The sequence below is a fragment of the Ammospiza nelsoni genome, chromosome 7 (assembly GCF_027579445.1).
Source record: "Ammospiza nelsoni isolate bAmmNel1 chromosome 7, bAmmNel1.pri, whole genome shotgun sequence".
Lineage (NCBI taxonomy): Eukaryota > Metazoa > Chordata > Aves > Passeriformes > Passerellidae > Ammospiza > Ammospiza nelsoni.
In genome coordinates this window covers 8,983,857-9,272,214 of record NC_080639.1, presented here as the reverse complement: position 1 = coordinate 9,272,214, position 288,358 = coordinate 8,983,857, and the positions used below count along the sequence as shown (strand labels likewise).

Genomic DNA, 288,358 nt, shown 5'->3' with positions numbered 1-288,358 from the left:
TAAAACCTTGCAATTTACATGTGAAGAGGCTGTGTGAGGTCAGCCCTATGCTGTCAGCTAGAGTAAAACATCAATCCACAAAATGAACAGATCTCGTGGGTGCTCCATATCTAGCTCTATATAAAACCAAAATGACTCTGTTTAAGTCACTCATAGTTTTAATTTTTTTTTTCAAAACCTAATATGTTCTGCATCCCATAAATAGTGTTCCTACCATTTATAATGTGTTGTAACGGAATTCTGCAAAAAATTTTAAGCGAGAGAAGATTTTGCTGCTTGTGGTATTTTGCAATATCCACTAACTTTAATGACATTGTGCTATTTCTTAGCAGCCCATGTGTTATGTAAAGAATGCATTTCTGCATCTTATGCTTCCTTTTTGGAATATATTACAAGCAGCCAGTGGATACAAAAGGCACTCTTTCTCGACTATGGCACTAATTGTTATTGATGGACTACTGGAGGAAGCCAAATTCAGGGCTGGATTATTCTCAGCAATACTTGAATCAACTTTTTTTTCTTTCATTCTTTAAATATCTCAAATGAAAAATCTTCCTTCACTTTCTGTTGATTATTCCACCATCACTAAAAGAACCCAAAGCAGTGCTCTAAAAGGCTATAAAAGTCAGAAGTTTTTGATTTCATCCTGAGATCAAATATTTGATTATGGATAATAACAAGACTTCTGTAGCACCCATTTTATCCTTTGAGCCACTATGAAAGAATTTTCAAATTTTGGGGTTTGGCTGACCTTGTGAAGTTTAAAATTTGAGCCCATTTCTCCTATTTTCATGCTTTTGACAAAGGAAGCGTACTGATGGTATGATAACTCCAAGGAAGCAATCAAGAAAGCACAGTAGAATATTTCCAAACAAGCACAAACCAAACTAATCTGAAAATTAAGCTAATTTAAATGAAAGACATTTTTCTTCCATGCAGATGTGTTACGGTAGAGGGTCACTTTTTTGGTAAAATACTCCTTGTGCATAAATACCAGCTTTGTCAAGCATCTCCAATTTACAAACAACAACACCAAAACAACAAATGTAAAATGAACTCAATGAACATCAGACATGTATATTTCATTTTCTTGACAGTTTTTCAAATTCTTTTTCCCTACAGATCTTCTCACAGGACAAGCAAGCTTTTTAAAAACAAATGCCTCTTTTGACTCTGAGATTATGTCTTTTATCAAGTTAAAACAAAACAAGAAATAAAAGTCCCCATGTCCTCAACTAAAGTCAGGTTTAAGGGCCAGTTCAAAACACATTTCCCTCTGTGGTACTCCTCATGCTGATGCTTAGTTTCTATGAGCTGTCTGGAGCTATTTTCTCCTGTTTGAGACTGTCTGTGTGGCATTTGCTTTGCATTTTGAAGAGAGGCCTGACTAAATCCAAAGAAAAATCTATGAGTACTGTTCCAGTAATGCACAGCAGTACTGTGCTGCCCTTTGCCAAACTGAAGCCAGCTGTGCTGACCGCCGAAGAACATTTGCAGGCTGATCTCTGCTCTGGGGAAGTAACCACACTCTTCCCACCTGGGCTAGGACAAAATGCAGGATGTTAAATTATGTTTCTATAAGGAGTGAGCAATGGGCTTGCTGGAAATCCTTATCCAGTGTCACGCAGGTCACAGCTCTGCCTGCTTCTCTTGCAGGGTTGAAGGCAGCTCCCACAGGGAGCGGTGAGGAAACCTCTCCACAACGGGATGTGAATGCTAAGAGGTTTTATGGAGCTTCCTTGGCAAAGGTCAGGCAGCTGTGCTCACATTCACTCCTTTTCTTATTTAGGGCTTATTTTTATTTTTCCTGACGAGCTATACGAGTGACTTACAGTATCAGTTTTCAGCTTACAGTGAAAGGAGGATAATTCAAAGAGCAGCTGCCAGCAGTTTTACTTCATACTGGCCCACACCTAATCACTTTATCATACCAATCTGCAAAAAAATGTTTCTGCCAAGAATTCAGGCCCAAACCTGCTGGCTTAAGCTACCTCAAAGCTGATTTACACTTGTTTTTATACAATGACTTCTGCAAGAAGTTGCGCTTCCTAATGATTGCTCTTTGAAAACATATTCCAGCCTGCATCACCTTTGCACTGAGTTGCAATGGATTGATTAATAGGTGGCAAGTGATGCCTGGCCACAGCAGCCAATGGCTATGCAGAGCTGCAAGCTAAACTTGAAGGGTCTTGTTTAACAGAGTTTTAACCACCAGCCAAAACTCTCAGAAGTTCTAATTCACATAAATTAGAATTATCCATATAACACTGCAGTTTCTTGAACACTCTTAACTCCTCATATCAAGGATATTTTCCTGATGAGGTAGCAGTGGAAAACAACATGTATTTATGATGCTGATGCAGAAGTACAGATACTGCCCTGCACAAAGGCTCACAAACACATAAACACACCTCAGAGCATACTGGTAACATCATCTTGCTCACATCTGCACCAGGTGTATCACCACACAGTTCCACTTTTAGGAGTTTACATAGTGTTAGCTACTTAAGTAGAAATCATCCAAAATGAAACTAGTATGGAAGCATAATAAGGAAGAATTTTGGACAAAACACTTCTTTTGCTTCTGAAAACAAAGCAAAGAAGAGGAATAGTGCTTAGTCTTTGAAAGCCCTGCATGTCACCAAACTGTGGCACAAAGTGTGGAAATTTGGCAGGACATGGCCTAACACATTTCACTTTTCTTGTGAAAACCCACCAAAGCTTGAAGAACACAGAAACATTTCAAACACTAAACCTGCATATGTTTATAAGGGTTTGCTTCATTGTCAATACTCCAGAGACTCCATCTGTCCTGGAATCTGGCCAAGGATTCAATAGGCATCCTCTGCAACAGGAGCTGTTGTGGTCTCTGCAAAGTCACGGCACTGAAATGAAGTTCTTTCAATCCCATATTTCCAGTTATTCATATTATTCATTGAACTGCTGTTCCAAATAATTGTTATAATAATATGATAATCTTTATTAAACTGTTATCAACACCTCTGGAAGCAACATGGTGTTCAGTATGACCTGATTGATCTTAATCTGTGCAAAGCCTGATGAAGAGGTTCCCATGTGCTTGAAAGTCCCTGTTGCACCAAGAAAACACGAACTACTGAAAACATAAGCGTGGCCCTTGATGTTTCTGTGCTCTCTTCTCCAGGAAAGTATGGGAAGATTTACAGGGACCATCTGGACCTAGTTTTGTTCTTATCAAGCAGCAGAGGTTTGTGGGCTCTTCTTTCTTTCTTTCCTTCTTTCTTTCCTTCTTTCTTTCCTTCTTTCTTTCCTTCTTTCTTTCCAGTTCTCTCTCTCTGAGTGACTCATCCACTAATGTTGTTTAGCCACAGCTTTTTGTCTTTGCCAGAATGTGTTTCCATTGAGCAGTGCATGAATGGGGGGGGAGTGGGACGGAAGAAGAGCTTAATTACATCTCCAGCTTTGTATGTTTTCTGCAAAAACCCTCACTGTTTAATAAGAGTTATATCAAAACACCTTCCTTTAGCTTTACTAAGTAATATTTGCCCAAGTTTCAAAAGCCATGGGAGTAATTCAGGAAATACAGAAATGGGTCAGGAGAGAATTGGGTCAAGCAAAGTTACTTAAGCAAAAGGGACTCCACCTTACTGAGAAATATTTTTGGGGAGAATTCATTAGCAAAAAGGAATGGATAAATTTTGAAATTCGAATGCCTTGATGAGGTCACCCTTGATGAGAGTCACAGGAAGAAAGTTTTGAGTGAAAATGCACAAGAAGGGAAGAGGAATTAAAAAATTAAATAAAAAGTGAACAAGCTAAGGGTGGAAGACATTTACTCAGTAGAAAATACTGAATATTGTATTAATGGAAAAAGTTTCCTATCCTCACACATAGGAGGTTAAAATGGCTCATCATCTATGGGTCATCACATTTCAGTCACTTCTCAAAGAAGAAACACCTCGATAGTTAATAAAAAATATCTTATGCAAAAATAACAGTAAAGACCTAGAAGATGGAAAAAAATATTAAGGCAATTTATACTGTATCATATACAACCTACATAAAAGGCTAGAAACATAATTTAACATACTCTAAATGGTTACTAAACTTAAAAATAACAATTTCTGATATCAACTACCACTACACAGAACATTCCAAAAGAGGGAAAGTTTGAAGTGCTTCAGAATTTTCTTAGTGAGAGATAAAGAAATCATTAATTCCTACAAAGTATCAGTTGGGTTTGTCCTGAAAATGAGGCCATTCATGTGCAGAGACAGGATGTAGCATCCTCAGCAGAGGTTTATACAAGGTAAATCCCTTAGCAACCCTCCCAGTATGCAGAGAGAGTCACAGATGGGTATAGAAGCAATGTTTGACTGTATAGATAGAACAGCAAACTACTCAGTGAGCACTCTGAGTAATTCCACACAGCTGAAGAGTTGATCCAAAACCTCTACTATTTGCATTAAAAAAAAAATTAATAAAAAGCCCATAGGACACAGTACCAGATTTTTCTTGTGAAGCTTGACAACAAACACAAGTCTATGCTACCTTGCCAAGATATTCCAAACTACCTATCAACTGCTGAAGGTGACATGAATAAAAGCCATAGTTTATGGGAGCTGCTGCTTACCAACCTCCTTAAGATCAAATTGCATAGGACATGAACTTAATTTTCCTTTTTTTCTGTGTTCTCACACATGCACAACACACCACAAAAAATACAAACCAACAAAAAAAAAAAAAAAAAAAAACCAACAATGATAAAAACCCAACAAAAAACATGCCTGGATGCCTTGTGGCAGTCATGAAACTGTTTTAGAAAAAACTGGAACTAAGTCAGCCATTTGATTCAGAAATTTGAAAATTAACACCTTTCTGAATAATTCCCACTACTATTACCATACCATTAATGTAGTGATACAAGATTGATATGTTTAGGGTAAAGAAGAATTCTTTTAAGCCACATATCCCTGTAGTTGGCTCTTTTGTGCTTCCAAAGGGAGTTCCCAAATAACAGATGGCAATTGTTTAATAACAGGCATGTGACTGGGCAGATAAAGGGAACTGGCTGTGTCTGCATCTGAGAAAGGATCCTGTGAAACTACAACAACTGTGCCTGGGAATGGCTCTGCCCTGTACCTGCCAGACTGTCCCTGGTGCCAATCACTTTGTGCCATCACCAGGACATCATTTAGCTTGGCATGTACTGGGGACATGCACTGGAAACTCTTGGAGAGCTGACCATTCCTCTTGGCAAACTTTATGCTACCACCACCACCGAAATGTGAAACACGCTTTATAAACTATATACACACATACAAGACTGGTGGGACTGAGCTGATCACTCTACTGGGAGCAGGTCTGAGAGCACAGTTTTGGAGACAAGAGCTTTACTGGTGACCAAACCTCTGGGAACTGCAAAGCAGTCTGCAGAGTAAAGTGCTATTCAGGAGAAGGATTGCATTTTTTTGAGATTATAAGGTCTCTTTAAATTAATTAGGACCCAACAGGGCTCACTGACCTTGGGAGGGTTAGAACCCTTGCTTGGTGTAGCAGCTGCTCCTAGGAATGACTTGTTATTCTGTATCAGCTGCATGATGACTCTGCCCGGGTCACAGCACACGTTTTTTTAATCCAAAGACTGGCCTCGTACAGTGCAGCTGGCTTGAGAACACTTCATCTTCTACTGCAATCACAGAGAAGGAAAATTGTCCTCACTTTGGCTGATGTCTGTAAAACATTGGTTCCAGATAACTTCCCTTGCTTGGATAAAAAATTGTGCTTTGCATTACAAAATTTGTTTAGAAATGTACAAAATTTGTCAGGCAAAACCACGATGTCCTGCAGCTCTGTTTGTACACAGCATCAAATTGAGGCCTCCCTTGTTTTGGGACATGGATGTCATGCAGTCATGGACAGGCTGCATGAGGATCCATAGATACACAGAATTTACCTTAGGCATTGTCAGGAGATAAATATTCAGCTACTGCTGTGGTGAAAAAGCACAAATAGATAGTATTGCTCAGCCACTGTGGTGGCCAAATGTGCAGAGATGGGTGAATTGTTTTAGTTTCTCCCTGTTTCCATAATTCATCTGTTCTACTCCTGATGTCTCCCTCCATATTTTTCTGGAACTTTTTTTTTTAGTTATTATATATACTATTGTTCTGTAGAAATATTATTATAAGATTTGTTATTGTTACAAACTCCCATATTTAAGTATAATTTTAAATGGCCCATACTTACATAGCCTTTCTAAAATTGTACAAGTAATATGCAAACTTTTTTAAAAATTTGTTTCCCTGCCTTTGGCTGCTTTGTAAGGAATATTTTTCAGCATTTTTTGACATGAAGTGTTATACTAGGCAACTTTTTCCTTTTAGAAAATTTTCTTTTCAGACAGGTTTTGATGATATTCTACAGATGATGTTTATATAACTATACTATTCATTTTAGATGTAGGTAAACAGAAAGTTGAAGCTCACTTTGCCTACCCATGCCAGATATAGTAGTAAAATATTTTATATGTACATACAAGCAACATGCTTTTGACTGAATGGTTCCTCAAAGAAGGAGAATTTGCTTTGGCCCTTGAGCAAGAGCTACATTAAGGGGTTTCAGAGATTTTCTTTACACTGATTGACTCATTAGAAAACCACCACTCCATCTGACTGACCAGCCAGTATAAAGGAAGCTGTATTTTTTTTAAATCTAACATAACCTTTTCCATAAAACCATACTAAATAATTAAAGTCCCAATAAACAACGATACTTTAGGTGCCTCTTTCTATATGTTCCTGATCAGAACCACTGCAAAATCTCTTGCAAAAAATCCATCTGCTTTCATTGCTGCTGCTGACTCACCATGAAATAGCTCCCAGGAGGAACAGCTGTAATACAGGGAATCAGGAATGGGCAGGACAATCAGGAAAGATCTCTGTTGGGATGGGATTGCTGTACTCCGTGTACTCTCCCATTAAAAGGAAGACAATGTTTTACTAGCTGCAAGCACCTTGCCAACAGATCCTTTGTAACATTCTGGGGCACTGCTTAGGAACTGCTGGACAACAAAGCTTAATCCCACAGGCATAAATCCTAAGGCCTCAGGCAAGTATTTGCTGGTTTTGGCAAATTTGTAGTGGTTTGAAACAGGAGGTTCACAAAACAGTCTTCTGAGATTCAGAACATGTTTAAAAATGCAACCAGCTGATTAATTGGAGAGTGTCCTCTCTGCACAGGCTGTTCTTAAAGATGAAAGTCAGCTACTGTGCCAAATCCCACCCAAGGCATTTCCTGCAAAGGTGTTCCATCCTCCCACTGTATTCTCAGGCATCCCTTGACCATCATCATTTGGTGTCTGCACAAAACAGAAAGGCTGCAGTTGGATCAGTCTTCAATGACCTCTCCATTATACAAGAATATTGGAGAAAAAAAAGTTAAATTCTCCTGTTTTTTAAACATATTTGTAATAGTTATCAGCACATGCTTATATCTGCTCATTGTAGTCAAACATAAGAAATCACACATAAGAAATCTCTTTGTCAATTATTTATGCTTATCATTCCCACAATGATGAAATTCTGCAGAACTCTAATTATTGGGCTAGAACCAATTTAGGCAAATCATAACCAGCAGACTGTTATCACCAGAGATGAACCTTTCATGTTGTTACTCCCTGCAGAGGGTGGAGCATCAGGTTCATTCTGGTGGATATAAATACCTTGTCCAATGGTCCAATGAAGCCCAGTGAAGAACCAGACATAAAGTCTATTTGTGCATTTTATGTAGGGATGCAGATTTCATGGCTTAGGAGGAACAAAGGTTTTTTGGAGGTAAAGTGGCTTTAAATTTATATTTAATCACACAAGATTTTCAAATTCAGAAAAACCTAACACTTAGTTCCGAAACTGGATGTTTAAAAATAGGAATAAAAATTAATTGCATCCTCATTTAAAAAGGAAATTCACAAATATACACGTTTTCCTCTCTAGCTTTAGGACTCCAGGTCATTAGATTAGTTAGGACCACATTGTTGTGGCTTGAAAATGTACAAGTACAGGTCATAGAAGAAAAAGAGGGTGATGGCACAGGAGACTGGATAATACTATACCATATTCTGAGAGCTTTGCAGAAATAAAAATTTAAGTGCAGAATCCTACATGAGTGAAATTTGCTGCTGGCACAGACAGGACACAAGAAGTGAGACAACAATACCATCCTGAAGATCTCCCAGCATGGATTCATACAACTGAGCATTCCAGTGTAAGTGAACAAAATCAGTTTGGAAAAAATACTGCAATGTCCAGTCTGCACAAATCTGAGACACAGAAACAACTCAAATCTCCTCAAATATTTAAATTATATTTTTCCCCTCTATGATCCTTATGTTTTGTTTCTTGGAGAATGCATCCCCTACAGTAACTGCACAATTAGAAGGTGTTTTCAAGAACTTTTGGAAAACAGTGTTCATTCAAAAAAAAAAAAAAAAAAAAAAAAAAAAAGAAAAAAAAAGAAATACAATACAGTTACCACATTGCAGACAACCCATTACATCAAAAGGGAAAGTCTGAAGCAAGAAGCTGAATTCTCTGAAGAGTTACTGGAAAACACACAAGGCAGCCATATGCCCATTTGGGATGTGAAAGGGTTTGCAGTCCTTTCCACTGCCAGAAAGGGAGTATCTGACAGAACGAATGAGGTGTTCCCTAGCAAAGACACCCACAATTAATCACTGAAATATTTTCCTGATTATGAAATAATAATGTGGTTTTAAAATATCCAACTGATAATGGTAATAACAGCTTTCTATTAGGAATATGCATGTTTTTCATGGGAACAAGCAGAATAATTCTGCACAGATCTTTAATTTCATGTCATAGATATCTACACCTATATCTATCTATATATATCAGCTTCACAGAAATACATAAACATTACTTGAATTTTTTTTAAAAAATATTCATATTTAAGATCCTGTAAGCTCACAAGAAGATGTTAAAACATAACTTGACAGGGTAAAAACTCTTTCTACAATAAGGTTTCAGCAAATAGAATGTGCTGCCTTCAGACACAGAAGGCATAAGCTGCTAATAGCAATTCAGCCATTTACATACTCAATACCATCCCAGTTGTATCTTGGTATTCCTCTCTTTGTCATCCTTGCCATTTTTCTGCTGTTCCATTCCTTTTCTGTCCCCAAAGTCTGACCTGGCCTTAATGGTTTTAGTGACAGCTTTGCCACTGAATTTATTAATCTGTTTTTTCTCTTTAAAATCTTTAAGAACCTTTAAGAATTTAGTAACCACCTGCTTTTTCTCTTTAAAATCTTTAGCAACACCTTTTAGTACTACTGTTTCTAATAACTTTTACTGCCCATCTTACATTCCCCATTCTCAGGATTGCAATTCTGGTGAAATCAGGGAACCTTCCTCCTTTCTCTTTCCCTGCATACTGTACATATTCTTCAATTATACTGTACATGTTCTTCAATCTTCACACATTTCTCACTGTCTTCACTCTGTCAATCTCAGCTCATTTGCAGCACCTTTCTCTCTGATTATTGATAATTTGTCTCACTGAAAGGCCTTGTAGAATGTCCAAGTTGCAGCTATTAACTTGTTTCCTGTCTCAACACTGCTGACATTTGTCTTTGCCTAAATCCATCTCCCTAATGTGTTTTAGATTCAGAGCTGAACTCCTTCTGCTTGTTTACAGAGCAGGTGGAACATGCTGCTTTTACACAGCATTTACTAAATCCTTACATTAATCTAGCAGTTTACAATTCCAAGTTGTTTACATTTCACATTAACCAACTTATTTCACTTTTTTTTCCCCCAGAAATCTTTATTGGTTTTGCTTAATCTGGTCTTTATTTTGGAAGCTCTTCTGTAAAAACTCACTACAAGGTACTGTGAGATTTTGTTTGGTTTTGACTGTGTTGCTACAGTTCAGCATCCTATTGGGTGCATTAAGAGGAATTATTACAGCATTGCTGATGAGCTTTATTCTCTTAAACATAACCCCTTTTACTGAGGTAACATGCTATTCTTTTACCAAGCCTTAATTATGCACCCCTTAGTCTTTATTTCTGAGTGCTGAAAATTACCTTTCTGATAAATACTAGAAGCATACAGGAAAAAAGATAACATGTAAGTCTTCTTGTTTCTTTCCCCCGTTTTAATTCTCACATTCAATCCCTTGGGGAATACTGGGGTCTCTTTCTATTTATGTTGCTTCTATTTAGCCTTCTTTAGGCTTCTCCAGGAAGCCCACAGGAATAGTTGGTCTATTTTCCCAGTAAAATCCTGGGCTTTGAAGTCTTGAACTTGGCTTTTATTTTAGGGCTGCAGAACATCATTTCACATTTATACAAACAAATTCAAAATGTTTCCCATCTTGGCAGCTGTTCCTTCTGAATGGCTATTGCCAGAATGAGTGACTTAAACTTAGATGCATTAAAAAATAAAAATTAAAAAATCTAAAGGTGAAGTTGCTCTTTCCCCAATGCTTGACTAATTTGTAGCTGCTTCATTTCTTGACCAAAACCATATTTTGCTTGATGTTTAAGGCAACACTTCTACAGAACATTAAATTGGGTATTTTCCACAAAATTGGAGCTAGGCAAACTACTCCTGACCCTTCCTAAGAAACACAGGAAAAGGAGGAATCACATACTCAGTATTGCCAGCATAGAGCTGACTGACAAGCCAGACTACAACTTATTAAACCATTTCAAGCAAAACTTTGGTGCAAATCACTAGTGATGAAATTTATAAAAGTCCCTGCATCCTACATTCATAAGGAAAAGACTGTGTCACTAAGTCATTGACAAAAGAGATACAGAGAACCTGTTCCCTTTAATTAGCAGATATTGGAAAAAAAACTAAGTCTTGTAACAGCTTGATTTACATAACAACCTTGATATTTACATAACAGCCTTGATAATATCTGGCCTCATGCTGGAAAAATTCCTTATCAAAAGAATTCCTTAAATTCTGATCATGCTATCCCCATTTCCCAGCATGCGGGGAGTGTTTCCAGAGCCAGTATGTTAAGGGAATATCAAAGAAAAATCATATTAACTTCAGTAAGCACTGTCAGCAACAAGCTCCAATACAAAAGCACTATAATTGCATCAACAGAATGCTGTATCTGACTGAAGACCACCTGGCAGCAGCACCACTTGGCAGCAGACAGTTTCTGGCCAAAGCTGCTGGCCAAAGCCAGGCCCTGACAGCCAATTCAAGCAAGGGAAAAGGGTTCATGTCTGTATTTGCTTATGTTGCCATCCCTGTGCCTGCCATAGCAAGCCTCATAGATGTGTTTTAAATCTGTGAACTGCTCAGGTCTCACTTCTCTGTGCAGAGCTTTCAAAAAAGGCTCAGAATATGCAAAATGCTATTTGACTGGGTATCTAAGCCCATGCTGGGTTGCATCTCTGTAAGGAGACCTGAAGTATTCTGTAAATAGTGTCAGTGTTGATTTCAAAGTATGTCTATACTGAATCTGGTTTCTTCTATTTGACTGGTTTTGTCTCTATCTTTGTCTGACCTCTGATGTATGACTGACATTTAGCATCAGTAGGCAGCAAGTTAAGGACCAATTGTCCTTTCAATAATACTACCAAATCATCTTTTCTACCCCAAAACCATATGCCAAAGCTTATAGACAACTCATAATACTCAGTTATGCACTAACTTTATCAGTATTACAAAGCATCAGGGAAAAAAGGATAAAATGAAATATTAAGAACAAATGCATAGAAAGTGACACAAGTTTTTGTTATTGGCAGAGCTGTTATTTGAAATAACCTCATTTTGCCCTGGTCATTAAGACTGGTTAATGTGGGCATTGAATGGCTGCAGCATAATAGTGTCAAACATGCCAAGGACTATAAAGAATTTCTCAGGGTCTTCTAAAAGAAATTTTCTCATGATCTTTTGAAAGAACATCTGGACTTGCTTATGCAGACATGTTCAGGAAAGACTCAATTAGCTATGTGAAGCTAATAAGCACAAATTAAAGCATATTCAAAATCCAAATAGGATCATCTGCAAGGGGATTTAAGATGCTACAGCTCATGACCACTAATCCTCCACCAATGACTGAGTCATCCGTAGCTGTCCTAAATATTTCCACACAGAGCAGCTACACTAAGAACTCTGTATTCCTCCTCTGGATTCTACTGATTTCTGCAGAACAAGAGCTAAATTCTCATGAATTGCACTATTCAAACCACAGAATTTCACTTTTTACACTGGAAAGAATTACTCTTCCCCCCATTGTACATGAAAGATGACTCACCAAAAGTCTGCATAACACTATCCGAAAGTGGCAAGACAAGTTTATTGTTGCTCTAATCCAGCTGGTCCTGATCCACATCAGAACCATTTCACATATTCTCCAGCAAAGCTAAACTTTTAAAGCAGGGGGTAGAACAGCATTTACTTATATGAAACAACTGTTTAACAAAAGAAAAATACACATCCAAACCCACCCAAACACCAAGCTTTTTGACCTGCATTTTATGGCTTTAAGAACATTTTTTTTCATACATTTCTCAGCACAACAATCCCAAGAAGCAGGGATGCACAGGCTCCACTGAAAAATATACTATAACTTTCAATCATTTATTTTTGAAAAAAAATTCTTGTGTGTTACAGATGTAAGCATGTTCCATAAAATGTGGACTAAATTCCAGTCCTAATGAATAAAATGCTTCTCACAGGTGATAGACTTCTGTGTCCAGGAAAGAAAAAACAAACATGATGGCTTCAAGAACTCACTATCTACAAAAAGTAAATGAAGAGAACTCAGACTGAGTTGTCAGTTGCTTATGTATTTTCTATTGTATTCTCAGTCAGCCAGTGCACGTTTTATTCCTGCATTTAATATATCCCTTGTTTGTATTATTTTTATCAAACTTGTTTCAAAACCAATGATATATATAACAGTGCTAAAGTTTGAGAAAAGAAGGACAAATAAGCCACTGAGCTCTACCTTTCTAAATTACATGAGATTTTGGAAATGGCTGCTTATGCCTCCTCCCAGGAGAAATGCACATTTTCTATAACCAGATATAGAAAAATTTAAAGCATCAACAGGCAATATTGTGTCTCCATATGGATCGATATGGGGCATACCAACAGACTGAATATTTGACAGGAAAAATGACAAAAGTAATAAAACCCCCCACATGTTTTCCAGAGCTACTGCATGGTTTTTCGCAGCATGATGGCAGTGCCACAAAAGATGGCTTTTTTTTTTTTTTTTTTTACAGCATGACTAAAGGGTTTCAGAGTTTTGTACTAGACACAAACCTAAAATAAATTCCCAACCTAGACTATTACTATTGCATATTGAAATGGAAAAGCAATTGCTCCAACAGACACCTACAGTCTTACCAGACTGACCTCAGTAGTATGTGAGATTCAGGACTCATTTGAGAGAATATTTTAAAACACTTACTGGAAAATGTGATAGAATGAAACAAAGACCTCACAATGATATATGGCATCAGATGAAGTGAGTATCTTTAATAAGACAGATGGTACTCAAAAGCAAAGGAAGTTAAATAATCTCTTTTTAGATTCTGCCTAAGTGTTCAATATTGTGTCGCCCAGTATGTTGCTTGTTGTCCTGGACTTCAGATACAAACAAGTTCTGAGAAGGGAAGTTTGGCTAAATGGGATGCAACTCCTGTTGCTGTTGAAGGGAAAACCAGGACTCCCTAAATGGTTAGTTATGAGGCACATTTTTACAATGTTTACACCAAGCAAGCTATGGAGCTCAGTGAGTTAAAGTGGGGAGCATTTTCAGCAAATATGCAGGAAAGTGACCCATCAAATTTGATATCTCAACAACAGATACAATAGAAATGGGACCAAGCTAAGTATAAGAAAATGTAGACACATACAACTCACAAATAATCAGTACAATCCAATTAGTTAAAATCATAAAAGGATTAAAACCTGGATGCAATAGGAATCACAGTAGGAAGATGAACTATCAATACCAGTTGACAGTGTTGGATACTGCCCCTTATATTGAGCAGGTAGAGTGTGAATTGTTTTGTTTAAGAAAGGTAAGAATTGATTGAAAGGTTTTAAGAATTACAGAAAACCACTATCATACACAGTGAAACAAAATGTTACCTGTTCAACCTGATAAAATAAAGACTAGAACAGGTGTGATTGCCATCTAGAAGTTTATCAAATGCATTAAATGGCATGAAAAACAGACTAAAACTACAGCTGTTTGAAGCAGAGTTTATAGCTATAACAAGAGAAAATAGGTGCAAATTACAATGAACGACTTAAGAGTAAGAATTCACGAAGATTTATAATCCTTGAGGGGGTAGGGAGGTTTGATCCATTTAGGAATTATTTAATCCACTTTATTCATAGTAGCTGAATGAAAACAGAGCAGACTGCAATTGCTGACTGAGACCTTCTCCAGTCCTGTTCTACATGTAAACAACTACACGTAGGAAGGAGTGCATCATTTTAAAACAAAGACATGAATTTTCAAACTGGGAAGATGTCCCAGGTACAGGAAAAAGGAAGATACAAAACTGGAAACTTATCTGCCAGATCAGGAAAAATCCTTCCATTCTTATTCCAGTGTTGGCAGGTGCTCAAGGCTTGTGACTCTCATGCTCTGGATTACTTTGCTAAAACATTTTGGCTACCTCTACCAGCTGAATTTCCAAATAAAAAGGCTGAACACTTATCAGAGCTCCTGATGATGGTCAGGATTAAGCTCTGAAAAACATCTTAGTGTTTACAAATTTTCACACAATTAATGTCTTCCAGGTCTGGATTGGCAAAATGCCAAAATTGCATTGGTTTTTGTTTGCAGTTACAAGGTGAGCTTCTTAGTTTCCAGAAATGTTCATTCTTACTGGTTTCAGCTCAAAAAAACTGTGCTTTATAACTAGTTGAATAACAAGAAGATATTATTGCTGGTTCACAAAATGACAATTAACTTAGGGCAAAGTATATTGAAAAGCAAGGGTTTGATTTTATCTTCAGGAGTCTGAAGAAATTCTAGATCATTATGCTGAATATTGTTTGCCAGATTCTATGTTACTATATATAACTCTTGTTATATATGTTGAAGTCAATAAACTCTTCTTTGCTTTCACTAACCAAAGAGCTAATCATCACTCGATAATAAAATAAAAACGAATGAATAAAATTATGGAACATCAAGTTGCTTTTTCAGAGTAAACAATTCATATTTACTCTGTTCCTGACTCAAAAATCTCTCCCCACTTTCTTTCTCATGGTCTTAATTGCCTATCCTCTTTATTTTTAGCCTTTTATTATTTTCATCTATGTCTACATGGAAAATCTGAAGATTTTCTGTCTTGGATGATGAGTGAAAGCCAAACACAAATTTCATTATGAGGCAGAATCCCGCAGTGCCATAAATAGAAATCAAAATAGCTAAACATGTCCATTAACAAAAACAGCAATTCCCCAAGCACTCAGTGTTGACTTAATTCTCCCCCTTCTAAAATCTCTAGAGAACAATGACACCTCCAAAACGGCAACCAGCCCATAGGAAGTGCTTCTATTATAAAACTTTACACTGAAAGAAAACACACAGGTGTCTAATCTTTCTGTGTTTATCCTGTGGCATTGGCACATTGTTTCCTGTTTGCTTACATGCTCTTTTACTCTTTAAGGCTAAGTTTTTAACAGCAACTATAATTCTGAACTTTAAAATTAATTTTCATTACTTAGAACTCGGCGGCTGACATTATATTACTGTTACTGTTTCTTAAATATTTCAGAGAAACTCTGGTTCTTTCTTAAGGAAAAAAAAAAGTATTTGCTGTTCTGGTTCCACAACTTTTTCTAGTAACACTGGCATCAAGTGCAGAGTGTTAGGCCAGCTTTCAGCAGGAATTGCAGGTATCTCTCTTCACTGTCTGTCCTACAACCATACATAGTACATTTCTAACAAATACTGTGATGCCACACTGCTTTATAGAAGGAATAAATTAATGACAATTTCTGCATTGGATTGAATCACTAAGTACTCAGACTTTTTAGGAAATATTTATATTAATAATCAGTCACAGTCTAAGAAAAGAGTAATGATGATGAAGATATCTCCCAGAGTGGTACTTGCTCTGTGGCAATGCTCAGTCAGAGCAATGACTCATTTTGTGGTTTGTTCCTGTCACAAGAGGTGTGAAAGCTATGACCACATCCACTTCATTTAAAAGTACTCCCTTTCAACATTCTGATCTTTTGACAATCCTAAAAAAATTGACTAACCTAACCAAAAGAAACTTGATAAGGATCAGTGCTGCCAGAAAGTGAAATTTGTGAAGAAGGTAAAGAAGCTCACTAACATTTAGTAGTCATGGAAGTGGTGCCTCTGCCTTGTTTGAACTAAACCCGAGTTCCAACAGCCAGAGCAGTAATGATTAAAGAGGTGATGGCCAAGAAGTGGCAGTGATAGCCCAACATAACAAAGATTTCCAGCATATTTTTCTTAAGGTTAATTCACTCAGTTCACGCCTTAAAAACTCCCTGATTTAGGAACTTTATGTAAATTTTGTGCGAGAGTCTTAAAACTGCATTGGTGAGTGAAAACACTGACTAGGAGTGGAAGATGAGCATTTGTCATGACTTTCAACTGAAGAGGCAAAACTGACAGCCAGAAATGGATGCCTTGATTTATGGTGACAGTCTTGCAGAGAACACAAGAAAGAACTTTAGACAGACAAGCCTTTCCTGGTCTCCTTACTTCCATCAACACCAATAGTTTTGGTTCCTTAGAATCATGGTACCACAGAGTCCCAGTTTTGGCGCACACAAGATAACTCTACTAAAGTGTAAAATATACCAGAGGAAGCAACTATAGAGGTTTTATGACAGCTGGAGTCTAGATTATGGTTTGTTCCAAAATTAGGGCTACAAGACTTGAAACAAACCAAATGTTTGACGTGGTGGAATGCAGTAAACTCAAAATGATTGCACCATTCCTTATTTATTGGCTCTCTCTGAACTAATAATATGCAATTAGTTAATTCTATAAACAATCATTCAGAAAGTACTTCATGTGAGGACAGCATTCATATATAATTTATGCATTATTAAGCCATTAATGGAAAAGACAGCATTACTACTCTTGTGCAGCTGTTGGTGGATGCCACATCAACAAATACATGACTGAAGGCTCAAAACATTAGAATATGTTTGCCTCAGAACAGGGAGGAGGGTAAGGCTGGAGAACTTCTCATCACCATTAGGTAAAAGACAGCTGTACACTGCTGGGTTCCTGGAGCAGCTATGTATGAGTTCAAGCATCATTTTCTGAGAGAAAAACTTGGGCTACTGATCCACAAGACCTTATATACACGAGTAAGTTCCTCTATTATTTAGGCTATTGTACATATTCCAGAATCTTTTAGGGCTTCCTGTAGGTCTACCAGTAAGCATTTCTTGAACCTTGCCAATAGGGTATAGAAGAATACTATTATGTAATTCAGAACAAAATGGTAGACTGGAGTATTAACATGGATAAACTAAAGCCTAAACAGGATTCACAGACTTTATACACATTGAATTTTTGGTAATACTACTCATGTGATCATGGATAGCCATTAATCAAGGTGCTGGGTCCTCACTGACACAAAAGTTACAAGTTGCCTGAGTCATTAACATCTGAAATGAAAAATCCGGCACTGAAATGAAACCATGAAATGCTAATACTTCTTAAACCAAGACTACTTCTCAAGGTCTATTTACCATTTTCACCATAAAAGGCATTCTTCACTGTCTGCAAGAGACAAAGGATATCTTGCCAATAACCATGTCAAAGACAAAGCAAATCCATCCTGCAATAAGATCCAAAGTAGCCCAGTCTACCAGGATGGAATCCTGAGCATCATTTTTAAAGATGCCAAATTTTTGGGCATCATCAAAAACTTTTTGATTAACATCAGCCCTGCAGTCCATTGAAAATTAAATGTAATTTTTAATAAGTCTTTTAAAAAAAAAAATCTATGTGTAAGTATTCTATTGGCTTTCAGAGCAGGAGTATTAACAGCTGTCATGAAATAAACGGAAAATTTCTTCTAATCTCTATTTTTAAGCAGACTGAGTTAAAAAAATCCAGTATTTTCCAAGAACATCAGTTCTTATAACTATGCTTTCTTTAGATCTTCTGTATCCTTCTGTATTTTTACAGCATCACTTCTTTTTCTGTGGAACATACCAAGCAGTGCAAAGTTACCTCCCTGGATACAATATTTAGCCTTATATCTACTGCTGTCAGCTTCTGTGCTTGTACAAATTCATGATTCCCATTCTTTGCATTAGAAAATTTTTATATTTTCTCAGCAGTTAAAATATAAAAATTATATACTGTGAGTTACTGTAGTGGAAGAATTCATGTTTTCACAGGTAGCTCACTTAAGTAATTTCAGAGAAATGCACACATAAGGGGAACTTACATCACCTTACATGTTCTAGCATTATAATACCTGGTCATGTATTCCTTGTTACTCAACATTGATAATGGTGAATCAGGTGGATTAATGCTGGTTATCTTTTATAGTGTGTGCCTAGAATGAAGCCATCAAAATAAATTAGTTCCTTTTGTTATTTTCTAGATTAACTTGATGTTGTAATACTTTGAAATTCCTAGTATTTAAAATTTTTTAAGTCTATGGTCTACCTGTTCCACATAAATGGTATCAACACAGAAGTGGTAAAATACATTTCACATATCTGAACTACCAGAAAATTCCAAAATGCAAGGTTTTTAACAGCTTAAATTTAGTCTTGCTCAAGAAAAAAAAGTTAACTGGGATGGCTCTTTTTCCCAGTGTGGTTACACTGTGAAACTAGGTACTGTAAAAACCAGAGGGTTTTCCTCCATGATTTTTGAGGCCGGTTTTGCTATTGAGATTATTTTGTCAGCTGTGAAGTATTAAAGCCAGACAGCAAAACTCAAAAGAACTGTGCTGAAGAAAGCTTGAGTCAGTTCTGTAAACAAATCCTTTGAACTAAGGAATTATTTATGACATACTAATATCTATTAACTCACCAGAATTAAGACCCTTGGAAGAGAAAGGCTGAATTTTGAACTGTCTCTCCCTCCCCATCTGACCTGAGGAAGGGGGAATGGCATCTCAGCGATGGCGCAGTGCAAATCAGAGCTGAAAACAATGGCAGAAATTGGCAGAGAGCTGGCATTGAATATGATGGGAGATGGCAGCCTAATGACCCAGACTGTATGACTTCTTATATTTTGGAGTTAGTGAAAAGAGAGTTTCCAAATGTAAGAGAACTACATCAGATCTTTATCAGGACTTTTTTTTTTCTGTGGACCCAGCTCAGATGGATTTATTCTGGATAAATAGCACTTGATGGCCCAAAGAATCTTTCCAAGAAATATTTGTAGCAGGACTTAGTACTATTCATCATGAAAAGAGTGATCCTTCTACAAAAAAGAAGAAAGAGGAAGAAGAAACAAGAAGTGACCTTGTGGAAGGTCTTTAATTCTCTGAGGTAAACATAACCACATGAATTTTTAGAATGGGAAAAACAACATTTACAAATGGCTGGTAGCTTTCTGAACAGACTTACAAGTTTCTCTGGCAGTTTTGAAGGCCATCTTGTGGCCATGGCATTCTGTTGTTGGGCCTCAGAACTGTTTTTGCAGAGGGACAAATTCTTATATCTCAATTCTATCAGTTAATACTAATGCCATGGAAGACATTAGCATGACCACAATAAAGTGAGGAAAAGAATCAAACTTTATACCTCCACTCAAAATGCACAGTCATCCAGCTTATATTAAAATTTAAAAAATATATTTATTTTTTAATAGAGTTTTGATTATACATAAGTGGAAGGCTTCAAAGCAGGAGGGATTCACCAGAAGGGATTCTCCCAACTGCTGGTGCTTTACAAAGCTAGGTGCCAATTCCAGCTCTTGAGCACTCATTAAAGCAGCTCAACACTGTTGGTTAATTGGGCATCAAGGTGTCCAGTGAGGCAGTGCTCAGTAAATATGGTGAAATACCTGATGAAGCTGCCTTTTCATTTGAACTGCCTCAAAAAGGACTTGAAGGACTTTATTCAAATCCTCATCTTTTCTTGGGTTGCATACACAGCCCCACAGAAGCCAACAGGAATTTGCTAAGGGAGGTGGTGGTGGTGAGGGGTGAGACAGGCACTTACAGAACTGAGGTAACAAGGAAAAAGTACTAAAAAGAGTGTCATGATATTGAGAAATGTGCACCAGAACACTCCTAAAACAACAGAGTGCAACCATTCTTATCCAGACTTCATGCAAAAGATTTTGAAGAATTTCAGACATACACTGAGATAAATCTTCATCACAAAACCATCAAGATATTTTTGTTACAGCAGGCACACAAATGCTCCTTTTAAATCTAAGTACAGTAATGTTTTTTTATTAAACAGATTTATTGCTTTCTTGCTAGATTCTTGGTTATAGTTAGTTATAACTATAGGTAGCTATAACTAACATAAAAATATTAATTTAATCTGACTATTTATGCATTTTAAACATTTTTTCACATATCAAATGAAACAATACATTGTTGAAGGTCCACGTTAAATCACCTGTAATGTCTCATTCTCTTTTATAAAAGCTGATCTTGACAAGAGATAAATTTCAGCTTATTCAATGTAGCTTATTTACTTTTTGGAAAGAACAGGTGTTATAACTTGTTTCTTATTATGAGTCTCTGATTCTGAGCCTCCTAGTCATGAATTATTTTGCTGGTGACTAAAGCAAATGATACGATGAATCCTAAAAACCTTAAAAATTTCTAAAAGAATAATTTATTACTATATATTATCAGTCTTTAGTGTTACAGAATCTAGTACATCAGGACAGTGACAAGGGGTCTCTGGTATTCCAATAGGACTGATATTGATACACTATTGGCTGACTCTTTCAAACTCAATTTTGAAACAAAAACAACCTCAGAAAACAAATTTGTAACATTTTAACAATTCTAACATAGAAATAATATACTTTTAGGTTTGAGGTTGCTGAAAGAAGTAAGTTTAATATTAAAGTCTGTCTTCCTCAGAGTTTAATGAAGGGTATATTAATGGGGGGCCTTATTTTGCAGTGCCAACACATGGATGTGAAAAAGACACTTGCTACAAGGCCAGACCAAGTCACTGCACAAAAGCACCTCTTCTTGGAAAGCTGGGTCTCATAGAAACCTGGCAAATCTTCTATGCCTGTACCCTGTTAGTGCCTCTCCCCTGCTGCCAGAAGACACTGGCTCTGCTTTGTTTGCATCCACAGCATCTCTGAGCCTGGCTTCTGCCACATCCTAAGAGAGATTCTATTTGTGTCCTCAAAAGTGAACCACAAACTTTGGGAAGCAGTAGCATCTCCACAGTGGAACATATGAGAGGCACCTCTGATGAAATCACATGGCAATACATTTATAAATTCACTGAGATTGATTGAAAAGGGATGTTGGGTAGCAGAAAAAGGGAGAAAAAAGTTAATCGTCACCTGGAAGCGATTTACAAGACTGTGCTGCACTTGGTAACAAAATCAAGATTTCCCAAACATGTAAACATCTCTCTGGGAGCTGCTGAAGTCATAGGTTCCATTTTTCCAATTTTTTTTGGGCAGTCAGGTGAAAGAAAGCTGGTCATCGTTGAATCACCACAGAATAGAAAGTGCTTTGTCTTGGCCACTGACCTGCTGTGCAGGTAACCTACAAACTGCTTTGAGCAGGAGCTCTCCAGGATGCACAATTCTTCACTACACAGGCAACTTCCCATTACTGCAAAACAGATTATTCTTCCTTTGAGGCACAGTTTTTAGCACATGTGTATTTTAAAAAGCAAGAAGTGCCCAAGCAAGATGGAAGCTGCCCAAGGCAGAATGTTGCTTGTTTATACCAACATGAAATGTATTTCAGCATCAGAAGTAAAGGCAGAAGCTGCATTATTCTGAACTATCAGCAATATTTTCAGATTTTCCTCAGACTAACCCATTCCATACACTGTGTGGAAGCAATTTTATTGCAACTGCACTAAGAAATCACTTTCATGAATTTCAGCTGTTGTAATAGTGAAAGAGATATTTTAACAGCTGGTTCACAGTTGGTCCTTAATATAGCGAATAGTGTTAAATAGAAGAGGGCAGCTTTTTAGAAGCTGAAGGTGGTGTGATCATGACCACTGGAACATTGGTGTCTCTGACTTGTCTCTAAACCCCAGTGTGAGAAACCATACCTTTGTTATTTCCAATTTTGCTTGAAGTCTGTTTGTTTTCAATTTTTTTCCACAATTTTTAGTTGTAAGACTGTAGGAAAGTAACTATACTCTGGGTAAGATTGTTGAAACTCATTAAAAATGTTTATTAATGTGTGCAAATGCCTTTGGGGAATACTCGTGAGGAAACAGTTCTGCAACACTTAATAAAGAAAAGCTGCAATTGCAGTGGAATTGATTGCTACAGTGTTCAAACCAGGATACAAAGGACCATGGCTTGCAGCAATGTAGTTCTGGCAATCAGGAGGAAGCATTAATTGTGAGACTATGTGAAAATAGTCCCTCTTCTTTCTCTAAAAGCAACAATAAAAAGCCTACCCTGGCTTTCATCCTTATTAAAGCACTGAAGCCCTAAGTACCCAGGTTTACCTACCAGATGTTAAAGCTAAAAACCATCACCAAATTTCCTCACAGCACAGGCATTTTTGCTGTCTTGCGTGTGGTTGGGTGGGAATTAATTTTTTTCAGGACAATATATAGGGTTCTGGGTTTGACTTTTGTGACCAGACCAGTTTTGACAGCACACCAGTGTTTCAATAATAACTGAAGAGCTCTTGCACAGCTTTGCTGCACCAGTGAGTAAGTTGAGGGTGAGCAGCACACACTGTGTTCAGTGTCCTGCTTCATTACCTGTTTCCTTTTGTGACTTCAACTCCATCACATAAGCAAAGTTTTATTTACTTAAATGCAACAGGGACATGGTAAAGAAAAAAACTAAACCTGTAATTGATGTAGCTAGACTGGCAAGGCACTTGAACCTGCAGTAATTTCCATTTTCATATAATTTCTTGCCATGAAGGAAGCCCAAAGGAAATCTTCTGTCATCATAAACTAAAAACTTTTTCAATGTTGATGGAGCCTTACTTTTCCTGGCTAAATGCATCCTGTCCTGCTATGCCTGCTATATCAACACCCCCATGGAAGGCATTCTGACAGCCTTCATTCTGGCTATCCCCTCCAGCCTTACAGCATCCCCACAAGTCCTCACAGAGCTCAATCACACCTAACTCTGCACAGATAAAACACATTGTCTCCTTTGCACTGCTATCCATGACTGCTTCACGAGAAAGGGCTTGGGGGAAAAAAGGGAGCTGCAGTGTGGATCTGTGAGTGGACAGCACACCATGCAGGTCCACCTCTGCACATGGCTAGCCACAAGAGCCAGGACTCAAATTTACTGCTCTTAGGCAGAAAATGCCTTGGAAAGAGAGATACCACTTTATGGCTTGCCCTCCTTCGTTAGAGACAGGCTAATAAGATTTTCTTTGGAAAGGTTTTGGCTAAGGGCACTAATATGAGCCTGTTTTGATAATATTTTTATAGGCACTCTACCAGATAAATTATACAGGTGAGAAAATCCCAATTGGTTTCATACAAACTCTGAACTTGAGCAGAAGAGCACATGGTCTACTTAGCTATTCCAAATTACTTCCTAAATTAAGGAGTAAGGATTATGACAATAGAAGATAAGCTACCCTCATAGAAAAGTCTCTCTGAAAAAGGAAATCTATTCAAGCCTTCTCTTGGGACCTGCAGGCCTGATTTAAGGTAGAGCTTTCAGATAAGCTGACTTTGGAAAAGGTCCTGAAGAGATTTAGCATGGCCTGTTATCAGATGTGTGTCTGTTCTAAAAACCACTGATCATGGCTTTACTCAGTTTTATGCCATTTGAACTGAAATAACCTGAAGCAGGAGAGATGCACCCCCAGGTTATTTGCACTCTCCACTATGTGTTCCAGCTGCGCTTCCCCTCAACAACTTTGTACTGAATCCACTGCTAATAAAACCTCCTAAAATATTAAAGAACCATGCCGTCAATACTATGATTACAATTTGATATGGACAAACTCAGTGCTTTTCAGTGCATTCCAGAATTCACCTTGCCTTACATTTCCTAACTATAATTTGAAGGAAAAAACCCCGAACATAATCTGTGTAACAGTCCATGAAATCACATGAAAATATTTACAGTTCATACCTGAAATCTTGTCACTGAAATCAAGAGATCTGTTTGTCAGGTTACCTAAACAAATAGCACCTGGGTTAGAATAACATTCAGTCCTTAAGGGATGACATATTTACTGCTGTTTGTTCAGTATCTTTCATTTTCTTTATATTAAGTGACTTTAAAGAGACATCAGTGAACAAATATATGTAGCAAATATGATAGGAGAACAGCTGAAGACACAAACAGGACTTAGTTCTTTCTAAGAATATTTTGAATGACTCTGTTACCAAAGCATTTGGTATCCCAGAAAGCAAGAAATAGGCAGTGGGAGATAATCCTTAGGAAGCTGAGTCTGTTTCCTCCCTGCTGTTTGGGTAGTTCCTAGGCACTAAAACCATTCCTTTTGTTGAGCTCAACTATTTTTACTCAGGATGCTAAATTTTACAGCCTTAAGTAGGGGCTTCCGAATGCACTCTGAGTTTTTTCCAGTTTTTTTAGCATTGCAAGCTATTTTTTTATAGCCTTGAGAGAAAGTATGAAGACAGAATGGCAGGGAGCCTTTATTAAAACTATATTTTTGTCCTCTTTATGTACTTTTTCTTTTCACCTATACAAGTGCTCATGTAACATTTATGAGAATATTAATATTTTTTCCCTTTGGCACAGCTGGAAGTTTCTTTGAATCTTTTTATCACTTTTTAAATCAAAATCAGAGACTATATAAAAATTTAGTTATGAAGAACTTTATGCAGGATATTACCAAGTCAAGGAATTGTCACTGTGAGATATTGCAAACTTCTAATGTAGAAGAAGTATAGGCAATATCTTGAATTAACCTGAAACACAGGTCATGGTACAATGAATTTTCAATCAAATGCAGCACTACAAGTCAAAACTAAACCTAGAGAACAGCAGTGAGGGCCCAGAACAGACATACAAATGCAGGTGAGGCAAATGTCTTTATTTGCCAGGTAAGTGATTTAATCAGGACTGCAAGTTAATAAATCTTTATCTTCCAGCATAGCTGTATTTTGCATTTTCATAAAATACTGATCATTTTTCTGAATGGTTCTAAGACACAAACAAGTGCAAGAATACACAGGAAAAAAACCCCAAGAATTTGAGAATATCACAGGAAAGAGGCAAGCACAGGTGGGAAAAATATTGCTAGTCAGCTCTAAAGCAGGAGTAAATGGGTGTGTTCTACCACCTGAATCACTTAAGTGTCTATAACATGAAGTAATTCTTCCCAAGATTTTTGAGTAGGAAAGGGAACAGTAAAGTGTAGGTTGATTGAAAATTCCTGGAAGAACTTAGCACTATTTTTATCCTGAAATTACATGCTACCTTTTCCTGGAAATTGCCACCTATCATTAAATCACTATAGATCATCTTGAAAACTTGAGCACATGTCAATTGGCTTTTACTTTGTTGAGATTCATTAGTTAAGCTGCTTTATCCTCAGACTTCCCTTTCAGAGGATGGGATAAGAAGAGAATGGTAAATGACAGGCAATAACATGAAGCACTTGTAAAAGGCAATAACAAAGCACTTGATAGGAACTTCAGCTGCTCAGCTGAGTGTTTGCCCAGAGTTTATGGGTATTCTATAGTAATCTGGGAAGTCTTGCTAAAACCATAAAATTTAGTGGTTTTTTACTTCAATTTTGGCAGATGATGTGGAAGTTCCCCTTTGAATTCAGCATACTGGACTATTCACAGTCAGAGCAGAGGTGGGTAGAGGAATTAATTCACTTGTGTGTATTTTTTGAATAGATTTCCTTTTGAGTGGTTTCTCACTTCTGTGAATGAAAATAAAGGCAGGTGCCAGATCAGGTCACACCACTCAGTGCTCACTTGCCTGCTAATTCTGGAAGGACACGTGGCTCAACTTGCCCTAGAAGTCATTAAGTTTTGAATGAGGGTTTAGTTGAATATTCACCCATTCTGGTGGGTTGCTTGCCTTGCAATGCATTCTGCTGGCATTGTTTGGATTATTAATTTCCACATTTAAAATATGTCATTTGAAAGTTAGCAAGAATTTCTTGTAGAAAACAGCAATCTCTCTTTATTTCCAGATAATTTAGAATGTACTGGCATGTGTCATTTGACAGTGAAAGCAGGCAACATGGGACAGGAGGGGAAAACAATTCATTTTTAGTAAAACTGCTGATTTTGACAGATTTTAATTTCTCCTTTCTTGGGCAGGAAATATTTAATGAAAGCAAGAAAAATGGCACTGAGGCATTTGCTATCTAGAAATAATATTTTTTGTTCTACCCTATCATCTTTTCTTACTTTGGATTGTTTTTTTTTCACACTGATTGGATTTTGTAAACAAGAAAGTTCCATAAGCAAGATAGGAGATCAGAGAATAACATAACTCCTGCTTCCTCTGAAACTTTTATTTTATTCAATTGTTCTCTCTCACACCTAGTTTGCTATGATGGGAAACATTTTTTATTTTTGAGGGGTGGATGCAGGGCAAAAATTAACCCAATATTTGGGTTGATAACACAGCTTTTCACACATAAAGGATTATGTGTTGTCATAAGGACAAAGAAATTACCATCCTTCCATATTGGAAGACATTCAGTTTGAAATTGTGTGGGATGATCAGAGATTAAAACCCCAAACTTTGGGACAACAGAACGGGGAAGGGAGCAGTGTTCCACTGATCACACACCTTGTTTGTTCTAGACTACAGTTACCTTATTCTATTAATGCATTACTGCAGCAACTGAGGTGACACAGAGAGCATTAGAAACAGGAATGGAGAAGGCTGGCACCTGGAAATTACTACTACTGCAAATAGAAAAATTGAAATAAGACCTCACTGCTTATGAAAGTTTTCACAGAACACCTGCAACTGTGTTTCAAGGTAAGGGCAATGCAGCCACAGAAATACAGATCTTTTGCTACTTATTCATTCCCATTAACTTATTTTCATTAACTCATTGGCCCTGAATCACATAAGCATGAAGCTCCAAAAAATATTTGGTGTTGGTTTTCCCCTGCCCTGGAGAAATGCCATCCTCTTAGCCAGCAAAGCAGACCAAAGTGTGAAAACTGTACTTTTTCCATACCTAAATGCACATGGATATTTTTCCTGCTGTGAAATAGCATCAGAAGAGCAATACACTATTTCATATCCTGCAAATATTCAATATTAAAGAGGATATGAAATGGATTTCTGGATTTGTATGAAGAAGGAGGCATAACTGTGGAACATAGTGCAGCATCAGTCAGAAAAATTTCTGTCTTCAGGGGATAATAAATTCAGTGAAGCAGTGAAATAATCAAGTACTGGTTAAGTGGGAAATTAATGCACACAGACTTCCTTCCCCCATCATTGCCTTTAGTGAAAACATGAGACAGTTTAGCTGAAATACATAGAAAATTAATTTCTGGTGGTGCAATGAAGCACATCCATTCCATCCTTATCCTAATACTCAAATATACCTAACAAGATTATGTACAGTTCAATACCTATTAGTAAGCCAGATAAAAATTGATTTTTATGAGCCTGCTAAGAGTACAATGATTACAGGCTTCTCCTATAATGCTCCTTCTCTCTCTTATATACTAGAGAGCATTCACACCCCCTCCTCTATGTTCTGTGTATTTTGTACTATAGATTCAAGCATTGCATTTTGGTCAGAACACACCCATGGCAACCCTGCTCTTCTGACCATCCCATAAATTTGCTCAGAAATGGTCAAAGCTTTGTCAGGTCAAGAATTTGGTTTTCGGAAAAAGCTCAGTACTAAGCCAGTACTTGTCTAAAAGAAGTAAGAATAAAAAAAGAAAAAAATTGGCTTCAGAAAGATGTACTAAGTTTCCTGAGCTGCTGATTCATCTTGGTGGAGCTCCACGCATGTGTTTTGAGCTCCAAAAACATCTTCCCTGTGTATACAAGCCCTGGCCAAAGGCATTACAGAATCCAAATTTCAGCTGACAGCATCCAGAAATGTTTTGCAAGCTTGAAACCCTGCACTGAAGAAACAGCACTGCAAACTTGACACAGACTGTGTGCTGTGTCCACAATGCAAAGAGCAGTCCATGCTGTGAAAACTTTAGAAGGACTTTGTCTCACACAGTTTTGTGCCACTTTGGGGCATCAAGACCCCCTGCTCTAACAAGATTTTCCTAAAGTTGTCTCTGGAAAATTCCTGCAATATGCCAGTGCTATGCCACAACCCCAGGGGCAAAGAAAGGCTTAGTATAGTGTGTTCAGACTGTCTGATATGACCAGATGGTTTTTGGAGAATGTTCCCTGTTATACATGCTAGAGCCAACCCAAAGTTGTATCAATGTATGTGAAAGTAAAAGCAGAGCTCAGCTAGGCCCAGCTCTAGGAACTGGCAGTGACTCCTTAAAGTTTCCTCTCCAATTTTCTCTGGAATAACCAGGTATTTACTGCTGCCAAGATCACAGCCCTAGTACCTCTTTTTCAACTGCTTTTTCAGTTCTGTAGATTGAGGAGCAGCCTCCCTTAAACACGTAATTGAATGAAACCTGGAGTGTAGAAAACCAAAAAGCCCCGCAACACTGACAATAAAGAGCACTTATGAAGAAAAGGTTACATACTGGAATTTTTTCACTTAGGGATCTCGCACAGCTTCACCTTACACTGCCTAATGCTACAGTAAGGACAAAAAATTACATTTGTGTAACTGTGCCTTGGTGATGGAAAGAGCAACTTTAGAAATGTCATGAATAGGAAATTACCCATAGCACACCCAGTTATGTATTTGAGAGACAGGTTAGGTCACTGCAGTATTTAATGCTGTAAAAATCTCAGATTAACCCCACATTTTAATGACACATTAAGATGCAACACTTCTGCAGTAAAATTGCTTGGCTGTGATTAAAATGAACACTTCCAAATAGCATAGACCATTATCTATAGGCCTTTTATAAAATGTCACAATTTTCAGTGACTTTTTACTTGGTCAACAGATCTTTTGACTGTAAAAAGGTTTGCAACTGGAAAACTAGTGTGTCTCATTCTTAGAAGCAAAAATCACTTATTCCATTATCTAGGCTACAGGCTGGGGCCAGACCCAGAAGATGTTTGCATTTGAATGACTGTACACATAAAAAGAGAGTTCCCGACAAGTCTGTCTGCCCAGCTCTCCTCCACAGCTAAGCCATGCATTGAGAACAGAGTTTTATAAGGAAAAACTAGGTACCAGCACTAAAAAGCAGCACAGCAAAAGAATGAAGTAAGGACCTTCTATTCCATTGCTTTCTTAATCATCCCAGCACCCGGCTGTGGATTTGGCATGGAGATGGCTAAAGAGATGGAATATAAGAGGGCAGGGGAGGCTGGCTTTAAGAAAATATTCTTAAAGAGTCATGGAGAATCAAGAGATACCTACTAAATATTTATATTCATGGCTGATTCAATTGGAATCTTAACATTTAATTATTTGATTAATTTTTACAATGGTCAGTCTCTCTTCACATTCTACTTTTTCATGTGTTAACTGTACTTTTATTATTCAGAATGATTCAGTCAAATTACTCCCTGTTTCCACAATATCAAACCACATTCATGTGGAGTAGAGAACATTTTCACCTTAAAATTTAACTGCCATATTCTAGCAGTCTGTCAGTTGAACCAAGAGGAGGGAAAGTTATGTGGGATAGCTACACGGCAGTTGAGATACGCTCTACTTTTTCCAATTTAAAAAATTGATTCAAAATAAACCCCCAAGCAACCAACTCTCCATCCCCCAAACAATGACAAAAAAAGCAATGTGTGTTAAAGTTGTATTATGTCTCAGTTCTTACATTTTACAAAAAGACCTCAAAGTAGTAAAATCCATACTCCACACAACACATGGCAAATCCTGGAGATTTACTGTTAAGAGTTCAGTAGTCCCCTGTTTGTTTTCCTTCCATCTTTTACCAATCTCTTCCCACACCAGATACACAAACTATTTTCCTTATATTCTGATGATTTGATATTTCTGGAATAGGACAGCTCTACAACACTTTGTTTAGCTTATAGAACAATTCTGACTTTTGTTTGTATATAATTTGACTTTTTTTGCATAGTCTGTAACTCTTATTCTCTTACTACTTCCTCCAGAAATGAGATACAGCATTCCTGTTCACTCTTATCTTGCATGCATCATAAGAATCAGCTCTAAAGAATTTCTTAGTCTAAAACAACACAGAAAATCAGAGTCTAAAGAAAAAAAAATTGGAATTTTAGTATGCCTTCCAGTTTTATCAGCAAACAAAAACATCAAACTTTCCTACTCTAAATGCCACCTTTTTAGCAATTGAAGTAAAGGGATAACTGTATATAAGTAATTTTTGAATCTTACCTTTCAGTGATATCAAAACTGCAGACCACTATTTTGCCACAGATTAGCTTAAGTTTAGAAATCACTTTAGGGATATTAAAACAAAATAGGCATTTTTAGTCTAATTTTTCAAGTGATATATGCAATCTATGATTTAGTTTTGGCATTTTCATTTTCATGCAACTAACTCAGCCAGAACGTTACGTGAACACAGTATTGTAAATTTAATTTCTCCCAGCTAAAGAAACTGCATTTTTTTGGTACAAGTTCTTTTTTCTTGGCTGCATTATTCTCACTATACCTAAGAATACTTCATTACTTGGATTGCTGACATATAACCTTCTGTCCCTTGGCTATTTTCCTTGTTAGGAAATACCTTGCAAAGACATCTGTGCTCATGGCACTTGTTTTAGACATCTGATCCATAAGAATAAATTCAGATTTTGCAACTTCTCAGTGGATGATGGTAACAATCTTATCTTTTTTTCTTTATTGCGGTGGACAAAATTATTATTCTTTTAGTGTTGCAACCAACAGACAGAAAAAATGCAGCTCCTGAAAGATGTAAATTAGAGTTGATTTAAATTGAAAATAAGTCAACTTTTCACTCCTCTGCATTTTCCATTGCTGTATTTCTGCTGTGTGGAGACTGGAAATCTTTCTTTGTAAAGCAAGACAGAGTAACACCCATTAAATTTACAGCAAGACAGTTCTCAGTGTGATGTTTAACTCATGCCTAAACATCAGCAGAAAACCAGTTTGTGCAAGAGTTTACCATGAGCTGGATGTAACTTATACCCTAAAGTGAGATTTTTCCCCTGCTGAAGAAACACAGGCATATTGCTACACAGAGGAATTTCTTTAGCTAAAAGAAAATTTCTTTACCTAAAAAAACCCCAAACCACATTGTATCCCACTCCCATGCTTTAAATGTGTTTCAATGTTTCAGGGAAAGAATGGAAATGCATAGAAAATGCTTTTAATTATTAGTGTTGTAGTGCCTGTTTTTCAAGTAATAGAAGGGTTTCACCAAAAGGTGAACAGCAAATGACAGTGCATCTAGGTGTTGTTATCAAACATGACATAAGGAATTATGAAAAACAGACTTGGCATGATACAGAAGAAGAAGATGTGTATTTATATATCACTGCTTATTGTATGCAAGAAAGAAGAGGAAAATTTTAATTAAAAATAGGCATTACACTACTGCTGTCAAACAATTCACAGAAAATTTAAGTCTTATTAATTTAGTACTTTGCAATAAGAACACTGCAGGAAAATAAGTTAAAAACAAATATCCCAAACTCCTAGAGTATTTAATGCAAGATAATTCATGCAGCTGGACTAGTTCATATATTAATCTTATCTTATTTGGCCTAGAAATTGAATTACCTCACTTCTTGGAGATCCACAGCATACTGGAGGTCAAGGACAGGCAGGGTTTTGACCTGGTTTGCTGCAAAGTTATGTAAAAGATTGACATTAGGTTTAGACTTCATTGAAAAAGTGTATTTACCAACCAAGTCTTAAATAAAGGCAGAAACCCTGAAATACAAAACAACCCACAGCAATGACCTTCAGAACTGAAGATCTTCAGAAACTGAAGAGGATCACCTTAAGAGTACGCTAAAATTTTCCCTTTAAAATAATGTTGCCTAAAATATTGGACATTAATTTTATTTAACATACTCTAACATGTTGGGAGTCAGCCTCACACTGGTTCATAACTCTGCTGGAAAACAAATACAAGACTCCTAAACTGACAATCACAGCAGCACCACTTGCACCCTGGCTCAATCAACTGTTTTAGTTACAGGTAACAATCATATTTGCTGCAGGTTTGTGTCACTGTTAGTGAAGGAGGTTGGGTATGGGGAAGAACTTTCTCACAGAAGGAGTGATTAGACATTGGAATGGGCTGCCCAGGGAGGTGGTGGAGTCACTGTCCCTGGAGGTGTTTAAGGAAAGCTTGGACGTGGCACGGAGTGCCCTGGTCACATTGACAAGGTTGTGACTGGTAAGAGGTTGGAGTCAATGATCTCAAAGGTATTATCCAGCCTAGCTGGATCTGTGATGCAGTGAGAAAAGTGGAATTTCCTAGGAATTAATTACCATGCAAAGATCCTCCAAACTGCAATGCGATTGTGTGACTTGGCTGATTTGCAGAAAGCTTGCTGTAGAAATGTCAGGCCAGAGGATTTGGCTGTGAAACTCTATGTGTCTTTTGAACTCCACATAAAATTTCAGAAGAGCATCTTTGAAAAGATGCTTCCAGGGGCCTCTCTTTTTCATATTAGGTTAGTTTTCTCTGGTATGCATTATATTTAAAACCCAAACAAATAATGTCTGGGAGGGAGCTGCTGCAGCAAAGTGTTTTGTAGCTAAGAGAGCAATAACTAGCACTGTGTGGCCAAACACTGCTGTGATGAGGACACAAACACGCCCCTGGATTCAAAGGCTTCTGCAAGTGCATGCAATCTGCAGCATGTCCAGAGTGTGAACCAGTCAGCACTACAGCAGATCTGAGTGGGAAGCAAATTCCTCTGACAGGGACCTTGGTGGACACTCCCACGGAAGGCCTGCTGGCACTCATCTGGTTTTATGCAGGAGGTCTTCCTTGGAATCAGAGAGCAGAGGGCCCTGTGCAAAGAGCAAAGTGTATAACAAAGAAAGTGGCGACTCAGATAGGCCAGAACTAAATCATTTATGGTTGACAGATGAAAAATAAATTGAATTCCTCATTGCAAATACAGCAGACCATAGCACTCCCCCAAAGAACATATGCCCAAATGACTTCTGAAAACGACTCTCATCAAAGATGCAAATGGAATTGTTTCCAGCACACCACATGATCCCAATGGCTGATGGGAGGAAACAGAAATCCACTAGATAGGAATTTCTAGGAACATCCCATCTGTATCTTCTCTGATTTATGGGATAATTCTTTTCTAACCCTCTGCTATTCCAGTTTATTCTCTCCAGGAGTTTCCAAAGTAAATAATGCATTTGTCTGAATCTGTGTGTCAAAGCATATTGATTGGTTGCCTTAATTTTTAAATCAGTGTGAACAGATCAGAAGCAGGTAAGCTCTGGAGAAATACAGAAAAGCTTAAAGAAATATTTGCAAAGTCTTGAGGCATAAGTGCTAACACGAACAAAGATGACACAGACAGTATTCCCATGAAAACACAGCTCTAGCAAAGCTCTTCCAGTTTAGGCTCACAGATTAAATGCAGGGTGTGAACCACTTCCTGTTCCTGAACCTCCAAATTCCCTCCCTCCCCTCCCCACATAAGCCTACCAAATTTATCTGAAAAGCAGATATTTTTCAAAAGATAGTGTCCCATGAAAAAAAAAAAAGGAATCTGAGGCTGGAGTAAATACATACACTGTAAAGAGATTTTGGCAATCTTCCTACTGTCTGGGTCTTGTTAAACTCCTACTGACAGTCATACTTGCATTGTACAAAGGAACAGAAAAGGTCAGGTGCATTCTTAAACAAAAGCAATGCCAAGGTTTCTTTTAGATAAATTTATGGTCAACAGTTTACACATATAATTCATTTGCTGAGCTTTTTCTCAGAATTGTTGAAATTAAATGTCAGTTATATAAATTACGTAAAAACATTGTTTGTGTGTATACAGCAGAGGATTCAGACAAATAACACTCAGGGCCGCAAAGGCATTCCTCAGACTCAGTACGCTGAAGATTTTAAAGGACAAGACTGTCTATATTCTCAACTCTGCTTTTTTAACAGGAGGCTCAATTTAACAATTTATAGGAGTATCCGATAAATTGCAGGGTTTTTTTTAGTGTAAAAATTACCAGGTTTTATGCTTAGACTTCTAGTATTCTTCCTAGAAGGATACTCCAAATAGCTTTTAAAACTTTCTTCTATTTTCCAGACTAAAATGACTTTGATCACACAATGAGAGAATTGTTTAGGTTAGAAAAGACTTCCAGAATCATCAACTCAAACTGATAACTCAGCACTGTAAAATCCACCACTAAAACACATCCCTTAACACAGCTACTTATCTTTTAAACACCTCCAGGGAGGGTGACTCCACCACTGCTATGGGCAGCCTGTTTGACAACCCTCATGGTGAAGTAGTTCCACTTAATATCCAATCTAAACCCACCCTGGCAAAACCTGAGGCCATTTATTCTGGGCCTGTCACTTGTTACATGGGAGGAGAGACCAATCCTCACCTGCCTACACCCCGCTTTCCACAGGTTCTTGTGCCATCTTCACCAAGGGAAAAGCATCCTCTAAGAGCTGGCAGCTGCAGAGACCTTCTTGCAGAATGCTTTGGGTTGGAAAGGAGCTTAAAGACCCAAATCCCTGCCATGGGCACAGACAGCTCATACTAAAAGAGGTGGCTCAGAGCCCTGTCCAGCCCTTGAAAACTTACAGAGATGGAGCATTCACAGCTTCCCTGGTCAATCTGTGTGCAACCCTCATGGGGAAGAATTTGTTGCGTTCTCCATCTTCAACTCAGTAGCTGAAACAAACCAAGGATTTCTAGCCTCTCCCTTCCCCGCTGAACATCCTGACACACTTCTCTGCACTGGCTGCATCTTTGTTTTATCTTTAATGTTTTTAAACGGTATTGGGGCACAAGGGTTCTAGGTCATTTTCAAAAGCATCACTTTTGCTGCTCTGCCGGGCCCCGGCGGTCACCGCCTCCCTCACGGCGGGGCTGCGGGAGCCGTGCCTGACGCGCCGCAGGGGATGCTGCCGCTGCCGGGGGGAAGCGCAGCCTCCTCCTCCATTCCTTGTTTTTCCCCGGCTTCCCTTAGCTCCCCACGCTCCTCCGGGACAAGGACTGCCCCCTGTTTCCCTGAGGGGAGCCGCTCACGGTCCGCGGGGTCCCGCACCTGGGCGGTCCCGGGGGGCGCAGGGCCCAGGCAGCTCCTGAGGGGGCGAGCGAGCGGCCGCCTCCGCTGCGGGGAAATAGAGGTGTGGGAAATCTTTTCCGACCGAATAAATTGTGTGAAAAACGCGGCTCCTGAGGCAGGAGCTGCGACGGGACCCCAGCACGGCTGTGGGGTGTGCCCAGGGAGAGGGATGCCTCCACTCCAGGGCTGAAGGTTACCCAGAAAGGAGAGAAAGAGAGGTTATCGAAACTGCACCTGCCTTCCCTGGGATGGGTGTGACCGAGTGTGACAAGAGGATGATCAACCCATGCACATAAATCCATGGGAACTCATCCCAGGCTAGAGAAAGTGCTGGCCGGCATCACTGTAGACCCCTGTGCATTATTTTCAAAAGTCTTGGGGTTCTGAAGAAGTCCCATCTGACTGGAAGCTGGCTGATGTTATCCTGGTTTTCAATAAGGTAAGAAGGATGACCCTGTAACTACCAGGCCTGCCAGTCTCACTTCAGTGCCTGGTAAAATTATGGAGAAGGTTATTTGGGAGTTATTGAAAAACACTCAAATGTCATTGATCATAGCACAAGTTCATGAGGGATAAGTCCTGTTTAAGCAACTTAATTTCCTTTCATGACAAGTTCACCCATTTAGTTGGCTGAGGGAAACCAGCAGGTGTGGTGGGTTTGGGATTTTAGCAAAACTTTTGTTACTATCTCACAGCACCCTCCTGTTAACCCTTCCAGCCCACAGCTAGAGATGCCCATGGTGTATTTGCTGAGCATTGGCTGACATGAGGGGTGGAAAGCGGTCATGTAATTAATGGGGTTACATCAGGCTGGTCACTGGTGGGGCTCCATCCCACAGCCAATGCTTTTTAATGCTTTTCTAAGTGATCTGGATGCAGGTATCAAATGTGCATTAAGTACATTTGCTGATGCTACCAAACCAGGAGGAGCTGTGAGTGTTCTTAGAGGTAGTGAGGTCTTACAGAAGGACCTAGATAGACTAGAGAGCTGGGCAGCCAGTGACCATGAGAAATTTAACAAGAGCAAGTGCCCGGTTCTCCACCTGGGACAGGTAGTGCTGGTTATACACTATACACTGGGAACAAGATGCTGGAGAACAGTCCTGTGGAAAAAGATCAAAGGGTTTGGGGGTTGGTAAAAACTGAGTTCTGAATCGTGGCAGTGAGGTGTATACATGTGGTCCCAGCAGATTAGCAGCAGCAAAGTATATATGTGAAATCTTTTTTTCACTTCAATTTAGTGGAAGTTCCATTGCTGAGTTCAAGGAATCCATAGACCACACCTTTAAACATATGTTCCATCTAAAAGTCTACACTGGATCACAAACTCCATAAAAGCATTTGAAATGGGGGGCACTCTGTATCACAAACCCAGCATCCTCTGGATATTCCAAATCACCAGTGCCTGGCCTCATACAATCAGCTCTTGTCTAAATAAGAACACTTACAAATTTCAGGTGAACTGATAATTGCTCAAAGTTAAACAAGTGTGGTTTAAATCTATGCAGCTCCACTCTGGAGGCAGTTCTGAGTTATGCAGCCTCTAGTCTCTGTTAGCTGAAGGATCATGAGTTAGAGCATATTTAAGTCAGCATGTACTTTTGGTTACAGCCCCACATGTTTAGAAGTAAAGAAAGGCAAAAAGAAGTAGTTGTTAAAAAAAATAAACAATCAGTCTTTTGGGATATCTGTTTAGCCCTAATTCAGAACAGACTCTTGATTTAACAGATTACCCTGAACAACCGAGCAAGACATTTGCTTCTCAAAAATAAAAATATGTCAAATATATTTCTGGAAAGAACCATATTTGTTTTTTTTTTTTCCTCCTACTGGAACAGAGGTGATTTGAATCAACTGTCTTTAAAAACTGATATGTGAGCAGAAGAAAAAAAGGGTTCTAGAGGAATCGATAGCTCTCTTTTTGCTATAACTAAAACCACAATAAAATGCTAACTGGGATGGATAAGTAAGATTACTAAATTTTGAATTTTAGCTTTCTGAAATTTTTTTACAAATTATATCTAACATGATTGTAAACAAAAAATTCTCTTTTATTCTTAAGGTTCTCCTCCATTTGGAAAAACTGTTTTAGGTAGAATTTGGCTGATGTTCTGACTGTAAGGCCTAAAGCAGAATTATGCAGAATTAAAAGATTTTTCGCTTCCCTACCTAATACAAAAGTCAAAAAACCCTCAGAAGTTTTAGCCTGTTCTTTCTGGGCAAATTGATGCCTCCAATTTCAAGTGCTGGACAGAAGAGGATGTCACAGGGGTGTTTTGGACATCTCCCTTGTGGAAAGCCAAGGACAGTAAAGGTTTTGAGGACTTCAGTTACAGCAGAGTAGAGGGATTTCATGTGAGCAAAAAATCTGACAGTCATATCTTGCATCCTATGTAATAATTTCCAGGCTTTGTTTAAGACAAACATTCCCTGTTTGCATGCTTCACTTCTCCAAAGGAGGGAAGCTCACTACAGAGCATGATTTAATGCTGCTTTGTAGGATATTCATGTCTCTGATTCTTAATTTCAAGTACAGAGCTTATTCAGAGAAGAGGGGATGGGTGAAAAGGCAGTCTTTTAATGTGCTACAAAACCAGGTACACTTGTTCAAATATCCAGAAATTAAAAGGAATCAAACCTGAAATTTGAGGTGACAATCTTTTGGAGAATGTTAATAGATTGGCATCTTGGGAGATAATAGTCATGAGTTGCAAAGTTCAAAAGGGAAGGGAAAAGCAACAAAATAAATATTATACACTCTATCTAAGAGGCCAGCTTCTGTAGGGCCAGAGAACTGACATGTGAGCCCTCAGAGACAGCAAATGCAAACACAGAAAGAAAGAAAATTGGTATTAATTGCTGGCCAGGCAGACAAGAAAAGATGAATTTGAGAAAACGAGAAGGAAAAAGCTGATAAAACACATCAGGAGTCAGTCACAGGCAGACCATATAAGCTTAGCCCAATGTTTCAACTCAACCTTCCATAAAAGGAAGAGCATCCAGGTAGCTAAAAATGAGTCCTGATGGTATGAAGGTCCTATTTTGAGCTAAGCAGGGAATTAACAGTTTAAACAGTACTTAGTTGCAACAGATATTTTTAAAATGGAACTCTCACAAATGTAGAAAATCAGCACTTGTTTTCTCAAAGCCATTAACAATTACCTTTGAGAACAGGTAGAAATTAGGGAAGACTGGAAAATGGCAAATGTAGTGCTAAACACTTAATATTATACATGTAAGAACTCAGTTCCAGGAAAAAAAGGGGAGCCTTTGAAGCCTATAAGAACAAAAGGATCTGGGCAATATCTAGGTTGTATTTGCTGAGAACAAGTGGGGTATAGCCACTGCAATATTTTGGGGGGGGACAGTATTGTAAGTATTGTGGATAAGGGAGAAGTCTTGATTTTAATAAGACCTGCCTTTATTTCACATGACAGTCTGAAAACTGGGGAAAAAAAATCCTTGACAAAACTAGTAAAAGCTATGTGGAAAACTCTGAGTTTTTATTATTGACCATCCATCACAATGAAAGCAGGGCTGGGTGTACAGAACGCCAGGTTCTTCTCTCTGCTCTGCAGCCAGGCCTGCTCTGTATTCCAGTTAATGACCTAGATGAAAGAACTGAGAACAGATGCTCAGGAGCTTTCTCGTAGGACAAGATAAGAATTAAAAAGCACTTTGAATAATTGGAGATAAGGACTGGGAAAGCAGAATCCCATTAAACAGGAAGAAGAGGATGTACTGCACCTAGGAAGTCACATTGTTGCAGACAGTCACATGTGAGCTCTGTTTTTTGAAGGGAGCTATTTGGGTGTTATTTTGCATCCCAATCAGAATATGAGTCCCTGGTGTCATACTGCTAAGAAAAGACAAGCATTAAACTTGCAGAGAAACAAAAGGCTAGGTTATAAATCACACTGAAAGAATTATTTCACCTAAGCCCAAGAGCATTTGAATTCTCAGAACTGTATTTCGAGAAATTTGTGGATCATTTGGAAAAAGTCAAAAGGGAGACAGCATAAATTATATGAAGTAAAATAAATTTCTAATCAATGACTTAACAGAACAGGACAGGAATTTCATTTCACTTCACACTTTACTCCATAATTTAGAAAACTTAACCGAAAGAAGTTGAGAGGTTTAAAGGAGAGATTGATTTAAAAGGAAGAACATATAGAAACAGTCTTCAAACACATGAAGATAAGTAAAATATATTCTTGATTCTCTATGAATAGAGCAAGAAATGGCAGGCCTGAAGTGGGAAATTGTGAAGGGAGAAAACATGGACTAGACAATAATTCCTAAAAATAAAGTCTTGAAGCAGATGGCCTTGAAAGACGATGCAGTGTTCAACAGCAGAAATCTTCTCAGAGAGACAAAGGAGAACAAAACCAAAACCCAGTTCTGTCCAGTATCACATAGATGTGCTTTGGCTCAGCTAACTTAGGGGCCTTTCATTTCTTTTCCTGGGACTCTGAGATAGGTGTGTTAGGAGCTACCTAATTACACTTTATAAATAAGTTAAGCTGGATGAGAAAGTAAACTTGTAATTAAAAAATCAACACTACAGGATAAAATTTAAATTTTCCTATTGGAGTTATTTAGCTACTAAGACAAAGCCAACCAAAATATCACAACAAAGACCAAACTTCAGTGTACTAAAAGCCAACAAACTTGCAAAGGTTTTCTTTTTCCCCTTTAAATGTGTTAAAATATGTATTGAGTGCTGACAAATTAAGAAGATTCTGAAAGCATAACACTAAATAAGGTACGATAAATTGCATTCACTCATCATACAGATAGACTTCTACTCTAACTACTTAGAGCCAAAGTCTTCAACCATAAAGGGACCAGTCCTGAAGGGAATCAAGAGCTAAATATTTCCTGTAGTCTCTTCAACTCTGTTTGGAACTAGCTCTGTTCTGGAGAAAGGCACTGGAAAAAAATCTGGTTTAGTGAGGACCAGGGAACCTCCTTCCTACTCTTGGCTCTTCTAGCCAGTTTTCCTAAATTGTGCTGAAAGCTAAAAATACCACACTGACAACATGGAATGGCAAAATGAAATGAGGTGGTGAGATTTGGCTGCACTGAGAAAGAATTACCTATCACCAAAGGAGTTTCAGTGGATTCCAGAAGAGCAGAGAAGTCTCATAGCACTCCAGCAAAACAGGCCTTTTTTAAAGTATTGTGCAGCAAACATACTTCTCTGGGATTAACAAAGGCTACATGCAAGTCCATGAGTTTTTAAAAAAGAAAACTAGAACAAAACTCAGTCAGAATTTTAAATTTTGAAGTTGTGAGGCCTTTTGAAAATCATTAAATTATTGTTTCTAAACCAGCTGTGGAGACTATTTAGCAATGACCTTTTTCTTTGATACCAGATGAAAGTTTTTTTGGTCTATTTTTAGACTCACTAATATTAATCAGGCTCAGTTCTATTATAAATATGGCAATATGTAATTTTATTATTAACGCCAGTGGTAAGGAGATAGGATTGCAAAAAACTTGTGTCCAATAACCAGCAGGTCTGACCTCAGTTTGGAGGTACAGGTCATAGAATTGCTGCACTTGGAAAGGATCTTCAAATTCATTGAGTGCAATTGTTAACTAACACTGTCATGTTCATCACTAAATTGTGTCTCCAAAGGCCACATCTACATGTGTTTTGGACACTTCCAGGCATGGTGGCTCCACTACTTCACTGTCCCAGGCCTTGTGGTCAAGGCCTGACCACTCTTTCACTGAAGGAATTTTTTCCTAATATCCAATTTAAATGTCCCCTGGTGCATCCTGGGGCCATTCCCTTTTGTGCTGTTGCTTGTTACCTGGGAGAACAGACCAACTCCCCCCCTTGTTACAACCTTGAACAACATCATATGAGTATCAGACATTGAGATGCTGCTTTTTTCTTGAACAGAGATGCTCTTTGCTCAGGTTCCAGAAGAAAGTAGCAAAATATTTCACCCCACACAATTGGAAAGGGGAAAAGCATTTTGACCTAAAAATGTATATTTTTAAAATATAAACAGCACAAAATGTGTAGAAATATTTCATGAAAGCCTACGTCTGACAAAAGTAATTATCTGCATTTCCCTTCCTTCTATTGCAGCCTATCAATCATTTTTACCCCGATGACAACATTAAGAAAGACCCATGAGATTTTTGCAACACAAGTTGCACAAACATCCCAGTGCAGGTGCAATCTTATGGGAGAGAGGTAAGGAAAATCAATACCCCAAGACTGCAACTTATTTAAAGTTCTGATGACTCAAATTGCATTCTGGTGTTTTATCTCCTTGTAGCAGAAAGTACTTTAGCCTGTATTGTTAACCTCCCAGTGCTGCAACTGGTCCAAGTTAAGGGGAGAATCAAATCCTTAACCTGACATCACAGGAAAACAAAATATCTCAGGTTATTTTATTGTCAGCATTATGCAATGCTATTCTTTCGTTATACTGGAAGAGCAAAAAAGTTGATTTTATATGCACTTCTAACTCCACTATGTGTGCTTTGGCTGCAGGAATAAACTAGAAACATTCAAATTTTTGTTGTCAAAAGTTTCAGAACAAATAATTTATCTAACAGATAATTTAACAGATAACTTAGCAGATTGCCACATCACAACTGTGAAAGTGAAAGAAAATGCTACATTACTCTTGTGGTTGACATCCCATGACACAAATGAAACTTTTTTCCCCCCATTAATTTTTCTACTGTGAATTGTTATGCAGACTATTTTATCTATATCCATATCCCCCTTGGAATCTAGTAAAGAATTTCTGTCTTGGTTCAAATTAAGGAATATTTTCTTTTAATCATATGACTGCACAAATGAAGTGTGATTTTCCCATTTGGGGTAATCCCCTTAGGCAGAAAGTCTGACTTCATTTAGGAATGTCCAGATATGTAACAAGATATATTCCAGATTTGAGTAGTTCTGCCCTCATATTTTGGTGTCTGATCCTCTATTGATAAGCAAATGTCAATTCACAGTTGACTCTGAGTACATCCTAATTCATGTCAGGATGAATTGGTGCCAGCTGCACGATTTGAAGATGTTGTATTCTTGCACTTGATAGTTGCTACAAAGTCAACCTCAACATCATCAACAATTTTCATATATTCTCAAATATTTGTGATAAATGAGTCTATGACTCTATACAAGGCATTAATGTCTTCCTTACTCATTAATGAAGCAAATTTCCTTGCTGCCACCCATCCTCATCATGGGTTTGAAGTGTGGACTCTGCCCTCTATTTCCAGTCAAAAGTGTCAATTTGAGTGAGTCTGTCAATCAGGCACTACTGAGTGTACAGAGAGAATGGGCTGGGATAAAACCAGAAAATATTTCTTTCATTGACCTATGAAGTAATTAGCTTTTAATTGACCGAGAAATCCAATAATTTTTAAAGCCCTTTGAAATTTTCTATGCAAAGGTCCTATTCATTATTTTTTTTTCTCAGTGCATGAAGGGATCAAAGCTGTTAACAAGAAATACAATAAGCATTGTGTTCATTGTTGCTGGCTTAAGGACTTATCTGACAATATAATGGAAAAAAAAGAATAAACCCACAAAGCTGCTATAGTAAGATAATTCAGAAAACTATTAGAAAATTAATAACCCAAGGGGAAGAGCCATACATGATTGATGGCAGTGTATTATTCTGAAGAAACAGAAAGCTTGTTACTTTCCAGAGCTCACGGCCCTAAGTGCAAAGTTCATCACTTTGCTTTTGCCTTCATTCCCTCTACACTGATTCTCGCTTATGACTGTCCCAGTGTTATGCTCAACAGATGAATAGCCATCCCTGTGCCAAAATATTCCACTGAGACTGCTGTCATGCACACACACTTCCAGAATGTCTCCATCTCACATGCAGTGATCTGGTTCAAACCACATGCTTCTGAGCATCAGCACAAAACAAAAACCTATAGAGACCACATAGGTTTTACAGAATTGCTGTAGGGCCATAAGTAGGAAGAATAAATACAATTGAACAGCTACAGTTATGTTTCTTTTGTAATCCTGTGCAAAGGTTTGTTCATGGGGAAAACTTTCCAATGCAGTTTTTGATGGAAGACTGAAAAAGTTACAAAGTCCAGGCTATGTCAGAAACATCATGCAAAGGATTTGTGCATACAATTTGTACATAAAACCAGTTTTCGGAAGGACTCTGAATTCCACCTCTATCAAGCAGCAGAAGCCTAAAGGGAGAAGTGCTGGAGGAAGAAATGTTTTGCATCTTTTAATTTCTGTGAAAGCTATGATGCAGAATAGTGTCAGTTCATGGCAAATGTGAAGATAACGTCTCATTTTATCTCACCTGAACATACTCTGCTCCCCAGGGGAAGACCTCTTAATCCAGAGTACATGAACAGCAATTACACTGCTATGCATGAACAAATAGATCCTTTTATCACATGAATATATTAAAAATGAAGGAAAATTATGAGAAATGAATAATCTGTTAAAAGAATCCAACTCTTCTAAGAAGACTATAAATTCTACCTTGTAATTATCCTGGTAGAGCAAAACTCTTCACAGCTACATTGGTACAAATATTTATACTAGTGTCAAGATAATTATATCTCCTTTTCATTGAACAAAATTACTTCATTTTTTCCCCCTCACATTATCCAAAAAAAAATTATTCAATAAAAAAATAGTAATAATACAGAGTCTAGAGATAAAGTAAAAAAAAAATTAAAATTGATGGCTTTGAATTACTTGTGAGGGGAATAAATTACATAACAAGGAATTTATTGATTTTCATTCAGTTATCTTAAAGAGTACACTTGCACAAGCAAGTATTCAATATGTTTAAGCGAAGATAAAAGGAATATTAAAACTACAAGATGTTTGGAGATGTTTCTTCAGAAGTAAACTTACCTCTTGACAAGGTAAAACCCAACAATTTAAGAAATACAGTGCTTATCATTTGAGGTTATCATGCTGTCAAGGCAGATGTCTTCACTAAAAGCACAGCAGAGCTGGATCTTTTCCTCTATAGCACAACTTCTTAATTTTCAGGAGTGAGTTCTGATGAGTTGAGCACTGATGAGTTTCACAAAGCAAATAAAGAAAACTCTTAATTTCAACTGTTCATTAGAGTTATTACTCAAGCCTTATTCAGCACCTTCAGCTTCTTGCAGCTGTGAGAGGACCAAAATGAACAATAACACCAAGGAGCCAAACCCTACCCAAGTGCAGAAGATCCTGTACCCTGCTTTCTGGAGATTTGCCTACCTAAAATCCATCGAGTGCCACTCACTGAACCCAACGTTACACCTCTGGAGATGGCTGATGCTGGAGTCCCACCCATTTTGTAGCTTGCCATAACAAACCCCAGCAAGGCTACCCTGAATCAGACTGAAAAAAAACCAGATGACAAAACACAAACCAAACCAAGAACTTCTGCTAGCCAAACTAAGTTGCTGGCTTGCCTACAAGGGCAGAAAATCACGACTTTTTTGGAGCTTAATGACAGAAGAGTGAAGCTGCAGGGTTTTAAACCTACAGAATCCAAAGGAAGGCATTAGCATTTAGGTGCTTGTCTTCACCAAGGGTAAACTAGTGACGTTTCAAACATCTTGCAGTCCAGACAGACATCCTTAAGCCCCAAATTTCAGCTCAGGCTGGCCAGCCTCTCACTGACGTAGGCCAGCACTCAGCCTAGCACAAGCCTGCCCATCATGTCACCTCATGTGTCTGCACAATGCAGACATTGCTTTGCATCACAGCTTCTCTTAGCAATTATCATCGCTACTGCCACACTGGTAAATTTGAATCAAAACCACAGCAAAAACACATAGAAAGTTATAAAATTAATTACAAGAGAAACATTACCTCTAAGGGTGAGGAGCCTACTGAAAGCCAGGGCCAAAGGCAACAGATTCAACCTTACTTCATGCTTCCTGACCCCCAGCCCTCTCTTCCTGGGATCAAAGCCCCAGTTCCTTCTCTTCCCTTGGCAGAGGGCCCTGATTGCTTGATAGATCCCAGCTGCTTTGATCTCACCTCTTAACTCCCTCCTCCCCAGTACCCCAGCACTAATGAAGCAGCTGAGGATGGTTGTTACTCACACATGTGATAAACCTGCCCCAAGTATCCTTTCAACAAACAGGGGATAAATAAACGTCATAGCAAAAGAAGACAGGAAAACTTTCAGAACTTTTTTTGTGTAATTGGACCCCTCTAAGCTCTGAGATGACAACATCTCTGAGAAGCAGCATTTTACATAAATGTGGATAGAGGGAGCACATATTGACTTAATCCAGCAGCCAGAAGTTTCTAGAGCAGCTGTTTTCCCCAGTCCTCAGTGTTATTATTAATAGCAGAGATGGCTTGTCCTAGCCCTCTATTTACTTCACTGTCCTTCCTCTGGCAGTTGTGGGAGAGACACAGAGAGAGGCAAGAGGCAGGGGGAGGATATTCTTGTTTCTGTTATCATGGCTTAATGGGCAGTTTGAGAATCACAGCAACATAAACAGGCAGAAAACCAAGAACAAATTACACACGCAAACTAACTTAGGCTCCAGAATTAAGAGTTGCTCAGGATGTGGCATGTGGAGAGGCAGAACACAGTGCAAGTTACCTTCCAGCTGACTGGCAGACACCAGTCAGCTGGATCATCTTTAGGGATGAATAAGTCTAGATCACGTTTCCTATTTACTGCAGAACTATATGCTATACTCTGCTACTGACTACAGTGGGGTTACGCAGGGTTGAAAGACAGGTTTGGGCACAAATGTGGTATTAATTACACCAGCCTTTGGCAGCTCTGGTCCTGCTACTGCCCAAGAACAATGATTTCCACAAGCCTCACTATTACATAAATCACTGATTAGGTGCTTGGGGCCGGACAATCCATGCAGAAGTACATGCTGGCTTTTCATCTCTCCAATTTTTCCTCTATGATACTTTTTTTCCTTTAAAATTTGGAAGAATGGAAACTATTTTTGCAAATTCCTTTCCAAGTTAAAAGATTCAAGCATTCCATCATTTATTTTTTTACCATGAAATTTAATTTTCTTCTTAAAACCTGTATTAAAAGTGACAAGTATACTGAACTCATGGAAATCATACACTGTTGGGGAGATATTAAAAACCATATGTCACATTGCCTCTTAAATCCAGAATCCAAGTCATGGGAACCAAATCCTTGGTAAGACTTGAAATGCACACAACATATGCAGGGCTCAGCAGTAACAAATATTTCCCATTGTCTGTTATGAGACTGGTATTGCACTTGTATCCTCCTGTGAGCTCTGAAATGGACTGCTCAGGACAATGAATTTATCAGACCTGCCTGTGCACAAAAGCTACAACATTTTTTCAAGTTTTCTTCAGTTACTTTGAGAGATCTTGAATTATCATGGGGTTTTTGAAAGTGCTAGAGGCCAGCTTAGAACTACCCATGGGAATGGGTGAAAAGATGCAGTTTGTGAAAACTGAACTCACCTTGAATTTTGTCATCATTTCTGGCATAAGAAACAGCGAATTCCATAAACACTGGTATTACCAGTCTGTGCTTGCACAGAAGATCTTCAATAATGTCAGCAGAACTCTCAGTAGGACCAGAGACAATACAACACTACATGCACTCCCATTTATTCCAAGGGTTTCTTTTTGGGGGCAGCTCCAGAGGGGTGAATATTTCAGTGTAAGTGATAGTTATCAGGAAACAGCAAGATTTTAAAGATGATAAATTTTGACTGTGAAATCTCAAAGATCAGGTGCTTAGTAGCATAGTTCTAATGTTCCCTCAATAATGACACATGAGCATTTGCACTTGTGAAGAAGGAAGATTGGGTAGATCTATTCTGCTCTTTAATATAATAAAATGTAGTTATGGACAGTTACTCTGCAGTAGGATAAGCTTAGAAACTCAATGGTCTCCTATGAAACAGTTAATTTAATTCTCTTGGGTTTCTATTTCTCTGGCTTTCAGTACTGGCTTTTTCCTTAGAATGTCCTGATGTTGTTATCTACTATTGTAGAAATTGGACTAAAAATATTTTTTCTCTTTCATTCTGATAGCAACTTATACAGGCATATGGAATCAAAAGGTCTCATTTCACCCTTATTCAAGGCCAGCAGGGTACCTTTCTTTCAAATACAAATAGAAATTGCAAATTGTCTGCCATCTTGGCCCATATACATGAGGGGAAAGCAAGTTTCAGAGTCTGATTAGTCTGATTTATTGGAGCAAGCTCTTACAACATTATGTAGTTATGAAATTTTGTTAGCTTACTGCAGTAAGCCTTGGTGTCAGCTGAAAAGTGTTATCTGGAGTTTCCTTTGAACATAAGGAAATCTGCATGACAAGAAATTGATTTCCTACAGTATGAATTCTCAGAGAAAAAAAAGCTCAGCCTTCACTGCAGAGTATAAACAAGTACAAGCAATGGGTGGAAAGAAAGACAGCCAACTTACTATACATGAAGTAATCTAAAATGGCTTTCACACCTTACCAGTACAGAAGTCTGCTGTTTACAGGCAGGTCAACTCTTCCCCACCCAAACATGAGTAATGAATGCTGCAAAAGCCTGACCTCCCTGCAGCAGAGGGTCCTGCACACCTTGGTATTTGCTCTTCCATTGCACAGTAAGTGTTAAAGAATTCTGAAATACAAATCAAGATTAACTAAGGCTTGTAAGAACAGGGCTCACAGCATCCTGTCACAGCATCCATGGAGTTACTTAAAATCAACCACAGGAAGTGCTAAATGGTTTAAATCCTACTCTTGTCACAACTTCCTTCTCTCACTAAAGATTCACAGATGAGTCCTATTGAGGGTGAGATCTGACAGGTATTCTGTGCAAAATGCTTAGTCCCTCTCTCAAATTTAATTCTGCTTTTCCTCCTTACTGAATTAAATACAAAGCAAGTGACTCATAAGTACATAATGTATTTCAGCAAAGTATGGTACTGGCTGCTGCTGAGTCTTTGGGAGAAAACATTAAAATGGGTGGGGTGTTTTAAGGTCAAATCTGTTCTCTAATTTTTGAAATACACAAAATTGACTTATATTTGCTTTTAAAACTTTAAGATTAACATGAGTATGAAATAACATTATAGCAGTGAAAATGTTTAAAAACATTTTATAATTGCAACTGGATTTTTCATAAACAATTATAAATGAAAATATATAGTCACACTAGGAGGTAATTTATAATTTACCATAAAACCACAAATGAGAACTCCCAAAGCAAAATCTTCAGTCCACTGGATTACAGTTTAAAGCCTAAACAAAGAAAAACTGTTAATTAATCAGATATATAAATAAGTATAACTGATTTTACATGGTCTAATCTGTACATTATTATAAAATTACTGGATGTAACTTTGTAAGCCAAATGAAACAATTACAGATAAGTCATAGAGTGCAGGGAGATGGCTAATATAGTAACTTCTTTTATATAAGACAATGCAGAATCTATCCAAATATCATGTTACTGGAAAAGTGCACCAGGGCAAGCCCTAGAGATGAAGTAATATGGTAAGTGAGCCAAGGTTTCTCTTTCCTAGCCTGCTGTAAGTGATGTTTTTGTCACAGATGTACCTAATGACACACACTATTGGAGAGAATGTGGAAAAATCTTCACACAAGAAATGTTATACTTTTATTTTCCTTGCCAGGCAGAAATTGATTCCATATAGTGTTACGACAGATCCTGTGAATACTCTGTTCTGTGTTGAAGCATACTTTGGTGCCACAGATATTCTGTGTTCTAGTTTTGCTGGTTTTATTCAATATTAAAGCTACCCTTTTTTGCTTGAACTTTTATTAGAGGCATAAAGTTTGTATGACTAAAGATGAAAGCTTAGCTTGTACCACTATAAAAGCTTGAGAAAATCACTCAAAAGTAGAAAAGCAAAAATGCAACAAAATAACCAAACTTATTCTCCTTTCAGCAAAGCTCTTGCTCAAAGAAGGGTTCAGCATAAATGCATGTCAATTCTGTTTTAACACAAAGATATTGAAATCAGGGTCAAAGGCTTAGACCTTGGTTTGTGTTGGGGTTGGTGTTTTGTCACTAAGCTGAGCTAAAAGGCCTCCTTGGCTTTCCTGTGTGCTCAAAGGGCACTGCAAAGCTCTGCTTTTCCCCTTCCCTTTGCCTCCAGGTCCCATATAATTGATTCTGACCAAGTGTCAGCAGTTGCATCCAACTCCCAGAAGTTTTTCCTGAACTACGGTTATTCCTGGTGATTCATACGTCTGAGAATCTTTCTGAAAAATAAACCATTGGAACCTTTAAAATAATTAGCTTGGCTCTTCTAGTGCACAGGATCTTTTGAAGAGATTGCAGGGGAGGGAGAAATGCAAGAGAAGTGGAGGGCTGGCCCTTGTGCTTGTGGAATCCTGGCATTGGGAAAGCAGTTGTCTTACACTGGGGACTGATGCAGAAAGCCAAGGGCAACTTACCTCCCAGATGCAGTGACTAATGGCATGTAAACATATCAAAGAGGGCTCCTCTTTTCCAGTTAAACAGAGTCCAACTTCATTTTTATTTCTTGAGAGTGAAGGGCAAATTTAAAATAAAACTAAAGGTACTGAAGGCTTGCACCCTTATCTAAACTGGTCAGTACCTTTCCAATAAATATTTTAAAGTAACTTTCCTTTGCCTCATAGGTATTCAGTGTCCTCCACACTAAGGTGTTAAGCAGGGCAATAATCAATAAAAATTCAAAAGACCTGCTATTAAGCTTGTTGCTGACTCATTCACAAAGGTTAGCAAGCTGTCTAATCTGTTCCTAGTTCTGTTTATTCACCTGGAAAATTTAGGAACAAGTCATAATTAGTGTTTATAAAGCACTCTGAAAAAACCCCTAAACACGTAATTACTTCCTTATTAAAAGCCTGTATGATTTGACTCTCTACACTGCCAGTACCCTTGTGTGTCCTCCTGACTCAAGGATATCCTTCTAGTAAAATATTATCATTTCAGAAAGACCTACATGGTTTCTTTTCTGATCTCTTTTAGTTCTCTGCTTTTTCTGGGATTTGGTATTCTCCATGCTATATTGTCTGTTTGCCTTAAAAAACTGAAAGTAAAGCTGAGAATCTACATTTATTCCCTCAAATGCTGATGTCTAAATATTGGGGTGTTCAGAAGATAAAAAGAGAATTTGCATTTGAGTCATGTGCATACCAGAAATTTATCAAGGAGAAAAGAAACTTCTACTCCCTGAGGAGGGGCTTGCTTTCCCCAGGAAGGAACTGGCAACTGATTTGAAGATTATTGACATGAATCAAGAGTTCTCAAGTTTCAGGAGAAGTCAAGTTTGGGAATAACAGGAAGAATGGAGTTCAGCAAATCCTTTACTGGGAATAACTTTTTCTTATCTCCTGATACAAACTGTCCTCTTTCACAAGCTTGTAGGGTTCCCACTGGCTGGAATTGTGAGTCTGCTCTGTATATGAGCCACTCCAACAGCCAAGTGCTTTCTCAATAATAGCTTTTAGCTCCTGCTTTTCCTGTAGCATACACTGAAGGCAATGAATTCCCTGTTTCTTACAGTTATCAGAATTGTATGCCCTGTCCTAGACTTGCATTATCCAGGCTTGTTCTTCCTGTTCCCTGGAAGTTTGAGCAAATCTGCCCTGAGATCTCAGTATTTATGAGAGTACATATGGATTGAAGACAAAAGGAAATTAGATTAAAAAGTTTTGCCTTTCCTTAGTCAGCTGGAGAATATCTGTGTGCATTCAGATAGACAAATGTATAAAAACAAGGCTAGCAACTAGTCTGCTCGCTTTGCCTCAATACTCCTGAGCCGCCTTTTGGCTGTGCTTGGGTTCTTGAACTGTTTGTGAATACTCTGAACTGGGATTCCTTCTCTCTCTGACCGTTTGGGTCAGTGCTCTTCCGCTCTCCTGGCCACTGCGTGCTCTCCCTCCGAGTCTTTATGTCCGAGCAATTAGACATTATGTCTTTGTTTCCCCACCAGGGAAATTCCATTATTCCGACTCCTGGCTCTAGGGAGGATGGGGAAAGACTAAGATTTCCTCTCTTTTTTTTTTTTTTTGTCTGTTTTATTTCATCTTCTTTTTGTCTTAGGCACATTTATTCAGTGTTAAGAACTGACTGGTTCAGGGATGTGCCTGTAAATACTCTCCTGCTCTTTAACTCCTGAACACTTAGGGAATCTTCTGTATTATTTCTGTTTTGTTTCCATCTTGAGAACTCAATTACAAACAGTAATAACTAAACTAAACCAAACCACTTCTCTCGCCCATGCAGTGACTCACCAGGATTTTCCATAATATTAAGATGAATAAGCACATTTTTTTGGCTTTTAATACTCAACTGTGCTCCACAGAAAAAGGGAGCTTTGACACTACTTCTGGACCTAGAATCTTCTCCCCCTGCAAGCTTTTTGCCCTGCGGATGATAAAGGGGTTATGCACTTTTCCATCAAACTGGATGTTGTACATCTTGGTCTTATGAGTCAACACAGCTTTTTGACTAAGCTGCCTTGTAAGCAAGAGAGCATCTGCAAGATGAAAATGAAAAACAGCTGCAACAGAGGACTAAATAGAACCTTGTTTAGGCACTGTGTGGAAACGCATATAGTTACCCAGGAGTATTCCAAAAACACACCAGCCTCCTGAAAATTGAAGGCCACTATCACTTTCATTAATTTTATGCTGGTTTGAAGCAAAACGTGCTACATGATCAAACTGATCTGTCCATAGGATAGACACAGCATGCAGTGAAAGCTCACAGTGCTGTAGAAATACAGAAGTTCTCTCCCTCTGGCAGGACTTTACAGGGATTTCAGTGTACTATTTCATATCACTGGAAAAAATGACTAGTGGAAATGTAAAGCTTGCCTAAAAAAAGGTTTTCTCTGTCTAACTGTAGAACTAAATATATTTCTGCTTTTCATAATGTGGTATTTCCCCCAAACTGTGAGATAATTGTACTTTGTACCCCAGTTCAAGAACTTTAAACAAATGCAACTTCTGTAACAATCAGAAAAAAGGAATGGAATCTATCAATTTAACCAGTTAAACCATATGTGAGAAGTTGTTTTTTATTATTTATACCAACATTGTGTAAAATAACAAGGAAGCAGTAAAATTAAAAACCCAGTGCAACATACTCTTCACTATCAAGAGCAATGAGTGGTGTCATTGAGAGTGCAGCAGTCATGAGGGGAAACCATGTCACTGGGATACAGAAACTGATATTTCATATGGATTTGAGAGCCAGGCCTGCTCTCAAACCATTTCAATTTTGAAAACAAGCTCAAGGAATTACTGAAGTCCAGGGAAGGTAGGCAGAGCCCCCAGCAGAACTAATCAGTGATGCTGCCTGATTTCTAAGGAATGGAATGACACCCTAGAAATACCTAAAGACTGGTCTTTTCATCAATGTCACCTCAGAATGTGGTAATTTAAAAATGCATGCACCAATAGGCCACTTAAGGAGATAGCACAAAGTACCTGTTATTTTGTGCTCCTATTGCTATGTCTTACATTTATGGTAGGTTAGTCTGGGGCACACCAAATTTTCTGAGTTAATATGATTCATACGCCTCATTGTTAAGATGCTGCTTAACTCCAGTTTTAGATAATGCATAAAGTTGTTAATGGAGGCAGAATAGTACACTGATTTTGTTTCTGAATATTCACTCTTAACTGCACATGCACATTCTACTTTAGTCCTATTTATTGGTATTCCTCATCCTTGTGATTTTTATGATCCAGACAATTTAGAGTGAGAGCAGAATTTTAAAAAGGTACAACATGAAATAGATTGCAAAATAATTTAGTCTATAATGTATTCCATAGAGCTGTATTGTACCTATAATAAGCATAGATAAATTAAATTTGATGTATCATGCTTAGCACAGAGGTAAGTGGGCATGTAATTAACTAATTTATTTCATGTCTCTTCGTCTAGTGATACTGTAATTATTTTTCTTAGCAATCAAGTTATTACAGCACAATTTGCTTCCAGCCTAGTATATGATCTACTGTACTAGATCTTAAGATTCTGTGAAGGCAAATAAATCTCTCCTACCTGCCCACTTCAGTCCCCCCAACATGTGCCCCATTTCAGCAGGTGGAATGAAGCTGCCTGACATGCCACTTTCAAAGACAGACTGAGCAAAGCCCTGGAACATGCAGATGCATGATTAACCCTTTGCTAGTGACAGGGTGTGGTTGTATGTGTTGATTTAAAAGAGCTGTGCAATAGCTTTTGGAAATCTATCTTTAAACTGAGAAATCAAAAGAAGCCTATCACTAACTTTATTGGGTTTTGGCTTAAGTCTTTGCTCCATACCAAATCTGCTCCTAGGAGTTCAGGTTTTCATCTGACAGGTATAGTTGATATTCCCCAAAGACATCTTGGAGATGTGCTGGATATTAAAATGGAACATAAAGCCAAACTACTGAAGCTTGCTGCAGTCTCATTTGATGTTTTGGCTGGGTAGTTGTCTGACATATAAAATGACAAGTCTGCCTTGAAGATCAGAGAGTCTTCAGGGTCATCTTGGCAGAAAATCCTGTCACATGTGCTTCTCAACATGTAAATTGAGTACTTTCCCTTTAGAAATCTAAGCCATTGTGCCTGTGCAGTTTGGGGCAACTCTACTATGTCCTCAGGAGCATGAAGTTTTGTGAAAGGACTCTTCCCTTACTGTGTGGCAGAGACCTTCAATAAAGAGGAACATAACAGAAGGGTTTGAGAGAACAGGACCAGTCAGTATCAATCTCACAAACACTTAAAATGCAAATAGCAAGAATGACTGTGGCTCATTTGCATTGTTTGAGAAAACACATCTTAACCTGCAAATGTTCTCTTTCTGCCTTGCAAACAAATGTCAATGTTATTTCAGTTGCTGCCCGCACAAATCAGTTTATTCTACAATGCAGCTGAAAAACTGGTGCCAAAACTGGTGTTTGTAATCAAGGATGTCATTTTCTCTTGTGTCTTTGCAAAAAACACATGAAAAAATACCCTAGGACCCCTGGTTTGTTTGTATGTAAAAAGATGCTGGTGATGTTTCCTGTTTCATATTCCATTCCTGTAACAGCATCTCAAGAATACCTTCTTTTACTGTAAGAATTATAAAGGCTATCTGTCTTATTGCAGTTTCAAAATCCCACTTCAAGAGGTTAGAAAACTCATAATTCATGTGGCAGGCAGCAGCCTAGTTCCATCCTTATATTGCTATGCAAAACTTTGATTCATATGGCACAGCTCACCCCCCACCCTGGGGACTCTTGCATCATTCTGTGTTCTGTGGGATCCATATGGAAAATGTAATTTGTTTGTTTGCACTTGCCTCACCCCTGGCAGCAGCTGTATGGAATCAAGTGAATGAGGTATAAGATTACCTATCTCCTGGAAAGAAACAAACCAGGAAGGATGGTGTCAATCATGGCAACACAATTCCACCCTAAAAAAAAATATAAAACCCACTGCCACTCAATGTACAGCATCTATGGCTGATCCTTTACTTATTCCAGGTGTCCAATGAGGGCATGAGCATATCAGAGAATCATTTAGTGTGGAAAAAGACCTTTAAGATCATCAAGTCCAAAATCAATCTGCAGAACTGCAGGCAAATCACAGGAGAACATTTTCACACTTTGAAAGTGCAAATCTATGCTTTGAAAAATCTCAGCACTACCTGAGACAATGGAGCTGCTCTGATGTTGGACACTTTGGTTCATTTGTGCTAGTCTGGGTAATAATTCTGTATTCTACTGACTTCATGGGAGGCATCCACAAATAGATCCATAATTCTGTATTTTAGGCAGCTTCTAACAAGACCACAGTAACAAAGGTTCTGGTCACCATAGGAAATTGCTTTTTAATGGGCAAGCTCAATCCTCCAAACAGAATGAAATAGTGATCAAATATATGATATTATAATGAAATGTATAAGAAAAAAGAACTAAATGAGAGTTGTAAAGGCAACTTCTTCACCTCTGATTTAAACCCTTGACTTTGAAGCCTTGCAAACTCATTCCAATATACTTTTAAAATACAGTGTGTGATTTCAAAATTACTTTTTTTCCGATCTGATACATCATTATTCTCTTGTAAAGAACAGGTGTAGGTACAAAGGTAGATGGCAAAATACAAAGAAACATTGTGATGCTCCTTCATTGTTCAAAAAAAAAATTATTTGTTAAGAAGAAATTATTGTACTTTTTTCCTTTTAAATGTGATAACCTCCATGTTTCAGCTAATTGCACAGGAGTGTATAAAATAATGCTGCCTGCTTGAACAACACTCAATGTAGATTTAGAGCAGTACAAATTGATTCAGCAAATGAAGTCTTTTCCTGACAAAGATGATTCAGAAATGCGAATCACTGGCAATAGGACTGGAAATTCAGTCACAAGCTGGAAAATAGCTCTTCTCTCACTTTATTTAAAGGTGTGAGCGGCTTAGCTGGCTGCTACATAGAATGTTCCCTCTTTTCAAATGCCATCTTACAGTTACAAATGATATTTCTTTAAATTAGGGAAGAAAAATGACAGTGTAGTTGCCCAAAGTGCAACACTCAGAAACACCAGGGTATTTTGCTAGAAAGGTATTGTGAAAGTTTGCTTATCTCTTTAAGTCACGTGCCTCCATAGATGAAAGCAGCAGGAAATACAGTCCATTTAGCTAGCTCCTGGGGGTTGTGACTACAGGCACAGTAGCAGAGAGAAAAGACAGCATGCTTCATATACCTGCACAAGAGGAGCTGGCATTTTTCAGGCTGACAAAAAGTCCCTGTGTGCCAGCCAACAGATGTGGCCAGATTTATGATGGAGAGCGTGTTAAAGTTAAGAGAGGGATGGAATAAATTACTCTGTTGTTCCGGCAACTGAGAAACAGCAAAAAGGTCGTGTTTAAGTCACATTTTTCTCCTGGTGCTGCTCCCAAAATGATACGCTCTATAAACACTTCATTATTAAACTGATGAGCCTATCATTAATTCTGTTGCAGCTCAAGTTCATGAATATTAACCTTTTCTGTATCCCCGACAGGTATTTATATATTTTGTATCTTCCATAAAACAGGAACTCTTTTTATGTCAAGAATATCGCTTTTACGCCAAAACTGCTCTGCTTCCTCTCCACATCTGCCAGACTACAGATTAAGTTTATCCAGAGGTTTAGTAATGTAAAAGATTTCAACAGGGACTTCCAATAAACATGAACAAAGTATAAACCCTTTCCTTTTTCTACATCTATCATAAGTTATTGACAAGATTTACTACTTGGCATACAGGTTATATTTTCTTTTGAGTGAGATTATCCCTAAAATAACTCAGCCTGGAATACCACATAGAGGTTTTGGCTTTATAAGGCAACCATTAACATTTAATGAGATCTTTAAGCAGATCCCATCTCCCTTCTTCCCCTTGAGAGTATGAAAATCAAAGCATAGTCTTTTTCTATGGCTACCTTCAATTTCAGATTATTTACTTCTAGCATATCTTCCTGCTTCAAGGGATTGTGACCTTTTGGAAAGGGAAATAAGGTTTTCCTTGATGCCATTATTTCTAATCTTTGGGGCTGAGTGGACAGGTTTCCAACAATGAAACACTTCTGTATCTTGTAATAAAAAAGAAGAAAATGTATCCTGGTTTCAGGAATTCTGCCCTCACAGTTTCACAGGAGGGAAGCACGATGTGGTGCAGTAGAGTGCTCCTTCCTACACTGTGTTTCTGGCTTCTGTGACACAAACCCTCTATGCTCAGCACTCACCCATGTTAGAAGCTGGCCAGTTGTTCAAGGATTATACCCATTTTGTTCCAGGGGACAGCACCAGTCATCTTGGTAGGCTGAGTGCAGGTTTCTGAAAAATTCTCTGTGTATCCAGTTAAATGGATGTCATGCTGTTTGTTTTTTTTTTTTTTTTTTTTTTTCCTGGGAGGAGGAAAACAGCATTCAGGCATAAAGATTCACTTCTATAGGATATGACATGCACATATAAAGCACAAAGGCCATTTAATTTCTTTAAGTATGATGGCATGGTCATTTCTCAGCCTCAATCTTGTTACCCAACTTTTTCTTTAAATGAACATTATCTTTTTGCTGGTTCTTTTAAGCTTAAATTCTACTTTGAAATATCCTGTAGTACAGTCTGATTTTTACTTTTTTCATCATGTTGAAGTCAAGTCTCAGCTGTATCACTCTAGGGTAAAAGAGAATGATAAATTCCCAAATAGTTAGTCATAAAATGAGTAGTCCAAAGACTGTTTTTATTGAGTCAAAAATTAAAATCTTGGCAGCAAAAAAAGTGCAACTCTGCTGTCACCTACCTCTGCTGTCAAACTAATTGTCTGAATGAGGACAACTTGTCACTTTAGCCACAAGCTTACAACTAAATCTGATCCATACAGCAGGATCTAATCTGGTCTGATTGTTCTACATGGATCTCTAATTCTATAATAGATCCCTTAATGACTTGTTCATTCAGTATTTTTCCACACTTTGTGAAGCAGTTGTAAACCTTTTCAATCTTCATTTTTATCTCACCTGTGCACTGTAACTGATTTCACATTTTCTTTGAAATTGAGTAACATCATTGATGAAATTTGTCTTTTCTTTCAGATCTCTGAGTGTCATAACGTTTACAGCAAAAAAACCCCACCTTGAGTTAGATAGTAATCTCATGAGGAACAGTGATGCCTTACTCAAAGTAAATAAAACATTAAATAAAGTTTCTTCAGAGCAACTTGCATTGGACACTCCTTTGCCCTACCTTGATTCTCTGAATTTAAGTTCCACACTGTAGAACTCATAGCCTCCAAACCACCCAAAATGTAAATTCTGTTACACTTGACTCCCCTTTCATCTTGTACCTGATTGTAAGCTATTCAAACTCTAATCCAGATCTGCCCACTCTCCAACTCAATTTAACATAAATTATGCAAAATACCTGCAAAAAGGATGTACAATTGTTCCAGTTTCCCTGTTTTGAATATGCATTTAAATGAACATATTCAAGTAAAGTGTTACTACTGCTGTCTGTCCAAATATGTGTGACAAACTCTCTATTTTTAAAATTACTTCATGACAGAAAAATCTTTGAATTCTTTCCAATTAGTTGAAGTCTTTGTCAATGCATGCCAGCTCTTTGGCATAAATTAAGTTTTGCCTCATTTTAGGTGAACAAGGCAGACTGTACTTCAGCAGCAGGGAACAAAGCTTTCAAGGACATGCTAAAGAAATGCTTCTAATTTGTAAAAAAAGGAGGGCTTTGTGAAAATTACTTTTGAGATACACTTGATAATACATAAAATCTACAAGTTTTAAATTGTGTCAGCAATTTTTGACTGACATTTCAGAGCAGATATTTTGACATATTTTGATCTATTAACTCAGAACATTCTGATGCATTATGAAAAAAGAACATTTTCATCTGACTCTTTCAGAGAGCTTGAGCAATGCTAACAATGAAAAAGTAAACATAACTTTTTTTTCAGTTGCTGAATGAAAAATGATATGTTAAATTAAAACTATCCATTGACATTCCTTGAAATGTTTACACTTTTACTTTGTGTTCTCAAAAACATGGCATGCTGAAAAGCTGCCAGTTTAGTTAAATGTAATACAGTTTAAATATTTTCCAGGAAAATTTTAAGTTTAGGATTAGATGGATAAATTTCTCTTATATTAGTGATTATGTATACACCATGTCTTAAGTATAAAAAAACAAAGTCTAATTGGTTTATTGTAGACCAATATTATATAGATTCCTGTCATATCTCCTAAATTTCTTGGGCTTAAAGTATCAATTTAAAAACCTGAAAAATATCACTAATTCCTTGGGATTTTTTCATACCCGAGGGCTTTATACTAGCCTAATCATAAAAATGCAGCTTAAAGTAATAAAAATTAGCTGCTAGTAAAATTAATATTAACATTAAGGGTTTTATGCCAAATTTGACATCTAGACTTAAATGTGCTGAACAAAGTGCAGTGTGATTTAGGCTACTGAAAACGTAGTGATTGGGATTTCCTTGAAGACTAGATCTAGGTATTTCTCATATATACAAAAACTACAATCCATCCTGTGGGGAAAAGGAACAAACATGATATTGATCACAAAACTATTGATGCATCAGAAACCATTCAGGGGAAGAAAGAGAACAGATACTAGTATTCTGTAGTTAAAAGAGACTTTTTCCTCTTAGACTAAAGACATCAACCACCTCACTTTGCTTTTGAAAAAACCCACCTATAGATCTGTGACACACACAAGCAGCATCAGAATCACCCCTGCTGACCAATTTAAGTCAGCTGCAACTTGGATCTCTTCCCAGTTCTCTTTTGTGAGGAGTGCCCATCACACAGGCTCCACATGGACCTCACTGAGTCAGGGTGGTGGTGGGGGTGGGGAAAGGAGCAGTGTTAAAGTGTCCACTTGATTATCTCTATGCCACAACTGTAATGTAATTTAGCTCAAAACCTGGGCCACATTACAGGCTGTGCAAGAGGGTTATAGTGCCACTCCAAACATCTGCAGTGGTGCAAAGGTTGAGTTCTCAGCATGTCCCTGCAGCCTTTATCCTTGGCTTCACTCTGTCGGTGGAGCCTGGAAGGGCTTCCCAAGGGAGCAGCCTGCAGCTGTCTTGCAGAGATCCTACGCCAAGGCAATTTTCCTTCCACAGGAAGCAGGCTTTGAGAATACCTTATACATCCTCAGCCCTCTACTCATTAGGAACACTGAAACAGACCTGGGAGTGTTTCTCAGCCACTCTAACTGCACTGTTTCCCTTAATACTGTACTAATGTACTGGGCTAACACTTTAGCACTGACTTGCAAAAGTGATTGATATTTATTGAATTGCTATTTCCTCTGCAGTTTTGTCTCTGAATGTCCTTTCCTGTCAGATTTGAAGGGATTATAGTCTTGAGTGTAGAGACTGAATATTATCCTGTATAAATGACTTCCAACATGCAGCACAACTATATATAACTACTGGAAAGTGCATGTTTTTTCTTAATTTCTGCTCTAATAATGGTTATGTACAGAGTAATCATCAAGAAAGGACAGAGTATAATCACAGATTACTTGAACAACTTCCTTAATATCTTTCTGTTTCCTTTTCTGAATTAAGACAGAAAACTGTAAAGTAAAACAATGATCAAGGAGCTTAAAAGTGTCAGTGATGTGCCTAGACTAGAGTGTACACCCATAGCACTCAATGGAACATTGTATAGAGACCCCTGAACAGGGACAATCAAGCTGATGTGACATTTTGTCTCACTGAAATATTAATGAACTTGCAAAGCAGAATGTCTTTACAGGTGCATTTTTTTTTATTAGACCAATTATTGTTCTTGGCCCTACAAAAAAACTGTGGAATGACTGGCTTGGCCTTATCTTCTCTTGCACAATTTTGATTCCTGTGTTTTCCTGCTGCAGAGCCCAAGATCATTCCCTAGCTTCTTAAAGTGCTTCAGTTGAATCAAAGAGATTACAAAAAAGCATGCATCATTAATACATACTTAAATGGGTATATTTAATGCTATTTAGGAAACAATAAAAGCAGGGGAACATTTTTATAAAGTGAAACAAATATCAAAGCACTTCTTCGAGTGGTGACTAACAGAGTCTTACCCATTATGAATTCCTGTGCAAGAAGTATTGGAGACTGGGCTTCAACCTGTTTCACCACAGCAGTAAATCACCACCTTTTCACTGGTTCTCAAAGACTCCTGTTCTGGTGTACTTCAACTGAGAACAGAATGAAATATGTCCTCCAAAATCAAGATTCCAGAATATTTCTCCAGGGCCTTGAACTTCTTTAGAAAATGAGTCATCCACACACATCCTATCATACAGCAATGTGAGAACACAAAACAAACATCCATGTTTCAATAGAGCAGCAAGGTACCTAACAACCCCAACCCCACCATGCTCCTGAAGCCAGGTGTTTCCACTTGTACCTGAGGCATGTGAGGCAAAGTTCACCAATTCATCTGAAACTAGTATTGCTCTTGTTCCATTTTAATCTAATGCTTATGAAAAACCCTCCCTTGTTCTAGTTTGGTATTAGTTTCAAGGGAAGATAATTTATTAGCTCTTCACTGTCTGAAATGAGTACACTTGTGAGGGCTTCTGCATATCCCACTAATGAGGGCTCAGTGGCAGAAGCATTTCAGTGCATATAATTTGGAAAGTAGTTTTTCTCTCTTCATGTTGATAATTCGAGCCAAATATCAAAAAGGTTGTTAGGACGGATCTGGTTTTCCCCCTCCTTGCCTCCATTGTGGGTATTGTTAAAAAAAGTAAAAGCAAAATTCTGGTATGCAGTTTGTCCTGCACCTGCTTCCCATGCTGTGTCCTTCCAAGGCAGGGAACATAATGAGTGCATGGCTTTGGCTTTGAATCCAGCAGGAGATGTCATGATGCAACTTTTCTGGGAATCTGTTCGGGGCAGACTGAACAAGCTGGGCTAAAACCTGTTTGGAAATATGTTTTTCCTGTCTTGAGAAAATGAACCCAGCAGCTTCCTCCCAAATGCTGCATTTGGAGGCTGGAACTATAAGTATGGAGTACTATTCAGTGTGTGTAGGAATATTTAGGCCTTTGGTGTATTTTTGGACATTGGTCCCTGGTAACAGGCTGGGAGCTCCCATTGATGCTGCAGGTTGCCAAGTTGTACTCTGCAATGGCACTAGGCTGTGATGGGTTTTGCATTACCCTTAAAAGCACTGCTGGAAGAGACACCACACTGCTGGCTAGCAGTGTGATTTCTGCAAACACTGATTCAGAAATGGAGCAAGGCTCCAAGTGTGCCAGCACTCCCCCTTCCTCCCTGAACTCCTATTCCATCTCCAGTAACAGGAGTATTGGAGTATACTCACTTCACATGTCTGAACTTCTGGACACTATTTGTGTGCACCAATGCCAAGAGATTCTAGGCACAGGGACATAATGCTGCTTTTACCCATTTCCAGGTCTCTTCCTTGTTCTACTCCATACAAACAAGAAAGAACATAGTCACCCAATTTCAGGGAAGATGGCTCCTGTGCTTTTGATGGAAGGCAATGCAGATAGAAAAAAAAATTGGCCACAGCCTTGAGAGGAGTGCAGGAGCCAGTGCTGTGGCTACCTGGGTTCTTCCCTGTACTGCTTTACTTCCTCTTACTCAGGACAGTGAAACTCTAAGTTCACAAGGAAACAAGAGGATCCTGTTGATCTGTGGGCAGTAAGCAGGCCTTGCACCAGGCACAAGCAACAACTGAAATTGAGGGTCATGAACAGAACAGCATGACCAGAGCACATGAAAAGAGCTGAAATTCAGAGGGTCATGAACAGAACAGCATGACCAGAGCACTTGAAGGCTTGGAACTGTCACCACCTTTCAGCAGCAGGGATGCACACCTGGGAAAGCAGCTCACCAGCAGCAGGAACCACACTGCCTCCAGCTGGAGCCATTTCTGCTGTCAAGTCAAGCAGTGTCAATTTTTCAAGGGACTGTGGCTTTTTGGAAGGGCAAATCAGGTTTTCCTTGTGGAAAAATGAATGCTGCTTTAACTAGTTTTTGGAGTTAAGTGGATAGATCTCTAAACAATTAAATATTTCTGCATGCAGTGGTGAAAATGTCTCCCTTTCAAAATGTGCTCTCAGTTTCAGGAATTCTGAACTCACAGTTTCACAAAAGAAAAGCATAATGTGGTACAGCACAGGGCTTCTTCTCACACAGTGTTTTCAATATTTTCACTGTGGTAGAACTTCCTTTCCTTTACCTGTATGAATTCAGAGACCTATTTCAATCTCTGTAGTTAACGTCACATGTTTCCCAGCCATATAGTTCAGCACAGTTGAAATGCTTAAAATCTTTAACCAATAGCTTGTGTGAAAGTTATTCCTTATCTCTGTCTTAATTTCTGAGGAATTTGGGATTCCTTCTTCAATAGTTAGTGACTTCAAATGAGGAAGGGAATGAGAAATGAGAGTGAGAAAAATGTGTCTTCCAGGAAACATTCGGCATTTGAGATCAACACAGAAAGCTAAAACATGTTCTGCAGATATTGGCACCAAAGCAGAGGTGTGGAGGAATGCCACAATAAAGAATTTATTACCTTGGGCTTCCACAGTGTATTTTCCTGTACTACAGCAATTTTGTGGGCTGAAGAGGAAGACAAAGAAACAGAGCAGAGCTAAACATAACACAAATTTTTATGATACAAAAAAAAAAAGTATAAAAAGTTTCTGTTGACTGAACCTACATCCAAAGCTATCAGCCTTTCTCCTTTCTGGAAGCCATTGACTGTCATGTGAAGAACAAGTGGAGGGCCAGGAAGCAGAGTTATAATGATGTCCAAAGCTTGGCTCAAAGACCACTGCAGTAAACAGAAAGATGAAGTGCTGCTGCCTCAGCAGGTATCTGCTCAAAACAGGATTTGCAAAACCTCATTGCATTGAGTCAGATCCGTGATGTAAATCCAAACAATAAATGCAACTCAATACCACATCTTCCAAACAATCACAAGAGCTAGATAGGTTATAAATAAATGGTAGAGAGAAAATAGAAATTATACAGTCAAAAGAAGTGTTATCACCAATAATGTCTTAGTTTTAGCCTGACTTGGGGGAACTGCACAGAGTCTAAACTAAACAACACTTAGCCTTTTTTTCTATTCCAGGCTTAATTTAATATTATTTCTTTAAAGGAAGGACAAAACAAGTTTATTTTAATCACTGATCCTGTATACAATAGAAGGGTGCATATGCACTAGTACAGCCTGGCATAATTATAACTATTTAGAAGTTTTATTAGGATTAAAAGTTTTAACAAGTTTTCTAACTGGGAGTCCTAGAGCTCCTGGTTATACTGAAGTTATGTGGCCAACATTCCTTCAGCTCAGCACAGCAAAAGCCTGTCAGCCCATTTTAGAAATGGTATGGCAAATCCACTCTTCTCTTCTGTATTCAGAACAAAGTACACCACTTTTGCCTTTTTTACTATTATTTTTATTGTTCTGCATTGTATGAATGCCAGATATATATTGTCAGGAAGATTAATCTAACTGTACTTGGTTCATGTTATTATTCCTTCCTGTCGCTTTTGCACAGCTGGCAGACATGAGTAAGCAAATAATTCTGCTTATGGAAAAATTATTTTTATGGTTATTTATAACTTACAGGCTCCAATACAGGGAGTCAAGTATTCAAGATGTGGTAACACAGTCTAACTGATCTGGTGCGTGCTGTTCTGAGAGGAACTCCTCATTTTTCCCTGTCTGTCCTGTCTCCTGTAGTGAAGAAGTCATTAAGATGGACTGAAAATGACTGAATACATGGGTGGGCTACACTGTGAATTTAGGAATTGAGTCCTGTTGAATTCTTGTGCTTTCTCTTATGAAATCTTTACTTATAAATGCAAGAGCAGCATCAAAAGAAAGAAGAAAGTCTCCCAAACCACTCCTGAAACTCAAGGCCTGACACTAAGCCTCCCTACTGGGTAATAGGCAGCATAATTTCAAATCCCCATATTGGGAGAAAAGTTTATAAATAGGTTCATAAGATAGTTTCAAGATGAGAGAAAACCTTCTGGTTATTTAAACCAGATGAAATTCAAAGAATTTGCTCAACTGTAGCCACATAATTCATGCCAGTTTTTCTTACCCACGCAGACTAGAAAGAAAGTGAATGCCAGTTATTTGTCACGTGCCTTAGATATTATAGAACTTGCTTCCATGTAACTTCAGAGCTGGTCAGGATGCCTGTTTGCCCTGACAAGCACTTGATGTTTTTTCAGCAGAGCTACTAGAACAATCTTTTTGATTTTACCATCTATGCAAACCTATCACAGATGTAATACAACAACTGTACAAGAATATTTTTAGTGCTTTGTTAGGCCCCCTGAGCCAAAAGGCTGTTCTTGATGTGAAACAGGAGAGCTCAACAAGAAAAGCCCCCTTGGAGATCAGAAATGTGAATAGGAAAAGAGAATTGATGTGTGGGAGCAGAGCCCAGGTCTGCAGTGCCACACTGCATTTCATTTCAGGAATTGCTGAAAGCTGGGCAACATGGACTGAGGGAATAGCTATGGCATAACTTAATTGACTTCTGAATTCAATAAAAAAAAATTAACTTGACTTGCATCCATTTACTTGCCTAATTTCGGAATTTTGGGCCAAATCCAGCTGAGATCTTGGCATATCACATCATGCTGCTGGGATATAATAAATAACAAGGATGCAAGTCCTGAGGAAAATCATTTCTCATCACGCATACATATCTGCATATGCACAAAAGCAGAGCTGGGGCCAAGCTTACGGCAAAAATACAACTATCTTTTATTTCCCAACTCCTGCTTCCTTCTTCTCAACTTCAGAGAGCTCTGCTGATCTTTGAAACCTTTCTGTCAGGTTTCCCCTGTTTCCTGGGTATTCTGAAGTTTCCTTTCTACTTTTGCTCAGATTTGCCCCGCACAGTGCCACAGGGATGTTCAAAACAAAGCTCAAGAAAGAAGAAACCATGTTATAAGAGTTCTGGTTTTCAAAGAACTATGTAGCATAAAAGAATTGGAAAGATCCTGAACAGAATGTGACCCTGTGAGTCCATGAAACTAGATCATTTGACACTGATAACCTGTGACTTTGCAAGTTCTAAGCATAACTCAAGCCATTAAACAGTCTCATAAAGTGGTTAAATGTGGAAGATTGCTGTGAGTAATACAGCATTGCAGAGTATAATATTAAAAAAAAAAAAAACCTAAAAATTTTCCAGACCAAAAAAGGAATAGCATGAAAAATGGCATGTTGTAGACAGTGGGCCATAAAGCTCTCATAAGTATTTGCATAAAGCAAATAGGAATGCAAATACAGTCAAATAGGAATTATTTCCCTTTGTGGAAGAGACAGAGCTATCTAGCCACATATTATTTGATACTGAAAACTTCAGTCAGCTCCAGAACTATCCTCATTAGGAAGCAGCAAGCCAGAGGGGCCTATAGAGATCAGCATGGCAAGTTTAGCATGTTAGAAAATACCCTTAGGAACTGTAACACAAACCTGCTAGAAAATCCTTAAAATCATCAGTCACTTTGTTAGGGGAAAAAACCAAAAAGAAGTTGTAAAGCTTCCTCAGTGACTTGCACCATGGGGCCTGATAACAAAGCATTAGATTCATGAAGATATACTGGTCTTTCAACTCATGCCACAGATGTATTTCCACATTACACAGCTAAGTATCACCTCTTAATTTTAGGGTAAATAGGCATTTACTAGTTTCCTTTATGGGATTTTGATTGCCTCCACAGCCCATAACAATATTTATTCCTTCCAAACCAAAAGCATTTGATTTGCATTGCCCTCAAGGCCCTTGGGTCTTTTCTAGAGGAAACATCACTTTTTATTTTGGCTCATCTACAGATATTTGTTTTTTTATTTTAGGGAAGAGGTTTTACTGGAGACATTGGAGATGGAAAGGACTTAATTAGTCACTTAGGACTGACTTAGTCACAACCATAGTCTTTCAGTCCAACCCATTATCAAGCAGCCTTGGTTCTCGCTGTATTTTCCCATATTGCTGTCTCCTTGCACTCCAAACAGGAAGTTCCCCTGAGACTTACAACAGAATCTCCTTCCTCAGCTTTTTCCTTCTCTCCTTTGTCATCAACCATTTGTCCCTTACTCTTGTGTGCATGGTTTCATCACCAAAAAAACCAGTTATTTTATGCATTCAGCTTCACTTCTGCTTTTTTGGATAGAGGTGTTTATAGAGTGCCCCTTTCCTTGTGTGGACAGATCTCTGTTTGGGAAGTAACACCAAACAGCTCTGCCTGAGACTCTACAGAGCAATGAGGATACTTGTGAGACCCCTATATTAGGGATTAGGCAAAACTGAGACCTGCACTACTGTATTTGAGACAATTGGTTATAGCTGAATTGATTAGCTTTCTCTTCAATGCTCCACTGTTTTAACTAATCCCTGGTTTGTAAAATGTTTGGCATTACAAAACCTCTTGCTCCTTGAGCAGAGAATAAAAATGGTATCCAAACTAAAGGCAACAGTCTCCACTTTTCCTTTCATTAGAGACCCTACATATGATATAATTTGGATTTCAAACTGAATTGAGGGTAGATTGCTTTGTTTTTGTGTTATAGATTACTCCTTTTCCATTAAGTTTTCAAGTATGGTGTGTGTTCAATTTGTTCTTCCCTTTGCATGTATGTTTAAAAAATCCCTGCTATATTTTCTTTCCAAATGACATAATTACTTCATGATGTCTTTACTTCTCTCTTGTTATTTTTGCTGGAAACAGTGAAAATGTACTTAAACAGCTCTTTGGCAGACATATATATCATACTGACCCAATTTATAGCATCTGCCTTGCAACTTTGTGTACCATCATTTGCCAAACATTCTGTAACTGCAAAATAATAAGAAAATAATAGTGAAGTGTTCCTACCCTTTCATGCTCTCTGTTCTGCATCCCACATGTCCCACAGAGCCTACATAATGAAATGTTTGCTAGGTTGTTGGGTCAGCACGGAGGAACAGAGTAAAACCCATGCTGGAAGTACTCACTGAGCTGGACTCATGGCTCCCCAGGCCAAGGCTCCTGCTGTTAAACACAGCTGCATCTGCTACTAAGAACAGCTAGAGAAGAGTGGCCATTAAAGCTGCAAAGTTTAGTGGCAGAACAGAATATCCCTCCACAAAAGTAAAAACTGAAAGGGCAACAGAAAGCATTTGTAAAACAGGGCACCTAAACTTTTTCACTTATGTTCAGCTTTGAGTTATGCATATGCTGTTTTTCTTTTGAATTTTAGCACACTTGAATTAGCCCTGGGGTTATTTTGAACTTCTAAACTAGTTATTTGTGAACAGAAAGGGACCAATCCAATTGGTGAACTCAGATTTTAATATAGGTGGCACTTCAAACATCTTACTGTGCATTTTGGATTATTAAAATAACAAATGGGAAAAATATTAACTAAACTTTAAAATTACCTTTTTCTTTTTACCTCCAGCTTTGGAAGGCTGGTGTAAAGTGAATCAGTGCATTTCTTTCTAACACTAGAACACTTTCTTTCCTCTTCCACCTTACCAGAGAGAGGTTGATTTTATACTGATATATGCAGAAAAGAATGGAAAAATTACACCCCATTGGCTTCTGAGAACTGAATCCTTCATGTCAGCTGTTAGATTTGTTTTGTGGGGTTTTTTTCCTATAATAGCCTCCTCCTCAATGGTTTCTGTAACTTTTCCAGTACAAAATGGGTTAGCCAGATTCTCAAGAACTTCTTCATTTCCCTAGACATTGTGTAGCACAGCTATTTTTGCTGGGCCATGTTAAAAATAATGGTCTATGTGGCCTCAGACAGGAATGACCTAGTTGAAGCCTCAAATTAATTCTATGGAGGATGTCACTTGTCCTTATTTTGAGTGATACACTCATTGCATAATTTATGAGAACCAGCTATCTGGAAGAAACAGAAAGATGCAAAAATGTGACAGACAGGAAAATTCAATAGCAGAAAACATGTTTTCAGATGGACAAGCCACAGGGTGTGCAAGCCTAATCATACCTTGCCTTTCTTGTTTACTATGGATCTGTTTTTCAGAAGGATAAGTTACAAGAGGAAAACCAAAGTGCAGCATAAGCCTGTATAACCACATAGGCATGAATGTTAGCCCTACCATTTTCATTAGGATATATCAGATTCCTTAGTGCCCCAGCATATACCACAGCACATGTCACAGTCAAGACAGCCAGGATACACAGAGCGCCACCATAAAATTTCAGAAAGCTTCAACCCAAACAAACACCTTACCTCTTCAGAAGCCTTCAGGTGGCTATCCCTACAGAATAACACCTCACCGCTTCAGAAGGCTGCAAGCATCTGCTTTTCCTGGTTCTTTAGCCCAACCTTTTATACCTTCATGTTGATGCATGGCACCTGTGTGCCCTCTGTTCCCTGTGGTGTTGGTCAGTGCCCCTGGGCACTCCATGGCTCGTTGCTGTCAGTGCTGCTCACAGCTGTGCCCATTGGGGATGAGGCTCAGCCCCACTCCCAACCACCACAAACTGTGTGCCTATAACTTAGTATTTTATTTAACAGAAACTGTTCTGCTATCCAAACTGTATCAAAGTTCCACAGCACTTGTTCAGCAACTCAAACAGTCATATAGGATGTAAAATATTTGTAAAATTTTAATGGTTTTGGTATTCTAAGTTAGCTGAGTCATAACAGGTGGGGAAAGGTCAGAGCAATGAGGCCATTAGATAAAAATTTAATCATCACATTTCCCTGAATACACAGAAGAAAAATTAGCATTTGAAGTCATGGACCTGGATCTAAATAAATGTATTTTTCTCTTTCTGCATGACTTGGACCTGCAGGTGACCCACTTGTAACAGAAGCCATAGGGTGGGAGAAGTTGGCATCTTGTAGCTCTCTCATGCAGACTGTATATCATCTCTGTCCCTAAATTGTCCCCTCAGAATAGTCTGGCATCTCTCACAATCAGGAATTATGAAGTGAAAAGGGACATGCATAATCCATTTTATTATCACCATATTTTTCCTCCTCTTATTCAGATTTTGTTTCTGCGCACAGTTGTGTCTCAGACATCCCAGCCTTGCACCAGATCAACTGCTTTCATGGGTGTTTCCTTGTGTCTCCTCTCTCTTTGGAGCACTCTGAGTAGATCAGTCAAGAATGGGTGAGAAGATGTAAAAAACAAGTGTTTCCCACTATAGAGACATGGTCATGGCCATTCAAAGATGCACCATCTGATAACTACTGAAGAAATGGATTTGTCATTATGTAACAATCAGAATAGGAGAGCATATTTCTCCAGAGCTAAGGTTCTGAAATATTTCAAAACCACTTTTATTCCATTAAAGTAATTAAGAATTTGAATCTCTTGCCTAAGTGAAACTAAACTTCAAAAATCCCTGTGTACTACGAGGACCATCACTGCTTGCTGAAGATGGATAAAATGAGCAGAATGTGTAACATCCATTTGAAAAGCACCAAAAAAACCCAAACAGTTAAGAAATAAAATACTGCTTATTACCTATTTTGAATAGCTTTCTAATTTTACCCTGTGAAAATGCTCTGCCTTGACACTAGCACTTCTGAAAATGAACAGAACACTCAAATTGACATGATTATATCCTACAGCATATAAAGCATTAAAGAAAAAGCAGTGAAAACTTCTGGGAAAAAGGAGTCATGTTCTGCCTTAGTTTTGGTTTGGAATTAATGAGCACCCATAACTATTTGTGCCTTTGCCTTTGGAGCTGGAACTGCCCACACATTACATTTTTTGTTGCTGTAACCTGAGGGCTGGGAGGCTGAAAGGGCTCCCAACACATCTCTGTTCATTCCAGAGTGCACTGCAGTTGCACTTAGAGTTGGTATCAGGCATGGAGCGCTTAGACACTGCACAAACAGAAAGCACATTTTTGGATGCTTTTCTGTGAATACCTCACTGAGCTGTGAGAGTTTGTTTACAGAGTTGCTCAGCAGCTTCACTTTCCATTGACTTCAGTTGCTGGCTCCTCAGGTCCTCCGTTTACAAAGGGAGGAGAGATGGAAAAGAAAGTATGGACACTGTTACAAGACCTATACTGCTAGATTTTTGTAATATTTAGATCTATTCAGAACAGGTGTTTCAGTTAATTTCTAAATGTTTCACTTAAAAAGATTGATCTATTTACTTAGTAAAAACAAAGAAAGTTGTAAGTCTCTTGGGATTTTCAAAGCAGCAGAGCCAGGTCTGTGTCCATCATCCACTGAAATTTATTAGGATTTGACTTACTAATTTCCCACAATTTTACTGAAAATACCAGCTTTGTGGGCAGCTATGGAAAAACTGAAGCATTTACTGCTAGCTATGCCATCATCTTAAAACACAATTAAAATATAAAAGGCATGCCAAATGCCACAAAATTGCTCAGAAAAGAAGGGAGGTCTGAATGTAGGGAGATTACATGCTTAGGAGTAAGGCAAGAAAAATTATGTCCTATAGAAAAGAGTATTTTAGCATCATCTGAACCTTTTGGCACCAAAATGAGATATAGAAAATTGTGAACAGTTTGATTTTGAGGGACTAGCCTGTAATGGGACCTATTTTCTAATGAACACCTTACTGACCTTTTGCAACATTACTCTTAATTATCTGCCACATTAATACTTTATGAACAAAATCTTATACACTTGAGTATTTCCACTATTGTCAACATGAGCACTATTCTTACATATGTCTAAAATCTTACCACTTGCTTCTGCATTTTACTCTCAGCAACTTTTCCTTTTTTTACTATAGTGTTATCAAAGTGATAAAAGATTTTACCCCTACATGAAACAGAATAAAATTATAGTAACTCTGAGGTTACAGATGCTTAGGAGTAGTCTGGACATCCTTAGGGTTAGAAACTTGACAGTAGAAGTGAAGATTTAAGCTGCAGGACAAGTACAAAAACCTTATAATTCCTGTACTTTGGGCATTTTTCAGATAGTTTTAGGATGATTTTTAGACTGTGGAGGACTGCCTTGGGCATGTTCTTGTGGGAACCCATTGTATGTTTATTGGTGTGAATTTAACTGAAGAAACAAGATAACTCTGTTTATTGTGGGAAGGGATTATGGTGAGAACTCTTCTGCTGCTGCTAAATTATGTTGTTTTTCACTATCCCAAGAATAGGAAGAGGACATAAATCCAAACTTCTTCCTCAAAATTGCTTCCTGAGCCCATCATTCTTCTTATAGGGAAGCATGAGGGTTGTACCCTATCACACATATGGTAATTCTAGTGCATCCACATGGAGAAACACAATACCCACACAGAGGACTTTTGTTTCAGGCTTACACTACAGAGTGTAAATCTGCCCCTAATGCTCTGACTTAATAGAGTGCATCTACTCTTATAACACATAAAAAAATGCAATACTAATAGCCATAAATAATTATCTAATACCACAGAAATTTTCCAGATAATTCACATAAATGTGAAGACTTGTTATGTTTGAGTAGTATCTCTGCTTTGGGAAGGGAATATCACATATCCAAACCAGCAATATATCTAGTGAAAACAAACTTTCTTCTAGATTCACTAAAGAAATTATAAAAGTTGGCTATGTGCATAAAATGGCAATTTTTGCAATCCTGTTTGACACAAATACACTTGGCCCTCTCGGCACCAGTTCTAAATCTGCATTTTCACTCAGACGACATTCGGCCATTGCCTAACCTTGGCGCCCATCCTCCCCTTTACTCCAGATGAGATAGACTCAAGATACCAGGGCAGTGTGACTCACAGAAACTCCTTCCCGCATCAAATCCCCAGCCTAGCATACAACATGGATTCAAAAGCCCTTCTAGGACACATGCCAGCACTACAGCTAGCCCTGAGCTTCAGATCTCTGCTCAGAGAGGAAAGCCAAGGAGCTATGAGTAAGCCAGTGTTAGGAACATCTTTTTCTATCACCCACGTCTAACCCCATAGCACCAGCCACTGCTGACACTGTCAACCCACACCCCTTAGCTCCTGGAAACTACAACACAGTAGCTATAAGCTCCTGTTAGCTACAACACAGTGTAGCTAATTCAAAAGTTAATTCTTAGTTCTGCCAGCCAGTGAAATTGTGACCCCTAGTCGTTGTCCTGTATTTATCCATAAAGCAGTTAGTCCGTCGTGAGACTCAGGTTTGGCACTAGCTCACATCCACCTCCAGAGGCTTCACAAGGGTTTCACAATACTGGTTAGGTCTTGCTGTCCTGAGTCTTTGACCATAGCACTGCAGATAAACTAGAGAGACTGGATTCAGGCAAGAGGCCTGATTTATCCACGTGGACAGTTTTCCCTTTCATGGACTTCTAGTTCTGCAGCATGTGACTTGTCTGAACACTAATTTCTATCCAGCAATATACTGATTTTCCTCTAATCTGAAATTCTTGGCAACTAAAAGAACCTAATTAGGGTGTTTCTGTTGGCATTTATTCTTTTTCTGTGAGAGGGAAACATATTTCAGTTTTGTGCAGCTCAAACTCCTTAAACACAGCCAATTAAAATACAAATTTGAACTTAACTGATCATCCTTTCTGGGCAGGGGAATTAGTTGTAAGTCCAACATTGTGACACAAAACTAGGCAAGCAGCTTCACATGGAGCTGCTCCTTGGCCCTCGTCTGCATTGAAGTTAACCCTACTGCTAATCTTAGCCTTAACCTTAATCACAGGCCAGCAACTGCTACCACTACAGACAGAATAAACTCATTGGGTCATAAATAAAACCTATAATATCGTTCTGGAAAAAAAAATCTATCTATCATCTATCTATCTATCTATCTATCTATCTATCTATCTATCTATCTATCTATCTCTCTGTATATCTATATCTAGTTTTGAGGCTCCTCTCTGTTCAAGCACTGACCCTGATGTGATCACTAGCCCTAAGCTGAAGCTTTATTTCACTAATCCTCTACAGGAAATAAACTAGAACTAGCCCTACTGTTGCCTGTTTCTAAACCTATATAATTTCCTTAGTTTATAATCTCCTGCCATCTGAATCCAAAACCTCACCAATGGGGGAACACATTCATTGAACAAAGTGTGTTAAACATCTTGACTCTTGGCACCTCATTAAAGCAGCTGAATAAATTGACTCAAAAGAACTATGTTTTGAAGAATCTGCCTTCAGACTCAAAATCACGAACAAACTAAGCAGAGGGAATGAAAGAGAACTTCCATTTATCTCACTTGTTTCCACCTCTGACAGAAGCTCAGAGGTTGTGCAGCCTGCTGAGACCTCTGCATCCCTGAGCTGACAAGGCTCATTGCTCTGTGGGCTGAGCCAGCACTGGAAACCTCCAGATCTGCCTGGGAGCCTTACAAAGAATGAGCCATATCAGCTGGCCAGGGTCAAAGAAGTGACTACTTGGCAACCTGACTTGCCAAGGTGACTTTCTGATTTCAGGTGATTTCTCACTGGGATTTTTTCTCTTACTCTTGGCAGCTTGAGTACTGCTGATCAGACGAGCTGCGAGACACGTGGCTGTAACTTTTTAAAGATATCAATGCAACTTAGTTCTTTATACAAAGTAAAAATTCAAGTTGAAAAAGGTCAGGTGAATGATCAAACAGAAGGACCACAAAATATAATTATTACTCTCACAAGCATATATCTTAGTATATCCAGTGCCCTTTCAGATCTTTAGCAAGAAGATTTTAGGCATGAAATCTTTTAGTCAGCGACAGTCACTAAAGTAGAATTAACTGCAGAAAAGTATACAAACCCCTTGAAGTGTAAGATCACTTGAGTTCAAGAAGGAAAAAAAAAAATTTAAATAGTAACAGTCAAGCCAAGCCAATCTGAATTGCAGTGACAGGGAAGCAAAGCTATATAGACTGAACTGCTGTTTCCGGAGTAATGAGAGGCCTGGCAGAAAATACAACAGTGCTCTTTATCACTCCACTCCCCACAGTCCTAAGGGTCCCTTCAGACATTGCAAGGTCCAGATGCATTTTGGTCTTTTTTACTCTAGACCATTTCTGGTGATTGACTACCTCGTGAACAGTTGCACTGTAGTGGGAAACCCCAGAGCTGATGCCATTGCAGGCTGCAGGGATGGCAGAACAGAGATGTCTAGACAGGGAAAGGATCAGTATCCTATTTGGTCAATAGATGGTCCTCTGATCTTTTCAAAGGTGGGATTGCTGCTTTCTGCATCTGATGCCCAGCTGTTTTTTGAGGTATATCAGTTTTACTTTGGTAAACTGGTCATTAGTGCCATATTTCTTTTGCTGTAGTTCCTTTTCCTTCATTTGTAATTATTTCAGCCATTGACTCACATGATATTAATCATTCCACAGAGAAAATGTTACACATGCCAGGTTCAGACTGTTCTAGTAAACCACAGGGAAATGGTTTATTGTGATAGAAATGCTAAGTTTACTTTGACCTGATGTCATTACTGAGTAATGCACAAGGACAAATTTCAGTACTATTCAAGACTATCCAACAGAAAGGTGGTAAGCAGCAAAACCTGAAATTTAAGTAAGACTTGGTGGAGTTTTAGGTCATTATGGACAGCAAATCTATTTAATGGGGAATGTCCTTTTTGGTATGTCTTTCATCTTGGAAGTGGGAACACTTCCCATTGAGATCAAAGAAAAAATGTTACTGGCATTCATGATACATAGCTAACATCATCAGAGCTTCAGGGTTTAATTAAAAGAAGAATTTTGTCCACAAGAAAAGCCAGTAGTCATCAAAACCATGGTGTGTTTCACAACTGGACTCTCTCAACAGATTCCCAGATACTGCTGAGATCAGTAGCCAAAGCCAAATGCAATGCTTAGATAAATACCAGATGCCAGGTGCTTGGTGTCTTTGGGCTAATATTCCCTCATACAGGGCTACTTTCCAGTTTGTGGTTTCTGCTGAAGAAGGTCTCATTTTGACTTGCATTAGGCAATACACACATGCACTGCTCTTAATGAATAAATCCCATCTGGAAAACTGCCATCATAAAGCTCTGCAAAGAAGCCTCTCCCTTCAACTGAAAGCACAAACTGTACGGTAGGACAGTACCTATAGGGTGCCTATTAAACCAAACTCCAAGCACTGGTTTCCCTCATGCAATAGTCTGCTCACAGAGATTGTTGTGACAGACCCTTTAGACAGGGAAGGTTCATCTCTCAGTTGCAGTGGTGCAATTTATGCGCATTCCAGCTCTGAGAGGCAACAGATATGCAAGGTCGTATTGCTTGCTCAAGAATGCATTCAAAACTTTGCACCTTTCCAAAACTCTGAGTCACTTCTGACTTATTCCAACATGTTATTAATTACAATACTGTTAGTGAAGTTCATGAAAGAGATTTTGCACGTAATGAATTTTTCAAGAGAGATTATATAAAAGCACCTATAAATTAAGCAGATGGCAGAGCACAAGTCTTTGAGGGAAGAGATAATGTGGAAGGCAGAAGAAGAAATAATTTACAAAATGTTAAAACAAATAGTTTCTAACTTCTTGAATTTCTTTCACCTTTGAAGAAGGAAACCTGGACAAGGAGTTCTGTGAGGAAAAGCAGATATGACAGGCACAGATTAGGAGGAAGATGGAGCAGCAGTTACAGAAGAGCAATCAGGAAGGGAGGAAACCATTCTCCTGGAAGAAAAAAATAGAGAGTGACAATTCACAGGAGTAATAGAAGATAAGAAAAACAGAAAACAGTGAAAGGCAGAAATAAGCAATCCTGACATATCCTGAAAATAAGAAATAACAAATTGGCAGAGAGCAAACCAAACTCAAAAAATAAGGATTCAATACAACTCTGCTTATAAGATCCAAAAAGACCTTTGCACTGTTAATGCTGCCCTTGGCCCCAGAGTTTCTGACTCCTGCTAGTACCAAAAGGAGTGGGAGGCAGAGGCATTTGACTGGCCCTTGGTCTGGAAGCCAGCCAGCAGCGCGGCAAAACTTCTTTTTTTTTTTTCTTTTTTAATTGTTTTTGCTAGTGATTACAAATATTTCTCATTATGTGCTTTCTAGGAGGAAATTTGGTGTAAATAACCCATTTTTTTCTCTGTAAATTCTTCCTCTTACGCTTCTTATGTTTTGGGTTTCCTTCCACTAAATATACTCAAAATATTCTCACTAATTCTGTCCATCTCTGAGGTACAAATTATTCTGTGTCAATAGACTGGACTTTAGTTGGGAATTTTGTATATAGCAAACATTTAAAAATATTAATGTACTGTTTAAAGCACGGGCTTGTACATTCACTTACCCTTGTCACATCAAGACAAGATTCTTCACTGACTTCTGTGGGTATTTTTTGTCATTTGGTTTATGACAGAAGTCTCCAAGTGGACAATCTGTTTCTTTAACTATTTTTTTTTTTTTACCAGAGGTTGAATATGTCCTTAATGAGTTAACTTTCAGTCAAATTTTTCCTTCTTCCTGAGGATTTCTAATAAGGTTGTGAACCTCCAAAGTTCTACTAAAAACTTTATGTGATTTTTATTCTTTTCAGTAGTCTGTGACTTATCCTTTTGAGGCCCAATATATAACCAGAGTAATGAGTTTCTTTTTCAAACACATCTTGCCCCTGAAACTTCAGGATAATTTTAGTTTTTTCCTATTTCTCATTTGCAACAACAATGGAGCTCAGCAGGTCTGTGGGAAACAGAAATAAACTGGGACAGAGGCCGAGATGGAAATGTTTCAGCTGAAAATCTGTTCTCAAAAATGAGGGATCGGTTGCAACCAAGTTGGAGAGAGAATCCTTTGTTAGTTTGGTATGACACCTGATATTATAAAAATCACAGAGAAGCAGATGTTCCTTATCCAGGAGACTAGGTGTTGGGTTTTCTTGTTTCCAAAATAACCTTCCAAGACAGCACAAAGCATGGGGAAATATCAATTTCTTCTGTTTCTGGTAGAAGTTCTTCTGGCTGTACCTGCTCCAGTAAATGAACTTGGCCTAAAACTGTGTTTGGGTCTAAATGAACTGGGATGGCCTTTTTCAGTGCTGAACAACTGCTTTCAGACTCCAAAAGAAGAGGTTCCAGGAGACCTGCCTGGAGGGAATGGCCACCACAGTCATTTAACTCTCAAAACACAAAAAAGTGCCCAGGAATTGTTTGGGTACAGCACTGTTTGGGAAAGGATGAACTCATGCCAGGCAAAGCTCTCTTTACCAGCACAGATGTTCTCAGCCTGGTGCTCAGAAATGTTTCCAGGCATGCTTGGATTTGGTCATACAGACACAGCCTGAAGGTGTAATAGTGTTTCAAGGGGGCCCATGTGTTAGAGATGTGTTTTATGACCTTTATGTAATGTAGATCTTCTCTTACTGGTGTCTTGAAATCTCCATGGGAACAAATAAAGATATAAAGGTGTTATTCTGTCTTTGTGTAACAGAAAGGGAGGGAACAAACAAATGTGGAGTGTTTGGACTTTTTAATAAATCCCTAGTTTGCATGAAGCATGTTCTGACTAAGCCACACAATGGGCAAATTAGAAATCTGCAAATTAAAATATATGTGATTGATAGTGGTCATTAAACAGGCCTTTTCAATCAATCAAGTACTAAGACTGTTCCTGCTCACCTTCAAAGCAGTTGTGAAATTTATCATCTTAATACATGCAAAAGTTTCCTTCTGTGGATCCAGCAAATACTGCTGAGCCACCCACGCCGCACACATGTTCACAGGCTCTATAAATTTTGAGATGGTGCAAGTTCAGATCCATTCCAATTGCCAGAAAAAAACACTCAAAAAAGATCAGCAAATACAAACCAGAACAGAATCCTAAATAAAATACTTCAGAGGGTTCCCTTATCCCATTGTATTCCAGTAAATTATGTGTACTTTCCCGTGTGTTTTGGCACCAGAAAAAAAATACAAATCTGTCTCTTAATTATGCAAACACAAGGAATACGTAAGTCCTTGAAAACAAATCTCTTGAGCTGTGCTATGAAACTTTTTAAGAGATTCATGTCACCCTAACACCCTGTCACTTCAAAGCAAGAACCCAATATTTCATCACAGGAAAACTGGTTTGTTGAATTGGGCTTTACAAGTTATAACACAAGCAAAGTGCTGTACAGCATCTTTCAGGATTCACCTTGATTTTTTTTTTAGAAGTAGAAGCACTTCAGAGAAATGCTTTGGCAAAGCCTCCTTGGTGCAGTCTGGAAATTTTCTGGTATGGATAAAGACATACATACATACACACGGTTCGTGCCTGAGTGTGAGACCTGCAGGAAATGAGTGAAGAAGAAACAGGACTTACTTAGTGGATTGTTATAATTAAGCTCATTAACAAGAAAAATTAAATTATTTTCTACCTTCATCCTGGTTGATTTGAATGTTCTGCTAAATGCAATTGTCAGAACAACAGGTTAATTTTTGAAAAGCAGGCTGCAATTGGTCTGGCTGCCATTCAAATGTATATAATTGTTTCAGAATGAGCGAAGAGCACGACAAGGCCATGTGAGGCCAGCAAGAGGAGAGAGGGAAAGTTTGGATTAGAGGCTTCCTGTATGGAAAACATCTGCACTGGAGCTGGAGAAGCTGCACTTTCACTGGGGCCTGAGTTAGAATTACAGGGCTGAGGCAGCACCCACTGCTCACCCAACCTGTGCAGGCACATCACTTTGGATGATCCAGATGCAAGAGCAAGCTCAGAAGCTTGTCACCTCTTCCAAAGGCAGTTACTCTATTTAGTGGTGGTTACTCAAAGAAAACTTTTGAAACAACTGTTTTGTCATCGTATCAACTTCCCCCTGAAAATAAAATATTGTAAATGATCCACTTTGTATTTCATTCAGGACCGATACTTGAGACCTGAAAGTCTGCATTTACACAAAATGTAGTTATCAGCTGAAACAGGAATATTTTTTGCTGCACATTGTAGCCAGTTCTAGTGATCTGGGGAGAATGGTGTTATTAAATTAATGTTTTTAAGAACTTCTCACTTGTCTCTCACCCAAATCAGATCATCAAAACTCATCATCAAAAACATCAGCTCACCTAACTTGAACCAACAGCAATAGAGGCCATAAGAACCAAAGAAAGAGACATAGAAATCCAACAGTTTCCCAAATTTCTCTTGAGAAGCTGTTAACTTATTTTGAATTTTCAGATTCCTTATCTTTTCCATTTCATTGACTACATATTTCTTTGCTGATATAAACACTGTTAGATAGTTTCTATCTCTCTATAAAAACACTTCTCACTCAAGTGCTCTCCCCTTTCACCATAGCACCTCCTCCCCACTCCACACAGTCTATCAAAGTCACAGGAATAGAAGACAACTTGTTCAAAATTATGCAGCACTTAATTTCTGGAAGACTGTCCCTCAATCCCATAATTAAGTAACAACAGGATAAGCAAGATGGATAAATGCAAAGTAAGATCTAATAAGTGGCTTTAAAACATTAAAAATAATTAAAATAGAATAAAAATTACTAGTAAAATCAGCTATAAGGACTGGATTACTTTTTTTTGCTGTTGTTTTGCATATGTTCAGGTCTTTGGAGATTTTCCAACTTGGAAACTTGGACTTGGTATCTCCTAGAGCTGATAAAGATGTAGCAGGGACCATGGACTTGCTACTAAGTGCTACGAAGCTCTCTCAGAACAGGTTGCAAGCCGAATTATCACGTTATTCACTTTTGGCCTTATGCACAGGCAGTGAATCCCAAATAAATAGCAAGATGCATTCTGTCCAACAAATGGACCATATGAATATGAAGGAATGCCACATGTACAAAAGGATAAGGTCACACCCTGAAAAAGAGCATTAAGCAGGAGCAGGAGAGGCACTGGCCATTCCTGCACTTCTCTCTTCCCAAGGCAGGCAGAGACGTGGCCAAGAGCAGGTGCCTATTGCCAGGGGGAATAACCACATGGTGAGGGGAAACTAAAGGAATCCAAACAAATTTTCCCCCAAAGCCACAAGGTCCCAGTGGAAGCAGCAGCTGGTTTCTCTTCCCCAGGAAAGATACCTGAGAGCCTCTCCTCCCTTTTTCCCATTGTGGTCAAGTGAGGCAGAAGCCTGTTCTGAGCCAGCTCCTTGTGGCCTGGAGTGACCCTTGGAGGGGAAGCTGATGAGAAGGAGCCTCACTAGACAGAGCTTGCCAGTGGGTGCAGCCACGGAGAAATTCCGTGTCTGATGGAGTCCTTGAGTGGCTGCCAGGGCCCCGGCATGCCTGGACACGGCCTCAGACACGTACAGGGCTCGGGGCCTTCGGGTGGGGGCAAACAAAAGATTGATGCAGCAAAGGATGCTATAGCTTTTTGCATCCAACTTGCTTTCAGTACAGCTTGATTTGCATAGAACAAATATTCCTCTGAGAATACTGCTGAATTCTTTCTAGCTGAGACAAACTATTTATATAAATTGTATTGTTCTGGAGAAATCCAGCCAATAAAGCATATTTTATTCCCTTTATTATATATGACATTTACATACTACACAACTTCTGATTAGTAACATGAATATAAAATCTAAGATTGATTTCTACCATAAATTTTTAATTCCATTTGCCATTTTGGGATCATCATTCTACAAAACTACATGCTTTTAGGCTGGAAGCATTTTTGTTTATATGGCATTAATTGTTTTTCTGAATCATAAAATCCTATGAGGAAACCTCAATTTCTGCTATAATTCTTTCCACTTTAAAAACCAGGTCATTGCCAATCACTCTGACTTTGGTATTGCCTTGTGGAATGAAATAATACCTTGTGTGTTTGGTACACAAACAATTCAGTTTAAAATAGAGGACAGAATCCTATTCCCCAAACACTGGATTACTAGAGACCAAACTGAAATCCCTTGATTTGAATTCTCTTTGCATTTGAATTCAAACCTTTCTCCTTAGGAAGACACAGTAATAAAGAATGGAAAAACAGCATTGCATCTAATTTTTACTTAATTAAAAAATCAATACACATTAGTCTTTATCTGGGATCTTAAGACCTTTCTTTACGTCTTCTATCACATTACTTCTACAAATCTGGAGATTTTGATTGCTCTTCTTCTGCATAGATTATAAGTCTTGGAAAAAAAAACAACCTCAGGAGCAGAAGTAACAGAGAGCTGCCTGCAGATTCAGTAAAACTGTTATTTGCTCTACAGCTCCTCCACATGCAGCAAGTGTAACCATATGATTAATCTCCTCTTTTGTCATTCTTAAAAATTGCAACCAAAAAGGAGCAGAAAGTTCTTTGCCACCTATACTCTGCAACATGGAATTTCTCTACACAGATTTGATTTGCTCTGACTCTTCTTGACCACATCTGTCCATCTTTGCTGGGGTGAAAAATATGATCCTGGAGAAACTGGAATAGAATATCACATATGATATGTATGTTTCTGAACTTAATCATGGTGGGCTGAGAGCTTCAACCTCAGGACACTTAGAAAAGGCATTGTTTCCTTCATCAGGCTGAGGAAGACTTCAGAAGTTAGAGTGGACAAATTTTCATAAAAGCATAGTCTTTCATTTACCTTTACTATAGAGAGATGCAAATATTCTTTGTTCCTCTCTATGATGAAAGAGGGTGGACAGCTTCTTTTTTGAAGCTTATTTATTTACTGGCATCTCTTGTTTTCCATGGCAGATGTTTCCCTGTCTATTTTGCATGGAAACCCTTATTTTCTGCAGCTTGTTCTGTTTTGAATTGAAGACTGCAGTGGAATTGTCTGTGACCAGCAGACAGCAGCAGGAAGACCTTTCTGCTTTCTAATGATCCATCTTGTAAATCATTACACTTGCAGCCTAGGAGTGGAGAGACTGGAACAGAAGAAAATATGGATTGGGAGTTGAAAGAAAATATTGCACAATTTGGTCTCAATCTTAAAGAAGCAACATCCTTAAAACCAGATAACTGGGATGATAAAATTCCTGCAGAGATTATTTCTTAGGTTTATTCCACAAAATCAGTCATTAAAATGTATTATTATCTTGGTGAGCCTTTGCTACCAGAAGAAAAGGGCAAGTTTTAAAATAAGGCAGGCAGAGTTATAAATAACTGGGTAAGAAATGTAAGGTTTTGTAGTAGAAGTGCTCTAACTATACTGGCAGAGTTTATAAATCACTAGCAAGGACCTTCAGGGCTAGCAATTACTCTACATATGACTACATCACTTGCAGTTGTCCTTAAATAACAGCAGAGAAAGAGTACTGGGACACAAAACACATGGCAGTGCTTCCCACCTAATACTGCTCAGGAAAGTGATCTCAGCTTTCTTACAGTAAAGGTTTCAATGAAGCAAAGCAATTGGCTGCCCCTGTGCTGAGAGCAGACAGAGAGCAAAGAAAGGCAAATGCAACAAATCAGCAAGATGTTGAAATAACCTTTCCAACGGGGAAAGAATGTGACACAGAGCAAGTTACAATGAGTAAAAGTATCTGTTGAGTGTTCTTTCTTGGTAGCAGGAGGTTCAAGCTGAAAGGCTAAAAGCATCCTCAACTCAAAAGTAGCTCTGGTTGTGAGCAAGCCATCAAAGTGCAAAAAGCTGCACAGCCCAGAAAAAGTCAAGCCATGTGTCCCACCTGAAGCCCAGCACAAGGCTCAGAGCCTCACAGCCCTGGATGAGCACATCCAACCCTATGGCAGGATAACTGCCCCAGCTCAGAGCAGAAGCTGCACAGCTGGATTCCTGCAGGGCTGTGCCCAAGCCCTGCCTTCTGGCTGCCTGAGGACAGAGCTGTTCTTTGTCCTCCTGCACTTTGTTTGCTTGTCTGGAACCCCCACATGGGTCACAGCGTTCTGCCTGAAGATGCATCCTAACCCTCTGAAGACCTCTGGAAAATGCTCTCTGTGTAAACACCCTGAACATTAAGGGTCAGGATAGGTGACTGTCACAGGACAGTTGTTATGATCAAAGCACTTAGGAATGTTCTTCAGCATTCATTTGGGTTGATGTGGAAGCTTCTAAATCCTGTCATCCCAGAAAGGTTTAGGAGGCAGGACATCATTATTACTGCAGGACTAGGCTACTCTGCATTCTATTGCCTCACTTTCTTGTTTTGCATGTAGAACAATCCTTACATACCAAAACATATTGGTTTTGTTTTGTTTTGGTTTGGCTTTTTTAATGTAAAAGAGGTAAGAATAAGTATATCCATTACAGTGTCATTTGTCTTTGTCTGGGTAGCACAGCCCAAAAGTGAAAGCAGAATATTTACACTGTGAGTTTCACTATTTTTAGAAAATGGACTATTGGAATTCACATCCTCTGCAGACTGTTGCAGGGAAAGATACCATGAAGTTGAAAACAACGACTATTCATGGTAAAAAGGGCTATTTTGCTTGTGCTCAGCACTTTTTTGTGTTTACAGGGATGGCTGAATCACATTAGTTACTTAATAATATAAAGCTGAATTGGAATTTAACATGTCTGGAGGGATTTCTGGTTTCCTTGAAGTGCCAAGCGTATTCACTCTTTAAAATTGAAAAAAGAAGAATGACATTCATGATCCTATTGGGATCTGCCTTATTCAACACAATTTTTCTGATGGCAATCCACCTCTTTAGCTTGAGTTACTCTGTTCTCTGTAGTGATGCCTCATGCTCACTTGTCACTTCAAAGAGTCTGAGCCATGCTTTAAGGCTGGGGAGCAGACAGGTGTAGTGCTCCTGTTTGGGAAGCATTCCAGAGTGCAGGAGGTAGGTAACCCTGTGGGCTGGCACAGCATCTGCTGGATCTGCTGAACATCTTAATGGGATCTATCTGCACTGGAAATGCAGAGGCACGTTGTGGCTGTCCATCCATCTATTTATCCATCCATCCATCCATCCATCCATCCATCCATCCATCCATCCATCCATCCATCCATCCATCCATCCATCCATCCCAATAATTCTGCTGGGTGGGTGGATGCAAGGTTTTTCCTGTGACCCAGCCACCCCATGGCTGTCACCTCTGCAGCAACACCAGAAGATCTGTCTGTACTCCAATGATTTGCTAATCTTAAAAAAGGAAAAGCTGTCTCTACTACACACAAAAAAATTAAGCCCACTTTCACTAAATTGCAAGTAAATCTGTAATCAGACCAGGGGAGACCCAAAAGCACAGCACGGACCCAAATGATGGTCCACTTAATGACTATCAGCTCTCTGACTGCTTCATTGATGGTTTCCAACAAATGACTTTTTTTCTTACTGAGTGAGTTCTCTCATTAATTAGGAAAAGGCTTATAAAATTGGTATCATGATTGAACATCTCTCAAAATACCATGTGCTTGGTCAGTCACACATTTTTTCCATAAATTCAAAACAAGAATAAAGTCCACAGCATTTCTTCCATAAGCTACATTACATTATTTTAATGCTCTCTTTAAAGACCGTAAATTAATCTGGAAATGGTGGTACACATGTAGGGTGCCATGGTTTTTCATTCATAGCCCACACGAGATAGCATTAGAGAAAACAGGGTAACAGAGTATAGTTTTATTACTATGTACCAATTGTGCATTCCCCACACTTCTTTTGTATTTTCATTTTGTTAGCCTGATGCTTTGTCCCCTGGGAAATCTGTTGTATTATATTAATCAGGAAAAGGTTGTCTTAGTCAAACAGAGAAGTGTGGAATGACTCTCTCCCATTTCTTTTTCAGTGGGGAGGAAAGTAAGCAAGCACACCCAAGTATGAAGTTTGTTTTCATTTCTTCTGACCCTTTTTCTGCTAGTTAACAGGTTTTGTTTTTATATATGCATAAGGCGAGAGATAAGAAAGTTAAAGTCCTGAACTTTTCAGCCCTTGACTACAGAGAATTGGTGGGAAATATATTAAAGAAAAAGAAGTTTGGAGTTGCAGTATAACTCAAATCCTGTATGAGATATTTTTAGAATAGGGAAATAAATGAAGTACCAAGGAAAAAAAAAATACACTTGATAAGAAAACACAAATATTTTAATTTATGGTCTTTCAATGCAGCATTCAAAAACGCTCTACCAGGAATGACAAAGTCTGTGCCACATTATTCAAGGCATGACCAGAGTTAGTAATTAATTTACCTAAGAAAAAAGTGTTCTTTGACTTTACTTTTAAAGAGCACTGGGAACTGCACTTCATACATGGACCATTTTACTGGATTAAATTAATTTATAAAATATGCTTTCAATGATAATTTTTTCTTAATAAATAATGATAAATTATTTAAGAACTATTTATGTGTTATTATGGCATTACCTGAGGTTCAAGCAAGGATTTTTGCAGACATAGAACTTTACCTTTTTGTGCTTTAATGATGGCAGCCTGTTTAATGTGCAGAGAGACACATTCTCAGTAAAGCTGAGACAAGAGGGAAGCAGCAAATGTCCAAACCAGAAGGATATTTTATGTGCTATATCTATTAGTGCTGTTCAAATGATAATTTCTTAACTCGGCAACTACTTTTCAGGTTTTTAAGCATGTAATTCTTTTTGAACTCATGTTAAAGGCCTGTTTTATCCTTATTGATCCAGTTTTGCTCTTTAATCTTTCACCTTTTTATTCTATTATTATTAAAATGTACAGCTAATGATATCCTCCCAAGCTTTTTCTTCATCACTGACTTATATATACTTAGAAATTCTTGTGATTCACCCTGCTCAAAAGCAGATACTGTAAAACCTCTCTTATCAGCACCTCAGCAAACCCTGCACCTGACTTCTCAAACAGGTTATCTGCACTGGACCCATATAAATGTGGGTTTCACCTCTACTAGTCAAAGCTGACACCTCCAGGGTTGCTGGGGCTTAAGTAGTTGAGACTCTTAGGAATTCTTTGCTTGCTAAAAGCAATCCAGACTGAAAAGTACTTTTTCCCCTTGTTTGCATGACTAGAACTGCCTTGTGAATTGGAAGCTCCTGTGAGGCTATTTAAAAACAAAAAATTCTATCCCCTGTGAAGGTATTTAAACCACGTGCATGCTCTTCCATCAAAAAAAAAAAAAAATACCCCAACCAAACAGCCCCAAAAACCCCTCAAATCTTATCTTGTTAGTACAAATATCCCCTTGAAAAGTTGTGATAGATTGTAGAACATAGTAGTACTGTTTTGATTTATGAAGACTTATTATTCATCTCACAAAGTTGCAAGATAGATAAAATTGTTATTAAAAGCTTAAAATGGAGACTAGCTTTAAGTCAGATGAGAGAACAGGAAGAGAAGACAAGATCTAATCAGAGTGCCTGGAATTCTCTTTAGGTACCATAATTGCTTCAAATAGTTGAACAGAATTTAAAAGAAATCAGTAGGATAATTTTTTGAATGGGTATTATTGATCTCTGACATTAATCTCTGATCTCTAAGATCTCTGTTCATTTTGGGAGGATATTATAGACTGGAGAACCCAAATATCTACTTTGTGAAATGATTTTCTGCTGTGGTAGCAGAACAAATGACAGAGAGTGTTCCCTGATGTGTGGAAAGGTCACAGTGGGCAAAGAGGTCTCATCACCTACAGCTTCTACACTGAAGTGCTTTATTCCTATAAGAGTTTTCAGTTTGCATGTTTAACACTTATAACTGTCAACAAATCATACCTCTGACACTATTAGCTAATGAATTTGACTCTTACTCAAAAAAAAATGCAGGGAAATGAAGGAAAAAATAATATTTTAATCAAATTAGGACTCACCAGCAACAGGGGGATGGCTGGAGAAATTAAAATTGCAAATAAAGTACCATTTAGAGAAGAGACTGTGAGAGTGATCTAACCAACTGCACATAAAAATGTAAGGTTTTGGCCCTCCAGATGCTCTGGAAATAGGCAGATATGTCTGTGCTGATTACAGCATTAAAGTTTACAGCACGCTACTGATAAAACTATCAAAGATTTACACCAGAAGTGGAATGAAGCAATTCTGCCCATTTAATTAGGCAAGCAAATTGCAATGAGTACTTGGGAAATGTCTGTTCGTGGTTGTGATGGATGTTCCTGCTGTGTGATGATATTCCTGGGACAAGGAGTTCTCCAGCAGAATCCACCCTGTGTTTTACCCTAGCACTGCTGAGAGGGGGCTGTGTGAGAGGCATGGGCCAGCAGACAGCACATTTCTATCCCAAAATCCAAAACCAGCAACTGATACAACAGCCATCATCTGTTACATCTTCTTAGCGCTCTGCAGAGGGCAGAGACCATTCTCATCCTAAACACTTCTTTGCCATGTCTCCATAGCTCCTGCCTGTGTGTCCAGTGGATAACTCCCCAATTGCTCCTGGCAGTCTGGCACGGAGCTCTTTGCCAGGTTTTTTCACACCTGTGGGAGGCTTCATTGGCTGCTTCAAGTCAAGAAATTCCGGGTGATGAAACTGCCTTCCATCTCTTTCTAGGGAAAGCAAGGAACTCCCAGCTTCAGGACCTATTTAGTCATACAAGGCAACAGCATGTGCTGATCCGCTTGTCTCTTTTGCTGCCAGGCATCTGGATAAAAACAAAACTGCTGTGAAAATTCCAGGGTCATGCCAAATGTAGCTGTCCTATGCATGTCTTTGAGCAAGATGCTACCCAAATGAATAATGGATCACCTTTTCAGCTAGCAGCCCAGTTGTGCAGGATGCTGGAGAGCTCAGAAGCACTTCTTTATCAAGGAGGCTCTTAAACTTGATTTGAAACAATCTAATTTTGTTGTGTGTAGCAATTTAGAATTCAGTGGCTGAAATGGAAAAGCAGGACACAGAACAAGCTCAGGATCAGTGCAGTGATCAGGCCACTCCATGAGAACCCCAGAGGTGGTTGAGAGGACATGAGGTTAAACTGGGCACTTTAAAACACCATCTCAAGCAGAAAATCGTGCACAAGTTTCATAGGTGAGAGCAGGACAGCTGACTGCCAAATGGGATTTGCAAACACAAGCAACTCCAGTGTGACTCAGACTGGCAGGCACAGTGCTGAAACCCAGAAAACTCAAGTGCTCCATGGAGTGAGCAGGTGAATAATCCACTCTATGTAGGCATCAAGAACAGGTTCCCAGCCCTGGGGCACTGACACGTCTGCAGGTCCAGGCCCCATCTCTCACACTGGCCAAAGCTGCCATCTGTATGACCTGCATGTTCTTCCAGCCTTTAAGGGAGTTGCTCTTTTAAGCCTCATTTTTATAGCTCAGAAATATAAAATCTCTGTCACACACAACTGAGATAGAAGTAGCAATAAGCCAAATTTCCTATAAACATGCCAGCTATTGTTCTTTTCTTATACTATTGTTCATTAGGGTTGGCAGAGATTATCTGGGGAACTGGATGACTTTATCACACATTATTTATCCCACACCCAGCACTCAGCAACATGCTCACGACATGGTCAGTGAATCCATGTTCACCAGTTCCCAGAAAGAAAACTCCCTCAGGTCAGCTTGTGATTCTCCCTGTAAAAAAATTGCCCATCAAGGCCCCTTCTCTCCTCAAAGCTCTTGACCAGCTATAAGCCATGTGTTATTCCATAGTCATCCCAAGACACAGCTGTGTCAACAGATCCATCTTTCCTAATATCTTTTTCTGTCTTATTTTTGAATTTTGCTGCTGCATGTCACCAATCTGTGACAGGATTTAGTCTGAAATGGAGAAAAAAAAATGCCCTGTTCTCTTACCTTAGCATTTGAGCAGGTCCTACAAGTGCCCTTAATGGTCCAGCTGTCACTTGCTGTGTGTGATGCCTCTTCATCTCTTCTTGAACAAAACAGTGTGGAGAGGCCAGTAACTGTGTTTGCACACACCAGTGTTTTTCAGTGTGTTTAAAACACAAGTAATGCACAGAATTTAAGAAATGTTATGTTTCATACCAAAGGCAAACAAATCCCAGTGTCCTGCTCTACCACTGGTGGCTTGATTATTCATTTTACATCTTTGCAGTTTGTCATTCACGTCTTTGAGCAAAACAACAACGTGGAGATGTACATGTGGACTTTGTCATGAATGGAATATGAATTTGTAGAGTTTTTTATCCCTACTGAAATCCCCTATACATAAAAGAAAATAGCTAAAGAGGATCCTGATTAAGAGTTTTTAGTTTATAGCCAAGACTTCTCTCAGCTCTAAGACAAGATTTAAACAAAAGAAGTATCTAATTGGCTTTTACTGCACTAAACTTCTTAAGTTTTATAAACAGTTATAATCATCCCAGATGGTGGGTTTCGTTTTTTAGAGTTTTTTGGGTTTTTTAGTCTTTTTTTGTTTGTTTGTTTGTTTGTTTCAAATTAAAGAATAAAGCTGAAGTATCCAGTTTGCTAGCAAAATTGTTAATAGAGTGTATTTTTATATTGATCATTTTCAAAGCAATGACTAAAAATGTAAATTAAATAAAGCACAAAAATGAGCGCAGATGAAAAAAGATTGAATTCACTGTTTCAGGATGTTTTGTAAAATGGATCTGTACATATCCTGAGCTTTCAATATGAGTCTTTTCTAGGAGGTGGTCTGGGGTGAATTGTGTCCCTTAAAGCAATTTTAGTGGAACTTGCAATACATACAGGATTCTGATGCAGATGAGGAGGATTTTCTGCTTGTCAGATGTCTGATTTGGTCTCAGCAATCCAAGCTGACACAAAGTACCTCATCTTTCCCATTGCTGGGCCTGGCCTCCTACACAATCAGGACAATTATGGGGTTTGTTGGCTCAAATTGTTGCCCATTTTCCATAGGGTCTGACCCTCTTCCATGAGACTGAGATGTTTAGGGAGGAACTCCAAAAGAAACTTGCATGTTTATGCATATCTACTCATAAAAAGCTTTAGTGGCCAGAAGAGTGTTTTATATTTACTCCATTTGCCAGTTTTCTATGAAAGCCAAAAGGATCTGAAATTAAATGATCTGCATTCAACACAAGCCAATAATGTATCCAAGCACTGTTGGATGTTGAAGCACAAAATAACAGCTTTGCTTGGTAATGATGTCTTTCAAAAAACAGATGCCATATTTTACTTAGCTGTGGTTGACAGAAATAATTGATATTGTGGATATATGCAACCTCTCAGAAATACATTTCTTTATGTTTTTATCAAACTTTGAGCAAAAGATTTTCCTGATCAACAATGCTTATAGCTATAAGTCCTCATGTAGCTTTAATTGAAGTTAATTGAAGGTTTTAAGACAGTTTAGTTGAATCTACACACTTAAGACCATGGAGTAACTGTATTTAGCACAAGGATAAAATCCACAGTTCCTTTTTGGTCACCTAAAACCAATCTACAAAAGAGAAGTAGACCTTTTAAGATCCCTTACTCACATGAGTAGCATGCATGCAAGTGGACAGGCCTTTTGTTTATTTTAGTCTGCAATGGAAACCACTGAAAACAATGTGCTTCCAAACTGACCCCTAGCCAAACCCATTTGCCTCAGTCCCATTTGCTGCTTTTTAACTAGCACACAGTGCTGGAGTGAGGTGAGTCAGTAATAAAGTACTGAGCAGGAGAAAAAGCTGTAGGTGGCTGCAGGTCACAACATGGGACACTACAGCTGAAGAAAATAAACACTAAAAGAAAACACACCTCAAGACAATAAACACTAGCCTATTTTACACATAGGAACATGTCAATTCAAAAACCTTCTAGTTTTCTTAACAAAGGAACTAAATTAAGCAGAAGGATTACTTTAGTTTACAGATTAGCAAAAAAAAAAAAAAAAAGCACACCTCAAGAATAAGATGCCACACCAGGTTATAAAGCACAAAGAGATTTTTGAATTACCTTCTCTGAGTGATACATGTGACTTTTCAAAGTATGTGCACCGGGTCTATCAACTTGCAAGTATGCTTGTGTTTGAGATGGCCATGAGAGCTAAGGCTAAACAAAAGCATTCAGAACATACATCTCATGAGTATTTTCCAGAATGTACAGCTGAGAGGAAAATCAAATAGATAAATAAATAAATAAACAGCCCAAATGAAATTTGACTGAGAAATAAAATGGAACAGGCTTATTACACATACTTCATGATTTTTTTCCTTAAACAATTTTCTACAGGCCAACAAATTATAAGCATGCAAATTCTCATACTATTATCAGTCTATTTCTTTATAAACAATAGAATAAATACCAGTGAAATGACTGTGTACATTTATAGATAGTATTCTTTGGCCACATCAGAAATTGTCTACAGACAATTTTGACATCTGCACTCGTGTCCAAAGCAGAGCCAAGGCCCTATTTGGGTTTTCCATCTGCAAGCATAGAAATAGTGCAATGAGCAATCTTCAGTACAAACACTCTGACAAGCTGATTATCACAAATTTGGCTCAAATTTTTTTTTTCTCCATTTTTGACAAACTAGAGCTGGTGACCATCCCCTCAAAGATGCCCAATGAAATGCAACCACAAACAGAGCCAGGTAGTGTTTACCTTTGTGAGTTGAAGATAAGGCTGTTTTACTTCTGGTGGAAGTATAAAAATGAGGGAGCATAAAAATATGGCAAGTTTTAAGAGTTTTACTCCTCATTCCTCCTCCCTGGCCTTGGGATCACCTGCTGAGACATTTACCCTTTGGTTACCACGTGTAGTAAGGCTCATTCCCCACTTCCCCATTATGGCACAGGCAGTGTTTAGTGTTCCCCTGGCTGCAAGTCATGACTTTTCTGTCTCATTCCTTGGCTTTGCATCTCCAAGAAGAGCCTGGCTCTCTTCTCCCTGTAACATCCACCCCCAGGGAGCTGAAGGAAGCAAAAAAATGCTCTCTGCCTTCTGCTCTCTGTGCTGAGCAAGCCCATCCCTCTCAGCCCCTCTGTACATGAACATGGTCCCATCAACACCATCCAGGTGGAGCTCTGCTGGATCCCCACCACTTGTCAGCATCCCTCCTGTCCTGGCTTACCCCAAATGGGACACAATACTTATGATGTGACTCCACAAATGCCACATGGAAAGGAGTAATGACTTCCCTCAACCAGCTGGATATGTCTAGACTCCAAATATTGTCTGTTTAGACTCCTTGAGGATGTGGGACTCAGCCTGGGCTACAGTCCAGCCTCTGTGTTCTCAGCTTTTCTTTCAGTGTGTCTTCCAGCATTTTTTTAAAAAAGAGAAGATTCTCCTTATCTGCCTCCTGCCTTGGGGTTCCTGCATTTCTTTTCTTTCTCCAGCCTGACCTCTAGCCTATCCCTTCAGGAGTCACTCCCCAATGACACTAATTTTCAGCTTTCATCTATCTGACAGGATCCCAGCCTCATCACATACTTTGTAGTCATGCTGTGTAGCCCAGAGACTGTAAATGACTGACATGCTTGCTTTATGGCCATGTCACATCTTTTCATGCTAAAGCATGGAAGAACTTTGTTCAAAACCCAGACATAATACAGGGGTTTCCAGTACAAAAAGCATGTTTGTCAACAGCTTCCACACAATCCCCTTGCATTAGAAACAGGAAATTTTGTGGTATCTCAACTATTGCCATATGGAAAACTTCTCTAAACTCCTAATTTTGAGTAGTCTTGGGTATTTACCAAGTTGCTATATTCATCTTGGCTCCAAACCACAGAAAATTCCTTTGTCTGATATGTGTTTTTGTGTCAATATGGAGGACCTTAGGAAAGAGTCAGGGGAAATAGGTACTGTGCTCATCTGTGGTGATATTGCTTCAGAAATCTCTTGCAACAGAAATGGATGAAAAGTATTCATACATTACGTCACACAAAATACATCCCTGTGGCTCAGTAACTGCAGAAAAATGCCATCCTTTTGCAACGCATCCTTGCTATTGATACTGAGAACAAAATCTATCCCTGCTTCACCAGCAAGTTGTTTCTTTACAAGCTATAACACACCTCTCCTAGATGCAGAAACAGAGCTGTGCAGGATAATTGTGGTTTTCTTGTTAACATTACTGTGGCAAAGCAATGCCCATACACTCAGCCCTGAGCTGTGGACAGAAGGGCTGGCACAGTACCTGGCAGAGCCTCATTTTGTCCTGCATGGGATGAATGTGCTAATCATGGTTATGTAAGTCCTGCACCAGGTTTTGCAGGTTTCTTGGTACAATGCTGGCACTGTAAAGTGCTGCTGATGTTACCTTAAGCCACAAGAGTTTTCACTTATTTAGAAAACAGACATGATTATTTATAATGCCTTTGGGGTAAATTCTAGTGCAGTCACACTGCCCCCTCCACAAGGTTTGCCATATTAAAGCTACCTTTACCTATCAACTATCTCTGATACCTGTGCTCTGCTTTGAACACTGTGAACATCCCCTTTGTACTGCCTGCTTTCCTGCTGTGCAGAAACAGAGATGTTCCCTCTTTTCCTGTGCTTCCTGTTCACAGCCATAAGTGGGCCACCACTTGGGCCCACGCAAACCGGAGCCATGCGTTTGGAGCAGAGGCCGCTCGTTCCTGCGCGGGCGTTTGAGAAGCGCCTCTCTGCTCCACGCTCCTCCTGTTGTTTTGTAAAAGCAGCTGGCCAGGGGGAGGACCCAGGCACTTTGCTTCACAGTAATGGAGCCCCAGGAGGTTCCATGACTCACGGCCTCCGTGTTCCTGCAGATGCTTTCCATCAGCAGCCATCAGGCTGGGATGTGCCTCCAGCAAGGCTCCCAAGCAGATGCTCCACACAGGCTGTCTCTGCTGCTCCAGCACGTCCTTGCCTGGGAGGCTGCTTTGGGCTACACATGCCTGGAGGGGGAAGAAGGGCTGGGAGAGGCAGCTAGAACTCACCAAAGCCCCTGCAAACTCCTGTAAATCAACGGGCTGCAGATCTCACAGGCAAGGCAGAGGAAATCACAGGATGGCTCGGAGAGATTATTGGGCTGCTGGTTAGAATCAGACTTCCAGGGACTCAAGGATTGTCATGAGAAAACTGAAGAATAGTGAAAGGTTTCTTCATTGCATTAGTCAGAGTCAGAATGTCTGTTCTGCAAATTTTATTGCCCTTAATTCCATCTTTGATTTTGGCTCAGTTAGAAACAATCTCCACTCGCTACATAGTTGAGGCATGAATACACACACACACACACACACACACACATATACACATACATATTTTATATATATATGTATACGTATATATATGTCAAAATGTTTTTCCAATATTTTTGTTTGAACTTACTGAAAAATGAAGCTATAAAAAATCAGAGCTGCACCTCAAGCTGAATGTTTTGGAGCAACCTAAACAACACACAAGCACAGATTAATGCAAGCTGCAGCTCCTCCTAAGACAGTTTATATTTCTACTTTCAAGCTAGCCTGCTCGCTTAGTTTAAATTTCCAAAATTGAAGTATTTTTAGCAGTTTTATAACATGAATATGATCCTGAAGTAGTAGGAAAAAAAAATCACTTTGCATTTGTTTACTCTTTTTACCATTACACTTTAGGCTAATCTTGCTAATTAAGTTTCAATAGCAGCTGCACTTTCAAAAAAGATGATACATGATTTAAATACCAGTTGAAAGGAAATAAAAGTGTCAATATTACATTAGCTTTTATGCTTCCATCCATAAATATTAATTTGCCTCCTGTTTTAACTAAGATTTACAACTCAAGTGATACAACAGCAAATATGTACCAACACAAGTTTTCCAGTAAGCAAGAACATTTCACTCAGTTTTCTTTTCCCCAATGAGTTTTACTAGATGATGCTTTTATGTTAGAACTGATAGCTCTACCTTTAACCATCAGAAGGTGAAATCTGCTGCATCTAAATATGAATGCATAAAGTCAATTGACAAAATCTCATTGGTATTGAATGATGTAGGATCAGCCTCATTCCCACCTTACTGTAGACATTTGACAGCCTTAAATTTCATCAATATTGAGTAAGAATAGTTTCAAGATTTGTTTCCTTATGTGCTTTTTCCCCCCACAGGGACTCAAGAACTGATTTAAACCTGAACAATTTGAAGGCTCTTACTTGCTGCATTCGATTTTGTCTGCAGCTCTCTGCCTCATAAAGTAAATTAGAAACCTTCTCATGTCCTACAAATTTATGGAAGGCCAGCTTAGTTGCTATCTGCATGACACCACTATCATCATCTGGTTTATTTGGCACTGCTGGTCTGGACAAGCCCTGGATGAACTTGCCCTTTTTATATAAAGCAACCTCTTTCTTCTAAGAGTTAAAGTTGAAAGACAGGTCAGTGTGGTCCAGACAATCTCTGTGTTATCATGTGTCATTAATTATGCTCCATCCTTTATCTCCTGAGTGATACATTCATTAGGCCGAAGCATGCATTGCTTAATGAGACATTTTGACTTTATTATTCTTTCCCAACTGTTCAGGAAAATTTATATTTGTAAGTTTAAAGCACAGCCAAATTGACAGTGATAGACAATTTGGCATTAGGCACTTTTTTCCAAGATTTAGTCCAACACTTTCTTATTGAATACAGCTGCAGAACTCAGATCTTACAGATGGTCACCACAATTCTCAGAGACTAGAAAGCCAAGACACTGGTGCCAGCTTATGTAATGACCCTTAAAGTACTGACATGTACAAGAAAATCCACGTGTCTTTTCTGTGCCTTTTTTCCTAAGCAGGCATGGTTGAAAGGGGGGCTTTAACTGTGTGATGTTCACTGAGAGGCTGGTGTCATCCAGGGTGGATGAGACTTTAACTGTGTGATGTTCTCTGAGAAGATGGTGTCACCCCGGGTGGATGGGAGGGTCTCACTCTGGTCCTGTGCCCAGGAAGGAACAAAGCCAGACTGTTAATGACAGCTTCCCCATGGTGGTGGGAAAGAAGGACAGCAGACAGTCCTTGCTGGATTTCTTTCTAGGTCACATTGACCTTCTCATGGCAAATAATGGTAATTTTTTTGCAGCTGAACACATAAACACTGTTTTCATTTTCTGTGGGCTGTTCTGCAGGGAAAGAAAAAAAAACCCCAACCCCAAAAAATCAAGTTGCAGTCAGTGAACCGTTTTTTGTATTCCTCTCCTCTTTCTGCATGCATGGCTCCTTAGGGCTCATATTTTCATGGAAGACCCAAACATAGGCAGTAATCCTTTGTGAAAACAAGAGGGGCAGTTGTTCCAAGGTTTCTCATTTTCCTCCACTGCAGTTTGGAATCCATCTTCCTGTCCTAGTGGTCCCACTCCTCACCCAGCCACTGAGACCTTAACATGCAGCTGATCACTTGAGTTTGATGCCACAAGACTGACATTGAAAATAAAATGTGGAAAGGCACAAAATTACAGTAAAATAAGCAGATCCTACTTTTATACAAAAATAAGGGTTGCTGAACTTCCTCCTGACAAAATATAGTGATCTAATTTTGTCTGATGCTTCTCTGAGGCATCAGCACCTCCCTGAGAAGGAGGAGGAAACTGCACAGTATTTTGGATGCAGATGATCCAGCAGGCAGTCTCCTACAACCCCCATGCAACACTTCCTCTAGATTTTCACTAAGCAAATTAGTATGAGTGGAGATTTTATATCAATATGATAAAACAATATTCCTTTGTTTGCCCATTTGCTGAGATCTTATTAAAAAAACTGTGGGAACTAGATTTCCTGATATGCTTTGCATTAATTAGTTGTATGTGGTTTAAATATGATTGTGAAATAATATTTGGATTATTATTAAAATTCAATATTTTATTTTAATGACATTTTTATTCTATTATTAAAAATGATAGAATTAAAAATGACATGGTAAAAATGACACCTTAATCTAATTTATTCTATTAACTGGAAAATATAGAGTTATATATCTAAATATTTTTTTGAGAATAATGTTTTGAGAGCAGGAAGCAGGATGGAGAGCTAGATGCATAGCTAGATTTTGTTCAAAACTCAGCTGAATAGAATCAAACCATGCCAATTTAAATCAGCTGCAAATCTGGCTTCTGACTATGTTTTTTCCCATTTGGACAGAGGGATGTGCAATGCATCAACCGGTCATATTAAAAATGATCCAAGGTTATTCAGCCAGAGAAATCATTAAGCTGTTTGATTTTGCACTGTGGGTGATCACAGATTTTTTATTCCCAGAAAGAAAATAAGAAAATTGGTCTAAATGCTACATCCTTTTTGTCTGCCCTATTTAAAAGAGGTTAGCAGCATTAAAAAGTCACCCTTGAACTAAAAGTCACTACCATGGTGCAAGGCTGAAGGCTTTGAGGAAATCACTAATACATGGAGAGATGGAGAATGTTTGGAAGGTGAGGGAGGAAGGGGATATGACCATTTGGGACAGGGGGAGCCAGGCAAGAGCAGAGGAGTTCTACAGAGCTCTAAAGGAGTTCTAAGGAGTTATTCAAGCTCTAAAAGAAATGAAGGAAGAAATTTGGATTCAGGGACACCACACTTTGTAGGTAACTAAAAATCAGACCTAAAAAGAATGTGCATTCCAGAAGCTTGCTTTCTGTCCTCATTGCCCTTCCACTCATCACCACTGAGCTCTCTGCACCTGCAGAGCATCCACTTACCTGCACCCCTTTACCAGAGAGGCCTCCACCTCTCCTTCCCAGTGCCCTCCCAAAGGCCCAGATCCCAGCTAGCTGAGCTGCTTTCTGCCAAACATCACAGCAATACCTGGGTCGCCAAGGTGTCACAGCACAGCCAACAACCTCAATGCTCTTCCACAGACTGCTCCTGGTGAATGCCCTGCAGCACAGAGCACTTGTGGATGCATCTCCACACCAGTGCTGGCAGACACAATGGGCCACACGCTGTGGCCCCAGCTCCCTGTGCCTCTGGCTTCACCCCAAACAGCCCCAGGGGCCCTTTGGAGTGGTGGCACCCTCACACCCTGAGCCCTCACACCCTGCTTCCCACCAGGCTGCCACCGATACAACTTTCATCAAATAGAAGCTCCTGGACCTCAGCCTCTTGTGTTTTCCTCTGCTGGGTCTGTCTCTTTGCTGCACTCCCCAGGGATTGTGCAAAGTATTTTAATAGTTCTGACACCGTGGCTCAGTGCTGGCCAAAATATTCACGTTGCCTTTTTTAGTATTTTGATAAGTAATTATTTGAACATCTTTTTCTTACCAACCTGCTAGATTGAAGGTAAAAATACTTAGAATTTACCTCATGCTACACAGAAAACTGTGAAGTTGTTCACTAATCTGCTGCCATCTGCCAGACACTCATTTGAATACACTGCATGCAGCAAAAGTGGATTTGATTAAACAAGGTCTTGAAAGTATATTCTTACTGTCTGAGATTAAGCCAAATATCTCTTTTCTTTCCCTACCCCCAGTCTAAGCTTATCTGTACTTATTCCAAGGAATTGTACTGACATGGTCTCCTTAGAGATTTTTTTATAATCTTTGGCACGAGCAAAAACCTTAATAATTTCCTTGACGTTTGCTGTTTATTTAGGGCCAATGTAAGCCATCTATTATATATCCCAATCCTTAAATGACCCCTAAATGGCAATTTAATCACATTTTTCTCAGAATCAATAGTGTTGTTGGAAAAAAATCCATCTAGGACTGCTAAGAACTAATATTGTAGTCTAATGACTATGACTACTCTCATAATTCAATCCACTTCACTGTCTTGTCCTTCACAGGGGTTCCAGAAATTGCAGTTTGGAGTCCAGACTAGACAGGTTTATAGTTTTTGCATAAACTTGAGACATGTAGTTTCTCACTCCTCAAGTCAGTACATTTTTGCCACACACAAGGAAGAACTTCAGCTATCAGACATCTCACATCCTTGTGTCCAACTTGTAATTCCCACAACTGGGGCTAAAAAGCAACCTTTTTATGAGTTTTTTTTTCTTTGCCAGATGCTCAAAGATCACTTAGAGCCCCTAGTCCTTCTGTTCAGTGCTCCAACTTCCCCCTGGATCTGATGACTATCTGATTCTTGTTCTCTTAATTTCATTGTCCCCAGAAAATGGGGACAATGAAATTAGGCTTTGCAAATCTCTGTTCAGTTTAAAACCAAGAAACTTTCCATTTTGTACTGCACCATGCTCTGGAGCTCGTGTCCATGGAGCCCTGCAGATACCCTGGAGCTGTGTGCAGCCTGCTGGGCACCACAGGGAAGGGATGGAGCATGGGCTGAACAGAGGGTGAGCCCACAGCAGGGACAGGGCAGCAGGCAGGACACTGAGACATGGCAAGGCCTCAGTGGGGACATCAAGAACCTTTTTCCACAAGGAAACTCTGTAAATTTCTTGCAATAGAAAGTTTTTTAACTGAGAGCAGGGAAAAGGCACACATGCTCTCTTTCAAGGTCAAAGAAGGCTGGCAAAGGCTGTGTTCAGATCCTTTTATTTTTATCTCCGTCTTTTGAATTTCCTTTGTTTCATATATGACCCTGTTCCAGATATTATACAAACAAATCTGATTTTCTGTTTTTGTCTGTTTGCTTTGAACAAGGGTGCAGACAGATCTCAAAATCTTGGCTGGCTTGGGTTCCTGTCACCCTTCCTAAACTAAAAGTGCTCCTTTCACGTGACTGCCAATGCACTGATCTGTCTCCTGGCCCTTCCAAACCACCATGTGCTTCCCCAGAGGGTGACTGCTGTTCTGGTTTGTGTGTGCTGCGACAAACATGACATGTGATACGTTCTGTGTTGTGGCCTCAGATTTCTGCAACTGGACTGTTTTGGACTCTCTATCATCTCCTGGATGTGAGAAGTTATTCTGCTTTCTACACATTCATCCTGAACTGCACTGACTGGCCAAACTCTAATTATTTTATCTGGGTTTTGTTCTGGTCCTGCAGTAGTATCCAACAAAACTTTGTCCTAGATCCCAGTTCCTGTCTTTTATTAGAATTTCAGCACCCTCTTTCCACATGGCCTTTAGAGATCTCTGCATTTTATAACTTTCGTCTTCTCCTTTCTCTCTCCTGATTGACATCGCTTATTTCTTGAAAAACACACAGAAAACTGTTACTCAAAAAGAAAAATGGGCTTTGTTTATTTGTTTAGTAAGGAATTTTCTGGAAGAAGATAATTGTTTCATAAGAAATTAGCTTGATGACTTTCATGAAAAAAATTTTAAGAGGCAAGAGAAAACTGGAAAGAAAATTATTTACATTGAACCATGAGATGAAAAAAAGAGAAACCATGACCCAGAAACTGCAGATTTGCTGCATAGCTGTCTAAAACTTCTCCAAGTATTCAATCTTTAAATGGAGATCTGGATGGAGATAAAAGATTGTATAGGATGGCTATTATTATCTGTGGCAATCTCTGCAATGCTGTGGAGTTTTTCTACAACTGACTGTCTCTGGGAACTCTCTGTGGTTTTATTAAAAAGAATAATAAGGTTCAACAGAAATGTTATAAGAATCTAAAAAATTTAATTTAGATAATCCTAGAGGATTAATTCTTGCATATTTTTACTGACATATTTGAATACACAATTATGCAGAGTTCCTGTTTTAGTTACAAGATACCTCATAAAATAGACACAGCATAAGAAGTACAGACTAGCTTTCTATAAGCATGGAAATGTAAATGTTCTTATGACTCTATTTATTATCTCACTTGTGATTTTATATACTTAGTGCACTTATTTACAGTGCTTAAGTTGAAAGCAGATGCAACTGTAAGACCACAATAATTATATTTGCTTACCTTATTTTACATTATCTAGTTTTTGGTACTCTCTGGATGTCACTCATCATTGCACCTGTTTTCTGCTAGGGTTTCTCCCAGTATTTATTCTCTGGCTCACAGAGTCACTCACATGCAATGTTGCAGTGACAGCAACCTGAAAATAGGTTAATGGGACAGTTCAGGTGAAGTATTCTCATTCAAACTAAGTGGGAAACGAGAGATGGAAAATAATGAAAGAACCTGAGCAAAATTATTATTTAATGGCTCTGTCAGGTACTAGCACAACCATGGATTTGAGTAATATAGTGATATAAAACAGTAGGACAGGTTCATTAAGACAATAGTTTATACTGTGAGATTCACAATATATAGGGAAGTCAGAATTCCTTGAAGCCTCTGCTAATCATTACTTGAGAAAAGAAATTAGAAATTATTATGAGGGAGTATTCTTCTACAGATCTCAAAATCAAGAAAACCCTGGTGAAGTATCTCTAGGCATAACTATTTTACCATTACACTTCTTTTTATTTTTAACTCCATTATTTGTTCCCATTATTAGTTTTTTTTTTTAAATTTCTTGTTTAATAGCAAGGTCTTAATTATCTTGTTTACAGTTCTAGTGAGAGTTATAGATTAATGGCAGTGCTGGTTTTTCAATTACACTTCAGTAATTTGATTTGTGGCATAATACTCCATCTCTGCCTCACCACAGTGAAGAAATCCACTATGTACCAAAATAGAAGGAAAAAGACCTTTTCCTCAGCAGGGATTAAAAACAAATAAATAAGTAATTAATACCTCATTTGGTACCATCAGGAAAACACAAAACTTGGCACCATGACACCCAGCAAGGCTGGGTTTTAGAAGACTCCTTATTGCAGATGCCTTGTTTTCTGAAGCTTTCCCTCAAAATCAAAAATCAAACTGTCCAGCTCTATCTACTTCCAGCTGTATTCTTTACACAGGAACTCTTTTTTTATTTTTGTTTCCCTGTAGGGAAAGCATGATCAGATACAGAAGAGTTGACATCACCTCCAGCAGGTTTAGGGGAGCCTACAAATCCTGAATCTTGAAAGCAACCCTCAAAGCTTTTGTGCAAATCATTCTGTTCAGGCTTCAATTCCCTGTGTCCAGGAGTGGAAGAAGGTGGCCCAAATACCTCATTTTACACTGCCCCACCTAAACTTAAAATATCATCTGGTATTTTTCACTGAATTTCTGTGGAACTTGTATACTGAGTTCCCACTGAGTAATGAGAAAACCACTGGAAGAACATAGGAAAAAAATCAATTTACACAGTAAGGATATCTGAGCGGGTTCACACCTTAAAGGCGTAGCTTTTTATGCAGTATTAACAATGGTAAATGCTCAGAAGTCTCAGGTTTGTAACATAAGGACTCTTCCAGATAGAAAATTTTCTGAGTGAACCACATAATGGCACTTTTAAAGAATAAAAGCAGGAAGTTGCACTTTTCCTTAACAGATGGAAACAGCAGATGTGCCCAGATAATTTAATAATCTGTGACAATATTAGTTTTAGATCCAAAGCAGTCTGAGAAAAAACACATCAGATTTTCCCCAAGGACATCAATAAAATAAAAATCAGCTAACACCCAAAGAGAAGAGGCTAATCAGCACATCACAACATTTTTTCATGTGGTAGTTTGGTGCAGTGTCACCTTGACACAGAGTGCTGCTGCAGCAAAGGAAACCACACAACAAGGGACATCTGCATGTGATGGAAATCAAACTGACTGCCCTGGGGTTAGCATATCAGCAGTCAATTCTTTAGAAAGATTAGATTGGGGGTCTGTAAATGTAATTGTTTAAGATGTGCTTTACTGCAGAGATGTACAACAGTGGGATAAAATGGGCAATCCATCCAGAGAAACAGAAACAACTGGACTGAAGATCCTGGGTCAGTTTAGGATTTTAAGCAGAACTAACTGCTCCTTTCTCTGATGCTGTCCACAACTGTGCAGCTTCTTACTGAGGTTTCAGTAAGAGTGTTTCAGTGTCAAAATAAGCTGCACTCTGCTAACACATTACAGGCATTTTAAAGCAGTAGGACAAACTGGCCTACAGATATTTCAGTGTCTTGAAAGAACCAGAATTACATACGGGACTCTTCTGATAGGAGTATTTCTAACTAATTCCTGTTCAAACTGCAATAAAATAATGTCAGGAAACACAATTATTTCAAAACAGCATAAGATCGTAAGATATCTTATTAGGACAACTTTTTCTTTCATTTTTTTTTCTAGCCTCTTTAAAAGGGTTTTTTCTAACCCTTTCTGTTGTCTTTAAAAGGATTTAAATTTCCTCATTTAATAGCAAGTGGTTTGAATTATTTTGCTTACAGCTCTAGTGAGATCTATAGATTAGAGGCAATGCTGTTTTTCTCTGAGCTCTTCCTAGCTGTCTTCTCTAACTCTCATCTTTCTTCCTTTCTGTCCTCCCTTCCTGTAAAGGAAACATTCCTGCCCAACTCCCCTCCCTTCAAAATGCTTCACTCCTAATCCCATGGGAAGATCCCTTCCTCATCTGTTAAAATGAAAAACCCTATCCAAAAGCCAAATCAACCCAGCAACAAACCCCATCATTGCAGCTTTAGCACATCTGGATGACAAAGGACATTGCTGCTTCCCAATATCCCCTGAGCCACAGGATGTCACTGTCACTGCCCAGGGGACACACTCCATGCTGCCCTGCAAAGATCAGGAGCCAGAGAAGCTGACATCTTTCCTCACCCCCCTGTGCCTCCCCTGAATTCCCCTGTGCCTTTGGGCACTGCTGCTGAGCTCTCCACTAGCACAAACACCCAGGTTTTGTGTCTTTGCCATGGCCCTGTCCTGCAGGGCCCTCCAGTCTGTCTCAGCCCGACAGTGCCACAGGGAGGTGGGTAAGACAAAGTTATTTCTGTTTGCAGCTGTTGGAGGGCAGAGTCTGTGGCACCTGTGTGGTTTGGAAGGGTTTCTGTGGCTCTGCTTTCACTGGAGGTTTCTCAGCCCTCTTCAGCCTCCTGCTGTGTGCTTAAATAGGATGGGACATCCCAAAAATATAACAAATCACTGCTGTGGTGCCATTGCTGTAGAGTGAGTGATGACCAGTTCAGTATGAGCTTCTCTTTCTGCCATAAGCTGTTAAAAGAGTGCAGAAACAGGACAGGCCTGATTTGACTCCCCTGGTGTGCCAAAAGCTTGGGCAGTGACTAAAATAATCTAGGATTTTGGTAAGTAAAATGAAGCAGATGCTTGTCAAGGTTTTCCTAGCAGAGCAGCCTGAGATTTGCAAACTGCATGTTCTGACTTAGATCAAAACCACAGAGCATGTTGGAGTTTAGCTTGGATTTGAGTTTTCCCAGAAACAACGGAAACTTGGTATCACTTCAGATCACAGATGAAACAAAGAAGTAAAATCTTCATTGCAGAGTTCAGTTTGTGGTCATGTCATGTGAAAGGAGGTCAGATTACCAGTGACCACACTGAAAGCTTTATTCAGAGCTGGGTTCAGATATCATGAGAAGTAAAAAAGCTCTCCAATATGTGACTAAAAAACATTGCAGCCTAGATGCATTAATGAAATTAACTTAGGTTAAAGTTTGCTAAGTAGATACATAAAGGCAGCTAAAATATCAACTCAGAGCAAAGTAATTCAGCTCAACAGAAAAAACCACCAAGGAATGCTTGCATTGCTTTTGGAGGTTTAGGCTTTTTTGCCTTGAAAACACTGGCTGCAAATGACCCACATATTTTGTGGCTGGATTAAATGTATAGTTAAAGGATAAAATTAAAATTTTGTTCATGCCATTAGATATAAAAAAGCCTTCTGAGCATTTTTTAAAGCTGCTCTGGGTATATTTGAAGAAAGAATAACATCTTAATCATGTTATTTTCCTATTTCCCTCAAGCACCCCTTCCCCCCTGTTCTTTGCTCCATTACTCTGCCCTTTCTGTGGCAGCCCTGTGTGAAGGAGAAAGAACAGCCTTAGTTAAGGAGGTCTAGGGCTTACAACACATTACATTTAGAAGCTGGTTCTGGCAAATTGACCAGTCAGTCACGCTGAGGAGAGTCCTCACTTCTCTATGGCTCAACCACAACACAGGCTCTTTGGAACACGAGACTCTTGGGATGATTTGAGTGAGAAAATTGGCAAATAACTCTTTCTAATGCTCACAATTTGTCTAATAAAACCTAAGTACTAGGATGCACATATCTGAAATCAGATACAGGGAACAGAGAACATAACTTGCACATAATTGGAGCTAGTTTTGCTGCTTGTAATGCACTGACTTTTCTTCTAACAAAACCTTTTCAAAATATGGTGTTTATTTTGACACAATTGCCCTTTCACTGTAACTCCCTGATGTGTAATATTTGTTTTTATTTCTATGTAAGGCTGCATTAGCCAGTTCAGAATAACAGCATATGTCACACATCTTTCACAACTCATCTCAACCGGGGCAAGAACTTTGCATCCTTGATCCCATTCTCTCAAATTCCTCTTTTGTCTTCACTGAAAATGCTAGAGTAAATAAAAATATTTCAATTTTCTTCTACTCTGACCATATTCACAAAGCAAAGTTGGCATAAACTATATATCAAATGTATACAAGAAATATATATAAATGTCTATGTATATAAATCAAGTCATTAGGGTTTCTAAGCTGGTAGATTGCAGCATCACTGATGTGGCAGCAAGGAAGGCCACAGCTCTTACATCCATTTCATGTGGTTACTCACTCTGTTACTGTGGGCTTTTTCAAAAGATTTCCGTGGGTTTTTTTTTGAAGGTACATATATAGACCTGTATATAAGCATCTCCATGTAAACAAATGCATATATAAGTATTTGCATGATTAAAGGCAAGAGCTGGAGTTCACTGTGTTGATTAGCCAGTCTTGGCATATTAGAAAGGGAAAAGGTTCTTTTCCTTTTCCAAACTGCAGGTTGATTTCACATAGGCAGAGATAATGATATAATTATGAAATGTATACTTATTTTTTCTTTCTTTCAGAAAGGGAAAACAAGAACCAACTAAATTTCCTGGAGATGGGATCAGAAATATGTTTTGCTAATTATTCCAGGAAGGAGCTGGCTTCCAAGCCTGGAGGAGCTAAGTTTCTACGTTATCTATAGAGTATCTAAGGGTACCTATGGAACAATCACAGGAAGAACCACTGTCACACTGAAATTCATTATACTCTGTCAATAAAGGTTAGTGTGAAACAATACCAATTAAATTAAATGCATAATAATCCATGAAAGAGTTACATAAAAACACACTGCCATTCACCACCATAAATCTGTGTCCCTCTGAGCAAGGGCTTCCTTGCAGATAAAATTGCCACGATTTGGATGCACAAAGTGGAGAAGGAATGCTTTCCCCATGCATTGCCCTGGGCTCTAAACACATCAATCACTGGATATGAAATCAGGCAGCAAGAATTGGAAAGGCAGAGAGGGTGGATGCCCCAGTGCCACAGAAGTCCAACATCCCTGTGCTGTGCACATATAACCTCACACAGAATGTGGTTCATTGCTTCTCTGGCAGCTGCTGAAAATGCTGACACAAGATGGAAAGTGACTGAACAACGGAATTGCACAGCTTTCCCTCCTGCCTTTCCCTGCTCTATCCACAGCTGCATGTCTTTCCTGTGCCTCTCCCTTTTAATGACACTAACAGGCTGCAAATGTGAGAGCTTGTCATTTTTGTCCCCACCCCAACCTCCTCTCCAGCTGTCTATGCTTACACTGCCCAGACACAGTGTCCAGACACCAGCTCCAGCCACAACTTCCAGAGGGAGCTGACAAAGCTGCTGGGACCTGACCTGGCCCAGCCCAAGGCCTGGCAGACTGTGCATGGACAGGTGGCATCCCTGTGGCACCCACTGCCCTCTTCTCCACAGAGACACCTCTGACTAAAGAGTGTTTCCCCCTCAGCAGAGGTCAGGAGAGCCCCTGGCCACAATGGCAAAGACTCAGAAGAAAAACTACTTATGCCTAATGCAGCTGAAGAGGGAAGAAGATTGTGCAAAGGCCTGGACCACAGAAACCTTCTAAGAACTACTTGCACTGGATCCTGAGTGTCCTGGAGCTACCAGGAATGGAGACTGCTATGACAGGGCCCATATGAACATTAATTCATCAATCAGTGCTGGAGATGGAACTGGAAGCATCCAGAGCTTGGATGGGTGGTCTTACCCTGAGTTAAGACATAAATTTGGAGGAGGCACTGCTGTTGGTCATTTTTCTGGAATTCCTAGGACACAGCATACGGGCCTTCAGCAATCCACAGGAGGATCAAAGTATTAACAGGAATATTGGTCATGGAGAATTGTGTGGGTGGCAGAGTTGGGACGGTGGAGGCAGCCAAGTCTGTGGGGCAGCAATTCACTTTTCCATGTGCATTCAATCTGCCATAGCCACAGACTGGTCCTGAGACAGCCCTGTAGAAAGCAGGAGTACATTTGGCTTGGCCTCAAGCAGCATCTCCTCAGCAAATGAACTGCTGAGGACCATGATGGCAGCCACACAAAGAAAGTCCTTCCAGACAGACTTTAATGGGAAGCTGGGACTGATTCATCAGAAGTATCTAGTCTGCCTTTCATGAGGTTTAAATATTCATGCTTCAAACAAGCCCTACAGCAGTGCTGCTTGGAAGGCTGGTTTCCCTCTCAGCAGGACTCTCCACAGGAACCAATTTAAGCTTGAGGGGAAATAAACACCAACTAAGGCCTATGAAGTGAGATTCAGGACAGGATTTCTTTCCTGGAGCAGAACAGCAAGTCCTGTGTAAACTGTTCAAGAGCCCAGATGAATCAATGGCTGTGGCTATGTAAACATGATTCAGGTGTGGGCACAGAGACTGCTGGGGGAGGAAGAGGAGAGCAGAAAGAAAAGAGAGGAATACAAAGGCTTATTTAAGTTCAGAGTGGGGGAGAGACACCCCACCAGTTTATGCAAGGCACCATAGCACATAAGGGTGTCAGAGTCCTTGAACAAGGATGGAATTTCTGGGCTTCCTCCTCCTCTTTCCCAGAGCTGGACACCCATGTGCTGAGCACCAGAGGGTCACCTGAACAGACAAATCCAGAGGTCATAGCTGCCCTCAAGGTGTGCACTGGGGTTCCAAAGCCCAGAGTGAACCCCCGTGACACTGGGGCCTGCTGGAATGTGGCTGCACAGCAGAGGGCCTTGAATGCCCTAATCCTGTACTTCTGACAGGTTAAAGGAACAACAATCACTTCAGTGGAACAATATAAAAATATAAAAATTATATATAAAATCTTATTTATGTCTGAATCTCAATATGAAGATAAAGGAATGGCCTGGCATCCACTGACACCAAGAGACTGAGAAAGAAATAGAAACTTTTTTTTTTTTTGTTTCTATCTCATCATACCTACAGTGGTAAAATAACTGGGAAACATTCAATATAGAAGTGCAACTGGAAGGTAAACAGTTTCCCCTAACAAAACAGCTCTGAAAAGGCAGTTTGTAGAAGACAATCCCAGAGCAGCACACAAGAATTCTGGTAAGAACTTATTTTTATAAAATAAAGGTATGGCACTGTTTACCTGCTTTCTAAATTTGGCAGGGTTTTTCTACCATATACTTATTATGCACAGATGGGACAAAAACTGTAACACCAGAATAAAAACAATAGTCATTAGCTGGTTGGTTAAAAAAAAAGGTAGACTACAAGGTTGTACCAACATTACTCTTAAAAAAAGAGTTTGAGTCATTACCACATCTTGAATTTCCCCTGCCTTTGGTCAGGTCTCAGGATGCTTCCCTGGGTGCCCACAGGAACAAACTCCCCACAAACTCCAGCTGTGTTCTCCTGGGAGTGTCCTCAAGTGCTGCTTTCCAGGAGTGTAACCTTAGATCAGCCCTAGGCAGAGCTCAAGTCGTGTGATGCTGTTGCACAAGGTGTGGGGAGGAAAAGCACAGCTCTAAGGGAACAGGGAGCTGTAGATCACAAACTAACCCAGCATTCCTGGAAAACAGCAGGCTGCTTCTTGGGGCCAACCACAGGAGGTTTCTTCCAACTTTTCTTGGAGGCTTATTTGCCCTTTGAAACACCAACATGCAATCTGTGATTCCCAGGAAGAAGGCTGGATGTTAGGTTTTAAGAAAAAAACAGCCCTGCCACTGTTTCTAGGCAGAAATCTCAAAATGTTGAGATATGCACCTACTACATATTTCACAGCCTTCCAGATAGCTCTCTAGGAAGAGTGAAATTATGGAAAAATGAAAATTAATTCATAAAACCCAAGCAATTATGAGAAAAATAAGTAGTATTCAAACAAATAGAAGCTAGAATACTCTAGGGGCTTGCAGATAAGGGCTTGCATTCATAAAACACAGGGATGATACATTTTTTATAGGTTTCATTAAACTCTCGCCTGCTTATTGTTTTCCTGCTTTTTAATCAAATTTAGGGAGTCACAGAATGTGTCCTTATTTAAATTCTGCCAGAATGTACTTGAAGGTCCCTTTTCCCATGGGTTTCCCCTCAGGCTGAGAAAAAGCAAGTTTTAAATGTTCTCTGTTTTATAACAGCTGAGAGAGGGGCCAATGTCTGGAGTGCATTCAATGTCTGTCTGCACCTATTTGCCTTGTGCTTGAACTCCTGATGGAGACTGACTTGACATTTCCACAAGCCCAGTCAGCTCTGCTAATCTGCATTCCTGGTCAGCAGCTGCAGGGCTGGAGCACCTCCCAGTTCAGCCCCTCCTGACTCCAGAGGTACCTCTGAGGCAGCAGCCTCTGAAGGAAAGCTTGCAGAGCCCCTGTTTTGCATGTGTGCAGCATTCCCATTCCAGTATGCATAGATCAATGAGCAAATATCATTTGAAATATTGCAAACAGTTTGTCCACAGATTTTTCTGAAAGATCAAAGCCATCTGCAACACAGTAGTTTTAGACCCTTGATAGGTGCTGCTCAGAAACATTTAGCTATACATTCACAGATGCTCTGAATGTCTTCTCAGAGCAGTTAAGCATCATGTGAGTGTTTTCTGTGGGCTGTGGGGTCATGCAGACTGAGGATTTTCCTGCTTATAACCTAACATTTTCTCATCTTATATCAGCTTTCTCACAGCTTCCCTATATCTTTTCCCACAATAACAGTTTGCTCATGAGCACACACCAAGATGCAGGATGACCTCTGCACCAGAATAAAATATTGCTTAGAATATTGTGTGGGATTTTTTTCCCTTTGGCATTCAACCTCCTAGCCAGGGAGGTCTGTGAGAGACTGGATCAGTGGTCCTGAGAAAACAAATTGCTGTTTTGCTAAGTTTCAAGTAAATTCATTATGGCTTTATGACTCATGTGGCTTTAATGGCCTTACTGCTTTATTTATTAGAATGCCAAGAGACAATTTATCTTGTTTACTTAAATCTCCAGTCACATGTTTCAGACTTCAATAAGATTCCATTATTTTAAAATACCTACTTTGAAAAGGGCTATTAAATAGTGGAATCTTTTATGAGATTATATTACTCCAAATTTCATCCATCAAGCCTTTGCCACGTTACCACAACGTGCAACTGTGATGACACAGATCACAGCCTTGCTCAGTCTTTTAACATCAGATATTACACAATCTACAGGTTCTATCAAAATACACACAGTGAGTGCTAAAAATCCTTAACACCCTCAGGGACAGCTTTTATTGCAGACTCACTAAAACCTTAGAGATGTGAAAACAGACAAGCAACTTGTAAAGTCAATATTAACACTTTTCATCAGGAGACAATCTGACTCAAAGTCTAGAAACACCATCAAGGAATTAAATGATTTTGTTAATTTTTTTTTTTTTTTGCTTCTCAGCAGCAGTAGAGCAGATCATCAGCTAAGCTACATAAATACAGCCTGACTGATGAGTGCAGCACAGCTGAGCCAAATCACACAAACAATCCCTCAGAGCATTTCCATGCTCCTGTACAATTTCTCACTCACTTACCTTGAAAACTTTACCTTTGTTACCAAGTGTAGTTGCTCATTTTGCATCCCAGGTTTATCAACCACAGATGATATGTGATCGTGTCACTGTTTTACAGGGTTGAAGTGTTTAAAAATCTTAGATTTATTCTCTCTTTTTCATAGTTTCCCTGTGACAAAACCAGGGGAACCCCATTTCTGCATTGTTTGCACTGTAGGCGACTTTAATCTGCCATTATGGGGGAATAGCAAAGTATGCACAGGAGTGATAATGTTCTAACATACTCCACATATTAATGAAGAGGAGAAAATATCTCAGATTTGTAATCTATCCAGGCCCTTCAAATAGGTTTTGTTGCTTTTTCCCCCCCAGTAAACCTTTTTATCTTCATAGCCTTATCCTATTGTAGTGCACAGAAGGATTTTCTGTCTTTTCAGTGTCAAGGATTGCTTTATTTGAAAACAATGAAGTTTCAAATTGTCACATGTTTCAGACTTAAATAAGATTTGGGGGTTTTAAAACCCCCAAAATACAAGAACACCAAAATATTTTAAATGCACAATAATTTTCCAAAGCCAACCAGTTTAGATTCCTGGAGAGCTCATTCAGTTATTTTCAGTGAAAAATGCTCAATATATTCCAATTCTAATATGGTGCAAAGCTTCAAAAAGCATCTTGTTTTTACTGAATAAAATGCTTACAGAATAAAATCATAAAAGAAGTAAAATTCGCCACAATTTAAATGTTACATGTGGTAAAACCAGAGGTAGCTTTTAGAAGTACTCACGTTGAACAGAATTTCTGAATTTCTTTGATCAGAGAAGTTTGTGTGTAGCATGAATCTGCAAAGGAAACTGAACCAATGAGAATTTGAAAGGGTCTATCCTAAGACTCCTCTTTTGGCAAAGTTCTTATAAGGAGAATAATTTATATAAAGGTTTTGTTAACAGGCATTTAGAAAATATGGATGACTGTCATCCCTTCCAATCAGTATTAGAATAAAGGCAATTAGCTAAAGAACTTTTGTGATGGCTTAGTACAGCTTCCTTCTGGAAGCATTTGTCAGATATGCAACCTAGCCAGGTTTTTAATATGGTACAAACTACTAGAAAATAGGAAAAATACATAGAGACTGGAGCTTGCAGCAAGCAGCATCGTGGACAAGGCTCACTGTGGTTACCTACTCTGTGTGGGGCAATATTCCTTGCTTCTGGCACACACCAACAGCTCCAAGAGCAGTTCTTGGGGGCTGCAGACATGGCAAATCTGCTTCTTGGCAGCCCTTGTGCAACTCTGAGATAGCATAAAAGGTGATGGGGCAGAACGAGAGAAGTTCTCGCATCAGTGAAGTCTCACAAAAAATGCAGTGTGACTGAACTGCTTAATGTTGGCACAAGATGATGTTTTGTTCCTTTTTGATTTTCTTCTCTACTTCCTTCCTAATCTGTCTCTGCTCCTTCTTAATCTTTATTGCAAGGCATAAGTTCTGCTGAAATAAACAGTGGAAAATGTGAGGGGAAAAAAAACTCTAAGAAAAAAAAGTCTAAAGGCTGAAATCTGCTGACTTTGGTTACTGTCATTCATATGAGACTTAAAATAAGTTCAGTTCATTCCAGAGTCCACTTTAGCAGAATTAACCTCAGGGTTTATTATCCCCAACTATATAGAAATTAGATTCTTGGGAAATTTCTTAAACACAAAAGTTAAATTACATATTCATATGTTTGGAAAGCTTTACCCCATCACACACACAAACTACATAAGCACTCCATGAATCCCACTGTGTCTTGTACTTCCAGAAAGTGATTTGGTCTGAAGAATAAATAAATAAATGTGCAGTTTCTTTAATCTATGCACCACCACTGAGTGCATGCTGAAGCATCCCAGGAAGGCAGCACATGTTACAAATGTCAGGCTTTCCCTCAGATAAAGCACTGCTTTACTCTTTTGAAACAACTGAACAAACCCAGAGAGTTGAAATCCTGGTCTCTATTTCATTTATGACAACGGCTCACCAGTTTTTCACCAGCTCACAGTGCAACTCATGCCTCAGTCTCTCATTAAGAATTTGTCTTAAAAGAAAAGGGGGAAAAGCAGGCTAATAAAGTACCAAGGCTCACTTGCTGCCTTTTGCAGCTCACCAAACACCTACCAGGAGGCATTTTCAGTTGCATTTTAAAACATATGGCCAGTTATTCTGAGAGGTTTTTTACATGTGACTTCTACATCCTCTGATTTTAAAAAGCAACAACAAAACCCCAAAGTGTGAAAATAAGGAAACTGAGAGCTTGCCTGCAATTCTTGCCACATCTCCTCTCTTTAGAGGGTGTCCAAAGGGTGACAATCTCTAGTGACAAATGAGATACAGTGCAGATAAGGGCTCTGTGTGTTTAAGCAGAGATTTCTCAGGCAATGACTGTCTCCTCCATTGCAGAAGAGACTCTTTTTGTGAAGCAGAGTTGCTCAGTGAGAATGAGACCATGCTTAGTTCCACAAATTGAAAATTAATCCTCATAATGAACTCTCAGAGCCAGCCCCATTCCTTGGCACATTCAATCACCTCTGGGATTACACGACCACGCTTCTGCAAGTGTGAGAATTTCTCCTTTTCCATCTGTGAAGCCAGAATGGAGTATAATTCCTTTCACCACATGAAAGATTTGGTCTTTACCATTTTGAGCAATTTGATCAATTTTATGTTTAGCACATATCCCATCTATTACATGGAAGGGCAAGAGCCACTTGCAGACCTGCTGGAAGTAAAGACGAGATAGGCCAAGAACATCCTGCCCTGATGCTCAGTGATTTATCAAAGGTTAAAAAAAGGAAACACCAACTCACCATATTTCAGCTGTTTGACTTCACAATTCTAACCTAAGCAGCTCATTTACTCAGGTATACCAGGATAGGCAGGTAGGAAGAAAGAATTAGTTCATATCATAGGAAAACAAGGAATATAAAGCAAGTAATCCGGCTTCTAGGTGTTAATATAGCTTGGGATGACAGGCCAGGAGAGTTGCTGGACATTCAAGTGGAACCAAAATCTACTATTACATGTTCAGAAGTGATACAGCCACAGTTAGCATGGTCAGCAGAGTGATCACAGTTTATAGAAGAAAAATATAGAAATGGAAAGAAAAGGCATCCAAAAGAAAGAAAAAAGTGTCAGCAAAACAGGCAGCATGAAGCTGAATAAAACACATGAACTATTTTATTTTTGTTGCAATTTAAAAATAAAAAAAGTCTTGTTCCTGACTCATTAGCACCACATTTCTAACCTAGTAGATGCTGTGTGTGTCTTTCTGCAGCAAGAGAACTTCCACAGCCAACACTGCGCTGTGAGCAGCAGCAGCATCCCCCTCCCTCTGAGCAGAGCAGGAACAATGTCCTGGGCTCCTCTGGCTGCTCCCAGCCTGGTATTTCAAAGCAGCAGTGAAAATGTGGCACAAGGTGCTGCTGCCCTGCCTGGGAGGGAACACTGACAGCAGCAGGGAGGGACAGATCCTGCTCACAGCTCACAGGACATGGTGATGTGTGCTACTTACCTGCCAGCACCCATTCCCATGGGTGTTCAAGCCCCATTCCCACAAATCCAAGTGCTTAGATGGATTTTGAGCATTAGCCTGGAGGGAAGTTTTACAAGGGAACAAAGTACCAGATGGTTTCAGATGACTTCTCTCAGAAGCACTGACACCATCTGTAGCAGCCTGTGCCATTTAACACACCTGGGTTACAGAGATTGTTTTCTAAGGCTCAGAAAAACTTCAGTTATTATCCTTCTCTTCTTAAACAGTCAGTCAGCAGCCAAATATACTGAGCAGAGAAGTATGGGGGAAGAAAAGGACAAAAAGAAAAGTCAATTAAATACAGGAAGCACTGCAGAGAGAGTTACTCCCTAATTATCAGTATTGTACAGCTGCATTTAGAACAAGATTTTTCTCTGCTGATTGCAGATTAGCCCAAATTCGGTAATAAAGTAATTCTACCCTGAGACTGGATCCTTTCCAAAGGTGACTTTTAACCCATTCCAGCACTAAACCCTTTTGTGGCAGATGCAGCCCAATATTAAAGCACCACCCCATCCTACCTTCCAGCTGGGCATTTTAGTGAATGAACACTGTGCTCCAGGAGGCAATTTATTTAAAAACATTTATTTTAGGCAAAATTAAACAGACATTTGAGATTACATAGAAATACAGTTTCCAACTGGATCACATAAAAATTAAAAATGCACTGTTGTGTTGATTTAAGTATTTTTGTATGTATTGATCAGGTATATAAGATTTAACCATGCCATTTGCAGTCAACTATCATAAAAATCAGTAACGAAAAAGGTTTCTTAAAATGTGCAAATATTATCTTAGTGTTACCATTGATAATAAATGACCACTAAATAGATGCTTATTATGTAAAGCTTTTTAAAGTACAATAAAAATACAAATTCTATTTGTTAAAAAAGGCCATTGCTATGGCTACTAAACATCCTCATTATACAAATTCGAAAATACTATATGACAAACAAAATTATAAAGACTTTTCTTTATGAAACATATACTATTCTATTTGTTAGTGATTTCATATATTTTTAATATATATTTCTCTATAATACTCTATATGAATGATGAACTCAGAATGAGAGAGAGGAAGACAAATGCAATGTAGGATGTTAAGGCCCCAATTCAGCAAGGTACCTGAGGATGTGTCAAACCCAGCAAAGGAATAATCCCATTCTTTTAGAGGACTCCAAAGGCACATGCACAAGTACTTTGTTGAACAAGGCATAAAAATACCCATCATGAAATTGAAAAATGTGGTTTTGGTGTAAACTGTGACTCTGAAGGACAAAACTGTAAGTGTCAGCAAAAAGCCTCTCATAAAAAAAAAATCTGAAAATTTAGGGGCAGGGGGGTTTCCACATTTTTATGCTTTGAAGGGAGAATACTAGAGGCTGGAAAGTTTTTAAATTTAATTAATGATAATTTTCTGAGATGGGTTTAAGATGGTGTTTTATTGCTTATGAGAAAGATTAATGAAGAGTATGCATAGACATGTCAGCATTCATCTCACCAGCAGCTGAGAATTTTGGTGTGCAGGTATTTCTGTAACATGAACAACCAGTGGGTACAAAGGACTTAGAGTTGTTTCTCTGCAGGAATTAAAGACGTGGAACAGTAAAGAAGAGAGTAAAAGAATTATACTCAACAGAGCCTGGCTGTAAACACTCGGGTGCTGAAAGTAATTACAGAACTGAGCCCAGTGACTGCATACACACAAAATTCCCTAAGTTCCTAAGTAAATGCAGGACCATAATCTTCCTTTTAAGTTATGGCTAGCATGTAATGGATTCCAAGGTACATACTTTACACTTCAGCTATAAAATATCATAACAAAGGGCGGTTGCTTTGCCATTCTGCAATTTAGTAGTTCTTCTAGGCTTATTAAGCACTAATTACCAGACTAGCAACTTGTTAATTTCTAAACCATGAATGAAGGACCTAAAATCTGGATTGTATAAACCAATGACAGCAGATATACAGGGCAGTAACCACAGTGATGGAAATCAATCACACTGCATCCAGATTTACTTTTGAAGCATATAGTAATGGTTAGTATTTTATGTTTTTTTCACTGCAAATTGAATTTTTTTGTAGCAGATAATAATTTTACTGCTTGAATATTAAATAATACCTTAAAAGCATAATTTCAAAATGCTGCCAGGTAAAGTACTATGTAGAATTCATGCCTGCACATTTGCAGAGAGAGACAGAGAGAGAGGTATGAGTGACCTTTCTGAAGAACTTCTCCAAGCTAATAGTCATAAAGCATAGTAAGCTCGGGCCAAAATGTGAGAGAAAGAAACAACAGCGTAATTTCATCCATAATTCATAAACAAATACAACTTTTTACATTTGTACAGGGAAAGACTGGAAATAAGTTGAATTTTTACAGAAGCAAGCCTCACAAGAGTTTACATGTTGAAAAAAGCAATTTTTGGCACATGGATAGTATCTGTGAGTACATGTTCAGAAATAAAAAAAAACCACTGTGGAGGAAATTCACATTGACTTTCTTGGCATCAGCACCTGCTGTCTAGTGGGTCAAGACAAAATACTGTGCCTTCAAGAGTTAATCCCATTTTGAACCCCTCCTGCAATGAAACAAGACATCATTAGTAAAGAGCCAAGTGAGTTCTGGAGGATTACATTCTCCTTGTAAAAACATTTAAATCCAAGCATATCTTTAGGCAGACAAACTGCAATGATACTTCAAAATTGAAGTACTCAATGATAATTCAAAACTGAATTCAGAAATATTTCCATTAATTGGTCAGCCACTTTTTAGCAAGTCTCAGTGGTTAACTCATAAAAGATGCACACCTTACAACAGCATAGCTACAGTATGTACATAAAGTGAGGAAAATACTATAGAATAACAATATTGAATATTGCACATAGGCTGACAGAAATCCAAACAAGTTTAATTTGCAATATGTTGTTCCTGAGTAAAATTCAAGATTTATATTGAAAAATAGAGGTGTGACATGGGCATTGTTACTAATACAAGGTGTCTCCTACACTCTGTGGTGCTGTAAGAGCAGCCCAACAAAAAGTGCTGACTACCCCAACTCAGAGGGCTGCTCTGAATTGCTCCCAGCGCAGTTAAATTGATATTTACTGCCCACTGCCATCTGAGCTTCATGAAAAAAACCATACTTGCTCAACTGCAAATGAAAAACTGTGCATTTTAAAGGCGTGTAACTCAGTAAAATAAAACCCAGTGGTATTTTGAAAGTGCAGTGAGTTGCTTTAAAAGTTCAGACCAAAATTCTTGAGTTTGCTCACATTCATTTTATTAATAGAAACACAAAAAAGATTATAAGCTGGATGCTACCACCTCCTCTATGGAAAAGAAATTTTTTCTATAAATACTTTTTATTTTGTATGCTTTCATAGATGCTTGGTTTGCTAAAGGTACTTTGTTCACACCAGTCCTAAACAACTGCACTTTTAATACAGGAAAACCACTCCTATTTTCACTTCTCTTTTTGCATTAAAAAAAGCTGAATAATATTGGCTTGACCCCTTAAAAGTCACCTTGGAGTCAAGAAAATTTCAGTCTCTAGGGTGAAAGTACTTTGAAGGTTTAAGCAATTGGAAATGGGGCTCTGACTAGAAATGCCATGAGAGCATCAACTCCGTGGCAGCTGCAGCAGTGCTCTGTTCAGTGAGAGTGCTGATTGTGTGCTATGAAATCAATAACGGCTCTTTTCATCAAGGAAATATCTTGTAAACAAGATAAATCTTTTTGTAAAACCATCTGTGTGGGGATTAGGCACAAACTCGAGTCTTTCCCTCACATGCACAGCAGTACCTCAAGACCATACCTTTTGGGTTTAGAAGATAAATCCCAAGTCAAACCAGCTTAATTTCAAACAAATTCAAATCACAGGCTAACACTTGAAAAGTGTATGAATATCTAATAACCCTGCCAGCTACTGCTATCAGGAGAATAATGTGGAAAAACAGAACAAACCTCCTGGCAATAGTTACTAAATGGTCTGAGAATTTCCAAGTAAAAGCTGCATTTTCCTAAAGGCAGATCCATGCTACCCAGTTTACTCTACCTGGGTGACACAGTGCTGCCAAGGCTCACTAGTATATTTAATATTTTTCCTTTTTTTTGTTTTCTGTGCATTTTCAAAAGGATTAAAAGGAAGAACATTAAATGGAGAAGACATTTCAAGCAAACAGCAGGTGAAATTCCAAGTGAAACACATCCTGTTACAAAGTGTTCATTTTCCCAAAGGTTAAATTAACTGATGTGACTGCAGTCAACGGAGGACTGCTTACCCAGAAGGAGAATTCAGAGATTAGCCCTAGGGTCTGTTACACTTTAAACCCTGCAGTTACAGTGTGCCGGGGATGCTCAACTTCTGAGGTACCCGAAGGCTGCTTCCAGCTTTGAGCTTGTAAAGGGACACAGCAACAAGGGACTGTTGTTGGTGCTTCAAGCAGAGAACGCTTGATGAGCTCCAAGAGCAGAACATCACCAACAACTGGTTTGACAAGGATAGAGACCTTCATCCTGAGCCAGCCAGAGCCTTCACTGAACATCCATCCCATTCCTGTCCACTCTTATTTTTATCTTATTTTTACTGTTAAGCACAGCTTGCTGGTGTCTTAAGTGGTTTCACTTCCAATGCCCTCTTTCCAGCAAGGGAAGAGCAAATCAGATGATGCATTTTGTAAGTACACTCATCTCACTGCTCTTATGTTGAGCATGTCAAGTTTTTTCCACACAAATTGATATTTTGTCACTTAGCACTTTGCTCGTGTTTGCTATGACTTAGAACTATTTCCACTTTCTTGAAGAACCATGGCCTCCTTGGCCTTTCCTTCTGCAGCTTCACTCCTTTCCTTCTGCTACCTCCCCCCCAGTGCTGTTTAGTCCTTCTCAAGCTGTGATATTTTGCATTTAAAACCATTACATTTCCTCATATTTGCAATGTGATCAATGCTAATCCATTCAGAGACTGCTGCTCTTTATGGATCATAATGATTAAAAAAGCTTTTTAACATTATTACCAAAATGAACTGTCTGTCCTGAAAGAAACCAGTGCTGTGGCTGCCAGGTGTTGCTCCTGAGAACAATGGCTTATGCACCTTCCTGTCTGTAACAGGGACATGGCACTTCCATGGTCACTTCTGAGCCACAACAAACCCACAATCATCAGTGTCAGATTCTGCACTTCCAAGCAGCCTCAAACTTCCATGACAACCACAAGGCCAAAAAGCCCAACTGCATAGAGAGGACATCAAAGCAATCCAAGTGACCAGATGGGCATTCCTTTCATTAAAGGAATGTAAAATCTAGATTTTTTTTTTTTTCTCTTGGGTATTTAGGTGGAAGACATGAAGTGAATTTTCAGGGAATGCTGGAAAAGGCCACCCTGTGGCACTGGCCAGGACAGGGAACAAGAAGTGTGCATCTATATTGTGCCTTGTTTTTCTGTGTTTGTGTCCACCTCAAGGAGCTTTTATACTTGAGAGGAATTTTAACACAAGAACTGAGCAGTTTAGATATCGCTAAGTAATGGTATTGTACTAAGGGACATGATTGATGCCCTAAAAAGAGGAGCAAAGTTTGTTTCCACTTGAAACAGCTCAGAAATAATCCCTCTTCCAAAAGCAGCCTTTTTGTGGAGTCAAGGATAAAAAGATGTGAGCTACTCTGGTTAAAACCAGTAAGCAGTACAAGACAAAGAACTTGCACTTTATCAGGAGATAAATTTGCCAGAATCAACCTTATGGCTGAGAAGTTCACTCACTTATCACTTCACAGTGATTTCACTCCATGAGCTTAAGTCAGCACAAACCCAATGAAGCAATGACAAATTTACATATCTCTGAGAAGAGCATTTAGAGGGCTGAGCATAACTTATTTGAGATGGAAAGATGTCAAGTCTACTGACTGCTTCAGGGCATGGAGGGAGAGTGGCTTACAGCTCCTGGAAGCTTTCTGATATTAACTACCTTGAGATTTTAATAAATTATAGCAGCTGCTGCTGGTGTGATTCATGATCCAGGGAAACTTCTCCTCACTGCAAGATTTCTGGGAAAGTAGACATTCATTTTATTAATGTCTGGACACAGTCAAAGTAAAGATGAAAATATGTTTCAGCATAAGGGTGCAGGGAAACAGGAGGTTGGACAGCCATCAGAGAGAGGCCTGAGCTATAAATGTCACATCTCAGCAAATGTTTGAGTTTTAAGCTCTGCAAAAAGATCAACAGAGATTGGACTGAGAAACGGAATGGAAAGCTTAACTGTGAAATTTGGATCCTCACTGAAGTTTAAAAATAAGAGTGTTCCCCTAGAGGCCAGGGAACCTTATCTGATCTCATGAAGTTCAGGATGCAGAGGAAAAGCACCCACTACTCAAGAGTTGGTTCTCCAGTGCCTCTTCTGCGCTGGGCTCTCCTCTCCCACTTTGTTCCCCGAAGCACAAGGCCACATCAGGGCAGCTTTTCTGCACAGGACTGTGGCACCTCACATGTTCCTCACAAGAAACAGGCTAAGAGAGTCTGGACTGGGCTGCTCCAATCAGGCTGGCACATCCTCACTGCAGGCTGAGCTGCATTTAACACCATGGTGCAGGAAGTTCATACTTGGAGCTATTTGCTAGGTGCCTGTAAAACAGTTACCTTCACAGACCTAACAGAACACAGAATTACTGAAATCCAGGCTGTGCTTCCATAATGCAAAGATGACAGACTCATTCACTTTGCATTTCAGAAAATAAAGAGAAGCCCACATTTTTCCTCCACATTTCTCACTGTTGGATTTCCAGAGCATATTACATGTTCTGTGCCCTCACCACCTCACCTGTGTCTAAGAGCTGTTGAGACTAGCACAGCTGCTTCTGCTCCTTGAAAAGTTTTAAATCACCCTGTCCAAACAAAGACTTGCTCTCAAGCATGATTATACTAACACAATCTCTGTACTAAAGGTTTTGCTGAAACCATTTCACTAGTGACAATCTGATAATGACAACTGGAGATATCACAAGTACACAGGGATCACAAACAGCAGTGAAAAAAAAAGGCTTAGTATTAGCACCTGGCAAGAGAGAGTAAAGAAAACAACCATCAGCTGTGCCTAACATAGAAATTGTGGGGCCCTAAAAATGAAAATGGCACTGACTCAAGAGTTTTATACACAAAACATAAATATTGAAATTTTTATACATAAAAAATATACATAAAATAAAAACACAAGACAAACACGTGCACATTTCAATTGTAAATGCTTTAAATACCATTATTAAAATATGATATACCAACCATCGCTGACGCTGTGCACCCAGGAAAGCACAAGAAGATAAAAGAGACATTAGGAAAAACATGTTTCAAGCTGTATTTTGCAACAATCACACAGTAAAATACAGTCTGTATTTTAAGGCTGTACAGAGCCTTTGCTCTGGCTCAAGTTAGAATATGGGGGTTTTTCATACCCTTTCAGCTGTACACTTGCTCTCAGCGGGATCATAAGTGTCAAGATTTGTGCCTACATAAAGTTCACTAATTAATTCTTAGTGAACGGCTGATATGCTGGGGGGGAGTGCTTTTCTTCACAACAGGACACAGTAACACTCCAGTGCTTGGGAGTTCTGTTATTGATTGGTTGTCTCCTTTTTTTAGATCAAGAGAGTACAAACAATGATGTGAGATTTTAATTTCATTACTTCAAACATCTTTGATAAATATATTTACTACTCCATTCCCTGATGTTTTATGAGGTGACAGCACTCTGTAGTGTTATAGGCAAACAATTCCAAATATTGTCAAAATATTACCTGTATAGGAACTCTTAATATGCAACATCTAAATATTGACATACCATTATTAGTGGCAACCACAGTTGCTACAATTTATTTTTCCTTAAAACCATGGAAATGTTGGTAATAGTTTAATGGGAGGTGCTGTAAGATTTGGGGGTTGTGTTCAAGAGCTTGGTAACAACATTATGCAATTCACAAAACGCCAGCATGTTGTTGGAATTGCAAAGAAGACAGTTTGGGCTTTTAGCTGCTCTTTGAAATGATACAGGGGACTAAGAAGCTAAATTTCTTGCTTCATTGTGAGTAGAATTTGTCAGTGGAACCATCCTGAACTGACAAAGAAAAGAAAATGTATTCAGGAAAATGAAATGGTCTTTCAATCTTATTTAAGCCATTTTAAAATGCCTCTGCTGCTCTCTAGGCAGGAGACAGGAACAGAAGGAGCCTGAAAGCAAATGCTCTTGGACTTTGTGGGCTCCTAAGAGAAAAGAGGGTTGGAAACCCTTGGAATACTTTCTGCTGAGGAGCCAGGATCCTAGAAACTCAAGTTTCCATTATTTCCAGCATCTTCTTTTGCTGGCAGGCTGCTTAAAAAATACTAGAGATAAGCTGGCAAGGAACTAGAAGTTTTCAAAGTCTGACTGCAGAGCATCATTTGTTCCAAAACTTGAGGACTTTCTCCTAGAATTGTTTCACAATTGGGTCAATAACTGAATGGACAATGTTGAGTGTTTCAGAATCAACAAATATTTTCTGATAAAAACACAACAATTCAGAATTCTTGAACCATTTCTCAGGAGTTAAATTGCTCCAGGGTGCCACAGAGCTGTTTTTAAAGGCAGCAAAAAATTGTCATGGCCTCAGAAGCACCTAAGTCTGTCCAATGCTGAGAGAAAACAACGTGATGCCAAGTGAGGGAAAGAGGAGGCTACACTGGCATGGGGGAGATTGCTGCAGTGAAGATCAAGGGATGTGGAGGGCTCAATTCTCTTTTTCACCTCTGTCAGTCCCTTCCCAGGTAACAGCTCCCAAACCATTTTGGTTACTGCTGAGAAACCTTTCATTAGCGTAGCTGACTCTGTTGGTACCAGGTGGGGCTCTTGAGGCAAACCCAAACTGCAGCTCAAAGAGCAGCAGCATTCCATACAGATGGAATGGTCAGAAGCAGGGGTTTGTCTGGGCATTAGTGTGTGCTTTGTGGAACACATTTATAGAATATGGCAAGGATGTATTTCAAGGATAGGCACACAGCCATCAAAATGCACATAAGACAGTAGTTACCTGCATCTCATCTAGCTTGGACTGAATGTCTGGAGGGAAATCTCCTGCTCCACAGCTAAAAGGGTCAAAAGGTTCTGCTCCAAAAAGGTCTCTCTCTGCAACGACAGAAACGTGAGTCACTGGGAGAACAGGTATGGACAACAACAACAGTGCTCTGAAAAAGCCACCTTACATCTCCACCAGAGCTAAGCAACAGCACCACCAGATATGGCACTCATTAACCACAACTTCTAACATCCCAGTGTGCAAGCCAGCTCTTGGGCAGTTTCCCAAACCTTAATACTCAAATATTTTCCCAAGAACACCACTGGACTTCTGTTTAAGCCTCTCTTTAGCTTCCTTTAGTGCTTGTGCCTTCTAGAGATCCAGTGAGGAGTTGCTGCTCTTGGAAGAGGGCACCATGTACTGACGAGTGCTCTGGAGTCTGTGTGCAGGAGTTTCAAAAATGAAGAGGAAGCAACTGCACATGAGTTGCCAAATTTCATTTCTACATTCTGTCAACAACAAATTACGAACCAATTAATCTTTGTGTCCCCTGTCTGCCACTCCTCAGGTTAAGGATGTTTTTGTGAGACAAGCAAATATTCTTACTCAGGCAAGGTGAGGTCTTTATTTGATACAGTTCCTCAATGAACAACTAGCAGTAATTAAAACTAAAAGCCATCAGAGATTTAAAATCTTGGAGAAAACCACATTAAGAAAGAAAAACTAATTAAAAAAAAAAAAACCAAAACCACAAGAGGACCATGAATTTTCACACTAAAATTGCACTAAATTTGGGTGCATAAATAGAATGATTGCAAATTTTCACTTTCTCAATACCAAAAGTTTCTCACTCTTTCTTAACTGCAGTTTGCATTCTAGTGGTCAAAGGGAGGGTGATGTTTCTTGTTTTTGTCTGGTTAAGAAGAAACACCTCCAATACAATTGGGAGTTCTTTTGGGTTCTTGTTTCGTATTAGACCAGTATAGTTCTTTATATCTGCCTGCTCTAATATTTTTTGGTTTTTCAGGTCTTGGGTGTTTTTTCCTCCTCCTTCGTAATAGATTTTTCTTTCCTACAGGTAAAAGTTCCATCTCTAGGCACATTTCCCATCTCACATTGGATTAAACTACAGCAGTTAAAAAAAAAAATAAAACTGCTAACCAAACCCCACTGATTGCAGAATTTACAGAACCAAGTTCCTACAGCCTTGTCACTGGTGGAGAGAAAACCTGAACCACGAGGAGATATCCCCTCTCCTAACATTCATGGCTGCCTAGCAAGAAACTTGACAAGCACTCTACCTGCCTCACAACAAATTTAGTTTTTGAGTGTGACGGTAAGAGGGGCAATTAACCCTGAAGTGACTGAGCAGTTCAGCACAAAATTCACCCTTCTCACTTGAGGTTTGGGTGACAATTGACTGCTGGAACCACTCCCCCTATTGCAGAATTCCCAGTCCTGTTATCAGTGGTGCAGCACCTGCCTACAGCTGCACAGCTGGTTTGGTTTTGGCATCCCTGCAGACAGAATTTCACACCTGTGTTCTCTGGGCTCTTCAACAGTTATTGTACATATCAGTCTGTCAGGGCTTTGCCCTTATCAATTAGGTGTTATCAGGCTGCACAGCAGGCATTTTAAATTATTGGCAAGTACCAGAATTTGCTCCAGCAATAAAGCATAGAAATTCCCATAATAAAGTACAGAAATTTGAGCAGCACTTGATTGATTACATATTTAAAAAACTGTGGCTAAGCAGCTACAAACTGTCATATGGGACCAGGAGATGGCCCAGATAAGAGAGCCTTATTCCAATAGTCCTCTACAGCCAAGAAGAAATCCAGTCTTTCCTGGCAAAGGCAGACCACCTGCGTGCAAGAGAGACTTGAACTCGGATAATCGAATGTAAAAATTAGGTTCTCTCTCATCCTTTGCCTCTTTCACAGCCAAAATGGGTCTGCTTCAGTATAACCGGTGTCCTGAAATGCTCTGATGCTCCCAGCAAATAACCTTCAGATGTGTAGCAGCTTTGAGTTGCAATCTAACCTCTACTGGGCAAAAAAGTGATTCTACTTTATAACCCTCAACAGTCTATGGGTCATTGTGTAGGTCCATTTTCTTTCCTTTTACCTTTAAAAGGAGCTGACAGCTTTCTCTGTGGTCAGACAATTGAAAGCAGACAGTTCCAACACCAGGGCTCAGCAAACATTGTACTGAATGTATTTAGGAAAAAACAGTGAAGGACAAAATGCCTGCATGTAATTTGTACTGAATCATGACTTCTGACTATTTTTAAAAGCAAGTATTTTGTACACTATTATGGCTATTATCTCATTCATGCCTTATTATTGGGCTTGTATTAATGAAAGCCCTTTTGAGCTCATTAGCAGGAGAAAAGCAGAAATTTTAACTCCTTTAATGTGACGCCTTCCTTGAATGGGAAAGATTTCTGAATTTATACTGTATACAAAGCAGAATTTAAAACAACCAGAGTGTGACTTATTCCAAGTGACAGAGCCTAGTAAACCCTGCACAGAATCAAATTCAAAATAAAGAAGCATTACCTAGCTGGGTTTCTGAGGAAAGCTATTACTTGGGGAATTATCTCTATCATAATTTGCTATCCGTTCTAGCTGAGGAAGTTCACAGAACAACTGCTTTTCTGCATTTAAAGTTTGAGTGTTACAAGAGAGGCTGCACTGCTAAGAGTCAGGGAAGCACAAAGTTCCATGGAATACTTTCAGTAGCACTGTCATTATTTGCCTTGAGAGCAAAAGCTGAAGAACATGTGTAAAATGGAGAAATGTGAGGATTTCATCCCTGCAGGGCCGGGATATTCCTTGGGATATCCATAGGCTTACCCAGTGTTCACTCCACTCATGATGAAAGGGGGCCTCCTCTTAAGCACAGATGGGATAAATTGGTAACTTTTTGTTTTAGGCCAGAATATTTGCATGGAAATTAGCTACAACAAGAATATCTTGTCTTGCACACTCCCCAAAATCACTGTACCATAGACAGGGGCATTTCTTTCTCCAATAAACAGCAACCAGGAAGCCTTTGAAAATTATCCTTTCAAACAGTTGAAATAATTTCCTTTCCCTTTCTCATTCCTTTCTGGATGGAAATAAATTCACAGGCTGCAAAACTGACCCACAAATTCACAAACCATGAAATGTTGACGTTTTAGATGCTCAGCTCAAACCACAGCATAACACGAACAAGTGATAAATTCTGGGACCTGACATTCAGGAGAACAAACAAATACTGGAGAATAGCAACCTGCACTCTATGGTAAAATCAAAATTGGCAATGACTAAGCAAAAACACAAATATTTGGTTTTTCTGCTGCAGTTCACATCCCAATCTCTATCTCAGCTCTCATCCAGGCTCACAGCTATGCTGATATATGCTTTGCCCAGATGGAGCAGCTGTGGTGACAAAAATGAATCACACTTAGAGATAAGCACCCAAAGAAATATTTGGAATAAACTGAGACAGGAAAATCCAGAAAGCCTTTCATTTAGCTGCAGGCTACTCCATATTTTTTTCTCTGGAAATTATTACCGCCATTATTCTGACAAAATACTCTTAAATATCTGCAGAAAAAGAGCACCTCAGAGCAGATTCCTGCATCTGCCAGTTGTGACCTTGGATTGTTCATGATGCATTTGTGTGAAATAAATACTGAACAACTCAGTAGAGAATAATCCTCTCCAGTTCTTTTCTGAGATATGAAAATAATGCTGTACCAACATGAAACCTAAGTTAATTCCTCCTTTAATGAAATAAAATTAATGAGCTAATTCTGACTATTCAGATAACTTATAAGAACTTACAACCCCTTACTCCATGAGGAAGCAGCATGCAATCTCTAGCATTGCATTTTTGGTTGCATTTCACTATGTTGCAATTATTACCTAAAGAGTCAGCATGCATTTAACCAATCTGCAACTTCCTGCACAAAAGTTATGCCACTTTCTCCTTTAAATAGGTAAAATAGGTAAACCCCATTTGTTTGCTATTGCTGATGCAGCCAGTAGTGAGCAGAGTACTGAGTAGCCCTGTTGGAACACTGCTGAATATGTACTCAAAATCTCAAGATTTAAATAATTTTTTAAAGCCTAAATGCTTTGGAAATAGCTGTCTTTAAAAAAAAAAAAATAAAAAGTCACTGTTGTTCTGCTCTAGTATTAAAAGGTATCTTGAACTACACGCTGTGAGCTCAGCAAAGCCAGAGGTACCATTTATCACCCTACAACTGTTTTCCCTGTGAAATTATCAAGGGAAGAACTGGCAAGCAAAATTCTAACTCTGGGCATTTGTCATTATGGGAAGCTGAACTGTCATCCGGGTGCTAGAAATCACCTATGTAACTATTCCTTGGAAGAATGCAAAGTGCTTTGTATTTTTGCAGGTTTCTTACAAATGCCCACGCCTTTCTGGGGCACTGTTATTTTTGGCTGGTTTCTCAAACTGGCCAGTGGATGAATAAGATGAACTTTTAAAAGCACATTTTGCTTGAGCAGCCCAAGTGTCCTGCCTGGGTAACAGGCTCCACTTAGGCAAAAGGAATAAAATGAGGTGATACTAACAAATAGATGGCAAACCCTCATCTTTCTCCTTCTTTACTACTGAATGTGAGAAAGGTGAAAGTTACAAAATTATAAAATCCAAAAAATTCACCCGGTACTTTCACCAAATCAACTCTGCTTGAGTGCAGTGATAAAGAAAGTAGAGATAGGAAGAGGGAAAGATTATGTAGAAAATACAGACTCCAAACTTTCACTCTTGGTTGCCAGCTCTCTGACTTGTACTGGAGAAAGAAATGCCAGCTTGCTGGTTCTGGCAGCAGTGACACCACAAAGCAATGCATTATTGCACATCGCCACAGCAAGGGGACATTCACAGCCTGAATGAGCTTGTGGGAGCTGAACTTTCTCATCTGGGACAGTAAAGCCCTTGTTTGATGATAAAATATTCCTCTCATGTTTCAATGATGCTCTGAAACATGCCAAAAAGCATTAATAGCTCATGAACACAGTAATTTTCAACACAGAAAGTATCTTGACACAGCCTGAAAGAGCAGGGATCAAAAGTATAAAGACCGTGATGGGCTTTGTAATCTCTCCCTGAAGTGGCATCTCTGAACTACATCATCTCAAAAAGCCAAATCAGTGAAGTGCAGAAGCAGCAATTACTTTAAACAATAAATACTGCTGTTAATAAGCAACTATTTTTTTCTTTCCCCTTGTATTACAAATCCCATATAGCTGGAATTTTCAAGATCCTTCAAGATCTGAGTGCTGAGTCCCACAGGATTTCTATGGAACTGGGCCACAATTCCAATGGAACTGAGGTAAGTCAAGAGGTAAAAAAATTAAAATCTTGACTATAATTCAATTCAAGTTAAGTTGCCATTCTTGAAGCTGTATATGCACATTTAGATCTATTTTATGGCACTGATAATAGTTTCAGAGAAGCAACCTTTCAATTATTTATTGTAAAGGCATAAAATTCTCTCAATAGAGCTGTTCTATTCTATTAGAATATTCCAATATTCTTTTAAATTATATGAAAATAGTTAATACTGACTATACTTTATAGACATAAAATTCTGTTAGCATACCTTTTGGAGATCCCACAGAAGTTCATTAATTATATTAAATTGGTCTCTTTAAAAAAAACAAGGCTCTTTATTGAACTAAAAGTCTGAACATTTACTTTCTCTTTAGAAGGTGGCAGACATTCTGAGCAATACAACCAAAGAGTGTATCAGATATGGGCTTGGGGAGGGAAGACATTCACTCACTGAAGCTATAAAATGCAATTTTGTTTTGTGCACAGCTCCCATTCACAGTTGAAAATTCTCCATCCTAGAGGCATGCCCCAAAACAGCACAATCTCCTCAAATGTGTTCCATATGGTGGCAGGCAGTAACATTAATGTCCCTTGTTCACTCTAAAATAGGCATCAGGAACAGAAGACACAAACACAGACCCATATTTCCACAACCTCTAACATGCCCCACGCTCCTCTCCCTCAAGGGATTTCCAAAGCTTTTAAAAAGACTTTCTGGACTCCAAAAAAATTTCCAGTGAATTCAAGAACCTTACTCTAAATGCTTTCAAGCCTTTGCAAAATAAAATTGCTGTTGCTAATAACCTTCTGAAGACCTTTTAGGAGTGGTTGGAGATCTGGAGAGGTTCATCAACTACAGCTAAACAAAGCTGTGCATGACATGAAAAGCAGTGTTGAAAACAGCATTCCAAGTCCCCTTGAGGAGTTTCTTCAGCTCTCCCTTGAGCAACACCATCACCATACTTACTCCACCTGCTGCCTTCCCCAGAAATGCAGGCTCTAGGTGCTAGAACCGTGGCTTGACAAGGAAAGAACTAACAGGAAGTTAAAGTATTCCTTGAAGTACAGAAAAGAGACTGCAAAAGAAAAGCCAAGTTAAAATCCCCAACCCAACTCATTCCAAGTGTATATGTCACAGTTTCACAGTAAGTTTGTTTATAATGCAACTTGGCAGCAACATCAAGGACTTTGGGAGGATGGTATAAAGATGAAACGGCATTAGTGAACATGATTTACAAAAACTGCATTTGGCTTTTCACGCAAAACGTACGTAAACTTTAAAGATGCTTTATAAAAAAAATAATGTAAGCAAAAGTAGGTCAGTTGTTACAAAACTTACTGATCTCTGTAGATCTACTGGGTACTGGAGGAGGCTGTGTGCCATTGCGAGTAGGTGTTGATGACTGAGGGGATATGGGAGAAAAGGGAACCATATCAAAGATGTCAGTGGAGGGTGATTTAGGTGTCACACTGCCTGCCTACAATAAGGACAATAAATATTAGGGCAATGTTTCACATGAAAAAGATCACAATACTGAATTCTTCAGCATGCAGATAAGAGTCACATTTTGAAAAGTTAAAAACAACCACCAGCATGCAAACCCCAGCTCCTGACACCAAGCAAATGGCATTTGCAGTACAGACTCTGACACATGCTAACACTCCCCAGTACAAAAGCAGCATTGCAATTTTTCCATTTTCAGTTGAAAATGTATCCCAGTTACACCTGACAAAGCTGTGACAAGCAGCTCTCTTGCAGACATATGAGCACAGACACCTTCACAAGACCCACTCGAGGTAATATGGCAACAACAACGTGCTCTTCTCTGGAGAGCAGAGAACCAAGTTCAAAGATAGAATCCCAGTATTTTTTGGTTTACTAATTCTTCTTTAGATGATCTCTTATTTGGCAGCTTAGAGAAACTAGTTTGATCAAAGCTTTAAATGTGTTTTCCCACAAGTAATTATCTAAACGTGATATGCTGAATATTAACACCCAAAATAAACCTGTTGTCCTTGAAGGTAAAACTGAAGAGATTTTATTCAAAACGCACAGGAATTTAGAAGGGTTAAAAAAAAATACTGGGCAAGCAAGAAACCCCAAACCCACCAATTACTACAGTTCTACAGCCATATTTGGGTTTGAATGGTTCATTCCTCCTGCCACCAGCCCACTACTTCAGGGCACAAGTGAGGCACAGTCAAGTTAAAATATACTGAACACTGAGGACAGAGGATGGAATAGATTAAAACTGAGACTGATAAGCTGAAGGCAAAACTAGTTTGCATGTTCATGTTATTGCTGAGACAATACAGAAACCCCCCACACCCTGTGTATTAGAAAGGCCAGCCAGGCACAGCAAAAGCCTGCAGCTTTGAAAAAAGATTCAGTTTGCACAAACTATCCACGCAGAAATGTTGAAGCACAAGTTAAATTAGTCACATGGATCCTTTAATTCAGAATACACAAATATGATAACCTGGCAAGCAGGTTGGTACTGCTTGTCCATGAGAGTCACATGGTTGGATTCTTATTTTGGAATGCTGCTTTCCTCAGTGCCTGTGCTGCAGACTTGCAGTTGCCCTGAGACAACTCACAGATCCCTAAGCCAAGTCTACAGGTGGCCCTGAACCACACTATATCTCTCTCTGGAGGTTCTCTGCAGTGGCTGCTGAGAGGGAATAGTGATCCACAGACTTCCTCTGAATGCACTGTTAAAAGAGGAAAAAAACCCCAGGGCTCCCAAGTCCTACATCTCCTATTTCTCAGAACTTCTGTGATTCATATTTTAAATTCGGATTATTTTTTTAAAATTGGATTGAGATCTGTAACTATTCAATATCTAAAACAACCGGAGGTATTTCTTCACTTTTCTTGCTATACAGAAGCATAGCAAGAAAAAAAAAAATCTACATTTAACATACTGCTTTCATTTGCCTTAAAAAAAAAAAAATCTCTCAGTCATTGCTATTCCCAATCATGACCATAGCTGAATCAACCTCATAAAAGAACCAGCGTTCAAGATTTTAACACATCCAGAACTCTTACTATCCTCAACTTGAATTACTATTGGCATTTCAAAGATCATGTATTGTGAAAAGATTTCAGTGCAGAGTTCAGACACCACAGGCTCCTGTTGGTGTCCATGGACCTTGCACTAACCCTGCAGAGAACCAGGATAATCCAGGTCTGGCAGATGGCTGGATGTCATCTGCTCCCACTCCAAGCAGGGCAATGGATGTGATGGACCCAAAATAAACACAATAAAGAAGCAAAGCCCTTCCTTCATCCAAAATTGCTCTGATTATAGACCGGCTTTTGTCAGCATCAGGAAGGTGGGATCAGGTTTAGGGCATAAATAAATGCTTATATCAGCCTCCATTTCCATCAACACCCATGGGCAACCCTAGAATGACTTGGAGATCATATGTGCTAATGGAGAAGCTTATTTTATGGCTACCTAGAAGACAGATAAACAGCACTTACATTTAGTTATAAATGTGCTCTTCAGGCAAAAAAAGAAAACCCAAATTTTAGACTCATTTCCCATTTACATTCAATGTTGTTGAAGTCACTTACTGGTCATTTTGATTCTACTGATATGGTTTAATTAAAACTGTAAGTGAATTAAGAAATGTGTATTTTGAATACATATGAGCACAAGAAGCATTTTTATTTAGTGAACACATGCAGAAAGCCAGGATGGTCGCTAAATAAAGCAAATATTACTTGCACATGGAAGAAAAGTTGAGAGTATAAGCACATTAATATGAAAAAGGAGGCAATATGCCCATTTCATATTTGAGAATAATTTTCAACCTTCATTTTGCACAGTTTTTATAAAGTATTCTAAAAGTTATTTAATGGGTCATTGCTTTTCTATTAATTCCTGGGGGGAAGAAGCCCTTGCAGATGGACCTCTAGAATTGTTTTGAATTGCTATTCTTCATATAAAAAAACTTTAATAAAAGATTGACGGATAACAGAGATCATTAATTAATGGATTAATTTAAACATGTTGTAAAAGTAAGAATTTATGTTTTGAGGATGGAAAGAAAAAGCTCTGTAGAAATAAAAGTAATTCTTCACAAATTCCATATTTTAAGAGTACCCCTACAGAATCTAAGATTCATCCTCCCTATCCTTTAGCCACTGTACAAAATGCACATTTTTAATACAAGTTAATACACAACAGAGAACGAAAGAAAGCCAAAAATAAAGAAAACTAAAACTGAACAAGCTTTTGCACAGCAAGATTACACGAGGTCTTGGGCAGCTGTATTCACTGGCAGGCTTTGGAAGACCACTTTTTGAAGGTGGTGGTATTAACAATCCAGGTGGTAGTCTAGAGTCAGGAGAACTCCTAGGAGTAAGCGTAATGGAAGAGATATCTAAACAAGGAGGTGAATCCTCATTGTTACACCAGAAAAAAGTAGAGGGTCTTTGAAACATATGTTCATCATTATCACACTTTATGTGCAGCAGCTGAAAAGGAATCACAGAAAGAGAAAACACTCTGAGGAACAGAACGTGGTAATGTCAGGGAAAGAAGAATAAAAGAAACACATTTCATACTTCAAAAAAAGTTTGTCAGCAACTTGTTGTTCAGTGCTATAGTTACAAGATACAGAACTTGACAATATTTCAACAAAATATAAGGAAATGCCACGTTAAGAGGTAATTCAATACCAGTTGGAACAAAGACAGCTTGATCCTTGATCATCACCAAATAAAATGAAGTCAGACATCTTTCCAATAGTGTGTGTGCGTGAGATGGTAAGAAATGTCTAAATCCAACAAGGTATCAGCAGTCTCTCACATCTGCACTTGTAAATTAGCAGTAGGCACAAGTCTGGGGAGAAGAGTTACTGTGCTGGTTAATGCACAGGTCAGACTTTTCTCTAACTGATTGAGGAAAAATCTACCATTTATATCCCACCAGTGCTGAAAGAGCAGCTCATTACTGAACTAAAATCTTCAGAGGACAGATTAATATTTGGATCTTAACAGGAGGGATTGCACACTCGTGCAGAAAGTTCTTCTTGGCCACAGCCAGAAGTTCCACATGGAGAAGGCAGGAATGGCACCTGGGCTGGAGGTGTCCTAAACCCTAAAACTTAAACCCTAAGTTGGGTATCTTTGGGGGTCTTAAACCCTAAACCCAGTCCTGCTTAAACCCCTATGGCTGGCCCAGGCTGAGGCAGTGGCAGATGAGAGCAGAAAGAATTCTGAAGCTTGCTTTTGCTCCCCTTGTAGTGTTACACAATGGATATGTCATGATTATTTCATCAGAAATTTGCATAACTCAATAGAGCAGGATTCAATTATTTTAAACTATTTTTTTCAATGTTATGTAGAAAACAAAACATTTCACATCCTTTTAAAATGAGTCTCAGCTTCTTTCTTTACAGATTAACCTGGTTAATGGTACACGTGGCTAAACGTAGTAACAATGCCCTACTTGAGAATATCAAAACAACCTACAAAATTCCCTACTCAAAACATGCAATTCAGCATTAAATAATAAAAAAAAATTTTCATCCTAACTTCAAAAATTTCTATGCTGGAATTGTGAAATGGAGGGTTTGGAATGGTAATCAACTAAAAGAAATACAAAACCCTACAGGAGAGAATTCTGATTATTATTTCAAGTGTATCACCAGACTACAGGTTGCAGTGCTACTGTGCATTACTGCCATGGAATCCTTGCTGCTGTACATAACTATGGGAAAAAACTCCAGCCCTCAGAATAATAAATGCTCAAAAAGATTAAACACAGTGTAAATAAGAAAGCCAAATACTCTCCTGAAATGCAAAACAGCCAAGAATAAGAATTTTTCACAAGAAGGCCTGGATGTCACATGAAAAATCATACAGAAAGCAGCAAAATGCACAAAGGACACCAAGCAGCAAAGCCATGAGGGTGATGAAACACATATCAAATCCAGACAATGGAAAAATTCAATACAAAACCAGAATATACAGCTCAGGTGTCATCCAAGCCCTGAACTTGAACAGGCACAGGTCTCATAGTGACACTTAGGACACCACACACCCTATGGGGTGGCGAGCTTCCTACAGCCTTTTGGGAATGAAGCAGCTCAGGACATGGATTTTCCCTGGGAATTTTGAGAGCAGCACAGAACCCATCAGGTGCTGGGAGGGCTGCTCTGTGTCTCATGCCAGAGCCCAGAAGGATCTGCAAGGCTGATGGGCTGTCTGCTCACAGCCTCTGGAGCCAAGCAGCCCACAGACACCACAGGGGCAGCAGGGAAGTGTATTCGACTATGGAACACAGGGAATGCCACAAGATGCACAAAGTGCAGGAGGAGAAAGGCAGAGACCCTTATTCTAAAGAATACAACCTGAGAAGGGCGTAGCTCCTGAAAATTAAAACACTTACACCAAAATATAAAGGAAGAAAATATAGTTAAAATAATTAAATTGTCATTTTATACATCAAGTATGTTTTGCCTGAGGTTGTCACTCCGACCTGTAGTAATGGTGGGATGGATACAACATGTTCCAATTTGGGCCTCATTCCATTAACATAAGAAAACAACAAGAAATTATACTTCATGAAATTATCATACAAGTTCAGAGGACTTTGTCTCTTTTATGGCTAGATATAACTAAGTGCCAGCAAAGGATTTATTTCTGACTCATTCTGCTGAGAAGGGTGCTGAAGATGAGCTCTTGTGCTGCACCATATCAGAAAATGTAACATGATTGAGGTTTTATTAACTGGAAAATCACTTCAAAATGGTTTCTTTTTACAAGGTGTCTCTAGACACTGATTGCAATTTCTGTGTCACAGCCACATAGCAATCACTTAAGTGGGAATTAGAAAAAAAATAGGAAATGGTTTTTGTTCCTTTGGACATTCAAATTAGTAATATAGAACCACCACAGCAGGAAACTGCAGCGATATTCCAGGGAACGGTGAGCGGCCTTGAATGGAAAATTATGCATTTAGTCAAGAACCTGCTCATTTCCGGAGATTTGGGACTACTAAGAACACTCACTAATCCATAACTTGCTAATTCATTAAATACTGTACAAACATTAGCAGTTCCATTAATTAACTGCTAAATCTTCAGTTAATTTAGTACTTTTTCAGTGACATGAAATATGCCATAGGGAATTTCAAATCCATTTTCTTTAACATTATAAATGCAGCAGAATTTTATACCCTCACGAAGAACTGCTCAAACATCTGAACACAGAGTATTATAAATCTAAACAAGCTGAAGAAAGGCAAAAAAACCATGTGCATTTTCCCACTTGGCAATCTTGGTGGAACAGGAATCAAGTGATATGCATAAACACATTCCAAAATGGTTTTTGAAATCTGCATACTGTTCCAACATCTATCTTGGGGTTTTCCCGTGAGTGTGGTAAAGCTTTCCAATGAGGGTCACAACAAAACCTTGGAGAAAGGTTAATCAATCAGTGTCTTTAATGCTCTGCTTAAAACTCAAAGGGTTTTGCACCACCTCCATGTAGGAGTACGTATTCCACACTGCTGCTTCGGCAATATTTATAGCGCATGGAAGAACACTGATCCTTTTGGGGCTGCTTCTCCCAACATTCTTCTCCTCCTGCTGCCCTCCAGTTCTGCCTCCCCCATGTTTCAGTGCTCTCTGGCAGCTTTGGGCAGCACTGGCAATGGGAACGGCAGCAAGTAAGACATGATGTGAGCCCACTGTGCCAGGGCTGTGCTGAGCTCTGGAGGCTGCAGCTACACAGCAGCAGCATCCAAAGCCTCCCGGGGACACAAACTGCAGCAGGGTCCCCACAGGCAAACAACAGGATGAGAAGCCAATGGTCCTCACATAATCAAGACCAAATGCAAAAAAGATCAGTGATTAAAGCATTGCCAAGCCACTGCAACAGATGAGAAGTAAACAACAGATACACAAGTCACAGAAACTTGAGCAGTGTGTGCAAAGGAGTGAGACAAAGGAAATGTTCCATGCCAACATTTCCCATGGCACATGGAAGCACAGATCAAGAGGCAAACTAAGCAAACTCTTAGTTTGGGATTGCATGTCCTCGACAGAGCCACTCAGGACACCAAAAAAAAGTGATAGTTCCTGTTGCATAACACTTCTGCATTGGCAAACACACTCATCTGAGGGACTAACTTCTCAAAGTTCTAGGAGGACTGCTCAAAACCATTGACCCAAATGCCAAAAACATGATCACTAAGCAGTTTATTATTTACTGAATGTGCTGAGCAAATGTAAATCTAATTAGCTACAATGTCCTGAGAGAAAAAGAGTGAAGATTGATAATTTGATGTTCAACTTTCACAGCATTTTTCATGCAAAAGTATTTCATTATACAATCCAGTTTTCCCTCTTTCATTTCCAGCTATGATCTCATTGCCTTAATGGCTTCTTTTATAGGTTCAGAAAGAAATTTTATTTTTCCCATAGAGTTTATGAACTGACAAAAAACCACCTAAATTAGATTGATGTTGATTTGGCCATATGGCTAGATTTAGAGCAGCTACAGAAAAATTTTCCTAGTGATACTAATAAGCAAGCAAGGAGAGAATTCTGATGGCAATTGTATCCCTGAAAAGCAGAACTCAATTGCTGTCAATGCTTTTCATCCATTTACACACTGCAAAAATACAAGGGGTAGGTAATTGCATTATTCACGCACATATTTTGCACCCATTTCACTCTGTCACTATTATTTTAAAATATGTCCTCCAATAAACCCTTAGTTGGCCTGCAAAAAACCTGCAATACATGCAAGAATCATCCAAAAGGGAGTTTTAGACTGAATTTCCCTTTGTACATCCAAATCAAGTCTTTAACTTGCACTGCTTATAAACTGGACAGAAAAAAGTCATCCCTAATTTTTTTCATTATTACTACTTTCAGTTTTTATATGCAAGTGGGATTTCTTCTGTTTTTCTGGGGTTTTTTGGGTTTTTTGGTTTTAATAGAGCAACTGAGGACTCACAATAAACTCCCTAATACTCCAATTCTATTATTACTTAAAACATATTTAATTAAAACAATTAGTAACATATATTTCAGCTGGAAAGATGTTCTCTCTTATGAAATTATCAACTCAAAATAGTTTTGATTATGTGGTTAAAATGAAGCCTTAAGCTTACAATGCACTGCTTGCATTTCCTTCTCTTAGTTAGATCATGCATGGATTTTTGGATAGGTCATTAATTTGTACACATTTTGATGTGAAAGATCAGCAAATTAAGGTGTTGTAGTATTATGTTTTGCAAAAGAAAGTGTTTAACACTATTACCCAAGAATTCCACATGTGAGCACAGGAATTTTAGAGATGTAAATCTATCAGCAAAGCCACACATTGCAGTCTAGCCTGGCATATCAAATTTCATCAATAGTTTGTGAAACTACAGACAAAATGTTTTAAAAACCTTTTGGAAGTAGAAGAGGATCTGAATTTCAAGTTTGGATAGTATTACATTTGATCCTGAGCAAATGGTTTTATTTCATATTTAGCTACAAACCTATTTTCAGTGACAAGGAAGTTAGAAAAGTTTATTTCAAATGACAGCCTGGATGTATCTGTTTAGAACTGAAGCATGTTGAAACAATTTTTTTTTAAATGTGCAGTGAACCAGATACTTAAACCATACACGTATTAAGTTATGCATGCACAGTTTAAAGATGCTCTGACATTCTATTTTCTTTTGATACTGAAGTGAAAACAGGAAATGTAATCTGGTTCTGCTCGTGGGAAAACGATCTGTGAGTCAGAAGACCGAGCTGTCAAAAAGACCAGAATTGGCTTGCTTTTTTTAAAAAAAGAAACCAAATAAAACCCAAGCCACACAAATCAGGGGTCAGTGATAGAATACAAAAAAACCTGCTGCACTTCAAATTTCCTGAAGTGTTTTCTCCCTTCATTTCATTAAAAGCTAACAGGAAGACTAATGTGTCTAGAACGATGAATCAGTGCACCTCAGAAGCAGGAATAAAGAAATGATAGACTGGCACTGCATGCAAATGGCACCATGGCTTCCCAGTGACTGCCAGGTGGGACAGGCATCCTCTCCTGGATCAGTACCTTGCCATAGAAAGCATGACAGGGACATCACGTGCTGGCTGTCACAGCACTGTGTCATACTATAGGTGCAATAAACTCCAGAAGCCCCAAAGTCTCCTCTGCTGGGGATGGAAATCACCCTCCTGATGACTGCCAGCCTGACCCTGTGCCTGCTGAGACCCCCTGGCTTCGCTGGGATGGGCGCTGGGGGAGCAGAGGACACAGCCCAGAGGGATGTCCATGTTTCTGTTGCCCTGTTTGTGCCCTGCCAGCACAGCCCCTGCAGCACCCCCTGCTCTGGGAAGGGGATCCTTGCTCCATCCCATTGTTTGTGGGGCTGCTGTGGCCAGGCACTGGCCAGCAAGGGCTCAGCCACCACCCTGTGGGACAGGGGAGCCACTGGAGCACAGGTGCAAACGTTGGGAGAGAAAAACAGCATGCAGACAGCCAGACACAAAAAGGAAACACAAGCTGTGACAATCCAAGGTACTGTTCAAGCACAAACAGAAGCAACTTTTAACCATCCCTATCTGGCTTCTGAAACTGAACATTTCTTTACAAACTGCTGTGATGCCACTTAAAGGCATGTGTTCTTTTATCACATAAAGTATCAAGGATCAAGGCTTAAATTTTCCTTTGACCACTGAACAATCCCTTCCCCTAGACCTCAGCATGCAGAAGAGCTGGACTGCCAGATAAGGAGCACCAGCCGTACAAGATGAAAAAAATATAAATAAATCAAAATGCTTATTATGGCTAAGAAAAGCTTCAGAAAGCTGTTGTATGGCACTGGCATCACTGCATGATTCAACGGTGTGATATGAAAAATGCAAGAAAACTTAAAACTTACAGTTTAATAAATCTGTTCTAAATCTCAAGGACAATTATCATACTTTCACAGCATGCAATACCAAGAATATCTGCATGGAAGAAAGCTTCCCCCATCCACTCAAAAGTGCTTAGAAAGGGGCTCAAATAAGGTATTATTCCCCACATTGGATATTCAGCTTCATTAAAGCTATTTAATTTCAGAAAATACTATCAGCAGATCTGAAAAGTTTACTCTGACAACATAATCACAATATAGATCTGTTAGTTTAATTTTGAAGACAGAGCAGCAGCAGTACACAGATATTTTTAGTTTAAATTCAGAAAAGGTCCATAATTATTTAGTTTAAAACTAATCTTTTTTCATTACAGAAATCATGTGGAAATAGGGGGAAAGAAATTTTTACACCACTTCTTTTTTCTGATAAGAATTGAGACTGTGCAGAATCATACTTGGAATTATAGTTGATTTGAATGAAAAGCAAAAAAAATTAATTGCAAACTACAACAGGCAATCAATTGTCTTATGAATTGTTTGTAATTTTGTTCCTTCATACATATTTGTTGCTCACAAAGTAAAAAAGGAGATAGGTGTCATCACATTCACTGCTATTCCAGGCACATTGATTGATAATCCTTTTAACAGACTCAAATTGTCGTGAAAATATTTTAGAATTTATATAAAATATAATGATTTTATCTTTAAAAAATAAAATATAATAAAAGATATTAATTTTATTCATTAATTTGTATAAATGTAATATTTTTATCTTTTTCTCTGCACTGAAGTCACTTGACAACCTCACCAGCCCATTCCTTCATTCATTCTCAGCCTAAGGGTTGCACTGCCATGGAGTTCCTCCTACACCAGCACACTGAGAGCTCTGATTCACCATCTCCACAAGATCTGTTTAAAAGGACCTGCTGAAAGCTGCCTCTTGGTGAGTGCCAAAGGCTGTGGACCTGGAGTTGGGTAAGACCTTTTCCTAAAAATGAGCTTGGCTTTGGTTGGTTGGTGTTGTTTCATTTTAATTTTTGGCTGTTGAGGACCATGCTCAGGGAAGGTCCAGCATCTCCAGGAGTACAGAGAGTTCCAACCCTCATCCATTTATAGAAACATTTCATGTCAGAAAGGATGCAGATGTTGAACAGGCTCTCAGGTGGCTTTTACTGCAGTTTTAAACATTTGTGACAGGAAATGTTTGGTGGTTTCATTTCAAAGGTGAAGGAGTAAATAAAGCAATAAAATAAAAGTGCAAATTAATAGCCAACAGTGATTATTGAAATGAATTAATTATATCAATAATTTCTATAGTTTTGTTGCAGCACAAGTGCTATTTAAAAATATGCCTATTCACTGTACCAATAGTAATTAAGAATAAAACACCTTCCAGGGAGAGAGTTTACAAGTGGCCATCAAATTAACAAATTTACATCTTAACTCTTTAATATGGAATGCAACACCATTGTCGTAAGAGACACCAAAACTCACAAACTACTGGATATTTTTGGGGCACTATTATTAATTTTCTTTCATTTTTTTGCTTAATGAAACGACAAAGTTCTTTAACTTAAATGAAAGAAAATGCGTTTAAGAGCCTATTTATTTGCATTCAAATATATATTTAGTTATTATATTCATAAATAAAAACAAACTGCCATCTCAATTGAGGAAAATAAAAGATGAAAGAATTGACTAACTTGATATTAAATTTAGCATTAAAATTGATTACCTATCACTGAATGCTTCATAAGTGAGAAGACATTCATAATTTAAAATGTTCACTGTGGTGGCTAAACAGTATTTATAATTTATGGTGCTTTCTCCTCTAAGTAGATTTCAGTAAAATGAAATGTCAGTCCCTCATGGGAACCAGCATCTCATCAACATAAAGAGTGTACAGACACTGCTGAGAAACTGTCAGCACCACTGCAAACATGCTTTTACACTGCCCACATCTTTGAACATCCATTTAAGGGGAAATGGTGAACATTCAAGGCAGGAACAAGGCAGTCCAAAATGCACAGCTGAAAAGCAGTTCCTCCTGTAAGATTTTGTCACACCTACATTAAGAAATTGGATTTATTTTGACAGCTGCCTGAAGTTGTACAGATGGAGCACTCTTGTGAGAAGAGGGGAGTCATGAGGACCAGTCTGCAGTGCAACCTGCATTGTTGGAGGCCCTGCCTAGGTGTCAGGAAGTGCCAGCCAGCCATTTAAACAAGCTTCTGTCCCGATCACCCACAGGAACTGCAGAGCAGTTGGGATTCCCAGCAAGGAGCCCACCCTTGCTTCCCTTTCCTGACCACCCAGCATTAGCTCCCAAGACCTAAGGACTCCTCGGCAGGCAGGCTGTCACCACAGGTGACCATGTGCTTGTGACAAAGGTGTGAGGAGCTCCCAAGCAGATCCTTTCAGTGCAGAGTTTTTCACCCTCAGCTGGCACATTCAGCTCTCTACTCGAGTGAGCATTTACTGTCCTCAGGCAGCAACAAATAGGTATGGAAGAGGCACAGCTGCACAGACTGCAATTTGCACTTCTGCTGGCTCGTCCCTCTGTCACTGTTAGTGACACTGCCCTTCAGCAGATGTGCTACTTGATCACTGCATGCTAATGGAAATCTCTGGGAACAGCAGGGATGTTCAGAATGATCATCAAGTGATTATAAATACAGAGTGACCCCAGACACAAGAGTTATGTCAGGTACTTACTGGAGACGCGTGCACTTGTGTTATTCTTAACTGGTTTTCCAAATCTTGAACTTTATTTTTCAGTTCTGCATTTTCAGTTTCTAATTCTTGAATCTACAAAGCAAGTGGTTATTCAACAGCTATTGAGATAGTCATGGATTTCAACAACAGCATCCACTGAACGTAAGTTTTATCAGAGATCTGGTGATTTAGAATCAAGCTTTAACTCTTTATCTGACTACAAAACATTTTCAGTATCCTCCATATTTCAAACTTTGTTTTTCACATCCTTGGAGGGCAGCAAAATATGAAATATTTTTTTAACAGATTTTTTTTTCAGTCTTTGTTTTTACCTTCACAATCTGAGAATAATGCTGGAAATTATGCTTCCATAAAAAGCAGCAGCATGTACTTTTATTTCTTAGAAAGAACTAATACAACTACAGCAGCATGTACTTTTATCTCTTAGAGAGAACAAAAAAGTTCAGAACTTACTCTTTTCTGTAAACCTGCAATTTGTTTCCTTGTTTCAACATCTTTTCCTCCGGATTCCAGAAATTTCCTGTAAGCTAAGTCAAATGCTTGACCAATTGTTAAAGTTATCTCTTCTGCCTTTACATAAAACATAAGACTGAAATTAGTAAATTAGGAATAATTGCTGGAGCTCCTTTCATTTCAGAATATCACAAAATAATTTATACCATGCATCATATCCAAAGGCTTTGCCCCATCCAACACGAAGCCAACGCTACAAAGGAGCATCACAAGCACCCTTCAGCAAAATACCTTGGCAAAATGCTATGAAAGCATTTTGAACGTAAAAATATGTAAAATGAATGTAAAAATACTTTGGATAAGAAAGGAGATTTAGCAGTATAAATTATGTCCTCAATTTCCATAAAAATGGACACCATACTGCACAATGGCTTTTCCTGATGATTTCTGAAGCATTTACAGCCTGTTCAATCATGAAATTAAGTCTTTTAGATTTAATGAAATAATGTTTTCATGCCAATGGATATTTTGACCCCTATTGATTTTAAATCTGGATTTCAACACTTACTTTTGTGAATACTATAAAAGCTCACTCAGGATACTGCAGACAAGTATTTAACTGCCCAATCATTTCCAACTACAAATATCTGAAAAAATAATCCAGATATTGCATTTGTAGGTGCAAAGTATAATAATTTACTAGTTCTATGCTGATTCATATCCTTTGTTATGATGTGTTTATACAGTCAGTGCCGAATATGTCTGTCAAAAATGATGGGGGTAAAGTAAGCCCACAGGAAGATGCTGAAGGACACCAAGGTTTCAGAAGCAAGTGACTCCAAAGCAGGACCAATAAAAGGTGAACCCATGGATACACTATTTGCTCAGAACTTTAGCAGAGAAAGTAAATAGACTCTCAGACACCAGAGAATGTCAGTTCTTGGTGCAATGACTTGTCTGGGAGTGCTTTGTGTTGTTAAACTTGAGAGATGTGGCAGTGAAAGGGGTGGATAAAGAAGGGAGAACCTTGCTGTGATAAAATAATAAAAAACCCCAAAAAACGAACAACACAAAAACCTCAACGCTAAAACCAGAGACTGACACATCAGCAGAAAAGCCTGCAAGGGTATCTCAGCCCCAGAGCTGCAGTAATCTTTGCAAACAGCTGTGCAAACATCTCAAGCCTGGTGGGATGGAGCCTGTTCTCCGAGAGTATTGCAGATGCTTCCCCCAGGATGTTGAGCTGGGCAGTAAGAGAAATTATCCCAGAAAACCACCTCAGATCACTGAAGAAAGGGACTCTTCCTTAATTTAATGCATCTAAGTTGCGAGACACCATAGTGGCATGAAAAGCTGTGTCCCAGGTAAAAGGCAGGCAGTCTCCTGTTGACCATTCCCCCCTCACTCCAAGGCAGAGCCCTGCAGTGCCCCCCGTGTACTTACACACTTCTCACTGTCAAACACATAGCACAGGTGCTTATTGGATTCTGAGTCTTTGCAGATGAAAGTGAATATTCTCTTGTCAGTTTTGTCATCAGCACAAAAGGATATCCTGTGGAGCTGACAGTTGTGCTGGACCTCCTGCAAACAGACAGGATGGCAATTTTAAAGAAATTCCAGCACTCACTAAGGATAAAGATGCACAAAGGAAAGATCTGGATTTCCTCATAAGAGCAGGCAAGCTGCAGTAATGGTTTTGAATGCCTCTTATTGCACATGAGAGTGCCCAAAAATGGACTTAATGCATAACAGAAGTTAGCAAACTCATCTAAAAACTGCTCCTAATTTTACTGAATGTAAACAGGAAGTTTATTTGGACAGCATTTATCTGGAAGTGTTTATTTGGACAGTAATTTCTGTTCTAGAAAATTGATTTTGCTGCTGCTTTGCATACCTCTGCAATTTATTTAGGGCCTGATTATGTAAAATCATCTGTTCTTTTTCCAGGTGCACAAGATCTTTAGATTTCCTCATCTCCCAAGATTTGTTAAAATGGATTTACTGAAATGAGTCTTTTGCTGCATTAAATACAGAAAACAAATAAAATGACTTTGCTAACCGAGTAAAGAGAAAAAAATCTGACACGCAAATATTTGTTTATTTGAGGTGCCACATAAGCAGCTTTTAAGCATTATTATTTGTATATTTTTGCTACTGTACCTAATTTTCCATTAAAAACCAATTTCCAGTCATTTAAAAAGTTGCAATGGCCCTGCTGTTCAGTTGCAAGAGCTTGACAAGATTGAAATAAATAATCTCAGCTAGTTTTTTTTGTTGTTTTTCTTCAACAAGTCTCTTCTTGGTATTTTATTTTATTTGGCTTATTACATGGGAAAGCAGTACTTGCTTTAAAGGAAAATATGTCTTTTAGATGTGAACTACTGTCTATTAAAAAATGTGCAGCACTGGGGTTCCCAGCTTGCTGTAGGCTCAAACAAGGCCATGCCCTCTTTGCAGACACCCACGTAGCCAAAAAATGCACCCTATGGGCAATCTTTTCCCCTTGCCCCAAGTGAGTTCATTTTCTCAGTCTTTACAGCTGTTCTGAATATTCAATTTCTGCCATGTCCCAAACCCCTGTCCTGTAGCTCTTTAGCACACTAAAATAACAAGAAGCGCTTTCCCCAGCACTATGATATTTACAGATCCGTATAATTATTTTATATCATTTAAGGACAGAATCACTTTTCTATAATCCTTTTTTTTGAGTGCTAAGTATAGAATCAGGTCCTGATGAGCTGTGCTCCTGTTCCTACTGCCATTAATAGTCACTGTCTGACTAAAACCCAATATTCCAACTGAAGTGCTTTGTTTGAAAAACACACTGCAAAAAAGACTTCAATTAGTGCTGATAACATGAAATTGAATTTCCTAAAGCATTTGTAAACTGTGCAAAAAAGAAGGAAAACTCAATTGAAATTTACATGGAGCTACGAGAAACAAAGTAGGGGAGATAAAAAGACTGCTCACAGTTGATTACTACTTGAGTTGTAATAACAACATTGCTAAGAGATCAGAATGTTCCTACTCCCCCAGGAACATATCCCACAGATTTCTGCTAATCTCTGCAGGAGGCCTAAGATCTTTTGGCATTTCAAACTGTTATTTTAAAACAGTTTTTACCACGATTTGGGGTTTTCCTTATGCCCTACTGCACAGGGAAGATGTAAAAACTCCAATTAAAGTTGGCATGGATATTTCTTATTCACTCTGCTTGTGTGTGAGCTGTTGGGTTCTGGTTGTGTGAAGAGTCTGAAGCAAAAATTAGCTGCCAACTTTGAAGTACAGCTACCATTTGCAAAAAGGCACTGCCACTGCCTGAATGCAGCAATTACTCCACAATTAAGAAGCAGGAACAAAAGAATCTTCCAAATTCAATATTCAACATATATATGGAAGGCTTTTTATCATATGCAGAGTTAAAAATTATTTAGGTCATTGTTTTCATCCTCTCCAAAGTTTAAAAGTTCTGCTGTTAAAGGATTAAAAAAAAATTGAATGCCACATCAGCTACAGTGTGCTTTCAGGACTATCATGTACCTTCCTGGGAAGATGTCACCCAGGTATTGCAACAAAACATGGTATTTTAAAAGATGTTTTCCGTCAACAAAATGGCTTTTGTTATAATACTTTAAAAACTACAAAACAATGAAAACCTTAAAATCAGTGAAAGAAATATTTACTAGTTTAGCATGAAAAAATCCCCATGTAACTTTCCTACCTTTGTTTTTGGATCTAGAATTTTTACACCATAGATTGAGATTTGTAACTCAACTTTGGGTGTCTTTTGGCCTTCAGATTTCTTGATATGTCTTGCAAACTGCAACACAAAAAGCACAACAGCAATCACATTAACATAAAGTTTGTTTGTTTTTATTAATTCTCATTTTCTCTCAACTCCCTCCACCTGAAGTTGTTTCCTTCCTTCTTCAATAAGCTTCCCATAAACAACACCAACTATTCCAAGAGTCTCAGTTGAGCACAGAGCAGTGTTTCTAACTGCACAATACAGAATGTTCCTAAAACTCAGGAAGAAGCATTTCAAAGTTACTTAGCATGTTCCCCTGAAACTTCTATCTGTTTTTATGCAGTTAAATGAAGGTTTTGCGTACTTCAAATACTCATCACTCCCACACTTGTGCATAAAGGAGTATCTGGAAGTACCCCACAAGATATTCCAACAGTTGTTTTAAATGGGGTCAGTTTGAAAGCACTACAGTTGCCAACACCTAAGAAGTACTTGATTTGTTTTATTCTCAGAATTTATCTGCCTGAAGCCCACTAGATGGTGGCTAGGCAGCATTTTATATGACTGGGTTAGGTAATAATTCCTAGCCAATACACTTTCCATCCTTACCTGTCACTCTTTCTCTCGTGAACACTGCCTATAAAATCAGCACAGTATCTCAAATTTGTCCCTGCATGACAGTTCAGAAGTGCCCTAAATTTGGGTATGTGATTGCTCCATATTTTTCTCTGTTGCCAGAGTAAAATGTTGCCCTTTTACTCCCAAGTCTTTGACAGCCTGGAATGGCATTTTCAAATGCATAAATAAGATGGAGATCCACTAAAGGCCAGAAGGTGGAGTCTCTGCTTCAGAGCTCGATGTTTGAACACAATTACCCTCAACATTCCCATTCCAGAATAAGCTGGGTGTGTAATCCCCACCAGTACAAATGCTCTGTGTCAGAAGCCAGTTTGGACAATGGCTTTCAGTGCCATCAAGATTTCAGGGTGCCACCAAGGGTGCTGTCTTGTGAGGTGCTCAGCTGTAGCCAACTGACACCTCTCCCATGAATCCCTACAATCTCTGATTACAATTATTTCTTTATTTAAGTGATAGTTCAGGGTTTGGATTTTTGCTTTGATCTTTTCCCATCCAGTACTTGCAAAACCTTCCCATCACACAAGTGCTTTACACGACATGACTGTTAACCTCTTATTTCATTTTGCTAACAGGCAGCCTCATTCATGACAAATTATTAACTAGTTTGCAGAACCACCCCAAAAGCACAAAATGAACCCGTTTTTCCCTTCTTCCCTATTTTATTCATCATTATGAAGGCATACTTATTGAACTTTTGACAGCTAAACATTAATTTATAATTGATCCCATCCACTTCACACAGTAACAGGACTTACCCAGACACTTCATTACTGATTAATGCACCCCAATGGTTGATAAGTATCACACACTTGGTAAAACAAACAGCACCCTCTCACCTCAAAAACCCCAAACAACCCTCCCCCATCCAAACTACTCTGTGTCATTCTCAAAACCAACTCTTAAATATAAATACCTATTTTGCATTTTAACATCTAGAAATGCTACAGTCACTGGCGAAGTATTTTATAAAATATAAATTATTTTATATTTCATACAGGAGGACTTGTGAAAAACAATTAGTTGAGAGTCAAGAAAATATAATTTCTAGCTCTTGATGAATATAAGTTGAATATAAGTTCTTTCTTCTTGAATATAAGTGCTAGTTCATGATGCCTCTTTAGCATCATGGATATGCCTCTTGCAACACATCCTTTTCCCATCTGCGAATTTAGCTTCAAGCCCAAGTCTTGCTACATACACTTTTAATACACATTAATCCCTGTATTTATTAAGATACCATTCCATATGCATATTTTAATTTTTTAAAATCAATTTTATAGAAAATAAAATTAAAAACCATAATGGTTTACAGCATTTTGTCCAACGGCATTTGTTGACTTTAAAGAACAATTAAAATTCACTACAGAGAAAAACGTTTTATTTAATAAAAAACACTCATTAAACCACACAAAATCTGTCCTAAATTTTATACTGCAAATTTAGCCTTTAGTCTGTGCTTAAAGAGGAAAAAGATAGGGCAACTACTGCTTTATTAGCATAGATTTTTTTTTTTTCCAAGATTAATATAAAGCCTAAAGTGTCTTTAGATAATTTTCAGACCATGGATTTATACCTCAGCTGCACCCACCAGCTTTCCTCTCTGCGTTGTAATTTCCTGATGTCCCCTCAGTGGGTGGGAGCTGGAGCACATGTGTGATCCCTTTTCTCAGTACTCTGCACTTTGCCAGGTTAAACGGAATGACTACAAAATCCAAAGATCACCCAGACAGTTTGGACATCTCAATTCCAATGCACTCGATGGTGCCAAGGAAGACACCCATGGAACAGACAACTCTGGGGCACAACTCATCCTGAAACAGCCTGGAACTGCAGGAAATCCTGACCTTTTGGAAATGTCTCTTTGCCAAGAAGCCATGCATGAGAATTTCTGTGCAGCAGTAAAGAGAAAGCACAAACACTATTTGATTTTACTGCATTAAACTCATGGTATATATTGAAAATGATGATGGAATGCTTGATTTTCCAACAGCAGTCAGAGTCTCAAACAACAGCTACAACATGAAAAAGTTGTAGTTTTTACAGAAAAGAAGTTTTAAAGACAAAGGTTTTAAAGTAAGTGATGTGAATAGCTTGCACAAGTTTTAGAACAGCTGGCCAAAGCTTGCTCCAAGTAGTCAAGAAGACTTACAACACTGAGGAAGTTCCAGAAGGCAGTTCTGTGCAAATTCCAAAAAAAAGGGTGAACAAACTGACCCTACCACATCTCCACTCTCAAAAAGCAGAAATACAGTTCAATAACTAGATAAGTCAAGTAAGATTAAATTAGTGATGATCAATATTTTTCAAAAAATGAAGCTTGTCCAAGTAGAGAAAGCATCTGCATTTTTATGCCACTTATGTTTAAGAAAGTGAAGCAACAGAAAGTATGAGTTTAGTTACATTAGTCTCCAGATGTAGTTATAAACAGGAAATTGTCATTGGGAAGATATGTTTCTAATGTATTCCAGCAGGGTTTATTTCTTAAGCATGACATTATTGAACAATGACCAGGAGAAAAAAAAAAAAAAAGGCTGATAAAATCTGCAAGCAGAGAAAATGAGAGGGGAAAAAAAGGGGAGAAAACAAACTAGTGATCTGAAATCTAAAATTGCTACAGAGGAAGCTTGCAGACCACAAGGGCTGATGAAGGGGCAAACAACAGAGAGAAGCCTCGTCAACCAGAACAGCACAGGCTGGTATCCCAACAGAGCCCCTTGTTTTCTTACAAGTAACCCTGCAAACCCCACACATGGCAACAAACTGTGGTTCTTGGGAAACTACCCTGTGAGGAGGAAGAATGAAGTCTTGATAACATAACAGGACTTCCACTAAGTGAGGACTTTCTCATGAAACCAAAACTGGGAAGGTGTTTCAAAGACATCCTTAAGATGACACGAATGGCTGCACTGCATCAGCTGCTTGTGAGAAAACACTCAAATGTTACCTGCTGAGGGTTTCAAATTCAGAAGGATGTCAACACAAGGGAGAAAAATTCACAGGATATTTAGCAAAATTAGCAGAGGGCTGGAAAACCCACTTTAAGACATTCCACAAAATCAAAACTAGGCCAATGGTGAAAGAAACCAAGCACCAAAGAACCACCTCCATGCAGACATTGAGACAAATTGAGCTTTTCAATCAAAGGTTTACTGGGTGCAGTGAACACACAAAGATTAATTCAGAAAATCTGTGGCAGTTCCTTTCTTAGTATTTTTCCTGCCCACTGTCCTGTGTAATAACAGACAGCACACAGATACTGATCAGCAATTCCTTTTATAGCTGACATTCTCCAGAGTGCCACATTCAGCCACCTCCCAGACTTGTGCAGGGTCTGACCAGCCAATCCCATCACTGAGTCAGGTATCAGGAATTTTCTCTAATTTATTTCTAGTCTTTCCTTCTACCTAAGAAGGACCCCAAGGGACCTCTGGACCTGGGAGATGTACAAGCATTATATTTTCCTATCAGCACACATTTGAAACCAAATAATATTTGTATCTCACACAGTAACAAGATTATTTAAGAGGGTAAAAATCTGCAGCCTCCCACTGGCATAAAAATGGAAAACTATATAAAATTATAGTGAATCACGGTATGGCTTAGGACAAGACACGATGGGCCAAATTCTTAAACTGTTAGTTTATACATATAATGCTCTCAGGCATGAACTCCAAGTTTGGTCCAGCTCAGTGGGCTGGGCTAGTTTATGTTCAACTGCTTCAGAATTAAGATGATATTTTCATGGCATTTTTAGGGAAAGGAACAGATACAAATAAACCTACTTTCTACAGTTTAACTTAGCTTTAAAAATAAAATAAATGAAAAAACATCCATATTTTTTGTAATTTATCACAGCAGCATGGGAAAACACATACTCCAAGTGTGTTATTAAAATTAAATTTGATGTGTCTAGGTATCAAGTCTTATCAAACCACAACCAACAAAAATGCCATGAGGAAAAAGAAAATCATGTTTCAAGACAGCCAGGAATCGGAGTTAAAGAATTAATTGTTAAGACTAATTACCTCTATAGATCTATAAACTGATTTAAGCCATGCAATCAAAACTATGTGCGTCTCTTTAATATTTACACCTCCAGCACAATTCAAGATAAAATTAAAAATAGTTGAGACATCAAAAGAGAGATGTTCCTGTGATTTAGGTACTAATGTTCATCGCAGCAAAGAGATGTTAAACTCCTTCATTTCATGCAGGTGACCAGTGACAAATCAGACATTGCACTTCACACCTAAAAAGAGCCCTGGCTTAGGGCAGGGTCATTGGATAAGGTGGGATAACTTTGTAACCTGTCTTTGAGAAAATGCTTCGCATCCTTTTTTCTCATTACAACATTCATTGTAAGGAAACATGTCTGAAAAAAACCCAACAGGCCCCATTTTTTTTTTTCCAGTGCCTTCATGTCATCTGATTGGTCATGTAATGGTCCAAACTCTCATGGGCATTTGATGTGGGCATAATGAAATTATAGCCTCTGTAAAACAGCTGTCAAGAGGAGGAAAAGGGTGAAAAGGCCACTGACATGCAAAATTCAATCTCTCAATAATCATCTTTGCAGGGAAAAAGCCATCCAGAAGTGTATGTCTATGGAATAGGTTGTATTTTATTTTCCAGACACACGCTGGACTGAGAGGAAGACTATATCTATTATCCACAGTGTAGGACACAATACAGTGCAGTCTTTTTTCCATCTCTCACTTCCTGACAGAATTTCTGTGTTTTGTTTTATTTGGAGGTGGGCTACTTTGTTGCTGTTTTGAGATATTTTGGTCATTTTGTCTGGTGGCATGGAGTTTTGGGGGTTTGTTGCAGTTTTTTTTGTGGTGGGTCTTTGGTTTTTTTTCCTGTTGGGTTAGTTTTGGTTGATTTTTTTCTTATGTGGTGGGGGGCAGGGTTTAATTTTAGTTTTTCTGAGAGGCAGGGTAAGCAGGTATTCTCTTATTCTTATTCTCATCTGACTTGCTTTGGTCTTCAGGATGTCCTTGACTGGTCCTGAACCACAAACTGTGCTTTCTGCAGTAGTTCAAAGGGAGCAGTCATGGCTGGAAGGCTTGGCTGCAAGTCTCTTTATCCCAATATTAGAACACTCTCTGTACTCCACCCTCCTCCTCTGTCCTTTTAACAACAAATTAAAATGAGCTTTAACATGGGAGGGAGCTCCGAACAAGATCCACAGATGGTCCTTGAAGGGCAGCAACAGGACAGCATCTCTGCATGAGTGGAAGTGTGTGAACCAGCACTCTTCACTCTGTGTATCCTTAGAGGTCAAGGACATGATGAAAAATATTTCAAGTGGTTTCAAAGTGATTCATTCTATTTGCATGTTGTCTGGTCATCTCCACTTACAGAATAAAAGTGGAAGAACAAAAGGATAATGAATTGAAAGCTGGGGAAGCAAACAGCCTTAAATTTGGCCCTCACAAAATATCCCTTGGAAGACTGTAGAAGAAACAGCCCAAAACTCAGGTGTTTATTCTGGTTTCTCCTTAACACCCCTCCATGCAGCTTTCTTACCACTGCTCTGGTTATGCTGCCCCTTCCATCTGTCCTGCTGCTCTTCCACCCTGTTTCCACCTCTGGCAACTCTTCTTACACTTTATAAGAAGGCTCAAATTCATTCTTACAGTCTGACTGAGAAGTTACAAACTTCATTAATCAAGGAAAGTAATAATTTCAATTAATAAAATGAAGTGTGATTTGACAACACGTAGACATTTGAGGACCATAGGCATGTTTGGATCCAGCATCTGGGTGCCATGTGCTTAAGCTTTTGTTTCAGTTTGACTAGAAAACTTGAAGGAAAACATGTTTTGTAATAAACTATGATATTTTATCTTACAAATAAATAAACAAACACATTGTAAAACATTAGTGTTCAAGTTTCTTCTCTCTCCTGCAGTACAGCTCCAAGCTCAAGGGGAAATCCCACCTAGATAAAGCCACTGGAGAATCCTCTGGTAAAATTAAACATAGTTGCTTGAAAAACAACTACCTTCTAATTGCAACCATCCCAGAAAAATTGTCAAGAAAACATAAAAGTTGTATTTGGGATAAAAGTAGAATGAAGTATCAAAAAAAAAAAGTTCATCCAAGATACTTTATTTTCTGTAGAACATCAGCTCCATCTGCTGGGAAAAACCAGTTTGTAGCACGGGAGCTGCAGTTTCTGTGCTGGGCAACCCAAGTTTTTGCGCTGAGTTAAGGGCTTTTAGATGATTTAGAGAAGTACACAGTTGTATATCAAATCTTGATTCTGACATTTTGGTGACATGAGGGCTTAGAGAAAAATGCTTTCTGGTGGCTGGGTTTCATGGTCTGTATATCACTGGAGCATGTGACTTCAAAAGCTTATTAGAGTGATGCATGTCACTTGTAAAAATAGCTCTAAACACTACGAAAGTGTCAGTTGTTTTTGTGCCAGCTATTCATTTTCATTAAAAACAAATTATGATTAATAGCTTTGCAATTAAAAGCAAATCAAAATAATTTTAAAATATAAATATGCCATCAGAAGCTACATGTCTTCTAAAAACTCTCCTATCCCCAAACCACTTCATATTTCTTCAACATTTCTTTCAATATGACATTAGTTTTTCAAGCTGTTTAAATTGCTTAAAAATTTCCAATTAGCATTTTATAAAAACAAACTACAGATAGATGCTTAATGAGAAAATCCACTACCTCTAGGCTTGTCTTCAAAAACTACAGATGCACAACCAAAGTCAGTCTTCAAATGAGTATTCAATTAATTGGGGATTGTTTCAAACAAAAAATCATTTTCATTGCTCTGAAAATTCTGTTGCAAGTCCTTCCTAAAGTCATGCTTATTTACTTTGGAAGGTCTCTAATAAACTTGTGAGTATGTAAGATCACATGCAATACTTGATATCTAAGCTACAAAATTCCAGACTTGAATAAAATAATGCAATTCTAGCAGCTATTCAGATTTCTATCTCCAAGGTGGTTTATTTAGGGAATCTGTGTAGAAAATTAGAGTAAGTATCTATACACTCCAGTGACACCATAATTGCACACACCACTTTTCTGGCTTTGCCCACATGTCTGAGAGCAGTTATTTGAAATCCTTTTTGGCCTCTCTATCAGAGGAAACAATCTCCATGTGTGAAATCATAGAATGCAACCCACCCATAGCCTCCAGAGACCACTGAGAGCCCAGGCCAGCCTGGGGTTCCACCAGTGACAGAGACACTCAGCATTTGGTTATTCAGGAGTCCAACAAAACATTTAAAACAAAAGCAAAGCTGCTCCATAGCAAGATATCACTCTGACAGATTTCTGCACAGAACTGATTTTTCTGGGTGTATTGGAGTTTTATAAAGACAAACGACACAAGGTGCACATAAACCCACTTTGTTTCCACTGACAGAATGCTGCAATGCTTAAAAAAGGGTTAAACTTAGCCTAAAACACTTGAAAAGCCCTGGGCAATAATGACTCTATCTGCAGCACAGAAAACTCTTTTTGGCATAAAACACTCCAAGAATCAGCTACATGAATCTTTAAAGGCAGCTGTACTATTTTGGTAGAGGGACAACAACAGCAAAGACATGTTTCAATACCTTAATAAGATTACTGATCAATCTGGTAAAGATGGCTTTCTCAAGGGAAAACTGAGCCTTAAAAGCTGAGCTACATGAGTAATCTCTTGTTTCCTTTCTGCATTTCTTTAGTACGGTAATAACACAATCAATTTTTTCAATATTGACTCCCCACGTTTCCTGCCCATTTCCAAGGAACCTGTTTAAATGAACAATGAAAAGCCTGCAAAAAGTTATGAAAAATGCAATAGCAGGGAGAAAGTTTTTTTACATCTAAATAAACTGAAGGGCCAATAGCTCAGAGCAGCTAAGCATGAAGCAATTCCACAGGAACAAGGCAGTGGAGTGGACTGGAACAATCAGCATTCCCTTCCCAGCTCAGTGTCAGAAGAGCTCTGAGCAGCCAAGGCAAAGCCATGTTCACTGAAAACAAACAACCCTCAGCAAGTCCTTGCATACAGATATTTTTAGTTGTCCACCAAGTCCCTTGGTGGCCAAGCACACGTAGCCAGGAGGAAATTGCAAAAGCCTGATTTCCTCAGCCATAGCTTGGGATGGCAGCTAAAACAAATTCTTGCTACTTCAGTTTGTATTAACGGAGCCCTTAATAAGCCTGAGGAAGAAGCATTAGCCATTGAAATACATTAACTTCATAAATATTTCTGAATGATCGTAAAATCTGTAGGACAATTAAATATTGTAGACAGCAGAACACCTGACCATACAGACATAAGGAAAAACCTACACACTAAAGGGTTTAGTAAAAGCAATACTTCTAGAGCCAGTGAATTCACCTAGAAAACCAACAAAGTGTCTTAGAAAAGTGGGTAAGAACACATTCAATTTATGTCTCATTAAAAATTCTTACCTTTAATTTTCTAACAGCATCTCTTACAACTTCTGTGCCTTTGGGCTGCTCCACTTCTGTACTGCCTAGAAACTGAAAAAATTGCAATTTGTGAGCAGTAAGTTATGCATTTAAAGGCCTAATCAACTTGAGTAATCTTATTTTCGAACAGCATTTTGGAAAGGCAATTGTTTCAGTAGTTGATAAATAAAAAAAACCTTCACACAGCTATTTCTATTCAAGAAAATAACAAGAATTACATTCTATACTAATATTAGCATTATTAAAACTGACTTTAAAAAAAATCCTATACAAATCTGTAAATTAGAAGTTCAAGTACCTTTTTCTACAGGTAATAACTACCTTTTTCTACTTTGGTAATAACTCTCTTTAGAAAATAATAAAAAAATGCACACAAAATACAGATGGAAGCTTCTTCCCATGAAAAAACACGAGCCAATAATTTGGATTCTGTCACTTACACATTCACACAAGATGTAAGATAAATTAAAAGAACTGATTTTCCTCTCAGAACTGCTCGGTATAGTAACACATTTACAGGAACTGGGCTCCAGCTTATGTAAAACAAGAAAAATATTCAAGTAGTTTCTACTACAAGTCACATTTTTACCAAGTAAGGCTTTAATGAAAACCAAACATATGTTTTCATATACAAAGCATAATACTGCAAAAGGACCTTATGTCTTTATTTGTACACTGAAACGCTTTTGTTTTCTGTACAATCACTCTTTTCTACTGTGCTGTTACAAAATGTATGATAATCCTGCCTGAAACCCATCTGTGTGAGCACTAATTGACTTTCTGTTGCCAAATTTTGACATTGAACTACAGTGAAGTCACATCAAGTACATATATATGCTAAAATACCTCTAGGAAAAAAAACCCCTCCCTTTTCTCCCAAAGTACAGCTTTCTGTGTACCATGACACACAGAGTCATGTGCAATTTTTCAGTCCTAGCCATTTTGAAAGGGATTTAAATTTGCCAAGATACAGACAACTTAAACAGAGTAACTCTGGAGTTTTTGGTTCTATTAAACCTTCCAAACATCTTTAGCGCAGTCAGTGTGCTCAAGGTACTCCTGCAAAGAAACTGTGCACCTCCACCCACAGTGAAGCCTCATTAGATATTTGCTACTGACTGAAATATGACATGCCACCTTGAAAACAACAGTGTAAATCAAAACACCACACACATCTGCTGCCAATATTCTCTATGATTACATTTCTCCAGGAGACCAAGGCTTTGGAAGAACAGAGCAGAAGGCTCTGCTATTGATTTGATGTCCTTCACACAACATCTCTGATGACTTGAGACTGAGGGGATGATCTTGCCTGGAAAAGTGATGGCTGCACAAAATGCATGTAGAGAAGGAAGAATGATTCTTGGACATGATGGATTCTGCACGTGGCAGAGACAGAAAGGGAAAGAGGAGTGAATATATGTTAGCAAAACAAACCCCAAACCAGCAGGTAAGATCACATGAGAGTCTAAGAGGAAGGCTAAAACACCAACCAGATACCTGCAGACAAGCAAACCTAAATCCACCACACCTGGCAGAACACAAGAGGCAGAAGTTCAATTGCTGTATGCTGGTGAGCACACAAGGTATGTGATACACAGAGCAGGAATCCTGCAGAAACACAGGGAAGAAGAGCTGCAGGTGTGGACAAGGCTCAGTGAGCAGAGCAGAGGTCACTGCTGCCCATGGAGAAGCAGAGACAGATGCTTCATCCCTGGCTGTTCCCTAATCCTTGTACTGTTTCCAAACTGGCAGCACCAGTGTAAGCAGCCCAGTAGTTCCCAATGCAGATTCAGGGCCAGGCCTCTGGTGGAACTGGGTCATGCACACACAGAGATGCCCCAGGTTATGCTGCCTTGCCTGCAGCTGCTTCTCCAGAAGGGCACAGGGCTGCCCTATATTTCTTACTTACTTCCATCCAGATGACCAAGCTCTAATAAAGCTAAGAAAGAATCAGTCATTTCCCCAGGACTCTCCTCTGCTTCACAGTCCAAGAAGGATGAAGGTATCTTTGCTGTATTCAGTAAATCCCAGCAGCAGACCAATCTTTCCACAAACAGTACCTTCCACAAATACTGTTCTCCCAGAAGCTTGTACCTCATGATAATTCACACCACTGCCTCAGAAAATCAAATTCCCCAGCCACAGCTGGGGAATCTGTTAAATGCCACTGAATTGTAAAGCTTATAGTAATGTTCCCCAAACCAGAAATTAGCATTTATGATCATGGAGGGGAGGGAGAAGTAGATTTTAAAGCAGAAAGATAAACTGCTGAAAGCACTTTAAAAGATTGACAAAACCTGAAGAAAAACTCATTGTGTTTGCTCAGTAAATTACAAAAGAAATAACCAACCAAGACTCAGAGAATACAGAAACACCAAGAGACTTAGATCAGCATTTACAGAACATAACCCACTAGAATTCCATAAATCATTCACTCTCTTCCAGATGAGTGTTGGTTTTGACATTAGGCATCACCACTAAAATTTCAATTGCTCTCAGCAATCCAAATTCCAAATCCAGTTTTGAGCTGGATGTGGAATTCAAACTTGTGCATAATAAACTATTAAGCATAGGAAAATAATTAAGACACATTTAATCCAGATATACAAAGAAGAATTGTAACTTAAATGTTAAGACCAAGAAAAATTACAAGGCTATACTATGGATTGCACTGTTTGTAACTATTTCTAATTCTTTCAATTGCAACTGTACTTTTTGTTAATTCAGGTGTGTTAAAATTGCTTACACATTTCATGCTTGACTTCCCTTCTTAATTCCTTTGTAAGAGTAATAAAAAGAGAACCAGCAATTAAGGGGAGATATTCTGAATATTTGTATTAATTGGACTGTTCTGTTTGGGGAAAAATAGAGACAGAATTTCAGACCAAGACAGGTTTGTAACAAAAGAATTACTATGCAATAAAGCTTTAACAAACAGCTAATGTTCCAATGGGAGGCTTTTTATGGCTTGCTTTTCCATATGCTCTGTACCTTTTCCATCTCCTCTATCATCATTTTCTGTTCAATATGAGGTACCAATTACTGTGGTATTACTGATGATAGCTAAGCTAAGCAAACAGATGTATTTGCAAAGCTGGGGCTTCAGCTGCCAAGGTCACTGCGCAGTTTGTACAACCCCTGGCACAGCAGACGCGCTGCCACCAGGGTTTCTGGGGGAAGCCACCAACAACTAACTCACCACCCTCATGAAATGGGAAGGTGGCCATTTCATCATGGTCCTTTCAGCAGATTTTTCTCACCAAAACTCTCACAAACACAGAGAACAAATATTTGTTGTATCAGGAAGTTGGTCCAGCTGTGGCATGAATAATACAATTATTCAGCATGGAAGAATTTCTGCAAGAAAAATTTCAGAGCAAAAGGGGTAAATGTGAAACCTCCCTTTCCATGCCCAGGCCCCTTTAGGGAGCAGTACTGATCCAGAGCTTTAGATGGGAACTTGGCAAGTGCTTGTTTTCAGCATTTGAGGTTCCCTTCTGCAACCTGACTCATGCAGAACAACCAGCATAGGAAACCGAAGTGGTTCCTCAGAGTCAAGCTAACACAACTCCTGCACTTCACTGTAGAAGAGGGAAACAGAAAATAACAGTTTCCCTTTAGATCATTCACGATTAATACTAAATGCAAACTAATAAACACATTAAGTGCTTAAGTGTTCTTTACACAAGTAATGTGCTCAAATACATAATACATCTCAAAAATATTTACATATGACTGCTACATCCATTTACTGTCTGCAGCTAGCAAAAACATTATTCCTGAGGTTGGTGTACTCCTTGCATAACATGCCTACTCAAACAGACACAATACATAATTTAGGCAAGCCACGAGACTCAAATATTTATGTGCTATTTACTATTAAGTTCATCGTGATCATACTGAATTTTTGTTGGATATGTAAAAAAGTTGGAAGAAGATGGCATTTAATACTTTGTATAACATAAAGCAAGCTAAAACAATGCTCTTTACCACACATTTCTCACTGCAGTCTGCCATTCTTCCAAACATATTCCCTACAAAAGTGATGAGCAGTTATTTTCCTAATATATTACTCATTCTTATTTCACTTGCAGCTGTCTGCAATCAGAAATAACTCTTATGAGGCCAACAGATCCTATCAGTCAGGACCATTTAAGTGTTCCTTTAATGTACAGTGATGTTTGCCATGAAGAAAGTGAGCTGTTGGCCAGCCACATACAAGACAAACTCCTCAGGTCAAACTGTTTCTAATCTAATACTAGCAGACAACCAGATGTGCTCACTCCACATGCAAAGATTTGCAAGATAATGCAGCTGAAAAGAATTAACAGATACTATTTCAACATATTAAAGCAACAGAGGTTTTATCATTGACAGCAACTGAGAAAAAATTCAGCTCTGTTATGGCCAGGAGGGCTGTCTTACAGAACAAGCTATCAGACAGACCCTTTGTGGGGAATATCTTTGTCAGAATGAAGATGACATTTCCCTATGCACTAACATGAACAAGTCATATTTTTGGTCCAATTCCATTGTGAAGTTACGGAAATTGTATTTAGAGTTGTACTTTGGCTGGAGAAGCTATTAAAACAAAAGGTAAACAATCTTTTACTTTGCTGGCACAATTAAAAGTCATTTCAAATGTAAGACAACTTCAGGCATCCAGAATCCCTGACATTCCTGACAAGGCTGCTGCTGTTCTGGTGTGCCCAGCAGGTCTCAGTAAAGCCAGGTGAATTGTTAAGGTTAGCAGAGCACTTTCTTTCCTTGACATCAGCAGGAAACTCTCCAGTAATTCTTGCCCTGGCAGTTTAGATTTGATCCTCAACACTTTATTGGCTTTATATGCAAAGAACATCCAGGTGCTTTTCTTCAAAGCTTAGGGGGGAAAAAACCTCTATACATGCTTAGGAAAAGTTAGTTTTACCACACCCAAAAAATGAATAAACTTGACTCTTGATTAAGAACTAGTTTTAGGTGCACGTCTGAATATTTAATGTAGACTTCCACTCTTCCAGTAGAGAGCAGTGTAGGATATTTTAATAATAAAACAACATCTGTTTTCCTTTGTCATCACATTTCAATCTTGAAAAAAATCCAGTCTTTCACAGTGCCACATTTCTTTTTTACTCTGAAATTGCTGAACATTAATGGTTCTCTTTTATGCAGACTTAAATGCAATTATATGAAAACAGTACTTACCAAAATCATACAATAAAGAAAGGGAAAAAAACCCAATGCAAAATGACTGGATACCTGCTGGCAGCTTTTGACAAATTAGCTCCTTCTGCCTCCTCAGTTCTACAGGGATGCTGATTTACGGATGAAAGGAAGACAAATGTATCCACATTGTGAGAACACCAGAACAACAGAGTATAAAACAAGAATGAAAGAGAAGAGGGACCAGTTCTGAATAAATGTCTAAGCTGTTAACCACTCCATAAACCCAGGCAGACGTTTTGCTCAGCCTTGCACTCGTGAGCCTTCTCCATCACTCCAACAGCAGACGGACAACAGGGACCATAAAACAAACAAAACTTGGTATTTTGGGTTCCTTCTCTTTCCCCACCCCACAGTCCAGCTCCTCACCTGCAGCAGCTTCCTTGGCTCTCTACAAAGACATGTTTTTTGCCAGAGCACATAATGTTTGGATTTTTCCCCTTTGGAGAGCACTTTCCTAGTGCCACCTTAAACACAACTCCTGGGCATGATTGCCACTCAAATGAGAGCAGAAATCCAACTCTCCACATGGGAGTACGAGGCAAAGTGGCATCAGACACACATCAGCACATTCCTTGAATATCCCCTGCTTGTCTGACATCTAATGCTCTGCAGAAGTGGTGGCCCTGACACAAGAAAGAAATTCTAGGTATTTTTTGAGGGAGCGTTCAAGTACTACTGGCAAAGAAGAAAGATGAATGCACAATTAAAAACATTTTTAAAAAGGCAGCTATCTAATGGAAATCAAATATTACCAGGTATTTAGTCCATCAATAGAAAATATTTATAGTAATTAAGATATGATGAAAGAAAAATCTATTTAATAAGTTATTGAATTATTTGGGGAGAAAACAAGAGTGTTACAGAAATGATCATAAAGTAATTAGGTTCAAAAAGTCCCACTGGCTTAATTTGTACTTTCTTATATTCTCAACAGCTGCAGTAATTAAGAGCTCTCCACCCTCAAATACACAAGCAGTCATTTCAGCCTTTCAGTCTGGATCTATTAATCAGTAATAAAGAACATTATTTGATATCTAAAGCTCAACATATCTTTGAACAGCTGACAGAGACAACAGAAATTTCCCTGGAGTTGTGCACCTCACCTGGCTGTGGCTCCTGCCCAAAGGTCTGGAAACAGGAACCCCTAGAAATATTCTGTCAAAGCTACCTGAGAAACTGAGGGCACGTGGCAGCTCTAATCCTGCCTACACCTGCATCCTAACCCCTGTTCAGATATGCTAAAAAGAGAAATTATTGAGCTGCTGACTGGAAGAAATCAAGTCAGCTGATTCCAGCTTGGTGTAACCCTAAAGGCCAAAGAATAGGATAATTACACAAGGTCACATTCCTCCTCAACTCCCACTGCAGCCAGAAGGGAAAGTGGCACTCAAAAAGAAAAATACTACAGGAATATATGTTTGTATTACCAAAACCAGCTTGTTTGTAAGCAGAACTTCAGAAGACCTTAGGATACACTTGGTAAATGATCAAAACTTAAATCTTCTCCAGTGTGGCCACATACCAAGTGGGCTATCAACAAGGATAAAATAAAAAATCAAATCCAATTGCAACACAGCTATCAAAGCTGTGCTCTGTATTAAAGCATCTAATTCTAAAGACAAAATGATGCTAATACAGGTAGGACCCACACAGGGGAGCTAAGAGCAGAATAAATACAGAAAGAGAGAAAAGGTAACACATGTACGTTGTCACAACTGTCACTACAGCAAACACCAGCTGTACAAGAGAAACCAGCCAGCATTTCTTCAGCCCATCAGTCTCCCCAGCACTTCAGAAGCCCAGCTCAAACTGAACCATGCACCTGAGGATCAGACAGGCTCTGGGGGTGGTGTACCCTGTTCTCCCATTGCACACACCTCCAGCAGCCCCCCACAGCTACCCAGACTACAGACACAGGCTGAGAGCAGCACAGCTGCCCCAGCCTGACTCCCACCTCAGGCACTGAGAGCAGAGAACATTTCCCTGGCTCTGATCCACACACTCCTCAGCTGGAGCTGACTGTTCACTCCAGCCCTGAGTGGGGAGGAGGAAGCAGGTAATAGGGATATGTCTTAGGGGTAGTCCAGCTTGGAGCAAAAAAAAGACAGCAAACTCAAGCCACTTTTAGAAAATTCTGAAAAAACTTTGATGTATGGGAAAAGGGCTTAAAAAGGGAACACTTTGCCAGTGCACACATGGCAGTGATGCTAATACTAGTAGTATATCATGCTGAAGGCCTGTTTTGCTTTTAATCCCAGATGCACTTCCCATGGCTGATAAATAAAATCAAGGATAACATTTGGCATGTAATAAACCAGGGCAGGAGAAAATGGCAGTGAGAGCAAATCCATCACTGGAGAACATAATTTCTCATCATGTATTCCCTGTCTGTGTCTGGGTCACACAGGTTCTTTTGATGCCTTCTTTCCTCATGTGTGTGGCAATGTTCTTCAGCCTTCACATGCAAGAATCCTGTACTCAGAGGCTGGACAAAATGAAGGAGTAAATTAAAGAATGACACATTTTCAAAATTCATCTATTATGCTTAAATTTGGACATACTCTGTGTTTCCAGTTTGGCTTTTTACACATGTGAAAAGACTTTTTTTTTTTTTTTGGTAGGAGAAACTGTCAGATCCTTTTGCTGCAGCAGGAGATGTCCGTGAATAACCCAAAGGCACCATCCTCAAGTTATTACAGCTCTTTTACTCCAATCCACTATTGACACACCAAACAATGGCATCAAATCTGCTCCTCTGCTGCTACTCATCAACTCTGCAGAGCCTCCTGTGGCACAGCTGGATACTGCCTCAAAGTTTGAGGGTAACTACCAGGAGAAAACCCATCCAAATAAGCATAGTATTGACAAATGCGGTCTAGCTTGACCCTACACATGGCCTGAATTGCTTCTGACTTGCATAGGAAATGACTGAGCTGTCCAACCACAGATGCTCAATAACATCCTTGTCAGCTCCTGCAACCTCTGTTGTTACTCTCATATTGGTTTAGATTCCATTTAGTTTGTGCCCTCCAAGAATTAAGAACTGGAAGCTCTGAACTGACTGGTCAGTCCTAAAATGCAGTGTATCTTCAGTTCTGCAAGAATTTTCATTGCTGAAGGAAGGTTCAGTGAAGGTGGGCACACAAACCATTCTGTATCAAGATAGGACAAACAGATGTAATTATCAAACAAGACACTTCCTTTAGAAAGGACAGTCAAATGTGAAAAGCCTCTGATACTCACTGAAGACACATCACACTACTTGAATACTTCAATTTAGAAAATTTATATTCCTGACTAGATTGTTTCCAATAAAAACAAAATATCTTCACTGAAGGAAGGCACCTAAAAATAATGCATATTCACTATTTCATACATCAAATTTTTGAACTTCAGAAGTAAACAATAACAGAGTGGACAGATTTTTCAGCTTTACACATTGATAATTAGACAGACTTCGTTTGGCACCACAGCAACTCAATTTAACTCAAGCATAACTTCTTCGTGAAAATGGTAAAGTCACAGTTGGCCCTTAAATGTACTAAAAGACTGTTTTTCATTAAGTCCTAGATATTTACAAATATCTTAATGTAACAAATTTGACATAATTTGCTGATTTTTTATTTTTATTTCCATGAGCCAGATGCCAATGCAGTGTTTAATTTACCTTCAACATAAAACTGAAAAATTGCAACAACTCCTACATTCTTTTTACAGATGTGAAATGCAGTGTTAGAAATTTCAGAACACAGAGGCCACTTGGCTTCACTTCCCCCTTCACCTCTGCAGATGCCAGCCATCAACTCTGGCCATTCAGCAGGAACTTCACTGCACTGCTGTAGGAGAAAACCTTCAATTGTTACTGCTTGTGTAAAGCCACTATTTTGCCCAAGCTGAGGTCAAAGATCTTTTTTTTCAACACTCTCAAATGGAAAGGACACATTCCCATGTCCATTGGCCCCTCAAAAAACACACACCTCTAGTAAAATCTACAATTAAAGGTACAGCAAGATAAAGATCCCAAGTTGCATTGCAGCAGCTTGAATACCCAGCACAAGCCATCAAAAGCTGCTGTCCTGGTTTCACAATTTAGCACTGCTGAATTATCACCCTGGTTTTCACAACCCCACTGTTCCTCTGAATGCAGCACCTACTGGCTGGCTCTGTATTAACATCCTGCAACCATCTCTTTTTCTACAAAATACAGCAAGCTGAAGCTTGAACTCTGTTAAGCTCCATCTGTGCTGCCGATTTTTTTTCCTACAAATATTAGGTGCCTATCTCCCCAAAGAAGAGTGGAAATCGAAATGAGACAAAAAGCCCTCATGAAGAGCCAAGATATGCTGTCAAGTATTTGATAACAAAGCTACCTTAATTCAGAAAACTGACAGAACCATTCTGCTTTACCAATAAGGTGAAGCTTTCTAAACCCAGGAGCATTTGATGCAGAAGTTTTGGGGTGCACCTCTGAGGCAGGGGAGCAAACAGGCCATGGCACCACTGAGAGCAGCTGCTCCTTCCAAGAGATGTTTCCCAGATGAGTTCATTGTTAGGAAGGGCTCTGAGCACAGGCTTCAGATCCTTGCTTTCATAACAACATGTACCAGACCAGCCAGGAGTTTCCATGTGCCAGTTCAAGGTGGGATTGTGCAATTCTGAGCATTCAGCTTGTAGCAACTGAAGCTGGACACAAAATTCTTGCAGCCTTCCTCTGCTCAATGTAAATAAATTCTACAAGTTCTGGAAGAAATTGTGATGGATTTATATACATATATATATATATATAGTGTATATATATGTTAATAAATAAAATTCAAAACCTATTGAAGTTATTATTTTTTACCAGAAAACACTAACGATATCTTATAAAAACAGAGATTAAATTGCACAGATGTTTCCCATTTTGTGGTTAAAGTTTATTTTGATCTAATTGCTACCTCCCTTGTCCTTGACAAACTAAACACTGAACTTGTACTATCATGGCAATACAACTTCTGCCATGGCAACATGCAATGACATTATAAACACAGAAACAGGAATTCCCTGTGGGACAAAAAACAGAAGTCACAGTTAGGAACAAAATCCTCATTCCAACACAAATAGCCTCAGTAATAGGAACAAATAACTATTGTCCCTGACTCGCAGTTTATTAAAGACCTTTTCCAGTTTAATGTGAAATAAGAAATGGCCTATTTTAAGGACACTGCATTGCTTCTGAATCAGGACTTGTAATACTGCAAGGCTTTCTGCACCATAATTAGAATAAATGACTCCTGATTTAATTCTTGATTCAGGGAATCAATGTGCTGTCAAACAGAGGACAGGCAGCACAACAGAAAAGAGCTATTCTGAAGAAAGAGCCATGAATTTGTGCAGCTAATGCTTTAGCAGCTTGGAAATAACATATAAATTTTAGTAGGCTTCTGAAGACACCCAAAATTTTGGACAGAGCCTCAATTTCTTTTTATTAAGCCGTCATTACCAGAGAAGGTCATCTTTAAAATCTAGTATCTTAACTTTGAGTGCAGTAAATAATTTATACATACATTCTGTGGGCAAGATAAGAGACACCACAGGGCAGATACAGGTTCTGAGGAGCATTAAAGGGCAGGAACATCAAGCATGAAACTTTGTTGCTTTTTCATTGGTTGGTTGATTTTTTTTCCCTAAACTGTAGATTTCCTATACTGAGAACCACTTAATTTGTGAAAAAAGAATAAGCCTAATGTTTTATTAGTAATGTAACTTCAGTGAGAAAATATGTTGAGTCAGTATGCAAAGTGTAATTCACAATCACATGGCTAATCTACATGAATATGCTAAATTAAATACACTAAATTCAATACTATATTCATAGAAATTAATATCAGCATTTTTATAAAAGTGGACAAGAAAATGTCTGTGTCCAATAAAAATAAAAAGAAATTATTTTTCTTGGCTCCTAGAAACTACTTCCTAAGCTCCATTTACTTCTTTAGATGTGTTGGTAATTTTATACAAATGACACATATAGACATCTTTCTCACCTGCTATATTCACAGAACTATCTCAGAAATGTTCAGAGAGTATTTGACTGGGATAGTCAAGTCAAAACCAAATTAGTTACTTGTGGAAGGAACTAATTCTGCAGGGAGAGGTAGTCCATGCAGCAGATAAATACACAGGCAACAAAGCAGATGCCCTTAAAACTGAACATGATTGAAATTCTGACAAAATATCTTTAAGTGAGTACCTTGGAATAAAAGAAAAAGGACAGGGCAACCTGCACTGGTTCTGAGTACTTTGATTATTTGGACTGAAAAGGGGCAATAGCAACAAGACAGCACAGCTGGAGGTAAACTGGAAAAGCAAATGAAGAGCAGGGCTGGAGAGGAAATAGCTCTGCAACCACAGCAGCTCAACAGGGTCTTCATCGACTGTGGGGTCATAACTACAGCACAAGGTCAGCTGGTCAAGGATTTTTGGGAATTGCATTCAAAATTTTTATGGGAAAACACAAACATGTTGGAAATCTTCCTTCCCAAGGCTGGGAACACACCCTTAACGTACCTCTGCCTCGTGGTCTGTGGAAATGCTGCTGCACAGAACACAAACCCTACTTTAAATCCCTCTTCTTCAACTCCTGCACTGATTCTGGGAACAAGTACAATTCAGGCAATGGGCCTCAACAAGAAAAGCACTCCTTACATTGGTTTAGCTGTACTGGATCTTCCACTTTTCCTGCAGAGAATTGGAAGTGTCTTCTCTGTGATGATTTCTGTTTTATGAGCCTGTCTATATTGTCTCTCATTAATCTGTTTTTCAGAAGAAACTCCCTTCTTTACACACAATCTCTCATAAAATACAGCTATAAAACAGATGTGATCACCATAATTCAACATCTGGCCTTCAGGCACTTGAAGAATATCCATAACAGAGGCTTTTTTTTTTTTTTTTTAATCTAGATAGGATGAGGTAATTTTAAAAATTATTTGGAACAGAAATAACTGTCTCTTTATGTTATCATTTAACAAATGTGGAGCACTACTAAAACACAGAAAATATCCTTCCCGCTAAAAAGCACAACATAGAAAGCTGAATTTTCTTATTTGATTATTTTAGCAAAATGTAAAAATATTTCGACCTGGCAACAGCAGATATGAAATGAAACCACCATTATCATGACCTTAGATCTACCAGCAGATGAGATGAACATCCTGGATGAACTTTTTAGGAGAACATAACTGAGATGGAAAGTAATCTGTAAATTATTTTACAATGGCAATAAATCCAAGAAAATATTGGCTTTCACTTCTTACTTCATAGAAAATATTATGTTTTTCAATAAAAGACCTCAATCTGGTGCTGAAGTGGTAAAATTAATCTGGACAAGATTATTAAAATGATACTCATATCATTAGGTGAACATAGAATGAGAAAAGTCTGATTCTGTATTTAAAAATCCTTCACATAAGGACATGGAGTCTTCCCTAAATAGCAACCTAATCCTTTTCACTAAGAGAACAGGTATTGAGAAGACATTTAATCTTGAGCTCAAGGCATGAAAGCAGAGTTCAAAATTTGGGGTCGGATTTGAGAACAGAGATTTGGGGCAGATATGTGGAAAATCTTCAGTATTACCTCTGTTCCTTATCTTTAAGCTGAGGATAATAAGTCACCAATTTCTTATCTGCATTATCATTTAATTATCCCAGCTGAGAAGAAAGCTCATGAGAGAAGTCCAAGGTCTTCAGTTGCCTACTTATTCTGAGCTTTGATCTATGACTACTTGCATCAGGGTAGCACCTACAGCCTCCCTCTCATTATTCTAGAGGCTGCACAAACATCAAAAAGATAGCCCTTAGCTTCAAAGAATTTATGATCTAATGAACTGTGATAAATTGCAGTAACCCCTTGGAAATGCACAGCACAGTTTCAGTTAGTACCTCTGAGTGTTACTGATGAAAATCAATATAAAACATCGACCCTATTCTTCCTCATACACATCAAACAACCAACACTAACACAAATAAAAAGCTATAAGCAGCACAATATTAACAAAGTGTTCTGGCACACAGAGTGCTTCAGCAGATTTCAAAGATAAAAAAGAACATGTGAAGAGGTCCCACCTTCCCACCTGCCTCTCTTCAAAATCCAAAGTTTAACCACTAAACCCATACCTAGTTTTGAAGATTTAAGATTATTCTGAACATTAAGTAAGCACATGCAATTTTGGGGAATGCTTTTCATTTTGAGAATGTTTGCCTTTGAGAGTTTCAGGTCCTCAGTGCCTCATAAAGTGAGGATATGGGATATGGCCTCTAAACTCTGACTTAAGATGACCTATAAATTCCTGATTGTAATGGATTTTTCCACAATAAACCTGTATTCATGAGTAAACAAGATTTGCCTCCCACTTAATCTTTTAGCTCTAATTAACATGATTTGTTGAGTTACTTACCTGCCCTTGTAGTTTCTTTCTACTCAGAAGCATTGGGAGCTACAGCAATAGTACAAGATCGGATTTAAGGACTTTTCTAGTTCATGCTTCAAGTTATCTTTCCCTTCAAATGCAACCCTTGGTTCTGCACATTGCAAAGATTTAATGGACATCCTTGTTTCTATATTTTCCCTATTTTCAGTAATACTACAGCAAGACATTGCAAAACAAATTGTAAAACAATAGGACCAGCCCCATTTCGACTTTCCTAAAGATTCAGAAGGAAGAGAATATTAGTTAAAAAAATACTGAAGAAAAAAAATGAAAGTTTAGAACAATGTAACCCATCATTACCTTTTAGTGGCACATAATTCCTAGTGAAAATGCAAAACATTTAAACAAAGCTTTACAAATAACTTAATGCAAATATTTCTCCTCTGCTATGTTCCAAACCAGAAAAATACTAGTTTCTCTATTAAGTTACACCTAGCATTCTCATATTCAAAGTTCAAAATGCTTTTTAAAACAGGCCAAGATTGTTTTACCCTTTCTGAGCCAAAGTGATCAGAAGGAGGCATTTCTGAAATATTTATTGCAGTCCAAGATCTGCAGCTGACTACTGTACACTGCTATTTTATTAAAGTTAATAAAGTCAGGGACTGCAGCTGGTGGTTTGTCTGATGGTTTATTAGAGGAAGAATCCTCATGGAGATCAGCATATGTGAAACTTTTCCTGAATGGTGAACAGCCTGGCTTTTGGACAGACTCCTGTAGTCTTGGCTCTGTTTTTAAAATTTTATCTCCTTGTAGAATTTTCTGTTAAGAATACTGTGCCATTCTCTTATTCTCTATAAACCAGCTCTGTTTCTAGTTTATAGAAAGGCTGAGATTGAATGTTAGAGATAAGAAAGAGTAATTCACCTGCAGGCCTGATTTAATCTAAAGCAAACCAATCTAGAAACAGCTGTGGGTCACCTAGCCCACAAGGACAATAATCCAGATGTTTGAACCCTACTAATTCCAGTGTCAGGAATTAGTTGAAAGGCCTTTTTCCAGAAACCTCCCATTCCCACAGCTGCCAGCTCTCTGGAAACAGAGCTGCAGAGGGAATCCCAGAGGAGATGCTAATGAGCCTAATTGGCAGTTCCAGGCAGACTTAGGGAGAGGCAAGGGAATAAATATGAGCAACAGGGAGGGATGTGGAGGGTTGAGTAAATCTTTGTTGACCCTAAGGTCTTTGCACACTCTTTCTAGCTCTGTTAATTCTGACTGGACAGACCTCTGAGCTTTATTCATTTGTTTTGAACAGGGAGATCACTCACTGCTCCTTCATCAGTGAGTGCCTGCTCTTATCCAGGGCTGAGAACTCATAACTGAGTATCACAGACTTCAGAAGATTAGTACTCAAATACTACCTTAGTCTTTCTCTGAAGAATAGGAAAATGACATTGTAAAAGCTGCTATGAAGCTTCTAATGATTTTGTGACTTTTGTCTCAACAATCTCATTGCTCACCTCTTGTGAGACAATACCAGGGAAGGCCAGAGATGCAAATGCTCAAAACATACTTTTAAACTCATTGTTAACATGGTATCTTTAGAAATATGCTTCAGATGCTGAGTTGAATACTAAACCATAGAATCAGTTAGGTTGCAAAGGGTCTCTAAGATCATTGCATGCAACCCAGCACTACCATGTTCACTGCTAAAAACGTCCTAAGTGCTACATCCACATGGTTTTTGACCACTATCAGGGCTGGTGATTCCACCACATCCCTGGACAGCTTGTTCTACGCCTCACCACCCTTTCAGAGAAGAAATTTTCCCTAATATCCAACCCAAATCTCTCATGGCAAACTGGAGGCAAATTCCCTTTGTCCTGTCACTTATTACCTTAGAGAAGACACCAACTCCCACTTGTCTACAACCTCTTTTTGGGTACATATAGCAGCCAATAGGGTTTTCCTTCAACCTCATTGTGTCCATGGGGAAAAAATCTGGGGAGCATCTGGTGCTCCCTCAGCAGCTCCTCATAGGACTTGTGCTCTAAATAGAATATTATGAAGAACTGCTGCTGAGAGTTGCTATTAGTACTACAGAAAAACCTGCAAGTGCCTTTTCTATTAAAAAAAATATATTCCACTTTCAGAACTTTTTGGATTAACACTTAAACACATGGTTGTTCATTACAACAAACAGTGCTTCTACACTAAGCATCACAATTTAGAAGAATAATCTAATAATTATAATCTACATAAAGAATAATAAATTATACAATAAAAAGAACCTAAAGAGTGTACCTAGCATAGGTTGGGTCTCAGGTGCTATGTTGTTCACCAATGTGCTCTGTTAATTGCATCATCCACATAATTCTTCTATGCCAGAGAAAACAACACCACAGAATGTTCTGATGTGGATTTTCCAACTCAACCAAAACAATATACATGCTTAGGAAACCAAAATTTGAAGTAAAAGGTTGAAAAAAGTTCTGAGCCAGAAAGAAAAGTTTACCATACATGTATAAACTATGTGCCACACAATCCAGAAGTTACATAGATGCCACGGGTTTCTAGCCCTTCTGCAACTGATTCTTAGACAAAACAGAACAATAACTCATTCTTGACTAAAATAAAACACAAGGCTTAAAGTTACACCTACACCCAATTCTTTCCCATATCTAAGCAAAGTGTAAAACTTGGCAAAACTTATGCCTCCAGGAACTTCAGAATCCTAGCTCCCATTTGGAATCCTAGCTCCCAATGCTGAGCACAGCCCTCTGCCACCAGGAGACCAGATCTGCATGAGCAGCAACATCCAGCAATTCCCTGTAGGGGCACCCCAACAGGGCAACTCTTCAGGCCCTGCAGGGAAAATAAGGCCTTGCAGTTTAATTGTTTCCCTTAAGTTGCATTCATACTTGGAAGCTTAACCCATGTGAAAGGTTGCCAGACCAACTGCTGTGGTAGTTGAAGCCTCTTAGTAAGATAAAAACATCACATTTCCTCTTAAAGCCACAGGCCAGGCAGCCATCAGTTAGCCTACATAATTCCCAAAAGCATTCCTGCATCCCTGAACAGCTGCCTGAGCATCCAGCTACAGCTGGCAGAGATACAGAGGGGAGAGCGTGGAAGGGGGACCTGGCACAGGGAACACAGGAGGAATAAGGACAGCTTTTCCAGGCATGCAGGGGTGAATTTAGAAAAGCCAAACCTCATCTGGGGTTGACAGTGGTGAGGAATGTGACAGAGAAGAGGATGGCCAGGAAAAAGGGAACTGCACTTGTTCAGCCTGAAGGGGATGAGCCTGGTGTACACACGTCCATGTGTATGCATGGCTGAGAGTCACAAGCTGCACAAAATCACAACTAGAAATAAGGCAAAAGAAGGCAGAATGGTAGGGAACTATTTCCTGGAACTGGCTGCCAAGAGGCTCTGAATCTCTGCCCTTAATGGCATTTAAAGCTCAATTGCATAAGGCTCTGTTTTGTACCACCTGGCTTTGAAATAATTTCTCAGATGGGAATCAGCTGGATCATCTCCAGAGGTCCTTCCAACCTCTATTACACTAGATTCTTTCAATTCCCAAAGCCAATCCTAATCCAAATGCTGGACCACCAAGGGACAACTGCAACCTTCAAGGATGCATAGGACATTCCCTCTTCCTAAAATTGAGGGTGCTTCAAAATCCAACAATGAGCTAAATCTTTTGCAGATTTGTATTTTCAATCCAGATTGTACTTGTTAGAAAGCATATCAATGTCTGAAATAACTGATTTTAGAACTTTCTACCAAAAAAATTTATCTCAAGCTCTTAAGGTGCTTAAAACTATTTTCTCTGATGGGAGAGGTGCAAATTAGAATGTTTAAATCAGAGATGATGAAAACGTGTAATTAAGCAGCCAGGGTGCTAAATAAATGGATGTGATGGCAATTTATGTGAGAGAAGCAAACTGCTTGCATACAAAGGAAACCTAAAACTTGCTCAGGATAGGAAATACTTTAGGGCTGTGGTGGATCACTCATCAGCTTCAATGTAGACAAGGGGCTCTGTCTTCATCCTGTTTTATGACATTTTTAACATCTTACTGCATTATTGAGAGAGGGACTCCAATTACTTTTCAGATCCTATGCTGACTGCCATAAATTGGTATGAAGCATTTGTGATTCCTGCAAGAAACTCCAGCCCCCATAACTTTCTTGTGCTGCAAATGTTTCATAGTTGTAAATGAAGTTACGACACACAGGACACAGAAATTTCAAGGAAAGTGGAGCTTATGAAAAGCCCAAAGGATGACAAGCAGAACCTTAAAGAAGATGGCAGCCATAGGGAACAGATCAAGAACTACTGGTTTGTCCTTCAGTTGGAGTTCATGAAGTATTGACAATATGACCAGTGTTTTTTGTAATTTTTTTTTTTTTGTTTCTAACTGGAACCTGCCACAACCATTTCACTCAAACACATAGGCCTTATTTTTTCCTTTTCCAGAAAAAGGAAATAAACGAAACATCATCCATTGTACTAAACTGCCTTGCATTACTACACACAAATGGAATTTAAAGAAGAAAAATTGGAATTGCTCATAAATTTGATTTTTTTCTTGAAGGAGGCCCTCTTCTGGAGAGTAAGAGCAATCAAACCAAGTCTGTTGAGAGTACCTGTTGCAGACTTGAAATATTTTAGATTTCATTCGCATGTTTATTAATCTTCAGTATAATGAGCCCCAATTTAATGACTGTAATGTATCAGAAATAACTAAGAAGTTCAAATTTGCATTGCCTTGTAAAATTACAGTTTTTTGCTTTCCTATCTCATTTGGGTGTTTTCACTAAACTAATTTTTCTTGTGCTTAAACACTAATTATGATCACATGCAAGACATTTTGGAACCCTAATGAAAGTTAATTGGTATTAAGTAATTAATTCTAATTATAATAAATTTAAAAAAGCAAAACTCATTATTTCTCTTCTACTGCAATAGTTTCTGATTTTCAACATTTTTGTGCTCTGTTTGAAATATCTTGCTATATCTATCTTCACCACATATCTTAAATAGTGTGTGTGCCTTTTAACTCTGTTGACTTGGGAAAGCTACATGCAATTTGCCATTTGACATTTTTTCATTACTTTTAATGATGCAGTCATGATCATTCTGCTGAAATGCTGATAGAAAAAGAGAATTTCTATAGCAATAAAAAAATAATTGTAGTAGAAGTGCAGTTTACGCCACAAAAATGCGGCTTTGATAATATTGTACACTAATGATAGCAAAATGCAGATATGCAAAAGACAGAAATGCATCTAGAGCCCTGCACCCATAGTGACATCATTTGACTAAAATGCCTACTCCACATGAATATTATTAGCCATTGAATGATGATAAAAATTATATGGAAGAAGAAATAGCATATAGTTGAGAATCTAAATAATCTGTTTATTGTCCTACAGTGAGGACTAAGAGTTTTAGGTACTGCCAAGGGAGGTCTCTTATTACAGACTCAAACAATCATTTGGGTTGGAAAAGACCTTCCAGATCATAAAGTGTGACCATTACTAAATTCCTTTTTTGAATTTTTAATTTAACTCTGAGCTTTCAAATTGAAAGTACTACATCAAGAATCAAATCTGCAGCTGACAATATGAAAACTCTGACAGTGAGTGTGAAGCAAGCGTTAGGCCAGTGAGCACTGGGAGCTGTTACATCTCTTGGTGAAACACCCTCCCAAGGGTTTAATGTGCCATCACTTGCCATGGAAAAGGGCAGCACTTCTGCCTCGTGCAAGGTCAGAGCCACTGACCCCTGCCTCGCCAGCTGCCAACACAAACACCAGGCTGGCAAAGCACAAACTCTCTCTGCAAAATGGAAAGCTGCGCTTGTGGAAGTTTGATCTAAGCCAAAAAATAAGCAAGTGAGTCTGAAGGGGATCACAGATGCAGTTACCACAGAGAGGCACAGTACACACGGCTGGTTGGGGCAGCTTTTGACTGGCAGAAAGGCACCACTCAGGGGATGACAACCACCAGCCCTATTTAAAGGTTACAGACTCATTCCATTTTAAAGTTACACTTTGGTCACTTCTGCTTTGCAGAAAGGAAGCTGGCCTCAAACCAAAAGACTTGCCATAAGGGCAAAAGAGAGCTTTTTCTTTACAGTATAGAAAATAACAGAAATATCCCTTCTTAATTAAGGACAATTACAGAAAAAAATTAACACAGAGAAGTTTGGGGTTGCCTTAGAATGTTATATCTGGGTGATATTAAAACTGTCATGCCACATCAAAATGAGTCTATATTTGGTACTGTATTATAAAAATTCTCAATTATCTTTCTGGGAGAAAAAAAAAAGTGTGACCAATATGCTTTAATTTGTAGTGACACAGTTTAAAAATACAGGGCCACAAAGTGATGTCAAAATTCTGGCTTCACTAAACAAAGGTCACATATCCAGAGCATGCTGAAGGGTGAGGAATCTTCTTATCAGTGTGTTCTGGTAGACCAAGATATCAGTAAGACAAGAAGAAAAAAAAAGGATCCAAGAAAAACCACTAAACACAAAAAAGTAACAGTAACAGAACAAAGGCAACCAAAACAAAACTGAAGAGGGAAAATAAACGCCCCTGTCCCATCCCTGCCACAAATAAAAAAAACCAGTCTCATTGGTTTACACTGTGCAAAACCATGCCAAAATCAGCTAATTTCAAACCAGCAAAGTAGGAGTGGGTGTTGGAAAGTTGGAAAAGAGAGAGAAATTCAAGACAGTTTTATATTTCAGGGCTTCATTAGGAGACTCATGTTTCCTGGATTTTACTTGCAGAAGAAGCAACTCAGCTCATGTTTTCTTGCAAAGAGGATTATGGCCATAAATCATCCTGAGGGTGCATGTTCTAAGAGATAACATGACATTACTAATTCTCTGTTAAAAAGGTTCTCTCCAATTGGTAGAGAAAAAAGGCCACTTGTCAATATTGCAGGTTTCTTTTAATTTCCAGTTAACTTTGCTGAGATTTTTTTTTTAATAACAGTCAACTCATGAACTGCATTTTATCAATGAGCTGTCTTAGCAATCAACAAAACGTCATCTTTCCCAGTAAGCTCTGTCCATGTTCTGATCATCTCAGATTAGTGTCAGAGAAACTATTTTTGTGTCTTATAAAGAACAGAAACCACTTTTCCATCCACACTAATCTTCATCCAAAAAACTGTGGAGTAGAACACAGCTCACTTACTCATGGACAAATAACATCTCTGGTGTTACTTTCCATCAAACTAATTTGATTTTCTGAACATGTCATTCTTCACTCACATATAAATAAATATAAATCAGATCAAGCGTTGTCTTTTCTTCCCAACACACATGGAAGATACATGAACTGAATGCTAGAGAACTGGAACAATTAGGAAAAAAACCCAATGAGTTTGGTTAAATTCTTGTATAATGAAGGCTTTCTGAAGCTTTTAATCATAATTTCACAACATAGCTACAAGTTATCAAATCAATGAGACATTTCACTTAAAACCCAAAATGCTGCAAACCCCACATAAGGTACTGATAGATGCATACTTTCCTCTTCAAGTGAAAAATACTGCAAAACTTAATGAGAATGATAGTTGAGAACTCAGGTGGAAATATCATCTAGATTTATTATGGTTATGCATGCATATGCCAGCTGAGTTCATAAAAGCTGAGTGAATTTATTCCAGGTGCCAATAAACAAACAGGGTAGGGAATCCCATACCCTTTACACTCCAGTTACAGAGCAGAGCAATTTTTTGCTTACTTTGAATCAAATGACTGATAGTTCTAAATAAGAATTTTCTACTGTGATCCAAATGAAAAAAAATGAGTTTAACTTTCCTAAAAAAGAAATAATAACACAAACTCAAAACCCAACATATGTGGTATTAAAATTTCAGTTTCCTGCAAGTATTCTGACTGACCTTAGAGGCCTTCACAAAGTTGGAGGAGGCCCTGGAATAAACAACAAACAGGAGCAGAACTGGAGAGGACATTTAGGCACATATCAGCCTAAATAAGTGGAAAAACATTTTGGACCAAGAGTCTTGCTTTAGATTGGAATTCTCCTTTCTTTTCTTCTGCTCCAGAAGTTGCTGATGCTGTTGTTTCTACAGTTACCACCATCTCAGCACCATCCTCTTTTTTCTAATTCTTTTACTGCACAGCTACACTGACACCTACTCATCAGATCTGCTCTTAGGCAAGACAATGAAACATGAAAGATGAAGGAGGTTTCTTTTTTTCCTCTCAAAGACCAGAAAGGAACAGACATCGTTCAGTGCTTTGAAAAAACTCATGGCTTCTGCTTGCCCTGAAAACACATGGCACAGTCACCACAGCAAGTAATCCTCCCTCTGAACAAGTACAATATAAAGCCAAAGTGTCTGGCAAGGCTTTTCAGTGAAATGTTAATACATCCTTTTGACAAAAATTCAGTTGGAGAGCACATAGAATAAAAACACATTCAAAACCTGGCAACTGTGAGAAAGAGACTCCACTTCGCACTACAAACTCTGTGGCAATGCTAAACAAAAGAAAATTGCAAATACAAAAGCAGGGAACACTCATATACCTGAGTCCTAGCCCATGAAACAAATATTTTTTGTCACATACAGATTAAAAAATTTGGTACTAGGAATTTCCACATAGATTTTTTTTATTGACTACTTTAACAAAAGTTTTTATATTAAGAAATACCAATCATAAGAGAACATCATCCAGAACGGCCCACAATAGAATTTTAATAAATTAAACTCTCAGTTTGAGCAAATAATGGCAGATTCCTCAGTTTACTCTGAGTTGTGTTGATGGCTCCATATTCTCTCCTCCTTTTAGCAAGCTATCTTTTAAGCTGGTATTTAGGTAAGTATTTAGGAACCTTTATGTTCTGAGGTATTTAGGTAAGATCCATTTCCTGTCAAGGGGTGTCATTAGACAAATTGAACCATTACTTATATAAACTTATCTCACTGCAATTAGGGTGAGAAAATTAAAGTAAGGTTTCTGGCTTTACTGAGCAAAAATGCCATTATTGTTCTACCCCATTTCCTGAGTATTTGACATGTCAATATATCCAGCAGAAAGGGTTGTTACTTGTTGCCTTTGATATTGTTCAAAAGAAGTCTGTGCCATTAATTTTAATAATACTGTAAGCATGCAGCCTGATGTAAATTCCTTTGCACTCAAAACCTCAATCCATTTACAAAAACATCATCAAGCAGAAAAGGAACACTAATTTGCTTTCCAGTAAACCATAGCTCAGAACAAGAATCAACTGGCTATTAAAAACAGAGCATTTTCACCTGCAAACCAGACATTTACTAAGCTTGTCTTCATTATTTCACCTGGCAAATCTATGTCTCTGCAATCTTCAAGTCAAAACAAGATAGAATGTGCTGCATTCTAAAGGTAGGAGGAGAAAATAACTTCATATTTTCTTACCTTTGCATTATAGGGAATATAATGCTTTGATAAGGCTTCAGGAGTGTGCATCCATGTTTTGTCTACAGAAAAGCAAAATAAAAGAAGCACTGAATAGGTTATTCAATTGTTAACTTAAGTATAACAGAATCTCTGTGGAAAAGTTCAACAATCATCCTCTCACTCAAAAACCAGCTGTCTGAAGTAGTAAGAGGGGCTGGAGGGAAATCTCTCACACCTTCTCAAACACTTAAAAGAAAGAACCTGCTTCTTTCTGTTGGGCACATTTCCTATTTTAACCAGCTTGGTTTTCCATAAGAACTACAATTCCTCACCCCAAATGGTTCTGTCTCAGATCAGGATTTTTTGCATCCTGCTGTTTAAAGCACTGACTGCATCTTGTGCATCTAATGATGCTGTTTTGATGAATTATGTCCTTTTTCTGATGAATTATCAAGACATTAAAGGGACAAACAAAAAATTATACAAGTTGCAACTGACAGAAGAAAGCCCTAATCCTTATAAAAGAAAAATGATGAACATCAGGTTCGTACATTTTAGATCTGATTTATAAGTTCAGATCATCTGTAATTTTTCCATACCTACGCTAAACAAATTTGCATACTTACCCTTCAACTTTGCCATTACAATACTGTGTTATTCTCTTACTTTTCCTGCTGCATGGACATAATTCTGTAATTATTTGTCAAACACATCTTCTCTTATTTGAATGGCCTTTTTGAATGTTCTACACCATTTAAGACGGAATTCCAAACATTAAGGAAAAGCTGCTTTTTATTACAAATCTTAGAAACAAATTTTCCAAGCTTTCTCATTTGAGAGCATTTAAGAAAACAAAATCATTCAAAAATACTAATTTTCATTACCACACATTTGGGAGAATCTGTAAATCCCATTAATGTTTTATATGACATACATAGAACATTTAGTAGTATTTTCTAACTTGAGACTACCCTGGTTTAAATGAGCATGAACTAAAGTCACAAATCTGGAACTTCATTGAGTTAAGTAACAGAATGACAGCTTAAAGGAAAAGCTTACCCTTGGATATTCCCAATTCCATTTGCCTTCACATGGCGTTGCAGTTACAGTAATCACCAACTTTTTTGTTAGTTACACTTAAGGACAATAAAATTCTGTTCACTTCAAACTGTTGAAGAGCAAAAGCTGTGACACTGATTGACACTAAAGCAATAATGAAATATTTCAGATTATGCAGGAGCAAGAAAATGGTTCACCAAGTTATTCACCAGCCACCACAGTAACAGGATCAGAACTATAAAGCTGAGAAATTCTTTTTTCCCCTTAGCAAATTTCATTCTAGATGGCAGCAATGTTCAGCTCCATTACAGAAGAGTGATATTATCACTTCCTAATTAAGGAAGAATGATTTGCCCATTCAGCAGCACCCAGGAGGATGATTAAAGAGGCTCTTCCTTTTAACTGGGGCTGGTGATTGGACTGCCAGAACCAAGAAACCATTTCCCAGAATATTTTAACACGCAAAACCTGATCTCCTCTTTAGCATAATATCAAAGGCTGATGTTACCTGGAAGTGCAAAATAACCATCCCAGGGAATCTGTGAGTTAAGGCCAGGTAGAATAAAGCCGGGAGAGAAGCTGAAAGCTAGCCATGCAGCTGGTCACTGGGCTTGGGGAGCTGGCACTCAGGACAGGACTGCTCACTGCCTGCTCTGTGAACACCTGCACAGGGCCAAGTTCAACTCCTCCAGGTGCAGCCACATTGCTAATACCCAGAGTTAATTTACCTAGCTCCTTCACAGTTCTATTTACTAGCTTCAGTAGGGATGCGATCATATTTATACATTTATAAGGGAAAAACTAATAAAAATAGAGTACTGAACCTCTTAAGGAAATTGCAATAGTTCTGCACTCATTTTATGCCTAGTACCACCACAAACAAGTGACAGAGCTGTAGCTTCTAAAGCAATTTTACAAGCAAACAAGTGGCTAGACAGGTGCCATCAAAACTATTCCTTGCAAATGTTTCTTCCTCCCTTCATGCCATCAGCACAAATTCAAATCTGAAAAAAATGTTATTTAGTTTGGGAGTCAAGTGTGAAGTGCTGGTCTTAATTCAGCATCAGGTAATCTTTAAAATTTTATTATCATGCACAAAGCTTTACTTAAAACGTTTCTGTGAAATCATCAAGTTGCCTACCAGCCTCCAACAGTAATGTGACAGAGATTCCAGCAAGGAATAACATTGCTGGGCAAATGTTGCTATAACTGTTGGCACCCCTAACTGGGAGGAAGATCAGGAAATATGGACAGGTGCTCCCAGCTCAAAATGAAATCAGTAACTTAGTGAGGTACCAAAAGACACCTGGTTCCAGGTGTCTTGTGAAATTGGCTAAAATAATCCAACATTCAGATGGAGATCCACAGACACAGCTACTGAAGATTTCCTCTGACAATGGAAGTCCATTTCTTAGAGGCAAGTAATAGTTACAGAGTGGTGATGGTTTGGAAAGAGCTCTTAGTGCTAAACTAAATCAATCCAAGGCAAAAGTCAGCCTGATAGCAAAGACATGCAAAAAATCATACAAGCTACTATGGGGTAGTTTTTTAACCAGCATCTCCTTCTGAATTGTAAGGTCTGACTATGGACTTATACTACCCTTGGCAGCTGCTTGAAATACTGCTTAGAATTAGCTTGATTTCACAGCAGTTGAGAAACAACACATTTCAGACATTTTGCATGCAATAAACCAGAAAAACATGAAAAAAACCAAACAATAAAAGAAGTATTGGTCAAATATCTGATGTAGATATGGCTTGTGGTTTGCATGATCCCTCACCTAACTTAATTTTTTAAGAGTTTTCACAGCTTAAATCTTAATTATTCATTCTGAAGCAACAAGCAAAATTTGAAATGCTACAATGAAAACCACAGTTCATATTATTATTTTAGTAGTTACACAGACACTTCCCGGCTAAATAAAACAAGAGGTCCTAAAGAAAGAACTGAAAGCCCAGATAAAACCATACCTGACAACCTGTATCTAATGTTAACAGTGATAGAAAGTGAAAGGACTCATGCTGTTACACTAGGTGATAACCATAGTCATTTTAGATCTTGTCTGAAGTTTTTAATCCAGGCTGCCTTAGAGTTTACATTAAAGTTTTAAAAAGTGCTCAGTTGTTTTTTGAGAATTATGAAGTTCTTAGAATTATGAGTTTGAGCCATTCAGAGTCCAATAGAACCTATGCTTAACTGAGGTATGAGAAATTCTGAGCAAGTGGTGCTCTTGCCACACTCACTGGCATTGTGTGGAACAAGAGGTGTAAAAAAGGGTTATTTCAAGGGCATGGGGTAAATGGCAGGGTCTGACAGATTGAATTGCAAGGGTGGAGGTGGGAGCTGGGCACTTCCATGGGCAGAGTATTAATGCTGCTCAGCACTGAGCCTTCTCTCTTTTCTCACCCCCCTGCACCATGCCAGCCCCTTACCCTCAAAAGGGGGAGGTGGCTTTGCAGAGTGCACTTCACACCTGCTGGGTCCCGTGTGTGAGCCAGGGCAGAGGGACAAATGTGTGCTGACAAATGACACACTGAAGGCAATTGACTCTGGGACTTCACCAAGGGCCCTGAACTGCTGTGCTGCACTCAGGGGAGGATGGCAGCAGGTTAGATAACAGCACAGTGACCATTTATCTACCAAAAAGGAAACACTAGCAGTGCCAAGAAACTGTTCTCCCTCTGAGATTAATTTCTCTGCATGTTACTGCCCTAAGAGACTGCAGAATGGCATTTTCACAGTGAAGCTTTAGTTAACTGTCTCCCTAAAGCCCACTGCCATTATTAATTCATTAACATTAAGTAACACTTATTAATTAATGTCTCTAAAGTGTTTATCAAAGCATATTAGACCATTCATTTAATACAATGAACAGGGAAGGATTCTGCTTTTAACTTTTTCTTTTTCAGTGCCATAAAGAAAAGAGAGTTATTTCTAAAAGGTAGAAAATAAAACCTTTATTCTTTACTGGATTAGCATCTTTTCACATTGATGGATGCTTTTAGTGTTAATAGAAGAAATCTTGGAACTGTCTTTTCTTCCTGTTTTACAAAACTTGGTATGACAAAAATATTTTTTGTGACAAGCAGCATAATAAGAGTCTCCTGAAGAAGATATCCTAAGAGATCCATAATACATCTAGGTATTACTTCCTCAGGAACAAACAGCTTACTTGCTTCAGTGTATGTACACAAGTGCTCTCTGTTTCATTATTCCTAGATTATCTATTCTTCTGTAAAGAAAGAAAACCTTCACAACATGACATGAAAGAACTGTCACCCTGTTAAATAATTTCCTTTATTCTGACTGCAGTAGAAACAGGCAGGTGCTCACAAAGCCTCCTTATGCTGGTGAGACAGCAAGGTAGAATCTGACTTCCTGACCACTGCAGGTAACACATGAAAGGATAGGCTGAGGCCGGAGACAATGCTTGGCACCAGAGTTTTCATCAGAATGTAACACTAAAATGTTACTAACAAACAAATCTACCCATACTATTGCATTGTTCAGCTGCAGCATTTGTTCCAGCCACCTCCTAGAGCAATGACTGAGTAAAATCTGGGTGTCTGACAGCAGTAAAGTTATTAACAGGTTACTATGACTAAGGAAATGAAATTATCAGTCAGAACCTTCCCTAGAAACATATCAATAAAAATGCCCATCAATACATATAGCTCAAAAATACTTTTGTTATTTTTTTGCCTTTTTTTCCCCAAACATAAGCTATGTTTTGGATGCATATTTAGTCTTTGCCAAGAAAAGAGCCATATCTCCCTAGAACAGAGTGAGCCTGGCAGAATGCTTTGCCTGTGTCCTTCTCCCCTAATATTTAGTACCTTGTAAATGGTTTTAAACAGCTGATTGCTATATTTGCAGAATGGTGTCTCAGAATGCTGGGTTGGCATAGTTACAAAATGAAAACAAGCCTGGTATTTGTATTTCCCTCAAAAGTAACATCCACTGCATGGCCTACACATTTTATACTATATGTTTCTGATATATGGATACTGATATGTAAGTTTTGACAATAAAGGAAAACAGGATGAAAGTGCAACTGACCAGTGATTTTAGCAAATCTTAGCTTTTGCACTTTAGATTTTTTGATGTTAGAACTTGTAACTAGTTCATAGAACTTATAACTAGTTCATATTCCTAAACCAAAGGGAAAAAAATAAAAATAAATCTGAACTATTTAGTTCATACCCTGTAAGTCTTCTAGTTACAACAAGAGAGCTCCCCTGTATTTGATAAAAGCTTCTATTTCAAGTCAAAAAGAGATTACTGGCATAACAATTTGAGTGATCACATTTTGCAAGTTTTCACTAAGATACATGTAGAGACCAAACCTCCAATTTCATATTTCCCTTTTGTAGTTCAGTAGAAAAATAGTTCAATGAACTATTCCAGTACTGCTATAAATAAATTTGGAGGAGTATCAATTAAACATAAAAAAATGTTTAAATAGCAAGCTTTTGAAGAATTTCTTGCTGTTAAAGAACATTATGTAAATAGATCAAAACAAAGGAAAAGAAGCATAAATGACAATCTCAATATACAATTAAAACAGAATTTTAATTTTCTGATTCCAGAACACTGAAATTATGTGATATAAAAGTTCAAATGGAGCTTTCTTTAAATTCTAACTGGAAGGAGAAGAAAGGAGTTTGAGCAACCAATGAGAGCAACTAAAAGATGCATATCTGTAGCTTCTCCTTGCTTATGTACCTAAGGTACATCCCTTTATGTCCCAGAAGGATTTGATTTCACAAAACTGTGCTTTCATGAGCGATCTATTTTGGATGTTCCCTGCAATTTTCCAACAGCTTTACAGGACAAATTCTTATGAAATCAAGTAGCCATTGTCATTCCTACCAAGGTCTAGTTGTTACAGCCCTAATTGATTTCACACAGGATAAGATATTTCATCTTTAACTAGATGCCTATCAAGCAATCTCACAGTGCACCTGTGTAACAAAAGTATTTAGGCTGTGGCTGTGTAAATTTTAATAGGGTAGAAGCCAAAAAGCTTCAGACTCCCAGTATTTGTGCCTATGGCTCAACAGCACACATCTCCTGGAGAGGAGTTCCTGAGCTTTGGGAGAAGTAACAAATAGTTCTTGCTGCAAATGTCACTGTTAACGTGCCTAGAGTAGTCCTTACAGCAGGCAAGAGATAAGATCAGTTCTGCAACACCTTTTTGAAGATAACACGGATAAAATAAGCAATAGGAAATTATCCTCCTCTTCTTATGGGACCACGGAGAAAAGAAAAATCAGGCTCAGCTGCACAGAGCCAAGAATCCTTCAGAGAAGGTTTCCAGAGCACCCTCCTCATCTGTATCCCTCCTGTAACCTTTTTTTTTCCTTAGCAATTAGAGCTGAACCTTCTGCTTTCAGAAGGTGAATATACTACCACAAATATGCATCCAGCTGCATACAGATGTTTACAAACACACACAAAGTGTCAGACTGAGCTCAGCCCTTTCCCACCAAGAGAAGACCTCTGGTCATTGCCAAACGAAGGTGGAAACCCTGCAGGTCTCCTTGCTGCTGTGCTTGAATGGGTGCTGCCACAGCCTGAGGAGAGCAATAGAACAAACAATACTTCAAAAAACAGAGTCAAAAACCAATACAAAAAAGGGACTAGGTCACTGAATATTGGTTTTCCACACAACCCCATATTTAGAAAGACAAGGAACAATAATTGAAATACATATGACTTCTTTGGGGAGGTGTTATAAAATTATTCAATGATTTTTGTGTCAAGACCAGCTGAACACAGAAATATTTGTTATACCAAAAAAGCATCCTCTTTTCTTCACACCCTTAACTCCTGAAAAACATTTTGTTCAAGAAAATCCTACAAAAATCAAGAAGCAGCTTTTTTGCATAGAGGCAGAAGAGGAGATTTAGACGTAGGTGTGGTTTGTTGAATTGCTGGTTTTCCTGTTTTCTTTTTCCCCTCTTCCCTGTAAGGTGAATGCTTTTATGAAATTACATAGTGCAACCACAAGAATTTCTGAAGATCACAGTGGGGGTGCCTGTGACTGCTTACATTCTTTAAAACTATGTGAGTATATCCTCTTTATGCTTTTTATCATTACTCTTAATGTGGTAGTCCAGCATACAATAGGCCATTTGTTTAAATCACTGATGTGAAATACATTCCGACAGAAGGAAAGCATTTACTTTAGCACTACACTTATCCCCATCATTCTTTTGGCCCTTCACTTACTGTCTCCTTAAGAAATAAATATAAACCAAAATAGTTTTCATCTCTGGAGTGCAGCATATGTTTATAATAAAAATAAAGATCGTGCTACAGCCAGTGCATTCACATAAAAAAAGCATCCTATAAGCTTTGATTGCAGTTTTTTTATATGTCAGCCCCTGCCCATTAAATGCACCTGTCTACACTTTCATAAAAAAGAATCATAAAAAGCCATTTCACAGAAACATCATTGCTGAAATTTATGATTTTAAAACAGATCATTACTTCAATATATTCTATTTAGCATTATAAAGACCATCTACATCTCAAGAGCTGAAAACTGGCAGCAATTATCCACCTTATTAACTGCTCTCATATGGAAAAAAACCCTAGAAAACTTAGATTCCTGCATATATTGAACTACATGTGATAAGGAAGGCTGACACTCTTTATGGGCTGAAGGAGGACCATTGGGGCACAATAAAAAAAAAAAAAAACCACTAAATTCAACTGCTACATCCTGCACAGCCTCAGCCATTTCAGCCATTGTAATTCAGTGGACATGTATATCTACAGTTTTAGCACTGGTTTGTGTCACTCAAAAAGTTTCAATCTTTTACTCACAGAGGGGTTGGATTACAGTAATTCCTTATTCAGATGTGTCTCTCTCTGGGAGGAACAGGAGTTTTCTCTCACATTTCTGAAGTGGCAAAAGCCAGGAAACACTAGTTATTTTTCCTTATTTATATCCACCAGTTCTTACACTAGCATCTTTTAATGGAAGGACGCAGGATCAGTAAAATGTGCCAAATCCATTTATGCGAGGTACCTCCATTGACTAAAATAAGTAAAACAAAATCCCCATAGTTAATGTTTTCCATTTTGTTCATACAAATAAATCTCATCACAAAATCAAGTCTAAATTAAGAACAAGTAATTTAGTTTAGATACAAATACACTAAGAATGAGAAAAATTTACATAACCACACAGCATTTAGAGATCTCTGTTACAGAATTACATTAATATCCCTAAGCTACTTAAAAGAGTGATTGAATTTAGAAAAATGCAAACATATTTCAAATTGAACAGACTTCCATCTGTACTACAGACTTTTTGCACCACAGCATTTCAAAGTGAGAATGATACCACATGTGATTTTAAATGGAAAACTGAAAATGGAAAGTAAAATGGACTCCTCAAAACCCCTTCCCCAAAACTGGATCACATAGAAAAGCAAGCTTCCAAATTGTGATAGATACACAAACATTTTCACAAGCTTGGTCATAACAAGGAAACAAGGACACACATATTGTTCATCAGTTTTTTATAGGAGAGGAAAGAAATTCTCCAAGAGAAGATAATTGTAATTTCACTGTAATTTATTGAATTTATTAATCAATGAGTGGAAAACAGAATGCTCGCTTTTGTACAGTTTGTAGAGTCATCGAGTATTTCTGCAACTGAAAATTTTGTGCATAACACACCTATTTCTTAATCCAACCAAACTCAACTCAAGCTAAGAGAGAGCCTCAGTTACTCTGAATGTTTTTTTTTAAATCCATATTTAAATATGCAACTTAAACCAGCAACTGCTGGTATCAGCTTTAAACCTGAAATTAACCTTTTTTTCCATATTAGTGCCTACAATTTTTTTTGCTGTTACACAAGCCCATGGCTAACATAAGAGACCAGATATCACAACCTGGACTGCTGAAATATTTCATTTTTTTATCATTACCTGTGTAAGTACTTGCTGGAGCAAGCTGAATTTGCTTAAACTTCACATGTTCTTATATTTTTCATTGCCACTACTAAGATGAAAGATTAATAGCTTGCTTTTTTTCAATTTGAGATTTAAGCACATCAATTAAGCCTTCAACCCAAATGACTATGAGACAAGTAAAAATAATTTCAGCTGAAAAACAAGCAAGCTCACCAGTTCTGGTTTATACTAAATCTTGGGGAGTCAGGCAATGGCTGCACCACTTTTTTAAGGCCAGAGCATCAGCACACCATGTCAGCTGAAGTGGCTATTTCATGTCCAAACCATGCCCCTCAAAAATCATCTTACACTGGTACTGGCTGCAGATACAATACCTGTAGCAAAAAATTGTGCCTGAAAATGAAATACTGGTAATGCTGAAAGTGGAGACATGTGCTCTCAAGAGCACTGCTCTGATTTATGAAAATTTGCTGTTCCCATAACAGATTCTCTCCATAAACACTCATGCCACACATCTTATCTGTAGGAAACTTTTGCCTGTAAAGGATCAGAATTAATTTTAAAAAGAGATCACGTTCTGTCTTAGCAACTCACATTTCATGGCAATTCTTTTGTGAAAGCACAGGCTGCTATCCAGCCTCCAATGGAAGAAAAAGGGGAAAAAAATTAAAGAAAGCTTGCTTTTAGTGCTTATTTTCTTGCCTTGTCTAGCAAAGTCTGCAAATTAAATAATTTCCTGAACATTTAGAAGAAAAAAATCGTGTTGTTGGGATCAGGTGATGGCATGAGAACAGAGCTCATCAGCAAGAACAGCACAGTCCCAGCCATTCTGGCACCCAGTTCAAAAAGATGGGAGCTATGGCATGAGCAGCTACCTTCCCTATGTGTCATCATCACAAAGAACATTGGGGAACGTTTATTCTGTGCATCTGCCCAATTCAGATACAGTCTCTGGCCACTATCCAAGAATCACCTCCACCTGTTTAAATTCCCCTCACAATCCTATGGATTTAAGGCTATTGTTTTTGTAGCTTCAAGGTAACAGAGCACTGCAAACTTGGAACTCACAGAAACCCTGCCAGCACAGCCAGCTGGAAACTGGTTTGGGTTTAGTAAGAGCTGCTTGGGAAGCCACAGCAGTCACACTCTTAATGCCTCGAACCATCCACACACTTGTGGACAGAAGAAACCCACAAATAACCCATCAAGAAATGGAAAAAACTGTATCTATGAGATCTGGGGGGAAAAAGTCAAATACTATCTAGGAAGTTCAGCAATTGAAACTGTTTCTAAATGCAGTTATTATGCATGAACACTGATTGAGCCGAGTTCTTCTGAACTTCAATTTGCATTAAAAAGATGTAATTTGAAATAAGTAATTTTCACTTACTCTTGACAATTATTTAACTGAAACTTGTTTTTTTTTTTCCTAGGGTATGAGAATGGAAATGTCATGAGTGTTACTATGAGTAAAATATATGGATGACAGCATTGAATTCCTGTCTCCTTATCTTCTGAATCATTATTAGGAATCCACACTAATTGCATTTCATTGTGCATGACAGCTTTTATATGATACTTTTTTCTTGTTGGGCTAAGAAAACACAAGAAATCAACTGAACAACAAAGCAAATGTCTTTGAAAACAATGAAATTCCAAAAATATAGGTAAGGACTTAATGAGAAATTTATAAGGATTTTCCTATGAAGAAATGAAAACAGAGAGGAGTTAATTGAGTCCCCTCAAATGATCCCAGGAAACTGGGGATACAACTTCACACCTGATTGTAAAGGCAAGATGTAGAAACTGCCAAAGGCAATACGAAATAGTGACAGAGCATTTTAGCATTCTGGGCTCAAGTCCAAACTCTGAGAAAATATCCAGTAAAACACAACTGGTCTGTTTCTGAAACATCACAGGCTGACCTTCAAAAGTTATCAGAAGTCATTAAGAAAAAAAAAAGAATAATTACATGGTCTCCTAGACAAAACAATCTACAATCCCCAAGTTTCTTTCTCAGTTGTGATAAATCAATCCACAATTAAAGAATAATCAAATGGTTTCTGAAATTATATGGAAGAAGCTTGGCAACACTATCAAGCACCTGAAAGGTGCTATCTGTTGATAGCAATGTCAAAATTACCTACAAAAGAAAACACATCAGTGCTTAAGGAGAGCACCGGCTATGGGTTTAAGCTTATTCCCTCCTGCTGTCAGGGTATTAAAAGATCTTTTATCCTATTTTGCAGCCTTTGTAAGTGTCTCTTCCTTTTGTGGTCATGTGCTGATATTCTGGACTGCTTCTCTCACCTTGATTCACCTGGCTTTAACAAACAAGTGCACTGGGCACACAAGGATGCAGTGATGCTGGCATTCCATGTTGGCCTAAGTACAAAGACTCCTTTTATTTCCAACTTTGATACTGACACCAAAGCAGAAACTCTTGCTCTACAAACAAAATATTCACATTCAGTCCAACTGAGGTTACACCTACTTATTCATGCAAGGGCTTCATCTCAGTGTGTGCCACACTTAAGGACCTTTAGAAGAAAACATGGAAAATAAAGAAATGAGATCTACTGAGTATTTTCTACCTTACAAACAAATGGGGTAAATATCAACAAAGCTGTCAGTAAAAAAAGCTTCACTACTAATGCTCCTTCTAAAGACTCATGTTTAATCATAAGCAGTTCATGAAAGAGACTAAGCAAGCCAGAGGAGCAACATATATAACACTGAATATTTAGTGCTTTGATATCCTTTTGGAAAGCATGCCATTTCAGATCGCTGCAAATCCAGAATAACTTCTTACAGCTAAAAATATCCTGCTGCACGATATATTCCAAGTGTATTAAACACAGTTTGAAAAAAAAAAAGCTCATCCAAGAACAAGAATCCAATGAATATATATATAAAGAAATGTCACTGATTCTTAGAAGTTCTAAAACCCTCCAGCACCTCCTTTGGTGTGTGCAGGCAAAAAAAAGAAAACAATGTGTATTTTATGTTTATGTATTCATATGTGTGTGTGTAAACACATCCTGCAATAAAAAATATGTGAAATTCAACTTCAGCCTTGGAATGCAGAAAGCTCTGTAAGTACCAATCCACAGTGCTTTGCTCCATACATCTTCTAGAAGGGCTGCTCATTCTTATCTAGATAATTCAGTGCAATGATTAAGTTTTTCTTTGTATAATTCTTAATATTCCAAAGAAGTTTTACAGGGCATTTATGTCTCCACGAAATATAAGCTAAATTACCTACCTTTCTTCCTGCTAAAAGCACGATTCATGTTGAAAATCTACCCAGTCAATGATGCTTCTGGGTTTGGTTTTTTCCTCCCCTCTTTAACCTGCAGAAAAACACACATAAGAAAACAGAAAATCCCATTATTATAGTTGAAGCTCTATTTATCTTCATATAAAGATGCTGCAAATGACCTTAAGAACTCAGAAATAATGCTGAGAAAGTGGGGATGTGCTTTGCTGAGGAAGAAATTTCAACATTGAGAAGATCTACATTCACAACACCCGGAGGTGCTTCATACAGACAGACATTTTAAGGTTCCTTTAAGCTGTTCTCCCAAAGATGTCAGAGGACAGAGCAGGTGGCATTATACACGTACATGAAGACAAATACCACTCACAAATAGGTTGGAAAGAAAGCTTTCAAATGAAAGCTGGCTCCATAAAAACACTCAGTTCACATTTGCACTGCCCTGTTTTGAGTCATTTAGGCTGTCAGATTATTTCAAGCTAGGCTTTCTTCTTCACATGGGCTTGACACTAGGGAAAAAAAATAAAAAAACCACAATATATAGACTCTTCTTCACTCAGGGACTCAATACTGATAAAACTGCATTCTATCAGTGCTACTACATCCTTGCCCCCTTTTCCTCAAACTGTACAGTATTATCTGTATTTTCTTCTCTTAAAAACACAGATCCATTCTTAAATTATTATTTAATTTTTGATTCATGATACTATTTTTGAATTTTGTTATTTACCAACACAAAAAACCCAATAAAATCCACTACATGCAAAGCTATTCAACACCACCCCATTCTGCATGACAGAGCTTTTACTTTTACTAACACATGTAAAGATATTCCCATTACTACTTTTCATTCTGTTCAGACCTTCCAAGCAAAAGTTTCACCAGTTCACTTTTTATCACAAAACATTGCTCTTTCTCTGCTCTCCAAGTCATCCAGTCAAAGAACCAAAAAAGGGATAGTAAAAAAAGAAAATAACACCTGGCTATCAGATGATTTCTTAAAATCAACTAGAACAGTACTTTTGCTTTGAACAAAAACAAAACTTAGGCCAGTATTTCAAATGTCAGCATTAAGATGACAAATACATTTAAGATAGGTTGTGCAGGTCATTAATATTTCTTGTGGTGCTTACCCCTCTTCTTCAAGTAAGTTCAATACCAATTAAAACAACTATAAACAAATTTCCATGTAAATATTTGATACTTTTCAGATTGGAACATATGAAAGACTACAGCTAGGAAAAAAAAACCAAACAAAAACCAACAAACCAAAACATCAAAACCTCAATTTTATTTTCCACTAATCACTGATGCAGCAGAACTTCTCCACACAGTCCTGTGAGAATGAAGGAGCAATTCCTCTTGAATTAAATTCACATAGCACCCTGGACATGAAACCAACTATTTTTTCCTTAAAGCACAGGTATCAGACCTCTGTTTTGGGAGATTTACTGAGCATTTGAGGAGGGAGGGCATAACAAATAGCACAGGCAGCAGTTACCCATGTGGTTCCCATGCCAAGATTTTGATGCAAAGCCCAGACAGTGCATTTGGTGCCGAGCAGCTCAAACAGCAGGGCTGGAGAAGCCTCACCCTCCCCACAGCCACCCCCTGCCCTCACTGTCATCAGCACCACACAACAGCTGGGGTACACAGGGGGCAGTGAAACCAAAAACACCATGAGGGTGTCCTAGGAATGGTTGTAGCAGCATCCCTGGAAAGGGCAATGGCATTAATGGGGGAATTCCAACACACCAATTCCAATACCCCAAAAGCTGAGAGTGCATGAGTAGCTCTCCTGGCAGGGCAGGCAGTGTGGGGCCTTCACCAGTGTAAGTGGGGACAATTAACTCAGTTGACATCAAGTCATAAGGAATGCACAGCACTAGACCAAACACTTGAGTTCTCCATGATGGGATCATAACATGCCCTTTTTTGGAATGTCTTTTTTTGTGTATTCCTGTCTCATCCAAGAGACTGCTAAGGAACATATTTGAGATGGTTACTGCATAGAGCATCTTCTAATTAGAAACTGCAGGCACATCATAGGGAAGCTGGCTGGCCACATTTCTAGAGCTCACCATTCAAGTATTTTGTTTAAAACACAGTGTAACTAAGTGAATGATTCTTCCTCATGAGCATGGATATATAACAAAGTGACCTATGCTAATAAAAGCCAAAGTTCATTGACTATTTAGCTAAACATGGCCAGTATTGCCAAAACTATGTTCATCATTTCAATTCCAACAAAACATCAGTAGAACAAAACACAGATGTGGTTTAGGCAACAAACAATATCAAAACACTTAATCAGTGTACTTCCACTTCATACAAAAAGTTATTGAATACGGAAACAGAACTAGCTACATGTAACTGCTTTTACAATTCCCTCAAACTCTGATATGAACATCATCAGCCTCTCAGTTGCTGTAAAATCAAATGATTAAATGCTTAATAAAATTTTGCTATTAACAAAAGACCAAGCCAAACACCACCAGGTTCATTTCAATCTCCTCAGTGGGGCTTTGGGCACAAGGGTGGTTATCAGATTGTCATACACAGCACTGGGAAGTTTTCAGTCAGAAAAGCAAAGCTAAGTTTAGACTTATTCTGCAATATCTTTGTCCATGATATTCCAATGATAAAGAATAAAGCTCTTAGGAGCAAGCAAGCTGTTCTCTGGTAATGGAAGATAAATTTTCTGGCAGAAAACAATTGAGTTTCTGACAAATCTCAGCACACCAAACCACTGGAACAGACCAGTCTGTTAAAAGCCTGTAAGGAGCCAAAAGGAGGGCAAGTCTAAGAATCCCATTCTGGTGCAGGGAACCCTATAGACAAGGGGAGAGTCCTGCCTATAAATCACTTGACTTGCAAGGGTAAAGCAGTTGTAACAATCAGGTGCATTAGGGAATAGGAATGTGGACCAAGCCATTCCATTACTCATCACTAAGGAGGACACACCTAGGTAAAGAATGTTTCCCCACCTTACTCCAAAGAGTTTGCTTCAGCTTTGTCCAGAAACCAAACCCTCATGGGAAACAGAAAACCTACACGGGATTCCACAAAGCTGTTAACTGAAAAATTGTGAAGACTTCTGACAGGTACAAACTTGGGAAAATCTGGCTAATATCAGAGATAAAAGAAACAAAAAGAATAAAAGAGAGAAAAGACTTAGTAAATAATTTTAGTGCAGTAAAATATTTCAATGACAGATAAAAAACCTGAGCAGAAGACATGACACCCATGCTCTGAACACCCACCTGGGCATATGTCCTGGGCAGGTGGGTGTTTAAGCTGTCATATCCAATTTTAAGCAGTCACAGAGCAAGAAAACAACCATCTCCTTTTTTCTTCACTGTCATTAACCCCTTGGTTTTCACCAAGGGGGGTCTTGTCACAGCAAGGAGGAAAGTGCAGAATGGCAAGGGGAAACAAGTGGCCTCGGTGTTGGCAAGTATTTGGACCGGGGCGGGGAGTGCAAGGGTGGCAAGATCTGAAGCGGAGATTAGTGAGTAATTACTTTTTAACACTGGCAGTCACGTTGGTGGCTGTCTCCTCTGCCTAATGCAGCAAAGGCAGTGAACAATGAGGTGGAGTGGCAGCCTTCCAGCTGCCAGCACAGGGCTGCAGCCCTCCCTGCCTGCTGAAACAACTCAACAACTTCCACACCGGTGCCTCCCCACGCCTGCGGGCTCCTTCAGAGGGCCGGGGTTTGATGTCCTTTCTAAATTTAGAGCTGTCTCAGACAAGCCAAGAGAACACACTTAAGAAGGGAAAAAACAAGCTGTGACTGTAATTCATCCTCTTTGTCTCTTACTTCCTCTTAGAAATATTCCTGAGGATTTCTTTGGGGTTTCCTCCCCAGTCAGTCGCTTCGAATGGCATGGGCTATAACAATTACCTGGTCTTAGTCTTTGATTTTATGCCTCTTTTTCATTCCACAAATAATGACAACAAAACCTCCCTAAAAAGTCCAACTTGTACCCATCCACTCCCTGTAATAAAAAATAGAATCCAATCTGTCCCTTCCCTTGCACACACACACAGTTTCCCTACAGAGACTAATTTAGCTTCAGAGGACATGAAGATCCAGACTCTTCCCCCTCTCAGATCCCAGCTTTTAAAGCACACTGGGTAACATTCCTTAAAGAATGAAGCACAAAATGTCTTAAAGCCTGTTTTGAAAGGGCTGCAGCACACAGGAATGTGTGATTCATTGACTTGAAATGAAACTTAGGCTTATAAAGTTATTTCTGAAGGAAAGATGAGAAACTGGAATAGAATAACAGCTTTTTAAGTATTCTTCTGATTTAGACCAAAACTCCATGAAAATATTGCTCTAATATAACATGGGGCATAACAGAGAAAAAAATTGCCATAATACAAGACTGCATTGAGTAATACACAAACCAAAGGAAACATCTTAATATCAGGAAGCACTTCCCCTTCTTTTTGTATGAAGGTAACTAAGACATCAACTTGCCACAACCCTTTTTCCTCTGAAACAGTAAAATCATTAAGAAATGGCACATCAATGAACATATTTTGATGCAGACCCAAACTTGCACTGTCATGCTAGGAGAGCAGCAAGCACTTTCAATCATGGTTATAAAAACACATATACCCTTTATGTTTATAAACAAGAACAGAACAGTCTGCAGGGCTGTAAACTACAACAGCATTTAAACAGAATTTAGAACTACAAAAACTAGCAGGAAAAATAACTTTAAAATGACACAGCTCTATGGGTTTCACCAAAACTGAAAACCCTTCCATCAACTGAAGTTCTTAGGCTACACTTGTGCTTTACAATTCACAGAAGCATAAATGGAGTATAAAGGAGAATAGTCAGTCACCAGAAAACTTTGAAAGTAAAGTTTTACTCATTTTCAAAGACATTCATTAGCCAGAGCCAAGTGGCAGCCATACATTCCTCCTGAAGGTGAATCTGCAGAAATACAGAACTACTTCTTGCAGTTTTTCAGCTTTGCAGAGGATGGAGCAAGGCAGACTGGAAAAAGCTGGTCTCCTATCTAAAATTCCCATCTTCCCATCACCAAAGCAGGCACTGCTGTAGAGATGACAGAATTCCCAAGGGGGCAGAGCCCAAACAGCTCTGCGGGCCCCCGAGCCTGCAGGGTGTGAGTGAAGTGCCCAGAGGTGTCACTGGGCCGCACTGGGTGTGAATGAAGAGCAGACAGAAATGAACTGGGCAAACACCAAAACAGCTGGAAGCCACAGCCCGAGAAAAGAGCTCACCTTCCAACACACCGATTGTCCTTCAGTGAGTGGAATGGGCAGGAACACCCCAGTCTGAAAGCTGAAGAGCTTCCTGTGGTCTGACTGAGATCAGCCTGCTCTCCCCACGCTCCTGAAACCACCAGGAAGGTACAGGAGTCACACATAGTCCCTATCTTTTTCTTCCCCTCTCTCAAGCAGTACAAGCCTAGTACTGTTGTGGCAAGTGTTTTCCAGCCCACAGCAAGGAGTCTTTCAGACTACAGGTAAAGCATTTCTCATACAGTAGATCTGCCAAAAAGTATTTGCAGAAACCAAGGACAAGGAGACAGCAGTGTTTTGGTATAAATATCAATATCAAAGAGAGGCCAGGAAGCAGAAAATATATATGAAACTCATGCATTTCATAGCAGTTTTCACAAAACTCTTCTAGGTGATTTTTTACTCTTCCATTTCCTGAAATAATCTGTTCCTTTCAGTGGGAAAAAATGAAAATAAAGATGAGTAAACCAGTGACAAGGGGAAATCACTCAGCTGACAGCAAAAACAATTCCTTAGGCAAGGTGATCACTAACTTTTGTTTTACAGCAAGAAGAAATATCAACATCAATAAGTATAACAAGAATAAACTTCAGTATTGAAATACAACCAGGAAGAAAATGTGTTTATAATTGTTGCGAGCACCAATAAATCCTCAGACAAGCTGATAATGGAATGACCTTTAAAAACACCAGACAAATAGAAAATGTACTTGTTCCACACAAATAGCTCTCTAGATGTCTTTTAAAGCATTAGGAACAATGTAATTTTAAAAAATATTGCACTCCTCAGCATATTTACTGGTAAACAATAATTTTTTATTATGCTTAATTATGCTGATACATATTAGTGCATTACATGACTCATTGAACAAACTGAAACATATACTGTCCAAGCAAAGAGTCACTGCAAACACAAGAACATCCTCTTCTGCAGAAACCAGTTCTATTATTTCTATTTTCTATTATAAGGTTCATTATGCCTAAATAACCATAACAAGATGTAAGAGAGGAGTTTTCTCTTTCCTGCATTCCACAAGCACCAGTGAGTCAAATGTGAAGGATTTCACATTCTTACTCCAGTGTAGAAGAACTTAAAAATGTCAGATGCTCAGAGCCAGCAGAAGGGCTTTATGTGTTTTTTTTCTCTCCCAAAGAGCTCAGACACCTTCATCTGCTCCCAAAGGACAGACAGATGGCAAACATCTTGCAGAAAAGAGTATTCTGTATTTCACATCCCATTAGCCATTTGATCAGCTAGATGGAATCAGAACAAGATTTCTGCCTGTCCCACTACTTTCAGGTGGATGATTGAGCACCTGGGGAGCTTCGTGAGTGCTCTGTTTTTCACAGCAACAGAGTTCATCACTGGGGTCTACCACAGACAGGTAAACACAGAACAGCTCTTAAAAATAACCCAGCTCTGGTGGAAGGGATTACTGGGCACCTGAGATTTTGACTCACAGGAGAAGTATTTTTCCAGAATTTCACACACACTCCTTGATTAAATAGATACATACAGTCAAATAAAGGTGTTCCCTGACACAGAGTATGGTTACTTCCATGCTGGCATCACTATTTTTTCTCCTCTGGAAGAGTTTATTGCTCTACAGCAATCTGGATAACCTATTTACTTAATTACTGGCAATTGATTTTCACACCCCCCCCACCCCCATACTTTCTTTAAGGGGAAGGGAATGTATTTGAAACTTTCAGGTCTCAAAACAGCAGCAAATTTCTGTTAACCTTCTGTATTTTTTCCAGCTACATTTACTGCATTCATTGCATTTTTGTAATCACATTGTAAAAAGTGGTGCTGACAGAAAAGGCAGAGACCAAAAGACTCATTAGGTATTCTGAAAGTAAATCTCCAAACCAATTTCAGAAATAGGTTTAGATCCACTTAGAGTAAAAACTCATCCTATTTAGCAGATCTGTTATGGAGGCACAAGATTTTAACAAAAGACATAATTTTTCTCCTCTACCAAAGTACACTTGGCCAACCCTGAAAAGTGCATCAGACATACCAATGTGCACATATGCTCAACAGGTCCCAGAAGACCACTTCACGTGCTTCCCTCAATGTGCATTGACCTTAATTGAAGTTCAAAAGCTGATTACTGATGTTCCAAAGATGAATAAGATGAATAGAAAGCCCCAGATGTCTGTTTAGACAAAAGCAACCAAGAAACTTCTGGGTAGGTACCGAGAACAACCTGCACGAGAAGAATGAGATGTGCCTTCATCTCTCCACACATGCTCCTGTAATTTTGTTACTCCTGTACAGCACACTCTAGATATTTTCTTTGCTACAGTCCTCTCAACAGGCTCATTCCTATTTATAAATACAAAATGAAAAATGTAATCACCTTTTCCTCAAGGGATCTGAACTATGACATCCCAAATGGTTTCCTAAGTCTCTGAAATCAGTTTGGGTGTTTTCCTGTAATTGTAAAAGCTTTTGGGCTTTTGTTTATATTGGGGTATGTTTTTTCAAGTAAAAGATTGATACAAAATTAGCAGGGATCATCCTCTTACGGGAATGAGGAATACAATATTGTAATCATTATTTAAATCTAATTTATCTGCAGGACTTAAAATCCATACTTTTGTAATTTTATTTGGGGTCCCTGGTCCCACAGCTGTCCCTCAAAGGAGAGCCAGAACCCTGTACAAACTCTATGCCTACAGACTTTGATGCAGGCTATAAATGCTGGCTTTCTTGTCCCTTACAGCCCAATTCCTACCAGCATTCAGCTCCAGTGCTAAAGGTTACATGATAAAAAATATCACTATCATAAAAATTTCTCATAACTTAGTTTCTCATAATCAATTTATGAACATATTACATACTTCTGAAAGAACGGCATTCACTTAAGAGTTTAATAAGTGCCATTCACTACACAAAGACTTAAAATCTGTGATACTGAACACAATCCCTTACTATTAAAATCAATAGATTTCTCATTAATATTAACGCATTCAGATTCCTGGCTTGAACTGGCTAGCCTGAAGGACAGTATTAAGTTTGATTTATACAGATCAGATGGACTGTATTAAGTAATTTCAACATTTTTCAAAATTGAGAAAAGTTGGCAATATGCACTTTCTCACTTGTGCTAAATGAACCTCAGAGGGAGTATCTTGAAAAATAAGATTATTATATTGGATTTTAGGATTTATCACATGACATTGCTTTAGGTTATCTGAATATAGTCTGAAGAATCCAACCATTTTGGTAAGGTGGTGGTATGAAGTTAAATCCACAGACATGGAAGAGACACAAGAGCATGGGAACCAAAATCATATTTATGACAAATTAAATTAATTACCGTGTCTATTGAGGAGAAACATTCAGGTTTTGCACACTATTACAGTCATTACTAATCTTATTTCAAGATTTTGGCAAGTGATCCATCCCAGAGTAATTTGGTGGAAAACACTGAAATCCAGACTATTACATAAGAGAATTTCTAAGCTAGCAAGTGCCAGCTGTATCTCCTATTACAGTTGGGACTAAGGAGAAGACGTAAGTTCTTAAAACATGAGAGACCACAAGGTTTAGACTGAAAGACTGATCACATCACACACACAATGGTACTGGCTGCTGGGGACTGGGACAGCTCCGGTCCCTGCTCCAATTAACCTCCATGTTGTTGGAACGTGCTGCAAGTCATGTTCACAGTTTGTTCAGCTTTAAAACCCTCAGTGAGGCAACTTCAAAATTTGGTAATGAAAGACTGCCTTGTCCCACCCTTCACAAGCATATTAATCCATGACACACAGCAGCTCTGTCCCCAGGCAGGGATCAGTCTGGGCTGAACCTCCAGAACCAGAGGAAAGAAATAGAGATTCATCCTCCTTAATGTTGGGAGGAAATTTAGGCACCTGCTGACATATTCTGTGGCAGAGTCCACAACTTTAATGACTGGATGTAAAAGAAGAGGGATGGGGAAAGTAGGTACTAACACCTGTTATGTTTTCAAAGAAAGAAATTTTTAAGTTACCCTCTTGAAACGTGAGAGAAGTGGGAGCAGAGGCAGAAAAGGGGAAAAAAACCCCAAAACTACACAAAACAAAATCAGAAAACACCAAACCTCAAAGCTTGAAAACACAATATTTTAAAAAATGGAAATGGATCCTTGCCAGAGTTTCATACTGAATACCTTGAATGCCTGTGCCAGGCATTTAATTTCCCTTTTTTTTTTTTTTTTTGCAGCTCTGAGATACCAAGTCTGTTCTATGGCTCTAGGTACAGTGACTAGATTTGCAAACACTGGAGCAAAACTATGATAGTTTTGCAGCAGCTCAGTCCTCTAATAAACTAAAGCTTCACTACCAAGGCTTCAAGAACTCACTGTATGAATTCAGTGTATCAATGCCTTTTGAGTGAGACTCTCAAATCTGTTTGTGTAGGTGAAGACTGCAGGCTAACTGAACTTAAACTCTGCTCACAGATCTTTAACATCTGTCCCTACCAGCTGGCACAAGGCACCTGAGCACCCAGAGCTGCCTGACGTCCTTGGGAAGCACAGCTCAGGGCTAACAGCGGTGCTCCTGCATTTACAGCACAGCTCCACTGACTCCTGCATTATACCCCAGTAACACACAGCCAGACAATCTTCTCCCACAGTTATCAACTCTCTGAGGGGGAAACCACAGATCACAGAGTGCACTCATGCACTTGAGAAAATGCTTTTGTTCAAAAGCCAATCCTAGGAATCAGCTGATGAAACAAAAGCATCATTGTGAAACTTCAGCCTGCATCCCACAATCACACCAAACCACAGGCTCATCTCCTCTACTCCTTCCCCAACAACCTACACTGGCATTGCTGAATTTATGAATCAACAGTAACAGTTCAGATTCCTTAAGCTACTTCCAGGACAATCACATGCAAGTACTATTGGTAGTCAACAAAGAAAATTCAATTACTTGATGTTTTGGATTTGTACACAAACACAACTTCACAGACACTGTCTCAATATTAATTTTCCAAAAGCCTCTAATGTTGTTTTACAGTCAAACAACGACAATTCAAGAGAGCAAGCTGTGCATTTCTACTGGTATTTATGTATTTCACAGTTAATTTCAAAAGAAATAGCTAGGAGTACTGAAAAAAAACTAAGCTTGTGTGAAATTACCATCATAAACAGTCTTGCTTCTACTGCAGTTGCAATTTATTTTTTTTTGTAAAAAATGAACACAAAGAAAATAATGAGAAATGCAGAAACATATGAGGATTTCTTAAACAGGGAATAGTCATTACAGGCCAGTGTTATAAACATCCTGCTCAAATGCATCAAATCTTTAGCGATAGTTTCCCACACTTGTCTAAAACCCATTCTGTTTTAATAGAAAACGTATGCAAGCAAACTCAAGCAAAGCTCCTCCTTTGGAAATTGCTTTACTACACAGGCACATACATAGATGTGCACTCTCCTCTGTCTCCTGCAGGTGGACAAAAAGGACTGCTACTGAATTCCTACATCTTGGACTCTGCTTTTAGAACAAGAAAAGGGACACAGCCAAAGAACAGCAGCATCGAGATCACCTGAGAAAAACCTTCTTTCTTGAAGATGGAAACCTCAGTGTAAACACTAATGTAAACTGCAACACAAATTTCTACATATAAAGAAAAAAACATGAAGAATTATGGGGGGAGGGAAGAGAATAAAATAAAAGTGACTAACTATCAGTTTCCTTACTTAAGCTAGAGAAAATTACATGTGAAAATCCTTGCCTTGATAAACTGAAACAAATCTGAAGAGGGAGCAATGTTGGAAGCTGGGAGTTCTGGAGCCAGGAGGTACTACAAGGTATTTGTGGATGGAAAATCCCCATCTCTCTGCCAAACCTCAACTCCTTTCACTTCACTATGTTTACAACTGTGACATGCTATGCCTTCCTTGACAGAAATAGGTATTCCATCTTTCAAATGGTCTTAGCTGAGCATCCAAACTGAAATTAATCCGTTTGATATTGAGGGCAGCTCATATTCCCTGCTGTTGCTCTATGAACAGGAGATATTTCACTCATGCAAGGTCCTGGACAAATAATACTCTTATTTTTCATCCAAGAAATTTAAAACCAAGAGATTTTCCTCCAAATGCCCGAAATAAAAGGAGGAGCAATTCACCACCATACCTTTAAATCTGCTCGACTATCTGTTTTAGGAAACAAGCATACATTTACTATTCTGCTTTCTTCATCTATTTGTGGCTGTTGTGCAACTTTGGATTAATTGTGGTTTTATCTCTATTTTATGATATTAAGTCGCTATCTTGCCAGGCACTGAATTATTTAAAATATTAGCAAGATAAAGATCTTGCAGACTGGTCTGAATATGTGATACAAGTAAAGGCTTACCCTGCTACAAAGCTTCCTGGCACAAGGATGGTGCCTTGGAAAGTTTTCTTTTCTGCTTTTTTGGCTAAGGCAAAAGGGAGCAAACACATGGAAAACCTAGTAAAAGTTAGCTGGGTATCCTCTCTTAGGTTACTTTTTATGAGACACACAGTTCTGCCCTGAATTCTCATCCACATAAACCGTCAGCTCTCACAGTTCACATTGAATAGGGGGTTTTGGGGTCTTTTTTTGTACACAGCTGTATTCCAGCACTACGTGCAAGGTTTCCAGCACTGAATATTCATTCACATGAAAACAAATCTTTGCTTTGCTCAGGGTCATGAACAACTCACTTGTGACATTTACATCAATTGATCTGCCTGTTTTGTGAGTACTCCTTACAATATGCTGATCAAAACAATCAATTAATATTTCATTGCGTTAGAAGATCTGCACTTTTCTTCTCCAAGTCAAAATGATTTCTTTTTCAACTCCTACAAAGACTCACCCTTTGATACTTGTTTTTACTTCTCTGTACTGTGATACTTTCAAAATGGTACATTTTCAAGGCTCAAAAAGTCAGTAACCAAATCCTATAGAATTTCCTTGGCGATAAATGCAAAGTTGCTGGCAGACACTGCTACCTCTCCTTGCGAGAAAAGCTAATTTTGAGAACTATCTTTATTCAACAGACTGCTAGCCAGAGATCTGTGCATCTTCATCAGCAAGAGTTAATAAGCTACATTTCTGCTGGTAAAAAGATCTTTACCCAGCAGCATCTAAATTTGAGCACAAAGGATGACTGTGAGTGCACTTCAAGGTGTATAACAAAACACTCTGGCGTTATTGGCAAATAACAAGTCAGTCTTATGTTATCAGTCAGGGATATTTTTACAAGCACTGAGATCCACTCTCCAAAGCAAAGAAATAAAAACTATAGACTTGCCTTTAAATATGTAATTAATTGCCACTTTGACTCAAGGTTAAAATCCCATGTTTTATCTTGTACTTGTCAGTAAGCCATTATCACTGCAATTAAGATGGTTTATCTGATTAACAGAAATTCTCTAAACTACACTAAATCATTTCTGTAGGGTGAACAGCAATTGACTTACTAGAAAATCACCTGGCTTAGCTATCAGTTCTTAAATATCCACAGAGCTGCCATCATCACAGTATTTGACACCTTCTTTAATCACATAATAAAGACCTGCCACCTTCATAGCTCACTTTCATTTTAGAAATGGGAGAGCAGAGACACAGACTGATGCTCAGGAGAAGACATGGCTGCCACCATTTAGCACTCAAGGATAAAACACTGGAGAGACCAGATTAACCAGCATGTAGAAAAATGCAGAATCAGGTGTTGGGAAGCCAACAGCTGGAAACACACTCTGTGCTTTGAGTGAACACCCACAAAGCAGAACAATCAAGAGGTGCAGAAGAATATTCAGAAGCATGTTTTAATTTTTAACTCCTCAGAGGAAGGGAGGAATAAATGGAGTTTTAAGACTGGCAGTTTCAGATGAACACTTGCTCAGGCATCTGTTGGAACTGTGTGACTGGCAATGCAAACACACAGTGCCTTGGTGAGGGAAAACTGCAAAAGCAACGAGCCATGGCAGTTATTTAAAGGTGGCAGAGAACTCTGTCACACAACAGCCACCCCTCGGGCTGTCACCTCACCCGAGCTGCTGACACTGCTGCCAGAGCTGCAGGAGCACTCTGCCACAAACGCTTTTTAAAGGCTCTTGCATATTAATGTCCACTATGGCAGAGCAAGCACATGATAATGGACATGCCAGTGAGTTACTGTCAGAGCAGTAAGTCTGCAAAAAGCATTAAATTCACCCAAGAAAATAAAACCCGCTCCAAATGCAAGGGATGCAGGCAGAATGAGGAAGAGAGCCTGTGACAGAATCCCTACTTGCCACCACAAAGCCATGAACCTCACAGCAGAAGCTAAAAATTTAACTTCAAATACTGTTAAGTCTTCAAGTTCCTGCTTTTTTAATCTTTTTTTCTCAAAATGCTATTATGTAGGTGTGACAAACTTCAGAAAGACACTTCAATGTTTTTTCCAAAAAATGTCCTAGTGTAAAAAAAACCACAGCAAGCCCGTATTTTCTGTTATTCTGCATTGTTGAAATGTGACTTATTTGGGTATTCAGGTTTGATATCCTTTAATTTAGAGTTTTTTCTAACAGACCAAAATTTTAATGCTCCTGTCATTTCCCTGTAAATGAAAAGAACAAGTGCAAGAGGTTGCATTGGAAAGTTGAGAATGAATTTCTCAATTTCACGTATCATTTAACCAGTATCAGACAAAAAAAGTACCTTATAAAAAAATATCTGCAATGCACAGCCACTGAGCTGCTGACCATAGGTGGATTGGCTTTGGCCATGACTCAGAAATATGGAAGAGTTACAGTTAAGAACCAGACTGAGGGTTGGGTAGAGGGCAGCTGTGTAACTCCTCTGTCTACACCTCTACTACGAAGCACTACAGAGCTGTCTCACAAACCTGTTTGAGGTGGTCTCTGACACTTTGATTCATCTGTTTACTCCTGGAGAAAGTGCAGCTCTATAAATGCAGAAAGTGCAAGCCACTATTTCTAATAAGCAAAGAATAAAACAAGTGGCTTTGAGGAGCAGCACAAACAGCAGGATGGAATTAACCCAAGCAAGCACTGAAAAGGCCCATGGTGGGATTCCTTCCAAACACCCTGCCAAAAACATTTGTGGTTTGGGGAGGGCAACTGGAAAGAAAGAAAAACACAGGAACAAAATCCACCAGATTTTTGTTTGTTTGCTTTTCTAGTCACTGATTACCTGTATTCAGACTATTGACAACCTTTTTTGGCAACCACTTCAGACACATTTATCTCCACCTGGAAATGGACATGGCTGGGACATCATTTCATGCCCTGTGACCTGCAAAACATCAACTGGGCTATTCTGCTTGATGACAGCAAATTGCAAAGATGCGGCAGGGCATCCAAAAGCTTTATCAACTGCAGCACAGGGATTCCCTGGCTGCTGACACTCCTGAATGACAGAGCACATCTAGATATTGATGAAGCCCTTTTTTCCATAGCAGAGGACACTGCTCTTATGGTTATTTAAGCTAAAAGGGATGAAGCAGCTAGAATTGCATCTCAAATATACATTAAACTAAAGGGTATACTTACATTTTGACCTTACATATTACGCCAAAAGGCACTGCAATGCACACATTTGTTTTAATAATACACCAAAATGTTGGAGACAAAAATGTTTTAAAATTATATAACTGCTCAACTTCAAGAGATGCTAAAGCCTAATGCTGAACAAAAAATAAGCATAATGCAGCCTAGATGCAGGTTTAAACAAAAAGAGAATTGCCTATAAAGAAGAAATTAATTAGAGATGTGGCAGAATCTTCACCCCCCGCAAACTTTCAGAAGTTTAATGGCCCTGTGAGAAGGAGTGACTCCCCCAAATGGCAGGATGCCTGTAGGAAAGGTGACTGCAACAATCTCAAGGTAAAGCACTGAAGCAGACCTGGAAGGCATTTTACATTCTGAATCATTTGGCTGCAGCCTTGCCTGGCTCCTTGCCAGGAGGCAAGGAGAAACCAAGACAAAGCAGAACTAAAACCAGTCTGGCAGCTGGGGAGGCAGAGATGCAGCAGCAGACAGACAGCAGGGATGGGGCAGCTCAGCACACACAGCAAAGCAGAGACACAGAGCTTTACACAAGCACATCATGGGGAACAGCATGGAGCACACAGGTTTTCATGGGTGCACTGGAACTCCTATCCCCTATAAGCAGAATCCATTTTTGAATTGAGAAAATCAAACACACTCAAGAACAGAAAACCAAAATCCAGTCATGCAAACACCTTGCAATTAAAACTCGATTTCACTACTGTTTTTTGTAGGCTTAAACATCTATAGGAAAGATTTTCTGAATCAAGTCTGTGTAAATAACTCTGCCCACCTACCTGAACACCATCTGCATATATCTTGCTTATACTTAGAACACCATTCACATTCTCTACACAATTTTTTGAAGTGCTTTAAGGGAAAAATATCTTTTGAATGTACATACTTACTAGTTTTACATTATTAATATTGCTTATTAAAACATACTACTTCACATTTTTTCTGAGTTGGAAGAGACCTACAGGGATCATTTAGTCCAACATCTGGCCCTGCATGGAACAGCCCCAAGAATTTCACTGTGTGTCTGAGATAACTGTCCAAAACCACTTGAACTCAGTCTTGGTGCTGTTCTCTGGTGAGCCTGTTCCACTTCCCAACCACCCTCTGGGAGAAAACCATATTCAACCATGACCCAAAATTTTAGTTATCACCCTATAAGAGAGAAGGTTTTCTAGAGTTTTGACTCAATCACATTTAAAAAAAACCCCAACAACCTAGATGGTAGTTTCTGTTTTTTTAAAACCTGCGCTAATGCACTTAGGCTGAAAAGCATTTTGCAGCAACACAGCCATTCAAACACTGCAGATCTGATGTTACTCCATCATTAGTCACAGGAAGAGTTTTGCATTTGATTTTTCACACTCTTGGAGCAGTTGTGCTCCTTGCTGCCTTCTGTCCAAACATTTACTCCTACTTCTACTGCCCTTCTGCACTGGCACAAACAGTTCCTGTAAGGAAAATGTCTAGGAAAAAAGAAAAAAGCCCTGCAAAAAACTGTAGTGAAGTTTTCTCTAATCACACACTATAAAAAGTAAGGTCTGACAATAAACAGTGGAAAGCAGAAGAGCAGCAGGACTGTCTCTGCCACCTTCCACCCTGCCGTGTGCTGTGGCACTGAACTGCAAATCCAAGCCTCTGTGTACATCAGAAATCTTTCAGTAAATAACCATCTCTTCTTAGGTGCAGGGACAGTCACACTTCAGCCCACAGACAGGTTGTGCCAAAATAGTCAGAAAAGACATGAATTCAACTCATTTATGCTCAATTTGCTGCCTCTAGAGGCACTGTGAGACATCAGCTCTGCTTGACAAAGCCATTTAGATGCTATAGCAGAGACAAGTTCCCTGTGTCTTAAAAATTGTTTAAAGTAACTGAAGGCAGCTCTGCACTGAACTTCTACAAATGTAGAAAACAGTAAGTGCAAAATTTAGAGTTCATTAGCTCAATCTAACCACAGGAAGACATTTTTATTCTGCTCATTATTGGAATAGGCATGAAAAAAAATCCAAATACAGAATCTGGGCAAACAAACATTATGGCAACTGTGATGAAACAGAGCTTTCCCAATGAAACGTTAAATGGCAGTTTTGCTCTAAGTGAAACTGTTTTCCTAATCTTCCTTGAGATTTTAACTTCACTTGCCTGCTGAAAAAGGAACACAAGGGGCATTCCATGTCCCACTGGCCTCTCCTGCAGGTCTCTAAAGAGTGCTTCACACAAACAGTAATTTATGGACTCTTGGACTACAAGTACCTCAAATTCCACTTGAGGGTATTAGGCCAACTGCTGTTTAAATTACATGTAAACTAGCTGAATCATGACCCTCCACTGGGAAAGTCTGCCTTATAGATCATGTCCTCAGGGAGTTGAATGCTGTAATGACAACTTACCACTGAGCTAATCAAGGATCAGAAAACAAAGTTACAATTAACTAAAGCAGAAGCACTGCAAAAACAAATCAATAGTGCTACCCAGCTGAACCAGGTCATGCATGCCAGAACCTCCTACCATTTGCTGCTGCAGTATATGACTGCTAGAGTAAAAAAAAAAAACTCTAAACCACTGCAAAATCACTGAGTTATTAAAAGATGTCTTTTTACTCTAATACAGTGAAGTCAAAACCTGTTTGTTATTTTTGAGTTTTTAGAGCCCATCACTGGTCAACAACTGATATTGAAAATGTCAGTGATCAGCCCTGGCCCTAAAGGTATCTGTAGAAATTACATTTTTACGTAATTTCTGCTCTAACTTTACAATGATGCATGCTTCATTCACTCAATAAATGATGGACACCAGAAGCATATACACCTTTAAAAGCCCAAGGACCATTTTATTTTTTAAATAAAGCCTTTTTAAATAACACCAGAGTTGTCTTTAAAATCCAGAATTCCACACACTGCATAAGCCTGCTGCAAATCAGCAAAAGAATTGGTATCTAAGAATATTAGACAAATCTGTTTCAAAAAGATCTATATTTACAACATGATTCTGTGCTTTGGACTGCTAAAGAGTTTCATCAACAACAGTTTCTGTAAATGGGTCTGGCTTTGACCCTCACTGTGGACAGACAGACCCATCTGGAAGTCCTGTGTGCAGAGCTAGAAGGTGAATCCAGAACATCCATGGGAGAGATTTGGAGTTGGTGTTGTCAGACAGAATAAGTTATAAACATACACACTGACTTTCTGAAAACCAGCAGTTTAGGCTAGTCACTCTGCAAGATAATGCCACAGCAGTAATCCAAAATCCAAGGAACTTTTACTTGAAATACAGTATTTTCACACCTCCTAGACCATGGTGCGGCAAGGAGCTCAGGAAGGAGCTGCACCTGAGTGCTGTGTGTGCAGGAGCAGGGGAGTGCTGTGCAGAGGCTGTGATATAACCTTTGGAAATGCCAGCAGCATTCCCAGACAGCCTCAGCCATCTTCAGCTCTGTGCTTTGAGAGGTCCTTCGATGGATTTGGGGATTCATAATGAAATTAATCACTTGTACTACAGCACATTGAAGCAACAGAAATAAACCAGCCAAGAGAAAGTTTTTGTTAACCACTAGATTGCTAAACAGATGCTTTTGCTTATCCTTGCTAAAGATCAATAAAAGCTTGACACATTGTTTCAGCTCATCTTCCTTTACAAAGCTAACCATCCAGTTTCCCAGAGGCTCCTAGCTCTCCACCCCCACTTAAAAATCATTTCAAGAATTTAATATTTTTCACAAGTATATTTCCGTCACTTTTAAAAATAAAGTCTTATATACCATAGTGCTGCAGAATCCCAAAATTTGCCCTTTTTTCCCCAGTAAATGAACGTAAACTCACAGCTGCTGCCTTTCCTTTATCTAGGCAAGCCTTTCTCTCTAGACTACAGAGAAGTGAAGCAGGGAGACTGCAGCTCCAGCAGGCTGTAGCAGTGTCTGCAATCTAAGCCCTGAGTTAGCAGCTATGGACAAGGGAGGGATATAAAAAAGGAAGAAAAAAGGAAAAGCCAGTTTGTAAGTGTCATGCCTGCAAGCATTATTCTCTCATTCAGCAGCAGGGCTACTGGAACACAGATGCTTGCACTGGGACAGCTTTGGGTCAAAAACTCAGTTCTGATAGACACTCAGTGGGTCTTGTGGCAAGGATGCTGTTTAATTCCGGGGGAAAGAGGAGCACCTCTCTAACCCCTGCAAAGTATAAAGCTTTGACTTTCTTACAAGCACTTTATATGGAGAAGAAAACAGAAAATCCAACTGGAGTCATTGACTCCAGTATTAGAAACCTTCCTCTACTCAACCACAAAAAAATTGAAATGTTTGCTTAATCCTTTTCTGCAAAACACTGCAAAGCAACAATATCACCAGCTTACCCTTCTGCATTCCAATTTCTTGCCAAGGTACAGAGCAGACACTAATTCTCATAGATCACTCATTTGCCAACATTTTTGTACCTTTGTTACTGCTGCTTTATAGTTTCTGATGTAGCAGAATAAAAAGAAGCAATGACAGATACAAGTTCTGAACTAGAGTATTATCAAAGCACAATAATTGTTATCTCATTTTAAGAAATGTAATGCCAATGGAAATATGTTTCATGTAGCAATAGAACCGTACTTCTAAATAAGAATTATGATATATATATTTCAACATAATTTCCTCATGCACATCTGCCCTACACCAACAAAATAACCACTTAAACGGAGCAGAAGCTTGACCACTTCTTAAATTAATCCCACTAAATATGAGTGCATGAGACATGCAGAATTAGACAAGAACTCCTGATCCTTTAAGCAAAAACTGATTGGCAGTTTCATAACAATAAAAGCAAAAAATAAAAATGAATACTGCACTCCCACAGCTTATAGGAACTGTGTCTGTAGAAAAGGCGCCATATCTTGTTTCAGCATAAGGAAGTTAAATCCCCTCTAGTGCAGCACTGAGGATTTGAAAATATGCCCTTTACTGAATATTTGAATAAGCCATCCTAGGAATCTTGATATTTTTGTTGATTCAGTCTGAGGTATTTAGTTATACTATTTCCTTCAATCTTCTCGGATCCCTTGACTTTCAAGTATCAAGACATCAAGACATAGAATTTTACCTTATCATCAAGGGAATATTATTTCCCTGATCCATTAAATGGATAAATTACTTTACATCCTCTATATACTCCTTTCATTGATTTATCTATTGCTGCCTTAGTGTAAAAACTATCTTTGTGAGGAATATGAATTCCTGCTATTTCTTTTCCTTCATTTCTTGTTTCTCTACTTCATTCTTCTTCCCCTGACCTGGCTGCTTTTTTCCCCATTCTCCTTAAGGAAAACACCAGGAACTTACATTATGCAGTCCTTCATCACCCTGTACCATTTTCTCCATTAATTGCCACAGGGGTTTTTTTCATTAGTTCTCAGCTGAGTTTCACCGAAATCAATCCAATTAATTATGTTTTCCCTTTTTCCTATATCATTAGTCAAAATGGCAAGTAAAGCCAGGTGACACCAATGCCTCTAGCACATTATTTAACAATTTCCTACAGCTTGATATACCTTTTTTCTTTTTCAGTCAGTTGTTACTAAGATGAAGTTCTTGCATTCAAGGATTTCAAAATAGTTTTTTAACCACAAATTGGAGAAGCATAAGTATCCAAGGCTTTTCAGCTACAGCACAAAGCCCACCAATAATAATTGCAACCTGATACCTACTGAGTACAATCAATAAACAAGTGATAAAATCTGCAAGTACCCAATTCCTTATCAAACATGCAATTCTTACCATTAGATCACCTGTTCATCTTCATAGAAACACAAGAAGAAACAGTAAAAAAACAAAATTACAGACTTGATATTGCATCATAGTAAATTTCATAGTGAAATAAAATACTATAAAATTCATAGTGAATTGTATTTTATTTTTGTCATCATTAAGACTTGATAATCACACATGCACTTGCTATCAATGAAAAGGAAATTCTGTTTTTCCTTGTGGTCTCAATTCAGTAAGAAAGTAAAGATCATGATAAACTTCAAACTTTGAAGCCCCATGATCAAATATTACTCAAGCCTAGACCTACACTCTCACCTAAAGCTTATCTGAGACAAAGGAACTTCTTGTTGATTCAAGAAGCAGAAGAAGATTGGAGGAAAAACGGCTTCAGGACATTGCACCAGGTGCTTAATTATTCTGTTTATGCTACTGAGGAAAAAGTCAGAGATACCAAACACAATTTACTACCTTTGAATCCCAATATCCCAAATGATTTCACCTAGCAAGTTGCTGATAGCCTCAGTTATCCAGGCAGTCACTTCACCAACCCAGAGGTCAAGACCCCAAATGTACAATTAATGATACAGGTTACTATTAGAACATAAACCCAGTGCTGAAACATCAGGAAGCTTCCCCAGCAGGCTGCACACTGCCCCACAAGGCTGTAATTTCAGTGCTTTGTTACTCTGCCAAAAAAAACATGTGTCAGTTTTAGTAATTATCCAATGCATCACGCTCGCCTGTTTCACTTGCTTCTATCATGCCTTCATTGGGATATCAAGATGATAAATGCTGAAGGACATTTGCCTAAGAGAATGTGTTCTGGAGCTACAAGATGCATTGTCCCTTCATCTGATGTGAGATATATCCTCTACCATTTCAACATCATGACAGTACTGAACTGAGCACACCAGTGCTGCACTCACACTCAACCAACTCCATTTTTTTCTACTAAAAAAAGCGTAAAGGAAGAGGAGCAGCAATTTCAGCTTTTTCACAAATGTATTTTTATTTCTGAGCTAAAACTATGTTTTTTAAGAGTTATATTCCAGGCAGAAGATAAAACCATAAACTATTCCACACATAATGACTTTGTGACTCTACAGCTGAGCACCTCCTGTTCCCCTGAAGACAGCAGAAGCTCCAAATTCTCACTCTCCCCCCTCTGTCTGTAAAATTTGGGTTTTACAGACAGCATCCACTCTAACATTTCCTTGTCAACTGATACAGGATCTGACCCAGAAGACAAGACTGAAACACATATTTAAGTGTCATTCACACCTAGATTGACACCTCACCCATGAGAGTCAAACACTGTTCCATAAAAAAGAGTGTAACCACTTTTACTTGGCTCTCCCAGGCTTTTTAGTAACTATATGGTAACAGCATCCCAACTGTGCGTTTCATATTAAAGCAGAACAAATGAAAAGGTCACAGAACACTCTGGAAGGCAACACTCATTAATGCAGCGTTCAAGGTTAGATCAAAGGGAGCAGTGGAACTGGGATTACACTGACTCAAATGGCTCTACTCCTTTTTTGCTTATTTGCTGTTCGCCCCATAGTGCCTGAAGCTGTTGGCACAGCTGCCTGCCAGCAAAATTTATTTAGAAACCCCTTCATATTGTACTGTTCACAGTCACTATAACCAATATTTCAGGAATTATATTTACAGAGCAGCTGTCAGCAAAAGGACTTGGATGTGCAGCAGAAAGTTACAGCAATTCACTCTTTATATTCAAGGCACAGACATTGCACAAACCACACAGAGAGGTTCTTCAACTGAATTATCAGAGAAAGACACAGAAGCACCTTGGCTGTGTTTGTTCTCAAACAGTTGCCAAAAATCTGTCTTTATCAAAACCAGTCCTTTCTCACTTATACACATCCAAAGCAATCCTGCACAGGTTCAGTAATACCTACAATCATAAAATAGCATGAAAGAAACTCAGCTTTTAGAATACATTTCAAATTGTACATGTCCCAGGATGTGGGATAACTTCTTCCTAAATACTCAATTTTTCCTCTTCCTTGAAGAGAGGGAGGATGCTCCTTTATAATTATAGCTTAGTAGAAGTTATGTCAGTTTTAGAAGACAACAAGCAGCACTTACTGGAGGCTATAAAATCTGTGAGGTATACTATGCTTGACATCATCTCAGAGCAAAATGTTCCAAACCATTTCAACTTATCCTTTTGAAAACTCCAGATAAATAACCACACTTGTCCTAGTGGACCTATACAGCACATCTGGGGCATTGATACTTACCTTGGATTATGCCATTTAAAAAAAATTAATTCCAAACTTTAAATCCACAGGAAAGTTTCCACAGCCCTCCACAGCTACAGCTAAGCCAGCAGTCTTTCCTAAACTCCCCTTTACAAATTTGTTTACCCCATCTCTGTCTTCTTCAGTTCATAGATGAATTCCCTATTGCAATCTTGCAGAATTTTAATGTGATTATTAATCTCCTCTTTGTTCTGCAAAGTATTTAACCTTCTTCTTTTGCAAGGTCATAAAAATAATTGTTATAAAATACTCTGGTTCAACAGACCCAAGAGACCCTGCTTTTCTACAGAGAAGAATAAAAGTCTTGTATGTCTCAGGAACGTGGTACCTATGTATTTCACATTACAAATGGATTTACTTACATATCCACAGAGTAATGCTGAGCAAGAAAACCCCAATTTTATCTGTGGTGTTACGTGAAATAATCCTGGAAAATTAATAAAGCTAATATGTAAAGGTCTAAAGTACATTCTACAGTGGGTGATAGAAGAAAGCAAGGCTGTACTCAAAGGAATTAAACCACCCTGCAATATAAATGTTAGAGCAGTCCCATAAAACAATGAGCTCCAGCAGATTATGGAAGGAAGAGCCAGAACATCAATTAGATATCAGAAACTGTATCCAAGTTAAAAGAAACCTCATGGCAAATCTGAGGGTTGTCTAAACAACCTGTGCCCACACAAGCTTTAAATACTGTATGCAACATGGTGGTAAAAGCTTTCAATGAAACAAAAGGGAGTAAACCAACTGATTAAAAAAAAAATCAAAATCCACTAAGCCAAACTATTTTCTTAAGGTCAATTCAGGGAGCAGGAAGTTAAGAGTGTTTCTCAAGGGAAACCAGCTATGACTTTTTGCAGCTCAAAACCACATTGTACTCTATAAAAAGAAAAGACTAAAGGAGAAAGAAAATAAAGTTCCCAAATTAGACATAGTAATTTCTCACACTTTAGGTAATAAAGTATCTGCAAAGCTGAGACTAAAGATGCAGTCGCTCTTAGACAGGAAAGAAACATCCAAGTAGAATATTACCTAATTCTTCTGCATGAGAGACATTTCTGCCAGGGATATCCTGAAGGTCTCTAGGACTAGAGAGACAAGCAATATCCCAGGATGCTACCATTCAATTTTATTGCTACAGTTCCGCACATTTTGGTTTGTCTCCCCAGGTATTCAGGCAGTGCATCACCACTGGCAGGTCAGCAGCTGAGGGACTCCAGAGATCATTCCTTTGGACTCCCCTACTGATCCTGGGAACGAGCACAGGCAACTGCAGTCAGCTCCCAAAAGTCACTGGCTAATGTGAATTATTCTGCTCAGCACAGGCCAGCTCTATGTGACTCACTGATGAGCCTCCACTGGTGAGACCAGCGTTGAATTAACTGCCACAGCAAACAAAAACTCAGTGAACCCATCTTATTTTCACACAATACATTCTGAATCTTGTTTTTCTTGGCAACATTGTTGTGGGTTTTTTCTGCTCGTTCTACTCTTATTCTCACTCAAAACCAACCACGTAGACACAGCACATGCTGCAAGAATGCTGGACAACAGAATTTGTCATAAAAACATGAAAGAAAAAGCATAAAATGCAGATTTGAGAATTAAGATAAAGTACTACACTTCTTATTTGATCATTGTATGTCATCTGTGCCTGAGACAAAGAACAGAGGGTCTGAGCACATCAAGCTTCATAAATAAGCAAAACACTCCTGGAAATACTGGAAGGAGACTCAAAGGAGTTTTCAGCTACTGGTGGTTGGTATTTAATTGAGAGTGCAAGTTAAATAGGGAAACTGACAGAAACTGGATCACATTCAGCTGTAGATATGCAAGTACAACGTACAAATACAAATCTTTCATTACTATAGCTCATTCATTAATCTTATCAAAAAATGCTTACAAGGAATTCAATCACACCAGTTATCAAACAACAACGCCACAGAGTTCTGCCAGGACAACCAACACATAGCTCCTTACAATGAACAGCAAGCCTGGAGCTCATTATCTAAGAAATGATCACACAAGTTCTCCCTCCACAGCCAGTCCTTGCACACCTACAGAGCCTTCATTCTCATGTAAGCCAATCTGCAGATATACATCTACTGGACATAGTTGTTTACAAACAAAGGCAAAAGCTTGTCTCAGTGCATTTTAATGGGTATTACAAAAGATGCCACAAGAAAAATTCCCAGACCAATTAAGATTTATATGCTGCTAGACAACAGCAGGATAAGAAACTTTAAAAAGCCTATGGTATCAGTAAAAAAAAAAAAAACCAAAAAACCAAAACCTTTGATTGTTGGAACATTTTAAATCATGAGGAGGTTTTAAAAAAAGCTTTTTTGATCTATGCCCACCCACATGCCAGCTCCAAAACATCTATGAGATGAAATAATTTCAAGCAGATCATGACAGCCTTGTGAGACTGAAAGAACAGTGATAAATCTGCACCAATACATCACTCTAAAAATGCATAATGCAGTGAATTACTTTCCCTGATGTCTTTAGGAAGGGAGTATGTGCACGTGCCAACACACATTCCTCTGTGTGTACACATGGAGAGTGCACCAATACACAAGTTCTGTGTTGTGTACTTCAGTCTGGGTCTTAGCAGTACTGAATCCAGGAGAGCCACAAAAGCAGGCAAGCAATCTTTCCTTCAGCTAGTCTATTCCCTGACTCCAAGCTGGAGAGGGACTGAGACAGGGGAACAACGCAAGGCTCAGAAACAGTTTTTATGCAGTCAAGAAACACAAACTTCTCAATTTAGAAGTTGGGACTCAGAACTCCTTCCTCTGTACAATTTACAATGTAATTATAGTATTGCTTGCAGCTCCAAATGACTCATGCAGGACCATTTTGGAAAAATACCTCAGTCTCCCAGAGCAGCTTTTGCCTCTAAAACTGTCGTGCACTGTGCTGAATTTATTCCCACAGGGCGCCTCCTCACTGTAAGAAAAGGTTTATGTTGTGACCCTGGGCACTGCAGGATTTACCATTTGGCAAGGATGGTTTCCTCATACAGCTGCTGTAGCCTGGCAAGCTCCTAGCACTGCCTGCATTCCGCTCAAATACTCCTTATGGATATGGACTGCAGAATGGATGCAGGCAGCTGAAGTCAGCCCAGAATGTGCCACACTCCTGGAGCAAACAGCAGTCCCTGCTGCAGGGAACATCAGTGGTGCCACAAGGACACGCTGCAAATCCATCCCTATGACCAGGAAACGTGGTGTAGGGATAGCAAAGTCACATAAGTGTCAAACCAGGAATCTAACATTTCAGAGGAGCTGTTACACATTTAATGGGAACTTTCATGAAACACCACTAACAAATTTCATTTGGAGATTAAAATCACCAAAAAGCCGCAAACAACACTCCAGTTGGTCTGAGAGATTTCTGTGTGTACTCCAGACATTATCTGCTACATGAATAAGTAAAGAAGACAGTGATTATAAACATTGTCTGAAGACACATGTAGAGCTGGAAATGGAGCTAGTGGAAACAGGGAAGGTGAAGGATAGACACAAACAACGCAGGAAGTGTGTGGGGAGAGAACCTCATGTACATGACTTCAGTAAATTGATTCCCTCATACCCCAGCATTGGGAAACATTTTATATTTCAAAAAGGATAATTTTATGCTTAGTATCTTAACTAAACAAAGCTGAAAGCTAAGTGAGGAATGTCAAAAAATTACCAGCTCGCCAAACTAACATGCAAATAGAAATACAATGCTGTGGTTAGATTAAACTACTCAACTCACTAATAATTCATTCCTCCATGGTTTTCAGGCTTTACTGAAGCCCAAATCACTGTAAATAAGATTGTTTTAAAATAGCTAACACAAGCCTCATCATGTATACTAACTTCTTTTTGATTGGACTTCCAAACATCTGCACATTGGAGGCAATCCTATGTCCAACCTCACAGCCCCCCTGCCTAAAAACATACTTCAAGCCATCACAGACTAAGCCTAAACATTTCAGGAAGCAAAAACTTTTTTCTATGGCTTATAAGAGTTTCATTATTTAAAACCTTTGAAAAGCTAGGGGAATGATTGACCCCAGCTCCCCACCCCCAAAGGAACAGCCAGATGACTATATTTAAGCAGCTGGACACAACAATTTCTCAGTGCAGGTTCTTTAATGTAGTAGTCCATGAAACCAAAACTGGAATTCAAGCCCCTCTTGGTAAGCCTGCCACCTGCTTGCCTTGAGTTGATTTAAGGAAGCACAGCCTTTTTTCCTCCTGTTTAGATGGCAATTTTGATTGAAACATTCTGACAGATTAGTAATTTGGGGCCAGTTTTAAAGAAAAGCATTGTTTTTATCTGGTGATAAAAGTTTGATTATGTTTGTGATTTATAAGGAATTACTTTAAGAAGGCCAGGTTGCAGATGACAGTCTGCCTACATCCTACAGCCCACAGCTGCATAAAACAGAGTAATTGCAGCATCACAGCCTTTGAAACATGATTAATGGTGATTTCATCTTCTCTCAAATGGGTATAGAAAAAAACCAGAACATTATGCCTGGAAAATAAATTTGCCAACAAAAATATTGTAGCCCAAGTCACTTCCTAAATGGACATATTGCTTCCCAGTAATAAAATACACTTGCTCTATATCTAGACAGAAAGTAGTAAGCAAATGCATTTAACATCAAAATATAATCTTTAACTGCTCAGTCCTGGGTTTACTTAGGAAAAAAGCTGAAACAATCTGAAGTTTTCCAATCAGTAAATAACAGATTAAGATCTCTAAATTGAACATAACTCAATCCCAGCTAACTGATATCTCTTATCACAACATTGATAGTGAACACATTGATACAGAGTTGCATTTGGAGCAGCTGATAGTGCCATCACCTCATATGAGTAAATGCACACAGTACAGAAACCATGCCAAGGATAAATTTTATCTCTAATGACGCATTAGATGCTGCTACTTTAATTGGTGCTCCTATCAAAACTCATGAATAAAAGTGATGTCAACACTCAGTAATAGTCATGATTATTGATCAAAAACGCCTTATTAAAACCAGAAAATTTTGCATATTGACACTCAACCAACTGCAAAGGATTGGCAGGGTTCAGAGATGAGCCCCTGCCATCTGCACATGAATATGTATCAAGGGTTCATTTGATCAGTAACAAACAACTTACAGTCATTACAACAACCAAAAAGAGCACCATGTAAAGAAGGACTAGGGGAGTTATTTCAGCCAACAAGATTCCTCTATGAGATACAGCGATACCTTCAGACTCTCCAGCAGCACATCACTTCTAATTAAGCCTTGGAACAAATAAAAATCAAATCAGGATGGACAGGCTGAGACACACTGTTGCCAACTAAGAAAGACTGAAAACAGTGCATGTCTGAAGGTAGAAAAACCATCCGAAGTTGTAATCTGACATACTATCTTTCCCTAAAATCTGAATTTACATGATTCAAACTGTAGAATGATTCTCTTAGTAATTTGAGATGACAAAGGGAATGCTGGTGCCACGTACTCCTCGAGGAAAGCCTTCACCTGAGCTTTCAGCCTGTCCCACATTAAAGTTCTTCCCATGGCCAAGTCTCTGCTGGGCTGTAACACTGAACCCCTTTAGATTTCTCTGAAACACCAAGTTTATCACTACTTCACTATACTTAAAACTACTGTTGGTTTTATTACTTTTGCCATCCTGTAAGGGTCTAAAGCACACCTCAGCACAGCTCTTCAGTCACAGCCTAAATTTCCCTAATACTTCAGAGTACCTCAGTTGAGATTGGAATCACACAGGACACCTTTCTCACAGCTCTGAGCTGCTCCTCTGGATCAAGGCACAGTGGACAGGATCTGAATTCTCAATCTCTATTGAATTGTTCCATGTTATGATCATGTAATAACATAAAACTGAGGAGAAAAAAAATATTCCACAAGAAACTAAGTGGAAAGAAAACAAAGAAAGAAAAAAAGAAAACACACAAAGAACACAAAACTCAAGTAAACAGGGACCGAAAGCATAAGGTGACAAAAAATAAATTACTCTGGAAAAAAAATGGTATTTTCTCCACAATGAGGCTTTTAAAGCCTCTCAGTTGCTCCTCTCTTGGCTCCACTTTATCCATAGGACACAATAGTATTATATATCCTCTATCCTCACTGCCCTTAATGACAGGCATGGTGCACCCAACCAAGAGCAGGACATGAACCACAACTGCCCTTGCAGATGGAAGCAATGGCAGGAATGAGGATCATGGGCTTCACTTCAAATCCCAGAGTTTTGCCAATACCACAAAAGCATCACACAGAGAACTTGATCCCCATCTTAAAGAAGATTGCCTTGGTCAAGGCATGATTGCGTAAAACTTTAGAAGAACCACCCAGCCACATCCTGGGTAATTCATCCTGTTCTTCAGGAATAACCCAGGAAAGAAAAGAACAAAAGTGCAAAACTACAAGGTTCATAGCATTATGCATGGAACACTGGAGCTGCAACATTTCTGGCATCCATGGCAACTTCTGAAATTGCCCTGGCCACAGAGACATTCTATTTTAAGAAAAACCCTAATTGCCATTCAACACAGGTGATGCATAACAATTACCCGACAAACAAGGCAAACACCTGTTTAAACTAAGAATCAGCATTCATTTGTATGTGATAATATGGTAGACAAGGTTATATACAGAAAGTGAAATTTCTATCTTGAGATATGTTTTAAATGTCAACAAGTATTAAGGAAGAGGCAAGTGAGGCAATACAAAAAACAAGACTGACAACCTACAAACCTACAATTAATGATCAATCACCAAATTATACTAGATGGAAATAATGTGTGCTTCACTGCATATGTTAAACTAAAATAGAGCTATTTCAAAGAGAATGGAAAAAAACACTTTTACAAACAATGTGGAACAATTATCTCTTTAGAAGTATTTTGGATGGGTTTCTCAACCATATCATCAGATAGAGATTTTTAACAAGCATAATATATTTAAGGTGGGTAAGTACAATTTTCATCTGAATTTTTAAAAGCTCTCTCAGATTTTTATTTTCCAAATACATTCAACCACAAGAGCTGTAATCAGTGACCTAAAAGCCAGATATTCTCCAACTGTTTTTCAAACCATATTACATAAAGCAAAGATAAGCCTAAGTCATAGTGAGAAAATATATTGGATGGAAAAAAATTTTTAGATAAGAGGCTCAAAAATTATCCCTGAAACAAATCTACTAACAAGATTAAATTTAAACATCTCCCACAAACAAAAGTTTCAAGCAAAGCCAAGTCTAGACGCCACACACAAGAAGCTCTGTATAACATTTTTTCTAACACTGCACACATTTAATAAAGATGCCTTGAGCAACCTGAGTGCAGATACTCGGCCATGCAGACTAAAAGACAGTATCACTAAATGCCATACGTTACTCTTCCCCCAAGGACTCAAGCAACTTCTCCAAGAAAGCCCATGAGTTCTGGTGAAGGAAGAGGCATCCTGTAGTTTTTATGTCTATCTGGGAGGCTGTTTTCAGATTCCACAGTTAGAAGATCATGTAGAGTACATAAAAATGCTTCTGTCCTCCTCTTTAACTCCACTGCAGCAATGACCTCTAAGAAAGCAGCACAGCTCTCCAGCTGCATTTCACAGGGATATTCTCTGGTTTTGAGTAACCCACTCAAACCAAAGTGAGCCATCCTCCATCTTTATCTTACCTGATCCCCACACTTTATCTTACTCCAGTTCCAAGTGAATACCTAATGTATCCTGTTGAAACCCAGTATTTGGCTTTGCCTCAATTTAGATGCAATGGCTGCACAGGCCAAGGTCATTCAGCACTGTAAATGCATTCAGTCTCACCTGTCCTGGAAGCAGCACACTAAACAGGGAGAGAAAAGCATTAAACATTTTCCTTCATCACTAAAGCTTGTTTTGATCTTTTAAAATGGATGAAAATTATCTTCACAGAAATTAAGCGTTCTTACTGTTTATATTCTTCAGTAAATTTAACTTTCTGAAATATCATCTTGATTCTAGAGCTCATTTTGCAGCCAGTAACTGATCTCCTATTTTCTTCCTACTCAAAGCCATTTACTTTTACTTTTTATTCACCTTTTACTTTTCCCTCCTTTGTTTTCTTGGTTAAAAATCTGTCTGTTGAGATAGCAGCAATCAGCTTGTACTGACTGATGATGGGAAATCAATACATACAGCAATCCACAACTTCTGGAGGGGACCTTGCATTACCTGCTCTTCACCAGACTGCCACTGCTGCCTTTGGAGAACATATTACTCCAGTTCAACACCACTATGGTGGAGTTCTGATCAGGTCATGCTTGGCAAACAATTATTAGGGAATATTACTTCTAAATGCAGTCCAAACACAATCCTGTTAAAAAAAAAAAAAAGCTCCCAATGCTGTACTGGCTGTATAGGGAGACAAATAGATTCAAAACCTGCATGGCCACTCCGTAACCTTCTACGGAGTTACGTTAATAATAGCTTCAGCCCATCAACTTCTTGCCAGGTTAGGGTTTAAATCAATCCCTCCTTTCCCGATGAAATGAAAAGTTTATCAGGTATTCTTTTATTTGGTAAATTTTCTGATTAAGCACTTTCCACCTAGCAAGAAGAGTCAAAGAACACCCCTTTTCATGTGCATGTTACAAGGGTCTCTACTTCAAACACAGGTTCAACCCTGTAACCATTCACTTTCCCATAAATATTACAGAGCAGTAAAAACCTGCTAGACTCATTTGGACAGTTCTACTTTTCTTTTCTGATTAAGCACTTTCCACCTAGCAAGAAGAGTCAAAGAACACCCCTTTTCATGTGCATGTTACAAGGGTCTCTACTTCAAACACAGGTTCAACCCTGTAACCATTCACTTTCCCATAAATATTACAGAGCAGTAAAAACCTGCTAGACTCATTTGGACAGTTCTACTTTTCTTTTCTTAAGTCTGTTGCTAGATATTCTGCCATAATCCTTAAGATGTGCATTGCTTTTTCATGACCAGAGGAAAAATGTATTACCATACACCAGAAAAAAAAGAAAAAATAGTATAACAATAACTCAGGTTGTATTACAGAACTACAGCCTTGCTAACATAGCCTAAATTTCAGCTAGACAAAATATTGAATTCACTTTCATCAAGACTGGTATTTCATTGTAACAATGGACAATCCTTGTGCACAGACATAACGAGCAAAAGTACAACTGCCAAGTGGGAAAATCCCATCTTGAGTTCTGAAACTTCTCAAAAGAAGGTATACACCAAGATATATACTCAAAACCAGGAGCAGATGGAGCTGCTCTACTATTCAGACATTAGTTTGAATCCCCAAGATCCAAGTGTTCCAACCCTACCACTCCAAGAGTTCCCACCAAGAGGGCTGGAGAGGTGATGGTCATACAGGCACTGCAACCAAACAGTGCAGCCCCACAAAAGCCCAGCTCCAAGGGGTTTGCATGGCTTGTCTGGAGTTTGTTTCCTTCCAAGGAAACAAACTCCAGAACCAACACAAGCCTCCAAAAATTCCACCTGATCTCTGTTCTATCTTTGGCTGTAAGCAATTGTGCAGGAAATCACCACATTTAAAAAAAAAAACAAAAAAACAAAAAAAAACACCAAATCTCTATTTTTCCATTTCAGCTTTGAAAAACAGACCTAAACCTGCAGTGGACAGAGCAAACCTCTACCTGTTCAAAACAGCCAGGAACAATACCATAACAGATTCTTATCATAGAGAGGAAAAACACAGCCAGCATTTTTAAATATGTTTTGAGGTGACTGCATGTATTCACATAGTCTGACAGCAAACAGATGTTTCTCCACAGAAGCCTGGACTGCAAGTGTATGAAAAACCAAAAAACACTGAAAGAATGCAGCTGACCTTCTCTTAGGGCACAGTAATGACCATACAGTAACAGCCAAGAGAAATGTAGCCCAACTGCAAAAACATCAAGATATGTACACTTGGGGAAAAACCAGGATACGAGATACTTAGTAAAGACTTGCAAAACATAGAATCAGCATTTTGTAACAGTGAAGTCTTTGATGAAGAAAACTTCAGAGTCCCATAGTACATTTTTCACTTGTTTAACTTACTTTACTGGCTATTAAGCCATACTTCCCACAGCAGGGGAGAACATAGGCCAGCAAAGACAGAACTGCAAAAACTACCAAAGCCCTACCTAACCTTTCATGAGACCAATATGGGATCCTAAATAAAGCTCCCCTGTCCTCATTTCACCAGGCTACATTCTGTAGTAAAACACTAATGTAGCTTTTAAAATTTAAAGGCAGAAACACCCACACCCAAGCCTGTTACAACCAAGATAACTTCCTACAGAGCTGCTAACACAGAGCCAGCCCTAAGCAAGGCTGTTGGGTGAACAAAGCAAAGACTCTGATGTGCCACAGCAAGGTGGAACGAGACATGAAAACCTCTCACCAGCTCAAAGCCTCTGCAGGTTATCAGCTTCCCTAAGTGAGAAATGCCCTGGATGTCATCTGAAATCATTAAAAACCATGGGTTTTAAGCTCCCCTGACAGGTAACTGAGGCATAGGAGGAGGATGATAGAAGCCCTTCCCTCTAGCCAATTATAATCTGAATCCTGCTTCTAAAGCACTGCACCCCAAGAGATAATTTTTTTCCAATTAACAACTCTCAAAGTGATTGACATATACATGTCGATAATCATTAAAAAGTTATCTTAATTTGAAAACCACTTTTCATTTGGTATATCTATAGGATGAGATGCTCACAGTTTTACCAATTAGTGGCCACATATCAAAATGGGCTTTTTGTAACCAGACTTGTAAACAGAACAGAACCCAAAGGACACTCTTGTGTATCAAATCTATACCACTACCACAAATAATCACAATAAAATAGGCTATTTGCTGTGCATGAAAACATAAACAAAACTAAACAGATTTACAGCAAGAAACATTGACTTTGAGATCCAACAAAAATACAAGGAGATGGGAGAACTGTTGCTGTGAACATTCAATTTCCCTAAGTGATACCAGTTAGATCAAGCATTGACTTGTATTGTGCTGAAAAAGCTGGAATTACAGCATAAAGCTGTTCTGCATGGCAAGCTTCTGAAGGCAATCTTCCTGTATTATACATGAAGTTCTCTTTCAGTACAGCCATTCTGAGCAGGGTTTTGAAGATCAAGGGGGTTTTTAGTTAGCTCCTTTCTCCTACTACCAATGTGATCCAGCTGCTGCTCCCTTCCCATGGCTGCTACAGCAACTGAGAAAAGAAGACGTGGCAATAACACAGACTCCCTAAATATTTTTTTTGCTTTCTGTCTCGACAACTGCCAGGAGTGCAGCATCTAATCTTGGCATTTACAATAAATTCTTTTCCAAACTTCCCTTTTTGGTAAGGTATTTGCTAACTAAGGCTTCTAGATATCCCAGCTCACATATCAAAAAACTTCTAAAACTGCTGCAAGCCCGTTTCTCTCCTATTTCTGCAAAAACCTCCCTGCACAAACCAGAAAAACACAAGTTTTGGAGTTTTTCCTGGAGCACACATACTTCATCTTTTTAGAGTGATACAATTCTTGGAGCTTCATTTGAAGGATAATTGAATTGACTGAAAATGACAAGTACTAAATAAATCAAATAAACTCCAATACTCCAGAAGTTAAGTCAGGTATGACCCTCTCAATTTTGTATCAGCAAATCCTCTGAATTCAAACAGGTCCAGTTCAAACTTACACTTACATAAAATATGGGACACTGATAGGTATCAAAATGATTTCTAGCATCCATTTGTTTCAAAATTCCCACAAAATTTTTTAGTCACTCCTAAGATGTCACATGCTTCCCTCTGCATTCTCCTACAAAGACATGGTATGGATTTTACAAATCAAGTACAAATTGTTCATTTTTCATGGTACATAGAAATGGAAAAAATATATGACTGCTTTGATTTTTAATTAAGAGCTGAACAGCCACTACAGTACCTCTGTTCTCTCACAATTCAGCTATTCACCAGATTTCCTACCCAACGGAATTACATTAAATTTGCATTATTGTGCTCAATTTCCTTCAGGAAAGTTCCTACATTGCCTGTCATTTCTCTGGAAGCAACACACCATTTAACTATGTACTTAACTAGCAAAACTTCAGAGCTGCTTCCCCTGTTCTACATCAGTGATTTAACAGGAACAAAAAGAAGTCATATGCCTTGGAACAAAAATGCCTTTTATTTTTTTTTCCCAAAGTTAGCACTATATAACCAGCATACAGCCAGGACCAACTATTAACCAATTATTTCAATTGGTGTGCTGGAAAGTTGAACAGACGTCCACTAACCCCTTCAGAAGTCAATTAAAATCCATATGCCAAATTAAACAGTACTGATGTTTGGCAACTGTATCAATAGCACTACAGCAACAATTCCCCCTATGTATTCAATATGTAAGCACACAGACTTTGTAACTTGGAGACTGATAAAAGCTCATGGTTTTGCATGTTCCAAATTTTCAAGCATTCAAAAAGTGCCTGGGAAAAGCTATAGGGGAAAAATATCCATCCAGTTCCCTTAAGCACAAAATAAATCTTCTTTGATCCAAGTTGTCCTTAACTTACACATCACTAAGAAAGTAACTGTGTGCTATTTCATTCTTACCTTCTCCAATAAAGAATAAAGGAGAAAATGAGTCCACATACAGGACGGCACAAAGAGTATTAATCTGATTCCACACAACTATTAACATTTTTAACTCTTGACATGAGTACATTCCACAGCAACTACAGACCTGGCTGTCCAAGTCCTCTAACACTTGAGTCCACTGCTGTGTGATGCTCTCCTAGAACTCCAAACTGGCCTGGACTGGAGCTGAATTTGTCCTACAACAAGTTACCAAAACAATCCAGGGGTTGCTAAACCCAAAAATCTAAGTTTGATCAAAGAATGTTATTGTAAGTCAGCTGAGAAAAGAGAATCCACTGTGAGTGATCCAAAAAAGGAGCCTTTTCCCTGCCCACTGGTTCCCTGCCAGTGAATCCTTTTGGGCACAGCAGGTTTGTCACTCTGTAGATTAATTTAGCTGCTTCTTTTCCTTACGGAGTCTCTGGGGGTTTTCTCTTCACTGCTCCTTCCATCACTTTATGGGAGCTGTGCCTTTCTGCAGCACTTGCCAGGAGTCCTGCTGTCTCGGGGAACTCCTCTCAAAAGGAAAATTCCTGTGCCCAATTCCTGAGCTGCTGCCCATCTCCCACTTAGCACCTGTGATCCACACTCTCCTGACAAGGATTGCAGGCATGTAACAAAGTGAAATGGGAAGAAAGCAGTCTGTCAAGTCACAGCCACCATGCCAGCGTGCTCAGTTCTGCTGCTAAATCTCAGCTAAAGGAATTGAAACACTACCTCTGATACTACATCAAAATGCACACAGTGGGGAATGAAATGAACCACGACACAAAAAAATTGGGAAGATTTCTATCCCCTCGATCTCCTAGGTCCTTTTTAAAGATTACAGCTGAGCTGTCAACCTTACAATAAATGAGAAGCGTCCACAATACAAAGAATTCAATGCTACAGGAATTACACTAGGAGTCCAACTCAAAGCATTGGTGAAGGCATCAAAATATTCGAGTACAGCCTGAAAAACATAAATGATTAATAGTTGAACTATCAGAAAGTTAAATGCAAAATCTTGTTTCTAATATAGCTTATTACAAGAAAAAGGACAAACTGCATCCACACCTGTCAAAAGCCAAAGAAATGTCTCTTTTCTAAAACACTACCACAGGAAGTTACTGAGTTTTGAACTATGTGAAAAAAAATCAAGAAGCACAAATAAAAGAGAAGCTGCCTATTCAAGATATTTCCTAAGAAGGAAGAAGCTTCTGCAATGCCAATAAGTGACCAGTGAAAGTGTTCTGGGAGTTTCTCTCTTGGACCCTTAGATCAACATCACTGCTTTTTTTTCTGAAGTGTAAGTGAAAGATACTGCTCCAGATGGAACAGACAACAACACATCAGAATGCTAAGCTAGGAAGGCAGAGCATTTCTAAATTTCATGACCAAAATTACCTGCTGCACCTGTCACAGGCCATTAAATTTCATCTAGGAAGGATTTCCACCTTTGAAAAGCTATAGCAAAAACTTACATTTTCAATTTCAACATCTCAATGGATGGCTACAATGTTTTCCCAAATGGTAGCTTGTCCAAAAGATGAATCATCTTCATTGTCAAAAACATATGCCTCACCTCCAAAGCCAGTTATTAAGCATCTGTTTTAGTGATTGATACTTGTTATGTGTCTCCCTGCAAATGAACACAAGCATCAATACCTGCTGTTTTCCTATACAATAAAGGCATTTGTAATTGCTCTTTCTGAAAAGCATTAAGTCCCTAATTGTCAATCTTCTGCACATTTTTATGGCTCTTTTCTACAGTCATACAACTGTATGTTCTCCAGAACCGTGTAAGCAGGCATCATGGTCATGGCTGTATTTTAAAATGCAACTTCATTAGGATGGAGAGAAAGCAAAAACAATCTACTTTATTTCCATTTCACCTCATTTTCTCTCCCATCCTTCCCCATCTCTCACTAACACAAAACAATGATGCACCTCCAGCTGAGACTCACAGGTGTCACAGAGGGCAGCCTCCTTAGAGAACCATAATTTCAGACAGCAGTGACTGAAAAGACCACAAAACTGTAATTCAGAGAGACACCAACATACCCAGACACATCAGAGTACCTCACATTCATTTCTATGGGCCTGAAAAAGCCCCAGATCTTCTGGAAGACAGTAAACCACACAACTGCTCAAAAACCAGGTAAAGAAACACTTCTGGGACAGGAACAGGTATCTTCTGCATGCCATTACAGTCAGGGTACCATCTGCTGGAACTCACCTGTTTCATTTAACTCCTTTTATGTAAAGTTGACAGAAACAGAAGCTGTATTTTGAGAGAAACAAGCTGTGCGTTAACGATAAGTCAAATTCTTTGGCTTCCAACATTGTCAAGTATGCCATAATATACTGTCAGACACAAAGTGGCTGTAGTATATTTCTGCTTAGCTGAAAATCCTTATTCCTTTCTATCAGAAAACCACTTCCACTTCCCTGGTTAAAAAACAAGAGGAACATTTTGGAATACAGACTTCCTTTTTTATTTTTTTTTTTATTTTGTCAGGACACAAAGATCTTGCAACTAAACAGCATGAAACATACCACCTAGGAGGCTAGACATAAAATGTTTTTAATGGAAGCAGCAGCCAAGATGCATTCACCTGGATGATGCTGGATCCTATTAAACTTCATTCAAGCAAGCCAGAGAAGATCATGTATCTTTTATCAAAACAAAACCACACATACTGTGACTGCAGCCTTCAGGCTGCTGGTTTCTTTGAACAGCAGGGACAGTGCTAATCCTAGTGAGCCATGGAAGTACACTCCCACAGCAGCACTGCTTGGCTTCTCCTCTCCTTCCACTATTCCCAGTCCCTTCTCAGAACATCTTGAAAGAGATCAAAGCTCCTAGGTTTGGAAGCACAACGTTTCTCAGAAGAGTATTTCCATAGCTGTTATTAAAGTCTTAGTGTACATCAAGGGCAAGAACAACTGATGAGCCTGAAGAATTTTGATACAGGGCTCTTAAAATAAACTTTGTGCCACACAGAGCTGTTCCACTGGGTACTGACACGCTGTAGATTTTCAGCTCCAACTCAGCCTCTAGCAACTCTAACCACACAAAAAAAACATTTTGACTGAACCTTTAACCTGTAAAGAAATTCAAGAAGAGGCAAACTGGATTAGCAGCCCATTTTTATTTTTCATTACCACCTCTGGAATTTCAAGTTCCATAATGCATGGCATCTTTTATGATGGTGAGTACACATCCTTGAGAAAGAAAGGAACTGTTTTACATGTGTCCTCTTAATTGCCTCTAACAGGAGTATTTCCCAATACAGCAGCATGGGGTTTCTAAGTGCATGTTGGGCAAGCCCTTTTTGTACACTTAAGTTCTTGACAAGCCATGCCTAAAAAATTTGTTTAATAAGGTACTCCTGAAATTTTAATTCTGCCTTCTCTTTACCACAATAAAAAGAAAAAGCTCATCCTTTATTTCCCTAAGTTTGATTATCTCCAGGAGCTGTGAAAGGGAAGACAAGAAGTTTGGAAGACTCAGATGCCAAACTTAAGTGACTTAAACTACTGCAGTTACAGCAACACTTATTTAGCAATTACTCTGATAAGAGAGGATCAGTAAAATAAACAGATTTGTTCATGTTCCTATCATTCCTACTACTGCATGAGCAGAGACCTACAATATGGAGAAGAAATAAAGTACTAAGTGGTGTCTCCTCCAGGTGTGGCCAAGTCCCAGAAAACACATCAGCAATACAATGAAGACACAAAGTTAGCATAGTTATTAGGAAGATACCAATTTTTTCAGCTCCTAAGTATTCTTTATTCACTTGGAAGGAAAACCAAATGAGCTATCTTTTTAAATGCCATCCTTCCCAAAACTGCTTGAGGCATCACTGTGAGTGGTTGATCAGGGTCCATGCTGTGCAGCAGCAGTCTCCTGTTACCTTGTCTTGCCCAAATTTACACCTTGGCTACCCAGGACACATTTAAAGCTTGTCAGAGATCAACTTTTTTTTTTTTTTTTTTTTCCACAGAAATAGAAAGAAAGGGGTATTCCTGTTAAGAAAAATACTGGACAAAGCACTATTGCCCTTTTCTGTTACATGTCAGTATGTTTTCAGTATGTTTTTGCCAGACATTGCACAGCAAGACAAATGCCCCTCTTGCACAAGAGGCAAGGGGCAACCAATCACTCACTCTTTGTAAGCAAGGCAACTTTTTAAAGTCTCAAAAAAGAAATTTGTTAAAAGCCATCCTATTCTTTCCTCATAACTGTCCAGGAAGAGTCACAATGAAGACTGGTTAAAAAAACTGGCACCATGAAAAAAACCTCATAGAACTTGCAGGAACAGCAGCTTGGGGCTGTCACATTCTGAATGTGGACACACAATCATAGCCAGGAAAGATGCCAGCCATACCAAGACACCACAGAAAATGACTAAGGAGTATTTCCAAACAATATTCATTGCAACTCCCAAACAATTCATGCTTCTTACTTGAGTCAGATCTAATATCGGAAACAACAGAAACATCTGCAGAAAGCATCAGGTACAAATAAAGGCAAAACGAAAGAGTTATTTTCATAATCCTTAGCTAATTTTTGGCTAAGTCACCACTTGGAAGATAGCAGTAGCCAGCAACCCCTGAGTTTATAAAAACAAGGAAGTATTCATAAACCAAAGCACACTAAACAATAGCATGGCAATGCCACGTGCACTAGCAAACTGCATGCCTTATGTCACTCCATTGCTTCATGGGGTAATAAAATGTTTTGTTAACTGCTTGATCGAACAATATATCACAATTTTGGCACAAAGTCTGGAGCATCAGTCTACCAAGAGGTAGAGTTATGACAATGCAGCAGGAACACTCCATATTCCTCTTTCCATGCACTGGGTTTGTTACCTCTTCAAAAATCAGAGAGCAATTCTAAACAGTCTTGTAAACTTAAGTCAAGCAGAAATTGCATATTCCATCATCCATCTGTTGCTCCAGCTCTTGCTTAAAATGTAAAAGTGCAACTATGTCTTTCTTTCAGACACAGAAAGAAAGAAGAAAGATTTTGCCAAAGGTCCAACCTAAACCGGATGGATAAATTTTAGCAAAAGCATCACCCTGAACATTTTAGATCTCTACTTTTTAAATTTTAAGAGAGAACACAATATTTTGCATATAAAACACTAATATACACATTATTGCTACATGAATCTGACATCCATGTTGCAAGCAATCTACTGTTTGTTCCACAATTTATTTCCCATTAATCAAGTTTAGAGTTGATAACCTCCCACCACAGGTACAAAACAATTTCATATCCACATTCTCTTTCTGATCTCCCCAAAAAAATTGCTTATTTAGTTACTCCACAACTATTTGAGATGGGAGAAACCCCTTCTGGATGCAAACAGCCTAGTCTTACACAGGATTTGATCACATCACTATTACAAGAGGATACCAACACCTTGCAACAGAGTTTTAGTTGTCTCTCATAACATTGAGATATAGAGCATCAAAAGAAGCAGGAATGTATTTGCAAATTCAAAGTAAGATCTAAACAAACCCTTCTTCCAAGGATCATAGAAGTATTTAACTCCTACACTCTATAATTAACTTTATAAAATAGAAGAAGGCATTTGAAGCAGATTCCCACCCTGTACTGAACTAATGTGCAACAAGTTAAGAACCTTATTCAGTTCCATTGAATTCAAACTGTGAGGGAAGTTCATGCTACAATTCACCTTTCTGGCTGCTCTGGAAGTCTAAATGAGAGTCCTACTTCACCTGAATACTTTATTAAGCCACTACTAAGCTGAAACCTTCTTGGGAAAACTGCACAGAGTGCACATGTGTATCAAGATATGAATCCGTCTGTTGTGGAAAACATTTCTTTCAAATACTGGATAATAAAACTTTTATTACAATAAAGATGAAAACTTTGCATTTATAATTACTGTGTCAATACATTCCTGTAAAACAGAACTCCAGCTTGGTGATTAAAAAAATCAATTCAAGCATCACAGATGAGAATTGCTAAACACAAGGAGTTTCAGACACACTGAAAGTACTTATTGTCAAGATGCTGCTGCTTAATGAATACAATCTAACAAAACCTATTTGTGAAGTCTGTGTTTTGAATAATGCACTTATCTGGTTGTAGAGAGAACAGTTCTTAAAACTTGAAGCTTCAAAGAGAAAAGCGCAGCACTTGACACGCAGTTCAAAGATTAGAACTGCCTGTATTCACAGAGCAACACATACTGAGTCTCACAGGCCTATCTCCTAGGAGAGAAATCCACATTTTACAATTGTTTGGGACTTTGTTGCACATGTAGACACTTTATGATTATTAGACTTTCCATATAGAAGTTATGTCATTCTTCTTTTACCAAGTCAGCAGTAAATATGACAACATCAGCTCTCCAAGAGCTATGAATGTTGTATGTCAAATTAGACAACTGTCTTTTCCTACTGTTATGCTCTATGAATCTACCTTCACTCCATTATGGATTTTCCTCTCAAATCTCCCCTCCACAACTCCCTGACCATTTATTTGGGAGCAACACATGATTCTCTGTCCCAGGTAGCTGTCAATTTGCTCCACAGTAAAGTGAGGGTCCAGTATTTTAACAACTGCTGGGCTGAAATGTATTTTTTTATCCTATATTCTTAACCTGCTGCAGGTGCAGCAGTTAAATAGAAATAATTTTTTAAATATTATAGAAAAGTACTGTATTTGAGTATGAAAATGTGCTTCCATATTAACTATGTTTTCTTTAAAATATTTCTGAACTTAGAAACAGATGATCATCTAATAGAAAAATATTAGAATTACTAAATGTTACAAGCCACAAAAAAAAAACCTACTAAGCCCCACACACTAAAGAACTAAAAGCAAATCACTTGCCGCTTGTCAGGCATAACCTGCCAAGCTATTAGCTCTCATTTTGAAGGCTTGCATTCGCTCAATGGCTGACCTGCACATTGCAGAGCCTTAGCATGAGAAATGGCTTTTAGGCTCAGCTGCTTTCTAAGTGCCATCCATCATCAGGAAAAAGAGATTATTCCCTTTACAGTCGGCTACTTTGCCAAATTCTTCTGGCTCTGATCCATCAGTCACACCCACGGCACCCTGGGGAAAAGCAAACCCTAGCTGTGTATCACTCTGCTCCTGCTGAAGAGCAGAATGAACAGCAATTAGCATTTGATGCCATTTATGAGGAAAGTGAGGTGAGAAGACAGCTCTATCATTTTCCAGCCTCACTCCCTGCACCAGCCAGCAGCTCACAGGGGCACAGAGAGGCAGGCTGGGAACTTAAACTGGAGGAGGGCAGAGCTGGAATATCCCATGGTTTGCATGACAGAACCACAAACACACCCACATGCAGCAAGGGCCCTTTGGAAGCCCTTCTAACAATACATATACACATACATTGTCACTGATGCAAAACACCAGGAGAGGTACTGCTTGCTGAACCAGAAGATGGTCTAGGAAGGCTCTTGTGCTTTCCAGTAAGGCTTCCTCCCCACACTTTGTTTATACTGAAGAATTATAAACAAGATTCCCTTTCAAATCAAAACATCCGCTCTTGCATTCGCAGCACAACGAACACACTGCAGAACAGATTTATCAGCAATGGCAAAACAAACCCCAAATCCCTCCAAAGGCAGCCTTTGCCTGCCTGTTTTGCCCTAAAGACTCTGCAGAAGGGTGTGCCAGGTTAAGCCTTCACCCACAGTGTCCTGTGAGCACAGCACACTGCAAAGCCACCAACACAGCAGGTTTTTGCAGTCAACAGGCATTGAAACAGATGGATCCCAAGGGTTCTAGCTCCTTCCCCTCCAAGAAAAAGGGAGAACAAGAAAGAGGTCAGGACTATCAGCCCATTGTTCAAATCCAGGTCAGAATTTGACTTATAGAATAGCCTTTGCCTTTCCTGACTGGACATGTAAGAGGCTAAGGAGGAAGATTACAACCGCCACTTCTCGTTCATGGTCTGTGTACAAGAGTGCAGTCACCTTCTGAGGAAAGGCACAGCCAGCTGGGCTCAGTTCTTCTCTCCTTCCCTTTAAATCCCAACTTCACTCATGCAGCCACCAGCACGCAAACAGTTTCACAGTAAGTTAAGGATGACCAGATCTCTTTGGGTCTCTTTGCACTTTCTCTGCAATCTGTCTGAGTAATACACACCATTAACCTGCTTAGTGAAAACCTAGCAGGAAAAACTTGGAAATATTATCCATAAACTGAGCAGTCTTTCAAAATGGTCTACCACTGGAAACACAAATCTGAACTTGTGTTACTCCTTTGAAAAATATATGCCCAAACCACATTCCAAAGGCATTTCCAACTTAAAATGTTACTACTCTTTACTGTCACATTTAAAACTACTGTGCCAGCAGAAAACACAAGTCACAAGTTTAAAAGACTCTCAAGACCCTGACACAACACACTTGGAAACTAAAGCTGCCACAAAAAATGCAATGTCCTCTACTTCACAGTCAAATAGCAAAAAGCAACTAAAGCAGCACTGTGGGTTTGGGTTTCTTGAAGGAGGAAGTGATGGCACGATCCCTCCTAATACCCACCAAAGCAAGGCGTTTTCAGCACCAATTTCTTTTCTCAAAGTCAGGCAGTGGACATGAAATCAGCTTGAAAAATCAGAAATCATGCGTCCTAGCATGGCCCATCAGCCTCCCCTGCTCAGTGATAAATGAGAGGGATACCCCATGCTCTACCAGCCCTGCAGCAGCTGCAGCAGCAGCCCCTGCCAAGGCTGGGCTTGCACTTGCAGGAGGAGCCCAAGGCACTGAAGGACTCCTGTGCAGCTGCTCTGAGACAACCTCTCTCCAAGCAGCAGCCTCTCTCCAAAAAGCTGCAGCCAGGGCAAACAGGCAGCATTGGACTGGCCCTTTCTCCCAAGAAACGCCAGATTGACACCAAACCTTCACCTTGTCTACAACTAGGGCCACTCTGTGACCAACAATGTCCTCTTCTCCACCGCACAAAGGATGGTAGCACCAGACCACTAAATCCTGGATTCCTTCATTCCTATCCTTTCTTCAAATGAAAAATTCAGCACCTCTCATACAAAGAGGACTTGTTTTGCCCAGTGCCTTCCTGACACCTGTGTGCCTTTGTGTCTTTCCTCCTTTAACCATGGTGAAAAATTGATCAGGACACCACAAAGAGCTTTCTCCTCCCCACAACAGGTGGATGCCCTGTGCATCTTGTGAATCTTGACAGAATTCAGAGGAAAAATGACTCAACCTCTTCCTTAATCCCAGACAAACTGCTTCCCTGGTAGCTGTGCTGCAGTTATTGGCAATTCCCAGAGGTAGTGAAGAGGAAGTAAACAAGATGAGGGAAGCAAAGGGCTGGAATTCTCAAATGTAATAAAGGAGGGGATGTTATTTTATCTGCCTGGTTGTTGCTAACTAGGAACCAAAGTTCAATCCAGCCAGTTTTGACTTTTTCCTACCAAGACGACCTATTTCACTAAAGAAAACAAGTTGCCTTTGAATGGATGACAAACTGCAAAAGGAAGTTATGTAAAGTTACCAAGTTATAGCCCAGAGACAGCATTAACATTTTTGCCAAAAATCCCTATACTCAAACCCTTCCCCAAGCTGAACAGACTCCATGTTAATTTAATTGCTTTCAGGTAATTAAATTCCACATTAAGTGGGGCTAATCTACACTGCTTCAGCCTAATTACTATCTCAGTTCCAAAAGTTGGTGGCTTTTTTTTCCCCAAAAGGGATTAAAATGGAATTTATTCTTTAACATTGTAAGTCTCCAGTTGTCTGTCAGGTCTACTGAATGAAGCCTTGTAGCACAGTAATATGGACACAGCAGAAAATTCAAGGCTAAGTCAGTCTTACTCTTCCTGTATTTATTCCGCATTTTGTTTGCTATGCTAATTGAGGCTGTCAGCTAATGACTTCAGTACACTGTTACTAATTTGTGGTTTTTCTTTGTGAAAACTAAACTAAATTGCCTCTAAATCAAAAGGAAGGGCATCCATACATGACATTGAAAGGAACATTTAGGTTCTAAACACAGGTTTATCAACACTCATCCTCCTTGTGCCAAGGAATACTGCCTACGCCAAACTTTAGTACAACTCAAAAATCATCAACAGTTGCCATACTTGAAGCTAGTCAGAGGTTTACCACCTTGTCCTTAAAGATGCTTTAGCACAACTAGACAACCCAATGGATAAATATAACTCAGGCAAAATTAGATCTGTTACAGTGAAGGCTTCTCTTATGGTGAGAACATTTGGATGTGTAGAAGGGACTGGAAACTTCCTTTTTCATTCCATACAGGCTCCACTGTTTTTTCTCTCACTCTAGATAAATGCAAGCACCGCTTTATAAAAGAAAAAAAATATTAGTCACAGAGCTTGCCTTTTTATAAACTTAAGTACTGGATTTCTTCCTTTCCAATTTCAACCTAATAAGCATCCACTATTACTGTGCAAATTAATAATAAAGACAGATGGGAAGTGGGGAAGACAACAAAGTCCTGCATTATTCCCACAGGTGGGGTTAAAGACAAGACAGAGCTGGAGCTCTGATTAATGCCACTTACAGTATATTTGCCTACCCCTATGGAACCATAAGAGCACACCAGGCTTTGTTCACGAAATAAATAAATAAACCAACAGTTCACAAGGCAGTTTTTCATTAGATAGTTGGCATGCTAGTAAGAGTAATCAGGGAATATAGATATAAACAACAGCTTTCTATTCATTCTGTCCCAATAAATAAGGCCCTGGAAGAGTGCTCACTGTAACTAAATATATCTAACAATTTTCACAGTGCAAGTACTAAAATTTGAAGCTTTATTCTTAAGCAGAGAGGCAAAAGCCAGAAAAAAAGGCAAGTAAGTGAAGCTCACACAGACTCTTACACAAAGAGTGACTGTCCCATGTGACAAGCACCAGCAGAAAGAGCCCATTTATATTTCTCTGTCTCCAACAATCACAGCTGAAATCTATCTTTAGGAGCCTGATCTCAAGTTCAGAAGACTTTCAATATACAGCTGATTCTGCAGAACTCATATTTCTGGGCTCTTTATCATGTCTCCCTATTTATGCCATAGGCCAACATAATCTGGTGCCTGGGAACAGCAGGGCAAGGGCTGGAGACAAAAAATTCTGCCTTGAAACACCACCTCTTTATAGACAAGGTTTATCTATGTTAAAAACAAGCCCCAAAAAAGGAAAAAGAAAAAAAAAACCACTAAAACCCCAAATGAGTCCAAAATAACTCAAAAACCTTCAGCAACCTCTTTCTATAACATTTTCATTGAGCTAAGAGCCCAAAGCTCATATTTAGAGTATCAGAATATCTAGCTATTTCTGATTTATTTCTCAGAAATATTTTAATCAAGAAACTTCAGCTGTGATGCTTTACAGGTGCCAGACCATCATCACTTGTTACACAGTTTTATTCCCCACTCTTGAGAGCACAGTCCACACTGTTTACTTCTGCTCAGGACACAGTAATTGAGTACATGGTCCTCTTGCCCCACACTCCTTTATTTCATCACATACCTTGAATCAAAAATGCAATTATATTCTTCTAACATAAGCCATGCAGATTTAAATTCTGCTTCATCTTGAGAGAAAAAAAATATAAAAATGTTTGTAAGGACGTCAGGTAATAAAAATATCACAGTTTTATGGTAAGTCTTGCTAAGACTTCATCAGGAGCAAATCCCTACCTAGCTACTTGTATATCTTCAGCACACAAATTTGCTTGTCAAGTTCTAGAAGGGATTCTCCCTTCCCAGCTCCCCAGAACAGAGCCTGCAATTTATGCCAGCCACCAAAATCCTACAGCAAATCCTAACCACAGTCCTATTAATTTCAAAATCCATCTGACCTAGCCAGTGACACTGGTTCCTTGTACCAGAATGCAACAACTTCAATGGAAATGAAATCAACAGAACAAATTCAACAGAAGGTCACAAGTGTCATTTTTAATTACTACACTTCCCCAAGAAACTGACCCAGTTAAAAAAGCAGATTTATGTTCTCTCAAAGCAGTGATGACAATCTTACTCTGAAGTCACATAACCCAAAGCACTGACAACTACATCTGCATGCTCTGTGATCTAACCCAGTCTGGCACTGAAATAAAAGTAAAGCAACAGATAAAATAATCAGCCTGTGCCAGTGAGATAAATAATGGTCAAGAAAATGCACATCAAGGAACCATGAATTCATAATAAAAGTTGACGTAAATATGTGCTGGAAAGAAAGATTTTAACTGCAATCATCCAGGATAAGGATTAGCTTTCACCATTCCACAATTATTATGGTTTTATGTGCCCTACAGTAACAACAGAAACATTCAGACAGCAAAAAGACCATGGGTGTTTACAGATTTTCCCCTGTGTAAACAGCACACTAAAACCTCCTATTGGAATATTTCTGTTTCAACAACAAAGAAATTAAATCTATTCACATCAGATCAATATAAGGGATTAGCTGTTTGTGTTAGTAAGCACATTTATCTGATCAAATGTAGATATACAGTAAAGCAGAAAAGGTTATTACTGAACCTGATCTAGTGGTTCCCTCCACTCCACTTGTCTTGCATCTCACCTCGATGTTATCTGTCAGAAAATTCAGAAATCACAATCATTAGATTAAACTCTCAGTAACTCATAAAATTATTTTTAAATCTTCAATCCATACTTGCATATATTGCTAATACTTTGGACATCAAGTTTACCTGGCCTAATAATTTGTCAAACTTGAACCAAGAGATTATTTGAGGTACAAGTGAACCTTTTTAAACACACAGAAGAAAAAATTGCCAGTGCCAAAGACTAATTAACTCCCAAGGGTTGAACAAATACAAGAATTTTGGGGACATGTGTTCTCTGGGACACATATACACTACAACTGTCCCAAGAATTTCCAAGGCTCTTATGAGATCTTATGACAAATCACTTAAGTGCCTTCTTTGGGCAATTTTACCATGTCTAGTACAGAGGCTTTGTGTATACGAACAGCACAGTGTTCAATACTCTTAGCAAATGCACTTTTCCCCAAATATTACACATTAAAACGTGAGTTTTCATAGGCATATATATTCCTCTTAAGTTATCAAATGTAGAGAAATAAAACAGAAAATAATTTTCAGTGGCCTGAAGAGGTCCATGTTAAAAAAAAAGTAACAACACACCCCAGAGAAATTAAAAGCTTTCCAGTGCAAAAAGTGATGTGTTCACCACAGCTCTGTGGGCACAGAAAAGCTCAGCAGTCCTTGCTCTATGGGTTTATGTGCCTAGGATAAGGTCCACAGGTCACTTTTCACACTTGTCACAGGAAAGGACAATTTGTTCTCTGCCAGCTGAACTCAACATCCAGGAGAAGCCCTTGATCTTTTTCACCACTAGGAAAAGTCAGTATTCCTGGGATCCAGCCAGTAAAGTCAGGCAAAGGCATAACAGTGACAGTTAATTGCTTGCTAATCATGCTTTGGTTTCAGGATGAATGCCACCAGAAATATTTCATTTATTCTTTTCATTGATATTAGACATTCATTGTTACAATTACAAAAAATTAATGTTAACCATTCTAGACGACTGTCTCTAACTGACAAATACGTGGAAAAAAAGCTCATTTTTGTGTCTGCAGCTTGAAGGGATGATTCCACAAACCCTATGCTGTTCAGAGCTGATGTGCAACTGAGAAAGAAGTACAGAATTGAGAGAAGCCATATGGCAAAAGTAAAATATTTTGGTGTCAAAACACCCATCACAGCTGAATTCAAACATCACATTCTTCACACTTTTGAGACATGAGATCCAGAGACTGGTCAGAAGTGTGAATTTTCCCACCAATTTTTATGGACAAGGGTCAATGAATTATTTTTTCTTGACAGGAGTGTGACATTTCAAAGTTTGCTTTCACCACAGAGCTCTCCATAGTTTCAGAGCAGACAAAGAGACTGCATATTTCCTTTATACACATAGTTAGGCAATCAAAAAACATTCCAAATCATTTCAGCATTAATAAGACAAGCTTCATGTAAACATCAGCATAACTTAATTTCCAAGCTCACTTATGCTTAAAGAGTTCTAAAACTCAAATGTGCTCAATATGAAATGTTAAATATTTACATCCCAGCTGACAATGACCTTGTGTTAAATTATTAGGGAACAACAGAATAGTTGATGTTGCCACAAGCATGGGTTATAACTGGATATGCTGGCAAACACAAGTAGATGGATCATTACAGAGCCATAATTAATGGCCACTGCCATACACTGGGCCTCCAAACACTGCCTGTAATCAATATCTATTAGCAGAATGCTACAATATAAACATTTATAAAGCAGACACAATACACCAGCTAAACCGCTAATGCATGTAATTGCTAACACAGAGCCATATGCTGAAAATTCATCTCTCTTTACATTTAACTTTTACAACCTAGGCAAATCAGACAACTGTCTAGCCCAGAGTCTTCCAAAATTGCTTGCTGAATAGAAAACTGTAATCAGCTGCCAGTTCAATTGTTTTTATAAGATTCTACATAAAACAAATGAGGTCTGTTGCCCTGACTTGTGAAAGAGCTCCAATAAATGCCAATTATAAGAGCAATTAGGAGATCAAATCTGACATCACAGGTTTCTCTCTAAGATATTAGCTCAATGACTTTTTTATAAGCTAATTAGTCATGGTCTCTGAACAATAAACAGATGATCCAAAAACAATGATTCTGCAATAGTGTTGTCAAACCCCAGCTTTCCAAAAGGAATTATATCTATGACTGTCAATTCCTTCAACTATATTAACAATAACAATCTAAACTATGAACAAGAACACATGAAGTGTTCCAAGCATGATCAGCTTCTGTAAAGTTCTTAAAAATCCTGGATTTACCAATATTTCCTGTGTCAGAAGCCATGCTGTTAATCAAATATGAGAGAAATCTGCAGGGATTGCACAACAGGAAGAAGGAAGGAATTCCCCTATAATACAGTGAATTTGCCTCTTCCTAAAGGAACAGAGGACACAGCAAGAAGTGGGTGCTTCAGTTGAAAATTCCTGTCACAAAAAGACAAGCCTGGGCACCAGCACAATCCAGGAGAAGAAAAGTAGTTTGATTTTCTGAAAGTCCTCTGTTGTAAAATGGCAAAACGTTGTCTATATGATAATTGGGATTCTCTTACATGCAACCATAACGACACTGTGTGATTATGCAATGACCCTTTTTCTGTAGGCTATTACCTTGTTCAGCACACAAAACACAAGCAGGTCACCAAATGAACATCTTGTCTCATGGTCCTTCGCAAAGCCTGGTGCATTATTTGCCACCAATCCCTCAAAATGCAGCCTGTCCAGAGGACACCCACAAGAAACAGTTCTCTGGCAGCTCTCACCAGAGCACTTGATGGTCCACAAACTTGAGTGTGTTTCAAAAATAGTGTTGTCCTTATTTTACATTCAGCCAGTGTGGCAACCCAACATAAGAGAATTGAGGCTCCCAATCTGAAATGATCATCAAGCATTTTCCTGTCTCTACTGAGAGGCTTAAACTCAGCTACACTCAAACTGATTTGCTGCAGGTGCAGTAAAACCTGGCAGAAACTACAGAAACAACCTGCCAAGGAAACGTGTGCAAGCCCTCAGGCGTTATTTCCTAAAGAGCTATAAAATGTGGAGTACTTCATGATCAAAGCAGGCTGCCCTTGATTTCAGGTATGAGAGTCAGCACTTGGTTCAAATCACAGCCAAGAGCGAGGGGCAGATATTTCTAACATCAGCAAAAATCTTCCTACAGCACCTTGACCACTATTAATACGGAAAAACAGGGTGAGGTTGGGAATCACATTCCCCAGAATTATGTTTGACTGGTTAAGTTCCGTTTCAGGGTCTGGAGAGGGCAATAGGTTTTCAAGGAAGAAATTCTGTCTTTCTGTCCTACGCAAGGATAGAAAGGCACAATTTGTGTTTATGTGTGGGAGCACACTGACTTATACATGAACACATTTTTTTAGAAAAATTTGCCACCCCACAGAGAAGCCACATCAAATCTTTAGGCTAATTCTCACACAGCAGCAGCCCAAAACAAACCAGGCAACACAGACAGAAATTTTATATCAAGCCACAGTTTTCCTCAGCCTAACATACAGGCAGAACCCTTTTTCTTCATTAAAATTACAACCTAGCTGATATGAAAATTAACCTAAAGGCCCCTCTGAACATGCTTCTTCAAATAACTTATGACTAAGTTACTCCAGATATCTTACAACACATCAGATATGCAATGACACAAGCACTAGAAAATCTAATAAAACTCTAGCAGTAACAACTGTCAAGAAGCTGTAAAAAGTACATGAACGTGGTCAGAATCTAATGGATGTAGAGACAGCCAAACAGAATTATACATGGAATAAGCAGAGAGGCAGCAGTGTATGGGCACAGCATGGAAACTGGATATTTCCATGGGTTGCCTTTCAACACCCCATTGGGAATGATGCCCTGAGACCCACATGACCTCTGAAACCTCACACTGGTTACCTCCATGCCTCCAACACCCTCACACTCCTGAATTGCCTCAGGAGTGAAACATGCTGACATGGCTCTGGAGGTAAACCCACAGCATTTCTGGAGTGGAGCTGCTCCTGGTTTGCTTAAGCCACAAGCTGATGTGTTCAGTTCTCTCTGCACCCTGGAGTGCAAGTTCATAACCACAGGTATTGGGACTGGACACTTTTCTTCATTTAGAAGACTTTTCATAGAGTCACAAAAGTTGTCATTATATACATATTTATATTTCCCCACTTTTTTACTCCTGTTAAGGAGTGTGTTGGTAACCATATGATAATGCTGCATTGAGTGTCAGGGTTCAACAAATAGAACTGAACATAAGATTATAAAAAGAAGCACCACATGCACCACTGAAAAAATCTTACAGTGACTTACAGATAGTAATCTCAGCAGAAGACTTGTATAGTCTAACTATATATATTCTCCTACAACCAATTCAAGAAACAACACAAAAATTGAAATTACATTGGCTTTACTACTTTACAAATCAAAATCTTCATTAGACACACCCCATGTACAGCCATCCTTCCCTTACAAAGCTACCAACTACTCAGATTTATCTTAACAAAAGCACCTCCTCTAAATGAATCACAATCACCTCAAGAACTGTTAGTCTACTGATTGAGACTGGACCTAGTGACATACTTGCTAGGCAGCATAGAATGATATTTCTATTACACCTGGACTATATAGATTAGGACTGAAAATTCTGGATTTGAGAAAACCAAGGCTTCTTTTTGGGAACTGAATATTTGTTACTGAAGTTCACAAATGCAACAAGTAAAACAGACTACTTACTATAACTAAGAAATATTTTTTTAAGTAACCAGGATCTCAGTGATGAAGTATTCAGACAATATCAAGTAGAAATATTCAAATGTAAGTAAGAACAGACATTTCACATAAATTTTTGACTGTAATACACAATTCAGCTAGGCACACTGATAAAAGTTATCCAGAGCCCAAACACAAAATTTAGTGTTCATGTAGGATGTAATATGCAGAGAGACTTAAGAATACCTTCTATTTTCAAGCAATAAATATAAATTAAAGCTGTGTCAACAATATAATGAATGGACTAAACAGATGCAGGTGCATGAAGCTCAAAGGAAAAACCTTCACTTCTCTGCCACAAATGTCCCACTTTGTATCACAAAAACATTTCATTTGTTAACTTGTGCAGTTTGAGCCAGGAGGTGCTTTTAATCCTTGTTTCACCACAAAGAAAACTTCCATCATATTCTTTGATTTTTTAGTCCAGAGTTCTGTACAATCCCATATATTCTCCTTTCACAGACATCACCACATTCAATGTGCATTTTTGGACTGGAAAAGAAGCAGGACACTGATGACACTATTATTTCAAAGTCCAGGATGTCAGGGTTAATGTATTCCATTCACTCATACTGCATATAAAGCAAACAGTTTTATAACTGAAAACCTTCCCCACAACTATGATTACTGCTACGACAGAAAAGACATATTTGGGGTTTTTTTTTGGTTGGATGGTGGTTTTCTTACTTGAAAAAATGGAGGAAAACATATTTTAAGCATCTTGTCCGTAATAGTTATCACAAATCCCCAAAAAGACTGGCTGAAACTTGAGATATTATCACTTCACATCTTAGTGTCCTGTTTGGTGTTTAGATTAGCAGTGTATTTCAGCTAAAATTATACAGTGTTGTCTTCAGAACATTTGTATTTCTCATCACAGAAGAGAACAATAATAGGAAAAACCTCCTTTGTAAAACATATTAAGTATTAAAAAAAAAAATCGCAAGGGCTAAAAATGTCCCATCCATGACATCACTGCAATGCAGCAGATGAAGGGAAAACCATTTTGCACAGGACTCATCTTTTCATCCAGAAGAGAACACCAGCTCATATTTAAACCCAGGAGGTCTTGGTACATCTTTATCACCTATCATGCACATGAGAAATGGAAATCTGAGTATGTGGAGAACCACAGTGGTCAGAGGAAGAGAGTGTTTGTGAAACACTGTAGAGATGGAAATTGCATCCCCATTGTTTGAGTCACACCTATTCCTTGTTTCCTCCTGAGCAATTCCAGATGGGGATCAGGCACAAAGAACAAATGTGGAGGTATTTTTTCAGACTCCCAAGTCTTGATTTCATCAATTAGGTTATCACTAACTTCTGTGAACGAACTGGCAGATGCAGATGGACATGCACATTCAGTTTCAAAAATGTGGCAGAGAATTAGAGGTATAAAAGGAATAATGGAGAATATATTAAAAAAAAGGCAGCTAAAACAGCTAACTGAAAAATACATGAAAGCCAAATTCAATGTTTTACAATTTTATCCAATTGAAATGAATCATAAAAAAAAAAACCTTGCAAGCATGGACAAAATTAACAAAAAAAACAAATAAAAAGCAGCAGAATTGCAGTATAGAAAAGGTACAAATCAAACAAGCACAGCTGATGAAGTAACCCAGTGAACAACAACATCCTAAAATTCTTTCATATAATAAGAGCAACCTTCAAAGCCTCCAGATGGACATTACTACAATGCTGCTTGCAAGGGGAGAACAGACAGAGGCAGCACACAAGATTTCCTCCTTTAGTTTTTGGTTTCATTTGAAAGCACCAAAGCATGCCAAGCCATAAAACCTACAAAAAAGAAATACAAAAGATGTGGCAAGTCTGAACCTTGTGCAGATAGAGGAAGAGGTCATTCAGAACATTGCTGAACCAAGAATATTGAAATGACATCTGAACACAACCAAACTATGCAGCTTTAAAGCTGTGCAGATTTCTGAAGGAATATTTGTAAGAAGAAAAATTGGCTGCAAAACCTGGGAGCATATGGAATGCATAGAGGCCACCTACAGCAAACTGAGAATTCCATAGAAAAACAGGTAAGCTATTTGATTGATAGGCCACTGCCAAAAAATCTGGAACACTAAAGAAACATGGGAAAACCAAGGAACTTTAAGTATACTGCACATATATTGGGTGTGACACGCCAATTCTGCTGAAGCACAACTGAGTAAAAGACTGTCTACTGAAAAAACAGAGTGAAGAGGGCTAAAGCAAAAGTTAAAAGAAAACACAAAGTGCTAAAATGTGATAAAAATAGAAGATAAAAAACAGATGACTGAACTGCATGAGTATGATAAATAATTCAAAATAAACTTCACAATGTTGTGAACCTATAAGGCCACTCCAAAATAAAGTGCTGGAAAGGTTACATCCATTATGATAGAGATTAATGGATTAATTTTCATGACCAAGAAACGAAATCAGCTTTTTATCAGAGGCTTTATTACAGGTAACTGTCACTAAAACTCAGCAGATTTGAGTGATGAGTGAGAATTCACTATTTCAACCACATCATACTCCAGTCAACTTCATGTCTCCTACAGGGACAGTAACATCAATCTCTCTTTTCTAACAATTCATCAGAGTTTGTGAAATGCATGAAAATTTTATTGGAGGACTCCAACACGTTCCAAAATCATTGCCAGGGAGAGAGGCAAAAGGAAAAATGGGACTACTTTGCTGCAGCCCAATTCCACTAAAGACCAGCTCAAAAAGTCCAGTTTAACAGGTCTGCCTTCTTTTTCAAGATCAGTCCCTTGAACACCTGAATCCTCCTCTCTTCCAGCACCAGCAACACCATTAACTGAAAAAAGATGTGCCAAAAGGCAATTAAGTTCTGGCAGGTCGTTCCACGCTATGATAAACCTTACAAAAGTGGAGATTCAAACGCAAAATTCTATCTTTAGCAACAGCATATTTTAAATGGGGTGAGCAGGGGAGAACAGCTACTGGACAAGACTCCACACTGTTTGCTGCAACTTCTGTTTCTTTTCTGTTATTAGTTAAAAGATAAGCTGAGCTCTGGCACATTCAAAAGTCAATACATTGCTCATTTTTGAAGAGAGGTGAGAACAAAGTAAAAAGCTTTTCTGTTTGTTTTGTTCTGATAGAGCTCAGCAGGAAAAAAGAGAAAACTTCCTAATACACACCATGTAGGAACCTGAATTCATAACAAAGGTAAATAAACTGGACACAGTAACAACAAGGTTCCTGCTTTTCTGCACAACAGCACTGTTCATCCTCGCTTATTAAAGTGGGGTGCCTTGAAGAGCACAAAAGTGGAGTGAAGGCCAGATAGAGACAATGTCCATGTGGATAAATGTGTTCTGGTTGGGTCAGCAAAGAACTGCACTGCAAGCACTGCGGAAACCTATGTATGAAAAACCAGTGCCTGGGTTTTACACCCATTAGGAAAAGCATCTGTACTGCATTTTGCTCTGTTGCTCCACAGTCAGACTGAACATGTCTAAATTAACTTACTCTTCCCACTTCCTGGTCATACTTGATCAGTTCCCATACCAAAAACACCTGAGCCAGTACCCACACAATGGTGCACTAGACAGGAAAAGGATGGCAGCATATGCAGAAGTGCTTCAACCAACACCTCAGGAGCATCATTTGACTGTAAATTACTTCCACAACTGCAGGGTGAACATCTTGACACCCTGAGAAGTCACATAGACATGAGCAGGATTCCTGCATGAACACAAAACAGAACTAATAACCATAAAATGACCATCAATCACAAAGCAATTTCCCACATTTCAGCCCTCACACTAGCCAGTTCTTTGCCATGTACACCAGTTTTCCTAATATCCACATGCCAGGGCAGACTCAAATAATTGACATGTTTCCAGATAAGTGACAAGATAGGAGCAAGCAGAAAACACTCTCCTCACCCTTCACACTTCCAGGGTGTCAGAAGCTCAGAGTACAGTTAATAAGTTGCTTTCTCCAGACATGCTACAAATTTATCTGAGCTGCAACATGTCTCTGAAGATCTTACCACGTAAAATGTTCCTTGATATATCGTGAAACACAAATATCAGAAGCCTGTCAAGATATGTCAAGATTTCACCAAGTTTGTCAGCTAAGAAGAAATACACTTGATTCTACCTTAGACAAACACTGTCTGGGACTTATATTTGTGTCACGTTTCCCAAATAGCAGCTGAAATAATACACAATTGAATACTGCTGTCTGGGGGGAAAAGAAGTATTTAGACCATAAACAAACAGGATCAAATTAGCCAGAAGTACACATGCCTTGCAGCAAGCATAAGAAACACAACAGCAAATAACACACAAATATTCTTCAAAAGCATCTGGCAAAATTCACCATAATGAATTCAAAATATTCAAGCAATTATTTCCAGCCAACCACTTATTTCCTTCAGAACTGAAATCCTTAGCATTTTATTATTTTCTTGACTGTCAAGGCATATTTCCTCAGTAGTTTGACTTTTTTTTTTCCCCCTCTGCCATTTGGCTAAGCAACTAAGTAACTTATTCAGTAACTTCCAGACGACCTAGCAAATGAAATTTATTTGGATTAAATAGCAACAGATTATTTCAGTGGTTAAGCAGTCACGGGTATGCCAGCAATATAACACATCTCAAACATATTCCACTAATCCTATCAAGTATGCTTTTACTTATCTTTCACTAAACATCTATTTTATGGTCCATTTCTTCATACCTTCTAATCATGGCTCATTTCAATGTCAAAAAACCTGAAATCCCAAACTGAAAAGCACAGAGAACCACAACAAAGATAATTTTCTGACTAAGAGGTACATAAGGGACTGCTGTGGAATTACTAGTGTTTACAACTATACGCATATTTACTGCTTTGCTTCCTTTACAGGACAGATTTGTTACAGTTGAAAGCTTTCCCTTCAGGGCCTTTTAGAGAAGCACATATATCCCACAGATAGGCCATAACCCATAAAGTAATCCCAGTAATGCACAACACAACTTTTCTCCTAGGGTTTTCTGAGAGTACAACGGCAAGAGGAGGAAAGGGACATGGAAAAAGGAAGGAAAAGGTGTGCATGCAGGAGAGGGAAACTATACCTCTAATTTAGAGCTGGAAGGATTTAAACTCATCTAAACCAGAAGTCTTTTCCATTCCCCACCTTTTGCTTGCTCAGATTTTGTTTATTTTTCTGACTCATTACTCAAAAATTTCCTAGATCCTAATCAAGTCTAACAATGCTTCAGAGGAAACACAACTCCAAAATGGGAAGGGGGAGAAAGTCTTATTTAGGAATTCTTCATAAGCCATTAAGTTATAAAAACTCAGGATATCCTCCAGGAATGGTAAGAAAAATGCTACATAATAAAGTACAATATCCTTAAGTCATCAAAACATGACTTGGCTCTGAATTCTGGAGGTCAAGGGCTTAGATGGTGACTGTTCATTCTTATATTGCACTTCTGTTTGAAGTACCCCAGATTCTTCCAGGAGTGGCATTTGAAATAAATTTAAGACTCAAGCCAAAAGTATCACAGATGAGAAAATCCTGAAATATATCAGTGGATCAGTGGTCAGCAAAGACACCTGGACACAAAAAGCATATGAATCAGACAAAGCATCCCCAAAAGGCCTCTGTTGTGACAGAGTCTCCAGAAGAAGCAGCTTTCTACTCCATTTTAACTGATCACCTTGGCTGACACAGGCTACACATGATGCACTTCATCAACAGCCTCATCCATCAGCACTTGAAAGTGATTCACTTTACCCACACAATACCACCTCTCTTTTTTATTAGGGCTACATAATTTTCTTATCTGGCTTCAAATGAAATACACAAACAAATGATGTCACATGTACTTTTATAGTGATTACATTTCTATCTATGGAGATTTAAAAATAAAGACTATGTCATTGTTTTATTTATGAAATCTGAGAATTTAAAAGACAAAACAGACTAATATGAGAATAAATTCAGATAAAAATATTTTGTAAATGCATTCTAGTTTCAAAAAAATAACATTTGCTCCTAAGACATCCTTCATCCTATTAGATTCAACCTTGGGAAAAGAAGACTAAGACTGCAAACTTTTCACTAAAGCATGTCAGTCTTTTATGAGTCTGAGGCTGGGTTTAGAATTCATGGTGCAAATCGTACATTTTGGAAACAGAAGACTGACAGGTATCAGTTATACAAGAAACATGTGTATTAGCATGTACATGCCAGGTTTGCCATCTAATAATAAATGTCCATGTAGAATAATCTTATTTCTTAATAATCTAGTTTAATTAGATAGCTACATGAAACAGGGTGCCGTGACATATTACTGGTAAGTAGTCATACCTTCTCCTCCTCAGAAAACCCAACAACAAAAGCCAAAATCTAAGCAGACTGACAACTTTACATCTACTGCTGTGGATAATAACCAGCATTTCCACTTTTGTCCACTTTTGGAGAAATAAACACTATACAGAACACCAGGCATTTAAGCAGTTCCTCAGAAGTACAGCACATTATCCTTGCCTGCCGTGACACAAATCCTCCTTCCTTGCAGCAGCACTGTCACTTGTGCAGTTAAATCATTTTTGCCTTGCCAATCAGCACCAAAGCCAGGCAAACACCTGCTTGTTTCTAAGAGAAATAATCAACAGTGCTGTCAACTGCACTTCAGTCTCCTGACAGATCACTGCTACACCCACATAAGCTCTGCTTGCTCTGAGCTTTCCACATTGGCAGATTTGCAGTGGCCACCAGCTGTCTCATGCCAGCCCAGTGAAAACCAGTTAAAAAAAAGAGTCACATACCTGTACTGATAGCTGGGGTATCACCCATGCAAGCACATCATTCAGTGTGGCATGGCTGAAAGGCCAGATAGTGATTTGGATTCAGGAATTACTCTACATACCACAGAAAATTACTAATACAAAACCAGTCTAACAGCTTAATAGCTGCATTCAATATCCTCAGCCATAAAGCAAGGGGATTGGAACCAAGACATCTGGGAGATTTACTTAGTTGTGAAAGAAAAAACAACATACAGCTCATATGCTCTTCTAGATTATCACATTTGCTGTTAATGGCAGAGTGCTTGTTGCAACCACATGGGATTGCCAGTCAGTATGACCAGGTTAAATCATAACTTGCAGATTCTGCTGTCTTGCACGACAGAAGCAATAGGTCCTGAGAGAACTTAGCCTGGGAACTTCCCAAGTGCCCTCTCCAAGACTGGCTGATCTCTTAGGTACAATTCCAAACCTGTGGGGACTAAACCAGAAACAGAGCTCCCCTCACAGTGGGATGGGAGGGAAGGTGGAGAATCATTTTTACAGGCTGGAATGCTCCTAGGTGAGTTCTTTTGGTCTCCAAAGAAACCTAATATGCTCTTAAAAGAATAAAAAGTAGAATTAGCAGTGGAGAGCCCCACAAGCAATTTTACAAGAATTTTAACCACTAGCAGTTTAACAGTTTCAAATGGCTGTGTAAGAAAATGTTACTTTACATGTCCCTTTCCCAGCCACAGGCATTGGCCCCTCTCTTATCTTACCACCCTGCAAAGACAAAACCAACCCCTCACCAAGAAAAACCAGCTACAAACTCTGATTTACAAGAAAAAGTATGAAGCACTGCATTGGTAGCTACACATGAGCTGTTTCATCCAGTGAGGTAAAACCTGGAAGTTCTCTCTTTTAGGAATGTTAGCATTACACACACTGATGTACCTGTCAGCAGTGCTGACATACTGAGTTTCACGCCATAAAACACAGCAAAAGCAAACAATTAAGAGCAATTACTATATGGCACAGAAAGATTAGGGTATTAGATTAGGGTATTAGTAATTGCTCCAGCTGCACAAGTTGTTGGAAAAGTATTTCTTCCATCCTAAGTCCATTTGCACAACATAATAAATTGAATATTAATGCAACATGTAACTTACAAAATTAGTAATGCAATTTTCAGGCTGCTTGAATCAAGAAAAAGACTGTCCTTATTGCAGACATTAAAGACCTCGGTGTTTACAAATCCACAGTAGGCTCTGCTTTAGAGCTTACACATGTGAAACAGATTAAGAGGCACCACAGTGGGGGTTAATGTCTCAAACTTTCTGCTGGCTACACCGTCAGTCCCCTGCTGCTATATTCTACCCCAAGTAAAGATTCAGCATCATGCACACTTCACCTCTCACTTTTGCTTTAACAAGTCCGCACACATTAATCATAACTACAGTTACTCTAAAGCAGGCATGACTTGGGCATACAATACCCCGCAACATGAAATCACCCTTTAGCTTTGATCCCAAGTGTCCACTGCTTTGGAAATGATGGTTCTACCACTTGATCAATCAGGAAACAGAAAACAAGAAAAGCTGTAAGAAAAGCTGCAATTTTCAGCAGAAGGGCAAACCTCACAAGATACTTTTTCTTGAAGACCCAAGTCCTAAAACTGGGAGTTTGTATGAAAAGTAAAATGTTTTTAATAAAAAATAAAATTCAGGTCTTCATGCCTGTGTAAAGAAAAAGCTTTAAAGAAGGAAAACAATACTAAATGTTCACAAGGAGGCTGTAGTATTTTAAACATCATCATTTTTACTATTTTGTTTTTTTTTTTAGGGAACCTGACTCATGATCTTTGAATGCACTGAGCTGCCAACACACAGCGTGTAGGAAGGAGGCATTAGAGACTGCACATATCTGCACAGCAAGGCATTTGGAAAGATATCCTGGACACATTAAAAAAATAGGTTTAAGGACACAAGAAACTCTCTTAAACAACTCCTAATGTAACTGGCATGCAAAAATGATTGCTGTTCCAAACAACATTTTGAGATGTGACTGCAGGAAAAATAATCTATTTTACTGGGAACACAGTCCTTTATCTAGGCTCATTACCTCACTTCAGTGATATGTTCCAGAAGATTTCACAACAGATTAAGAAAAAAATGCTGCTGTTTCAAGAGACACCTTCTTTAAAAGATGTGCAAATACAGACACACACCCTGAAATAAAAGCTCCCAAACCAACAAAAAAAAAAAATTATTCATTAATATCAGGAGTAGCTTGGTGTGCAGGAAAACCAATAATTACACTGGGCAGCAGATATAAATTGCCAGCACTAGCACAGAAGAGACTTGCCAAAGCTGAGCAGACCCAGCTGGGAAGAAACCAGCTCTGCCCTGGGACCCCTGCCACAAGGAGAGCTGCAAGACCCACGGGAGAATGGGCAACCACCTCCCTTCCAAACATCTTTCTCCACAGCAGGAGCAACCTCATCCCTGATTTTTGTCTAGTGGAAAATAATTTTGATTTTGCCTAGACTGCTTGAGATCTCTGAAAGAGCCTTTAAAGACTACAGGGATTTAGAGTAGATCACCTGGAAAGTTTAAGCACAATGTTTAAGTGCCTAATGTTCCACTCTGCCTAGAGGGAACTGAAGATAGGATATCTGCATGTAAAAGACGAAAAATGGAAACAGAAAAGAGTATTAAATGCCACGACAGGTACTAGGTCAGGATCCTGATTTGCCCATTGTGGTACTGCTGCATTTTGCCTTTGGTCAGAATTTTCCCCATTAAAACTAAGGGGATGGAGAGACCAGAGGAAGAATTGAAAAAAAAAAAAAAAATCACAATAAAGACCTTAAAATGTTCCAGAGAACTCGACTCCTCAAAAAACTATTCCATTCTATCTGAAAAGAATGAGGAGGAATTTTCATGCAGTTTTACAGCTTTCATGTTATTTTGGGAATGATGAGAAGATTGAAGAGATTAGGCTTCTGCATCCATATCTATTCCCAAATACTGGAGTATCCACATACCCTTCTCCACAAAGCAATAAAAAAATCTAGAAACAGCCACCACACACTTCTGAGTAGCAAAAGATTTGCCCTAGAATTCACAATTTTTCAACATAGAAATGTTATTTACTCACATTGCTCAGGATATCTCTGCAGCACAGGAATAACCAGAATTTCCACAGATTATAGTTCTAATTTCTGGTGACAACAAAAAAACAAAAAAAAAAACCCACTTTAACTCTATCAACAGAGCCAGCTGCAGTCTCCAGCCAGCACATTATTAAGAGAATTGTTTACCAATTTACACTTGTGCACACCATTGCAAGGCAAGGGTGCTGATCGGGTATTGTTGACAGAACACACAGAAAAACATTTGGCTGCACAGATGTAGCTGAAGCTTTACAACTCCAAGTGATATAGTAAATGGAGAAAACACAGCTCAGTTCTCAGAATAAAACCAGAATATGCAAGCTTAGGGTGCAATATAAAATAAATGCAGTAGTAACCAAGTGATTATATACTAATAAGATGAATATGTCAGACTCTGAAATTAAAATGACAATTTCTTAATGGCTGCCCTTCAAAACAAAAAAATATTGCCGAAGTTAAAGACATTCAGTGCCTTAATCTAAGAGGCTTTCCAGTACTTTTTGACAAATTATCAAGCAGCCTTTGTCAAACCGTAGGTGTTACAGCCTGAGTTCTGCTTCTTGCTTCAGTGAAAACCACATAGATGGCTGTCAGAAACCCAGGTGTTGTCTGTTCTACAAATGTTTGTTTCCTTCAGCTACAAGATTCTACATTCTCTCTGTCTTTGCTGCTATGTAATTACACATCAGAAAAGTAAGTCACTTCAGCCTGATAAAACAATCATATTTCAATTCGGAGCACCCTCTTAGCCTGGTGATAAGAACATCTGCTTAAACTGGCAGAAGCGAGGAGGAATGAAAGTGGAAATGCTTTCCTGGGAATTCATGATGTGTTTACAGCTGGATAAACTCTGTTGGGATCCTGGATGAAATCTGTGGTAACATCACTTTGGACTCTTGATGTTCAGTTTAGTGTAACAAACGTTCTGTGAAAACCATACAGCAAGGGGGTCCTTAAGGGAGCACTGTCTGCTTGTTACAAGCAGTGGAGCTGCAGCCTAGGTTAAAAATGCATTTAAGTGCATGAAAATGCTTAAAAAAAAAGATTTTTTTAGACTTAAGAGCTACTACTGACCATCCCCAGAGTCTCTGCAGTGCCCCTGGACAAACAGAGTGGCACAGGCAAGGTCCACAGCCACATATCTGAGACTGAAAGGGTGAGCAGTGATGACACTACTGTCCTCAAGGGACAGAACACAAAATAAAGAAAATTGAGTAAGCCTACCTCCTTCTTCCTCCCAGCCCTAACCAGCACAAGCTGAGACTGTAAACCCAGATCAAGGCTACACATTCAGTGGCAGTAGTTGGCCGTCCCACAACAGCAAAGGCACAGAACAGCTTGATTAAGCATTTAAGTCACAGGGAATGTTCAGGGGAGCACTGGCAGTGAAGCAGCAAAGCTATCTGCATCAACAAAGCCAACATTCTGATCTCAGGGATTCAAGAGATACCAAGAAGGAAATTACTTCCAAAGATATTGACAGATACATCTGCATGCACAGCTGCATTCTGCAGGTAAGAGAACCAAAGAGAACATTGTTAGCTAGGCAGAGGCACCGTGTGTTCTAACAGGGGCAGTATTGTTTGCTCTTTTCTGGATTACAACCTGAGTCTCTAAAGGAGCTTATCCCTTCAAAAATCAGATTACAGTAAGGCAAAAAAGGCAGCGGGGAGAAGGTTTACTTCTGCCCAACTAGCATATTCTTGTGCAACAACTCTATGAAGTCATGAACTAATGATTTTTTTGCCCTGTCTCAGAAGCTGATGTACTTGGAACACAGACTCAACTTCTGCCATGCATTCCATTGACAATAACTAACAAGTCTAAGGGACCTGCAGTTTTTTCTGAACAGAACTTGGTGGACTTTTCAGCTCTCAGTGTTCTACTTGTTCTCTTGAAAAAAAAAATTACAGAATTAGAATCCTGACACAAGCTATACCAGGTATGACCAAAATTTAGTGATATAGTAGTTTCCCCCTCTGTTCTCTTTCAAGCTGTATGTTCCCCAGTTCAAGCCGAAGTTGCCCTTTAATTAATTCAGCTCGTAGTTCTAATTATGTTCTTATGACATGTTCAAGCAGTACACTCTTGAGGGATTATCTCAAGAGGAAAAACTAATTCCATAATTATAATACAAATTCCAGTTTATTGTATTAAACCTCTCAAGTGCTTCATGCAAGTCTCCTGATGACGACTTTTAGAGCATCCAGCAATGTTTCCAAACATTGTACATTACAAAGAGTGTTTACAAACTGCTACTGAACTACCAAATTTCACCTTGTCTACGTGCAATAGACTAGCAAATTAAAGTGACCTTGTAAAGGAAATTCTGAAATGGCACATCAGGTGAGTGCTTTGCAGAACAATAGATGCACGATCTTCGAACAGCAGAAAAACCCTCAAAAAGGTTACAAAGTTACCTCCAAAGACTAAGGAAGCAGTACGAACCAGTAGTTTGTATAACATCCCTCTTGTTTTCCACTCCTGTTAGCTACATCTTCCTCCTTGCTGGTCCTCCAGTAGCAGGAGATTTCCTATGAGACTTAAAATGCTTTATACAGAACACTGTATCACAGTTCACTGTTGCAATAATTTTAATTTCTTTACTCATCACTCACAAGGCACACCCAATCACATCATCCTAACTTCTCAGGCAACCAGAGTTGTATTTGCTTCTGCTTATTTCCAGCCCCTTTTCATTGATATTCCTCCCACTGTAGCTCTGCTCAAAGTATTAACCAAAGTTCTCCCTTGCATCCTTCAGCACTGTGCCATAACACCAGGCTTTTAATCCCTAAATCACTTTTTATCCAAGGCATTCATGTAAACATATGCCTTTAATGAGATCAGTAATCACTAACACATTCATACACTTAAAACACATCCCAGGAAAGTGTATGTATGCCTAATAACCATGGAATTATTTTCCCCCTGGTCTGTCGTTTTTAAGTTCAAGTGGATAATCTCCAAATATTTGAAGTTGTACCTGACATAGTACTGGATGACAAATCAACCAAATAAATCTACAACTAAGAGGTAAAACTTACTGTTCATTCTGAAATGACCATAAAAATAGAAGCTTGACCTTCAAAACCATATTTTCCTTTCTGGTGAATTGTTTTGTCTTATTTTGATTAACACCTTAAGTAGCTCTGAAGTACTGCTTAACCCTACAACAACTGAAAGGTACCACTCACATTACACGTTCATCTAACATACAGGAGAAGAAAATAATGGAAAATTACTTCTAAAAGGAGAAGTATTCACACAACTCACAAATACAGGTGCTTATTTATATTTATACTGCATAAACTAAGTATATTGCTATAATATTTTACGTGAATCTCGGCACATTGAAAGCACCTTCATAATCACCTTCACGTACGCCTTGCTTTCCAGTTTATGGGGGGGGTTTAGCATCTTTTTAGTTGTGATAACTTCTTTCCATAAAGATGACGTTTTAAGAACTTGTAACTGAAATGGATCTGTAGGAACTGGAAAGTTTAAAAGTTGCATGCTATTTAAATTAGAAATCTAATAAGTGTCTCAAGTTCAAAAAAAAAGACCCCAGAACTCTATTTCTTCGGAAGGGAGCCAATTCCTTTGTATGAAGAATACAATTAACCTTTACGGGTCTTTGATTGACTCTCAGTGCCCCCTAATAAATGAGGACAGTGAAATTAAATGAACAATACACTTTTACACGTTCCTCTAATTGTCATAGAACTTTCAGAGCCTCTCAAGCTGAGAATTTCTCCCTGAATCTCCCTCCCAACTCCAAGGCAGAGCCGCAGTCCTTGCTCAGACTTCTCTCTATTCGCATGACGACCGAGCCAACTCCTCCAGCACTCCACCCTCCCGACACACGCGGAGTTAAAATTATCTCGGTGGTTTGGGTTTGGTTACGAGCCGAAGATCCTCCCTTGTACAACAACTGAGCGCTCAGCAGCCCCAGCGGCGAGCTCGGCTGCCACGGCGGAGCCTCCCGAGGAAAACAAAACCTCCTCTCGGATAAAGGCTTTACTGTACTTACAACGGGCAAAAACCCCAACCCCGAATGAAAGGCAGCGCATTATTCGCAGCTACTTGGAATTCACCAAGCCCGGTCCGTGCGGGCGCCGGGCTGGGAGCAGCCGCTGCCGGCGGCCCCCGCGGGGAGAGGAGCTGCCCCAGCAGCCGCCCCTGCCAAGTTGCGCGCCCACGGCAGAGCGGGGCGGCGGAGCCCGGGGCAGCGCTGCCGCGGCGATCAACAGGCGCTCACACAGACCCCGTGCCCCCCTCCGTGCACCGCGGGGCAGGGCAGCCCCGGCGCGGGCCCCGCGTACCTGCCGGGATGGAGCCGCCGGGGATGCAGCCGCCCGTGCCCGTCCCGCCGCCTCTCCGCGCCGCTCGCTCCGGCCACGGCCGCCCCGAAAGTTTCCTGACGTCAGCGCGGGCGGGCGGGCACGGACCCCGCCTGCCGCCGGGCCGGGCCGGGCCGCCGCCGCTGCTCCCGGGCTCCCCCTGCCTCCCGCCGGCGCCGCCAGGGCCGGGCAGCGCGGCGGCAGCGAGAGCAGGCGTGAGGAGTAGGCGGCGGCTGAGAATGTGAGGAGCGCGGTTTGGTAACTCTGCGCTCCTCAAGGAGGCTTCTCCTAAAGAAAAGATATAGACGCACTCGCACTGGTCTCGGTTAAAGCTGCAATGAATCTTGTTGGGTACAGATCACATGTACCCAACAGCATCACACTTCGGAGAGCGTCCGCAGCACTCACTCCTCGTTAACATGTGCTTCAGAAACACCACAACAGCGTAACACCAAATACATTCTTATGACAGTCATGGTATGTGCAAGTTAAGGACAAAGCATTTCCTGCTCAAAGGCAAGGAATTCATGTCTGCCGTATTTCTTTTATTCCTGGTGGGCTTCTGCCAATAATAAGGCATGTAGTGCCTGTGGAAAGGCAGGAAACTCAGCTATTATTCCTCCCTGATTGTTTTTTCTTAACAGCACATGAAAGATGCCTTTCATTTTGCATTAATCACTAGACAAACCTCGAGAATGGCCATTTAGAGAGCAGAACAAAACATGTCACTGAAACCAACGCAAAGACGTTTTGTCTGCAGCAGGTGTACTCTTGTTTTAAAGACAAGATGGAAAACAGTTCAGGGTTGCAATTTATGGTCCAGAGTGAAAAGTTTCATGACAGAAAAAAACCCGTGAAGACTACAAGTCAGGAGCAGGCAGCTTTTTAAATCAGTAAGCTCTGGATAATTACATGCATAAATATGAAATATGCAAAAATTTAATTAGTGTGACTGCCTTTTCCATTCATGATTAAAATAAAAACCAAAACCAATCAAACTCCAAAATAGGTACACAAAACCCAGGTAAATTAGTAGTTTTTCTGCTCTAGACATAAGAAAATGACTGAAATTTACCATCAGTTTAGTCTCTCAACTAAAGGAAACAAATACGAACTTTTCACATTGTTTTAGAGTTATTTGTAAACTTTACTAGGGAGCTAACAAGCTAAATTCCAAAACATTAATATAAAATGAGTTCTGAGAAAGAAGAAAAACGGAAAACACTTGGGGAAATTGTATGAACTTGAAATTCCAAATAACATCAAATCCAGGAATTATTTGCTGCTACTATTTTCATATACTAAACCTTAAAAAGGTTTAGGTGGGGAAAAAAAAACTAAACAAGAAAACTACTAAACCTGACTACAGCAATATTGAGAAAGTTGAAGGAGAATCTGAGCAAAACACATCTCATTCACAGATAATGCATGAGCCACCATCAGAAATAAACTTTTTTTGAGTGTTGTTGTTACTGACAGCTATTCCCTTACACCTTTCTGCAGCATCTGGTTGCAGCTGACAACTGCATTGCATGCATCTCCTCAGCCACTTGTCCCTGTCAAAAACAGTGACAGGGAGGATGGGAAGAGAGATAATCTAGGAATTGTATGAAATCATTGAAGAAAAGTAAAAGTCAGCTGCTATCCAGAACCTTATTTTTTTAGAGTTTCTCAAAGATACAGACACAAGCTCATCTAGTATAAGTTTCAAACTTTGTGATAAAACAATTTAGGCTTCAATTGCTTGTTTTTCATGTTTGTGTGGTTGGTTTTTAAAGCAACAAGGCAGTTCGTGCAGCGCTTCCTTAGGCAGAACTGCAGTTCATCTCAGTGTCAGGAAGCATCTTTATCCATTTAGCATTCCACAACATACATCCAAAGTAGCTCTTTGGTTCAGATCATAAACAAGCGCTCAGCCTTGTTCAGTAAGTGTACCAATTTTAGTTTGATTAGACAACCTCAGCTGTCATCTGCAAAGCAGAGCACACTCTAGACATAGAGAAAACATTTTGGCTATTGAAATGCACACTATGAATTTTTCAAAGGTGATGCAGAAAGCAAGTAAAATTAGGGGCACTTAATTTTTTTTTCTGGTACTATAGCAGATTTTACACCAGAGGAAGCTAAAAATAAGTTTTTATGCAGGAATGGGTTTTTTTACTTACTGTTTAACATATTCTGAAGTCAAATATGCTTGATGAAGTCAGGGTATATTTTTTCTAAAACCAAGTTACACCATTTTAAATGCAATAAAAATACATGTATAGAATATATTAGTCAGGAAAGGACATTTTTCAAAATCGCTTCTGCATGCCAATTTTTTTTTTAAAGAAAGTGAGACATTTTATAACACAAGAGAAAAATACTCAGGACATAGGGAGCTTTCTAGTTCTTCTGTGATATATTTTTGACATAATCTGTACTGAAATGCCTAAATAAAAGGAATGTAGAGCAAACCTACTTTCAACTTAAATTTGCTGCATAGTATTTGAAGGAAAGAGAAGAAAATGTGACATCTTTCTTCTATGATTGGTTTTTTCCCCATCAACAGTGATAACCCCAGGGTGGTACAAGGACATTATTTGAGAGGAAAAGTAGCGCAAAAATATTTTAACTCTCTCATTAATACCTATTCCTCTTAGTTTTTTAATTGGTGTGGTCCATAAAGCAAAAGATAGAGAGCAAAAAGAAGCAAATCCTGCCTTGCTCAGCAGTCTAGATCCCCCACAATACAAGAGGGCAAATGCAGGTCATTACCAAGACTATCACTCTTGTTGTAGAGAAGTTGAGCAAAGGACTCAAGAAATGCACACAAGAAATGACAAGAGGACACTCAGAGCAAAGAAAAATCTTTCAGAAACACATAGAACAGTTTCCAATCCCCTGCCAAAAGCAGAGACCTTTCAGTAGGCCAGGGTGCCCAAAGCCCCATCCAGACCAGCCTTGAACACTTCCAGGGCTGCAGCACCCACAGCTTCTCTGGGTAACTTATTGCAGTGTCTCAGAAGCCTCAGAATTTCCTCCTCATATTTAATCTGCCCCTTTCAGCTGGGAGCCATACCCCTTTGTCCTATCACTGTGTGCCCTTAGGAAATGTCCCTCTCCATTTCAGGCTTGCACCCTGGCTCCTACATGAACGGTCTGGTTTTGTTATTCTTCTGAGACTGTAAACATCAGTCATGTAAACAGATGGTGATGACTGGGTGGACATCATAGAGAACAAGCTAAAGCAACACAATCAGAAGCCTTTTAGACCTGTAGCTATGTCAATATCAAAGGAAAAACACCAATCTTGCCACAGCACATGCTGCAGTCGAGACAGCCACAATACACAGAGCATCACCACACAATTTCAGAAAGCTTCAACCCACACAGAGTAACAACTTAGCACTTCAGAAGGCTGCAAGCATCTGCCCTTCTTGTTCTTCAGCCCAACCTTTTATATCCATATCATACATGCATTGCACCCGTGTGCCTCTGTTCCCTGTGGTGGTTGCTCAGTGCCCCTGGGCACTCCATGGCTCGTTGCTGTCAGTGCTGCTCACAGTTGTGCCCACTCCCAACCACCACAAACTGTGTGCCTACAACCACTTGGACTGATTTGCAAGAAAATAGTTACTAGAGAACACAGAGATTAAAAAACTGCTCCAATTACACAACCTGAGAAGTTTCTGCACCCTTCTGGGTCCTGTCTCACCTCTCATAGACCAAAAGCTACTTAACATTACTCTGCAAGGACATGAAACAAGAAAGCAAAACAACTCCTGTTCAGTCCTTCTTATGAAGAAACGATATCAGAGAAGCTATTGCCAATTTTCTATTTAACTTCTAGCTCTTTTAATGTTATGGTAGTACAATCTATATCCCCATTTAAAGTTTTCCTCACTTTGCCAAAAGAACTGTAAATTCCACATTGTAAACAGATATCACAACATTCATCTTAATGACCTTAGACTAGAAGAACAACAGCAGGAAGCCTCTATTTCAGCAAAGGGAAGGACATCATTAGCACTAAGATCATTTTAGGCATCACAGATGGCAAAGGCCAGAAGGACCTGAGAAGCCTGCCAATTATTTGCCTTTCTATAGACTTAACCAAGCACATAACAAGGTGTCTGCTCATCTCTTTAAGGCAGCTGTATAGCACCATATTACCTGAACTTTCACTTGGATTTTTCAAAATAAAAACATCTTTTGGGAGAGGATTAATGACAGAGGCTTATAAATTTAATCTTATAAATTAGAAGGTATGATATGGAGACAGTAAAGAGGGAAAACATGAGTAGATGTCTGGTCTAGCTTTATTAACTGGGAATGTAATCATGTTTCAAAGATGTGAAGAGTTATTCACTCAAAACCACACTATTTCTTGTGCTCCTCTTATGTTCCCATTTATTAAAAGACTCTTGCCAGCTATTTGATAGTTTTTCTGCTTGTTATGCTGTTACTCTTTTTTCTCCATTTTGTAAAACTTGAAGAGCAGAAAGAACTATTACATTACTTTGACTTGGTAGGTGCCATAGGCTATACAATTTTAACCAGATGTCTTAACTATTGAGTTGTTAGAGCCCATTCAGGGCCTGAGGAAACCAGTAGTAAATGGATGAGAAAAACAAGCTGCTGACAATGCTCAGGTGCAGGTGGTGGTGACTGATTTACTGTTGCTCATTGCAAACCTGAGCTGGTTATCACTGTGTAATAACAACATATATGAAGAAGGTCCTTTATGTCACAGCTGCTGGAGTTTTCATCCCAAAGGCTGTCAGACTCTGTTTCCCTGAAGCTTTTTCTGGGAGTATGTGACATTAAAACTATTCTAGTCAACCTTACAAAATATTGCTAAAATAGAAAAGCAATATTCTATGTAGAACTTTTCACAGACTAATGCTGTGAAACCTCCCACCAAAAAGCCAAGAGAAAAAAAGGGGGACTTCATTCTAAAGTTTTGAGAAAAGGAAGAAGCAATAGAGAATTTTTATTAAAAACTAAAGGGAAAAATATAGTATTCCTTGCACAGAACAAGAGTAGGAAATGCTTATTTTGTTTTTTTAGATTTTTTTCTTAGCCAGTCATCCTTTGAATTGTGGTAGAACATCTACTTCTGAAAATAACTGAATGATCTAAATTGCTTAGTCTATGACAAAAACCTAGAACACTAAGAAGGTCTAAAACAATAACCATGCCACTAGCTTATGACAGAAAGAATCAAAGAAACAATTGCTCTTCTCTACACTGCACATGGAGCTAAGTTTTTTGAAATATTTCTGGTATTTGAAAAAAAGCGCAACAAAAATTTACTTAGTGGTGTGCAAACCAAAGAAAAATTTCAAGTTAGCTCCCACAAAACTTGCAATGATTTTTCCTGTGGAATTCAAAGAGAGCAATATATTAATAAAATATTTATCCAAGAGCAGAACCTTGAAATAGAAAGCCTTTGCTTTCATGCCTTCTAATTGGCAGAATGTTGGAAGGAGATCTGGAACAATTTCTAAGCCCCTGACATAAACACTACAGTGCCTTCCAACAGGTAAATTGGAAAGTGAAATCTTCAAGGTTTAGTAAAACAGTCTAGGCAAGGCCTCACAAAACATGAGCATTATTTGAGACTTTCATCAAGACCAAATCAATATTTTATATACATGTGTCATAATCCAAATTTCCCTTTTTCTTGTGTAATACTTCATTTACTGAATACTCCTTTACTGAAGACTGGATGTAGATGCACATCAAGTTAAGGCTGAGTTTACTCATTCACATTAGGTACAAATCACAGCCTTGGTGATGGACAGTAGAAGGGCTGCATGCATTTAATGTGCACATTAAAAACCCTTGGGTTACTTTTCACATATAACTGAAAAGTTACAAGAAAATAAATTTGGTAATACTTTTAAAAGGCATGGGGAACCACATGAAAGCTGAAGGCAGCATGGGACTAATACTGCAACAAAGAACCTAACACTGCAAAAAGAAATAAAGCCCTGATACACACCACATTTGTGATCTGTAGGAAAAAGGATAAACATCCAATTAGAACGACCTCGTAGCTCAAAGTTTGGAGGGTAATGAATTATCAGCATTATTTGTGTGCTGCAGAAATGAACCTGCTTCCTTTGTAGTCAGCTGTACCATCATTTTTTAGCCCACTGCTCTCATCATTGTTCATAAATAGAAGCCAAAATCATGACATTTCTTGCTTTCTTTTTTTTTTTTTTTTTACAGAAAACATGTTCCTCACAGAAGTTTAGCACTGTAAATATTTTTAAGTATGCTCTCGGTTTGGAATATACCTGTCTACAAAGAGAGAGTGCCATTAGTCTCTTCCAGTCGTGATGCAATCTAAGAATCCTCAGTAAATTTCAGACAATGAATTTGTATTTTTAGGTAGAAAACATGAGGAAGCATCACTTTGGAGTTTGAGATTTCTACCTGCAGATTTTGGGATAGACTTCCCAGCATAAACAGGTGCCTTCAAGCAAGGAGAACAGAACATCAAACTTTTTAGAGGAAAGCAAGCCCCTGAGCTAGCATCTGCAAATACAGACTTGGAACAGGCTTGCTCAGATATTTAAATCAACCTCCATGTTTCCCTCTAGGCTCTCAGCTGTTCTTCTTGGGTTACAGGAGTGAGAAATGAACAACAGAATTATTCCTTTGTTCATAACTGATACATGTGATTTATGAACACATTCATAAGTCTTCATTGCTTTCACCAGGCACAAATTCACACATTTCCATAGCTATCAGACCATGAAAGCGTTGTGTTATTCTTTGCCACCCATTTCAGACCCATACATTCTTTCCATTTTCTTGGTAAGTATCTCACATAAATTTCCTGGGTTTATCCTTTAATAGTAATCCTTCTTTTTTATGCTGTAAATGAAAAGCAGCTGAGCCTGTTGGCAGATTATAAATGGACTTTTATGTTGCAGGCAAAACTCAGCTCTTGTCTAAAAGGTAATAGTGCATTCTATAAAACAGAGTAACAGTGTGAAGAACTTGTGCAAACCAGAGAACCCTACAACATACCTGCAAATCCATCTCTGACTGGTACTGAGCTGAACTCTTGTTTGTGCTGGAATTGTTATTCTTGCAGAGCTGCACTGTGGTCTTTCACGCCCGTGCCTTCAGGAACAGACAAGGCAATCCCTTGTCAGTACCACCCATGTGCCACAAGTGGAGGTTAAAAACTGCCTTCTCTTCACCAGGTGCAGTTAGCATTTTAGTGCGAGGTTTGCTGATGATAATGATCTGCAGATGCTTTTCATTATTAAAAAAAAAATAAGTTAAAGGAGTAAACATGTCACAGAATTCGGGCCATATGTGAGACTCTATTTGAAAGAGCTATTGCTTAAAACTAATCTGAAACTGCTCAGGCAAAAAGCCCAGCTGAGCTTTCAAAAGAAATGCCAAGGAGGTTGTATTTAAGTTTATATTACAGGAAGTGCAATATTTTCAGGTAAAGTTCAAAAATTGCTCTTGATGAAGCAATCACATTTTAATGCTGCAATAAAAACTCATTCAAGATGAGCCCAACTTCCACGCAGAACTCCTACATCCCCCTAGTGACTATTTAACATTCAGCACACCTCAGAGTGGAGTCTAAACACCCCTTTGAAAGCAATAACTGTTCTGATTTGTAAAGGTCCATGTTATTATTGCATTACTTTCAAAAAAGTCATGGGTGCTTATCTGTTGAATAAAGAGCAAACAGGTCACAGAACTATGCCAGTAAAATGTGTGGCTGGGCAAAGCAGAGCTGTCTATTTTAACCATCCAAAAGAAAAGAGGGATGTGCTGTTCCAGGTGCTGCACCTTTTAGCCTCCCTTCACCTAAGGACATGAAGGGAAAAAAATCTGCCTTTGATTGTATAATGACATCAGTAATCAGTCATTAGCCTTCTGCAATGAGAAGGTGTTTTTCCATCCACCCACTTCTTGCTAGGTAAAGCAGAGAGAATAAATTAATTTTTGCATGCTAATGGTCCCTGCTATCAGCTCCGCAATTGATCCTTAGAGCTGTGTAACAAACATGTGCTTTCACACTCCCACACAGGTGGGTGGAATGGCTCTCTGCTGTTCACTGCTCATTTAAATACCTGCCTCTGGGTAGCCAATCCCACCCATGTCAATAAGCAAGTAAACAACCTATTTGTTCCACCAAGCAAAAGATAGCCTCTGTAGAAAACTAGGAATAAAGCTCCTAAAGAAAACATCAAAACCGTACAATACCCACCAATCTCCTTTCCTCCCTTTGACTTAACTTTTCTAAATAATATCTTTGCTGTAGAAACAAAGCAGACAATTCAGCACAATATTTTATCTTCCTTTGATCTCATTTTGGAGTCTTTCAGCTTTTGATAGTCAAGAAAAAAAACTAATGTACCCATATGGCAAGTAATTTTAGAGTAGTATATGGCCAATATTAGCAACACAAAGCAACAATGCCCCCGAAAAGCCTCCTACCATCCGACTAGAATCTCTTCTCTACCTTAACAAAGATAAGGCATGTCTGCTAGGACAACACAATCCTGTTCACCAATGCCATCAGACAAAATAAGCTTCCCTGAAAGTGTTTTTTCTCCTAGCTTCCTCTAATCATTTCTGCTAATCCTCTAATCAAGTCTCTCTGCTTCTGCTTCTAACTTAAAATAATTCCAAATAATTCCTGTTGTGTCAATGCCTCTAAGTTGTTGGTTTTTCTTCTCATATTCTAGTTTTGCTTATTGTTCAGCTGAAACCAGAGCTGGTTATTTCTGCTTCAGTTTGTTTCTGGTCACAAGTTGTTTTTCTCTTAGCCATTTTCTTTTTATTCTTCTATTGGAAATCATAAAATACTGGCCTTTGGTTAGTGCTTTCTGATATCTTGTTTTCTTGGGAATCCCCTCTGTCTCATGTTCACACGGCACAACACAAACCAACTTGCCAGCACCTGACACTGACTAGACCTGAGCTCAGATCTCAGCACCAGAGCATCTCCTGCATGGTTAGATGACAACTAATCAGACCAATTGCTGACTGTTCCTCAGAACCTCTTTGTTCCAAGTAGAGACACATGCACCTGCTTCTCTGTTTGCTGGAGAAGCCTAAAACATGCTCAATATAATTTAAGCACCAGCAAGAAGAGCACAACTTGTTCTGAAGTTAAACTTTCCAGCTCACTCCTGCCATTTTACACAGAAACAAATTCCTGCTGAGTTTCAGCCTCAAGCAGCTTCTGGCTATCAGACCGCCTTGTGTTCTCTGCTAAAAGCGCAAAACACTGATCAGTTTTACTTTTCTATGTGTCTGAAGGGCACAAGATTGCAGAGGAGTTTTAGATTGAATATTAGTAAAAGGTTCTTCATCCAGAAGGTGGTTGGGCACTGGACAGGTTCCCCAGGGAAGTGGTCACAGCACCATGCCTGAGAGAGTTCCAGAAACTTTTGGGCAATGGTCTCAGGTAAATTATGGCATTCTTGGGGTATCCTGTGCAGGGACAGAAGCTGGACTTTGGTGATCCTTGTGCGCCTGTTCAAACCCAGGATATTCTCTGATTCTGCAATTCCAAGATGGAGGCCTTTTTTAAAATTTAAACCACAACAGAAGACAACTGCAACCACTTGGCAACCAACATACCAAGAAGCAAACATACAGCACAGAGTAAATGTTGCTATGAGATGAATGCCAAATTCATGGTTTCAGCAGACATCTGCCTTTAATCTATATTGCTCATTAACTGGGAGTATTGCATGCTTGGGATTAGTTATAGTAAATAATACTGAAACACATTCAACGTGGATACATTTCCTCTGTATTAATGTGAGAACTGCAAGGAAACAAAAACCAGAAAAACTCCCCCATTAAAAGCTGCTTGGCTGAAATTTAAGGCATGCACAAAGGATCAAAGAAAACTAAGCAATTCCTAGAATGATTACTGATTGCAAAAAGCATTTTATAGGATGACTGTTATTCACCCTTAAAAACTTGCTTTCTCACCTTTTCTTCTGCTGAGCTGTTTGGGTGGCCTCTTGACAATTTTCTGTGTTAAAAGGAGCACCTTAGAAGTACAAGGGTTCATTTTTTTCTTTTTCAACTCGACTATTTGAGAGCAGGGTCTTAAAAATGACTGATTAGGACAGCTAGAGAGAGCAAACTGCAACTGGGAGAAACAAGAAACAGATTAAGATTTCAGGAGCTGTTTAAATCAGCTGTAGGTTGACAGGAGTCATATGTTGCAATGACACTGTACAGTGGGATATTTATTTACCTCTTCCATGGAAAGCAAATTACTCCAGTTTTAGCTTTGCCCTTGATCTGATATCACCCTTTGTTTAAACAGATGCCTAAGGAATGCAGGGTTGGCTTCTCTACATGAAATGCAAATGAACAAATTTCTTGGTATTAGCTGCAAAGTCAATGATAAAAGTTAGCTATTTGAATGAGGGGGACAAGGTTTCTAAAGTTATTATTTTTAGGTTTAAAACCATAAATTCAGCTATGAACAGCTCACTTTCTACCTTTGTTCTTTCCAAACAAAAATCTTGTCTAATTATGAATGTGACATTTTGGAGGATTTAATTAGTTCTTTTCTTCTTAGAAATACTGTTTCTCAGTGTACACCCACGTCAGTCATACTTATGTTAGAGAACTCATAGCATTTAAATTATATATTTAAAGCAAATTTTAACATTCTTTATTATCTAATTTGAAATCTAGCAAGCATACACTCACTTCAAAAGAATGATTCAGCATCTCCAAAGAGATAAAGTTCCAAAGAAAATTGTGGGACTTCAATAATAAATCTCTTTGTCATATTAAACGCAAATTAACATAAGAACTGATAGAATTTTTTGTATATAACTTCACAGTTCTGTGAAAGTACAGCAAGAGTTAACTAGCCAGATTAATCCAAGAGTTAACTCATGTAGGTATTTGGGATTTTTAAACTCAAACTGAAACTGCAAAAATACATCCAGAACTGAGGAAGCAATAAGCATAAAAGCAACACAAATCAAAATCCTTGCTCCTGTTGAAATTGGAGCAGAAATCTCTTTCTTTCAGCCACTTGTTGCCATGTCTGGCTGCGCTCTTGCAGCCTGAAATCTGGTTATGCCATATGCCAGCAAGTGGGGTAAAGGAAGCCTCTTGTACAGCTGACAGCAAAAGATTAAAATAACACTGCCAGCAAGAAATGCAGTCTAGCAAACACTCATCCACAAGCTTAGGGTGGATAGAAAGGAATTTTATCAAAGTACTTATACAGAAATAGAGAGTAGAGGGGGCTCTGAAAAGAGTTAGGAAACAAGAGGAAACAAGGACAGTGGATGTAACAGATGACCCAAGGGAAGACACAATAAACATTCACAAGGACACACTTTACCTATGGTTTATGCACTGTTTGCTATCAGAGATTGCCAGAGGAAAGATCTCAACTTCAGCAGCAAAATAAGTTGATGCTCCCCTCCCCGACAATTTTTAATCCATCTCATTAAAAAGGGCAGCGTATTTGAGATGAGGATATCAGCCTACCATTACGAGTTTCCTTGTACTAATCTTGTCTTTTATGCCATACCCAGCCCTGTCCTAAACCAAGTTCTGGAATTAAATAGTGAAGACTACTTAACATTTACCTTGTAATTTCATTATTGTTTTCTACTCTTGTTTCTCATACATTATGTAGTACAAGTTTTTGAAATCACAACCCTAAAATATAATAAAGGAGAGGAAGAAAAGAAACATTGCACCTTAGTGAGATTTTCATAACAAAAAATCATAGCATTGTTTGTGAACCTGAATTTAGGAGCTAAGATCACATATCACTGCATCTGTCTCTTCACCATGGATCTTGCATATTACACCATGCCAAAAAAGATGCAATTGTTCAAAGATTACGAATTTAAAATGCACATTCATAAAGGCACAGCTATTTTTGCCATCTTGTTGCAGCTTTATCTGGGGGACATCTTCAATGTCAACAAAACAGGGAGGGTTCTTGTACCATTTTATTAAAGAGGATGGTTGATGAGTGTCCCCTTTTTGAAATCAACACCAGCTGGACTTCATGTCCTACTTGCAATGCATAAAGACTGTATGTGTTCAGCATTTGACCAGAACAGAACACAGAGGTTCTGTTGTCTATTTATTTTTATGTGGCAAAAAGAAAAAAGCATTATAAAAACAATAATAGGGAAAAGGGAACATGAGAAACAGAACAGCTTTAAAGTTTCAAGTTTGAACAAAGTAACATCAATAGCAGTCAAAAATACTGCTTAAATCTGTGTATTCATTTCCAAAAACAACTTTTCACATTTAACTGAAGTAGAGTAAAACAGACACAAAGTGTCCAGAATCACAAGTTTAAACAGCTGTTTTCAGAAAGAGGAGATTTACTTTGCTGCAAAAATATTTTTGTTCGAGAAAAGGAAAAATTCCAGAATAAAAAACACCACAGTTGCAAGTCAGCAGTTCAAATTACAATTACTTTGATGCCCTTGGTTAGGAAACACTAATATTTAGAAGGAAATAAGTAGCTTGTATTGATACCCATGGATGGATAAGGCCTTTCCAAACTACCTTGTTCTATCAAAACGGAGCCAATCTTTCAGCCGGCTCTATTGAAGGAACATAAAGGAACAAAAGCAGGACCATTCTGCTTTAAAAAGCCCCAAAACCTCAGATTTGTGTTAGAAACAGGAGCCTGAAAGAAAAAAAATCTATTCCATCCCCTAATTGTAAAGTGTTCGTTTAGAACAGAAAATAAGATCAATATCTCTAAATTATTTTTTGAAAATAAATCTTCATTGTTTTATTTTTCCCTTTATATCTTGGCTTGCATTAAACCAACAGATCTAGCAATGTGTTATCTACTATGCAAGGATTCTCCTGATCAGGAAAAAACTTCCAGTGACATTATTTCCTCCTTCTTTAATTCATAACGCATAAATAATCTTAGGAATGGGACTAAGAGACACTTTATAGAAATCCCCAGATTTCATGTAACTAAAATGATTTGAGGTGTTTGGAAGGTGATAGCCTCAGTTGCATTGGGTTTTTAATTGAACTTGCTATTCAACACTGATTTCTTCTAAGAGCTGGGAGAGTTTAGTGCTATAGAAAGCTGACCTTTCAGACCAAATCTGATTTAGGAGTACAGGTTGCAGTAAACTGACTAATATTATTCTATTGGGTTATGTTAGCAATTTGTTATTAGCTAGGACAAAGTGTACTCCTGGATGTGTATTTTCACCACAACTCTGAGTTTGATTTTGTGTTCTGCAACAAATTTTAGAGAGAGAGTCTAAAAGTAAGTCTTCTTACTCTTGGAGACTCTCATCCAGAGTAAGGTGCAAGTGTGGGGCAGAACAAGCAGGAGAAAAACACGCAGAAAAGTAAAATGTGAGCAGACTAAGGAGTAAATTTCTTCATATCTTCAGTTGTACATGCTGAAAGCACTACAGATTAGATAAGGGCAAACTAAAAACATCTGGCAATTCTTTCTGAATAGGTCTTTGATTGTCTGAGGGAAAATTGCTCTGTAACTTTTTTGCATTTCATTTAAGATTACAGCTAAAAGAGTCCAGTGACGTTTTGAATATGGTAAAAAAACCCAGATGCATTGGTGGAATAAAATAATCCATTTTAATTTTTCATAAAATCTGGTAATCAATACTTGCTATATGCCAAAAAGGGTTTTTGGCATTTAAAAAAACATCAGAAAACAGCATTCAAAAATTGCATAAATTTTCAGTTCAAATACTGCAAAATTATGTTAATGCATAAGAACTTTGGCCCTTAATTTTGTTGGCAGCAGGACTGAATACTAAAATTAATATTTGAAAGCTACGCATTGGACTCCATTCCTCATTTTAGATGCGTCTGCAGACTGAAAACAAAACATCCCTGCTCTCCCCACTCTTACAAAAGGTAAGGAATATAAACAACACTACTTAAAAAACATTTAAGACTAAAAATAAACTCAAGTAAACACTGTAGACTGTTTACAGAGAGATTCAACTATTTCCTAGTGAAGCAATTTTTTGTAAAAGTAAAAAAATCTCATCATAAAGAAATATTAATAGAGTATTGGCACAACACAGCTGATCACTTTGTGATATTTTATTACTAAAGATCGCAAAAACTGCACTTTTCCCTTGACATGATTGTATTTGAGTGGCTTGACTATTAAAGCAGATAAATTATGTTACAAAAAGGAAATCAGGCAAAAACCTGCTTTAAGGCTGGTCTTGGGCAAAGCATGTCCTCAGAAAAAGGTCTCTCCCTCTTGGGAACAGGAGGAAATCAGTGCCTTTACTCATACTAAAATCTGCTATACCATCTCAGAGTGCAAAATGCCTTAAAATACATCAAAAGCCCAAAGCATAGATGAGGCTGTGACCCTTTTCATTACTTGATTGCAGAACAGACTGGATATTCCTTGCAAGCCAATTGCACCATGTATAAACTCTAATTTGAATTACGCTTCCACCACTGTGAAACTGATTAAAGTCACATTTAACTTGAACAGAGCTGTGTGCTGTGATTTTACACATAAACTGCATTCACTAGTAGGAATTTCTTAGATGTCTTCTAATGTTCCCCAAATTCTATGCAAGTAAAAGCCTGTACATTAATTTTAGATCATTGTTGCAGTGGCTGCAAAACATGTCTTAATATTTTATCATTTGAATTATTCACTTCCTAGTGTCCTAGTCCTAAAATAGATTACTTCTTTCCTATGCCTTGAATTAGATTTGCCAGTCACAGTATTTGCACAGCTTTCGAACATCAAGAAATGGGGAATGAGAGGGAAAGTTTGCACATTCCAATATTCAGCAAAAAGACTGAGTATCTTTGAGAAATGCAGGATTACACACTTCTTTTAACATGGAAAAACATGTCCCTCATTAATCTTAGTGTGATGATGCCCAACAAGTCTGATAACTTCTAATCATTTCTTTGATCACATTTGTCAACCATATGAACTCCAAAAAGTCAAAGTCCTACTGCAAGTCGCTTCCTAAACATAGACAGAAAATGCTATCAGGAGTTAAAATACTGACTCCTCTCTTATCTGAACTCTTCCCAAGCCCATGTAGATTATTTTGAAGCCAAGGACAGTTGTTACAGCACTTCCACTACAGGAAATCCTCAGAGAAAATCAAGAACAGTGAGGTTCAGATGAACTCCAGCAGGATGGAGTGCTACAAAGCAAGCAGAAAATAAGCAAATTGGATTATGTGCTCAGTGAACCTGTCTGTAGATACAATTCACAGCCTTCAGGAGGCAAATCTCAAATTCTCTTTTGTGCTGGCAATCTCCCTCAGCGTGCTATCAGGATGATAGCTGCTCTGGATAACCAATTGCTTCAATAAAACAGAAATTCACATGTTTGTTTGAGGAGCAACTAACCAACTGCTAATCAATTAAAAGTTGCTTACCTGTCTCTGGCAGTTGGCACAATACTTCCATCACAAACTCACAGGGGTTTTTAAAGTAATTGCTAAGTTACCTTTGTACCTGGCTGTGCATTAACCTCATTATCCTCTTCGGGGTAGTTTTAGGCACAAGACACCACAACAGGAGAGTTCCTCTGCCTCTTTCACTCATCTCCCCTCATCTCTAATCTCATGTTAGTAAAATAACTCCCATCAATCAGGCACGATACAGCAGTAAGTAACTGGTGTCTGGCTAATGTGATTTTTCTACATCACTAAGTCCTAAATGGGGAGAAAAATCTTCTGCCAGCCCACAAGTGGAGAAAACAGAATATGGTAGTTCAACATGGACTGATTCTACACATTTTTAAACAATTTATCAATTGACGTATGTTGCGCTGCCAGGGAGTAATCTAAATTATCTTTGTTATTCATGGTTGGAACTGTTGCTTATAATAATGCTTCCTGTTGTTACAAACAAGATTTGGAGCCAGGAAAATTATTTTTCCCTCTCAAATATTGTGGGCTTGTCCCTTTTGACACAAGTTTTAGACATGTCCAAATTTCTGTATCCCAGTAAAAGGAGAAAGCCAACGCCCAACAACAAAAGAAAAGAAAGCAAACAAGCAAGGTCTCCTTTGAAGAAGATTGCTGGGAAAAGCAGCACAATTTATTGATTTCTCTTAATAAGCTCCAAGAAAATAGTCATGCCCTGTAGCATTCCCTGATATATCAGATGTGGTTTGATTTCTCCTCCTGCTTTTTTTGGCGTATTTTACTATACTGGACTGTAAAAAAGTAGAGGTTACCAGAGAGCAGAGATGGAACAGCTCTGCTTCAGTGCAAAAGCAAACTAAATACAGACAATTCTTTCTGGGTATGGGCAAGAGGCCTGCCCAGATTTCTGAAATTGGTTCTTCATAACTTGAAAAAAATAGACATCATATCAATAATTTTTAGGTTTTTAAATGAGTTACGTGAAGTACCCAGGAAGATGCCATTTTTTGTACTATTTTCTTAACTTTGAACTTGCAACAAACCAACTCCAAAGTCTTCTCTGCTCTCCAGGCTATTTTCTTGACAGTTATAATCCAAATCAAGAGAATCAAGACACTAGAGGAAAGCACTAAGAGAATTGGAAAAGATTGGTCAAACTGCCATTGTGTTGTGCTTCTAATAGAATCCTGCAATTTTTCAGAGTATCAAAGTACATCAAAACACCATGAAAAAACATGCAGATCATAAGGATCTAAGGGACTGGGGGAAGCAAAGAAAGTACAGCAAATAATAGAGGAAAAAAACTATCTTCCCTAAGGTAGATTTTTCCTACAGAAAAAAATAACTTTTCCTTCTGTTTCTTGAAAAAGTTCATACATACGATATGAATAAAGGACACCTGTCTTTGATAATTCTTTGGTAGAAGGAAAGGACAGAATTTCAATAAGAGACAAAATGTGCTATCAGCATCATAATGGATTCAGAAATTTCTAGATTCACTTTAGCCCAAATTTTTCAGGCCATGAAATATGATAGTGTAGTCAAAATAGACAGTTTAGTTGCATGGTCCTCCTAGGACACTTCATTACATAGGTTTGTTTTTTAGGACAAGAGAAAAAGTGTGGGAGATGTCAGCAATTGCTGTTGTCCTGCCTGAAGCAGAATGTCTCCTCAAAGAGTTTTATTCCTTCTCCTTTAGATTCCAGATGATAAAAATTACTCATGTTTGCTCTTCTGGACTATTCCCTATCACCCACTCTTTGTTATCACAGGCAAAGGTCTCAAAACCTTCTTTAAAAAAGCTTTCTATTTAGTCTAGGCATGCAAACACTTTAGAGCAGCGTCTCTGGAAACCTGCAGACTGTAGCCCTATAGAAATTATTTCTAGTGCAGTAATTTAGTCATGTACATCATAAAGCATTAGTATTTTACAGTGATAAGAATCCATTCAAGATGTAAGGTAAAGCCTTGAGAAGACTGACCAAACTGCCATGTAAAAATTGTAACAGTGTGCCATTATGCAGGACTGAGATTTATATTTACACAAGGAGCAAAGTCACATCCATTACTCTTTGCCAAAGAAATACCTTGCAAATATTTCATATTGATTGCAATATATTAGTACCAGGATGAATTTTATAGGCCAAGTATTTTAGCCTAATTTATCAGGCTGCACTTGCAATTTGTATGTGCCATAGGCCAGTAGTTCTATTGTTTTAGAACACCAAAAAAACTACAAAGTTGAATTCTGTTACAGAACCTATACTAAGAAAAAAATATTTCCTTTGAAGTAAACAAAAACTAAAACCATCAAATCATGGGGGCTGTTGTAACATATTGTAAGATTGCTATTGTCATTACATTACAAGGGTTCCATATTGCCAGAGTTTCATACCTCCTTGATGTTTCTCGTAGGCAGCTCCTCTGGGCACTGACTGTTCCTTGTCCTCACAGCAGCCAGCTGACTCCAGCTCCCCCAACCAACCCACCCTTTCATAACACTCTTCTTATTGGCTACAGGTGTGGCCCGTTCACATCAGGCCTGTTCCCAATCTCTATTAATTGGCTCAGCTGCAACTCCTTAATGGGGTAAGATTACTTTCTATACTACCTTTACTTTCTTATATTGTATCCCCCTACAGGGAGGGCTGTTTTTTTTTAATGCCTGTCTTACTCGCAAAATGAAAATGTTACAGGAGTTTTATTTCTAGACTATCACACCCTTACTAAATGTCTCAGATAAGAACAAACTGCTGGAGAAACATGAAAGACAAGTCAGTAAATACCTGCTGTCCTGGTTAGCATGGATGGCAATACTTTGTCATAGACTGTTCAGCTACAGATTCCACCTGGTACCAAGAAAAAAGTTAAGCAACTTTTTCCTTCACAATACACCCTTATTATACTAGGCAATAGGTGTTAGAGGATAACAGCATTAAACTTTTTCTTGCCAGTTCCAAATGCATTAGAACAATTATTCATCATTAACAATCAGAAGGAGGCAAACATGACAAAATTGAATAAGTTGAAATGAAAAACTTCACTCCTAAATGTCAATGGACCTTGCATTCAGCCAGCAGGGCAATGTATGACAAATAGGTATAAACATTTAGGGATTAAAACAATTTGCAAGCTACTTGGACTTTTCCATCTTTCTTTAGACCTGCAATAAATGGGTTTTTTTTCATATGAAGCTCAATTAATTATCATAATACTTAGAGTAGCAATTAGCACTGTTGAGAAGAAGACAAAGCATGACAAATATAGAGCAGTGTCTTTCCACAAAGCAGTAAGAAAGGTTTTTCCCAAGTCAAGTCCATCCAATTCTCAAACATCTAACTACAATGTTCTCTATTCCATTATTTTTCACCTGTATATGCAGCTCTTACATAGAAGTAAGAATACAAAGCCCTTTCCTACATTTATTCCTACAGAAGTGAAAATCCTTTTTCCTTCTTAAAATGTTATCATATTCTGTTTCAGGATAAAAACATAAATTTTTGTCTTTCTTATTAAAAGGCCATAGAATTCACCCCAAACTGGAAAAAAAAACCAAAAAACAAACAAACCTCAGAACCTTCTGTAATACTTCCATAAAAGACAAATCCACACGATTTTAAATGCAAAATATTACCTGCATGAAAACTTCTCTAGATTTCAGCTTTCAATTAGTTTTTTCATTAGCTTACTGCAAAGTTGCTCTACAAGCCCATTACAAAAGTAAAATCCTTTTCAACTTCAATCTGCTTTGTTGACTGCTACAGATCATTGCAAAGAAGCCAAGGAATGCACAGCAATTAAGTTGTTCAATTTTTCTATTTAAATTTGCTTAGGAAAACAGCTTTGGATATAATTACCTTATTATTTTACCTTTGGGTTTTAGCCTTGGAGAGAAGAAAAAGCCTTGCAAACAAAAGTGCTTAAATAGCATTCTGAATGCCGTATCACCAAGTCAAGGAAATCCAAATGGAAAGCCTCAGATTCTTGAGCTATGAACATCCAATACAAACACCTCAGCAGACTTTATACAAGGACAGTGACCTCCTCCAAAGACCCCCAAACTACAGGGTAGAGTTGCTAAATACAAAATATTCCACTCTGCAGAGATATCTAGTAAAACAAGTCTGTCCTGAGCAATTTCTTGCTCTGGTGAGTGCAGTATAACGTTCACAGCATTTTAAAGTTTCTTTCCTTTTTTTCATGTGATGAACAAAAGCCATCAGAACAACAGATATCCATAACATAAAACTATTCATTATATTCATAACTACCACAGCCTAACTGAGGTAACATTCCTTACACACCACAGCCTCAGACAGTGTGAGGGTCAGGCTTCTGCTCTTTGAATATCTGAAAGGCTGGACTGTAGTTCTGTACAGCCAAGAATAATTAACTTGCTAAGTAGAAAAGGATAGTTAGAAATAAATATTAACAAAAACCCTTTTTCAGCCATTGTCTTTCCAGTGTAGCTCCTTGATTCCAGTTTTTTTTTGTTGTTTTTCTTCTTTTTTTTTTTTGTTGTTTTTCTTCTTTTTTTTTTGAGCTGCAGCATACACCAGTTAAGTGCTCACAGGCTGATCCTGTTTTTTAAAGCCCTGCCCAGCAGCTGATCCTGTGCCTGAGCTTCAGCTCACCAGCCCAACCCAGTTTTCACCTTTCTACCCCAACAGTGCTCAGGGCCTCCCCCCAACACACTTCACACTCCTTCTGCCCCAGGGACTCACCTGGTACCTCTCTGAGAGCACACACAGCTATTTTCATCTATCACACCAGTGTAAAAACAGCTGTTGGAGATGGTTTTGGGGGGAGATAGGGGTGCTACAGGAAGAATATTGTTACTACTGTCAGCACTACAAAACTTACCAAGCATTGTAACAGCATGCCGATTAAGCTTTGAAAAGTAAATATGTGAGGAGTCATTTGGCAAAGAAATAGCATTGAAATCTTAATCTGATTCATATTGTGATACCTGACCAAACTGAAAATGAGGTAACAGAATTCAGGTAAGGCTTAACCAACAGACTATGCAATTCCTAAACTCCCTGCTTCAAAATCTGCAGGGGAATTGGACAGGTACTGCAAGCTCAAGGCAGAAAGACACAGAACTTTCAGAAAGAGCCACCCACAAAAAAAGTCACATCATCAAACCAGATTTTATCATTAAATACTGTATCAAAATGTTTCATTTGTCACAGCCACAGTTCCTTTACTGCCTTTAACCAGGCCTTACAACAGCACTTTAATTTTTGCATTTCTGAAAAGAGAAGAACCTTAAAGTTCAGTAAAAAAGGTAAGACCAAATTTCCTAGCTTAAAACCACACTGACAACAAACAAACAAAAAAAAACCTATAAAAAACATGGAAGGTGTTTTCTTTTAACAAACCCTTTGAAAAAATGTAATTTCCTATAACCTGCTAATTTTCATATGAAATCAATATTTGAAGACAGAGCTGTGACCAATGATGCATCAGCTGTTCTCTACTTATCACTATTTGATAAAAATTATCCATTTAGCATATTTGTAGTCTGAAAGGCTTCCCTCATGTATCACCAAAAGCATTTTTAACAAGAAGCTTAGATTCCACAGTCAAAAATCAACAGCTCACTGTGATTTCCCTGCTCCACCTGATAGGTCAGATAGATATGACATGCTTGCAGCTTTAACAAACAGAAGTACCAAAGAGCTAGACTGATTTCCAATGTCAGATGCACAGAGGAGTCCCTCAGAATGCCAAGTTCCAGCCAAAATAACCCACAGTTCCCCTCCTGCTATCATTTGGCATTCAGAAGAGTACTTGAAGTTAACACAGTAGTGAACTTTTTGCAGAGAAATTGACTTGCTCAGGTAGGTGTGGAAAAGAAGACAATAACCATGTATTTGAGGTCCAAGCTGGGACAATGAAGTTGTCAGCTTTTCCTTCTTTTCCTTGAGGGGCCATTAGATAAGAACTACATGCATCAAAGGTCTATATTGTAACCTATCCTGTAATGAATATAAGCTCTGGTGTACATCCAGTAAGGCTATTTTAATTTCAATGCTTTACATACCATAAGAACACCTTCAAGTATCTTGCAAAGGAAGTATAAGCAGCACTGAGTCCCCATATCCCTCACCAACCTAGAAAAGTGTTTTGTTTAGTCCTTAGAAGGAGGGTACAGACTGCTTGTCCAGTCTTCTCATGAACACGTTCCCCCATGTCTAATAACCCACAACAAAAAACTGTAAAACTTATCCTCTATAAATTACATCTAACTTCACTAGAACTATTACTGTCTTTTCTGATCCATACTGAATTATTTTTCCACCCCCTCCAGGAGATATCCAAAGCCTTACCTTTTGCAGGCTAGATTTCCCAATGGAAAGCAGTCACAACCTCTGGTGTTACTTGTGGACTTTATGTGGGCAAAACAATCTGCTAGCCAACAGCTGTAATTGCTTTTTCCGCATGGTTTGTGGAGCCATTAGATACTGGGTCAGAAAAAGCTGCTCCTTACATGTATTTAGTTAGAAAAACCGAGATTAAATACTGTTTATGCATAAGTGGGCAGTAAGAGCAGGATTGTCCCCTCAGGAAGGCCAAGGTGGCCTCTGAAGGCAGCTAAGCACAGTGTCCGCCTCACCCGCTGTGGTTGTTCCCCATAGCAGGTAGGTTGGAAAAGCAAATCTCACCTGCCATTGGGGACCCCCAGGGCCACAACACAGTGCCAAGGCCACCAACCAGCCAGGGATATCACAAGGACCACAACCCAATCCCTCAGGAGCAGAGGGACCATGATCCCAGCCTGGGTTTAAATGGAGCCCTCCTGCGGAAGGCCTCAGGTGCGGCCGCTTAGGGCCCTCAATGCACTCAGGCCTTTGGAATTATTTCCCAAACCCCTGCTCCCTGTTCCCAGGTGCTGTGTGTTTGCTCTATTGCTTTGATGATGTGACCTTCTTGTGTGTGACTCCATCTGAGAGTGCTGTGTTTTTCTACCTGGAGCCTGCAGTAGATGTCCAATTCCCCTGCAGATTGTGCAGCAGGGAGTTCAGGAATTGTGTCTGTCAGGCAAGCCCCACGTGGATTCTGTTACCCCATTTTCAGTTTGGTCAGGTATCACAACATGAATGTAGATTGAGATTTCAATGCTATTTCTCTGCCCAATGACACCACACTTGTGCCTGTGAATACTTTGCTATTGACAGTGCAGGTGCTGCTGCACCCCTTCTGTGTGGGGGCAGTCGAGTCTTTGCAGAGCCAGGTGGCTTTAGAATGGGGTGGGGTTTTTTCTACAAGCTGCTTTGTTGTTGTGGGCACACAGTTTGGGGTGATTGGGAGTGATGCTCATCCCTAATGGGCTGCAGCTGTGCAGGACAGGTGAATAATATTGAAGGTAATGAGCCCAGGGGCGCTGACCAACCACCAAAGGGAACAGAGGGCACACAGGTGCAGTGCATCAACAGGAGGGGATAAAAGGTTGGGCTAAAGAACAAGAAAGAGCAAATACTTGCTGTTTTTGAAGAGGTAAGGTGTTGTTCTGTGTAGCTGAATGCTTAAGGCTTTCTCAAATTTTGTTGCGATACTGTACCTGTTATGGCTATCTCAACTGCAACAAATGGTGTGTTTTTTTCCCTTTCTTCAAATGTGTTTTTGCTATGTGTTTTATCATTGTAAGAGTATCCTTAGTATATCAGTCTGGAGTTCTATCACTATGTAAAAAATATTTGCAAAGGTATAATTTTGAATTTGTTTTTGCAGTGTCTTAAGTAATTGTAACTGCTTCTCTATGAGCTAGCTTGATTTGCCTAAGGAAGGTGAGTTTCTTGATATTCAATGTGTTTTGTGGTAACTGAAATACACCAGCTTCATAGATTTTCTATGTTTTGATAAACTTAAGGTTGATATTTGCATTTTGAGTTCACTTTCAGTAAAAGTCAAGTATATGTTTTTTGACATCAAAGGGAGATGTTTTTGGGTTTTGTTTTGCCTTTTGTTCTTTGAATTTTTTTTTTGTGTTGTTGGTTTGTTTGTTTGTTAGGTGTTTTGTTTGGGGGCTTTTCTTAAGTTCTTCCTTATTTTATTTCTCTAGACCATTTTGGTCATTGGAATGTGTTGTTTTACTTCTGATGAGGATGCTGCTATCATTAGGAAGATGGCAGTTATTTATAACAAAAACAAACAGAACAAGCCTTTTTCTAGTTCATAACATAGTCACAAAAAGTTACTAGCAGATTATATATAATAGTATATATATGGTCCTTGAAGTAAGATGCCTACTTTACTTTTGTAGCTAGAAAATTTCATTAAAGTGTGTGTCTGCTGTATTCACCTGCTCTTTCAGAGAAATAGCATGGTTTTTTCAATGGCTTTGAAAACTGAATTATCAGAAATGTTGAAGCAATGACAAAGGCTGATGCTTTGTGCCTTTAGGGGTAAAGTCATATGGAGATATCAGGTTTAATTCCTGATTAAGGTTCAGAAACAGATTTGAGATATGTGAAAAGGCTTTGAGCAGGACTCAGAACCAAGAACATGTTTTTTAGGCTATATCCAAGTAAGAGCACTACAGTATGGTTTAGCTCTGGCATTTTTGTGCTGAGTGCTGGGAGCTATAACCACACCAGTGACTACAGAGTTTGAGCTGGATTAGCAGCTAAAATGCTTACCAGGTGATTCACTGGCTCTGTGCAGCTGATGCCTGGTTCTTTCGGCAATATCAGGAGTTTATTACTGTTTGAGTATTAGTGTAAATGTGCTGTAGTTACACTTCATTTGCAGATGTATCTCTTTAGACAGGCATGCTTGTCTCAGAGCAGGAGAGAAAAGATGATGTTCCTGTTTTGGTTATCAGAGATAGAACATTGTTACAAACCTGCTTGACATGGCTTTGTATTTATTTGGATTTTGTCAAATCAGCCTCGAGTCAAAGCCCTTACTAACAGTCATATTGGAGAAGAATGAGGCATGTGTAAGCATATTCTGAAGCTCCCTGTCAAAAGTCCTGCAGCCTTGTACTTCAGGTGATTTGCACAAGCCTGAATATAATCTTCTTCTGAACAGACACAAAGACAGCTTGGTTCCTCTCAAACTCTCAGCTTAAGCTACATAGGGTTTGCTTTGAGCAGTTCTCTATTTCTCTGACTAACCTGGATTTATCAAATCCAGTGGGAAATATCAGTGCAGAAGGTATAAAATATGCCACCAGCTCTGACAAATCACTCCCGGTTTATCCACTGAGGAGTTTGTCGAAATCCCTTGGAGGAAGCCTTTCCCTGTACTTATATTGCCAGCCAGAGAAAATGTGGTGATAGCTACAGTAAAAGTAATTAGTGCCTTCAGGTAAGACATTATCTAGCTGTGCCAAAATGTGCAGGTTAGCTAATTGTTCTCAGCTGCAGGGAATTACATCAACTTCACCTAAGAGGGATGGAGGGTGTGGTGGTGGTTGGAGGTCTTGGATACAACAATAATGCAGTGCTAAAATAGTTTATGAATGGTTGAGGTGATGCTGTTAAAACCATGAGAAATACTGGTAAGAAAAGGAGGTGGAATTTACACTTTATAAAAATGGTGAATATCATCTTCTGCCTGTTATGTTATTAATGGGAAGGCTGCTGATTTTACTGCTATCATTTCTTTTGTCTTTGACAAGGAAGGAAATGAAATGTTTCTTATAACTTAAGATTTAGCTCAGGAAAACAAATGTTCCTTGGTGTTATATGACCTACGCAAATAATTGAGAATGAAGCTGTGCTTCTGAGCAACTCCTTTCTAAGGAAGCAAAAAGTGCAGGAAAATGTGACTTCAATAGTATTAATTTAATTACTAGATTTATGACAGACTTCTAGACTCACTGTGCTACCTACATAATTGTTTTTACTGTCTAAATGTCATAAAAGTATATGGTGTAGGAAGGGTTCTACCTGGGGTTGTGATTCTGCAACTTAGCCTTACCCAAACATAAGTAGGATATTCATTAGTCTTTCAATGTCTTTCTGTATGAACTGCATGGTCTTTTCCATCAAAATCCTCTAAATAGCCACATAAAGTATTATTACTTATTAAAAAGGTGCTCTAGACCTACAGAGTGCATAATGTAATTTTTTTATTCATTACTACAGTAGAATTAAAGATTTGGTCAGGAACTCATATGAACAAAAGAGTCTGCCTGCTGTTAAATATCTAAAATGTCAGAAACTAGATGTATAAACTGGTGGAATTGTCTAGTCTTTTAAGATGTGTGCAGATAAGGACCCAGTTAGCAGACTCATGTATTGATATGCTTCATTAAGGAGTTTTAGAACCAGTTGAGGGTTCTCCAGCCTTACCACGTAAAAGCTTGCTGGTATATCTTGGTCATTCATCTCTGAACTAAGATTACTTAAGCTTTACTGCTCTGGGTTAATAAATGAGAATATTTTAGATGTTCATGAGTGTTGCATTAAATAATTTCATTTGACTCCTTTTTAGGTTAAACTGCTAGCCTTGTAACTAAAGAAAAGTCAAATAATGAGAAAATAAAAAACCCCAACCATACTTGTTTTCCATGCTGACAGTTAAAATTCCCAGTGGGAAATCTCATTTCCTTGCTGTTACACATTTCAAAGGAACCAGACTAGAGTAGTGGCCTTTGCCAATCTTTCTTAGTCTGCTGTTTCTTATTGCAAGGTCTTGCCTCAAGAATTTGTGTTTGGAAAATTGGTCTCTTTCCATTATTACTGTTCTCTGAGCTGCTGCTAATGCTGCTGACCAAACACATTTTTTGAACTTCTACATTATCTATAATAATCCTTCCTTTTAAAACTTATGAGTAATACATTATGGTTTTAGCTGTTGGTTTTATCTGTTTGTATCTTTAAACTTCCCCTTCCCAAGAAATTCTGCTTGTTCATTATTTATATTTACATATAACTTTCATAAAGTAGCTGTGGAGTGCTGAGTTATCCCCTTGATGGGGACAGAGCTGGTGCTCTGATGATGTGTGCAGGGAAGAGGAGGGTTTGAGTGATTAGCTGTTCTCTTTGGCTTCCTATGAAGCAATTGTGAATTTACAAATTTCTGCGGACCATGCTGTGGTAGATGCTGATTTGTGCCTTAAGGACAAACATTTAAGGTAGGGAAATAAAGGATGGTCTTAGGCTAGAAATCACAAAAATCTACTATAAGTTTCTTTCTTTTTAACTTCTTTGCTTTTAGACTTAGCTTTGAGTCCTACTTCTCCTATCCGCCTTATTTAAAAATACTATATAAACAAAAATCAGTGGGAGAGCTGAGTATTGCCAGTACTATAGTTATAGGTTTTGCTTATAAGTATCCTGCAGTAAACTGGACCGCAAATGAAAAAAATTGCACAAGAAGAAAATCAAAGTTCTGATCAATTCTGAGTCATTTGGCTGATGTGTGGTGTTTCCATTTCTGCTTCATTTTACAATGGAGTCATTAGTGAAGGCTGCCCTGGCTGAAGAAAAGCAGTCACAAAAGGGCTGAAGGCCAAGACAGTAGTGTAAAGCACTTTTTTCATGCAAAAACCAGCAATACAGAGTAATATAAAGAGTAAAGCTTGCATTGATCTGTCTCTGTCTGAATTATTTTGTATTATATTTTCGTATTGTTTTCAGAGGTAGTTGTTTCTGGTTTATGTACATCTGAATTGTACTGGAGAGGTAAACTGTTGTAACCTAGGCATGTGTGTAGATATTTTTAGGATCTAGGCCTGGATTTTTGACAGGAAGGTAGCATTCAAATTAATAAAGGAAGTCCAGCTGTGAAATGTGAAAAATGAAATATTTGCAGACAAGTTTTTTTTAAGGGTTATAAAATGTTTTAATGAAAGATGTCTGTGATGGAGAGTCTTGGATCTTGAAGGACGCATTTATTCCTGTCTTAATGAATTATACAAATTAGAAGAAGAGATTCAGCAATATATTTCAACTAGTAAAACTGAGTAAAATCAGATCTCCTGCACTTACCCAGGGTCTGGTAGTTAAGAATCAGCATTAAAGAAAATAATCACAACTCTGAGACAAAGGGGACTGATGCAAGACAGGGTGTAACTGTGCTGAACCATAGCTAAGGGTTTTATATAATATGCTACAACAGACTCGTCTGTGGGGTTAATCAGCACTGCACAGAATACAGTGAATAAAGTTTTAATGAGAACACCAAAGACAAATGATACTTATGTGAAGCATAAACAATTTGAAAGGGATATTAAACTTGTGATACTTCTAATAATGGTGCTGCTGATGAAAACATCTATAATGATATCTTAACACACTGATTGCTTAGGGGTTTGTCATTGGAATTGCACTACCAACAGCACTTATCTGTGGGGTAATTATTTTTTTTAAATTAATAGTCTTGCACATGAATATATGTTTGATAATGGGGAAGGGATTTTCATTCCTGTTTAATTTTGGATAGGATAGAAGAGTACAGCTGTATCATATTTCTGTTAATGGTGAACGTTTTTTACTGCTCTAGAAGCAATCTTTAAATAATTGTGTAGGAAAATATCTTGTAGTTTTGGTAAAGATTTGTTTAGATGTTTTTTGTGCTATCTGTATGTGAAAAATCTGGGATTTTTTTTCAACATGTAAATACCTTCAGGGAAGGTTAAACTGGGGAGAAAGATGGTCAGAAATGCCGCTCAGTGGAGTATCACAAGTAGTCACTATTGTTTATTGATGGTGTTAAAATTAAGGGAAGAATAATCAGTTGAGGAAATATCTTTTCAGGTATTCATGGCTGTGTGCTTTTTCCAATATTTTCTAGCTCAGACCAATAAGGAGAATGAGGTTTTTTCAGGCAGAAATTCAGCCTCCCCTTTGAGGTGAGGCTCTCAGGCTGTATTTGGCTTTTTATTGTGTGCTGCATATCTTGCAGGGAAATTTAACTTCAAACACATCCATTTTGGTGAACAGTTCATGTGTGCTGCTAGTCCACAGGCAGCACCACCAGCATGTAAGGGTTTGGAGATTAAGGCTCTATTTTTCCAAATGGAAGTCAAAATGAATTATGATGAGCCTCTGGTCTAATGCCACATTTCATGGGTTCAGTGCATGCAGGTAATGTTTTTGTCTGAGAGAACACAATGAAAATTATGGTCGAGTACTTGGTAAAGAAGAATTTGTAAGATTCAAGGCTGCATGTCTAGATCTAAAAAAAGGCCTTAGCAATGAAAAGGCTACAATTATGGGAGGGCTAGATGCTGCAGCTGTGTTATGGAACACTTAATAATGTCTGGAAGCAAAGCAGAACTAAATTTTGTTCAAATTAAATTTACATGTTCATAATGTTTGTCTTAGACAAAGTCTGTTTTGTTATGGCTAGAAAGAAATCTGCTAAGGATCTTTCTAGAGTGGTATGGATGGCAAGTAGGAATTCACTAAAGGATTAGCTCTGTATCTTGCTGAATAATCTGAGCTGGTTCAAACGGTGTGATCAGCAGCAGAGACAGAATTTCTGACACATTTGTGGAGGACAAGTATGGGAATAGTAGTGGTTGGATGGCAAAATTGAAGCCATGGACTATTATGTATATGGTTTATATGAAGAAAATAGTTCATCAACAACCCTGTTATACAGCAACCCAAAGACTCCTTTCTTTGCTTCTTGTGGTTTTTCTTGCTTCCCTGAAATTGCTTTGCTCAAAAGTGTGTCTAATTAAAGCAGGTGCAGTTGCTTTTGTACTGAATACTGAATGATTACTGAAGGATAAAGGTTTAGGGGCATGAACCTGAGAAGGGGGTGTGAGTATGGCTGCTAATAATCAATATTGCCACATTCTGATTTGGGGAGGTAGGTGAAAGCAGAAGAGCTTGGTCCTTGCCTCAGCAGAATAACTGAATTAATTAAATTAAACAATTAATATCCTGAAAGACTAGGTACTGTCTTGCTAGTCATTTGTCCACAAAGGAAACAGAATTTACAGTCAGAGATTTGTTTAAATGGCCTCAGATTCTGTGTTTGTTGACACTTATTTCTATGTGGCTGAAGCAAGGTGTGCCTTTTTAGTTGTGCTCACTGGACACAGCTGAGTTTGTCATGTAAAGGCTGAGTGACACACCAGCACTGCAGGGACGCCTGGTCTGCCCTTCTTACCTGTCATGTGCAGCAGGGTCTGTAATGGCAAAGCCTCTCAAACTCAGGAGCTGAGCACACTGAAAGTGAACCAAGTTGGTTCATTAGAGCCTCAGGACAGGCAGGTGGGGAGCAAGGGCTTGTCCTCTTACAGAGCAAGAGGGAACTGCTG

General features: G+C 38.7%; 1 protein-coding gene and 1 long non-coding RNA gene across 6 annotated transcripts; both read right to left on the bottom strand.

Moving 5' to 3' along the window:
• Positions 1–61,047: 61,047 nt before the first annotated feature.
• LOC132075839 (uncharacterized) lies at positions 61,048–69,278 on the bottom strand. The gene is made up of 2 exons (XR_009418837.1): positions 69,229–69,278; positions 61,048–61,265 (listed from the first exon to the last, which is right to left on the bottom strand). It is a non-coding gene; the product is annotated as an uncharacterized LOC132075839 (long non-coding RNA).
• A 46,162-nt stretch (positions 69,279–115,440) lies between these two features.
• Positions 115,441–258,787, bottom strand: GULP1 (GULP PTB domain containing engulfment adaptor 1). 5 transcript variants are annotated; one of them, XM_059475775.1, is made up of 14 exons: positions 258,698–258,773; positions 239,605–239,658; positions 191,530–191,617; positions 179,289–179,350; positions 156,172–156,243; positions 147,061–147,159; positions 144,783–144,920; positions 143,340–143,456; positions 142,866–142,958; positions 133,535–133,759; positions 130,613–130,751; positions 123,931–124,025; positions 122,153–122,163; positions 115,441–117,457 (listed from the first exon to the last, which is right to left on the bottom strand). In XM_059475775.1, exons 3-14 carry the CDS (start codon positions 191,555–191,557, stop codon positions 117,436–117,438), a joined length of 1,101 nt encoding a protein of 366 aa, XP_059331758.1. In that variant the 5' UTR covers positions 191,558–191,617; positions 239,605–239,658; positions 258,698–258,773; the 3' UTR covers positions 115,441–117,435. The 5 variants fall into 5 exon arrangements, with proteins under 5 accessions (XP_059331758.1, XP_059331756.1, XP_059331760.1 ...); XM_059475773.1 differs by lacking the exon at positions 122,153–122,163 and having other exon boundaries at positions 258,698–258,787; XM_059475777.1 differs by lacking the exon at positions 133,535–133,759.
• Between the last annotated feature and the right edge of the window lie 29,571 nt (positions 258,788–288,358).

Excerpts from the sequence above, each read along its gene's own strand:
- GULP1 (XM_059475773.1), bottom strand. The coding sequence starts at position 191,557 with ATGAATCGTGCTTTTAGCAGGAAGAAAG. Across the intron at positions 156,244-179,288 it reads ATATTCCCTATAATGCAAAG|TTTCTAGGCAGTACAGAAGT; the intron begins GTAAGAAAATAT and ends CAATTTTTTCAG. Across the intron at positions 147,160-156,171 it reads ATGCTGTTAGAAAATTAAAG|TTTGCAAGACATATCAAGAA; the intron begins GTAAGAATTTTT and ends TTTGTGTTGCAG.